Source organism: Engystomops pustulosus, chromosome 5 (genome assembly GCF_040894005.1).
Source record: "Engystomops pustulosus chromosome 5, aEngPut4.maternal, whole genome shotgun sequence".
Taxonomy (NCBI): domain Eukaryota; kingdom Metazoa; phylum Chordata; class Amphibia; order Anura; family Leptodactylidae; genus Engystomops; species Engystomops pustulosus.
Window position 1 is genome coordinate 164,007,497 of NC_092415.1, and position 288,358 is coordinate 164,295,854.

The following is a 288,358-nucleotide window of genomic DNA, read 5'->3' on the forward strand; positions in this document are numbered from 1 at the left end:
TATTAAGTATAACTCCAGATAAAGCTTTTCTGTCCCTGTGGCAATTGGATTTTTTAAAATTTTGGGTTGTCAGGGGTACAAATATTTACAATGAATCTTTATTGCAGCCACCTTTGATCACTCTTACAGTTGACCAGAGGTCATAGTGGACAGAGATGTCAGGTCTCTGTAGCTAATTCTGTAATCACTACCTATTAGAGCAGCCCACAAGGATCCCATTCCAGCCTTTATCTAGTTAATTCATACATTAATCATTCAAAAATAATATTTTCCTTGTTATGTAAATGAGTATGGGCAAACTACTTTTCCCTAATACAACTTATATGGTTATGAAATCAAATAATTTTTCATATATTTTTCACTTATCCTTTAATAGAAGCCAGTTATAAAAGTTTAACAATTCTGGCTTACAATCTAAATTACCATGAATATGGGTTTCTTCTCCAGATTGGCTGTTTCAGTGTGTGTAGGTGTTATGTGAACAGTAAATTATTGGTTGCTAAAGAAAATTCTTGCAAAAAGAATGTTGGCGAGAGCAAATTAATCATTTATGAGCAGATTTGAAGAGCTCTGCTGAAAAATTTTTGAAATTCTTATTTTGATGGACTCTGCACATGGGCAACTCTGACATTACTATATTCCTGTGGAATTATCCAGGTGACAAGAGGACTTAATACAGACAGAAACAAGTGGCAGCATAGCTGGAAACAGCCATTGAAATCCTGCCTGACATTTTAGTTACTTGTCTGTATGAATTCATAATCGCTGCAGGTGAATTTTATTAATTTCCCAGCTGTTTGTATGTGAATCATAGTACGAAAAATATGCATCACAGGCTTGCATATCCTTATACTTCACAACTGGTTAGGGCTTCCTAAGTTGCGGCATTAGTCACTTTTACAAAAATGTAAAAAAAAGGAAAAAAATATGCGATACAATAAACACAAATACAAAAAATTCTTTTTACCTGTTACTTACTGTAGAAGGGTTGATTTGTTATTGTCCTTTGACCTATTGACCTTACAGATGACCAATAGTTACAAACAGATCTCTGTATGTTGGTAATGTACTGTACTTTAGCCCCAGGCTACAATAATCAGCTATAACAGTTATTAAAAGTCTCTGTAACTAAGCCATTTATTAAGTTGGTCCATTATTACACAAAAGCATTGAATGGAGGCTAGGGGCACAGGAAGGACAGACAGGACAGTGAGTCTTGAGCTGAGCCCCCCAAGACTGTCACCTGCCTCCTTGTCTTGTGTATGATAAGGTGATACAGGACAACCACGAAGATTATTTCTCCCTAAGCCACAGTGCAGACACAAAACAAGACTCAAATAACGCAGAAAACAAAGATATGCATATACAGTGCAAATTCAGAGTCCAAAAGGGATAGTCAAAGGTACAATAGCCAAGTTCAGAAAACTAGAAGATAGCATATACACTACAAACTTAGGGTCCAAAACGGATAGTCAAAGGCACAATAGCCAAGTTCAGAAAACTAGAAGATAGCATATACACTACAAACTTAGGGTCCAAAACGGATAGTCAAAGGTACAATAGACAAGTTCAGAAAACTAAAAGATAGCATATACACTACAAACTCAGGCTCCAAAAGGGATAGTCAAAGGTACAATAGCCAAGTTCAGAAAATCAGAAGATAGCATATACACTACAGACTCGTAGTCCAAAAGGCATAGTCAAAGGTACAATAGAAAGTTCAGGAAACGAGAAGATAGCATATAACACTACAAACTCAGGGTCCAAAAGGGATAGTCAAAGGTACAATAGCCAAGTTCAGAAAACTAGAAGATAGCATACACACTACAAACTCAGGGTCCAAAGGGGATAGTCAAAGGTACAATAGACAAGTTCAGAAAACTAGAAGATAGCATGTACACTACAAACTCAGGGTCCAAAAGGGATAGTCAAAGGTACAATAGACAAGTTCAGAAAACTAGAAGATAGCATATACACTACAAACTCAGGGTTCAATAGGGATAGTCAAAGGTACAATAGACAAGTTCAGAAAACTAGAAGATAGCATATACACTACAAACTCAGGGTTCAATAGGGATAGTCAAAGGTACAATAGCCAAGTTCAGAAAACTAGAAGATAGCATATACACTACAGACTCAGGGTTCAATAGGGATAGTCAAAGGTACAATAGCCAAGTTCAGAAAACTAGAAGATAGCATATACACTACAGACTCAGGGTCCAAAAGGGATAGTCAAAGGTACAATAGAAAGTTCAGAAAACCAGAAGATAACATATACACTACAAACTCAGGCTCCAAAAGGGATAGTCAAAGGTACAATAGCCAAGTTCAGAAAATCAGAAGATAGCATATACAGTACAGACTCATAGTCCAAAAAACATAGTCAAAGGTACAAGAGAAAGTTCAGAAAACGAGAAGATAGCATATACACTACAAACTCATAGACCAAAAGGGATAGTGAAAGGTACAACAGCCAAGATGAGCAGGTCAAGCAAATCTAAAACCGGCACCAGACTGAATGGAAACTAAACACTTATAGTAGACTCCTCCAGGCGATTGGTGCTGGTGTCTGTCAATCAAAACCTTAACAGTTGCTGGACAGAACAGACTGCAGGAGGAAAATGGTGTGGTCAACCAACCAGTTAAGTGCATGTTTACACAGGAAACTGACAAGTGCAACACAACACCACCTAAGCCTATCATTCCCTTATATTTGGGTTTCAAAATTTTCCCATTTGCCTACACATAAGTTTACATTCTGTTACACAGCTGCAGTTTACATTCTGTTACGATGGATTTTATATTTTAAGAAATATAATGCATTATACTAATAAGTTTATTAAGTTCTCTTTAATTTATACGTCATTTCTTGCCTGCTTTTTCTAAAGAGCTCTCTAGACTTGCATTTGGTAACTAGAGAATTCGACTGGAGGCAACACCTGTCTAAAATGAAGCTGGTAATCCCCTGGAGAACAGGTGTCTAGACAAGTTTCCCACTGCAATACAAAAGTGGCATCGTAGCGGCCATTCTGGCATATGGAAAGAGGGACTTAATAGGTCTTAAAGGAAATCTGTCATCAAAATGAATGGATAAACCAAGGACACTTACTTATAGATGCAGGCACTGCTACTGTGATAATCTTCTCATTTTCATAATCTATGGCCTCCATCCTTCTAAAAAAAACTTTTAAAACTCTGCTAATAAGACTAAAGAGCTTGCCCTGAACCACTCCAAGCTGACTTCACAAGCTGTTACAGTGTCTCACTCTCCCCCTGCTCCTTCTGCAATCCCCCTCTCCCACTGCATGCCTAAACTTCATCTGCTGCTGCCAAGAGATTACAGCAGGAAGAGGGAGGGAGGATGTGCAGAGGGAGCAGGGGAGAGGGTGAGACACGCTTGTGAAGACAGAGCACTGAGTGGCTCAGGGGAATGCCTTCAGTCTCATAAGCATAGGAAGGGTGCTATGGATAACAAATATAAGAAGATCACCACAGTCACTGTGGCTGGATCTATGAGTAAGTGCCCCTGGTTTATTATGATGGATTTTGACGGTAAATTTCCTTTAAATATGGTAAGCGCATTAGCATTGCCATACTGGATGGATCCTTGTCCCCAAGGGATGTAATCTATTCACATGACAGCCAGGAGTCTCTATAAAACTCCCAGGCCTGTTATTGTACAATATCTGTAATGTTGTGCTGTACCATTTTTTATATTTAAAATATAATATATATTTTAAGAGAAATAAATAAAGTAATATAAAATAAGAAATAAAATATTTCTAATCATACACATAACTTTCCATTTGTGAACATTTTTATTTCATGAAGGAACAAATATATTCAGTCCACTAACAAAGTGAGATAAAATCGTTCCATCCATAGCTACTTGACTAGTGAACTGGTTAACCTTACAGCTCAACATACAAAATGCTTTCACTTTCATTTAACAGACAATGAAATTTAGGTTATCCTTTCTGATATACACTTTTTTCGAAGGTCCCAACAGCCCACAATCCCTCCTACAGAGTGTGTGATACTCTGTCAAATATTCTGAATCATCTTTTATCCTGCATTGCGATAATGAGACACCTGCTTCTGGCTAGAAAAATGTACAGTCATACTGCCAACATCTGTACAGCATGCTCCTTTTCACAAGCAAAATCATTTAGAATTCAATTTACTTTCCAAATCCCATCGAACTATTTAGAGGGATGCAATAGAATAATTAACAAAAATATCTTTTTCAAAAGTTAACCTTATATAGCAATTAATTTCCAATGTATATCAATTTGGAGTGCAATCAGATAAAACTCCATACAGAAAGTGCTTCCCATTCATTTCTAATAACAAATTATATCAATGTTTTATTAATCATGAATAATAGGTAACATGAACAGACAGGTCAACAAGCACAAGCTATGGTAACACACAATACATTAAAATTGTGGAATCAGATTCACATGCATTGAATGAAAATTAAACAAGGAGGGGAAATATCTGATAGGTAGATCATATTGGAAGATCAGTGGAACCACCACTTGTCAGAAGATCAAGGCACCTAATCTCAGTTTTGTAATCAGAGCATCCGGAGGCAGCTACATCCATGAATAGGTATAATGGAGGTTCAGTTGGCTGTATCATACATACATACATAAAAATTAGCTACTAAATATATTATAACATGATCTTCTAGAAGGTTATCAAGGATTCTGACCATCAACAAACAGAACAATACCCTCTCCCCTCTAGTCATTGGTAACTTTGCTAAAGAAACTACTATGTGGACCATATAGCCACTGCAACTAATCACTCACCTCAATTTTCTTACATCAAAAATGCAAACATCAATGCGGAAGCATTAAAAGTCCTCCCCATATCACCTAAAATTATCTGCCACTGAGGCACTGTACCTTAATTACAACTTTGTTTCTGAAATTAGTTGAGATGACTCAACTTCTGAACAGAAGAGTTAAGTTTCTCCCAGGCTGCTAGTGAACCACCCCTTCTTCTTTACACTAAAGCTATGACACAACCATAATACCAACCAGAGGCCATACTCCACAAGTCCAGTACCACACTGGCCGAACACCCCGACGTACATTTCGCACCCTGCTTCGTCAAATGGTGTGAAACGTACGTCGGGGTGTTCGGACATTGTGGTACTGGACTTTTGGAGTATGGCTTCTGGTTGGTATTATGGTTGTGTCATAGATGGCTTAAAATAATTTGGGGTGATTTAGAGTATTAGACTAGACTATGTGTATTTAACCTTTTGTGTTCCCCTAAAATGTGTAATTTCTGCTGTGATATTTATGATGTGTTACCAGGACCTTGACACAGATTTGGTACACTCACCGGCCACTTTATTAGGTACACCTGTCCAACTGCTCGTTAACACTTAATTTCTAATCAGCCAATCTCATGGTGGCAACTCAGTGCATTCAGGCATGTAGACATGGTCAAGACAATCTCCTGCAGTTCACACCGAGCATCAGTATGGGGAAGAAAGGTGATTTGAGTGCCTTTGAACGTGGCATGGTTGTTGGTGCCAGAAGGGCTGGTCTGAGTATTTCAGAAACTGCTGATCTACTGGGATTTTCACGCACAACCATCTCTAGGGTTTACAGAGAATGGTCCGAAAAAGAAAAAACATCCAGTGAGCGGCAGTTCTGTGGGCGGAAATGCCTTCTTGATGCCAGAGGTTAGAGGAGAATCGGCAGACTGGGTCGAGCTGATAGAAAGGCAACAGTGACTCAAATCGCCACCCGTTACAACCAAGGTAGGCAGAAGAGCATCTCTGAATGCACAGTACGTCGAACTTTGAGGCAGATGGGCTACAGCAGCAGAAGACCACACCAGGTGCCACTCCTTTCAGCTAAGAAAGGAAACTGAGGCTACAATTTGCACCAGCTCATCGAAATTGGACAGTAGAAGATTGGAAAAACGTTGCCTGGTCTGATGAATCTCGATTTCTGCTGCGACATTCGGATGGTAGGGTCAGAATTTGGCATCAACAACATGAAAGCATGGATCCATCCTGCCTTGTATCAACGGTTCAGGCTGGTGGTGGTGGTGTCATGGTGTGGGGAATATTTTCTTGGCACTCTTTGGGCCCCTTGGTACCAATTGAGCATCGCTGCAACGCCACAGCCTACCTGAGTATTGTTGCTGACCATGTCCATCCCTTTATGACCATAATGTACCCAACATCTGATGGCTACTTTCAGCAGGATAATGCGCCATGTCATAGAGCTGGAATCATCTCAGACTGGTTTCTTGAACATGACAATGAGTTCACTGTACTCAAATGGCCTCCACAGTCACCAGATCTCAATCCAATAGAGCATCTTTGGGATGTGGTGGAACGGGAGATTCGCATCATGGATGTACAGCCGACAAATCTGCGGCAACTGTGTGATGCCATCATGTCAATATGGACCAAAATCTCTGAGGAATGCTTCCAGCACCTTGTTGAATCTATGCCACGAAGAATTGAGGCAGTTCTGAAGGCAAAAGGGGGTCCAACCCGTTACTAGCATGGTGTACCTAATAAAGTGGCCGGTGAGTGTATATGATAACTCCCAGTCCAGATATTATCACACTGTCTGTTGTTTTTTTTATGTGTATCTCTTTTAATGGGGTGTTTTTAAATACTTTTTTCTGGTCATTGTGTATGACTGATGTGATGAATAAAGATTAATTATGTATACCATATGAAGTATTGGTTACTGTACTTAATTAGTGCTTTTTTATTGAGGTGTTTTTTTGGTTAAATATTAGTTGTGTGGTCCTCTATTTAGCCCCTTACTATGTGTATTATTAATTCCTTGTGGTTGATATATTTTTGGTGACTTAGTAATATCAGCCTATTTATGGCAATCATGGTCATTTATCTTATTTTTTTTCTTTTCAACTCTTATATTCGTGCCTCTTTTGGAGCTTTTGAATATTTGCACAAAAATTTTTAACATTTTCACCTGCCCAGATTGCCACAACCTTTTTTCTTCATATATCTTTAAAATTCAAAGTGGACATATGAAAAAGTTGCCAATTTTACTGCAATACTACAAATTTGTGGTAATACGTTAATATGTAAATTGTCAATATGTCAAATGTCAATTTTTTTCAGCAATAAGCCCCCAGTCACGAGCAGAAGCAGGCAATAAAATGGCTCAGGTAGCTAAAAAAAAAACCCAAAAAACATAAGACTCAAATGCAAATATATCACAGTCTAAGATAAATCAAACCATAAGTCCAAAACCTGGACAGAGCAAAAAAGACATATACAAATGTCCTGACTAAAAATAAATGACCCTCAATATGTCTCATATCTCAATCTCTGCTGAAGCGAATCTTTCATAAGACGAGCAAATGCAAGAATGCTACAGCATGAGTAGACGCCATTTCAACAGAAAGAAGCAGCTGGAAGCAAAATGTCTACATCCCATCAATATCCCATTGAGAGGATAAGTAATAACGGCCAAGTACAGGAGAGGACATTTACATTTCTGGAAGCATATGGCAAATGCTTTAGCTAAGCCCATTGGAATTGGCTCCAATTATTACTAGGAGAAAGGAAAGGAGTTGATATGGTGGACTGGACTTGACCTTCCCTGGATAGTTGCATGCACATTGACTATGATAGGTGTCCTAATATTGGCAAAAAGTTTGTGCGCTTATATTTTCTTCAACAATTTCCATCCATCAGGCTACTCCAGATTGCAAATTCTCAGGATTATGACCTACCAGTTATCAGATCGTTACTGTTGCTATAAATTGTGAAATAATTTAATTAAAGTACATGTTTTAATTAATTAAAAGTAGCATTTGCAGCCTCAATAACAAATCATTAAATATCATTTACTAGATATGCTTACCATTAACTCAAGAAAAGTTCCATCATTTTATGATTAGAGCTCATGACATATTACCTAAATCATAACAAATATCCACATAAATGACTTACTAATTTGGCCACGAGCATATTCACACAGGCTAGTTTTTACAAAATCACAAATAGGAAAAATATTGCATTTGGTTTGATGAAATAGCCCATCTGCAACTTTTTCCATGATATACTATACTCGAATACAACTCCAAATACACCAATATGATTCCTGTAGGATTCTGCCAAGAGGCCAGATGCTAGTGTCAGAAGAATATATTCCATAGTTTGGCATTTGAGCTTTAATACTGCCCTCAGCAAAGAGATGAGATGAACTGAAACCAAATATCAAAGACATAAAAAATTAAACAGATATTTTGTATATACCTCAATCTAAGAATATGACTGTAAACAAGAAAGAGAGGTTTTATTAAACTAATTGTGCTCCCAGATCATAATTACAAGTGCAATAATTAATACCGTCAATATGAACAACATGCTCATCGCTATTTCGGCTCTGCATTTGGCACTGCTGTTTTGAGGATATAATTCTAATCGGCTTCAGTAATATTTTATTTATATTAAGGGCAAGGGAGGGGTAAAATTGGCAAATATACAGAAACTGAAAACATGAGGGCACATGAATAGTCAGAGAAAGCAAAGAGAAACTAATTGCTAGTTTAGGTTAGCATAATACACAACATTTAGAGGTGGGGGGCACTTTCACTTATAACATAAAGGGGCACATTTACTTGGAGTTCACGAAAAGTGCATTGTCCGTCTATAATGCTGTGTGCGGCAATTCACTAAGATCATTTGCCAGAAATCATGAATCTGTCACTTCCCCGCACTGGTTCGAAAGAGTTCACCATCTTTTTTGTGGTGGATCTTTAACATAGGGCGTGCAACAAAATGTATTTGATGGCACGCCCCCTAATTTGTATCGCATGGCGACCAATGCAGCTGCACCACAAAAGGGTCGCGTGCGACACAATTGCAGCGCAGACACATCTTAAATACCTGTGCAAGCAATTTTAGCCATGAAGAATGTGTACGGTCCAACAAAAGTGAAGTGCAAAGCCCTTAGTAAATGTGCCCCAAACTCTCTGGTGTCCAGAAGATAATGTGCATCGCTTTTATCTCTTCCAAAGGTTGAATAATGGCAAGTTACAGATTATATAACAAAACCAGAAACCTTTTCTTTTAGTGGGGAAGCATGATGGCTCAGTGGTTGGCACTACAGCCTTGCAGTGCTGGGGTCCTGGGTTTAAGTCCCATCCAGGTCAACATCTGCAAAGAGTTTGTATGTTCTCTCCATGTTTGCATGGGTTTCCTCCCACACTCCAAAACATACTGGTAGGCTGATTAGATTGTGAGTCCTATGAGGACAGGGACTGATTTGGCAAGCTCTGTGCAGTGTTGTGGAATCTGTGTGCAATATATAAATAAAGGCATTATTATATTATTATTTAGTGAAATATAATAATATAAGGGCTATGTTGCCATACTACTCAAGTGGCTGCACTAATAAATGGCATCCAACTAGCACGGTACAAATATAACACCCAAAAATGAAAAATAACGCCGCACAGTACTAAATACCACTATGCAAAGCAAAGATTGCATTGAGAGGAGACAACAATAATACTGAAGACCAACAAATATTGATATAAAAATACCTGAGCTCCTCTTCTGCTTCCTGTATCACATTGGACCTTCTTTTCAGCTATTGGGCTCAATGCTGGTACATACTACTACATCAGTACCCAGAGCAGATCAGCACCTGGAGCAGAAAAGCATCCAGCAGTAGGAGAAAGTTCTGTATGGGTTTGGGTATCCAAGGGGTAGACCTAAACTCTCTGCTGCTAAATGGTGCCCCCTTTTCCCCATCTACTAGTAATATATCAAATTTCACAACACAAAATCATATGATAGTCAGTTCACCATATCCATATGTGATTTTGGATTCCATCAGGGTGTGTTCACACGTGGCCTTAACACATGTGTTCGCAAACTCTTCATAACAGCCGAAAAGAGGATATTTGCCTAATTAACATTGTTAACGTTTCATAATGTGGTGTTAACACATGCATTAACATCACATTAACGCATGCATTTTGTAAACATAATGGGGACAGCAGTGTAATTGGTCAAATGTCCTCTTTTCAGCTTTTGTGACGCATTTGAAAATGCATGCCTCAGTTGTACCCTTAAGGGGACACAGAGGGAAGGCCATAGGACCCATGTTAGAAACGGTGTAATAGATACAAAAAAGAAACAATGTTCTCCAGCACTTCTGTAGATGAAAAGTAAAAACTTAGCTTTTATTGAAGCAAACGGATCTACACATTTTGAGCTGTAATATGCAGCTCTTGATCTAAAAGTCTGAACTAAACATAAGTTATTAAAATGCGGCAAACATGTGAGATTCAAGTCATGTGATATTATTCCTCTTTCTGACAATTACATCTGTTGCTAAAAGCAACCTACACAAAAAAACACATATTTAGAAGAATAAAGAACACAAATCATATCAATACAGAAACATTAAATCTGTTCTATTATTTAGACTTCTTGGATGTCTTGTTTCCAAATTTAAAGGAGTATTCCCATTTCGCCAAATTAATGTTATTGTTTGTATTATAAAAAATTATAAATTAAAATATTCCAATATACTTTCTGTATCAGTTCTAATCTCTGCTTGTTGTCCTTCTATAGAAAGTTTCTATGTTTATTTCCAGTGGACAGAAATCTGACTATGGTCATACAGGCTCGTGATATATCACAAAGAGTAATCAGAGCTTCCAATCTTTATCAGTAAGGACGGACAGTAAAAAGAGAGACACAGTGGGTGACGTCATGAGGACAGTGAGAGAGAGAAAGCTGTGTATATATGCAGAGGGCAGAATTTTGGATTTATAGAAAAGAAATTGCCATTTTTGAGTTGATCAAAATGTGACTTGTATGAGTGGATTCTATATAAACAAAGTTACATTCATCTGCATGGTGTTTTTACCAGTAGGTATTCCTTACAGATAAGAACTGCTACAATGTAGAAAATGTCAAATGTCCTTTAGAATTATAAGACATCTGGATACCCTGATAAAACCACTTGGAGTTCATTATATCAGTTAAAGTCTTGTACTGTGAATCCACTTCATGTTCCTTTATCTTATATAGATTAAAAATAATATTTGTTATAATTGTTGTAGTCATGGTGCTGATAGCTGATTAAATTCTTTAAGTGTGTGATTCCATAAAAACAACTGATATATCAGACAGTATCCTGGCTGGTAAATATGGGTCTGGATCATATTTGAAACATTTTGTTGTCAAGGAAACCAAGACCTTTACAAACAGGTAACCCATCACAAAAGACAGATATTATCTTCATCATATGATGGAATAATAAACACATTAAATGAATGTTCATAAATCTTAAATTGATTTATTTTTAAAAATCTTTATATGTTTTTAGTATATTTAACTACTACTACCAATACCAAGAAGAAGGGTGTTAACAGCAGGACATATCACTACTTGCACCATACTTTATCCTGGAATTTGTATAAGAGTACAAACAGGTACACTACTGTAATTAGGTTTATTAGAGGGTTTGGTCTCTTTAGTTCAAGTTTTGTGTAATGTGCAAGTGGCAGGATATTAGATAACTTGCCAATATATTAAAAGTTCTGAACCACTTTCTTAAAAAATGGAACATTCAGAAATGGATGCTACCTCATAAGCTGCCATTCCTGCCCCTAAAATCCCCAGAGATGGAGGGTCGTGTGATTCTAAGTCTCCATGACCTACCTATCTTCCATGACCCTTAACTTGTATTCATGAATACTATCATAAGGTCCTACAAGGTAGATTGGTCATGGACACTTAGAATCACATGGTACTCCATCTTCTGCCATTTTTTGGACAGGAATGGCATCTGATGAGGTAAATGACATTTCTGAACCAGAGAGCCAAACTGTTTTCATTAAACATTTTTGTTCTAAAAACCAAAACATAAAGCATAGGTAGCAACGAACATGGGCAGCCAATAATGACACATCCTCTCCTGCCCCTCAAGTAACTTCATAGTGCACGAGCAGTCCTTCCCCTCCTCATCCACACACCAGGTATGTGGCCAGGTTTAGATGTCTATCAGCCAGGTTGGCTGCAAACAGGAGCAAAGATAGTCCTGCACATTGTGGTATCAAGGACATAAAGTTCCCCCACAATTGAAAGAACCCTGTGTTGCTTCTACTTATCCTATTCATAAACAATTCTTGATGTATCCTTATAATGGGGGTCAAAGCACATATTGTGGGATATGTCGTCCTGTTTCCCCCCTTCTCACTGAAAGCTGCATGTTGACGGTGTTAAAGGTGTTTCACTGGAATTTACAGCTCGGATAATAAGTGAATGGGGAAATGACAAAAAAAAAGGAAAACAACCATTTTCATCAGTAAAACATTGGCTGTGGACATTATTGCTGGAATCAATTGAAATGTTTACAGGTCCTCTTTGAGGAGCAGAGTCTCCTATTTGCTTTATGTGCTGCTGAAGGCTACCATAATATCTGTTAACATCCATATACTATTTCAGGGAAAACTGGATAAAGATGGAAGCTACAAAGAGTAAAACTGCAGAAACTGTAGAATATAATTCAAATAATGAGAAAAAATCATGTTCTCTTGTATGTCCAAGCAAAGTAACTTGTTAATAAGTCTTGCTGTTGCATTAAACTTCATATTAAGATTTATGGGGAATTTATCATATGCTGGAGCATGGTGCTCCAGCCTCCTGATATATTCCAGGTTTGGAATCCATTTCTAGACCTACGTGCTCCATCAAAGACAAAACAACATATGCCGTCATGATAGTTACTAGGTTCCCTCATTGATTCCACCAATTTTTTTGTCTACTCACATTCAAACAACTTACTTTCCAGTACTTTTGTTATCAATACATCAATACGCTATATCTCAGATATGGAAATGAAACAAGTAATTTTTTTTATACTTCATTGTATGAAGGTGACACTATTTGCAGGATGGGATGTTTACATGGATATTATTTTAAAATCTTTATGACCTTTTTTTCACCTTTTATTTAAAGTTCAATGGGAGGCAAAAGGCAGCTATTCTGACATTTAAGCACAATTTTCTGTTACAAGGTTTATATTTTGTTGGATCAGACATTTTGGGACGTGGCAATACCTAATATGTTTATGATTTTACAAAGTGTCCATAGAATCCCTAGCAACAGCGCCACAAAGGGGTAAAGAATATGATGCTATCAATGCCCAAAGTAGGCATTTTGTTAGTAGGTTTATAAGATGTACCGTGCTGCCATAATTTATCACTCAGACAGTCCCTGCCCATGTAGGGCTCTTTAAATCATTACAATCAACCCATCAGTATATTTTGGATTGTTGAAATATGCCCGAAGAAGAGGAAACCAAGCAGTCTATTGTGTATAAGGGAACGCTCTAGTAGGAACATTTTGCCAGCAAAGTTTTATGGAGGTCATTTTGATTGCACTGGCAATAAAAGAACTTGGGTATGACCTTAACATTTATTACCTGATGGTGAAAAGGTCCTAAAAGGTCTATGTAGGGTTTGTAGAGTCTGCTGAGTAAGAAGAAACAGATAATTTAACTAAATTTAGCTTCCTTACATAACAGCTTTAGGACTCTTCTCTGAAGATATACTTGAGTATAAGCCAACCCAAGTATAAGCTGAGGCACCTCATTTTAACACAAAACCCGGGAAAACCTATTGATTCGACTAAAAGCCTAGGGTGGGAAATGCATTGGTCACAGCCTCCCCAGTATATAGCCAGCAAGCCCCCTGAACAGCCTAAAAAAACTGTATTTACCTGGAGAGGAAGCTTGGACTCTGCTAGATATGTTCAATAACTGAGGGTTAATTGTAAATATATCTAAAGTGATGGCCTGGCTTTACCGGAGGGATGAACAGTGTCCAACATCCAGGGCCAATTATAGCATATTTGCTACATGAGGCATATATTAAAATGCTGCCTGCCTACCCTTACTCCTGTTCCATTGCCCACTCCCTGTTCAGTAAATGCTGAAAACTTTACTAACAATTAATATCCCCATAGGCTTACTGACACTGTGTGACTACAAGTTCTGAGAGTCATTGGTGGCATCTAGTACCTTATAGATTACAATCTTTTCCATCAGGAGGACTTTATTCCGGGTTCTCCAATCCATGACGTATCACTGCTGAATTCTCGGCCAACTCCATGCAGCACATCTCCACCCGGAATCCCTAAAAATACCACAGTCAATTACAGTATAAAGTCTCCTGGATAACAACACCGTGCTCCTAAATAATATATACACACTTATAAAACATCCCTTCATTATATATATATATTGTACTGGAATTATCGCATGCACAGCACACCAATGAATATAAAACACCCCTAATTTATTAAAATCTATTGTATCCTTTAACTAATATATACCACCCTGTTATTATGTTACATATGATTTTATATACAGTGCTACCCTGACAAATGTAAATATATAGCACACCCTAATGAATATATACAGTATATATATAATAATGTATTTATTTTTATAAAGCCTTGCTCGGATATGTTTAAAGGCCTCGTTATTCATCTCCCAATTAGATTACATACAGCTCCCATATACAGATCCCCTCCAGCTTAAAGGAAACCTACCACTTGACATGGTAGGTGTAAGATGCATATACCCGGCAGCAGCTCACAAACCAATACTGTAGGAAAGGATATCCACTTGGCCCCCAATAAGATTGCTGTTCTTAAAACAGCCAATATTTGTTTTTAGAATTAAATAGACGCAGCTTTACAAATGGAAAAACTGTACAGGCATTTTTCCCAGTGGGCAAACAATTTATTGATATACTTCCAATTAGGATCAAAACTAAACTATAAACATGCTACTAATAAAACACCTTGTATTTGGGCTGACAGCTATGAAACGGTACAGCCCATCCAGTTATTTCAGTCAAGCAGAAGTCACACGCCCCCCTATTTCCCCCATTTTTTTCCTTTGTCTGACCTCTCCCTTCCCGGCCTCTTCAATAACAAGCAAAAACCAAGATATGGTTTCTTATTTCAGAGGTAATACTTCAGAGATTGGAGATCTGGACTTTAACCTTATTGCATGTTATATTCTAGGATGGACTCATCAAACTATAAAAGAAAGTTTGACGGAAACTATAAAATTGCTTATGACATCCTTGAAATCTGTCTATTAACCTATCCCCCCTTGCTTTTTCCCTGTTTGTATGTACGTTGCTTAGTTGACTTGGCCACCATTTGTGAAAAATAAAAGTTCTGAAAATGTTAATAAAAACATATTTTAAAAAATGGGGAAATCTCGAGAAATACACATTGGATAGAAAAACAAAAACATACAGTATCTGACTGTAGATGATCTAAAAATCTATCCAAGTATATTAAATTTGGCTCTTTATTTTTACCGCAATTCAGGGTCACCCAGGAACAACCACATGGTTGTAGTAATTTTCTGTTTTCTTCGACAGGCTGTTTTAATGTAAGTGCCTTTCCAACATCATAGAGCTTGATGGTATTCCCAACTGGGCATTCACATTTTATTTAATTTATTTGCCATATGTAAACATTTCTTCAATTGGATGTTATTAAAAAATGTTCCTGTGTGAAGATAATTTCTCATGAAGCCATGTTGTCCATTAGAAATGAGATAACTTCTTCTGGATACGACCACCCGCACTCCGACAGCGGTGGCCGAGCATGCACTATAGAGTTCTGCCTGACCTCCTGGATTCAGCGTTCATTATTACAGGACTGATGTGGGACCTGCAGTAACTCCCGGACATTTCATATACAAAAATGTGGGTTTTTTTGTGCAATCACTTCAGCAGAGGTATCCAAGGACACAATACGTCTAAGGGACCATATGACTACATTTATGAGAAATTATCTTCACACAGGTAAAAAAAAAATTAATACCATCTAATTGAAGAAATGTATATATATGGCAGATTAATAAACTGAATGTGAATGACCAGACGAGAATACCCTTTTAAGTCTCTCGCTATCTTCCCTCGGAAGATGGGGATCTTTGTTGTTGCCTACAAAGTTTTCAAAAAGCGATTGCTCTACCTGCTAAGTGCTCCAATTAGGTGACATTGGAAAGCTTTAAAAAAAAATATTGCATATGTCTATTTTCTGATTTTAGACCTGATGTTTATTTGTCAAAATATCCCCTTTTAAATTTTTGGCGATTACAGTGTCATCTGTCATATCGTACATCTGTCATCAAAATTGAAAAAAGCCAAACCTAGGTCAAATCAATGTAATTTTTTTCCTAGTGAATCTAAATCTACAATAAAAAAATGGGGGTTCCCATTTCCGATTTTTAAGTTGCCCCACTGCCTCAACCACAGGGGTGTTCTTAAATAATAAATACCCATCTCAACACATCAGTCTATGCTTTGCCACCCTGGCATATGTCCCCTACATATATGATACACTGTGACCTTCAATATTATATACACTCACCGGCCACTTTATTAGGTACACCTGTCCAACTGCTCGTTAACACTTAATTTCTAATCAGCCAATCACATGGCGGCAACTTAGTGCATTTAGGCATTTAGACATGGTCAAGACAATCTCCTGCATTTCAAACCGAGCATCAGTATGGGGAAGAAAGGTGATTTGAGTGCCTTTGAACGTGGCATGGTTGTTGATGCCAGAAGGGCTGGTCTGAGTATTTCAGAAACTGCTGATCTACTGGGATTTTCAAGCACAACCATCTCTAGGGTTTACAGAGAATGGTCCAAAAAAGAAAAAACATCCAGTGAGCGGCAGTTCTGTGGGCGGAAATGCCTTGTTGATGCCAGAGGTCAGAGGAGAATGGGCAGACTAGTTCGAGCTGATAGAAAGGCAACAGTGACTCAAATCGCCACCCGTTACAACCAAGGTAGGCAGAAGAGCATCTCTGAATGCACAGTACGTCGAACTTTGAGGCAGATGGGCTACAGCAGCAGAAGACCACACCGGGTGCCACTCCTTCCAGCTAAGAACAGGAAACTGAGGCTACAATTTGCACAAGCTCATCGAAATTGGACAGTAGAAGATTGGAAAAACGTTGCCTGGTCTGATGAGTCTCGATTTCTGCTGCGACGTTCAGATGGTAGGGTCAGAATTTGGCGTCAACAACATGAAAGCATGGATCCATCCTGCCTTGTATCAACGGTTCAGGCTGGTGGTGGTGGTGTCATGGTGTGGGGAATATTTTCTTGGCACTCTTTGGGCCCCTTGGTACCAATTGAGCATCGTTGCAACGCCACAGCCTACCTGAGTATTGTTGCTGACCATGTCCATCCCTTTATGACCACAATGTACCCAACATCTGATGGCTACTTTCAGCAGGATAATGCGCCATGTCATAAAGCTGGAATCATCTCAGACTGGTTTCTTGAACATGACAATGAGTTCACTGTACTCAAATGGCCTCCACAGTCACCAGATCTCAATCCAATAGAGCATCTTTGGGATGTGGTGGAACGGGAGATTCGCATCATGGATGTGCAACCGACAAATCTGCGGCAACTGTGTGATGCCATCATGTCAATATGGACCAAAATCTCTGAGGAATGCTTCCAGCACCTTGTAGAATCTATGCCACGAAGAATTGAGGCAGTTCTGAAGGCAAAAGGGGGTCCAACCCGTTACTAGCATGGTGTACCTAATAAAGTGGCCGGTGAGTGTACACTTTGACAGTCTCCTTCAGCTAGGCTCAGGTACTTTAGTAGTTAATCCACAGCACTTCACAGTATTCCTCCCCAATCACCTTCCAGACGGGGATTATGATTTAAGTATAAGCTCTTCCTGGTCAGTATTCTGTGCCTCCTACAGACTTGTTTGTAGCAAGTATCTTGTTTTATCTGTACTCTGTATTGTTGTATTTTGACCATCTGCCTGCATTCAGATCATCCTTCTGCCTTGTATATTTGTACTGTATTTGTCCTCTTAGTTTTGAGACTATTATACTGTTTCAGTATTGTCTTGTCTACGTCTCTGTGTTTTGCACTTTGGCACAGGAAGGGAACATCAACTAGTTGTCCCTTACAGCCTAGGATAAGTGATGCAATCAGGCAAGCATAGCTGAAAAAAAGGGTTTAGTCTGTCTTTAGTATCTTAGTAACTTGCTCTAATGGACAGAATCCTATCAGTGTTTGAACCAGGATTCTGACTTCACATTAAAGATCCCGGAAATCAATCCTCAGTGCTTATGTGTCTTCTGTCTGCTTATATCAGGTTTCTTCTGACCCTTTGTCTTGTCTTCATGTTATCCATTTTGTCTATTGATTTGGTACTTAGTTCTGTAGGTGTTTCACACAGCTCTGGCAAATTTTCTTTAAAATTTGTTTGTCTTGTCCTCGTCTATTGTTGTAACTTAGAGTTAATGTTAGCACTAGTTGAAGTGCTAGCACTGCCTTGAGTGCTTTCAAGTCTGTCTGGAAGTCAATTTCAATCTGCCTGTCACCTTTCCATTTCCAGAGCCTGTATTACATCATAGTGGTCATTTTACAGAGATTATAGAGTTTCTGAACAGTTTTAGAAAGTTTAAAGCTCAAGTAAAGTGAGAAAAAGACAATATAAAAAGATTATGATCAATAAAGTTGCATAACATTTTTGATCTGATTATTCATTTAGACAAACAGTAACACAGACATGTTTACTTTGGTGCCAGCAAAAGTCAATGAGGGCTTCCTTTACGTGATACAGGATGTTCTTAAACGTTTATTCATGAGATGAGACAGTACTTGAAAATGAATCATTACTTACCATCATAACTAAGAGTTTTGTTTATTCTGGATTTTTAAGAAAACTTTTTTTTAACTGTGTCATTAAACTTGCAATCAGCAGAATACATATGGTGAATTTTGACTGCACCCTGAACAATTCCGAGCAATTAGTGCCATTGTCAGGTATCTATTCCCGAGTGGTCTGCTCCAGCTCAGAATTGGTCACCTGAGAGCTTAATAACATTTAAGCTGCCAAAACTATTGGATCTTAATATTCTGGAATGATAAGGGCTAAAGATAAAAATTCAACTGTATAAAAAAACAACTTTATAGTTAGAAAAATAATAGAAGCCATTTTAAAAGCCTGTCCATATCCAACTATTGAATGGAGAAAAACAAGTTGTGTTTTATCTAGATGTCCCCTACCAATACAGGTTGGGTCATTAGATGTCAGACAAACTGAAGTTAAAGGAACACTCCAGTGAAAGCTAATTCATTGAATAACGCACGGTGCAGGGCCTGAAGTTAGGAACATGACTCCATTTCATTGTATACCGAAACCTTGCTAGAACCTCACCTCCTGACTGGAGTGTTCCTTTAAGATCCAAGCAGTTTTTACCACTTCTGTCTTCTTTTCAGGCTACATAACACTTACAATCGGCACTTTTCAGTAAATAGAGGAAGCAGCACTCTGGGTTTAGCAGAGCTTTTGGGTTTTGCCAGAGCTTTTGGATTTTGCTGGACCAGTAACTCCTAGTTTCATAACACAAAATTTTGTACAAAACACTCCAGTCCCCACCAAGTTGTACTTTCTCTAAAGAAGCTTAATTCCCCAAATGCCAAATGTATCAGACACTAAGATACTTCTGACCAATAGAGAAGCAACATCTGCCTCTATGGCTGATAATATCAAAATAAAAAACACAAGAAAAAACAAAAACTTAAAATAAAATCCATATAAAGAAAAAAAAAACTACTAAAAAACCTATCCATATGAATACAAAACCATGCCATAGTTGTCAATTAAAATATTATATCAAAACAACCTCTACGCAATAGGAAACCAATTATTTATATTGTTTTGGTATTAATTTGTTAATTAGTACCCTACGTAATTATGATAAATGAAAATGAGCACAGTGGGGCACATTTACTAAGGGCTTTGCGCCTATTTTCTGACGGACTTAGCACATTCTTTTAGGTGTAAACGGCTTGCACAGGTATTTAAGAAGTGTCCGCGCCACTATTGTGTCGCATGTGACCATTTTTTGGCACAGCTGCACTAGGCATCATGCAACACAAATTAGGGGGCGTTCCGGAGCTCAGTCAGACCGTACGCCAGATTTAACATGCAAAGTCTGTCACACGCCCTATCTTGAAGATACACCACAAATCTGTTGCACCCAGCATCATACACGGACAGAGCACTTTAGTTTAGTTTCCCACATTCTTAGTTAATATGCCCCAATATTTGCTTTTTGTAAAATCTACAAAATTGAAAAATGGAAAAGCTATATATTAAGCCACAAAATTTGTAAAATTGTAAAAAAAAAAAGTAACTTGTCAACAAGTTCTTTTTAGGTCTGGTCAAAATGATTTTGTGTTTCCATTTTTTTACTCTCCACTTTCTAAAAGCCATAACCTTTTAACTTTTCCGCCACTGACCTGTGTAATATACTTAGAAAATTAAAAAAAAATAAAATTTACAGAAGTAAGTTTAACAGGTTTTCACAGTGCTGTCCTCCCAGATTTTATAGCAATCAGTTAGTGCCCAGGTCACAAGGAGGACAATTATCAAGAAAAATTAGATGGCGGCAGCCATATGGAATTTGTACAAAAATATAATACATGAAAAAAGTGACAGGCTGTATTTTAGAACATAACATTGTTTGCTGCCCCTGTGACATTGGTAAGTGAGCTCTGCTCTGACTACATGAACTGCAAAAATAGTACCTTTTCCAAAATTTGCATCCAGACTCACGTTTGGGGCCATTAAAGAACACCCATGTGTGCATTCCCATGTTAATTATTGAAAAAATGGCTAACACACTGCCAAAATCCCTAGATTTATCATTAGTCTTCTAGGCATATACTGTATTTTCTGGACTATAAGATGCATTTTTTAGCAAGAAAAAATCTTGCTAAAAAGTGCCTGCATCTTATAGACTGGAGGTCAGGAGGATCCAGCACTGCCAGACGCTCCTGACCGCTGTAAGGGAGATTGGGTGATGCCCTGATATAGAGCTGCACCCGATCTCCCAGAGAGGAGCCTCCGCACTGCTCTCCCCTCTCCCCATGTCCTACAGGTCCAGGACCTGCAGTGATGTCAGGGTCACGTGACTGATCACATGCTTCTTACATCACCATCATCATCTCATACTGCCATGCTGTGCTGGGACAGGGTGAGAAGAAGAGGAATGGGGAAAGTATGTGTGTATGTGTGTGTGTGGGGGGGGGGGGGGTTCTGTGTGTATAGCTGGGCTGAGTGTGTATGTGGATGGATGATGCAGAGCTGAGTGTGTATGTGGATGGATGATGCAGAGCTGTCTGTGTAAATGTATGTCTCTGTGTGCTGTACTTTAGTGCGACCAACAGGGATATTTTAATTGGTGTAAAATATATTTTTCCTTTTTTTGGAAGCCTAAATCTGGGGTGCGTCCTATAGTAAGAAGCGTCTTATAGTCCGAAAAATATGGTAATTGTCGCAAATTTTTGCACAAATATAGTTTTTGCTGTTTTTTGAGGGAGGAAAAAACGCAACTCTAAAGTCATGCAATGGCAGAAAAAATACACCACAGAGTGTGCAACGCTGTGCACCACCATGGGGCACATTTACTAAGGGTCTGCGGAGCGCATTTCCATCGGGTTTTCCTACTATTTCCGTTTTGCGCTGCATTAAACTGGGGGTTTTGGTTCACGCAACCGGATTTTGGCGCAATTGTGACGGCTTTCATGCGACACAAATCGGGGGCGTGGCCGTCGGACAACTCGACTGATTCAGACTAAACGCGGGATTTAAAATTCAAATTGTGTCGCAAAACATGCACTCACATACACCAGGAAGAAGAAGGTGAACTCCGGCGGACCTCAACGGGGAAGCGACCCATGCAGGATCTCGGGTGCTTGATCTTATTGAATCGTGGCAGACTTCATCCTCGTCGGACAACGAACCTCGGGGATCGCGCAGGGTCTGGGTAAGTAAATGTGTCCCCATATTTATCAACTGAGAATTTTCAAAAGAACGCAAATTTAATTTCAAAACTACACCACATAGGAGGTGGTTAGAGATGAGCGAACACTAAAATGCTCGGGTACTCGTTATTCGAGACGAACTTTTCCCGATGCTCGAGTGCTCGTCTCGAATAACGAACCCCATTGAAGTCAATGGGAGACTCGAGCATTTTTCAAGGGGACCAAGGCTCTGCACAGGGAAGCTTGGCCAAACACCTGGGAACCTCAGAAAAGGATGGAAACACCACGGAAATGGACAGGAAACAGCAGGGGCAGCATGCATGGATGCCTCTGAGGCTGCTTAATCGCACCATTATGCCGAAATTATGGGCAACAGCATGGCCATGACAGAGTGACAGAATGAAGCTAGATAGCATGTAAAACATCCAATAATTGACCCTGACACTATAGGGGACGGCATGCAGAGGCAGAGGCAGCGGCAGCAGGCTAGAGAGTGGCATGGCGACATACCCTAATTGGACTCAGGCTTCAAACCAATGGGTGTCAGAGAGGAACCAAAGGAGGTGAGCAAGAAGCGCTCAAATAATATCGGTACATGATAAAAGTTTGCCAGTATATTTTGTGGATTACACAGCAGGGTGGCGACAAAGTTAACATGGAAGCCATGAAAACAACCCAAAATTCTGCCTGACACAGCTCGTTTGATAAGGGGACCATGTATGCTTACAGTTCATGCCAGTCGCTGCACTGGCTGCCAGTCTCCTTTCGAATACAGTTTAAAATAATAATAACCCTCATCCATAAAGCTCTGTATAATGCTGCACCCCCCTACCTCTCCTCTCTTATCTCAGTCTATCGCCCAACCCGTGCTCTTAGATCCGCCAGTGATCTTAGATTAACCTCTACCCTAGTGCGGACCTCCCACTCGCGTCTCCAAGACTTCTCTAGAGCTGCACCAATTCTATGGAATGCTCTGCCCTGGACTATCAGACTAATACCTAACCTCCAAAGTTTCAAACGTGCTCTTAAAACCCATTTCTTTAGGCAAGCCTATAACACTCATTAACTGCATGAAGTTTTAACTCTTCTACTAACCCGTCCTGTGTCGTCCTCCCATCTGTTATCCAGCAACCAACAGGCACCAGACTTCTCTGCAGTCCCATTCACCCTGGACCTGGTATATAAGATGACGGCTGAGTGGTTCAAGCGACAGCAATTCCATTTATTATATTTTGTTCTATTCCCTAAGAAGAATGGCTTGACCGTTAAATATTCTTTTACCTCGTGTTACCCCATCATCTTCATAAACCGTAAGCTCTGGCGAGCAGGGACCTCACTCCTGTTGTTCCATACAAATGTTGTGCTCTGTTACAATACATTTGTATTTGTTTCCTATGATTTGTAAAGCGCTACGGAATATGATGGCGCTATATAAATAAAGATTATTATTATTATTATTATGGAGGCAGTGAACTAGTAGTAGATTAAAGGTGCTGCAACTATGTTAGTTGGATCTTGGGATGGAGCTGGCGCTCTGCAGCCAGGCGAGCTTTTGCCAATCCAAGCCCCTGTCTCTAGGCTACTCCCCAAACAGCACTTCTAAGAACCTTTTGTATAAGATCAAGTGTAGTAGCGTTCTTATAAGTTTAGGATATGGCGGGTGAGGGGAATGTAAACAGATGCGCAAGAAGCGCTGAAATAATATCCCTAAATGGTAAAAGTTTGCAAGTATATTTTGTGGATTACACAGCAGGGTGGCGACAAAGTTAACAACTTTGATGTGGAATGCCCTGTAATAGCTCTTGGGCGGTGTGCCTTTTATCGCCTAGGCTCAGCAGTTTCAGCACCGCCTGCTGTCGCTTAGCGACGGCACTGCTGCTGTGCCTAGAGCTACCAACTGATGGCGCCATGCCCACGGATGGTAATTCGGAGGAGGAGGAGGTGGAGGAGGGGTGGGAGGAGGTATAGTAGGCCTTTGAGACCTGGACCGAGGTAGGCCCCGCAATTCTCTGCGTCGGCAGTATATGACCAGCCCCAGGGTCAGACTCGGTCCCAGCCTGCACCAAGTTAAGTGTAGTAGCGTTCTTATAAGTTTGGGATATGGCGGGTGAGGGGAATGTAAACAGATGCGCAAGAAGCGCATGATGCGCATGGAGCTGGCGCTCCGCTGCCAGGCGAGCTTTCGCCAATTCAAGCCCCTGTCTCTAGGCTACTCCCCAAACAGCACTTCTAAGAACCTTTTGTATAAGATCAAGTGTAGTAGCGCTCTTATAAGTTTAGGATATGCCGGGTGAGGGGAATGTAAACAGATGCGCAAGAAGCGCATGATGCGCATGGAGCTGGCGCTCCGCTGCCAGGCGAGCTTTCGCCAATTCAAGCCCCTGTCTCTAGGCTACTCCCCAAACAGCACTTCTAAGAACCTTTTGTATAAGATCAAGTGTAGTAGCGTTCTTATAAGTTTAGGATATGCCGGGTGAGGGGAATGTAAACAGATGCGCAAGAAGCGCATGATGCGCATGGAGCTGGCGCTCCGCTGCCAGGCGAGCTTTCGCCAATTCAAGCCCCTGTCTCTAGGCTACTCCCCAAACAGCACTTCTAAGAACCTTTTGTATAAGATCAAGTGTAGTAGCGTTCTTATAAGTTTAGGATATGCCGGGTGAGGGGAATGTAAACAGATGCGCAAGAAGCGCTGAAATAATATCCCTAAATGGTAAAAGTTTGCCAGTATATTTTGTGGATAACACAGCAGGGTGGCGACAAAGTTAACAACTTTGATGTGGAATCCCTGAAAACAACCCAAATTTCTGCCTGACACACCTCGTTTGATAAAGGGACGATGTATGGAGGCAGCTATATGGACGACTTTTGGAGGTAGCAATGGAGACAACGTGTGGAGGCTGCTATGGAGACAATTTAATTTGGATAGTGCCTGTATGTGGCAGTCCCAAACATTTTTCAAACCAGAGGAGCAGGTAGGTGGCCCTCCAGTAAAATGGAATAGATTGAGTGCCTGTATGTGGCAGTCCCAAAAATGTTTCAAACCAGAGGAGCAGGTAGGTGGCCCTGCAGTAAAATGGAATAGATTGAGTGCCTGTATGTGGCAGTCCCAAAAATTTTTCAAACCAGAGGAGCAGGTAGGTGGCCCTCCAGTAAAATGGAATAGATTGAGTGCCTGTATGTGGCAGTCCCAAAAATGTTTCAAACCAGAGGAGCAGGTAGGTGGCCCTGCAGTAAAATGGAATAGATTGAGTGCCTGTATGTGGCAGTCCCAAAAATGTTTCAAACCAGAGGAGCAGGTAGGTGGCCCTGCAGTAAAATGGAATAGATTGAGTGCCTGTATGTGGCAGTCCCAAAAATTTTTCAAACCAGAGGAGCAGGTAGGTGGCCCTCCAGTAAAATGGAATAGATTGAGTGCCTGTATGTGGCAGTCCCAAAAATGTTTCAAACCAGAGGAGCAGGTAGGTGGCCCTGCAGTAAAATGGAATAGATTGAGTGCCTGTATGTGGCACTCACAAAAATTGTTTCAAACAGAGGACCGGGTAGGTGGCCCTCCAGAAAAATTAAATGCATGAAGTACTATAGCAAGAGCCAGTGGGCCCTGTCAAAAAATAGCCATTTTCCTCTGCTTTACTGTACAAAGAGGAGGAGAAGGAGGAAAATGAGGAGGAGGAGGAGTGGATCAATTATTCAGGTTGAGCTTCCTTCACCTGGTGGAGATTGGAAATTCTGAGAAATCCAGCCTTTATTCATTTTAATAAGCGTCAGCCTGTCAGCGCTGTCAGTCGACAGGCGTGTACGCTTATCGGTGATGATGCCACCAGCTGCACTGAAAACCCGCTCGGACAAGACGCTAGCGGCAGGGCAGGCAAGAACCTCCAAGGCGTACAGCGCCAGTTCGTGCCACATGTCCAGCTTTGAAACCCAGTAGTTGTAGGGAGCTGTGTGATCATTTAGGACGATGGTATGGTCAGCTACGTACTCCCTCACCATCTTTCTGTAAAGATCAGCCCTACTCTGCCGAGACTGGGGACAGGTGACAGTGTCTTGCTGGGGTGACATAAAGCTGGCAAAAGCCTTGTAAAGCGTACCCTTGCCAGTGCTGGACAAGCTGCCTGCTCGCCTACTCTCCCTCGCTACTTGTCCCGCAGAACTACGCACTCTGCCGCTAGCGCTGTCAGAAGGGAAATACTGTTTCAGCTTGTGCACCAGGGCCTGCTGGTATTCATGCATTCTCACACTCCTTTCCTCTGCAGGGATGAGAGTGGAAAGATTTTGCTTGTACCGTGGGTCCAGGAGAGTGAACACCCAGTAATCGGTGCTGGAATAAATTCTTTGAACGCGAGGGTCACGGGATAGGCAGCCTAGCATGAAATCTGCCATATGCGCCAGAGTACCAACGCGTAAGAATTCACTCCCCTCACTGGCCTGACTGTCCATTTCCTCCTCCTCCAACTCCTCCAACTCCTCTTCTTCTGCCCATACACGCTGAACAGTAAAGGACTCAACAATGGTCCCCTCTTGTGTCTCACCAACATTCTCCTCCTCTTCCTCCTCATCCTCCTCCACCTCCACCTCCTCCGATATGCGCTGAGAAACAGACCTGAGGGTGCTTTGGCTATCAACAAGGGAATATTCTTCCCCTGTCTCTTGTGACGAGCGCAAAGCTTCCGACTTCATGCTGACCAGAGAGTTTTTCAACAGGCCAAGCAGCGGGATGGTGAGGCTGATGATGGCGGCATCGCCACTGACCATCTGTGTTGACTCCTCAAAGTTACTCAGCACCTGACAGATATCAGACATCCACGTCCACTCCTCATTGTAGACTTGAGGAAGCTGACTGACCTGACTACCAGTTCTGGTGGAAGTTGACATCTGGCAGTCTACAATCGCTCTGCGCTGCTGGTAAACTCTGGATAACATGGTCAGTGTTGAATTCCACCTCGTGGGCACGTCGCACAACAGTCGGTGAGCGGGCAGTTGGAGGCGGCGCTGCGCTGCCCTGAGAGTGGCAGCATCTGGGCTGGACTTCCTGAAATGCGCACAGATGCGGCGCACCTTCGTGAGCAAATCAGACAGATTGGGGTATGTCTTGAGGAAACGCTGAACTATCAGATTTAACACATGGGCCAGGCATGGCACATGTGTCAGTCTGCCGAGTTGCAGAGCCGCCACCAGGTTACGGCCGTTGTCACACACAACCATTCCCGGCTTGAGGTTCAGCGGTGCCAGCCACAGATCAGTCTGCGCCGTGATGCCCTGTAATAGCTCTTGGGCGGTGTGCCTTTTGTCGCCTAGGCTCAGCAGTTTGAGCACCGCCTGCTGTCGCTTAGCGACGGCACTGCTGCTGTGCCTAGAGCTACCGACTGATGGCGCCGTGCCCACGGATGGTAGTTCGGAGGAGGAGGTGGAGGAGGGGTGGGAGGAGGAGGAGGCATAGTAGGCCTGAAACACCTGGACCGAGGTAGGCCCCGCAATCCTCGGCGTCGGCAGTATATGAGCAGCCCCAGTGTCAGACTCGGTCCCAGCCTCCACCAAGTTAACCCAATGTGCCGTCAGCGATATATAGTGGCCCTGCCCGGCAGCACTCGTCCACGTGTCCGTGGTCAGGTGGACCTTGTCAGAAACGGCGTTGGTCAGGGCACGGATGATGTTGTCTGACACGTGCTGGTGCAGGGCTGGGACGGCACATCGGGAAAAGTAGTGGCGGCTGGGGACCGAATACCGAGGGGCGGCCGCCGCCATGAGGTTGCGAAAGGCCTCGGTCTCTACTAGCCTATAGGGCAGCATCTCCAGGCTAAGCAATCTGGAGATGTGCACATTAAGGGCTTGGGCGTGCGGGTGGGTTGCACTATATTTGCGTTTCCGCTCCAGCGTCTGGGGTATGGAGAGCTGAACGCTGGTGGATGCTGTGGAGGATCGTGGAGGCGATGATGGGGTTTTTGTGGCAGGGTCCTGGGCAGGGGGCTGACTAGCAGCTGACACAGGGGAAGGAGCAGTGGTGTGCACGGCCGGAGGTGAACGGGCTTGTTGCCACTGAGTGGGGTGTTTAGCATTCATATGCCTGCGCATACTGGTGGTAGTTAAGCTAGTAGTGGTGGAACCCCTGCTGAGCCTGGTTTGGCAAATGTTGCACACCACAGTCCGTCGGTCATCCGGTGTTTCCTTAAAGAACCTCCAGACTTCTGAAGATCTAGCCCTCGCCGCAGGAGCCCTCGCCACGGGAGCTTCACTAGTTGACACATTTGGCGCTGATGCACCAGCTCTGGCCCTGCCTCTCCGTCTGGCCCCACCACTGCCTCTTCCAACCTGTTCTGGTCGAGGACTCTCCTCCGTCTCAGAAGCACTGTGTTCACCCGGCCTCTCAACCCAGCTTGGGTCTGTCACCTCATCATCCTCCGATCCCTCAGTCTGCTCCCCCCTCGGACTTCCTGCCCTGACAACAACTTCCCCACTGTCTGACAACCGTGTCTCCTCATCGTCGGACACCTCTTTACACACTTCCACTACGTCAAGAAGGTCATCATCACCCACAGACTGTGACTGTTGAAAAACCTGGGCATCGGAAAATTGCTCAGCAGCAACCGGACAAGTGGTTTGTGACTGTGGGAAGGGTCCAGAAAACAGTTCCTCAGAGTATGCCGGTTCAAATGCCAAATTTTCCTGGGAGGGGGCAGACTGGGGGGGAGGAGGCTGAGGTGCAGGAGCTGGAGGAGTGGCGATTTCGGTGACATGGGTGGACTGCGTGGAAGACTGACTGGTGGTGGACAAATTGCTCGAAGCATTGTCAGCAATCCACGACATCACCTGTTCGCACTGTTCTGGCCTCAACAGTGCTCTACCACGAGTCCCAGTAACTTCAGACATGAACCTAGGGAGTGTAGCTCTGCGGCGTTCCCCTGCTCCCTCATCAGCAGGTGGTGTCTCACCCCGCCCAGGACCACGGCCTCTGACCCCTGCAGTAGTTGGACGCCCACGTCCCCGCCCTCGTCCTCTACCCCTAGCCCTCGGGTTAAACATTTTTAAAATGAGAGTTATAACTTTATTTTTTTTTTTACTTTTTTTTGTTTTTTTTTGTGTTTTTTTTTTTTTTTGTGTTTTTTGTTTTTTTTTGAGTTTTTAAAACCAAACAATGCTATCCTATTGCTATGGCTATTTTCTAGCCAAGTATCAAAGCACACTACTATGCCAGATGAGATGACACTGAGTTAGTGCCTAATTGAAATCCAACCCCTACTAAATTTTCCCACTTCGGTCTTTGCTATGGATATGTGCGTCACTAAGCGCAGAACACAGCGGTCGCAAGTCTCACTACAAATTGCTCAGAATTGGCTAGTACATGCACTGCAGAAAGTACAGCCACCAGCAGATCAACCAGAAATCAAATATATAGAACGCTACTGTATGCGTAAGTAAGCTCTTTGTATTCTCCTATGGCTATTTTCTAGCCAAGTATCAAAGCACACTACTATGCCAGATGAGATGACACTGAGTTAGTGCCTAATTGAAATCCAACCCCTACTAAATTTTCCCACTTCGGTCTTTGCTATGGATATGTGCGTCACTAAGCGCAGAACACAGCGGTCGCAAGTCTCACTACAAATTGCTCAGAATTGGCTAGTACATGCACTGCAGAAAGTACAGCCACCAGCAGATCAACCAGAAATCAAATATATAGAACGCTACTGTATGCGTAAGTAAGCTCTTTGTATTCTCCTATGGCTATTTTCTAGCCAAGTATCAAAGCACACTACTATGCCAGATGAGATGACACTGAGTTAGTGCCTAATTGAAATCCAACCCCTACTAAATTTTCCCACTTCGGTCTTTGCTATGGATATGTGCGTCACTAAGCGCAGAACACAGCGGTCGCAAGTCTCACTACAAATTGCTCAGAATTGGCTAGTACATGCACTGCAGAAAGTACAGCCACCAGCAGATCAACCAGAAATCAAATATATAGAACGCTACTGTATGCGTAAGTAAGCTCTTTGTATTCTCCTATGGCTATTTTCTAGCCAAGTATCAAAGCACACTACTATGCCAGATGAGATGACACTGAGTTAGTGCCTAATTGAAATCCAACCCCTACTAAATTTTCCCACTTCGGTCTTTGCTATGGATATGTGCGTCACTAAGCGCAGAACACAGCGGTCGCAAGTCTCACTACAAATTGCTCAGAATTGGCTAGTACATGCACTGCAGAAAGTACAGCCACCAGCAGATCAACCAGAAATCAAATATATAGAACGCTACTGTATGCGTAAGTAAGCTCTTTGTATTCTCCTATGGCTATTTTCTAGCCAAGTATCAAAGCACACTACTATGCCAGATGAGATGACACTGAGTTAGTGCCTAATTGAAATCCAACCCCTACTAAATTTTCCCACTTCGGTCTTTGCTATGGATATGTGCGTCACTAAGCGCAGAACACAGCGGTCGCAAGTCTCACTACAAATTGCTCAGAATTGGCTAGTACATGCACTGCAGAAAGTACAGCCACCAGCAGATCAACCAGAAATCAAATATATAGAACGCTACTGTATGCGTAAGTAAGCTCTTTGTATTCTCCTATGGCTATTTTCTAGCCAAGTATCAAAGCACACTACTATGCCAGATGAGATGACACTGAGTTAGTGCCTAATTGAAATCCAACCCCTACTAAATTTTCCCACTTCGGTCTTTGCTATGGATATGTGCGTCACTAAGCGCAGAACACAGCGGTCGCAAGTCTCACTACAAATTGCTCAGAATTGGCTAGTACATGCACTGCAGAAAGTACAGCCACCAGCAGATCAACCAGAAATCAAATATATAGAACGCTACTGTATGCGTAAGTAAGCTCTTTGTATTCTCCTATGGCTATTTTCTAGCCAAGTATCAAAGCACACTACTATGCCAGATGAGATGACACTGAGTTAGTGCCTAATTGAAATCCAACCCCTACTAAATTTTCCCACTTCGGTCTTTGCTATGGATATGTGCGTCACTAAGCGCAGAACACAGCGGTCGCAAGTCTCACTACAAATTGCTCAGAATTGGCTAGTACATGCACTGCAGAAAGTACAGCCACCAGCAGATCAACCAGAAATCAAATATATAGAACGCTACTGTATGCGTAAGTAAGCTCTTTGTATTCTCCTATGGCTATTTTCTAGCCAAGTATCAAAGCACACTACTATGCCAGATGAGATGACACTGAGTTAGTGCCTAATTGAAATCCAACCCCTACTAAATTTTCCCACTTCGGTCTTTGCTATGGATATGTGCGTCACTAAGCGCAGAACACAGCGGTCGCAAGTCTCACTACAAATTGCTCAGAATTGGCTAGTACATGCACTGCAGAAAGTACAGCCACCAGCAGATCAACCAGAAATCAAATATATAGAACGCTACTGTATGCGTAAGTAAGCTCTTTGTATTCTCCTATGGCTATTTTCTAGCCAAGTATCAAAGCACACTACTATGCCAGATGAGATGACACTGAGTTAGTGCCTAATTGAAATCCAACCCCTACTAAATTTTCCCACTTCGGTCTTTGCTATGGATATGTGCGTCACTAAGCGCAGAACACAGCGGTCGCAAGTCTCACTACAAATTGCTCAGAATTGGCTAGTACATGCACTGCAGAAAGTACAGCCACCAGCAGATCAACCAGAAATCAAATATATAGAACGCTACTGTATGCGTAAGTAAGCTCTTTGTATTCTCCTATGGCTATTTTCTAGCCAAGTATCAAAGCACACTACTATGCCAGATGAGATGACACTGAGTTAGTGCCTAATTGAAATCCAACCCCTACTAAATTTTCCCACTTCGGTCTTTGCTATGGATATGTGCGTCACTAAGCGCAGAACACAGCGGTCGCAAGTCTCACTACAAATTGCTCAGAATTGGCTAGTACATGCACTGCAGAAAGTACAGCCACCAGCAGATCAACCAGAAATCAAATATATAGAACGCTACTGTATGCGTAAGTAAGCTCTTTGTATTCTCCTATGGCTATTTTCTAGCCAAGTATCAAAGCACACTACTATGCCAGATGAGATGACACTGAGTTAGTGCCTAATTGAAATCCAACCCCTACTAAATTTTCCCACTTCGGTCTTTGCTATGGATATGTGTGCCACTAAGAGCTAAACACAACGGTAGCAAGTCCCCCTGCTAATTCCTCACAAAATGGTACTAGATGCAAATTAAAATAAAAAAAGTAGAACGTTATTGTAGCCCTAAGAAGGGCTGTTGGGTTCTTTGAGAATCACTCCTGCCTAACAGTAAGCTAATAGAACACCCTAACGCTTTCCCTGACCAGCAGCAGCTCTCTCCCTAGCGGCATCCAGACACAGAATGATCCGAGCAGCGCGGGCAGCGGCTAGTCTATCCCAGGGTCACCTGATCTGGCCAGCCAACCACTGCTATCGACGTGTAAGGGTACCACGTCATGCTGGGTGGAGTGCAGAGTCTCCTGGCTTGTGATTGGCTCTGTTTCTGGCCGCCAAAAAGCAAAACGGCGGGAGCTGCCATTTTCTCGAGCGGGCGAAGTATTCGTCCGAGCAACGAGCAGTTTCGAGTACCCTAATGCTCGACCGAGCATCAAGCTCGGACGAGCATGTTCGCTCATCTCTAGAGGTGGTGTTTGTGGGTTCATTTCTACTACAGGGGTAAGTTTTTGCTGAATTTTGAAGTTTTTGCTCTATTTTAAAGTTTTTGCTGAATATTATGTTTGAGGTATCTGAGAATTTCCTGTGCAAAAACATTGCAAAAAGGCAGAAATTGAGCAGATTCAACACTTTTAACACTGCACATACACCGGACTATAAATCCGACTGTTGAAAGCCAGTCTAACACACAGACAACTGCTGAAGATCCTGCCTAATAATAAATCTCCCCCTATGGTGAGTATTTGAGACCTGGTTACGCGGTTAAGTACCGCAAATGTCCACTGCTGCTGTGGCACGGTACCTATGGGGCTTTCAAAATTAAAGTAAAACCGCTGTTACCAAGAAGTAGGGGTACTGTTGGACTCCTAGGTCTTGGCTCCTGCTGGTGCACTAGTATATGGACCCACTAAAACATGGTCAACATGCAGACACAAGTGGGCTTATGCTGTTTGATGAAAAATTAACTAAGACTCTCAAGTTTATTCTTAATCATGTATACCGTATTTTTCGGACTATAAGGAGCACAAAAAATCCTTTGATTCTCTCAGAAATCAAAGGTGCGTCTTATAGTCCAGTGCACCTTATAAAGGATGAATGACCAGCAGGTGGCAGACCTGTGTCTGCCACCTGCTGGTCATTCATCCTTATAATCAGATGCGCCTTATAATCAGGTGCGCCTTATATATAAGAACATAGACGTTTTAGAAGGCATTTATTGAAGGTGCGCCTTATAATCCGGTACGCCTTATAGTCCGAAAAATACAGTCATTTGTGCCTGGGGTTCAGGTTTTTTTTTGTAAATTTCAGAATCTTAAAGGTTAAAATACATTGAAATAAAATGTGCTAACTTTCAAAAGACTAATTATTTTAAATAAATTTGACACATTTTTGCCTATGTTCCAGAAATTCATATTCATATAGATGGCCATTTATCAGGTCTTGAGGCATAGAAGCTCTAAAATAATTGCAATTAATTATTAATTTTTAACCTATGTCCCTTCTCCTAACCTGAACATTTTTAAGTGGTGAGAGAAGTAAATTTTAGGCAAAATATCTAATGCATGACAATTTGAAACTTTTTTTCCACCATAAAACTGGAGTAGTTCATACATTCTCCACTGTCTGTGGGCTACTCAACAGCTATCACATAACTTTTTATAAAAAATTGAATAGAATATTATTGGCATTACAATTTTAGTTTTTTCTTGAAATGCTCAGATAGTCACAAAGACTTTTTCCTCCAATTTCATCTCTTTTCAGGTTGCGCTCCTTTAATTTTGTTTCCCAACAGTGATTAAGCAATAGCATCTGAAACATAACCAATTGATGTGATGTGAATGAAATCAATTAAATTGTTAACTGAACTGTATAGTTGGATTTGTTACTGACATACCCATGTGCCCATCATTAGCCAGCTGCCTGCAGTTTTGACTTTGGTCCCTAGATTTTCAGTAATTATTTTTCTTTATATTTTGGTCTAAGTTAATGAACTGATTATATTACAACCAAGCAACAACTTTCTGTGACCAAAAATACTTCCACTTTATTTACTTAGTTTTTATGTAAATGTAGCCCTTGATTAACCTTTCAGCAGGATTCTTAAGATCCATCATCTAAACAGTTAGAATACTCGACAGTCATAGAATAACCCATGTATACCTTTGTTACTTATATTACTTATTTTTGACATTGAGGATAGATATGTATATCCTATGCATTTAGAAATTAAAAGATATTGTCAACTCTACACTCAAAGGTGATTAAATGAAGTTATGTAGTTTACATTGTTGATGCTGAAGTCAGTCTATGTAATCAGTGGTCACCTCTAGACAAATGGACCATCATTAGACTCTGGAGACCAGTCCAGTTGTGTGAGCCCGAGAGATTATTGCTGATGCCCTGGACCCAAAAGCTTTGGTAGTAAATGCAGCTGTCACTATGACCTTACTTTTCTCTGCCTTCCTATTGCTTAGAAGTTGATTCTAGGTATCTTGCATGTGTGTGAACTGTGGCTAGGTGGCTTTTGTCTAGTATGGATTGATCTAAACCCATCTCTGCAGGGCAGCTCTGTCTAGAAAGTGTTACTAGAGAGATGGACGGCTTGCCAAGTCAGCTGCCGGGGGCGGCATCCTGGTACTCCTTTAAATACCTGCCCAGTTTCATTACACCTTGCCCTTTTTCTATTACTGCATGTTATTACCTTGCTATTCTGTACATCTGACCTCTGCTATGTTTTCTCAACCACTCTCAATTAATTTGATTCTTTGCTTTGCCACCATCTTGGTCTTGACCGAATTCTGTCCAACTCTGCTTGTTTTTCTGTACCTATTGTTTGTCGTTCTGTGTCATTGTATGTATGCTGGTCTGTCTCTGCTTTCATCTATACCATCTGCTCCACCATCCAGTGGCAGCCAGACAAAGTAAGTTGCGGGGTCTGGTAGAAGGTTCCAGTATATCTGCCACCACTGACTGCTTGTACCAAGTCTAGTTGTGGTTGTGTTATTTGTTTGAAACTGCACAAACAGAAAAACTGCAGAAAAAAGCATCACACTTATGCACCACTAGCCCAAAGCATATGCAGCAAATACAAATGCTATATACTATACACTATTACTATAATGGCACTCTTTTTTAATACTCTACAAAACTTTTAAATAATATTTTGGTCAGGGCAATTTATTGCTAACAGTGCATAAAAGCCTCTGACATCAAATCAAAATGAAAGTAAATCCACTGTTACTAAGAATTAAGAAGCTGTATACATTCTGTATGTTGCAATATAGTGTCTCCATAAGGCATTTTATTAGGGTTCTTTCACATAGCTGTATTATGATCCTGTTCCAGACCACTCATAGGACTGGTAGGTCCATGCAACTCTACTGCACCCAACTTTGCACATAAGCCTGTCAAGCATTGAAAGTTTGGTCAGGTTTTTTTTTAATTCATAAATGTTTGCATTCACATTTTATTGAAATGTATTGGTTACCTATTAGAGGTGAGGTCACACGTGATGTTAACACAATCATTTTCAAATAGCAGTTGAGAAAAGCAGATTTGCCTAATTAAATTGCTGTCAACATGGCATTACCAAAACGTATGCATTATCGCAATGTTAACACATGCATAAACACCATGTTAACCACACGTTTGTTAACATTGTTTTGATGTGGGTGTCAACATCTTGTTTACATGTTAATTTTGAAAACGCCACCTTGACAGCAATGTAATTAGGAAAATCTCCTTTTCCTAGCTGTTATGTGAATGTGTTAAGGCCACGTGTCAACCCACGTGTGATGCCAGTCTCATATGTCGTCACCTCATATGTGACCAGAGTTCTTACAAATGCAGGCTACGGCCTCAAATGCTAAATTTACAGTAGTGTCCACTCTTGTACATAACCCCTTACTAAAAGATCATTAGTAAGATCTCTGCACAGACTATTACATTAGTACACCAAAGTTGCAATTTATCACTGATAAAAGTACATACTAAGTCTGAGAACAGTATTCACCACAGCTAACACCTTCCATTGTTCTCTTTTCTTATGAAGAACACCAGACATTTGTATTAAACATCCTCTCTCCTGCCACAAGTATCAGGTATACCTTAGAATTATTGGTTAATGTTCTATTAAATCGGTTGAACATAGCCTTAATCCTTGCCCAGGTCTGGACACTTTAGCCAAAAACTGGGGACATTGTGAAAAATGTAAGAGAAAAAATGCGTGCATCAAATATTAAAGAGAATTGCCATTCATAAAACACAAAAGCAGAAAATTGAAGCATTGGAATTCACTGCGTGAAATCTGACATCATAAGGTATACATTTTTTGATTATGATAAAAATACCATCTCTAAACCTATTTTCATTGGGCTAGAAATTCCATTTCTTCTATGAAACTGAAATTTATAATAAACTCAGAAATATAAATTGCTCCTCTGTTTAAAATAAAAGACATCTTTAACAATTCCTCAATTTCTTCACATTCTCAAATGCAATCATTATTTTCTGAGCAATCTCTTGTACGGAAAAACAATTGGGCCCTAATTCCAGCTATATAAAGATTTTTAATCAAGAATCACTGGTGGGACAGTTTTCTTTAATAATTTATTTTGGAATTTTCTTGTAGCTTTCAGGCACAAGCTAAACATGATGAGAACTTGTCTGCATTTGGCGTATTGATCTTGTCCCAGTGGGTGCCGAGATAATGTTATCTAATTCGGGTTATATTGGAAATGTTCAAGCTTTTATATATGAATTAGCTAAGCGGGGCCTATAAACAAAAAGCACCTTGACTGCCAAATGGCATAAAGAAATCCCCATATGACCATGAATTCTTCAGTGATTATGCTTTATTGTGTACAGGTGCTTTTGTGGGTTTTATGGCTCCAACACCCAACAGTGATTCCACTTAGAAGCATAACATGATTAGGTTAAACACGTTCCCTATTTCTCTTGCCTTTGTAGCTATTTTGTACTTTTAGTTCTTAAATAAATTAACAATTACATATATTTTATAAGTAGGTAGCATTATATTCTTGAATAATATAATATAAAACATCATAGTAAATAGTACTAGTTATAACTCCTAATATGGGTATTCTATGTTTATAGGGAAAAAAATACCTCCTTGTTTGGGACTTGTGCCACAGTAATGATCCAAACAACATGTAAATGGGCGAGATGCCATGCACACAGATGGTCACAAGCGCAGGAAGCCAGCAGATCATGTTTGTACATCAAGATCAAGAGTGGGTGCTATGGGCATGACTTGGAGCAGCTAAAGGTCTGTGATACAATATAGGCACCAGCGAAGCATTGCAAGAATTTAATATCCACACAAGTCATTTGATTTATGAGCTGAATCAGTACGAATCCATCACTAACTATTAGCCACCACAAGTAAAATTTAGGCAAGGCTACAAGATATATTGTTGTTTACCAGAACGTTCTAATAAGAAAATGAAGTTCTGGGGTTCTCATACACATTAGAATAAAAACCAGGGAGACTCAGATCATTCTAGAAGAACACTGTTGGTAATACAGCTTTAGCAGTCACATCTGGGTCCCCCTGGTGTATTTATCTGCTGTCTCATCTTTCTAGGCCTCATAAACATGCCCAGGGAATTTTTTTAGTCTGTTTCGGCCTGGTAGGGATGAGCGCTGCTTTGAGCTCTACTTCCAGACCCCTCCATCTTTTGGGTATAAGAAGACGGGCTGTCTGCCAAACATGGTAAGCGCACAATTTATGCAAAATGCAACATTTATACAGCTTACAGTAACTAACTTTATAGCATTGTTGTAACTGTAAAAGTCTTTGTAAATATTCACTCACCGGCCACTTTATTAGGTACACCATGCTAGTAACGGGTTGGACCCCCTTTTGCCTTCAGAACTGCCTCAATTCTTCGTGGCATAGATTCAACAAGGTGCTGGAAGCATTCCTCAGAGATTTTGGTCCATATTGACATGATGGCATCACACAGTTGCCGCAGATTTGTCTGCTGCACATCCATGATGCAAATCTCCCGTTCCACCACATCCCAAAGATGCTCTATTGGATTGAGATCTGGTGACTGTGGAGTCCATTTGAGTACAGTGAACTCATTGTCATGTTCAAGAAACCAGTCTGAGATGATTCCAGCTTTATGACATGGCGCATTATCCTGCTGAAAGTAGCCATCAGATGTTGGGTACATTGTGGTCATAAAGGGATGGACATAGTCAGCAACAATACTCAGGTAGGCTGTGGCATTGCAACGATGCTCAATTGGTACCAAGGGGCCCAAAGAGTGCCAAGAAAATATTCCCCACACCATGACACCACCACCACCAGCCTGAACCGTTGATACAAGGCAGGATGGATCCATGCTTTCATGTTGTTGACGCCAAATTCTGACCCTACCATCCGAATGTCGCAGCAGAAATCGAGACTCATCAGACCAGGCAGCGTTTTTCCAATCTTCTACTGTGCAATTTCGATGAGCTTGTGCAAATTGTAACCTCAGTTTCCTGTTCTTAGCTGAAAGGAGTGGCACCCGGTGTGGTCTTCTGCTGCTGTAGCCCATCTGCCTCAAAGTTCGACGTACTGTATGTTCAGAAATGCTCTTCTGCCTACCTTAGTTGTAACGGGTGGCGATTTGAGTCACTGTTGCCTTTCTATCAGCTCAAACCAGTCTGACCATTCTCCTCTGACCTCTGGCATCAACAAGGCATTTCCGCCCACAGAACTGCCGCTCACTGGATGTTTTTTCTTTTTCGGACCATTCTCTGTAAACCCTAGAGATGGTTGTGCGTGAAAATCCCAGTAGATCAGCAGTTTCTGAAATACTCAGACCAGCCCTTCTGGCACCAACAACCATGCCACGTTCAAAGGCACTCAAATCACCTTTCTTCCCCATACTGATGCTCGGTTTGAACTGCAGGAGATTTTTCAAAGCCTGTATATTATTAGTATCTCTTTAATTGTACTATCCATATTTTATAATATTTTATCATGTTTATTATACTTTAGGGTGAACTGCATAAAAGGTTTAATAAAAAAACAAGTAGCAAAATAGCTGTTTTATTCTTTATGGTTGCAGGAAAGAGTTAATAAATTTGAATCATCATGCTTTTTTTACCATAAAAATTAACCCATTGTAAAATACAAATCTTACAGCAAAAAACAAGCCCTCATATGCCCACATTAGACAAAAAAAGAAAAAAAAATATGTCTTTTGGAATTTGAGCAGGGAAACACGTAAACACGTAAAACACGTAAAAGTCTGTGTCCTGTATGTCCTGAAGGCAATTTTAGGCTGTGTCCTTAAGGTGTTAACTGTATATGTGTGTTTGGCCAACAGCAATTAATACCTGAGTACCACATTCAATTTATATTGTGTTTTGAAACTGTGTTTGCATTCCCATGTTCAGTTTTTCAGATGTAGATTTTTTATAGCCAAAAGCAGGTATGGATGACAATGGGTAACAACACACCATTGGGAAGAAATACTCCTCTTTTTTTTTCACTCCATTCCTGGTTTGGACATCAAAAACTTCACCCTAATACATCAGGTACAATGCATCAGGCACACGTGTTTTAAACTAGCAACAATAGTTTTGCCTTTCCACATACAAAATAAAAACACTTGTTGCTACTGTCAAAATAAAATGTATCATTTGATTGCAACCTGCATTTCTACTGCATCGTAAAAACGTATCCACGCAATGCATTATGCTTGATGTGTTTGCATTGTGTCTCAAAATGTAATGAAAACAAATATAAAATGCATCATGTGAATGATTCCTAAAGAACTAGATGCAATGTGAATTTTCATAATTTACCATGGGAGGGTGCAGCCACATGTGGCACTTGTAATGGATGAGGACGGTTCTCAGCTCGATTGAATATACTTTTCCATTGAAAAGCATGCAATTGGTAACCAGCACCTGGTGTATTGCAATGTTTAATATCATAATGCGGCTTCTATATATAAGAATATGACTACTATAATGCTACTCTCTATATACAAGAATATAATTACTATTATATGGTTCCTATATACAAGAATATAACTACTATAATACTGTCTCGTATGTAAAAAAAATAACTATAATAGTGCCCCTTAGGAACAAGAATATAACTACTATAATACTGCCTCAATGTTCAAGAATATCACTAATGTATTGCTGCCTCCTATGTACAATATAACTAATATAATACTGCAACTATGTACAATAATATAAGTTAAGCAGAAGCTGATGGGTTTCCCAAAAAATCATACCTGGCCTCTGCTGCCGCATGTAAGGCTGCCTTTGATTCAGTTCCAGTCACCAGAGCATTAAGGATTTGGCTGTTACATTACCCAACAGAATAGATTCAGTAAAAACTACCGATTCTTAAATATGCTTCAGAGTTTCTCTGTGACGCTCCAATAGACACCATTATATCTACATCTCAAGTGAAGGTTTCCTTCAACTCAGCTAGCAGAACAGTATGGATAAAGCTATGGAAGGGAAACATGTCAGCCAAGGTGAACTTCTGGAGTCTACTCTTTCAAGCTGAAAGCTTATTTGGTCCTTAATTGAAAAAGATTGTAGAGGTCCTCTTAGAAAAGAAGAATTGCTTTCCTCAACTACAGAAACAAACAAGACCTTTCAAGTTCTTTCGCTACTTCAATTATGCTAAGAAGAAGCCGTCTAACCCAAACAGAAACTATCATGCCAGACATCCAATACCACCTGTAGGAGGAAGACTGAGTTTGTTCTCATCCATATGGTCAAAAACTTCATCAGACGCATTATTGTTATCCACAATAAAGAAGGGGTATGCTCTGGAATTTGGAAATGTTCCATCAAGCAGATATTTAATGAACACATGCAATGAGTTCACTACTACGTAATCTCTTTATCTGAATCCAATAATTTGTACAGAAGATTATTCTAGAGAGGGTTCAATGTTTTCAGGTTGCCATTAAACAAATAAGTGCCAAGCTCCATGGGAACTAGTTGGCCCAATACGTCTGCTATAACCTTTTCCACCATTCTCCAAAATGGGGCAATGGAGGGGCAAGTTCAGAATATGTGGGGAACACCCCCCTCCCGATTCACATTTCTAACAAATATCTGATGCTTTGGGATATATATGGTGTAATAAAGCAGAAGTATGGTACCAGAGTAGCATGAGTTTCTATTGATTCTTCTTATATTGGACACATTGAGAAGTCTTAACTGCCCTGCCCCATATGGATTGCCAAGTCGAAGGACTTAGATGATCAAATGGGAGACATTTTTTGGGAAGAAATCTAACTGTGATGCGGAAGGGGTTGTCTCTACTATACGGATCTGTTAAAATCCTATAGATGGTTGAGATTAGGCCTACAGTGGTAGTGCTTTCTTTGCATAACTTCTTGAAATCTGTGGGCTTGGTGACCTCTGGTGTGACACAGGGGAAGCCGGAATGACTTGATCTGCATTTAGCTAAAGAAGAAAGAGGAAAGGGAAAACCTATCCTTTAGGTCTGCAGATTTCTAATAACTCCCTAGATCTATAGCCTACAATATCCACAAAACGTAATAAACCCTTTTCATGCCACAGTCAGGATATTTGACCTGTAAGACTAGTGGGCAATCCAGGGTTATACAGGAATGATGTCATGGGTGATAGCTCAGACTGTAAAGGGAAACACAGGGTACATTGCTTCCAAATCCTTCTTGCATGTGCCATGGTGCTAGGTGGGCTGATGGTGGGTTTCCCTGTAACACTAGTCTGTCAGCATAGGCGGAAAAGGGCATATTAAAGAAGCCCCCCAAAGGCCTTTATTGAGTTGTTTTAATTTCATTATTTTCAGGACAATAAGAAACATAACAAGAAATAGCAATTCTGGAAAGGAGAAATGTAAAAATGGAATCTTTTAAAATATTTTTAGATTTCTTTTTGTTTTGAACAATAAGGGAGCTAAAAATTTAAGTTAGTAAATAATATAAGTACATACTTGTACTTGTAAATATATTAAAGTTCAAAACATATCACTTCCCACATTTTACAAAAAATAACTGAACAATATAAGAAAAAAATTGATATCAGCACATCTAAAAAGTAGTCAAATTTAAAAACATTAACCATGCAAATTAAATGGCGTAACAAAATTTTTTATTCAAATGTGAAATAATTATTTGCCATAAAATGGAAGAAAAAGTTGTGTTTACCTAAAAAAAACAAGCCCCCAAAACAACCTATAGATGGAATGTAAAAAAAAAAGGGTGATGACACATTTTTAAATTTAAAAAAATCTTTTTAAAAGATGCAAAACATAACAGAACAACGTACATTTCAATAATTATAACAATAAAGAAGGATATTTTTTTCAATTTAATCCAGCTATTATTTTTTTACTGTTTATCAAAACAATATATGTTATAATATATAAAAGTGAAAATGTGACAGCAATGGGTAAATATATGTTCCAAACAAATTTAAAAATTTCATAAAGATAATTCTAAATGGTACAAAAAAACAAGAATCCTTTACTCAAGTTAACTTAAGATTGCAAAAATCAGTATTACAAATTTCTCCATTTATCTGTGCTCCTCCTGTTTCCTTTCCATTCATATCTAACAAAATAAGTTTAATTCCTACATTTCTACAGAATTCCATCTTGCTAGTACGGTGGACAGGTGCTTGGTTATTGGTCAGTTACTAAAGAATCTCTCTGAATCAGACCAGCTAGGTCTCCATCCACCCTCTGGTCCCAACTCAGGGAGAAATAAAATCAGAAACATATAGTTTGTATTCTGCTGGAAAATGTAAATCCTTTAAAGGTTAGGTATGCTTTCAATATAAGGGAATCCATCACCACAATTTATCTACCCAATCTAACTGTTATGGTATGTAGAACTATACCCCTCATACCTTTGTTTTTAAAACTTCACTTAAGAAATATAAAAGTGTAGCAGGATATGTTGTTAGTGCTGTGGAGTCAGAGCCCTGAGGTTCCCTGGCAAAGTATCCCCTAAAGTACTTATGTCTTATTTGCACGTTTCTAAAGCTAACTTTAGGCATGGAAGTAGCAGCTGCAAAATAAAACAAACGCATGGGTAGCACATGTGAGCATAGCCCTATGTAACATTTTCAGGAAGGAAGTGTTTCCTTCATATGGAAAAGACATAAGATTGTATCTCAGTAGGAAGCCTTAAATTAACTAGCAAATTAATACAAATTAGTGGAAGTCAAGTATATTTTGGGTGCAATTTGGATAAGTGTGAAAAGATGTCATGCTGTTTGCTTACAGGTTCACGTGAAAGTGTTAAACAGGAAATTAAAATTGTTGCATGTCACTAATCATCTTTTTTAATTAATTGTGATGTCTAAAAGAAAAGATTTTAATAATAGTAATACATTATTTTTAGTTATAAAAGTTTCACCAGCTATTTGAGTGGAGTCTATGTTTGAGTCATGGGATATGTGGAATTGCTTAAAAAATATTTTTACTCAAGTATTTTATATTTATATCGACAATGTTTTAGGTTTTTCTTTAATTCCCTGTTAATAAAAACTAAAGAGGTTCACACTTTGCTGACAAAGGATATGTCATCCCAAGCGATCAGGAGAATGGCAGTCTCCAATTTCCTCCATTGACTTCTACACAGCCAAAATAACAGTGGTTTCCATGGGAACCAGCACTACATGGACGTTTAGGGCAACTTAAACAACCATTCTGATGTAAATTCTTGTGTAAATTAAAAATTATTTAAAGTGTAAATGAATTTTTTTGTGACCTTTCCCAAATTGTCATATGTGATTCCCACTTTCACAACAAACAGAATGGTGCTGCCCACCTTTTTCTTTCCAGAGTTACTTGTATCAAAACTTCCTTAGCAGCAATGAAGTGGGCGGAGAATGATCCCTTTCTGTCTTTGCCCTATCTCAGTTATATGCTGCCCTTACTTCTAATGATGCTTTATGTTTTGTCACAAAATAATTTAGCAGAAAATTCAATGAGATTCCAACAAGTAAATCCACTAGGCACAGAATAGTGTGTACATACAGGATCTAAATAGCGATTAGCCTTGAAGCTTTCATCACACGGAGGAGCATGGAAAAAGTAGTAAAAACCAGCAGTTAAATGGTTAATGAAGTGTAGTCTCTGCTGTATGAGCACTAAGAGTTAACAGCTTCCCGATTCTGTGATTCACGATACAGTTCTGTATTGGATATAATAATAATGATCTTTATTTATATAGTGCCATTAAATTCTGCAGCGCTTTACAAATCATAGGGGGCATATATAAATATAATATTGCATTACAAACAGGGAGTAGCGACCCATCCACTCTGTGAAAATGCCCTGTATTTTTTCTGTAAACACTTTACAAAGTCACAAAGAAAGATAATAAGAACAGAGAGAGGAGACAAGAACCGTGGGATTCTGCTAAACTGAGGAGGATAGCAAAGAAACTGCTGGATATAAGTAATTCTACATGACAGGAGCTAATGATTTGTGAAAAAAATTATACATGTAGGTCATGTAGTGACATGAGTAACAATAATTAACATGTTTTATTTTTCTATTTTTTGTTTTATTACTTTAATAAAATATTACAAAGTTTACAAGTATCAACTGCACTATTATTTTACAACCCCTGTCAAATTATTATACAGGGTATTCATGCTCAGTGTTGATCAAGAAAAAAGTGTCAACCTGGTCTTCAATGACAGCTTTAGTTTCCTTTCACTCACTCTGTAGCTGGGAATGAACTTCAATGGCATACTGTGTATACCCTGGCCTACCCTTTTTACATCATGCAGTGAAAAACTAATAGTATCAGTGAAGACAAGAAGATAAGTGTTTACTAAAGTAAGCAGCTCCTAATGCTTGATCAAACGCCGCGTTTGTTAGAGTGATAGCGTTACCAGAAACCTCCAGCAACGCTATCAAACACTGCGGCGGGGTACAATGTAATTGTCGGACAGCTCGCAAAGCTGTCCGACGTATTCATGAGGGGGCGGGGTTGGGGCGTGGCTAGGGGTGGTGACTGCCGCCTAGCGCGCGGCAGTCACTGCCGGCCTATGGAGCTAGCGGGGCGGTCCGGGGAAGAAGCAGCGCCTCGGACTGCCCCCTCATGAATACATCGGACAGCTTTGCAAGCTGTCCGATGATTACACAGTACCCCGCCGCAGTGTTTGATAGCGTTACCGGAGGTTTCCGGTTAGTGGCGTTTGATCAAGCACTAGGAGCTGCTTACTTTAGTAAGCAGCTCCTAGTGCCGAAAATTTAAGTGACAGGTCCTCTTTAAGTGGCTGCATTGCAGGCTCCGGCATGAAGTTGACATTCACCCTCTTTTAACTTTTAATAAAAACCTGGTTCTATTACGAGAACAAAAAACGTAAAGATTTTACAACAAAATATTACTGTTTACGTTTCAATATTCAGCATTCAGCATGTGACTACAAATTTAATTTGTCAAAAAAAAACCTTAAAGCATAAATAAGCTTTGGAGTTCTCCCAGTACCATTATTTTCATAGTCTTTATTTCTTCTTATTAAAAAGTTGCAAAAACACACAGATTATTGTCCATCTGATGTTTCGGCCCGATAAGCCCTTAATCATAGCCCATTTGGAAATATTGGGATGTGGAAAACTAGGAAAGTGACTAGTTTTATAGATTTGAACTTGGCACTAGAGATGAGCGAACATACTCGTCCAAGCTTGATGCTCGTTCGAGCATTAGCGTACTCGAAACTGCTCGTTGCTCGGACGAATACTTCGCCCGCTCGAGAAAATGGCAGCTCCCGCCGTTTTGCTTTTTGGCGGCCAGAAACAGAGCCAATCACAAGCCAGGAGACTCTGCACTCCACCCAGCATGACGTGGTACCCTTACACGTCGATAGCAGTGGTTGGCTGGCCAGATAAGGTGACCCTGGGATAGACTAGCCGCTGCCCGCGCTGCTCGGATCATTCTGTGTCTGGATGCCGCTAGGGAGAGAGCTGCTGCTGGTCAGGTAAAGCGTTAGGGTGTTCTATTAGAATAGTGTTAGGCAGGAGTGATTCAACAAGAACCCAACAGCCCTTCTTAGGGCTACAATAACGTTATACTTTTTTTTTTTTTATTTGCAGCTAGTACCATATTGTGAGGAATTTGCAGGGGGACTTGCTACCGTTGTGTTTAGCTCTTAGTTATATCCACCTCAAACACCAAAGTGGGAAAATTTATTAGGGGTTTGATTTCAATTAGGCACAGTCTGGCAGTTTCTTTTTATTTTACGTTTATTTTTTCATAACTCAGCGTCATCTCATCAGTGTGCTTTCATACTTGGCTAGAAAATAGCCAAAGGAGAATCCAAACGGCTTACTTACGCCTACAATAGCGTTATATATATTTTATTTCTGGTTGATCTGCTGGTGGCTGTCCTTGCTGCAGTGCATATACTAGCCAATTGTCAGGAATTTGGAGTGAGACTTGCGACCGCTGTGTTTAACGCTTAGTGACGCACATATCCATCGCAAAGACCGAAGTGGGAAAATTTATTAGGGGTTGGATTTCAATTAGGCACAGTCTGGCAGTTTCTTTTTATTTTACGTTTATTTTTTCATAACTCAGCGTCATCTCATCAGTGTGCTTTCCTTCTTGGCTAGAAAATAGCCAAAGGAGAATCCAAACGGCTTACTTACGCCTACAATAGCGTTATATATATTTTATTTCTGGTTGATCTGCTGGTGGCTGTCCTTGCTGCAGTGCATATACTAGCCAATTGTCAGGAATTTGGAGTGAGACTTGCGACCGCTGTGTTTAGCGCTTAGTGACGCACATATCCATCGCAAAGACCGAAGTGGGAAAATTTATTAGGGGTTGGATTTCAATTAGGCACAGTCTGGCAGTTTCTTTTTATTTTACGTTTATTTTATCATAACTCAGCGTCATCTCATCAGTGTGCTTTCCTACTTGGCTAGAAAATAGCCAAAGGAGAATCCAAACGGCTTACTTACGCCTACAATAGCGTTATATATATTTTATTTCTGGTTGATCTGCTGGTGGCTGTCCTTGCTGCAGTGCATATACTAGCCAATTGTCAGGAATTTGGAGTGAGACTTGCGACCGCTGTGTTTAGCGCTTAGTGACGCACATATCCATCGCAAAGACCGAAGTGGGAAAATTTATTAGGGGTTGGATTTCAATTAGGCACAGTCTGGCAGTTTCTTTTTATTTTACGTTTATTTTATCATAACTCAGCGTCATCTCATCAGTGTGCTTTCCTACTTGGCTAGAAAATAGCCAAAGGAGAATCCAAACGGCTTACTTACGCCTACAATAGCGTTATATATATTTTATTTCTGGTTGATCTGCTGGTGGCTGTCCTTGCTGCAGTGCATATACTAGCCAATTGTCAGGAATTTGGAGTGAGACTTGCGACCGCTGTGTTTAGCGCTTAGTGACGCACATATCCATCGCAAAGACCGAAGTGGGAAAATTTATTAGGGGTTGGATTTCAATTAGGCACAGTCTGGCAGTTTCTTTTTATTTTACGTTTATTTTATCATAACTCAGCGTCATCTCATCAGTGTGCTTTCCTACTTGGCTAGAAAATAGCCAAAGGAGAATCCAAACGGCTTACTTACGCCTACAATAGCGTTATATATATTTTATTTCTGGTTGATCTGCTGGTGGCTGTCCTTGCTGCAGTGCATATACTAGCCAATTGTCAGGAATTTGGAGTGAGACTTGCGACCGCTGTGTTTAGCGCTTAGTGACGCACATATCCATCGCAAAGACCGAAGTGGGAAAATTTATTAGGGGTTGGATTTCAATTAGGCACAGTCTGGCAGTTTCTTTTTATTTTACGTTTATTTTTTCATAACTCAGCGTCATCTCATCTGGCATAGCAGTGTGCTTTCATACTTGGCTAGAAAATAGCCATAGCAATAGGATAGCATTGTTTGGCTTTAAAAACTAAAAAACACAAAAAAAACCAAAAAAAACTAAAAAACACAAAAAAAAGTTAAAAAAAAATTTAAGTTATAACTTTCATTTTCAAAATGTTTAACCCGAGGGCTAGGGGTAGAGGACGAGGGCGAGGACGTGGGCGTCCAACTACTGCAGGGGTCAGAGGCCGTGGTCCTGGGCGGGGTGAGACACCACCTGCTGATGAGGGAGCAGGGGAACGCCGCAGAGCTACACTCCCTAGGTTCATGTCTGAAGTTACTGGGACTCGTGGTAGAGCACTGTTGAGGCCAGAACAGTGCGAACAGGTGATGTCGTGGATTGCCGACAATGCTTCGAGCAATTTGTCCACCAGTCAGTCTTCCACGCAGTCCACCCATGTCACCGAAATCGGCACTCCTCCAGCTCCTGCACCTCAGCCTCCTCCCCCCCAGTCTGCCCCCTCCCAGGAAAATTTGGCATTTGAACCGGCATACTCTGAGGAACTGTTTTCTGGACCCTTCCCACAGTCACAAACCACTTGTCCGGTTGCTGCTGAGCAATTTTCCGATGCCCAGGTTTTCCACCAGTCGCAGTCTGTGGGTGATGATGACCTTCTTGACGTAGTGGAAGAAGTGTGTAAAGAGGTGTCCGACGATGAGGAGACACGGTTGTCAGACAGTGGGGAAGTTGTTGTCAGGGCAGGAAGTCCGAGGGGGGAGCAGACTGAGGGATCGGAGGATGATGAGGTGACAGACCCAAGCTGGGTTGAGAGGCCGGGTGAACACAGTGCTTCTGAGACGGAGGAGAGTCCTCGACCAGAACAGGTTGGAAGAGGCAGTGGTGGGGCCAGACGGAGAGGCAGGGCCAGAGCAGGTGCATCAGCGCCAAATGTGTCACGTAGTGAAGCTCCCGTGGCGAGGGCTCCCGCGGCGAGGGCTAGATTTTCAGAAGTCTGGAGGTTCTTTAAGGAAACACCGGATGACCGACGGACTGTGGTGTGCAACCTTTGCCAAACCAGGATCAGCAGGGGTTCCACCACTAATAGCTTAACTACCACCAGTGTGCGCAGGCATATGAATGCTAAACACCCCACTCAGTGGCACCAAGCCCGTTCACCTCCGGCCGTGCACACCACTGCTCCTTCCCCTGTTTCAGCTGATAGTCAGCCCCCTGCCCAGGACCCTGGCACAAAAACCCCATCATCGCCTCCACGATCCTCCACAGCATCCACCAGCGTTCAGCTCTCCATACCCCAGACGCTGGAGCGGAAACGCAAATATAGTGCAACCCACCCGCACGCCCAAGCCCTTAATGTCCACATCTCCAGATTGCTTAGCCTGGAGATGCTGCCCTATAGGCTAGTAGAGACCGAGGCCTTTCGCAACCTCATGGCGGCGGCCGCCCCTCGGTATTCGGTCCCCAGCCGCCACTACTTTTCCCGATGTGCCGTCCCAGCCCTGCACCAGCACGTGTCAGACAACATCATCCGTGCCCTGCCCAACGCCGTTTCTGACAAGGTCCACCTGACCACAGACACGTGGACGAGTGCTGCCGGGCAGGGCCACTATATATCGCTGACAGCACATTGGGTTAACTTGGTGGAGGCTGGGACCGAGTCTGACCCTGCGGCTGGTCATATACTGCCGACGCCGAGGATTGCGGGGCCTACCTCGGTCCATGTCTTTCAGGCCTACTATGCCTCCTCCTCCTCCCACCCCTCCTCCACCTCCTCCTCCGAACTACCATCCGTGGGCATGCCGCCATCAGTCGGTAGCTCTAGGCACAGCAGCAGTGCCGTCGCTAAGCGACAGCAGGCGGTGCTCAAACTGCTGAGCCTAGGCGATAAAAGGCACACCGCCCAAGAGCTATTACAGGGCATCACGGCGCAGACTGATCTGTGGCTGGCACCGCTGAACCTGAAGCCAGGCATGGTTGTGTGTGACAACGGCCGTAACCTGGTGGCGGCTCTGCAACTCGGCAGACTGACACATGTGCCATGCCTGGCCCATGTGTTAAATCTCATAGTTCAGCGTTTCCTCAAGACATACCCCAATCTGTCTGATTTGCTCACGAAGGTGCGCCGCATCTGTGCGCATTTCAGGAAGTCCAGCACAGATGCTGCCACTCTCAGGGCAGCGCAGCGCCGCCTCCAACTGCCCGCTCACCGACTGTTGTGCGACGTGCCCACGAGGTGGAATTCAACATTAACCATGTTATCCAGAGTTTACCAGCAGCGCAGAGCAATTGTAGACTGCCAGATGTCAACTTCCACCAGAACTGGTAGTCAGGTCAGTCAGCTTCCTCAAGTCTACAATGAGGAGTGGACGTGGATGTCTGATATCTGTCAGGTGCTGAGTAACTTCAAAAAGTCAACACAGATGGTCAGTGGCGATGCCGCCATCATCAGCCTCACCATCCCGCTGCTTGGCCTGTTGAAAAACTCTCTGATCAGCATGAAGTCGGAAGCTTTGCGCTCGTCACAAGAGACGGGGGAAGAAGATTCCCTTGTTGATAGCCAAAGCACCCTTAGGTCTGTTTCTCAGCGCATATCGGAGGAGGTGGAGGTGGAGGAGGATGAGGAGGAAGAGGAGGAGAATGTTGGCGAGACACAAGAGGGGACCATTGTTCAGTCCTTCACTGTTCAGCGTGTATGGGCAGAAGAAGAGGAGTTGGAGGAGTTGGAGGAGGAGGAAATGGACAGTCAGGCCAGTAAGGGGAGTGAATTCTTACGCGTTGGTACTCTGGCGCATATGGCAGATTTCATGCTAGGCTGCCTATCCCGTGACCCTCGCGTTCAAAGAATTTATTCCAGCACCGATTACTGGGTATTCACTCTCCTGGACCCACGGTACAAGCAAAATCTTTCCACTCTCATCCCTGGAGAGGAAAGGAGTGTGAGAATGCATGAATACCAGCAGGCCCTGGTGCACAAGCTGAAACAGTATTTCCCTTCTGACAGCGCTAGCGGCAGAGGGCGTAGTTCTGCGGGACAAGTAGCGAGGGAGAGTAGGCGAGCAGGCAGCTTGTCCAGCACTGGCAAGGGTACGCTTTACAAGGCTTTTGCCAGCTTTATGTCACCCCAGCAAGACACTGTCACCTGTCCCCAGTCTCGGCAGAGTAGGGCTGATCTTTACAGAAAGATGGTGAGGGAGTACGTAGCTAACCATACCATCGTCCTAAATGATCACACAGCTCCCTACAACTACTGGGTTTCAAAGCTGGACATGTGGCACGAACTGGCGCTGTACGCCTTGGAGGTTCTTGCCTGCCCTGCCGCTAGCGTGTTGTCCGAGCGGGTTTTCAGTGCAGCTGGTGGCATCATCACCGATAAGCGTACACGCCTGTCGACTGACAGCGCTGACAGGTGGGAGTGCCACATACAGGCACTCAATCTATTTCATTTTTCTGGAGGGCCACCTACCTGCTCCTCTGGTTTGAAAACTTTTTTGGACTGCCACATACAGGCACTATCCAAATTAAATTGTCTCCATAGCAGCCTCCACACGTTGTCTCCATTGCTACCTCCAAAAGTCGTCCATATAGCTGCCTCCATACATCGTCCCCTTATCAAACGAGGTGTGTCAGGCAGAAATTTGGGTTGTTTTCATGGATTCCACATCAAAGTTGTTAACTTTGTCGCCACCCTGCTGTGTTATCCACAAAATATACTGGCAAACTTTTATCATTTACCAATATTATTTCAGCGCTTCTTGCGCATCTGTTTACATTCCCCTCACCCGCCATATCCTAAACTTATAAGATCGCTACTACACTTGATCTTATACAAAAGGTTCTCTTAGAAGTGCTGTTTGGGGAGTAGCCTAGAGACAGGGGCTTGGATTGGCGAAAGCTCGCCTGGCAGCGGAGCGCCAGCTCCATGCGCATCATGCGCTTCTTGCGCATCTGTTTACATTCCCCTCACCCGCCATATCCCAAACTTATAAGAACGCTACTAGACTTAACTTGGTGCAGGCTGGGACCGAGTCTGACCCTGGGGCTGGTCATATACTGCCGACGCAGAGGATTGCGGGGCCTACCTCGGTCCAGGTCTCAAAGGCCTACTATACCTCCTCCTCCTCCCACCCCTCCTCCACCTCCTCCTCCTCCGAATTACCATCCGTGGCCATGGCGCCATCAGTCGGTAGCTCTAGGCACAGCAGCAGTGCCGTCGCTAAGCGACAGCAGGTGGTGCTCAAACTGCTGAGCCTAGGCGATAAAAGGCACACCGCCCAAGAGCTATTACAGGGCATTCCACATCAAACTTGTTAACTTTGTCGCCACCCTGCTGTGTAATCCACAAAATATACTGGCAAACTTTTATCATTTACCGATATTATTTCAGCGCTTCTTGCGCATCTGTTTACATTCCCCTCACCCGCCATATCCCAAACTTATAAGAACGCTACTACACTTGATCTTATACAAAAGGTTCTTAGAAGTGCTGTTTGGGGAGTAGCCTAGAGACAGGGGCTTGGATTGGCGCCAGCTCCATGCCAAGATCCAACTAACATAGTTTTAACTGCAGCACCTTTAATCTACTACTAGTTCACTGCCTCCATACATGGTCCCCTTATCAAACGAGCTGTGTCAGGCAGAATTTTGGGTTGTTTTCATGGCTTCCATGTTAACTTTGTCGCCACCCTGCTGTGTAATCCACAAAATATACTGGCAAACTTTTATCATGTACCGATATTATTTGAGCACTTCTTGCTCACCTCCTTTGGTTCCTCTCTGCCACCCATTGGTTTGAAGCCTGAGTCCATTTAGGGTATGTCGCCATGCCACTCTCTAGCCTGCAGCTGCTGCCGCTGCCTCTGCATGCCGTCCCCTATAGTGTCAGGGTCAATTATTGGATGTTTTAGATGCTATCTTGCTTCATTCTGTCACTCTGTCATGGCCATGCTGTTGCCCATAATTTTGGCATAATGGTGTGATTAAGCAGCCTCAGAGGCATCCATGCATGCTGCCCCTGCTGTTTCCTGTCCATTTCCGTGGTGTTTCCATCCTTTTCTGAGGTTCCCAGGTGTTTGGCCAAGCTTCCCTGTGCAGAGCCTTGGTCCCCTTGAAAAATGCTCGAGTCTCCCATTGACTTCAATGGGGTTCGTTATTCGAGACGAGCACTCGAGCATCGGGAAAAGTTCGTCTCGAATAACGAGTACCCGAGCATTTTAGTGCTCGCTCATCTCTACTTGGCACCTATGTTGGTGGAGATAGGGTAGATGTGTGGAATAAGTTGCTTCTGTCTTTGGGATATACTAATTTAATTAAAATACCTCAGATACCTCCATTACTGTATGTCATTTATTTGCACTGGTCTGGATACCTAAGTATTGGTTCCATAGATTGCATGATCTCTTCCGGAATTTAGTTTGGAAAATGGGGTCCCTAGGATTAAATTGGACAAATTACAAGAATGCATTTTGGATTTAATGAGTAGGAGCGTTTACACTTGAAACACGTTGACTGTGTATACCTGTCAGAAATCATTGATGGAACTTGTTTTCACCATGTAATCTATGGATTTCAATAAAGAAAGAAGTCAAGTTTTTATTTGTCTAAATGTTTGTGAGGCCTGTACATAACACAAACAATTGGTGGTGGCTAGGGTATCAGGTACTGAACCCATTGACATCATGCTAGTCCACCAGACACAAAGCGATATGGGAGAGTGGATTCAAATTTGTAGTTACATATACCGTATATACGTAAGTGTAAGCCGACCCAAATATAAGCCGAGGTATCTAATTTTACCAAAAAAACCTGGGAAAACCTATTGAGTCGAGTATAAGCCTAAAGTGGTGAATGCATTGGTGCCAGACCATGCCCCCAGTAAAAAGCTAGCCAGCCCCCGGGCCCCAGTATATAGCTAGCCCATGCCCCAAGTATATAGACAGCCCCTGCCCCCCCACTATACAACTCCTTCCCCATTCTATAGCCAACCCCCAGTATATAGCTAGCCAGTCCCCTGTCCCCAGTATATAACTTGCTCATGGTCTCCAATATATAGCCAGCCCCTGCCCCATTATAAAGCCAGCTCTCAGTATATCGCCAGCCTCCAATATATGGATATGCAGCCCCCTGTCCCCTGTATATAGCTAGCCCATTCCCCCAGTATATAGCCAACCCCCAGAATATAGCCAGTAAATACCAAAAAAAGAAAACCCAATACTAGGTAAACAGCTCCTATTACCAATCAGAAACATCAAATACCAATAGAAGTATTTAGGGCCCAAGAAATTCTTATCAATAAATCATACTCAGTACTACTCAATTCAATGAAATCATTATATAAACTTTATTAACTGGCCATCAAAAAATAGATTAAAAACACACAATAAAATCCACAAGAACAAAGATGTGGCGATGGTCACCAGTGTTTCAATGCATAGCAAGTATTATCCAATGCATAAGTATCAAAGATCACAATGTATCCAATTTCGTCTGTAAACAATCATATTACCCACCCGGGTGTTGCATGATACCAAAATTGTCAAACCAATGGAATAGGACCACCGCCACAGCACCCTGACGTACGTTTCACATTCGCTTCCTCCAGGGGGTGCCCAGAATATAGCCATCCAGCCCCCAGTATATAGTCAGCTAGCCCCCAGTATATAGCCAGCCCATGCCCCCACTATATAGCCAGTCTATTCCCACAGTATATTACCATCCACTGCCAGCCCCTCAATATAGAGCTAACCCCAGTATATAGCCAGCACATGCCCCTAGTATATAGCCAGCCAGCCCCCAGTATATAGCCAGCCCCTAGTATATACCAAGCCTATGCCCCAGTATATAGCCAGCCAGACACCAATATATAGCCATCCAACCTATTCCCCCAGTATACAGCCAGACAGCCAGCCCCTAGTATATAACAAGCCTATGTCCTCAGTATATAGCCAGCCAGGCCCTAGTATATAGCCAGCCCCAGTATATAGCCAACCCCCAGAATGTAACCATCCCCACAGTATGCGCAGCATACTCTTCTTGCTTTCTCTTTTTACTTCCAGGAGCTGCAGATCCATGCACGCTTTTCACGTGCACACACTATGACATTAGTCGCCACTGATGCCATAGTATGTGCTATGGCAGCAACAGGTCCCATGGTGGCCGCACACACACTATGATATCAGCGGTGGCTGACATCATAGTATTAGTGCAGCCAGAGTGCATGGACCTGCAGCTCCCGGAAGTAAAAAGAGGAAGCAAGAAGAGGACCTGCAAGGGGGGAATCTGAGTATTAGCTTTATTTTTTATTTTTTACTCAAGTATAAGCTGAGTTTGAGTATGTCAGAACATTTGTTGTGCTGAAAAACTCAAACTCAGCTTATACTTGAGTAAAAAAATAAATAAAGCTAATAGCTTATTCAGGCGGTCCCCTACTTAAGAAAACCTGACTTACATACGACCCCTAGTTACAGACAGACCTCTAGATGTTGGCAATTTACTGAACTTTAGCCTTAGACTACAATAAACAGCTATAACAGTTATCACAGGCGTCTGCAATTAAACTTTATTGTTAAAGGGGTTGTCCGAAAGTTCTGGAAAAAAAACTAAAGGTGGCCAGGAGAGGGCTGCTTAAAAAAATAAAGTCCCACTTACCTTCTGGTGCCCTCCGGTATGCAGCGCTGCTGTCGCTCTGGTCCGGGCGCCATGTAAACAAATTCAGCTTGATTCAGCTTCTGGCCAGCCGTGGCCGGGCACGCCTACCCGTCACTATTCACAGCATTGTGAATGCGGGCCAGAAGGTTGTCGGGTCCGGCCGGAAGCTGAGTCCGGAGGGCACAGGAAGGTAAGTAGGACTTTATTTGTTTAAGCATCCCTCTCCCGGCCACCTTTAGTTTTTTTTTCAGAACTCGAACAAATCCTGGTTCTTATGACAATCCAACATTTTTAAAATCCAATTGTCACAGAGACCAAAAAAAATTGGCTGGGGGTTAAAATGATAATGTATACAGTTCTGACTTACATACAAATTCAACTTAAGAACAAACCTACAGACCCTATCTTTTATGTAACAGGGGGACTGCCTGTACAGTTTGTTCTTAAGTTTAATTTGTATGCAAGTCGAAACTGTATATTTTATAATTGTAGTTCTACAATTGATACTCAACTGTAGTTCTACAGTTGATACGGTGGACCACCAGCTCCTCCTTGGGACGCTTCGGTATTTGGGCCAAAAGGACACTACTCTCTTGCTTTTTTTCCTACCTCTGAGACTGCACTTTCAGTGTCCCCTTTTCTGGATCTCTCTTTTCTCTTCTCCTCTCACTATCTGGGTCCTCGCTTAGTCCTAGGTCCTCTTCTCTTTTCCCTCTATACTGCCACCACTGGACAAACCATTGGCAGATTTGGTTTCCAGTATCATTTTTATGCTCATTATACCCACCTATATACTTTTGCACATAACATCAACCATGCCTTACTTCAGAACACTAGTGTTTGTCTGTCTGCATCTACTAGTCAACCAAAACCTGACCTATCCCTGTCGGTCTGTGGGATCACTATAACACCGAGGCAGTAGTCCTGCTGTCTTGGGGTTGTGCTGGACTCCAACCTCTCCTTTGCACCGCATATTCAATCTCTTGCGCACTCTTGATGCATCTCAGAAACATCTCCATAATCCAACCATTTCCTACAACTGAAAACTCTAAAATGTTATTTGTTGCTCTGATTAACTTTCGACTAGACTACTTTAACTCCCTACTAACCGTTCTTCCACTCACTAAACTCTCTCCTCTCTAATCTATTCTTAATGCAGCTGCCAGGCTTGTCTTTCAGACCAAATACTACATGGATGCCTCCAGTTTGTGCCAGTCACTGTCCTCATCCACAAGGCTCTACATAATGCTGCACCTCCCTACCTTTCTTCTCTCATTTCAGTCTATCGCCCGATCCATGCTCTTTGATCTTCCAGTGATGTTAGAATAATCTCCAGCTTACAAAGTAGAGTTTCTATATTTGCAGATGATACTAAGCTCTGTAAAGTAATTAATACTGTGGCTGAAAGCATAATATTACAGAGCGATTTGTGAAAGCTGGAGAAATTGTTGGAGAAATGGCTGATGAGGTAAAATGTAGATAAATGTAGGGCCATGGTACCAAAAAGTACAATTACCGTATATACTCGAGTATAAGCCGAGCCAAGTATAAGCCGAGGCCCCTAATTTTACCACAAAAACCTGGTAAAACGTATATATTTTTTACTCGAGTATAAGCCGAGTTTGGGGTTTCAGCACATTTTTTGTGCTGAAAAACTAGGCTTATACTCGAGTATATATAGTATTTTCTAAACAGTCAAATACTTGCTAAAGCTGCAGTTGAAAAAGACTTGGGGGGTATCGGAGGATGGCAAACTTAATTTTAGTGGGATGTATCAAGAGAGGAATAAATTCTCACAGTAAGGACATAGTATAATACAAATAACTGGTCACACCACATATGGAATATTGTGTACCGTTTCGGGGACCAGTGTATAAAAAAGAACTAGAACAGGTGCAGAAGAGAGCAACCAAAATTATTGGTGGGGGACTAGACTACAAAAACAGAGTACTAAACTTGGGGTTATTCAGCTAAGAAAAAAGACACCTGAGGGGAGACCTCATTGCATTGTACAAATACCTGAACAGGCAGTAGAAGGATCTCTCCAAAGATCTATTTATACCTAGGCGTGTGGCCAAAACAAGGGGGACCCTCTACGCCTAGTAAGACTGTAAGAGCAATGAGACTATGGAACTCTCTGCCGCAGGAGGTTGTTTGTTATGGCGGATTCTTTGTACATGATCAAGAGAGGCCTGCCTTACTTAAGTGCAAATATATCACGGGTTGTGGGGAAAAAACATTTGTTTAATTCTTATAGGTTTTACTTGATGGACCTGAGTCTTTTTCCAACCTTATAAATTACTAAATGTATAATAAGAATTATGGTGGCAATGTACATCCTATTGTTTTAATGTTGTGAATAAAGTCTTTGTATTATCCTCAGAGGCTGTAGCGCCTGTGTGCTTCTGTGCAGATCTCATACTGGAGACCACATGGCGATGGTGAGTTGAACTCTATAGAATGTGAATTAAATATGTTTTATATACACAAGGAAACATAGCTTACTTTTACCCATAGGGGTCAAAGTATAAAAAAGTTATTACCCTAAACAATGTGCTCTCATTTTATTAATGTACATTAGACAATGAATACTGTATTAGACAAGCTGTAGACCTTCTTTACACTAGTACAAGAGCCCCATTATTTTATAGAAAGTCAGTTCTCATTACCTCATCTAACACTACAGTAAATTAACAAGACAGGCAGAAATTGTACATATGGCAAAATGTCACTAATAAACTGTATTTTTCTCACTTATGAATGTGCATTTATCAGGGGAAATCTAAGTATTTATGATAAGTATATTTTTAACTTTAAAACTAGTCATCCTCCTTTTTGTGGTTCATATGGCTGTAAATAAACAACATATTTCTGTGTTTTTAGAAAACCTTCCACATGTTCAACAATATGGACAATATGTACCTGGAATAAATATATAGCAGCCTGAGCATAAAATGCAAATAATAAATCAGTTTTTATTTTTTTTGTGGATATATAAAAGTAATAGCAGTGTTTATGCGATATCTTGAATATTTAGAGAAAAAATAAGGTCACCTCATCTGACATGTTTATTTGGTAAATACATGCATTTCTTATAAATTAACACAGAATAACAATTCTGAATCATCTATTCTTATAAACTCTTCAATATGTCATTCCTGTTCTTCTGCAAATGTATGAATAACTTAACAATTGTGTAGTGATGAGTGTTTTTTCCGAGATTCAGACCCTTTTTTTATCCAAATAATTTTGTGTTTAATAAGATTTTATTAAGGGAGAAAGAAAATAAAAGGAAGGAATTCTCGAACATTAAAGCACATATGTGTATAAATATGAAGTCTCAGAGAGTCAAATTACACAAGTAAAATAATAGTAAGAAGAAGGAGGTATTGTGAAGAAGAACAAAAACGTGTCATTGGTTCCAGGCGTGAATCTAAAAAGAAACAAAATATTTGTAAACTAACAAAAGAGTGGGGTATACACTGCAGGGGGAGGGGGAAGATTGATCATACCTGAATTATCGTTTTGAAAGCAGTGGAGTCCTGTTATGGAAGCCAGAGAGACCAGGTACAAATGAAGAGAATTTGGAAGCCCAGATTCTCAGCCACATGCTACTCAATTTTCATTAGACCATTCAGCTCCTGTGTCCACTCGAATATCAAGGGAATCAATGACACAGAATCATAGCACAGGACGCAGTCTGGAAAAAATATGGATTTTTGTTACCATTAATGGGGGCTAACAGTGACAGTGCTATGTACATTAGAGATTCAGAAATAGTTAATATGGTGCCACTCCCACCAAATATGGACCGCCCTGTGTTCCCGCAACCCCAGCAGGTATCTCAGGAATTTTCTCCTGGATCCTAAAATGAGTCTATGAGTAAGTGTACAGGCTTTGGGGGTATTTATAATTAGGCATCTCCTTGGGACAGTTCTAGGTCTATTTTTGGAGCTCCACTGCCCAATAGATTCATTAAATTGGCCTTGGCCCTTTAATAAATGTTCTTATGGTCTGCTTTCTTTCAAAAAGTCTTAAAATGCATACAGCAGGGTACTGGATTAACTATGAGACCTTTTATGGGACTGTCACGGGTGCCTCCGTGTGCCCCTTCATGCCAGCTGCAGCTTTACTTACCTGCCAGTGTTCCGACAGCTCCTCTGGTCCCTAGGAGACGTGGACACACATGCTGGCTCTGTGAGATTTAAGGCCACCACCCAACCAAAGTCGCCCCTGTGGAGAGACCTGGTGGTATCTTGTTGCAGCAACCCCAACCGGCTTTGCCGCAGGCTCTAGTGAATACCGGGTGCCACTTAAACTCCGCTCCCAGGTGTTGGCTTACGTCATCACTCTCGGTGGTTTAGTGGGTCCACCACTATCTGATATGCGTGGTGAAAACAACCAGTCAGGGTAAAAAAGCAAGATAACATCACAACCTCTGCAGTCATCAATCCATAAATGAAAAAGATTACCCACTGACCCTATGCTTTCAGTGAATATTTCTTGCATTTATTTAAAATTCTTAATCCATTATACATAGCAATAAAGATAGATTGCAATAAAGTCTCTTTTTTCTTTATTACTTATCTTAAGCTGTCCTGTTTAGCGTTTCAGTCATTCACCATTCCAGACACACTTGTAGGTTGTTCACCGAGGGTTGCGCATACTGTGACGTTTTTGACACCATGCCTCCTTCCTCGTAGACACAGGTAAGCTTCTATCAGAGTATCTCATGACGTAATTATACCATTACCAAAGGTTATAAATAAGACATTATCATTGATGTTCCACTTATCATACCTACTTCTAAGATCAATCAGATATACACATTACAAAAATATGTTAAAATTACATTGATCATTGAGACCGAACGGGTGTAAAGCCTCCATTTTATCTATCCAGTATATATATCCATATTTGTCCCAGATATTTAGTCCAAAATCAACCACCTAAGGCCAAACACTTTGTGCCTTTTTTTTTTTAAATGCCTTGCTAGTCCTATTTCATGTTTTTCACACTTTTTAATCTCCTCCAAACTCACATTTCGATCTCTACTGTCTTTTTTCCGAGTGGTCTGTCCAATATACACCATACCACAAGGACATCTCAAGATTTAAATCACATTTTGACTATTACATGTGAAAAAATCCTTAATTTGAATCCGATGTCCTTTCCTTGGATGGTTTACATAATCTCCCTTAATAATTCCTGTACAATGTTGACAAGACAAACAGCTATATGTGCCTTTTCTTTGTGTGCAGATTTCTTTTTTTCTCAAAAATCTGATCTAATTAGAGTATTTGCAGCTGATTTACGGTTTTACATACAAACATAGGTTTTTCTTTAAATAAGTTACCATACTTGAGGTCATGGTGCAAAATACCCCAATTTTTGAGGATACTGGGGCACATTTACTTACCCTGCCGAAGGAGTTCCCAAAATACAGAGTGTCCAATGATCATGCACTCCATCGCAATTCACTAAGATCGTGCGCCCAATTTCCTGCATGTGTCGCTTCCCCGATCAGGTTCGCCAGAGTTTACCATCTTCTTCCCGGTGTATGTAAGTGCATTGTCTTGCGACACAATTTTAAAGTTAAATCCCGCGCTCAGTCTGAATCCGTTGGATCGTCCGATGGCCCGCCTCTGATTTCTGTTGCATGAAAACCGGCGCGATTGAGCTAAAATCCGATCGTATGTGACACAATCCCATTCTAAATACATGTCCCAGCTTCACGATCCCCCAAAATGATTCGAGATCCCCGAAAACATCAGAAAACCAGACAGATATGCGGCCGCGGGACCCTTAGTAAATAAGCCCCATTGTATTTAATCATTCTAGCATGATGATCCTAGGTGGACCAAAATGTAGTGGGTTCTTTCCTATTTTGCTTTTTTAGACTTATCACTTCTTCTATTGTGATCTCTTGAACCTTTCTTGAAGATACTGCCTATCTAAAAATTTCTTAACTAGTAGAGGAACATATTCTGTGTACTCCTGATCACTACTACAAATTCATCTTGCTCTTACAAACCATCATTTTAGTATCCTCTTGAATACTTTGGGGGCATGTTGGCTATACCTTTTCAACAAATTATTCCTATCTGAAGGTTTTGAGTAGAGAGTTGTAACAAACTTATCACTCCCCTGTTCCTTCCTTACTTCTACATCTAAGTGATGATTTGGCCCGCTGGTCTTTTTCTAATGCAAACTCTATAAGAGAGCGGCAATTATTTAGATACTCAACAAAAGAACACAATGGGGGACATTTATCATACGCTGGCGCTTGTGCATAGTTGCAGTGGGATACATCAAAAGGCAGAAGCCTCTTGATGTATCGGGGCAGAATGCTGCGCTGCATAGAAATAAACGCAGCCGGTGACTTAAAAGTTTCAAAAAACGCCATAAAAATATTGGCGGAACTTGGAGCCACATGAGCCCCCACTGAGGATCCTTGAAGATGCAAGTAAAACTTATCACCAAACCTGAAATAATTTTTTGTGAGAATCATCTCCAGAAGAGTCATAAGAAACTAAATAAACCAATAGCTAAAGAAAAAAGAGACTAAAGAAAAAAAAGGACTTATTGCGTTCTATCTTTATTGCTATGTATAATGGATAAAGAATAAATGCAAGAAATAAGGCTAAAAAGCATAGGGTCAGTGGTTATTTTTTACATTTATGGATTAAAAAATAATAAACATCAGTTACTTACCTTTTCCTTTAGCAGCCTGTAGCAGTCCTCTTCTTTCTTCACTGCGGCTGCTCTGCGCAGAGGAACAGTCATTATGTGGGTAGCCAATCACCCTCTGCATCATTAATGTATGCAGCTCTGAATCAACAGGTGTTGGGGCCCACCAGTTGGCCAATCCAAGTTTGTTCTGGAGGGGGCATTCAGTGCTTGTACTGGACAGGAGATGGTTATGAAGAGTGTCTTTCTAGTCCATGGTCTAATTAACTCTCATAAAGAGGAGTGGAGATATTTTCACATTCCTTGATTGCAGTGCTGGTTTGAGAGTTAACCAAGGGTTAAATCCTTGAGGGATTTAACACTTGAGGGGTATATTGATGCTTACTATTCAGCTTTCAAACTATCCTTAGGGCTGGATTTCTCTGCTAATGCTTTTGTTTTGCATACACTAGCTTGCTTACACTGCCCAATCTGAATCTGAGTTGCCTGACCCTCTGGTTTGTGTCCTGGCCATCACTTGCCTTCTAATTCTTTACTACCTTGCCATTTTGTTGTGTTCATACCTCTGACTTTTCTCCAGGTTGTGATTTTGCTCAGATGTACCCTGCCATAGCAGTGACTGTGTGGATATTGGTAGCCACTCAGAACAGTGACTACCCAACCATTTTTTTGACTATTTCAATGATCCACACTACCAGGTCATGAAAAGCTACTCTACAGTGTAAATATTTCATGTTAGCTAGAAATAGATATAAAGATACGGTAATAATGTGCTGTTTTCCTTTCAGTGGAAGGAAACACATTACGACCATACTTACGTCAGATAATACAAAAATAAAAATTTCATGTTTAAAGATTACCCAAATTCTGAAAACCATAGGTGCTGGTTTCATTATGACACTTATCATCTATATGAAAAGACGACGTGGGTGTTTACATGAAATCTTCGTTTTTGATTTATACTTGACTGCTGATTCAGGTACAACTGGGTTAAGAGAGAAATGTAAAGAGTGAGAGCGAAGACCTTATCAGTGGTAATCTTTACTGCAGGAAGCCGAAAAAAGCCATTGTGCTCTTCCTCATTCTCAGATCATAAGACTTAGAGAAGAAGTGGTTTGATTTATCTTTCCCTGGCTTTGGGAGATTTTATCATGCCATACCTACAGTATGTAAATGTAAACAATGAAGCAACCTATCATTGCATTTCTACAGGTATTTGTTTGCTTTTTTTTAAAGAGACAAAACATTTTGTTACCTGTTTCACTTTAGAGGAACTACAGTGATTACAAAATAAAGGGTTAAAATCCAAAACTGACGGGAACCTGTCACCAAGTTTAGGGTATGTTAGGGTGTTCTTTTTGTTGTCCATTTTAAGGCAGTCTTAAAGGAAATACACCATCAAAATCAAGCAATATAAACCATGGTCACTTGCTCAGATCCAGGCACTGTAAATGTGGTAAACTTTGTTATCTATGTCTTCCTTTCTAAGATCAACATTTAAAATTATGCTAATTCCCCAGAAGGACTCTCGGGAGTTACCATAGTCCCTTTGTGGTCTAGCTTCACAGGCTGTTACACTGTGCAGGAGCTCTTCCACCCTCCCACTGTGTGAAATTACAGCAGGCAGAGTGAGGGGAAATGCTGAGGGAGTAGGGGGATGGGGAGACATAAATACAGGCTGAGCCCTCTCTCAATACAAGGTGGGTGTCTGCTGATGTAGTCAATGCAAATGCAATGCATATAAATATGAATAAGCAATGATCAACAGATTGTACAGTCCACAAAATGATATTAATGAAAATATCAGCTTGCCCTACAAAAAATATGACACCTTACAAAGCTCCAGACACACAAGTTCGAAAAATGTATTTTGAGGCGTCAGCATGTGTTAATATGGCAAAATTTTTATTTCTATGTTTGTACTGACACAAAGAGGGGATGTCTTATCTGAACCAAAAAGTGAAAGCTGGAAAAACAGAGCAAGCAAGAAAATTATGCTTCAATTATTATTCTTCAATTTCACCAGCATTTTGTATTTTTTTCCAGCTTCCCAGCACATTGCATGCAGTAATAAATGGTGCAGTGATAATGCTGCTAGCGACATGTTCCCATAGAGCCCTATTTAACTGACACCCTTCTCTTAGCTTATAATTGTTTCCATTAAGATGTAACATAGCTCTCTCTCAATGTTCCACACAGCAGCATGTCCTAGCAGAGAGACCTATCAACTAGGAACCAGGGGGCAGGGCAATGCCAAGTAAAAATTAATATACAGGGCTCACTTAGTGAAATTGGACTCACATCAGGTGAGTTGCATTTAAGTTTACTAACTGATCTTTTAACATTGCAGCCATGAAAAGGGACCATTTAGCGAAAAGGGCAATGCTTTTTAATCATAGTTTTTAATAAAGCATTTATTTTGGGTGGGTTAATTTAAATGGCAGGTTCTCTTTAAACCAGAAGTTTACCCCTCAAACTAGTAATCGTAATCCCTACTGGTAAATGGCTAAAAGTCCTTCTCCCATTACCTAAAATGATCTGCCAATGAGGAATTGTAGCTTAATTAATAGTTTTTTTCTGATATGCAAATGAGTAAACAAAGAGTCAATTCTAAAGAGCCTTCTACAGGCTGTCAGTGAACCCCGCCTCCCTCTTTTGATTGACAGCTCTATGATGTCTCTTCATAGCTCAGCCTGACTAGACAGGAGGTCCTCTCCCTGTCCACTTCCTGTCCTTACCAGAATGCTGTCCCAGACACTGCATGGTGTATCTCCTAGATATTTAACACACCCACAATGGAGGAGCCATCATAAAGGCAGGAAAAATTTAGGGAGTGATTTTAATGATGGGTAAATAAAAAAAGTTATGGATTTTGAAAGAAGGGGGGCAGAAAACATTAATGCAAAGACAGAAAAGGACATCAAAGGGAAGGGGCTAATAGGTAAAATTTTGCTTCACCTAAATCCAAAGGGGGATACAGCATAAAGAAATATGGCCTTGGCTCTCCAGAAAATCGCTGTGCGTGAAACCACCCAAAGGGAGTTTCTACTTTTGTGTTAGATAAAGCAATTTTCCAACTTTTTTAAAACTTTTTTTGTATGAATTAAGAAGACTTTACAACTATCCAAGTAAGTAAATGAGCTAAAGAATGAACCAGAACTGCAGTATCATACATTGTAACAAACTGTCAAAGAGATTCCATCTATTATATCACATATGCAAGTCTTGACTAGATTCAATTGTATCAATACCATCAATTTCAGGTGTTTTTATAGTGTTTAAATTGATATAAAGTGTTTCCATAATGTTTTTACAAGCAGTTGTGATTTCAGCTACAGATATGACTGACTTTTTATGCCATGTTAGAGTTATGATGAGGAGATATAAAAAAAAAATCCAAAAGAAAATGACACATCCAAAAGAGGATCATTATAATTTTTTATCTGTAGAGGGTTAAAGGAATTCTAAACCTCAAGTAGTGTCCAAAGCCTATGGAAACGTAGTTTATTCAAAGAGCTAATATGGATGGATGGATGGATGGATGGATAGACAGACAAGGCGTTCAAGTGTGTAGGATCGGCCAGTGTTTTTTTACAATCCTATTTATTTCATGACTCATATCATTCATTATATGTAGTGACAAAGGGAATTCTCTTGGTTGTCTCTCTGTGTAATTTGTTGTGTAGTAAGTCTTGTCTGTCTATGTTATCTATAACATTTTCCATGTTATTTAGATCCCTGTTGAGAGCTGCATCATCACTAGAGATCCTTTTAACCCCTTTTTTACGCCCCTTGTTGTTGCACTTGTACACTTTATGATTACACTTTGTACTGTATAATTGTACAGCAAAAAATGATATTGTTATACATATGTATTTGAAATTGATGCACTTTACCTTTTGATGTATTTTCTTAATATGTTTGTACAATGATGAATTACACAATATTGCACAGGTACTTGCACATGCCTCTTTATGCTAATCAACTACTATGTTTTGCTATTTATATTAAATGTGGGTCACTTGTTAGTTTCTTGATGAAGGTGTTATACACCAAAACATCACCACTTGTTCAATAAAGTTCACCTTTTATTTTGAAATTGGAACCACGGAGTGCTGCCCGCTTTTTACTTTATTTAGATAGATAGATAGATTAATACGAGATAGATAGATAGATAGATAGATAGATAGATAGATAGATAGATAGGAGATAAATAGGTAGATAGATAGATAGATAGGAGATTGATAGATAGATAGATAGATAGATAGATAGATAGATAGATAGATAGATAGGAGATTGATAGATAGATATATAGATAGGAGATAGATAGATAGATAGATAGATAGATGATAGATAGATAGATAGATAGATAGATAGATAGATAGATAGTAGATAGATAGAAGCAAGACTCTAGCAGGATTTTTATAGACTTTCAGTCAGTAATAAAAGTATCTCTATCTTCTCATTCTCACCTAACTGAAGGTGACAAGAAAGAAAAGGTTGTACTCTCCCTTTAGAGAATGGTTACAACCCTAGTAAAAAAAAAAATGGGTAAAGCTAAGGACCTGTAGTACCCAATATAAATTTAAGAGTGAAGACTGTTCATGTAACTGCGAGCAGCTAGGTCAGGTTGCGGGAAGTGGTTGAGGCACAGTTCTCACCCCCCTCTCAGATTAAGGATGGTATGTCATTTCATTAACCACAGGTTACATACAGTTCACATTTTAGCTGTATACAGCAGCCTTCTTATATCACTGAATCAAGCTCTCTTCTTTCCCCTGGGGGGCGCCCTGGAGCTTGTGCCTAGTCTTGAATACTTCTCATATAAGTTGGTATTGGGAGTGACAGATACAGTTTCTCTCCTGCAGAATAGAGGTGCAGACAAGATGTTATCAGGGTGAACACTGCACATCATTAACATAGTGCCATAGGTTATAGGGTAGAGTGAGATCACTAGCTGGAAGATGAATGCATTATACTCATCATCACCTGGCACAGTGCCATCATGATAAGAAGTGGGTGGTGAGACAGGTGACATTAGTGATGCCCCTGCAGCCTTGTGTTATGTGTCAGGCAGGAGACTGGGAGGTGCACAGGGCGGATCAGTGAGGTGCTATCAGGCTCACACCTCTCCCCTGTAGCACACACATAGTCTATCTATGTATGAATCTACACCCAGGCAGCAGGAGAGGAGGCACATCACACTGTCACAGGGCTCAGGGGAGATAACAACAGCCCTGCTCATCTGCTCTTCTCTTTATCTACTAATATCCTTCTAAATCTAGAGAAACTATCCAGTCCCCCAATACAAGTGGATGGAGAAAGAAACAAGAAAGTGAAGTTCAGAGGAAGGACCCTGCTGCTGCCCAAGGTACAGTAAATGTGTGTAACCAGGTTCTGCAGCAGCAGAGGGAGCTTTATACAATGGCATCAGGCATATCAGGAGGGAGGGGATGTATCTGCTTCTGGACTAACTCACCCAAGTACTTTGAGGAGAGGTCATCACTGGCCATGCCAGCTCTGTACATGGCACCTGCACACAGAAGCATGGCACTGCCAGCGCTTCCATACACTGTGACACTAGCTATGGGTGTGTGTTCTATTGTGTCACTGTCATCTCCTCATGTACTTTGATACCAGAGCTTATAACTGAGATCCTTTATCTGCCTACTAGATGTTATAGGGTTGTATGACACATGGGTCATGTTTGGTCTGTCTGTAGTGTTCAGCCCAGTTATTTTTGTGTTGACATGTATCATTGGACAATGTTATATTTAGCAACTTACAACATCACTTTATATAACAATGAAGTTAATACTAACAATAATAATAATATATGGTTTACACTTTTCAACATATATATTGCATTTTTTATTACCCATAAATCATCAACGTATTCTGCATCTCTGGGATCTTCGGATCTCTGTCCCAGGTGGAGTTCACAATCTATATTATCACAATCAATATTAATATTGATATCACAATCAATAATAATAACAAACACCCATACACATTAGTTTCTCAAGCAGCCATATAACCTAGACATATTTTTAGAAAGCTAAGATGAAGCAAAGATTTCTTCATAGTTATTATGGGGCTAACCTAAGTTTTGCTACCTCAGTGACCCTATACATACCTTATAGATGTAGATCACAGTATGGTTAATAATATGTAAGCACATGTCAGTTAATAGTACTCAGGGCTTTATTGTATCATAACTTAAATAGAGCATGAGCTATGCTGTTTTTTATACAGGTCTTAGCAGGGATATATCAATATCTCATGAGAATTGGAAGACACAACAGTCTTATTATGACTGCGAATGTGTGGATGTACTCATCCTAAAGTGACAACTTTGCATTATAACGTAAGAAGAGATTTACTAACTGACATCATAGTTTGATCAAGTATAAGTTGAGAACACACTCCTGATTTACTTTACAAGCAGACAGAAGAATAATGGGTTAATGAATTTACAAGCATCTACCGGATTTGTAGGAAAAACAAAAGAAAAAACATATTTCGGAGTCCCAAGGGACCTGATACTTTATTTGCTTAGGGAAAAAAGTTTATGCATACATGCACTTTTTAAACACTGTAAACAATGTGAGAAAAAATCTAATATAAGTTATCTAGAGAAATAACATAAAGTGACCAATTCATATCAGGTTATTTTCACACTTTTCAATTTCTTACATGTACTTTTTATAGCCATAAGCAGGAGTGGGTGAAACATTACTGAACTAATACTCTTTTATGTGTTCTCCCACTTTATCATACACACCTGGATTTGGATTTAAAAACTGCAAAAAAAAAAACTTTAAAACATGAATAAGATTCTTTAAAATAAGCACAAATGTAACCAAACATACTAGACATTTACAAGCAGTATGTTTCACGTGACAATCAGTTCTCCAAGTTAACAATCTATTAATACTTTGCATCATATCTCGTGTCTGCATAGTTTTACATCGTCTATACTTTGTTATGAGGATATCATTTTAGAAGATCCGTCACTTAGCTATGATAAGACTACTGGATTATTATGTATCAATAGTTAGGGTACATCCACAAGGAGACTTTCTTCTGCAATATATTTAAAGGGGTTGTCCACTTACAGCAAATAATTGATATGGTTTGTGTAAGGAAAAGTTATAGAATTTTCCAATATACTTCATGTATCCATTCCTCATGGGTTTTGAGATCTCTGCTTGCTGTCCACTTCCAGTGGATAGAAATCTGTCCCTGGTCACACAAGTGCACGGCTCGTTATATCACACCGATCTGGTTACTCTCTGTGATATATAAAGAGCCGTGCACCTGTGTGACCAGGGACAGATTTCTATCCAGTGGAAATAATCATAGAAGCTTTCTATGGTGGAAAGCAAGCAAAGATCTTAAAAATGATACAGAAAATACAGAAAATATATTGGAAAATTTTATAACTTTTCCTGACACATATCAATTATTTGCTGAAAGCAGCCAACCCCTTTAATTGTCATGTAGACTGTGGTGTTCACTAATTGTTAAAATCATCAACATTACTAAATGTCTCATAATAACCACAGTATAATAACTCAAGATAGCCACTAGGTGCCAATGCCTGTCAATACTTGCAACATAAATGCCACTTTTGGACTCTCTGTAGGACATTCCACACATTTGACTGTATGCAAAATTTATTGAGTTGACCAGCTTTATCACAACTTTTCCTTACTTTCATATACAGTATGTAACATAATTATGTTTAATGCTACATGTGACTACGTGTTTGTCATATTTCTCATTAAAGTGTGGCTACTGTTTCAATAAATGTTATGCAGGATATGTTGAGGTGACATATTTGAAATGCTTCCATTGCACAGAATATGTCGTTTATACAATATTACAGCCTTGGCTGCGGTTTGTGTATATACGTTGTGACATTCTACCGAGAATAACAATTACATTCAACACAAGCTAAATTTACCCAGCGTGCTGTATGTGCAGTATGTAGGAAACTCTAGGACTTGGTTTAGGAACTTTTTGAATTTGACTTGTAGTAGGACACAGGCTATTCAAGTAGTGATGATCCTATTACAAAGGCAGTAAATATATATAATGTATAAAGTTATCAGCTCAATTCTCTTCTTAGTTGGTATTGGTTGTCTTATTGAAGACCTTTAGGGCTCTTTCACATTGTTACTGCGTGTGTGTTGACAACAGTTTTATCTCTGTTTTCACTTCCATTTTGTCTCCGTGTCCACAAAAAAAAAAGATGAAGGTCTAACATTGCTTTGAAAACATCACACCTGGTTTTTCACCCTCATCAGTGAAAAAAACCTGATGCTCCATCAGTTTCTTTGTGGACCCAAAGACTTTTATTGCCTTCCGTGATCCGCATCCGGTTAAAATTTAGACATGTTTCATAGTTTTTTCCACGGACAACAGATCAGTGAAAATACAAGCCAAAGTGAAACCTCCTATAGACATCAATGGCTTTGTGTGGCATCCGTGGAAATCATTGAACCACGGATGTGAAACACAACACGAATGTGAGCGAGCACTTAGTAGAGATCAAGATAGATAGACAGATACTGAAGATAGATCATTTCAAGAGAATATTAATTATCTAAGCTATTATCCAATAGTTTGGTAAAACTTCATAGTAGCTAGATAGGTGATTTGTATCAAAGATGGGTAATTTTAAATAAATGTTGACTGACTGGTTTGATCATAGTATCATAGTTTATACGGTTGAAAAAAGACACTTGTCCATCACCCTAGACTCCGACAATCCCCCCCCCCCCCCATTTACACCCATTAACGGCCATCTGGCATGGAGATGACGCCTCCTATTGCACCTATTTTCCGGCTTGTATGCCAGATTTCAGGCGTTCAATCCCTGATACATGTGCCTCAGTAAATCCAAGGCAGCACAATGTAAAGTAGGTCCAGGCAGGGCCTCCAGTAAACATGCGCAAAGAAACAGGCAGCACTCCATTATCCAGTAGTCATTAAAGGTGAGGTTTATTTAAGTACAGCAATGTTTCAGTAAGTTACATTTTTTTCAAGCAAAATATAAGTGGACCCAGCAGGTATATATAAAAGGCTCATCATGGCAAATTTGCTTACATAACAAGAGAAGAAACATTCAGATATATAATATCCAGTGCATAATTGTATTTGATCTAATACAGATATCACAATACAAGTGCACATATATTATAATCTACATTTGGCATAAAAACGCCTATAATAATTAGATTTACCTCCCCATTGTAAGATATGCAACTCAAATCATATGTGGTAACACACCAAAACTTTGCATTGAGCTTCACCTTTAAATGCTACCGGATTGCTGCCTATTTCTCTATAGATAGATCACAGGAGATAAATAAATCAATAGATGATGGACAAATAAATACAGTACTAATATAGAATAGAATAAGATACTAATAACTGACTAGTTTCGAGCTAATTCTTAATAATCTAATACATTTTATAAATAAATCCTCATCTGTTGAAACAAAAGGATTGCAAGCTGAGCATTGTTCTAGCTGTAAAAAAAAAGTTGGGTGTGAAAAGTCTGTTATTTCTTACAGGAATACATTCTTCCCCAGTCCCACAAGTCGAAATATGTATTGAACAGTATTTCTTTGTATGAAGAACTCTATTATTATAAGTGCATGGGCAGTCAGATGGAATGTGGTCATTCGTGTGCTTTATAATAACATTGTTTTATATTGTATTTCCTTTCAGCTCTGTTGTATAACTGAAGCAAAATTCTGTCTATAGATTTAAGCAACGACATGTTGAGGGTTTCAAATGTTGTTGTGTCTTTATAAAAATGATAAAAGTACTGGTAACCATGACCTGTTTTTGGGTAATGTGGGTTATTTTTAGGTTAAATATATTTTATATGCTTTTTGGTGGTTTGTAGCCTTTTTGGACCAGACTTAGAAGTGATGTCAACAGGTTTGCTACAGTATGTAGGTCAAATATACATTTACTTGAACTGGTTTACACAGTTCTCCAAGTAAATTTGGCTGGCATAGGTGTGTACCTTGATGAATTCCTTTCACCCATGCAATGATACATTTCTTACATTTACTTTAATGCAAATGTTGACCCCTTTTCCCTCACCAGTTATCATGTAACAGATTGTCAGTTAGTCCATGTATCATGCATATTGCCCATCATCCTCTAGTTTCGGTAAAATTCGTAGAAGTCATCTCAAAGAGGTTCAACTTTGTATGCACAAATCTGTTTAACCCTTCATATATAGATCTACCTCGTCTGAGATCAGTGATATGGTTTAATGGTCATTATATGACTTTTATGACTTTCATATTTAATTTTCCAGCAGCTTTCTTTAGTAGTCCGTATTTCTAGTTTTCAGTCCTTTAGTTGTGGTTAGATACATTCCTCCTCTCTTGCTTTTTTAATAGAGATTCTATATAATCCAACATCTTATTGAAACCTGTTTTAGTATGTCAGTGTTTGCCCCCTCTGGCAGGATCTGGTCTTCTTTTAGCTTTCTATAGTTTTTAATAAAAAACGGTTTAAAAATTATGCAAATTAGTCCGAGGGGCTCCATGCGCCATTAACATACAGCTCATATGCATAATTCTTAAAGCCTTTTTTTGTAAAAACACAGGCAGAAGAAGCTCAAAGAAGAGCAGATCCTGCCAGAGGGGCCAGAGGGGGCCATACTAGTATGTAAGTGTACTTGGTTTACAATCTTTGATCCTTGTGGTAGATGTCATTTAAAAGCCTTTTTTTTTAGAAACCAGGGCATAAAACCAGGGCTACATGCAGCATTTACTGATCTGGTTATACTCACCCTAAAATTCTTCCAGTGCACCAGAAACTCATCAGTTGTGTTTGACTCTGGCATAAAACTACTGGCCAGACACAATTGGTATATGTATACACAGTGTTTAATAAGTCACAAAACAAATGTGCAGCACATACTCCAATTTCTATTACAAAAGGATTGCACCAAATATGGTGCCCACGTGAAGGGTCCACAAATATAGGCCCCAACTTTGAAACACCAGACTTACAGATGAGCTCTAGTTACAGACGGGCCTCTCTGGCCACTGTGACATCTGGTCAAGCTCTCTGGATGCTGGTGATTTATTGAAATTTAGGCTGCAATGATCAACATAAGAGTTATCAAAGGTGTCTCCTATGAAGCTTTATTGTTAATCCTTGTTCATAAACTGGGCTGAAAAGTCTGGAGCTCCACTTACAAAATATACCAGTTCTGACTTATATCCAATTAATAGTAAGCATCATCCATTCATAGAAATTACCTGATATGCAGAGATAAAGTTTTAGTAGAGATAGGATGGTGGAGACCATGTAATGGTGGATGATGATGTGTATCTTTTTGGCCATCCCATAATTTGCTTCTACAATTATACAGAGTCTTACCAGTGTGAACACTTCATAGCAGATCATAGAGTGAGAAGATTGAGGAGACTTAAAGGGGTATTCTCGCCTGGGCATTCACATTCAGTTTCACTAATCTTCCATTTATAAACATTTCTTCAATTAGATGTTATTAAAAAAAATGTTCCTGTGTGAAGATAATTTCTCATAAATGTAGTCATTCTGTCCCTTAGAAACCAGATAGCTTACTCGGATACGACCACGTCACACTCTGGCAGCGGTGGCCAGACATGAGCTATTGAATCTTGTCTGACCTCCTGGATTCAGCAATCATTACCACAGGACGGCTGTGGGTCATGTAGTAAATCCCGGACATTTCATATACAAAAACAATTTGTTTATTTGTGCAATCCCTCCAGCAGAGGTGGCCGTATCCGAGGAAGCTATCTCGTTTCTAAGGGACAAAATGACTACATTTATGGAAAATTATCTTCACACAGGAACATTTTTTTTAATAACATCTAATTGAAGAAATGTTTATATATGGCAGATTTATCAAACTGAATGTGAATGCCCAGATGAGAATACCCCTTTAATGTACTTAAATATGCAAGACAAGCACAAAAGCAATGAAATCTTTCATTTAAGATGACTCATATAAAAGGGGAATTCTGTTGTTATTTTTGAAGGGGTTAATACATTAAGCACATGGAATGTTTATAGCTTGTAATGGAAACTTTGTCTAATTTTCTTGAGAGATGATCAACATATAGGCTGCCAATGAGTTCAATTCTCCTTATTGTCATTGTTCTTTGCAGTTTTGCAATTGTGTAAAAAAAGCATAAAAAATTGTATCCCCATCAAATCCCACAAGTTCTTTCTATGGATTCTATTGTGTCAACAACAGTGGGAGACAAAGTGATCTCTTTTCCTGGCAGAGAAACGGACATTAATGACTTCTCTATATACATCTGCCTATAATGCATTTGCATAATGAATAACAAAGAACCAATCTATGTAAATATATGTTAGATTCACAAACAAAATGTAGTTAAATAAATAACAGAAATGTTTGCAAGAAGTCATTTGCATAATATTGTAACTAACGAAGATTTCTAGAATTCCCTCTATTTGTGCCTCATCCTTTTACCTATATAAAATCTCCTCCAAAGTCAAGTTAAGATGAGCAGAGAGGAGTCATATTTTGAAATGAGTCAAGTTTTGAGGCTGCATCAGGAATGTCACTTCAGATGTTCCTCTATTTGTTTGTATAGGACCTAGAAACATGCTCTTGGTGCCATTGGATCAGGCTTAAGGTTCTTTGATCTACATAACTGGAGATACTGGCAGTTAAAGGGAACCTGTCATCAGGACACACATTTTCACCTAATGACAGTTTCCTTTAGCCTTGTTAATATAATACTAATTCCCAATATGCTGTTATAATTAACATTACTGCTTCCTCTCACTTATAAAAGTATATAAAAGTATACCCTGCCTGCAAACTGCATTGAGTCTGTTACAAGGATTCAGTCATCATCTTTGCTCTTCCTTCCATTCTCCCTCATGTGTCTGTTAGCTGAATCTTTGTTCCATCAGCTCACGTCTGCATGATGGAGGGGGGAAGGAAGAAGAGGGAGAGCGCTAACAGAGGAGATAATGGTGATGATGATGACAGAAGGGAATCCAATGCCCCAATGACTCGATCCAGTTTTCCGGCAGGGTATACTTTTATCAACTTTTAAAAGTGAGTGGAACCAGTATTAAAAATAATATGGGAAAATGTCATTAGATGAAAAAGTGTGACAGGTTCCTATTAAAAAAAATGACAGGAATTGGATTTTGCATTTCCAACTACGTTTTTAATTGCCTGTATCTCCACAAGCCTGAAGCGATGTGTAAGATGAGATCCTTATCTTAAATATGACACCAACATGTTTCCAGGTACACGGGAAATCTGGGAATTCTGTGTGTGACCATGTTAGTAATACCAGTAAGCCAAGTTGGTTTTTGGTTGCCAAACAGGACATTATTTTTTTATCCATCCTATACACAGTGAATAGAGAGACATTCACATGAAGATTGTTCTCTGTGTTTCGAAAAAAAATTTCCAATACATTCTCCACCCTTGTCCAAAGAATATCAGAGGGGCCTAGGAACAATGTATGCTTTTGCAATGATATAGCCTTCTATTGGAGTTGTAAGGTGGTTAAAACTGACTGCATGCAGAGTCTTATAGAGAGATTAGCTGCTACATATATTTGTGCGTGCATGATTCTAGACATTGTCAGCACTACCAGACTTAACACTAAATACAGTAAGAATTATAATTCCTTCATTAATAGTTCCAATTCCACTGAATCTCCTTCGAATGTTCACTCTGAAATTGCAAAAAATTGTTGCATTGTTTAGCATTTTGCGTGAAATAATAAAAATTGGCAGTTTTAAAATTTTGCCTATAAATGCTTTAAGAATGGAACTTTGTGGTGTGAAAATGTAGAGTAGATGTAGGCAGATTGTTATAAAGTGGGGGGGGGGGTTAAGTGCATATGTGTAGTCCTATGTAGTTTTTAGGAAAATAAAACTTTTCATTTATTCATTTATATCTTTGGGGGTTTTCTATACTTAGAGATCATCATCTACTCCAGTTGGGGGTCCTATCAGTGATTGACAGCTATTTCTATATGCATAAACATACATGGGGGGCTGTCAGTCACCGCTAGGTCTGTCTCACTAACTAGTTTACTGTCTCCAAGCATAAAAAGAGCAAACTTATAAATTAGTAATAACCATGTTTTTGTAATTTTTACAATTTTCCCTTGCAAAATTATTTATCCAACTGCTCAGCACCAACAAATCTAAAACATGGTGCCTGTAGATTAGGTCCGGTTCACAGCAAAGTTATTTAATCAGTGTTGTTTTATTAATATTAAAAACAGTGGTCTCTATACCTGTTTTGGCTCACAATACTGGCTAAAACAGACGATCTGTGAATCACAGCATATACAGTGTTCTGTATACAGTGATATTTGATTCAAGGAGCCCCTGCTTCCCTGCAAAACAGCAGCACTAAACTGTATTCATGATTACAGCAATGAATGAGGAACTCCTTGTGATCCTTAATGATAATAGGAGTCCCGTCTTCTGCCCAGAGGATGGTCCGTAAAACTGGACGCTGCATAGGTACGTAATTCACTGACCATAATCGTATTTTTTGGTCCAAAAAAACTGACATAGTAACTAAGGTGTAAACTGGCCCTTACACTGCATTTTCATGGCGTGTCACTTTCCAGAAAAAGTTCTATCATGGTACTTATCTGTTCTTTCACATTCAATAATTGAGAAGTATTATTTGATAACAGTCTTTAAGCAATTCTGCATCTCCTGGCCACAAACACATTTAAGTGTGATCACTCCTCATATATCTGCACACATAAATGTGACTGTAAATGCAGTCAGTAGAAGGAGATCTGCACGTTTGGAAATGTGATATATAATATACACTTTAGCAATGTCCTGTCTTCTGTATAGAAAGTATAGAAAGGTTAAGTAGGGAGGCTCCTTGGGGTATATTTCAACGAGCAAACTCTTTCATCCAAATATTCCTCTAATAGTCTGTAGCACTGCAGATATTCTGGATAGGGAATTATGGTATATGACCGACAGTACCTGCAACTATAGTAGGTGCTCAGTCAGTGCCCTCAACCCACAGTGGCCCCAGGTTATATAATTTGTCTCATTAAAAAAAGATGTTTGTCTCAGTTCCACCACAGCCTTCCCTGTTCAGAGGGTTCTTGGAAAATGTTCCTAGAGCTGTTACTTTCATAAAACCACATGTATGCAGTGTACATATAGTTCCTGTACAAGAACTTTTAACTACACGTTTACCACAAGATGTAAATGCAGAGGTGTAGCTAGGTATTTCTTCACCAAGGACAAATATTCTGTTTCCTGCCCAATCATTATATGTAAAAGACCTACACAATAACTTCAAGAAGATTGTTAGCACAGCCTTTACTCTACAGCACTTAAAATTCTGATTGGCAATAATAGTGACCTGCCCTCAAACTGTGCATCCTTACCAGAGTGCCAGTAGCAAGGAATGGGCAGTTGGTATAGGAATGGTTATAGGTTTCTTTAGGTTTTACATAATTTAACACATTGTAGAGCTGCTTTTTCAGACAACCCCTTTAAATATTCAGAATATAACAATTTTCTATTTACTCTTTAAGAGTAAGTGTTTTTTCACAAATCAATAGCTCTTAGGATGTAAAACAACTTTTCCTATTATCTTCATTACCTATATACAGCAATTTCTTTGCTATTCCCCTCAGATTACCTCAGTACTGCAATGGCTGCTTCCTCTCCATGTGCGGATAAACCCTATGAGTCCGCAGCTTGTTTGCACAATGTTTCTGGGTTGGTTTTATGGGAGGGAAGGAGCTGGTGCTGACTGTGAATGTAGCAGAGGTGGATGTGTCCAAGACAGTGAATGCAGATGTCTCCTGCAGAGTAGTGAGGTAAAGGTTCTCCCCTGTTCCCTATAAGTTCCGCCGTCCCAGTCTGTGATTCTACAGAACTTATTCTGTCTGTCTCATGTCCTTATGCTGCTCCCTTCCCCCATCTTGTAATCTGCAGTATGATCTCTGTGCATATAAGTGATTAACCCTTTGTGCTCACACAGCACAGGCTATAGACTTCATGTAACTGATTTACTTATGATTTCTACCACTTATTACATGTTCCCTGCTCCTCCATGTGATGGAAGATGCCAGGCTGTCACCATATACATGATGTGCACTGTGCAGTATTCAGTGGATTTACTTGTGTGAAACTAAATTGATATAAATTGTTATATAAATTGGTCTGACCAATTTGACCACTGCCAGACCCTCCTGACCGCCGTAAGGGAGATCAGGTGATGCCCTAATATAGAGCTGCACCCACTCTCCCAGAGAGGAGAGCCTCCGCACTGCTCTTCCTTCTCCCGGTTGTCCTACAGGACCTGTGGTGATGTCAGAAGCATGTGACTGATCACATGCTTCTTACATCACCTCATACTGCCGAGAATGGGGACATGCTGCGCTGGAACAGGGTAAGAAGTAGGAGAATAGGGGAAGGGGGGAAGTGTGTGTGTGAGGGGGGGGGAGTTCTGTGTGTATAGCTGAGCTGTGTGTGTAACTGTATGGATAATGCAGAGCTGTGTGTGTAAATGTATGAATGAAGCAGTAGCTTTAGTGCAACCAACAGGGATATTTTAGGTAAGAAACGTCTTATAGTCCGAAAAATATAGTATTTATGTATCAGGTAGGTGAATCAGTTCCCGCTACAAAAGGCCATCAGGGTAGATAGCTCCCTAGTATTCTAATACAGAATTCAGCAAAGTTAAGTTCAAAGTGTCAGGAAGGAAGTGAGCAGAAGAGGAGAAAAGGAGAAAGTGGTAAAAGAGGCACTTTTATCTGATAAAATCTATAGTTTCTTGCATTAATTTTTAGTACTAATTTTCTGTCAGATAAACGGAGAAGAGCTTCAATACCCTATTGACTGGGTGGCATTGAGTTAAAATAAATGTTTAAATGCAATAAAAGCAGACCCTTCCGCTCCAGCATTAGCCACCCAATGTTGGCTGCTGCAACTTACATTCTGCTTTTGCAAGGTAATATTCCTTTTGCATTCCCTATGTGTAGAGGGCACCACTGAGGCAAGTGGCTGGGTGACATTGGTGACCTATCCTTTAAAGGAAATCTACCTTCAAAATCAAGCATGATGGACCAGGCTTACATATAGATTCAGGCACTATGACCTTGGTAATCTTCTTATATTTTTTGCCCATTGCCTCCTTTCTTATAAAATCAACTTTTAAAATTATACTAACAAACCTGGAGGCCTCCTGGGGGTGTTACCAGAGAACCGTCTTGCAACACCTTTACAGGCTGTTTGAGTGTCTCACCCTACTCTTCTGCTCCCTCAGCACTTCCCCGTCCCTAAGCCTGATGTAATGTCGCTGCAGTAGAGAAAGTTTCAGAAGATGGTGGAAGGGGGAAGTGCTCAAGCACAGTGTAATAGACTGTGTAGACCGATAACAGAGGGGCACTGGTAACACCCTTCTGGAACGATGAGTGAGTGTCCCTGGTTTATTAGTGCTTTCTGATGGTTGATTTTCTTTAAGGAAACATCACCTAACAACAGGAGAAATGGAGCTGCAGCAGCCAGGACCTTGTAGTCAGGGTTGAAATAAAGTTTATATTAATAAACAGAATGCGGTTTTAAATCAGCTTAATTGGACTTAACAAGAAGGTTACCTTGATCGTTGCCGTACATTATATATGGAGGCTTGCTATCTATACATTATTCTTTGAAGTGGCTCCAAACCAGCAGTGTGACAATGCAATGGTTGGTGGTCGTTACAGTTCATCTATCTTGGATTGTAGACTGGAAAAAATATGGATAAACAAGGGATTTTAGTTTCCTTTCTTGGCACAAACCTTTTATCACTGTCACTGTATTTCAAAGTATCCTGATAACCACATCTCATGGAGATAATCTATGGTAACAATACAATTGTTGCTGAAAATCTGTACATTTGTCAGACACATGTAATGGACTCACTAAACATGCAGCAAGTACATAAACTGTGGAGAATGTCCTTTGTCTAGGCAATGTGGTATAGTAATGATAAATCCAGTTATATCGTATGTTGTTTTAGAGATTAATCCCCCACAAATCTTAGAGATTAGTCACCAGAATTACATTGCACTTTTTGAAATATTAAAATAGTTTCATAAAGAAATAAAAAATAAGCCCCCATAAAGCCATAAACAAAAATTTGTATGCTTTTGTCTTCCATAAAAAAAATAACATAACGGAAACAGAAGTCTTCCATCAGAGGGACATGAAGAAAAGCCCATTGCATTGATGTCAACATATTAATGGGATAAATAAAGTAGATCACACTTGGAAAATACAAGCCCCAGAGGCCATATACAGCTCACCACATAATCGTAGGTGGCCCATTTATTTGCAGCATGAAAAAATCTGATTCAGCTTTTACATAGAGCATGATCAGATTCCTTTACAAAGGCAGATTTTCTGCCCATAACAAGTGTCAGCTGATGTTATTAGTTTAGTTATTGGTAGCAGATAGTAGTAGTTAGTAGGATCATTCAGTTACATGGTGTCATGTGTTTAAATCTCACAACTTAGACAACTGATTTTTCTTTTTGAGTTTTGAGGAATTCCCGCTATAGAAATGTAAGTACTTCCCAAGTTTACGCATGATACAATCTCGGGGGGGAAATTCTTCCACTGTGCAAGATTCTTACAGTGACCACACATGTGGGTGTGGAGGTGGTGTAGAGAGCATGCCTTCGGAGTGGACGGGCATGCAGTTGTCATTTTGAAAAACCTGCAAAATTTACACAAAACTATACTAGGTTGGACTTGGCGTAGCTCTGCCCAGTGGCGGTGCCACCCTCCGGATACATCAAGAGGCCTGAGCTGAGGTTAAATTTACCAGGTATCTCACTTTATTATAATGCGGCACATCTCCACTACTTGGTTGTTAGACATCCTTCCATGCATATAATTGGAATTAGATGAAGGACCGGTGGTTGGTCCCTGTCCATCCCCGTGTTTTAATCTGGGGACTCTCTTCACACTTTGACATACAACTTACTTACCCCTATGTTCTTCTCTAGAGACATTTGGCAGAGATGTAAACTGTGATTTAATTAAGTCTCCTGCAACTCTCCAACTTCTTTATTAGTTATTGGCATACCTTAGGATTACCTTATACCTTATATTAAAGACTTGGCCCATCCCTCCACCAGACTGATAGAGGACTTAAGGTAAGTCTCTGAGAATTTTGCTCCTGCAAGTACCTAGAGATATACAGGTTCTGCAAAATGTATCGGGGTCTTCTAGTATTCCAGATTTGTCAGCTTTTGAGCGTATTTGCTTACAGGGGTCCAATACAAAGAGACTAATTTATTTATTTATTAGCTTTTACTACTAGAGAATCCCATGTCAGAAAAACATAAATACATGATTAAGTAAAGGGGATTCCTTTACCTCATATAGAACTTTGCATATCTACCCCATAAAAACCTACATTAATTGCAACACCTCTAACATCATCTATTTGGCTTCCTGCACTTCGTGCAAAATACAATATGTAGGCTGTACAACCTGTCCGGCTAAAGTTTGTATTAGACGACACATGTCAGACGTAACAAACAACTCATTTAATGTCTCCTCTCTTACCAAACACTTTAGAGATGTGCATGAAGGGGATTTATCCAGTTTCAAATGGACAGGTATTGAAAAGGTCTCCAAGCCCGCTAGAGGCGGAGATTTACAAAAGAAACTTTTGAACAGAGAATCGTACTGGATCTTCGTTTTAGAAACCAGACAACCAAAAGGAATTAACCATAGACATGATCTGATAACAATTTATTAACATAAATATGTACCTTGTAATATGTATTTTAACATCTATGTTTCTCCTAATGGTATAGACACATCTAGACCATGGATTATATTTAATCTAGTATTTGCAGTATGTCTACATTTTCCTGTGGGAAAGGGTTAAATTTATTTTCCCCTCCCTCCTTGTTTGCGATTTTGGTCACGTGACCACCTTCGCTAGTTTTATATAAAGGGTCACTATTTTATGTGTTATATGAGATCAAGACTAAGGCTGTTTAGCCGAAACGCGTCGATCATTTATTTCTTCAGTGTGAACACAACCGATGTATTGTTGCACCAATAAAGCAAGATTTTAACCGGACAAGAGTGTGCGCTGGAAATCTTTTCTACATTGGACTGTTCTTTGCCCCTGCCTTGGGCGTTTCCGTGATTGCAGCTCTCCGGCTTGTGTAAAGGGAGTGAGTAGAGCTGACTTGGACTTTGTATACCTTACATGATTAAGTAGGAACAATGGTAGGAAAATACCACATTCAATCGGGAAGATTGTATGGAGCCCCAAAAGGCTCCCCTGGGATATGCTAAGTTGTAGATTATTATAAATTCTTTGACACACATAATTGCACCTTGGACCACGGCCTTCTCTCCCTTTATTTCCCCATTCATGTTTTCAGGTTTCCTCAATTTTCTTAAACATTTCATACATTGGTGCAGTATATTACCATATAACTGATACTGATCCAGCACTGTGCTACTTGTGGAATCTCAGAAGACTGCCACTACCTTAAAGGGGTTTTCCTACGAACAAAAGTTATTCCCTATCCCTATCCCCATATCAGTGCTGAGACCCCCACAGATCACGAAAACAAGGTGTCTGTCGGACCCCCCGTCACTCCATCAGAATAATCTTTTATATATGACAGGTGAAACTTTTTACATAGATGTATTTCACATGTTCAATCAACGTCTTTCACCTGTTAAAATGAGAATTTGTGCCTAAAACCACATGAAAACTATAAGCCGACCCAAGTATAAGCCGAGGCCCCTAATTTTACGACAAAAACCTGGTAAAACCTATATTTTGTTTACTCGAGTATAAGCCGAGTTTGGGTTTTTAGCACATATTTTTGTGCTGAAAAACTAGGCTTATACTCGAGTATATAAGGTAAATGCAGTTCTCTAATGATGCAATTTTAACTGCAGCATGTGAATGCACTCTGGTGACTTCAATATCTGCATAAAATATGACAAACAACAGTAATTGACGGTGATTGTTGGCTGATTGTGGATGTGTTTAGACAGAGCAGTGATCTGAAACAAACATCCCTATGAATTGTTTTACTGATTTCCCTGTAAAGGCCTTTAACTAAAATAAGGTTGAGGACATGGGTAGTAGCAGTGCATGCAGCTCTGTTTACTATGACTGTATTTGCAATTTATCGCTTACTGCTTGTTATGGGTTAATACCCCCGAGATTGTGGTAATATAAATAACAAAGAAAAAAACTCCAGCTTGACCAGAAAAAATGTTAGAATAAGGGGCTAAAATGCACATTTTATTTTGATTATATTGAAAACACGTGCACATAAACAGAAGGAAAAAAAAGACATTTACGTGTTTTGGACAAGAAATTAGATTTCCTTAAAGAGGAACTGTAAGGTCAATAAAACACTTTAGCTGCTAAAGAAAGCAGCTCCCTAGCCCTCCCCCCACCCCCTCAGTTATAGCATTGTAAATCTGTAACTTTATCGGAACATACCGAAAAGCTAGGAAACATTCCAGTACTTAGCAGGCCAATCGTTACACCTAGCTTACACCTAGCCGGTGTATTCATCAGGGGGTGGCCGGAGGAGGTGGTGACTGCCAGGCTCGATGCTGCAGTCCCATATGGAATGGGAGTGGCTCCCCCGGAGAAAAGAGAAGGGAGCGCCTCGAACCACCCCCTCATGAATACGCCAGACTGATGTAAGCTAGGTCTAACGATCAGACTGCTATGTACTGGAATGTTTCCTAGCATTTTGGTATGTTCCAATAAAGCTACAGATTTGCTATAGTGCTATAACTGGGGGGGGGGGGGGGTCGGCTAGGGAGTTGCTTACTTTACTATAATCAGCCAAAGTGTTTTATTGAACTGACAGGGTCTTTGTACAGAAAGAAATAGAAATCCTACGATAAAGGACTTCTACTTTTGTGTCCGAAACACGTTAATGGATTTCTTATTAGGTACACCTGTTTTTCATTTATTCTAAATAAAATGTACATTCTGGCAACATATTCTAATATTACTTTACTATTACACACAATATGATTTAGTATTCATCATCAAACCAAACCTGTTTAGAAGTTACAAAACACAATGGAGAGGGAGCTCGGCTCCCAGTTATCAGGTACAGTAGCAAGAATTGCTAAAACTACAGATCTTGTCATTCTAGAAGTCATCTGCATGACAATTTATCTAAGGTATGCATGGTTTCCTGAAAAAAAAATGTATGTTGTGGTTTGGTGCACATACACTCATATACGGTAATCCAGCCCTCACCAAATCGTGTCTGAATTTTAATATTTACCTGTGGTGAAATCTACAGAACCTGACTCGAGCATAGTTATTAATCCAAGCTAAGAGGCCTACTATCTTAGTGCTGTGTACATGCCGGACTTGAAAAACATTGCTCTGTGTTCCCCTTGTAAAACTAAATTGCAAATGAAATAGCAAATTGTGAACACAAGATTAGCATGCTATTTACATTGTGTGCAGGAGACGGCTGTAGACTACCGAAACGGGAACATTACAGGCAAATGCGCATTAGTGAAACTTCACATTTATTCCTTTGCTAGGGTTACCACCACACGGTAGAGATAACTTGTCTGCACAGATAGATTTACTTTGTCATACTGGGTGGATACCAGGAGGAAATGGAGACTAGCATGTCACCGTTCAATATTATACAAGGCAGTTTCCCGATCAGAGGTATTTTCCCTCTTTTCAGCTTTCGCATAGAAAGAGAAAAAGAAAGAAAAAGAAAGAATTACTGTAAAAGCAAAACTGTCTACCTGAAAATCAAAAAACAATCCATTCCGGTAAGGAATATTCCTGCAAATGAACATGTTGTGTTCTCTCACAGAAGACAGTTTGGGTTTGATCCGCCATGTTCTACCAGCACTAGAAAATCCGGCACCTTTGGGTATACACTTTGTGTAAACAGATTATGCAACTGATATGTGTCCTTAGAGAAACCAGTCCAGATTGCATCATTTCTGTTATATAAACTCCCCTATAATGAATAAATATAAGATTAGCAAAAGAGACCTAGATGTAAATAACCAACAGACTCTCCTGTCCCGGGAAAAACAAAACCAGGTGTTATATATATATATATATCTGGTGAACCATTTTAATCTTTACTCTTGTGTATCCTGTTATAATTGTGTAACATTTCATTAGAAATCCTATCCCACTTATTTGTTAAAAACTGGATAACCCCATTAAAGAAAGCTTTACCTCTGCGGATCACAGTATATTGTAGAATATTGCTGGAATATGCAGTCACACGCTGATCATTTGAAAAGAACAAAGTCAATGGGGAATATTTACTAAGGTCCTTAGGCCACATTTATCATACAATGTCCGACAGAAATGTGTCACATTCCCCGTGTTAAAGGTGCTCCAAAAAAAGTGGTGCACTTTGTCGGAGCAGTGCAGTGGGTGGGAGATTCATGAAAAATGTGCGCCAGAAACCCTGAATCTGGCACCCATAGCACACTACACAGGAAAACTGCACTGTTTTTATTAAATGTGGGCCATTTACTTTAAATAACACAACATCTTCCAACCCAATCCTATTCATCTATATAAAACCATACAGCACTTTGTAAATTACCTGCTTTGGAGAATATACTCCTGCCCCCAGGTTGGGCTCCAGGTATCGGTAGGCCCCTGGGCAACAGAGCCTTAGTGGGCCCCTTTGCACTGAACTCACATGGCGGCATTAAAAATTCAGAAACTAAAACAGTCTCCTGTTACCTAAAATACTTCCTAGTTTATCATCCCAAACAGTCCCCTCATGGTTATTTTTATACAAGCCCCCCTCACACCCTATGGCAGTGATGGCAAACGTTTTAGAGGCCGAGTGCCCAAACTTCAACAAAGACCCACTTATTTATCGCAAAGTGCCAGCACAGAAATTTAATTTGTGATTTATACTCCCTTCTCTGTCACAGTTTTCATTGATACCAGCACCTGAGGACACCAATAAAGCAGAAAATAGTCCCAGGTACAGCTGTCACTTTAAAATAGCTCTGTGCACAGCAAGTCCTGGGCTGTCTGGGACTGCAGGAAGATACCTGGAGTCATCTCTGGTGATGGCCTGAGTGCCCACAGAAAGGGCTCCGAGTGCCACCTCTGGCACCAGTGCCATAGGTTAGCCATCACTGCCCTATGGATTCATTAGATACAGCCCCCTCACCCTTATGGATTCCTTATGTATCGACTTATATGCCCCCCCCCAGCAGCTCTGGGCCCCTGGCACTTACCTAGGCATGCCCAGTGCTGGCGCCAGCCCTGCTTGCCACCACCAGTCACCATATACTATGTATCTATTATAATTGTAAAAGGCAAAAGGTTTGTGTCTATAAATGAAATATAACTGATTTACAAGCTCCTGTTTTTTTTATCATATTAAATGTAATATTCACATATTCAAACAAACCAGTTACCATAAAAATGCAGTTTAATCTACAGGCATCACATTATAGAGCAGAGAGGGCTGAGCAGATTGGACACAGTGATTGACAGCCAGCATGTTACAGTGCATAAGCTGAGAGTATTGTACATAGTATTCTGTTATCAGTGGGTAGCATTTTATAGAGCAAGAGAAGATATGTACATAGTGTCAAATTTGCATTAGAGGACGAGAAGTGTCCCATCTACATGAAACATGTTATATAACAAAAGGAGTTGAGCCGATTGTACACAGTGTCCTATCTGCAGGTGGTATCTTATAGAGCTGGAGAAGCTAAGCAGATTGTATCCAGTGTCCTATCTGCAGGCAACATGTTATAGAGCAGGAGGAGCTAAGCAGATTGTATACTGTGTGTCCTATCTGCAGGCATCATGTTATAGAGCAGGAGGAGCTAAGCAGATTGTATACTGTGTGTCCTATCTGCAGGCATCATGTCATAGAGCAGGAGGAGCTAAGCAGATTGTATACTGTGTGTCCTATCTGCAGGCATCATGTTATAGAGCAGGAGGAGCTAAGCAGATTGTACACTCTATCCTATTTGCAGGCAGCCTGTTATAGAGCAGGAGGAGCTAAACAGATTGTACACTGTATCCTATCTGCAGCCAGCCTGTTATAGAGCAGGAGGAGCTAAACAGATTGTATACTGTATCCTATCTGCAAGCAGCATGTTATAGGAAGGAACACAGCAGATTGTACACAGGATTTTTTTTTGCAGGCAGCATGTTATACATGAGGAGCATCTGAGCAAATAGGTTTACAATTTAAGGGAAAATATTTATATAAACATTTACATTTAAACTCTGCTCTTGGAAAATATGGAAAATATGCAAATAAGTCATTAGGCTTGCTGAAAGTCACGCTTGATGGTAAGGGGGGTGCCTTACAAGGTAGCAAAAAGGCATGGTTTTCCTGGTCCCATGTCCACATGCCTGCATGGTGGCTTTAATGGGCAAACTCTTCTTAAGGTCTCTTTGTATATGACCGATGGCCATCCATATATGAGATATCTCTGATACTCCCCCTGTGATTTTTCAGTACAGAAAGACAAATTAGATAAATTAATAAAATTCAGGTTCTACTGAAACTTGACATACAAAGTCATATATCCATCTTTTCATCTTCTTGTGTTCTATATTTTTATGATATGTTTATTTGTTTTACTATACATTCACAGCTATTTTCAGTCATGTCATCCCTGCACTTTCAATCCACATTTCTCTATCTACAACCTGCAGTCTCCTCTATTTGCCCTATTAATTGTTGATATGTTGGCATCCACGAGACAAAAATTACGCTGTAATTAAAAAATCATGTGATCCTCCTTAGTGCCAGTGAGAGCAAACTCATTTTTCCAGGCATTATGGTAACTGATTATTGCATTATAACCGACTCATTTTATATTGTATTTTAACAGCTCTCTCTATTGCTTACCTGATAGAATGGGAAAACGGCATCAATGATAAGGAATACAGCCCCTCGCCGGTACATCGCTTTTCTGCCATCATTCGTTATTTTGGAGAATTACTTGAATGGTAGAAGTGTTCTTAGCCATGCAATTTAGCCTGGTGTTTTGGCTGGTGTGAATATGTACTGGGAATGCCAGGAAAATTACAAAAGAAGCATGGTATTAAAATGAAGGAATGATTAACATTGAAATAAAAGGATGTTGCTTTTTGCCAATGATTTGGCAGTAATAATAAAATGCAGATTCGTTTCTACCTTTATCTTCTGTCACTTGACTTCCTTTACAGCACCATAGCTCTGTAGACCTATTTCATCTCTGCACAGGAATCCTTTATAAATGTGCACAAAACATTTTGAAAGGGTCACTTCTAAAGTTGTAGGAGCGGACTGGCAAAACAATAGTGACCAGCTGAAAAATCCAGTGCAATACCCAGAGTTTCTGCTGTAGTCTGATAATGCTGTAGACATTAAAATGGTGCCCATCTTATTGAAAGCCTATAAGCACCATATAAAATAACCAGGCTACAAGCAATCAGTAAGAGGGAAAAGGGAAATCGGCTCAACAACTTTTCATCCGGGTCCCAAACACTGTGCATGAGGACCCCATATGGAACACATTGGGAAAGATTCATTATGCCTTCTCCGTCAGTTTTGTGTCAGAGAAGGCACATGAATATCCCCCCCCGTCAATTTTCTGGCTTCTCTGACACGCCCACTGCTTTGCGCAAGTCAGGGTAGATAGTGGGTGGATAGTGGACAGAGTGTACTTTTACACTCACGACTTGTATTTTTTTGGGGCGCAAAATTGTGCCTCTGCTTGTGAATCTGACACTTTTCCGGCTAGTTTTGCGGTGCAATTTTTGGTGACAATTAGAGCAGCTAAAAGCTGGTTTAGGGAGTTCTATTTCAGCTTCATGAATGGGGAGGCAGTTTGAAATCTTTTTTTCGTGATCCAAATCATTAATCCCTTGCTCCACAAACTTACATCCCACTGAAAATTATAGAATGCTTCCTGCCCCACTCTGTGCCCAAATTAATTAATGCCTGCCAATATGACTGCAAACAATTAGACATTGACCATGGCATATTGATGCATATGATCTTCATTAGAATAATATAATGAAAGCATCAGTGATCTCAAAGCAGTTCAATATGAAGTAAGCATAGCATCTACTGTATTTTCCAATTAGGAATTATTAACGGAAATCTATCATTAAAATTAAGCATGATTAACCAGGAGCACTTACTCACATACAAAGACGCAGGGCCGCATTAAAAGGTGGGCTCCAGGACCACCAGCACTTTGCTCTAAAAGGTGCCCCCACCAAATGTGGGCGATTCAGGCAATTGCATAACCGCCCAAATCACCCACAGTATGTATGGATCAGGCTCCCAGGGAAGCACCCAACAGACTTCGTACCCAATAGACATCAGACTATGACAGAGTGAGAGAACAATAAGTTCTCTGCTCTGCCATAGACCATCTTATCCTGACACTGCAAGTGTAGAGGAGTAGGACGGTACACATCGGGGAAACAGAGAAATTTTATTATTTTACCCAGGGCAGTATATAGTTATAATAAGGGGGACTGTATATCATTATTATAGGGGGACTGTATATGGTTATTATAGGGAGGCTGGATATAGTTATTATAGGAGGGTGTATGTAGTTATAGGGGGGCTGTATATAGTTATAATTGGAGACTATATATAGTTATTATAGGGGGACTGTATGAGGCTGTATATAGTTATTATAGGGGGGTTGTATATAGTTTTTATAGGTGGCTGTATATTGTTATTATAGGGTGTCCGTATATAGTTGTTATAGAGAGGCTGAATATAGCTATAATAGGAGTATGTATATAGTTATTATAGGGGGCTGTATATAGTTATTATAGCGGGATCGTATATAGTTATTATAGGGGTCTGTATATAGTTATTATAGCGGGACTATATATAGTTATTTTAGGGGGCTGTATATTGTTATTATAGGGGGACTGTATAAAGTTATTATAAGGAGGCTCTATATAGGATATAATAGGGGTATGTATATAGTTTTTATATGGGGGCTTTATATAGTTATTATAGAAAGGCTATATATAGTTATTTTAGGGGGACTGTATATAGTTTTTATAGGGAGGCTGGATATAGTTATTATAGGAGGCTGTATATAGTTATAGGGGGGCTGTGTATAGTTATAGGAGGCTATATATTGTTATAATAGGAGGCTGGATATAGTTATTAACCCCTTACCGACATGTGACGTAATAGTACGTCACATGTCGGGTCCCGGTACATGGAGAGGGCTCGCGGGCCGAGCCCTCTCCATAGCCGGTAAGTCTTTGCTGCATATTGCAGCAAAGGCTTACCGGTAACACCCGCGATTGGTGCCGGCACCGATCGCGGGTGTTTTACCGCTGATCGACGCCGGCAAAGGTGCCGGCGGCTTCAAAAAGGCAGCAGCGCGCGGGCACCGCCATCTTTCCGTGGATCGTCGCTCCCCGTGACGTCATCGGGGAGCGGCGATCCGTCGCCATGGTAGCTTCGGGTCTCACGAAGACCCAAAGCTACTTCGGGTTAACCCATTCATTACGATGTGCTGTCAGCACATTGTAATGTATGAGCAGTAAAATCCCCATACACTGCCATACTGTAGTATGGCAGTATATGATAGGATCATACAGATGCCCTAGGGTTAAAGTACCCTAGGGAGTCTGAAAAATAGTAAAAATAAAAATAAAGTTGAAATAAAAAAATTATAATAAAAAAATAAAAAACTAAAAATTCAAATCACCCCCCTTTCCCTAGAATGGATATAAATATAAATAAACAGTAAAAATCATAAACACATTAGGTATTGCCGCGTCCGAAAATGCCCGATATATCAAAATATGATAACGGTTTTTCACTGCGTTTAACCCCGTAACGGAAAATCGCGCCCAAAGTCGAAAATGGCACATTTTTGCCATTTAAAAAAAAAAGAAAAATTCTATAAAAAGTGATAAAAAGGTCGTACAGTCCTAAAAATGATAACATTGTAAACGTCATCAAAATCCGCAAAAAACAACACCACCCACAGCTCCATACACTTAAGTATGAAAAAGTTATTAGCGCCAGAAGATGGCAAAATCCCCCCAAAAAATTTTGTACAGGAGGTTTTCATTTTTTAAATGTATGAAAACATTATAAAACCTATACAAATTTGGTATCTCCGTAATCGTAACAACCCAAAGAATAAAGTAGACATGTCATTTGGGGTGCACAGTGAAATCCGTAAAATCCAAGCCCACAAGAATACGGCACAAATGCGTTTTTTTACCATTTTCACTGCATTTGGAATTTTTTTCCCGCTTCCCGCTACACGGCATGGAATATTAAATACCACCATTTTGAAGTGTAATTTGTTACGCAGAAAATAAGCCATCACACAGCTCTGTACATGGAAAAAAAAAAAGTTACAGATTTTTGAATGTGGGGAATGAAAAATGAAAACGCAAAATTGAAAAAGGGCCGCGGCGGGAAGGGGTTAAAGGGGGACTGTATGAGGCTGCATGTAGTTATTATAGGGGGACTGTATATAGTTTTTATAGGGGGCTGTATGTTGTTATTATAGGTGGACGGTGTATAATTATTATAGAAGGATGTATACAGGCAGTCCCCGGGTTACATACAAGATAGGGTCTGTAGGTTTGTTCTTTAGTTGAGTTTGTCTGTAAGTCGGAACTGTATATTTTATCATTGTAATCCCAGACAGAACTTTTTTTGGTCTATGTGACAATTGAATTTTAAAAATGTTGCGTTGTCATAAGAACCAGGAGTAACACTAAAGCTTCATTACAGACACATTTGATAACTGTTACAGCTGTTTATTGTAGCCTAGGACTAAAGTACAATAAATTACCAAAATCCAGTGGTCCGTTTGTAACTAGGGGTCGTATGCAAGTCGAGTGTTCTTAAGTAGGGGACCGCCTGTATAGTTATTATATGGGGGCTGTATATAATTAATTTTGGGGGACTGTATATAGTTATTATAGGGAGGCTGTATATAGTTAATATAGGGGGATTGTATATAGTTATTATAAGGAGGCAGTATATAGTTAAAGGGCACCTACCACCACAAATCTACCTATAAAGGTAGATCGGGTGGTAGGTGAATCAATGGGACGTGAGGATAGCCATTTTAAGGGCTAATCCTCACGTCCCCGCACTGTTTTATAAACTTTTATTACATTAATATGTTAATTTACTTATGCGGCTACTGGGGCGTGGAGTAGCCGCATCTGAGGTTACACGAGGCGGCTACTCCACGCCCCGGTAGCCACATTACCCCTCCTACTCACCATGTTCGGCGCGCAGCTGCTCGTAGCTGCGCGCCCTCGTCCGCCGATCCTGACGTCTGCGCATGCGCAGAACAGCAGGCCCGCGCCTGCGCAGCCCCGGCTTCAGAGCAGTGACCGCGCAGGCGCGGGCCTGCTGTTCTGCGCATGCGCAGACGTCAGGATCGGCGGACGAGGGCGCGCAGCTACGAGCAGCTGCGCGCCGAACATGGTGAGTAGGAGGGGTAAAGTGGCTACCGGGGCGTGGAGTAGCCGCCTCGTGTAACCTCAGATGCGGCTACTCCACGCCCCAGTAGCCGCATAAGTAAATTAACATATTGATGTAATAAAAGTTTATAAAACAGTGCGGGGACATGAGGATTAGCCCTTAAAAGGGCTATCCTCACGTCCCATTGATTCACCTACCACCCGATCTACCTTTATAGGTAGATTTGTGGTGGTAGGTTTCCTTTAATATAGGGGGACTGCATATAGTTATTATGGGGTGTCTGCATATAGTTATTATAGGGAGACTGTATAAAGTTATTATAGGGAGGCTTCTATGGTTATTATAGAGGGCAGTTTGCCCCAGTGGCCTCCACCAATCTTAATCCGGCCCTGCATAGGCACTGTGACTGTGGAAATCTAATTTATTATCCATGGCCTCCTTCTTTTTAAAATAAACTTTGAAAATAATGCTAATGGTCTTCAAGACTCTTAGGGGTGTTGCCAAAGCAACAGAGCCAGTGCAAGGAACACTTTTTCCCTCACACTGTGTGCTATAACGTTCTGTTCTGCAGTAAGATTACAGCAGGCAGAAGGAGGCAGGTAGTACTGGTAGAGCAGGGGGGTTAGAAAGTGTAACAGCATGTGAATCTGCAGCAGGGAGGGCACAGGTCACACAATCCAGAGCCCTTTAGGCTCATATGATGATAGTAGAAAAGTTGAAATTAGAGGAAAGGATAACCATGGATAGGCCATGGATAACAAATATAAGAAGAGTGCCATTGCCACAGTGTGCGGATCTATATATCATAGTATCATAGTATAGTTTTTCAAGGCTTATACTTGAGTCTATAACCCGAAGACAGAGCCAAAGGATACCTTTTTATAGGCTTGGCATACTCAGTGCAGAGGCTGCTGGCTATATAATGGGGTAAGGGGCTGTTGGCTATACACTGGTGGCAGATGGCTATATAATGGGGGCAGGGAGCTGACTACATACTAAGGGGCGGGGGCTTGTGGCTATATACTGGGGATATGGAGCTGTCGACATACTAAGGGGCAAGGGGCTGGCTACATAATACGGGCAAGGGGCTGCTGGCTATATAAAGGGGGCAGAGGCTGCTGGCTATATATTAGGGGCAGGAGTTTCTGGCTATATACAAGGGGACAGGGGCTTCTGACTTAATGCTGGGGGGCATGGGCTGGCTGGCTATATATTGGTGGCAGGGGCTGCTGGCTATGTACTGGGGGACGGCTATATACTAAGTAGGAGTGGGATGGCTATAAACTAAGGAGTGGTGTCTGCTGGCTATATACTAGGGGGCTGTTGACTATATACAGGGGGCAATCAGTCTATGTCTTATTTACCACTCAATAAATACAAGAGAACATATATGAATAATGTGGTTGAATACTGTCGGGAAGTAAGAGCTCGTCTTATCGAGACTTTGCCTATTAATGCGACCTTGCAGGCATGTGAAGACTTACAGCCATTGATTCTCCACTGCTGGATTCTGGTCAATATGCAAATACATTTTCCAGGATAGGTTAAGACAAACATTGATTCCTAACAACCTCTTAAGGCATCCTGTAAGGTAGCCTTTATTGGCAAAGTCTCCATATTGAGAACTGTTATTTACCAACCCTAGTAAAAAGCCTCTAGCTACACTGCAATGATGCAAACACATTGGTTAGACTTTTATCTCCTATCATGTCATTAAGCTTTCTGAAAGTCATGCTTGAAGTTAAGGAGGCTAGCTGACTGGGTAGCTAAGAGGCAATGGTTGTTCTTATCCCATCTTCGAAAATGTGGCAAATATATGAATTGCGTACATAGGCAGGCATAACAAGCAAATAATAAAACTAGGTTTAAAGGTATTTAATCCTAAGAATAAACCAAGGAAATTAAATGAAATTAAGAGGTAGCAGGTGGGAAAGAAAGGCCAATGTTGCCTGCTTGTTATTGTATGCAGAGTGAAGGGGAAACACATCTTCCCATGGTTCTCGTCACTTCTCTTTGCTGGCTAGTAAACCATTCCTATTGAAGACAAAAAAGTTTTCTTTACTGGGTGGTAATGATAAAGGTTTAGCATTTCCCCTACTGCTTTAACATTCACACTGACAATGTGAGTTGTTTTAGTGACTTTATACCAAAATTGTTTTCCTGCTAATGTTTTGGCATGGTGAGACATTTCAAAATGATTGTCCTGATCACATCAAAGTAGGGGAAATAACCCAAAGTCATCAAAGAACCATAGTCATTTCACATTCCTTATCTTGCCAATACAGATAAACACTTAGCACAAGTGGAAAGGCCAAACCTTTTGAAGTGGCAGGCTTAGGACTCTACCCAATAAACCTGGGGGTATATTGAAGGTGCCCATGCCAATTCCGTACTGCTCAGCAAATCTGAGGTTTCACACCAAACAGATGTACTACACACTCCTATGTGTTTTATATAATCCAGTATGATCCCTAACAACATATATTGATTGCTTTGTTCACGTTAAGCAAATATACAGCTAGAAGGAAGAAAAACAGATCTCATCTGATGGCAGTCAAATTATTCAAATAATGTGTGCCTTGCCTTATTAACAGCAATCTTATCTCTGCAGTCATCTCCACGTTTTTTCACATGACCATGATGAGAAAAAGTCAGCAGAGTGATATGTAAACTGTCAAATAGATTTTCTAGATATTTCTTTCCTGCTACTGCACATGAATTATGTATATGTGGAAATACGATCACTTTCATAGGGAAGGAGTCTTAAATATGCATCAGTTCTTACTTCCTTACTTATGTACTAAATACATAGGGGCAGATTTATCAAAAGTGTCCTAAGGTGAGGCAGAACAGAGCTAGACTATACAGTTTTATGCTTCACCAGATTTATCAAAAAGTCAGATGATAAATCTTTTGTAGCCTAAGACTGCCTAGCCATAGTTTGCCCCTCGCCCCCCCCCCCCCCCAGCGGCTGGCTTAGTTCACGCCATATAAAGAGTAGACTTTAGTCAATAGTTCACAGCCACATTCCCTTTATTCTTAAGGGGTCTCAGGATAAAATATCCTAAGAACTATTTTAAAGGAAATCTACCATCAAAATCCATAATGATAAACCAGAGACACTTACTCATAGATCCAGGCACAGTGACTGGGATAATCATCTTATATTTGTTATCCATGACCTCCTTCCTTCTAATATCAACTTTTAATATGCTAATGAGCAAGAAGAGCTTTGGATGTGTTACCAGTGCCCCTCCATGCTATAGCTTCACTGTGCTACAGTCTTCCCCCTGCAGCTGTTTCAGATAACAGCAGGCAAAGGGAGGGGGAACAGGGAAACAGTGCAACTGCCTGTAAAGCTACAGCATGTAGGGTCTTTGATAACGCCATCATTTTTAAGGTTGATTTTAGGAGGAAGGCAGACATGGATAATAAGATTACCACTGTCACAGCGCCTAGGTCTATAAGTAAGTAAAAACCCATGATATTTCCGCTCTCCAAAAAGGCATCCAGGCCTCTCTTGCTCATGTACAAAGAATCTTCCATAACAACCTCCTGCGGCAGAGTTCCATAGTCACACTGCTCTAACAGTAAAGAATACCTATATATGACGATAGTAGAATTGCCTCTCCCCTTTAGGCAAAGAGGATGCATCCTTGTCCTGGTCACAGGCCTAGGTATAAAAAGATCTTGGGAGAGATCTCTGTACTGACCATTAAGGTATTTGTAAATTGTAATTAGGCGTTCCCTCTAAACTGAATAATCCCAAATTTTATAATCTGTCATTGTATTCTAGTCCCCCCATTCCCCTAATAATCTTGGTTGCTCTCCTCTGCACCCATTCCGGTTCTACTATGTCCTTTTTATATACTGGTGCCCAAAACTGTAAACAGTATTCCATGCGTGGTCTCACCAGTGATTTGTATAAAGGAAAAATCTCCTTATCATGACAATCTATTCCTCTCTTGATACATCCCATAATTGTATTTGCTTTAGTATCAACTTCCTGGATTTGGCCATTAAACTTAAGTTTACCTTCCACCAATAACCACAGGACTTTTTCAACTACAGTTTTACCAAATAATTGACTTTTTAGAACATGATTGTTCTTTTTGTTTCCACAGCTCAAGTGCATAACCTTACATTATCAGGCATTTCTCCACCTATTCCTCCAGCTTCTACAAATTAATATTGTACTATTGGCCTTGGTAGTAATTACTTTACAGAGCTTAGTATCATCTGCAATTATTGAAACTTGACTGTGTAAACCCCCTATGAGGGTTGTACTGCAATGCACATTGTCATCCATGTTGTACATAAAAGAAAATCTTAGTGATTCCTGCTCGTTTTTTAGTTACAGAAATTTGTAGTTTGTAGGACACCAGACGGATCTCCCCAGTAACAACTGGGAGACATGGTTCTGCTTCAGTCGCACATGCGTGGACAGATCTGTCTCTGCTGCGTGACCGCTCATACTCTCCTGAGGTACACGTTCTGCCTGCCTGGAACACAGCCAATCAAGGAGCAGTGCGTACAGTGTGAACTGGGAACTGAAGGTTTTTTGCGGAGCGTGGCGGCTATCTTTATTCTTCGTTTCATGCTGGGTAAAAACCCTTTTAAAAAATGAATTTCAGAACCAGAACCAAAAAAAATTAGATGAACTGGGTAAATGTAAGAAAGAACATCTAATAGAGATAATTACTTTACACATCTTAGTATCATCTGCATATTTTGAAACTTTACAGTGTAAACCCGCTACAAGGTCATTAATAAAAATATTAAACAGAAGGGGACCAAATGCCACCCCACTGATAACTTCAACCCAATCTCTGAATGTGCCACTAATGATGACCCTCTGTTTTCTATCACTAAGCCATTTTCCCCTAGTCCTAGCAGTCTCATTTTATGTACCAACCTTTTATGCAGCATGATATCAAATACCTTGGTAATATCCAGATACACAACATCCACAGCCTCCTCCAGGTCTAGTCTAGAACTTACCTCCTCATAGAAGCCAATTAGATTGGTCTGACAAGACCGATCCCTCATAAACTCATGCTGATCCTGTGTTAAAAGACTATGTACAGAGAGATATTCCAGGATAGCATCTCTAACAAATCCCTCAAATATTTTCCATACAGAAGTTAGACTCATGGGTCTGTAGTTTCCAGGATCGCTTTTTTATCCTTTTTTGTATATTGACACCACATTTGCTATGCGCCAGAACCCCCAATAAACAAATCTATAAATATTAGAAGTAATGGTTGAGTATCAGAGTAGATAGTTCATGCAGTGCCCCGGGTAAATCTGATGATTTATCTATTTTAATGGTTTTGAGGCACTTTTCTTACTGGGTTAAACTGTTCACATTCAAAAAAGAATTCACATTATCCCTCGTATGTCTTCCATCTGGGATTTTCCTTTGTAAAGACAGTTGAGAAGATGACATTCAATAAATAGGGACTTTTTTCATCTCCCTCCACCATGATCCCAGGGTTTTCCTCAGAGGGCCCACACTCTCCTTTTTAAGTTATTTATATCTTTGATGAATAATTTGGAATTATTTTAACTCTTCTTGGCAATATTTGTGCCAGTCTCTATTTTTGCTGCCTTTATCTGAATTTACAGTATTTATTAATCTCTCTATAATTCTGTAACGCTTCATCACTACCTTCTTGTTTTAGCACTTTAAACGCCTTATCTTTCTCATTTATTGCTTGCCTTAGAATACTAGTTAACCACATAGTTTTTTTTCTTATCTCTCTTATGCTTTTTTCCATAAGGTATGTGTTATCCACAGGACCTTTTTAGAATATTTGCCTTTGTTTTTTAGAACATTGTACCAGTTTATGCCTTTAATGTCCTCCTTTAGCTACTGAAAAAATTGCCCTCCTTAAGTTTAGAGTGTTTATTTCCCCTCTTCTTACCATCTTAGTAAAACATTATATAAAATCAATGATATTGTGGTCACTATTACCCAGGTTCCAGGAGTGCCCTCCCCCTTTTGTTGGCTCCAGGACTAGTTGTGACATGTAATTGTCTTTAGTTGCCTTTGAAGGACCTGGCTGCAAGAACCTTTGCAAAAAGGTGCGTACCCTTTTCTAACTATAATAATAATATCTATAAACAATCCCCACACCCTAGTTTCCGTTCTTTGGGAAATATTGTGAGTTAACTTTCTTTTTCCGTTGTGGTGAGGTCCTGTGAACTTGCCAACATTAGTTGCTTAATATGTTGTTTATTATTATCTTAAAAATGTAGAAGTAAAGATCCGAACTGCATAGAACTGCAAACAATCGTTGTTCAGTATCCGGATCCATGATCCGGAAAAAGTGCAAAGCTGGTTTATCGAAGGTCGAGCAGCCAATCAAGCAGCTTGCAGTCCATTAGCAACCCCAAGCACATCTGCTTTAGGCATGCCTGTGATTGGCTAGACTGTACAAGTGTCTCTGCAGTATAAAAGCAGGTTTACATGTCCAGACCCCACTCCACACAAGAGACAGAGCTAGGGAGAGTTTGCTGCTCTTCACATGGTCAGTCATATGGGCAATCTTATAGACTTCTCATAATCTAGGAATTGCCCTTTTCTGGGCACCTACATATAGTAAGAAAGCTGCTGTTATAAGGGGTAAATGGAAATCTGATTCATGCGCTGATGGAGTCTCTGACCTGTTTCCCAAACATAAAGGCCTGTGGTTGGACACTGCTGACAAAATAAGGTAGACCACATTAGAGGACCTGCAGGAAATGGTTCCCTTGATCTGATGTACATGCTGTGATTTAGGTACAGGTACCTGGTCACCTGTGCGAATGTGTTGGCACGTTTTACACTTGCTTTGCAGGCAGGGTGAGGTACCATTTTCTGATGGAGGTCTCAGGGCACTCAGGACAACCAGTTGTTTCAGGTTTGGTGGTTGCCAGAAGGACAGGAGAGGAGGGACTGGAAATATTTCTTTTAGTCTTGGTTCTTTATGCAGAATCGGTTGGAGTTCCTTGGCAATGTGACGTAGGATCTCCAGTTGTAGGCTGTAAGTGACTACTAGGGGTACTCTGGCCTCCTGTTGGGTCTCCTTATATTTGAGTAAATCATCTCTGTTGATGGCTGCTGCTTTACCTATTTGGTTATCAGTCACTTTTGGTCTGTAGCCCAACTGGAGAAATTCAGACCTGAGCTCCAGGAGGTGTTTTTCCAGGTCTGTCTTGTCTGAACAGATACAGTTGTAGCGTATGGCCTGGCTGTATATGATAGACTGTCTGGTATGTTTGGGGTGGAAGCTGTTATTTCTCAGGTAGGCCGTTCTGTCTACGGAATTGGTTTATGGAATATTGTTGTGGTTAAGTGGCTGTCTTTAATCTGTATGGTGGTATCCAGAAAGTGTATCTCCTTGTCTGAATAGCTTAGTTTCAGATTGATGGTGGGGTGAAAGTTGTTGTAGCCCTCATGGAATTGAATTAGGGCCTCCTCACCTGCAGTCCAGATGTTCAGAATATCATCAATATAACGGAGGTAGATCATGGGTTTTGTGGTGCATGTGGATAAGTAAGCACCTTCCAGTTCAGCCATAAAAAGATTGGCATACTGTGGTGCACACCTTCAACCCATTGATGTTCCCATACACTGTAGGTACAGATCCTCTTCAAATGAGAAATAGTTGTGGGTGAGCACAAATTGTATGAGATCTGAGACCAGTTCTGTTGGTAAGTTGTGCTTCTCCATGTGTGCCCCGCATGCTGCTATTCCATCTTTATGGGGATGTTAGTGTATAGAGATTCCACATCCATGGTGGCCTTCCAGGCCTTCCTGGATTACCATCTTTGTGTATCTTGGGGAGCATATAGAAACAGCCTGGCCTGGGATCCTCTGGGATAAGAAGGTTGACCTTGTGTTGCATCTCAGTTGAAAACTTCTTGGTCATATCAATAAGTTGCTTCTTGTAGGCCTCTGTTGGATCACTCTCAAGTTTACTATAATGAATGGGGTTGGACAGCTGTCTGTTTGCTTCCTAGATATAGTCAGAAGTATTCATTATGACTATTGCACCCCCTTTGTCTGCAGGTTTTATGATGATATCTGAGTTTGCTTTCAATGATAGAATAGCCCTTTGTTCCTGCAGGGTTAGGTTATTGACTTGTTTCTTTCTTTTCCCCAGGATTTCAGTTTTCCCTTTTTTTCTGAAGTGGTCAATGTATTTGTCCAGTGTTGAGTTGGTTCCAGATTTGGGGGTCCAGGTGAGGAGACCCAATCAGGTCGAAAAGGTGCTGTCTACAGTTGGGAGTCTGTTCCTTCTGGAATAGATATACTGGTTTGGTTTTAATCCTGCATCATGTCATAAGGCCTCTTGTAGGTCATGCTTGATGTCAAGGGAACTGCCCTACAAGGTAGCTAAAAGAGGTGTGGTTTTCCTTATCCCATCCATGTTAGTTTGGCATACATCAGGGAAATAAAGGGTTGAATTTCAACATAGCTAGAAAAGTCTGGGCCCCTTGGCAAACATTTTTGTTGGGTCCAATCCATATAAGCATGAACATCAAAGACTGATGTGCAGATTATATCTTGTTGAAGAATACCAATCCACCATATGTGTAACTCGCCTTGGGCCGCCTGCTGACTTTTGAAGTCGCTGCAGTTTTCTACTGCTCTTGGATGTAAAAAATGTGAAAATGTCTCCCAGGGATCTTTTATGACCTCATGACCTCAAAAAATATTAATAAATATTCATAAAAATACATTTGCATTTCCCCATATAATAGAAAAAAAACCCTGCTACACAACAAAAAACATCACCATAGTCTCCCTATTTGCCTGAGACTATACCTATTATATATCAAAATGACCTAAACAAAATAGGAAGTTCATTAATAAAGTTCATTTTGTATATAGGGGTCATCTGTAAGTTGGGTGTTCTTAAGTAGGGGACCGCCTGTACTTTCATAAGGTTAGGCCTAGCATTAAAGTCAGGGTTACCGTTAGGTTTAGCATTAGGGTTAGAATTAGCGATAACTCTAATGTGCTAACCCTAAAGCTAATGCTAACCCTTACTCTAACCCTAATGAAAAAAAAATCATAGAAAATGAAGGAAACAAGATAGGAACTTTTTATATATAAATAAATAAATAAATTGGTGTTTTACAATTATGCTGGGAAAAGCCATAAAAATAAGCATTTTTTGGTGATTTTTGCATCATGGAGTATTAGATATTGGACAAACAATTAACTGCAGTATTTGTACCACTGCAGGAATATGACCTTACCGCCACTCTTTTATAAACTGCTAAATGATTGATATCTGCAGATATGAGCTGTGTATTCCTTTGATACATCTATTTCCAATTTCAGAAGGCTATTGATTGTAGACTCCAGTATGACCACTGAGCCTGCAATTTCTACCTGCGTATCACTCCATAAATTAAAATCTCAATGTGATAATGCTTTCTACTTCATAGCATAGAGTGTAAACCATAGCATATACAATACTGTATAATGACGTAAGCCTCTAATCTGTCATCTTTGGACGCTCGTTTGTAAATTTTCCATTTCTTTTCTGTCCAGATAAATATTTTACCACCTTTCATCTATTCACTTGGTCGGTGTATAACAGGTATTGTGCCTGATTTTATAAACTGTTGCTTATGAATATTTCATCACCTATCTCTATTTTTGTCAGGATTGTAATGCCCTCTCGTTTTTTATTGAGTATGATTAATATTTCATTGTCATATCTTAGCTGCAGGTTGGTTTGCTTTTGTGTCTGCTTTCGTTCCTATTGAAGTATTTAATGCTTAATCTATAAAGAAAAAATGTGGCTCGTCAGATTGGTTCTAGATATTGTGATCACAATAACTTTTACAGTGCTTTTGCAATGATACATTTTACAGCTGCACTTTAATGCAAGTGGTGTACGTCCCCCATCTTCATAGTGGCGGATTATAAATATATGATGAATACAATATACTGAGCATATGTGAGTAGTAACTGCTTGTCTCTCAGTGCTTTCAGTGGTCATACAAGAACTCTTTATTTTATATTTCAAACAGAAAAAGCATTCTTATTATTTCTATAGTATTTTTAGAATCATTATCATTATATGATCTCAACGTCTTGTGTAATTGAGCAGAGAAGAATCATATTTTGCCTGAGATGACTCTGACATTTTTAGGCTGCAGGTTAGTGTCACTTTAGATCCCCCTATTTTCATTTCTTTTGCATCTTTTGGTGTCATTTTGAAGTAAAAAATCTCATCTTCTGCTTCTATGATCTATGGAACCAGAGATACAGACAGTTAAAAAAAAATGTTGATAGATCCAGTCCCTGTATATTTCTTTAATTGCCTGTATCTCCGTTTCTGTAGCTCACAGAACTACGAGCCACCACCGATGCGAATCTGAAAGATGAGATTCTTCTCTTTAATATGTCCCTTTAAACCTTACTGAGGTATTAGATTAATTGGAGCAGAGGGGAGGAGTGAGCATTAGTGCAGCTCCACCTCAATCTCTGCTCCATCCTGCAAGAGCATGCAGGATATGTGTCCCATTATGGTAAGATATAGTTTCAGTTCTTCTGTACATACAAGTCTTTAGTTTGTTGATTAAGGTTGAATTCACACGCCCGCCGGGGGACGTGTATACGGACGCAAGCTTGCGGCCTTACATACGTCCCACATAGACGGCAATGGCCGCACAGAGCGATATGGTGCCGCTCATGTGCGCCACCATACCACTCCATACATAGGGAAAAGATAGGACATGTCCTATTTTTCCCTGTGTTATGGTGCTGTGCGCCATGCATGGCTATGGAAAGGAGAAGGGTCACCTCTCCTCCTCTCCATCACGGTGAACGTATGCCCACCGAGCTTCGGCCCACGGGCATATATTTGTGTGAATGCAGCTTAAGGTATATTGTAAAAAATACACTGTAGTCTGCTGGAAACATGTTAAATAGTTAAAGGTGAAAATATTTAATTTCTGAGAAAAGATTTAATATTAATTTCATTAAATATTAAGTCTTATCCTTCTATGCTGAAGTGTCAAAGAGGCGGTCTTCAACCAACAGCAGTAATATACGTATATAAAATACAAGTTAGGGTGGATTCACACGACCGGTGCCCGCCGTACCGTAGCACGACGGGCACACGGCAGCACGTGGGGAGAGGAGGAGGGGGAGAGCGCTGCTCACCCCCGCCCCTCTCCATAGGGATATATGGCGCATGGCGCCGTATGCCCTGAAAAAATAGGACGTGTCCTATTTTTTCACGGGGCACGGAGCAGTACCGTACCGCTCCCGCCCCCGTCTATGGGGGACGTATATCGGCCGTATATACGTCGGCCGTATATACGTCCCCCTTGCGGTAGTGTGAATGCAGCCTTATACTGATTATGTTCCACCCATATTTTCATTGGCTCAGCTGCTTTTGCTCTATAACAAGTCTGCGGATCAGACTTTAAGAGAACCTGCCACTAGCGCCCACACACACACAAACTACACAGTGCCTTTTAGATTTCTTCATACATGTTCCACGGATGCCTCTATTTTAAAGCCACCATTCTCCTACAAAAGACTTTCATTTATGTCCTCTGTTCCAGTCATGGAGTCGGGGGGAGCTGCAGTATACAGACAGGCTACCCTGCCCTCCTCACTGATACTGCTAACCCAGCTGAAAAGAATTTCTAAGCATAAGGTGATAAATAGGTGAGAAAGACAGTGGATCTCTGTGACTCACCTCTGCTATATCATTAACCACTCCCTCAGGAAGCAGGGGGTTGAGAGTGATGCTTGCTGTGTGAAGAGAAATCAACCTTGCTTCTTACCCAACCCTCAGTAATTCTCTTCAGCAAGGTTAGCAGTGTCAGTGTCAGTGAGGAGGGCAGGGTAACTTGACTGCATTCTGAAGCTCCCCAACTCCATGACTGGAACAGAGGACATCAATTAAAGTCTTCTTTACAAGAATGGTGCTCTAATTCCATGGATAAAGGCATCAGAGGATCATGTATAAATACATTTAAAAGAAACTGGGGCACATTTCCTAACAAAGTCACTGGAGTTCACTAAAAGTGCATTGTCCGGCATGACCCCTAATTGGTGTCATAGAGGCCAGCACAGCGGCGCGACAAAAGGGTCGCCTGCGACACAATCTTAGCACACCCACTGCTTAAATACCTGTGCAAGCCGTTTTAGCCATGAAGAACGTGAACAGTCCGACTAAAGTGCGACACGCAGCGCAAGGCCCTGTCAGGCACCAGGGGTAGTTGACCCACTGGACCACCGCGGACGATGACAGGACATGGCCGACACCTGAGAGCGGGTTGGACTTGCTGTGGAGTGGTACCACCAGATCGCTCCACAGGCGCAACTTTGTAAGCTGTGGCGGCCAAGGCGAAGTGCAAAGTCGTATAGCAGAATCGCAGTCAGGGATAGGCAGGAGGTTAGGACAGGCAGCACAGGATCAGAGTCGGGGACGTAGCAAAGGTCCGGACAGGCAGCACAGGATCAAAGTCAATAACGGAACTGGGAGTCACTACGGGAATTCACAACACGAGCACATGGCATTAGTGACAAGTTTTCTCTGAGGCACAAAGATCCGGCGAGGAACACCAATCAATGGTGCGCTGGCCCTTTAAATCTTTGGGAGCCAGCACGCGCACCCTAGGAGGAGGTGGCGACATTCCTGACCACCAGAGCCGTAATGAGGACAGGTGAGTCGGACCGTCGGAGTGCGGTTGCTCTTGAGACGTGGGTCGCAGGAGCACCCGTGACAGTGCCTCATTGTGTGCGGTGTGTGGGGGAGGCATAGATGACAGGTTCTCTTTAAGGTGACAATTTTACTTTGAAAGGTCTTCAAGGCTAAGTTTTATCTGAAGGAGAAAAGCATTTGCGCTATTAAGAAGATAGAGGGTACATAGGGACATGATACAGTACCAGACATACTTTCACCAGACGTTCTTTTCACTTTCCTAAGTGTTAATAAACAGTGTATGTTTTCAACAAGGATATTTACAGTATAGTCTGTTTCTTATTATTATCCATTTATTACAGGGTCAAATGCTACCTAGTAATACTATAGTTTCTTTGTATCATTAGTATATCATTCAGTGTATTTATTTGTTTTCATTATTTTTTCACACTTTTGTCTTCCCTCCTAATAGGGCAGGATTTGCTGTTTCATTACACTAAATGGTAAATAATATATTTACCATTGCCATGAAAAAATACATAGCTGCCTTATGATGCTTTAGACCTGATGGTTACTTTGCTAATATTTTTCTATGATTTATTTTGGTATTTTGCACTGATTTTTTATGGGAGTGTTTCTTTTTATGTACAGTATTTATTTTTTAATTGCTGATGCGGTGTGGCTCATTCACATGGCCATACTGGGGGCAGTGATCTGGTCGCATGATTTACAACCTGATCACGGTGACCAAAGATCTCTATGACTCCTCTATCCAAAGTATAGGATTTGTGCTATATTTAGGCAGATTTGCGGTGTGACTGCTTGTTTGCCTATGGAAGCCCTGTTCTTGTCCAAGATCCTGTCCGGGCGAGAACACGGTCATATGTTATAACACAATTTTATTATTATTTTATTTTATTTAATCCTAATCCATAATACATTATATTTACAATACATTAAACAATTCCCCATCCTTTCCTAAATAAAAAAACATAAATAAATAAATGTATTTATAACATCCCTTTCAGAAGCCCCAACCTGCACCAAGCATTATTCATAGCATGACACTTCTAATTTCTTGACCCCATTCTCTCCCAAACTATAACATTATCTTACCTAACCTGAGGCCTGAATCATCCCCTAATACACACAACTTCATGGAAGAAAAAAAATGTTCTTCCCTAATGAGTTCCCAATGACCTTCTTCCAGAAAGCAAATACATTTGAACAGCTTACAATGTTATACTATTATTTGTTAGTCTTGTTTCCCAAGTGGATTCTATCTTTTTTACTTTTTTAATTAATATTTTCTTATATCTATTTACAAAATAACTTGTATCTTATATAAAAAGCCAACTGGTCCTGCAAAAAATGACACCGTAAACAGCTATGTAAACCAAAGTATTGAGTAGTTGTGGGTGCCAGAATATGGTAATGCAAGGACTTTTTACAAAAAAAGGTATAAATAGCTCCCAACCGTCCCGTTTTTTTTACCTCTGTCCCGCGTCACGGGCAGCTGGGAGATTGTCACGGATATTTCCTCCAGGTCCAACACTGGCTGGGGTTGTCCTGGCGCTGTGTCCCGCCTAGTATATACTTTCGAAGCCTGAACCTGCTATACTGAATGGCTTCTGCAGACATCAGGCAGGGTATCCTGTTGAGAGATGTGTCAGGTTAGCGGAGAGCAGGGACCACGTCATCAGGTTCAGATCACCATCTGTCCATATATGGTGTCGGTAGGGCTTACCCAGACACAAGGTTCAATTAAATAAATTTTTGCCCAGGATTCAAACCCCAGACCCTCTGCCATAGAAACACAGCCTCTATTCAAAGAGATATATTTTAAGAGCTGTTACCTGTTACTGTTACACTGTGACACAGACTTAATGCACTGATATATAGAGAGGGATCTTCTCAGAGATTATTATTGTAATTATTGAGACAATTAATTTTATGATAAATTTTATTATTTTTATTATTATGGAGACGATTATTAATAATAGTAAACATAATAATAATCATCTCCATATTAATAATAATAAAAAATAATTATAATAATAATAATAATAATTGTCTCATTAATTACAATAATAATCTCTGAGAAGGTCCCTCTCTATATACCAGGGCATTAAGTCTGTGTCACAGTGTAACAGCAGCAGGTAACAGCTCTTAGTTACCAAAATTCATCTAACTTCTATCTGCTAAGCCTGTGGCCTAGTGGATAGAGCCTCTGTGTCTTTATGGCACATGGACTCTGCAGCTTCTAGGTTCTAATCCCAACCAGGTTAAAAAATAATGTATTATTGAGAAGATGATTTTTATTATTAGAATATGGTAAAAATTTGGGGCGCGGCCAGGGAGTGATTGGGGTTGTGGCTTAGGGGGATCGCCAAGGCTACGCGTGCTGCCATTTTGTCCCCCTTTCCCTTCCACAAATGTTGGGAGGTATGGGTATAATAACAAAACAAAAACTATGTAGGTTGAGTATTTCCATAATCATACTGACCCAGAGAATAAAATTGATATCTCATTTAGACTACAAAGTGAAAGCTGTAAAAATGAAGCCTGTAGGAAAATGGAATTGCAAATTTTTTTTCTCTACTGCATTCAGAATTTTTTTTTCAGCTTCTTAGTACATTGCATGGACTATATAATGGTGATACTGGGAGTATACATAGTCCTCATATGGATCTGTAAACAAAAACATGTTGGTGTTACTCTCTCCCTATTATTATTTAGTACAAACATTCAGTCTTTGTTTAAACGCAGCCAAACAGTTGCAGCAGCTATCACATGCCATAATTCATCACTGCTGAATAATTGAATGTATGGGATATATTTGATATTTTCATGACTGGAAGGTGAATAGTGTTAAGAATAAGCTAAAAATCTCTGGTTGGGTTAACTAAGCAAATATGTTCAGCTAATGTAAGGAATATGATATTGATGTATGTATGATTATTGTAATGTCTGGCGACAACAATACCATGTGTATAATTTTCTGAAAATGTTTAAAAAAAAGTTATTTGATAAAAAAATAAGCTAAAAAAACACTGACAGAAAAATTTTCTTCATGTACTTTTCCAATGTAAAAATAGTTACATATCTTTCTATATAACGAATGCTGTGGTTAACAGCCCTGAAAAGTGATCCATATTCTAGGCACAAACAGCTGATTGGTGTTGTCCCAGGTGTCTCCTCCACCTCCATCATAAGAATGGACCATCAATATAAAATACTACATGACGCTTTAGGCTTCTTGCACATGAATGTGTACAATGCCCAAGCCAGGAATCGTTTGGTTGGAAAAAGGAGGGGTGAGCGCCACTCACCCCTCCTCTCTCAATAGGGAGGTGCTGCCGGGCTGTATGGACGGTTAAAGATAGGGCATACTCTATAGTATGCCAAAGCATTGTACAGTGACACACTTGTATGCTCACCATTTCATGCCATGCACAGTGCACTTCTATGGCGGCCATATGTTGGCTGCCGATAGCTTAAGCCTGCCATATAAATTCGTGTGCAAGGGACCTTAATTAAATGAATAAACGAGGCTAATAATAATGCAACATACAAAGTACATGTAACTACATTCTACAAGTATTCTCTATGTCAACTGTAAAATGAAGCTAAAGATATATATTAAAGTAATGTATAACATTTCATAGGTAAAATGCACAAACAATGTTAAAGCTTACATAACATTTCAGGAAACTTTAAAGAAATCTAAAGTTCATTGTGTGTACATAGGGATAAAATTGCTTTGGGTAACTTTTGACATGTAATCTGTATTTTCCAGCAGGTGTATTGTAAGTCTGTGAGTTTCTTTTAACTCAAAGTTTCTGGGAGGAGACTGTTCTTCCTCCTCCTTCCATAGAGTTTACTTCTAGAAAGTTTCCATAGTTTCGTTTCTAGCAAGCAGGAATTCAACCCATAGTAAAATGCAGATTAGGTTGGGCTCACATTTTGTTTCCATCACTCAGCAGTAGGGGGGGTCCGGTGATGTCTATGTCAGGACAGTGACATCACTGGTAAAACACCCCTTTCATCATCAGCAGCCAATCACCAACAGTTGCCGTTGTTTTGTCCTCACTCTGAATTCAGGGGGGATGGGGAGTCACCAAGTGACATATTCCACTGTATGAGCAAACAGTAGGATATGTATGTGAGGACACGTCATGAATCCGTCCGGCATGTCTTTACAACATATGGACAACCAAATGTCAACCCAGCCTTAAAAACTAAAGGGGAAGATGTGGTAAGAAGCTCTTCCTGATAAGAGATATTACAAAGTTTATTGTGTTAAGTTGTACTATTTATAAAGAGAGAATTATCAGTTAATAGGGGAATGTGGGATCTTACATACAGTTACACAATACATCTTTACTTTTAGAGCAGATTTATCAGTTTATGTTTATGAGGATTGTTGTTTCCAGGGGCAGTAGGCAGAATTACATAAATAAATTTAAAAAAATTGAAATAACATGAAAAAAGTGCAGGAACTGTAAAGCAAAGTATTTGCCGGTGCCCCGATGAATGCTCCTCATGTCTGCATCCCTTGGAACTAAAATATGGACTCTTACTGGTCAGTAGGGGTTTTTATACATTTTTTGTATTGAATGAAGAGAAGATGTAAGTTTTAAAGATTGTGTCAGTGGTACTGAAGTTAAAGGTACCTGAAGAGTGTGCACATGGGAAATACCAAGTAATGAAGCACAGAGGGAATATTTCCTATTTAGAAACCCTGGAGAGCTCATGCAAATGTTGCTCAGGAGTCATTGGGGGGCATTTATCATTAATGTCTTTTTATTTCTGTTTGTCTTTGTCTCACTGATTCCTGACTTCTAATGGCTGGTTGGTGTTGTTTATGAAATAAAATATTGATAGATTTGAAAATATCTTTATTGAACAAATTATATAAAAAAGAAATTTTTTTCACACATTTTAACTAGACTGTAAAATTCGGCAGGAAACAAGACCAACTAAAAGTTGTCTTTTTCTACATTTACTATCAGCAGCTAAGACTCGTTACTCGTTTTATCACGTTACTAAAAATGAATAGCACAACCTTCAGCTCTCCAAACCTGAATTTCATGATATTTATGAAATTTCAAGAATTTCTTAGATATGAGGAAAATGGAGTATTTGTCAGCTTCGCTACATTTTCTTGAGATTTGGACCCCTTGTTATACGATCTCAATAAATAAAATTAGAGATTTTCGGCAAATCGATTCTAATGATTCTAAATTCATTTAGAATTTCAGGAAAACTTCGATTCGTCACGAATCCGAAGTTTACAGTGATTCGTGAGAAAGAATTTCCAATTTAAAAAAAATTGTTTTTTTACCCCCTTTATTAGCAAAAGGGCCGCAAGCACAACGTGTTACTTGGGGCAGAGAACTCTGGGAAGAAGAAAGGAATACGGTGGTTCCTCACTGTATGGGGTTTGTGTCCCTCAGTGTATGGCGGTAGTGTCCCTCACTGTATGGCGGAAGTGTTCCTCACTTTTTTTATATTTTGTGTACGGAGCTGTGGGTGGTGTCATTTTTTGCGACTTTTGATGACGTTTTCATTGCTATCATTTTTAAGACTGTAGTACCTTTTGATCACTTTTTATAGAATTTTTTATATTTTTCAAAAAGCGCCATTTTCGACTTTGGGCGCTATTTTCCGTTAGATCAGACATTTTAGGATGAGGCAATTGCTAATGTGTTTATGCTTTTTACTGTTTATTTATTTTTTGATCAGTTCTAGGGAAAAGGGGGTGATTTGAATTTTAGGTTTTTTAATTGGATTCACATGAGCTGATCTCACATCGGCGTCTTCTATTGTGTAGCAGAATTTGAACCCGGGACAATATCCCGGCTTAACTGCTCATGCGCCGTAAATCATTGATCTCCATAGATCTCCTGAAGTCTGGTGCATGATGTCAGTCACATGGAAGGAGGTGTTCAGAGGAAGGTAGATCATGACTCAATGTTAAACTCTCCGTCTCCCTGACATTACACATCTAACAACAAAGTTAATTTTCTGGATGATGCCACTAAGCTGGGTCATGAAAGAAACATGATCTAGAATCTGTTGAGGACACACTGGTAGTGGTTTATTAGGCCAATTTACTGAGTCTGCAATGAACAGCTATAAGAGTTATCAAAGTTGTCTGCAATGAAATTTTATTATTTATCCTTGTTCCCTTAACAACCCAAAATTTTTATAATTCAATCTTCACAGAAACAAAAAACATTTTTGACTAGATTATACAAGTTACAATGATAAAATATACATGTTCCTTCTTACAAATTCAACGTAAGAAGAAACCTACAGAACCTCTCTTCTATGAAACCAGGAGACTGCCTATATTGTTTGGGGTGACCAGGGACGGCGCCAGCACTGGGCATACCTGGGTAAGTGTCTGGGGCCCAGAGCTGCTGGGGCGGGGGGGGCACATAAGGCTGTACATAAGAAATCTGTGGGAGTAAGGGGGCTGCATCTAATGAATCCATAGGGGGTGGGGCTTTATATAAAATAACTATGAGGGGGCTGGTATGATAAACTAGGGAATATTTTAGGAAACGGGAGACTGTTGTAGATTCAGTTCACTGCAAAGGGGCCTACTGAGGCTCTGCCGCACAGGGGTCTTCTGAAACCTGGAGCCGACCCTGGGGTAAGCGGTTGCCTTCACACTTATACATAAGTTACATGCACACAAATATAGGATAACACAGATGCTTTTCTGTGGACATACACAGATACAGCTGTGATTTCCCACTGCTCTACATGACAATTTTGGAGCAGGTCCTATTCCTGCCCTAGCTTACAATTCAGGCAGTTATTTCTACTGTTATAGTCGCATGAGCAGACCTCACACACTAGTGACACACGTAAACAAGGGGTAGCGGATCAGCTGTTTGTGGCCCCAGATTTTACACGTTTGTGTGAAGGTTGTCTATATACCACTTTAACCCCTTCCCGACATTTGACGTAATAGTGCGTTCCCGCAAAATGCAGTACTATTACGTCATGCTTCTGGCCCCGGTCCTGAACGGAGCCGGGGCCAGAAGCTGTGGGTGTCAGCTATATATTATAGCCGACACCTGCCTCTAACACCCGCGATCGGAGATTTCTCTGATCGCGGGTGTTAACCCCTAACACGCTGCGGTCGCGCTGACCGCGGCGTGTTAGGGGGAATTTAAAGTGAATCGGACCCCCCCGCAGCGCTTACCGGGGGGTCCGCTGTTCCGATCGCAGCCCCGGGACTGCCGGTGCCCGGGGCTGCGCAATCTCCTTCCTGTAGCCGGGTCCGTGCTGACAGGACCCGGCTGTAACACACTGTAATACATCTGTATTACACTGTGTAATGTGAAGAATAGCTTGAACAAGCAATCAGTGGATCGCTTCTTCAAGCTTACCTGTAAAAGTAAAAAAAAAAAGTTAAAAACATTGAATAAAAACATGTTTGAATAAAAAGAATTAATTAAATAAAGTTAAAGTCCCCTAAACACAAATATTCCCTATACACATGCAATAAAGTGAGAAAAACACAAAATCGCCAAAAACCCCCACATATTTGGTATTGTCGCGTCCGTAACAATCCGTACAATAACTCAGAAACATTATTGGACCCGCTCGGTGAACGCTGTAAAAACAAAACCCGAAAAACACGCCAAAAATGTACATTTTTCATAAAATCTCTTCGCAAAAATGTTCTAAAAAGTGATCATAAAAAAGTTATGTTCGCCAAAATGGTACCACTGAAAAGAACAACTCAACACATAAAAAATAAGCCCTAAACTAGCTCTGTCAACCAAAAACTATTATAGTTACGTCTCAGAAAAAATGGCGATGCAAGAACAAATGAGATTTCCTCTATATTAGTTTTTATCCAGTAAAATTGTAAAAATAAATGAAAAACAATATAAATGAGGTATCACTGTAATCGTAGTGATCTGTAGAATAAAGATAATATATTATTTTTAATGTACGGTGTACAACCCCCAAAAAATACAAAAAGAAAGGAAACCAAAATTGACAATTTTCTTTTCACCCATACATTCAAGAGTTAATAAAACCTCATCAATTAGCTAATGACCCACTAAAATGAAGTATTTGTAAAGTGCATCTCATGTCGCAGATAATAAGCCCTTATATGTCCAAATTGCCCAAAAAATAAAGATTGTATAGCCAATAAAAAGTGACAATGCATAATCTGCTCTGAATGGCGCAGCTTCTCTTTGATGCCCTGGCGTGTGCCCATACAGCAGTCACCACCACATATGGGGTATTGTTATATGCGGGAGGGATAGGGTATCAAATTTTGTGGAGCGTTTTGGTATTTTATCCACCGAAAATTTGTACATTTTTTGAAAAACACATTAATTTAGCCCAAAAAATTTCCCTTTCAAAATTGCATCCGATTTTATGTTAACCCCTGTAAGACAATTAAAGGGTTAACAAACTTCATAAAAGTTGTTTTATGTGCGTTTAGGGGTATAGTTTCTATAATGGGGTAATTTATGGGGTTTTACTTTTATTTAGGTCTCTCAAAGTGACTTGAAATCTAAGCAGGTCCCTCAATAGCAGGATTTTGCGTTTTTTATGAAAATGTGAAAAATTGCACCAACGTTCAAAGCCCCATAACATCCTACAAAAATAAGACTATGCATAAAAAACCATGTCCACATAAAGAAGACATTCGGTGAATGTTAGTTATTAAGTATTTTTGCGGTTATGATTATGTGTGGAAAAAGTAGAACATTTTGAAGTTCGAAAATCAAGAATTTTTCCAAATTTTCACCAAATATCTGATTTTCTCATAAATAAATGCAAAACATACCACCAGAATTTTTCAACTAACATGAAGAACAATGTGTCACAAGAAAACAATTTTAAAATCACTTGGATATGTTAAAGCGTTCCGAAGTTATAACCACTTATAGTGACACAGGGCAGATTTGAAAAAATGGGCCGTGTCAGGAAGGTGAAAAGAGGCTTCAGGGTTAAGATAATGATATTAACATCAATGTATGTTCAGGTAAACTAAATTATAACTTTTCAGGTATAATTTTCCAAGATTTACTAGATCCTGGGTGATATGGTTCTCTAATAATATTATTCCTACTTAGAGATTCACAGTAAAAGAGAAGTGACATCAAATAAAGTGCTTTCGTTCCTCAACCCTGGTAATGACTATTGTAATATGTTTCTGTCACCTATTACAGTTTGCATATATTTGCATATCCTGAAATGCAAGTTGCTAAAAGCAAAGTTAAACAGTAGTGTGACATGAGTTACCTCTTATCAGGGAAATCATATTGATATACTGAGCTCTGCCTGTGTAAACCAAAGGCTTGCCAGCTAGAAAGAACTTGATAGTTGTAGGACTAACAATTAATACAACTACAAAATCACAATAAAGATGCTGAAGAGAGGGAAGGTTTCTGTGATAATTCAGAAAATTGCAACTGGCTGCGTATGTCAAACTTTCCATATCAAAGCAATAAAATATGGGAGGTCTAGGTATAGGTTTTATTAACAGGTTTATTCAACCTAGATAAATAGGATATTGGTCAATGAATATAGTATATCTGCCCACATGAGTTATCTCATCATGGATAACCCCCTTAAGTGTGGTCAGCTGCCAGCATCCATGGTAGCCAATGTAAAGTACATACAAAGGGATTCAATGAATACAGCTGGGAACAGAGCTATCTGCTTCCAGTTCCATAATCTGTCAGAACCCTACCTATCTGATGTCCATGACCTATTGTAAAGATCATCAATATTTATTTTTTCACCTGGAATACCCCTTTAACTGCTACACTCTCTATGTAAATTGGCCATTACTTAATGAAGACATTGGGCCACATATATCATAGTTTGGTCTCTCTGAGGTGAATTTTAGAGACATTTGGAGGGTCTTTTTTGCATTTTATGTATGTATAATCCTGTTTTTTTACATGTTCAGTTTTTCCTATCCTGGCATGTGCAAATTTTGGCTTCTTTTTGAGACTTTTTGTTGCAAATGTCTCGAATCCACATGGACACAAGCCACGTGCGGGGGTTATATACAGGAGTGGACACAAGCCACGTGAGGGGGTTATATACAGTAGTGGACACAAGCCACGTGAGGGAGCTATATGCAGGAGTGGACACTACTGTAAATTTGGGATTTAAGGTGTTGCATTTTTAATGCATTTTGAAACCTATTACAAGAGCTGAGGAGAGTGGATTTTCCTAATTACATTACTCTTAACATTTGAATTTACAAAATGCATAGTAAACGCAATGTTGACACATGTGTTAATGAGGCGTTTATATTGCATTTTGTAAATGCAAATGTTAACAGTAATGAAATAAGGCAAATCCCCTCCCCTCAGCTGTTGTAATTAGTTTCAAAATGCATTAAAAATGCAAGTAAATGCAAAATCTTAAACAGTTAAAGCATGTGAAAAAATTCCAATTTACATATTAAAATCAGGTCCATGACAAAAAAAACTTCCTTTGCACCTGGACCATTTGCTGTTTTGCATCAAAAAAGGCACAAAAAAGTGAAATGTTGCACGGAACATCTGGAAAACAATGATATATAAGGCACACTGCACATAAGGTGCCGACAAGGCTTGAAAGAGAACAGATTTAAAAGTCGCAAAAATGGCTCAAAAATGGAAAAAGTCCCTAAAATTTGACAATTTGACTAGCTAAAACTATGATGCATGTGCCCCATTATATATATTCTGCATGTTGTCCATAGCACTGGAAGCAATGTTTTTCCATATACCGTATATACTCGTGTATAAGCCGAGATTTTCAGCACAAAAAATGTACTGAAAAACCTCACCTCGGCTTATACACGAGTCAACTAAAAAAACAAAAAAACGAGTAAAAAAAAAAAAAAATAATACTCACCCTCCGGTGTCCGGATCCTCGGCGGCAGCTCCCGATTCTCGGCAGCGGCTCCGCTCCTCTCTTCTTTCTTCACTGGCGGCTCCCGGGCTCTTTGCTTACTTCGCTAGCCGGCAGTCGGGCGCACACTAAGATGCGGCGCTGTCGCCGCTGATGACGTCATCGGCGGCGACACTGCCGCATCATAGTGTGCGCCCGCCCGCAGATCGCATGGATGCGACTGCCGGCTAGCGAAGTAAGCAGAGACCGAGAGCCGCCAGTGAAGAAAGAAGAGAGGAGCTGCCACCGAGGTTCGGAAGCCGCCGCCAGGACCGGGAGCCACCGCCGAGGACCAGTAGCCGTGCCGAGCATCAAAGGTGAGTATCGTCGGAGGGTGAGTATTAAGTTTGTTTTTTTTATTCACTTGGCATACTGGGGGCATACTTGGTATACTACTATTGGGGCAGGCTGTATACTACTATTGGGGCAGGCTGTATACTACTATTGGGGCAGGCTGTATACTACATGGGGCAGGCTGTATACTACATGGGGGCAGGCTGTATACTACTATTGGGGCAGGCTGTATACTACTATTGGGGCAGGCTGTATACTACACGGGGGCAGGCTGGCTGTATACTACATGGGGGCAGGCTGGCTGTATACTACAGGGGGCAGGCTGGCTGTATACTACACCCTCGGCTTATACTCGAGTCAATAGGTTTTTCCAGTTTTTGGTGGTAAAATTAGGGGTCTCGGCTTATACTCGGGTCGGCTTATACTCGAGTATATACGGTACTTATGATCAATAGGTTCCGTCCGATCCAAATTTTCACTACAATCCTAAATTCTTGTTTGTTTCATAATCATTAACTTACATAGTGGAACAGACTTTGTCAATAAGCCATCTCTTATCACTCAGCGCTCTCCTGATTAATTTTCAGTTTGGATACAGTAAACCATTAATTCAGCAGGGGGCCAAGTAAATTTAAGATGATGTTTTTGAGCAACAGATACATAAATGTCAACAAACTGCAATTAATCTTATTACTTAGTCACAGTTTAGAAGAGCATGAAGTTCTCCTATAATAAGGAAAATGAGGCATTTTTCTCCTGCGTATTTAGACCCTCTATTTGAGCAGGTGACACTGCCGTAACTGTAATGTTTCGATTGTGTTGTGACATATTTATTGTGATATATCTGTCCTTATTTGAACTACATAGACAAGATCTATCTCTCCAAAGAAGCCTCTAGTTTCATTTTGCTTTCAAGTGCAATCTGTAATCTGCAGGTGCATGACTGCCCACGTCTACAAAACCTACATGACATCCCCTGATCTGACAGGTATGCAGCTGTTACTGAGGACATCTCTGCCGTTTTCTCTGACGATGTACCCTCTTAGTAAGAATCACATTACATCACCGCAAGTATGAAATGTGATGGAAAACATGCAACATTAATTTATGAGATATTTATAGTATCTGTAAGATGAATAACTTTTTACTTGTTAAGAATTCGATACCACTGGGACGACACTTACATAAACACAGTGTTTGCTACTGTTAGATGTGGACAGCGGCACCTGTCACATTGTAATTTTGCTGCAAAGTAATGATATTAATTACATTATTAATTATCCAGCGTTCATTTCAGTAAATGTAACTATCGTACAATTATCTAGTGTAATTACTGTAAATGTAGCAAATGTGAGTTAGATGAAAGTGCACTTTGCACAGTATGAAAACTAATAAAACTTGTCAGGATGCTTGTTTTATTTTCATTTTTCTGGACTGAGTGTGAATATTGCAGCTCTCTGTTTTGTAGAATAGCTCAGAATCACTGTCACTGCTGTGAACCACTATAACCTTTTTCCTTGAAACACATGTTTGTTTTTTTAATCCCTAAAGAAATACTAAATAAAACTTCAAAATGTTAAAAGGAATTTAGGCAAGTTCTTTCATTTACCATAAACTACTATTGCTATATACCTTTTGTTTTGCTATATTAGTGTTTAAATGCATTTTCAATCCTACCCTATGTTGAGCCATCTTTAAACATTGAGACCAATAAAACAAATATAGAGTATGACAACAAAAACCAAATAGTGAAAGTAGAGAACACTGCAGTCTTGTAAAAGTTCTTGTTAGTACTGTACTAATATAACTGCTTTTATAATATTTCATGGCTGCTCCCCACCGGTCATTGCCCCCTTATGTTGACAATAATCTGTAAAGTGTCATGATGGTGGAAGTCATTCATTCAACTGCCATTAGCAGCTATTGTCATGTGATAATGCTGGAACAAAGGGAATTTGGAAAGGTAAGCATATAACAAACATATTCATTTCCCTGCTTATGCCTGAGGAGCCTCACTATCCAAACTCAGAATTAATATGTGTTTTTCATTTGTTGCTACTCTAGTGTTTCTTATTGTTCATATTGAAGAGATCCAGCCGAGTTATTGAATTTAACAGGCAGTGCTACATAGGAAACCAGGAATGGACACTAGGTGACACCTTTAGGTAGTTAAAGGGGTTGTCCACTTTCAGCAAATAATTGATATTATTTGTGTAATAAAAAGTTATACAAATTTCCAATATGCCTTCTGTATGAATTCCTCACCATTTTCTATATCTCCGCTTGCTTTGCTTCTATAGAAAGCTTCTCGATTTACTTCCAGTGGATATAATCTGTCCATGGTTATGTGATGGATATGCCGCTGCACGAGCCGTTATTATCACACAACTCCTATTACTCTTAGTGATAATTACGGCTCATGCGCCTGCATGTCCATCACATCAGCATGGACAGATCTCTTTCCACTGGAAGTAAATAGAGAAGCTTTATATATAATGACAGCAAGCAGAGATCTATAAAACTATAAGGAATTAATATAGAAAGTATATTGAAAATTTGTATAACTTTTTGTTGCACAAATAATATCAATTATTTACTGAACGTGACCAACTCCTTTAACCTATAACTCAATGAAAATATAAAGAAATAAACATTATCCAATATAGACATCTCATTGTAGACAGTTGTTTCATGCCCCTCTCCCTGTATGCCAGTCAGTCTTTCTGCCACCTCCCCAAGTATAATGATCTGTCGGCATGTACTGTGATTTAAAAAATACATTTACTACAGGTAGTCCCCGGGTTACTTACAAGATAGGTTCTGTCTGTTCTGACGTTTTTGAGAAATTCTCATTTTAATACATTTTCTATGAGACACTTGTTGCACCTATGGTGTGTCCTTAGCACATGGAGCACTGCTATTCCCACCTTGACCACCATCCTCATGTCAGATCAGTGTGAGCTTTGTCTTGTGAGAAGCATGGGACAACATTGGAAGAAGAGGGAAGTGATTTTGTTGGGGTGCACTAACTACATCATAATTATGTGGCTTGATCTGGTAATATCTAAGAAATGGCCAATGGACAAAAATAAAAAAAGTGTTAGAAATTCCTAAATCCATGTACAATATTCTGCTAGCAGATAATAATGCTTGGTGTATGTACAAGTAAGGGAACAAGCCTACTGTTCTGCATCCAAAAGTGATGCAAAATAGGACTAAATCACCAACCAGAGAACAAACCAAACTTTACGAAGGATTTGGAGCAGCACTGTGACAAAAATCTCGCAGGTGCAGGACTCCCAAAGGTCAGACTAAACCAGCAGCAATCCTTGAAAAATTAGCAATGAAGCAGCACTCCATTGTAGAAAAAGTCTATTTCTTTATTCCACCATTAGCAAGCGACATTTCATCTTCTCTATGAAGGCATTATCAAAATATCACTTTGATATTGCTTTCATAGAGAAGGCTAAGCGTCGCTTGCTTACGGTGGAATAAAGAAATACACTTTTTCTATAACGAAGTGCTGCTTCATTGCTAATTTTTTGACCAAACAGAGAACAAATATTTATAAATGAAAAACTTTTACTTTTGAGAGTTGTTAAAAGCTCAACTGGTACCCCTAGTTGCTTGTGTGTGTGTATGATATAAAAACTGGAATCATTTTCCCTATTGCGGGTAAGATCCAACCATTTATTTCTATATTGCTAATTGGAAGCTTAAATAAATTGGTCCACATATGCATTTGGGAACAATTTGTTCAGTTTGTGCAGATATTTGTTGCTTTTATAAATACTTAGTTAAATTAAGTTTTTAAAAATGATTAAGTAACAGTTAGGTTTTATCCCTTCTTCACTTGTTTGTACATATCCCTTTAAAAGAGCCCTCTCATATAGCCAATAAGTACCCTACTCTGTACTGATGAGTGGCAGGAACCTCAAAACTGGTAGGATGAAAGAGAAGAGAGTGATAATTTGCAATACTTGACACATACATATTATGATTGCTACAAATAGAAATATTTAAAGGGTTTTTTAAAGGTAGAAATTTATTATAATATATCCATAGATTAAGTCCTTGATATCAGATTCTTTACTTGTATCAAGCAACTTTTGTTTTCCCAATACACGACAAGAGATCACAAACATGGTATGTTTAGTACACATGAGCATTAATATACATCTTAGCATGACATACAAAAAACAAAAACCCCAATATACTTTCCTCACCCCCTTGGTCCGGTCTGGCATCCATTCATCGTCAGTAAGATCTCCTACCACTATTTCCTTTGCTACTGTTCTCTCACAGTAGCATACCTCAGCTGCAAAAACTTAAAAAAACATGGAACACAGAATCCCAAATTCATCCTTCATCTGCTGAAATGATCGGAGCACTGTCCCATCCTACAGATGACATTTTCAATTTTCTAATTTCATTGGGATGGTTACAATGAAGGTCAGAAGCATATATCGCTGTTAAACAGAGAGATGTGTCCTCCAGTTCAGCATCTACCACGCTGAGAGCTGGAGGAGAAAGGAACATCCACAGTGCACGTTCAGTGGAGGCAAGGGATGGGTGTCATACAGTGACATCCGTCCCCTATAGCCTCCACTTTATGTATACTTAATTTACACTGGGATCTTTTCTGGCATATATGCTGAAGGTCACTAACACGCCCGGCGTCGGCAAACTCTGCTACCGACTATGCCCTCCTTCATGTCCCTCCACACCTATCTGGAGTGAATGAGGAAACAATCGTTATTGACACGGTTCGCTAGCAATTGCAATAATTTCAGGACTTGTACGCCAGGAAGCTGGCATACAAATACTGTACTGAAAAATCTCCCCCATTATATCAGTCTTTGATAAGTCTGGCTAAGAGAGATTGAAACAATTTAGCAAATTTTTAAAAAGCTGCATATAATAATTCTGGGATACATTAGCTCAACAGGTTATCCATACCTATCTTAATTTAAGAAAAAAAAAATGTTGACCACAAATTTTTTTTTAAGTGAAGCGAATGATGGAAAAGGTAAATGGTTAAAAACATGAAATAACTAGTAAACAAATTTTCATGAGGCAAAAATAGAAAACTGTTATATTCACAAAAGTCATTAAAAGTACCCATTTACAAGAACTGTAACCTAGCAACAGTGGACTCCCACAGTACACCACCTTTATATATTGTTGTGAATAGAACTTACCATACACCTTACAGAGGACCTGTAACCATCTCCAGCTCTTTGTACTCTATAATAGATGTCACTGTATAACTAGAATTCCCCCTATTGCGCATCTACCAATCCCAAGCAATCAGTGCCTGTAGTTTTGGCAATTTGGTAATTAGGATCTTCCCTCCTGCATCAGTAGAGTAACATCTTTTAACCTCTTCAGAATCAAGTTCATTTTTACCTTGAGGACCAAGCCCAAATTTTCAAATCTGTTACTTTATGCAGTAATAACTTTAGAATAATTTAATTTACCCAAGTGAATTTGAGAATGTATTTTCGTGACATGTTCTTCTTCACATTAGTGGGAAATATTGGATAATATATCACATTCGCATTATTTATTTATGATGGCAATTTGGTGAAATTTTAGAAACCTTTTCCATTTTCAGAATTCTAAATCTAAGTCATACCATCCAAATTAGTAACTACCTAACATTAACCATGTAGCTAAATGTTAGTCTATTTAATAAGAAAGTTAGGAAATTTCAGAATAAATTATTCTGGACAGCAATTTTTTATAGGGGGTTTGAGAGCCTATTTATTATAACCCCCCACAAAGCATCCAGCTTTTAAAACTCCTCAAACTATTCAAAACAAAGCAAAAAGCTTGTTAAACCTTCAAACATTTCACACGAATTAAACAAAATGGAGGTTCTAGTTAGAATTTACGTTTACTTAGACCTAAAAAGACCATGCCACAAGTCTGTGTGGTATAGTACACTTAGCCCCTTAACAATTTTGTAATTGTTTTCTCTTGACACTTTGTACTTCATGTTAGTTGAAAAATTTTGGTGGTATGTTTTGCATTTATTTATGAGAAAATCAGATATTTGGTGAAAATTTTTAAAAATTCTCAATTTTTGAAATTCAAAAATGTTCTACTTTTTCTATACATAGTCATAACAGCAAAAAAACATAATAACTAACATTCACCGAATGTCTACTTTATGTGTACATGGTTTTTTTAATGTATTCTTACATTTTTGTAGGATGTTATGGGGCTTTGAACATTAGGTGGGATTTTCATAAAAAAACGCAAAATCCTGCTATTGAGATACCTGCTCAGGTTTCAAGTCACTATGAGAGGCCTAAATAAAAGTAAAACCCCATAAATTACCCCATTATAGAAACAACACCCCTTAACGTACGTAAAATAACTATTATGAAGTTTGTTTTACAGGGGTTAAAACAAAATAGGATACAAATTTTTTGGCTAAATGAATGTGTTTTTCATAAAATGTACAAGTTCTCAGGGGATAAAATACCAAAACGCTCCACAACGTTTGATACCCAATCTCTCCCACGTATAACAATACCCCATATGTGGTGGTAACCTGCTGTATGGGCACACGCCAGGGCATTGAAGGGAAGGTGCGCCAGTCATGGCAGACTATGTATTGTCCCTTTATAAAGGCTATAAAATCTTTATATTTTGGCAATGTGGACATATAAGGGCTTATTTTTTGTGACATGAGATTAACTTTACAAATACTTAATTTTAGTGGGTCAATAGATTTTTGATGAGATTTTATTAACTCTTGAATGTATGAAGGAAAAGAAAATGGTCAATTTTGGTTTCCTTTTTATTGTATTTTTTGTGGGTTGTACACCGAACACTAAAAATACTATATTATCTTTATTCTATAGATCACTATTACGGTGATACCTCATTTATCATATATACTCGAGTATAAGCCTAGTTTTTCAGCACAAAAAATGTAAAGGTTTTTGTTATAAAATTAGGGGCCTCGGCTTATACTTGGATCGGCTCATACTCGAGTATATACGATATATACTTTTTCCTATATTTTTTAAATTTTACTGGAAAAAAACTAATATAAAGAAAATCTCATTTGTTTTTGTCTCGCCATTTTTTCGAGACATAACTTTAATCCTTTTTGGTTGACAGAGCTGGTTTAGGGCTTATTTTTTACATGTTGAGTTGTCCTTTTCCGTGGTACCATCTTGGCGCACATAACTTTTTTTGATCACTTTTTGGAACATTTTTGTGAAGGGACTTTATGAACAATTTACATTTTTGGCAAGTTTTTCAGTTTTTTTTTTTACAGCGTTCACAAGTGGGTCCAATAATGTTTCTAAGTTATTTTACGGATTGTTATGGGAGGGGCGATACCAAATATGTGGGGTTTTTGGCGATTTTCTGGTTTTATTAAATGTTTTTAACTTTTTTCTTTCCTTTTACACAGTAAGGCCCCTTCCACACTAGCGTTGCATTTCACGTCAGGCATTTCACGTCAGATGTATGGAAACACCTGCAATGTGTTCTTCACACATATATAATGTTCTTCACATGCTATTTTGTTCGCACCGTTCCGCGCGTATCTCCCGACAAGTAAGCAGATGTGCCGAACATCTGTAATCTATTCTTCACTGTGTTCTTTACTGTGTTTTTCACTTAAATGATCCTGTGTTCACTGTTTTTATTCTATTCTTCACTGTTCTTCACTGTGTTTTTTTAATTAAATGCTCGATCTCGAGCAGGGGAATTATTCATGTCACCTAGCAACCCATCCATTTAAAACGCATTGCACTCGCAATGCTTGCGAGTGCAATGCATTTTTTATGCGTCTCCATAGACTTGAATGGGGCGGGAAAAACGCGCGGGAAACGCAAAAGTAGAACATGCTGCGATTTTGACGCGCGTCAAAACGAACGCAAGCACGCGCGTGAAAAACAACGCAAATGAGGAAAGACACATTGGAAACAATGGGACAGAGTGCAATGCAAGTTCTGCGCGTCAAAAGCACGCGCAGAACTCGCGCGTGAAAAACGCTAGTGTGGAAGGGGCCTAAAACTCTTTTTTTCTTCACCTTACACAGTGTAATGTATTTTTTAGCTAAAACCAGTGTGGGCACAAGTTAGTATAGTGCTATAGGAACTTGTAATCAGGCTTATTATTCATCTAGTGACACGTTCCCTATAAGAAGTGTCTGCACCAATTTTGTGTCACAGCTGCAGAAGACAGAATTAATGTGCTCCTATAGTTAGTGTTTAGTCGGAGTTTGCAAGACATTTAACCTTTTAAGGACTTGGCCGTTTTTCATTTTTGCGGTTTCATTTTTCACTCCTCACCTTCAAAAATCCATAACTTTTTTTAACTTATTAACTTAACTTATTTTCCCATGTTAAGAGATGTACGAGGGCTTGTTTTCAGTTAACAAATTGCACTTCATAGTGATGGTATTTAATATGCTATGGTGTGTAATGGGAAGCAGGAAAAAATTCCAAATTCTGTGAAATTGGTGAAAAAATGCAGTTGCACCATGTGGGCTTGGATTTTATGGCTCTGACCTTTGGTCTATCTATATACACTCACCGGCCACTTTATTAGGTACACCATGCTAGTAACGGGTTGGACCCCCTTTTGCCTTCAGAACTGCCTCAATTCTTCGTGGCATAGATTCAACAAGGTGCTGGAAGCATTCCTCAGAGATTTTGGTCCATATTGACATGATGGCATCACACAGTTGCCGCAGATTTGTCGGCTGCACATCCATGATGCGAATCTCCCGTTACACCACATCCCAAAGATGCTCTATTGGATTGAGATCTGGTGACTGTGGAGGCCATTTGAGTACAGTGAACTCATTGTCATGTTCAAGAAACCAGTATGAGATGATTCCAGCTTTATGACATGGCGCATTATTCTGCTGAAAGTAGCCATCAGATGTTGGGTACATTGTGGTCATAAAGGGATGGACATGGTCAGCAACAATACTCAGGTAGGCTGTGGCGTTGCAACGATGCTCAATTGGTACCAAGGGGCCCAAAGAGTGCCAAGAAAATATTCCCCACACCATGACACCACCACCACCAGCCTGAACCGTTGATACAAAGTTTCTGAAATACTCAGACCAGCCCTTCTGGCACCAACAACCATGCCACGTTCAAAGGCACTCAAATCACCTTTCTTCCCCATACTGATGCTCGGTTTGAACTGCAGGAGATTGTCTTGACCATGTCTACATGCCTAAATGCACTGAGTTGCCGCCATATGATTGGCTGATTAGAAATTAAGTGTTAACGAGCAGTTGGACAGGTGTACCTAATAAAGTGGCCGGTGAGTGTATATATATATATATATATATATATATATATATATGTGTGTGTGTGTATATGTGTGTTCCTTGCCCTCTGTTATTCCTCTGGGTAATGTGCAATACTTGTTTGTAGGCGAACACGTTTGTAGACTTTCTATTTGTCTTTACAAGCTTATAGTGATTTATTTGTAATGTATATTTAGCTATTTTTGGTGGTTGGTGGTCTGTATCGTATGTACAGTGTAGTGTAATATGTTTATTGCATGTGCAGTGTTCTGTATTACATGTACAGTGCAATGTTATATGTATTTCTCATGCACAGCACAGTGTTACATGTATATTACATGTATAGTGTAGTGTTATATGTATGTCACATGTACAGTGCAGTATTAAATGTATATCACATGTACAGTCCTGTGTGTATATTACATGTACAGTGGAGTGTTATATGTATACCACATGTACAGTGTAATGTTATATGTATATTACACATACATTGTAGTGTTATATGTATATCACATATACAGTGTAGTGTCATATGTGTATCACATGTACAATGCAGTGTTATATGTATATTATATGTAGTGTTCTGTATTACATGTACAGTGCAGTGTTATACATATAATATATGTATATTACCTATACAGTACAGTGTTATATCACATGTACAGTGTAGTGGTATATGTATATATTACATGTACAGTGCAGTGTTATATGTATATCACATTTACAGTGCAGTGTTATATGTGTATCACATGAACAGTGCAGTGATATATGTATATTACATGCACAGTGCAGAGTTATATGTATATCACATGTACAGTGTAGTATATGTATATTACTAGTAGTAATATACGTGTATCACATGAACAGTGTAGTATTCACATGATATGTATATCACATGTACATTGCATTGTTATATGTATATAACAATTACGGTGCAGTGTTATGTTTATTACATGTACTGTGTAGTGTTATATGTGTATATCACATGTACATTGCACCGTTATATGTGTATATCACATGTACAATGTAGTGCTATATGTGTATATCACATGTACATTGTAGTGTTATATGTGTATATCAGATGAACAGTGCAGTGTTATATATGTATATCACATGTACATTGCACTGTTACATGTGTATATCACATGTACAATGTAGTGTTATATGTGTATATCACATGTACATTGCACTGTTACATGTGTATATCACATGTACAATGTAGTGTTATATGTGTATATCAGATGAACAGTGCAGTGTTATATGTATATCACATGTACATTGCAGTGTTATATGTGTATATCACATGTACAGTGCAGTGTTATATGTATAATTCATGAACAATGCAGTATTATATGTATATCACATGTACAGTGTAGTATTATATGTGTATCAAATGTACAGTGTAGTGTTACATTTTTATAATACGTGCTGTGTTGTGCATATATCACATTTACATTGCAGTTTTATATGTGCATTTCACATGTACAGTGCAGTGTTATATGTGTATATTGCATGTACAGTGCAGTGTATATTTATAAATTACATGTACATTGTGGTGTTTTATATGGATATTACATGTGCAGTGTAGTGTAATATGTATATTACATGTACCATGCAGTGTTAAAAGTGGATATTACATGTACAGTGCAGTGTCATATATGTATATTACATGTACATTTCAGTGTTATATGTATAATACATGTATAGTGCAGTGTTACATGTATAATATATGTACAGTGCAGTGTTATATGTATAAGACATGTATAGTGCAGTGATATATGTATAAGACATGTATAGTGCAGTGTTATATGTATAATACATGTATAGTGCAGTGTTATATGTATAATACGTGTACAGTGCAGTGTTATATGTATAATACATGTACAGTGCAGTATTATATGTACATTACATGTACAGTGCAGGGTTATATGCATAATACATGTACACTACAGGGTTATATGTATAATACATGTACAGTGCAGTGTTATACGTATAATACATGTATAGTGCAGGGTTATATGTATATCACATGTACAGTGTAGTATATGTATATTACTAGTAGTAATATACGTGTATCACATGAACAGTGTAGTATTCACATGATATGTATATCACATGTACATTGCATTGTTATATGTATATAACAATTACGGTGCAGTGTTATGTTTATTACATGTACTGTGTAGTGTTATATGTGTATATCACATGTACATTGCACCGTTATATGTGTATATCACATGTACAATGTAGTGCTATATGTGTATATCACATGTGCATTGTAGTGTTATATGTGTACATCACATGTACAGTGCAGTGTTATATGTATAATTCATGAACAATGCAGTATTATATGTATATCACACGTACAGTGTAGTATTATATGTGTATCAAATGTACAGTGTAGTGTTATATTTTTTATAATACATGTGCAGTGTTGTGCATATATCACATGTACATTGCAGTTTTATATGTGCATTTCACATGTACAGTGCAGTGTATATTTATATATTACATGTACATTGTGGTGTTATATATGGATATTACATGTGCAGTGTAGTGTTATATGTATAAGACATGTATAGTGCAGTGTTATATATATAATACATGTATAGTGCAGTGTTATATGTATAATATATGTATAGTGCAGGGTTATATGTATAATACATGTATAGTGCAGGGTTATATGTATAATACATGTATAGTGCAGTGTTATATGTATAAGACATGTATAGTGCAGTGTTATATGTATAATACATGTATAGTGCAGGGTTATATGTATAATACATGTATAGTGCAGTGTTATATGTATAAGACATGTATAGTGCAGTGTTATATGTATAATACATGTATAGTGCAGGGTTATATGTATAATACATGTATAGTGCAGGGTTATATGTATAATACATGTATAGTGCAGTGTTATATGTATAATACATGTATAGTGCAGGGTTATATGTATAATACATGTATAGTGCAGTGTTATATGTATAATACATGTATAGTGCAGGGTTATATGTATAAGACATGTATAGTGCAGTGATATATGTATAAGACATGTATAGTGCAGTGTTATATGTATAATACATGTATAGTGCAGGGTTATATGTATAATACATGTATAGTGCAGTGTTATATGTATAATACATGTATAGTGCATTGATATATGTATAAGACATGTATAGTGCAGTGTTATATGTATAATACATGTATAGTGCAGTGATATATGTATAAGACATGTATAGTGCAGTGTTATATGTATAATACATGTATAGTGCAGTGATATATGTATAATACATGTACAGTGCAGTGTTATATGTGTATATTACATGTACAGTGCAGTGTTATATGTGTATATTACATGTACATTACAGTGTTATATGTGTATATTACATGTACATTACAGGGTTATATGTGTATATTACATGTACATTACAGGGTTATATGTGTATATTACATGTACATTACAGGGTTATATGTGTATATTACATGTACATTACAGGGTTATATGTGTATATTACATGTACATTACAGTGTTATATGTGTATATTACATTTACATTACAGGGTTATATGTGTATATTACATGTACATTACAGTGTTATATGTGTATATTACATGTATATTACAGGGTTATATATGTATATTACATGTACATTACAGGGTTATATATGTATATTACATGTACATTACAGTGTTATATGTGTATATTACATGTACATTACAGGGTTATATATGTATATTACATGTACATTACAGGGTTATATATGTATATTACATGTACATTACAGTGTTATATATGTATATTACATGTACATTACAGTGTTATATATGTATATTACATGTACATTACAGGGTTATATATGTATATTACATGTACAGTACAGGATTATATATGTATATTACATGTACATTACAGTGTTATATATGTATATTACATGTACATTACAGTGTTATATATGTATATTACATGTACATTACAGGGTTATATATGTATATTACATGTACATTACAGGGTTATATGTGTATATTACATGTACATTACAGGGTTATATGTGTATATTACATGTACATTACAGGGTTATATATGTATATTACATGTACATTACAGGGTTATATATGTATATTACATGTACATTACAGGGTTATATGTGTATATTACATGTACATTACAGGGTTATATGTGTATATTACATGTACATTACAGGGTTATATGTGTATATTACATGTACATTACAGGGTTATATGTGTATATTACATGTACATTACAGGGTTATATATGTATATTACATGTACATTACAGGGTTATATATGTATATTACATGTACATTACAGGGTTATATGTGTATATTACATGTACATTACAGGGTTATATGTGTATATTACATGTACATTACAGGGTTATATGTGTATATTACATTAACATTACAGGGTTATATATGTATATTACATGTACATTACAGTGTTATATATGTATATTACATGTACATTACAGGGTTATATATGTATATTACATGTACATTACAGTGTTATATATGTATATTACATGTACATTACAGGGTTATATATGTATATTACATGTACAGTACAGGGTTATATATGTATATTACATGTACAGTACAGGGTTATATATGTATATTACATGTACATTACAGGGTTATATATGTATATTACATGTACATTACAGGGTTATATATGTATATTACATGTACATTACAGGGTTATATATGTATATTACATTAACATTACAGGGTTATATGTGTATATTACATGTACATTACAGGGTTATATATGTATATTACATGTACATTACAGGGTTATATATGTATATTACATGTACATTACAGTGTTATATATGTATATTACATGTACAGTACAGGATTATATGTGTATATTACATGTACATTACAGGGTTATATGTGTATATTACATGTACATTACAGGGTTATATGTGTATATTACATTAACATTACAGGGTTATATGTGTATATTACATGTACATTACAGGGTTATATATGTATATTACATGTACATTACAGGGTTATATATGTATATTACATGTACATTACAGGGTTATATATGTATATTACATGTACATTACAGTGTTATATATATATATTACATGTACATTACAGTGTTATATGTGTATATTACATTAACATTACAGGGTTATATGTGTATATTACATGTACATTACAGTGTTATATGTGTATATTACATGTACATTACAGTGTTATATGTGTATATTACATGTACCTTACAGGGTTATATGTGTATATTACATGTACATTACAGTGTTAAATGTGTATATTACATGTACATTACAGGGTTATATATGTATATTACATGTACAGTACAGGGTTATATGTGTATATTACATGTACATTACAGGGTTATATGTGTATATTACATGTACATTACAGTGTTATATGTGTATATTACATGTACATTACAGGGTTATATATGTATATTACATGTACATTACAGGGTTATATGTGTATATTACATGTACATTACAGGGTTATATATGTATATTACATGTACAGTACAGGGTTATATATGTATATTACATGTACATTACAGTGTTATATGTGTATATTACATTAACATTACAGGGTTATATGTGTATATTACATGTACATTACAGTGTTATATGTGTATATTACATGTACATTACAGGGTTATATGTGTATATTACATGTACATTACAGTGTTAAATGTGTATATTACATGTACATTACAGGGTTATATGTGGATATTACATGTACATTACAGGGTTATATATGTATATTACATGTACATTACAGTGTTATATATGTATATTACATGTACATTACAGTGTTATATATGTATATTACATGTACATTACAGTGTTATATGTGTATATTACATTAACATTACAGGGTTATATGTGTATATTACATGTACATTACAGGGTTATATATGTATATTACATGTACAGTACAGGGTTATATATGTATATTACATGTACATTACAGGGTTATATATGTATATTACATGTACATTACAGTGTTATATGTGTATATTACATGTACATTACAGGGTTATATGTGTATATTACATGTACATTACAGTGTTATATGTGTATATTACATGTACATTACAGGGTTATATATGTATATTACATGTACATTACAGGATTATATATGTGTATTACATGTACACTACAGGATTATAGGTATATTACATGTACATTACAGGGTTATATGTGTATATTACATGTACATTACAGGGTTATATGTGTATATTACATGTACATTACAGGGTTATATGTGTATATTACATGTACATTACAGGGTTATATATGTATATAACATGTACATTACAGGGTTATATATGTATATTACATGTACATTACACGGTTATATGTGTATATTACATGTACATTACAGGGTTATATATGTATATTACATGTACATTACAGGGTTATATATGTATATTACATGTACATTACAGGGTTATATGTGTATATTACATGTACATTACAGGGTTATATGTGTATATTACATGTACATTACAGGGTTATATGTGTATATTACATGTACATTACAGGGTTATATATATATATTACATGTACATTACAGGGTTATATGTGTATATTACATGTACATTACAGTGTTATATGTGTATATTACATGTACATTACAGGGTTATATATGTATATTACATGTACATTACAGGGTTATATGTGTATATTACATGTACATTACAGGGTTATATATGTATATTACATGTACATTACAGTGTTATATGTGTATATTACATGTACATTACAGGGTTATATATGTATATTACATGTACATTACAGGGTTATATGTGTATATTACATGTACATTACAGGGTTATATGTGTATATTACATGTACATTACAGTGTTATATATGTATATTACATGTACATTACAGGGTTATATATGTGTATATTATATGTACATTACAGGGTTATATGTGTATATTACATGTACATTACAGGGTTATATATGTATATTACATGTACATTACAGGGTTATATATGTATATTACATGTACATTACAGGGTTATATGTGTATATTACATGTACATTACAGGGTTATATATGTATATTACATGTACATTACAGTGTTATTTGTGTATATTACATGTACATTACAGGGTTATATATGTATATTACATGTACATTACAGGGTTATATGTGTATATTACATGTACATTACAGGGTTATATGTGTATATTACATGTACATTACAGGGTTATATATGTATATTACATGTACATTACAGGGTTATATGTGTATATTACATGTACATTACAGTGTTATATATGTATATTACATGTACATTACAGGGTTATATATGTGTATATTATATGTACATTACAGGGTTATATGTGTATATTACATGTACATTACAGGGTTATATGTGTATATTACATGTACATTACAGGGTTATATATGTATATTACATGTACATTACAGGGTTATATATGTATATTACATGTACATTACAGGGTTATATGTGTATATTACATGTACATTACAGGGTTATATGTGTATATTACATGTACATTACAGGGTTATATGTGTATATTACATGTACATTACAGGGTTATATATGTATATTACATGTACATTACAGGGTTATATGTGTATATTACATGTACATTACAGGGTTATATGTGTATATTACATGTACATTACAGGGTTATATATGTATATTACATGTACATTACAGGGTTATATATGTGTATATTATATGTACATTACAGGGTTATATGTGTATATTACATGTACATTACAGGGTTATATGTGTATATTACATGTACATTACAGGGTTATATATGTATATTACATGTACATTACAGGGTTATATGTGTATATTACATGTACATTACAGGGTTATATATGTATATTACATGTACTGTGCAGTATTCTGTGTGTATTTTTGGAAGCTGGCAGCTGCTTCTGGTAACATTTTCTATGCAGCACTTCCATGTCTCTCTAGCGACGCCTAATCCTCAGTAATGACATCATCAGGCATAGTGAGCATCTCCTCATACATGTGCTCCGTGACGTCACTGAAGTCTACCTCAGCCGCCCGTATTATGCGAACAGTTTATAAAGTAGCAGGAAGAACTTCCCCCGCCATGTCTCGGGCCCAGAACTGAGGGGCTAAGCAGAGCACTTCCCCTGCCATGTCCCGGCCCAGAGCTGAGGGGCTAAGCAGAGCACTTCCCCTGCCATGTCTCGGGCCCTGAGCTGAGGGGCTAAGTAGGGCACTTCCCCCTCCATGTCCCGGGCCCTGAGCTGAGGGGTTATGCAGGGCACTTCCCCCTCCATGTCTCGGGCCCTGAGCTGAGGGGCTAAGCAGAGCACTTCCCCCTCCATGTCCCGGGCCCTGAGCTGAGGGGCTAAGTAGGGCACTTCCCCCTCCATGTCCGGGGCCCTGAGCTGAGGGGCTAAGCAGAGCACTTCCCCTGCCATGTCCCTGCCCAGAGCTGAGGGGCTAAGCAGAGCACTTCCCCTGCCATGTCTCGGGCCCTGAGCTGAGGGGTTATGCAGGGCACTTCCCCTGCCATGTCTCGGGCCCTGAGCTGAGGGGCTAAGTAGGGCACTTCCCCCTCCATGTCCCGGGACCTGAGCTGAGGGGCTAAGCAGAGCACTTACCCTGCCATGTCTCGGGCCCTGAGCTGAGGGGCTAAGTAGGGCACTTCCCCCTGCCATGTCTCGGGCCCTGAGCTGAGGGGCCAAGCAGAGCACTTCCCCCGGCTGCCATGTCCCGGGCCCTGAGCGAAGGGGTTAAGCAGAGCACTTCCCCCTCCATGAGTGTCCCGGGCCCTGCGCTGAGGGGTTAAGCAGTGACAGGTTGTCGGCGGCTGCACCCTCCTCCTGTACATGTCACAGTGCGCTGCCTCCCGGCCATGATGCTTCCCACCTCCCGCCCTGTTATTGTGTATAATGTGCGCGCAGCCTCCTCACAATAATCAAGAAGATTAGAGATTCTTGCGCGTCCGGAAATCCCAATCCCCCCCCCCCTCCTCCGCTGTCACTAACTCCCCTCATCCATCTCCCCTCTACCGTAATTACCCCCTCCTCCCCCTGCACCAATGCCCCTTCCCAGGACTTCCCAGTCTATTCCCTGTCCTGATCCCATTTCTCCCGGCCCGATGCTCTCCTCCCCCTCTCATCATGTCTCTCCTCCTCCTCCTCCTCTGTGTCTCTCCCAGGACGTCGGCTGATCCGGGGCCGCCAGGGAGGGCTCGGGGCTGCAGGAAGAGAGCTGGAGCTCCGGCGGTGGCCTGGCTGCTCTTATTTTGTATTAAAATGAGGAGGAGGAAGAAGAAGCTGCAGCAGCCACAGCACCGACATCTACTGGGAGAAGAGCAGCAGCAGCAGCGGCGGCAGCAGCATCCTCCTCATTATTATTAGCAGAGCAATAATAGAGAGCAGGCAGCGGCGGCAGCAGCAGGAGGAGGAGGAGGGATGAGTCAATACAACTAATAATTTAATGGGGACACAGAAAGGCAGAGAGAGAGAAGCAGAGCAGCTCCGGACAATACAGCACAGTGCACAGCCCTGCCTGGAGGAGCACAACTCCCATCCTCTGCCCATTGTGTACTGAGCCCAGCATCATCCTCCCTCCCTCCCCCTGGCACAGGGACTGGAGCTGCTGTTCTCACTTTCCTCACTTCTTCTCCTTCCATTTATTGTTATTATTTATTTATTTCCCCCCCCCCCCCTATCTGTGTGATCAGCTCCCACCCCTACCTACCTCCCATCTACTTATACATCCACCTGTCAACTACTCCCCGCCTGTGACAGCAGCTCAGTCCTGGAAGAAACTTTGCTGCTTTTATTTTATTATTTTTTTCTTCTTTTTTTTTGTGAATGGACCTAGTCGGAAGGCGGTAGCTCGCTGTTATCAGCCAGCTCCCCCCCACCCTCCTATATACTTGATCATCATCATCCTCCTACCACTCTTGTCACAATGCTGGGGCTTGATTTGATTGCAAGCTTCTTGGACACGTCTCCAGACTGACCGAGTGACTGCTCCCAGCTGCTGTTTCTTCCTCTTCTGAGCATCTCTTGAGTATTTATCTACTTTTTATCTGAACACTTGTCACATTCGTCCTCCTCTCGTCGGCGAGCAGATCTTTATTTATTTGTTTTTCCTCCTCCATTTTGGAGAAGAACATAAACATAACAATATAGAAGAGAGGATCCGTAGGGTGCTGCCCCAGAAGTGTGTGGAAGCCCTTTATACCTTTATATGTTGTGGAGCGGTGAGTATTGTTTCCAGTGTGTGTTGTGTTGTGATACTGTGTAGCACTTTGCTTCTTTGTCTCTTTAAAAGGTCAAAGGGAAATCCTGGCCGGGATTGTGGACTGGAGGCAGCAGCAGCCTTGGATGGGACTTCCCAGGCTTCCTGTGTCTCCTGGGACCCTGGAGCATTGATGCCCTGTCACTGTTGTATATGGAGTGACAGCGGTGTGGAAACTTTTACTTGGTCCCGCAACGCTCTTTCTACCTAACGTCTCATTATCACCAAAATTAAGATTGATTTCCATTATTTGCTCCTTCTCCTTGTGACCCTTTACAATAAGTGTCTTGTGTGCGCACACAAACACACCCCTTCTTTATATATACACAGTAGTAATTATATACCTCTGTGCGCTGATTCATGTACACTTCACTGGTCATTAACTCCATGTGTCATCTCCACTTCTGACCCTAAACTGTCCAGACGAGAACCCTGTGCTGGTAGACACCTGCCTTACCTGTGACTGATGCCAGAGATCCTGTCCTGCAAACACCATGGCAGTAATCTACAAATCCGAGTGTGAATTAACAGTCCAATAAAATTGCCATCTGATTTTTTTTTTTTTAGATTTCCGTAACTACTTTTATTAGGTGTGAGCTAGTTTTTAAAGTCTCCACGGTGTTCCTCAAGACTTTGTTTGAGAACTGCTATAACAAATATTTACGTTCTTCATGTTGTGAGTTCAAAACCTTAAGGTGAAATATTTACGTGAATGAATTTGTTCATATTGTAATATTTTCATAGACGGTAGATAGATCTACAGATGTTGTGTTCTGGCTGCTGCTTCCTCCTTCCTTATTGTGCTTCATGTCTGTGGGTTTGATAGGATGTTCATGTTTGTTGTGATCCAGGGAGAATCCTTGAGACACGACTTCTACCCTCCTCTTAGTTTTTGCATTGAATGGGTTAAGAAGAAAGTGGCTCTGGCTGACAGGGATAACTACAGATAATAGTCACCGCCTTGTGCTGTCATTGTGGGGACGCTCTGCTCATCATTATTTGTAACTGAGATCTTGGTGAACTTTAGCCCTGGGCATGGTGTTTTCAATGGGGAAATTAGATGTTTTCTGCATGTTTGCTACTGATTCTGGCGCTGATGAAGAAAGTCAAGTGTAGACTGAGCTGTGTGTCAAAATGCTACATGAGATGAATATGTCCATATATCCATGACCCCCTTCCCTGACATCCACATCCAGCATTGTAGGATGCTACACCTAGGTTTACACACCTAGACTGATAGTAAAAATCTGCTCTGTTTCACATAACTAGAGTTGAGTCTCATCTCTAATCAGTAGTGTAAATAAATTAGTCTGAGACGGGTAATATCTAGTCCACCGATAAATTATGGAAAACAGAATTGCAAAATTTATGTGACCGAGTTTAGTTTGGATGTGGATTTGAGAAGTTGTAGTCTTGACTTACTATGGACTTAGAATGAGGAGTAATTCATTTGTGACACATAGAAGGAGGTCAAAGATCAGGTCACAGCTTTTTCCATTAGTATAATGTATGTTATATGTAGTGCATAGTATAACACCATCCTATTGAGCAGAAGTTCCTTGTAACTTTCTCTATTGATCTTGTATGTGAGAGTTGAATGGGGCCGTTGCACGTGAACTTTGCAGCATGTGCTTGTGTTGTGGCTCAGGGTGGACATGCTGAGATGGTAGACATAAGAGTCCATTGCTATGCTCGTTATTGAATAGTATCTGGACATCTTATCTGCTTTATAATCCATGTAGACACTTTTCGTGGCTATATTCCTGGCTATAGACTATAGGCAGTGCTATTTTTCTTTGTAAAAAATGAAAAAAAAACCTCTTACTCTTGAAGCAACCCTGATATCAGCCACTTAAGAGTCGACTCTCATGTCAAATCTAACATCCTTGTTGCTGTATGTTTTTGGCTCTATTAATTTGCTTATCTGATGACCTTGATCGTTATGCCATAGGTTTGTGACCCTAAGTACACAGCACTGCATAAAATAACACTTTCTAAGCACAATCAATAAGGACCGGCTTGACAGGTGTAAAACATAAAAGATTGTGCAGTTTCGAGGTGTATGTGCACCAATAATTTCGCCCAGACTATGTGTTCCATTTATATAAATGTATGTTTATCCAAGTAAAATTGCTTATGGAGTTTTTTTTTTTCTCCTCCGCAGACAAGTATGCCTCGTTGATTTATAAATACTTCTGTTTTTTTTTTTTTTTTTAATTGTGCCAGGTGATCCTTAGAGGCGGGACTGAACATGGATCATTCGAACGAGACAACTCAGGGGATAGAACATTTAGAAATGTCTAACAATGTAAGCGATCCAAAAGGTCCGCCAGCCAAAATAGCCCGCCTTGAGCAGAATGGAAGTCCTCTAGGAAGAGGAAGAATTGGAAGCACAGGAGGAAAAATGCAAGGGGTGCCACTTAGACACTCTGCACACATGATGAGGTCCACTATCAGAAAAGGTAACATTCTTCCTTTTAGGTGAAGGAGAAACTGCTGTTGTATCCTAGGAATTTTTATCCACAGAAGAGTTTAAGTTATACTTTCGCCGTCGTATCCATCAAATTTCTATGATTTTTTTTTTCCTGTTTGGTATTTACTTTTGGCTTTCTGACTTATGAAAGTGGCAGTCGTTCAGGTATATTATATCATATACATTCTTTTTTTGCATTTATTATAATAACTGTTCATTTACTATTATTTTAACTTTTCTCTAGTTCAGCACTTAAGTGTAGATATCTAAGGTTGTCATTACTTTAATAACATCAACAGGAAGTGATCTTGGTCATAAATACCAAATTTTATATATATTCATTATCTCTTTAATTTACTTTTCCCTTTTTGAATGATTTATTAATTTTTTATGTTATTTTCAAAACACTAATCTTTTCTCTTGCAACGTTTAGATGTTTTTCTTTCTCTTTTTTGCCTTCTGGAATGCAATGTTGAAGTGATCATTTTCGAGTCCATAGTTGAAGACAGTGGAATTTCATTGTCCTCCAAGTGTAACATTTATCATACAATCATTCATTTTGCATTCAGTTTGGCGAAAACAAAGCATATATTGATCCTAAAATGAACAGACACAGCAGTTGGTATTGTTAGATCTCTATCTATTAAAATGGAAAAACAGCACTTCAGCAAATTCTTTGGCCTCTCTTCATGATTACCCTATTTATTGATTGTTTGCCAAGAATGTATGCATCTTAAGAAAGCCAGGGTAGAACAAGCATTAAAAATATAATTTATTATTACTTTGCAATGTGAGTGCATTAATATTGTACCGAGTTGCCGGAGCGAGGCTCTATATGAGAGGACTTTGTGACGCCTGCAAACATATAAGTTCTATAAATTCCTAAATAGGAGATTTCAGCTGTCTCTGGTACTATGTGATATTTGCACAGTTCACTTTAATGCCAGGACAGTTTTAGACAAGGATTCTTACAGACTTGCACTGCTCCTTGCTGTTTACATAGAGTCGTAAATGTTCAGCAAAAGCCCTAGCAGTGCCTTCAGGTTGGAATCATCTAGTATTTTTAGCACTGACCAAAGCTTTCCTCTTTTTTAATGCTGGCCGGTTATAAAGTTGCTGCACTGGGAAGCTGAGCCAAGTATTAGATCAGATGGGAGCAGTTGTGTGACAGGGCTGCTGTGTAATTCCCATCACTTGACCAGAGTAGTACTTTATGTGGGGTATACAACATAACATAGGTGCTGGGGAGCGCATCACGTCTTAGAGGGCTCGACATTTGTCAAGAGAGAGAGAAGCGATAATTACATTCTGCACATTTGCGCTGAGCAACGTAACATCTATATTTCTCTATACAATGACCCAGCAGTGGTAATTTTTCCAGCACAGGGAGCCTTTGCATTGAATAGATGGTAATCTACTCCTCTGTGCCAGGAAAGAACAAATGAGTGACTTGTATAAGGTCGCAAGGAGAGTTCACATAATGAATTGAGCTCCCCTCACCCACTTCAAAGACAGAGGAATCCCCACTTAGCTACTCCTTCAGAAGAGAATAGCTACAGTCTTCCTACATGTTGGAAGAATGTTCTAGATGTTAACCTATCGTATACCAAGCTGCTCAACGAAGCGCAGCAGGATAACGATCCCTATATTATATGAGATTTGTAGAATCGTCATTTGTGTCGCAGCTACGTTTTCTAGCATAACAAGCCATACCTGTAGTAAGCTATAGAAAGCTCTGTACTTGTCCTGAGCAAGACCATTGGTTACTTGTGTCCCACATGTGTTGGATTTGTCACTTTTTAAGAGACTATCCCATAATCTGATGTTCTTGTGTTCCTTGAGACCCACAAGGATACATCACTGTTGTGGCTGCTGTCTTCATCCTGAGCAGGGTAACGAATATTTTCTATAACACTGGAAGATGAACGTTCCCTTGAAAACTATATTTGATGCATAGGTTGCAGCTGAACTTGAAGTGTCTGTATTTTCTTTAAAAATAACATTTTTTTCTATTTTATTTGGAATTAAGGGTTAATTACAATCATTTTTTTTTATTGTAACATGATCACAAAAGTTCTTATTTTTCTTTAGAAGCCTCGCAGATGACTAATATTTTTACCAAATGTCAAAGACAATTTCTACCTGAAGAACGTAGAGTTGGCACTGTCAGGTTGATGACGTGTTAATAAGCAGTAACGCTCCAATTTTTTTCTGGACTTTTTATTTATTCCGTCGTCACCAGCTAAATTTTTGATTTCGATTTTTTTTTTTGTTTTGCATGTGGTTTTACACCCAGTCTGGTTGTTTACCATTTCTGTTTGTTTCATCTCCCTAGGAAATATGCTTCCAGTTTTCTGCGTGGTGGAACATTATGAAAATTTCATTGAGTACGACTGCAAAGAAGAACATGCCGAATTTGTATTGGTTCGGAAGGACATGCTTTTCAACCAGTTGATCGAAATGGCTCTGCTCTCCCTTGGATATTCGCACAGCGCAGCCGCCCAGGCCAAAGGTGAGTACAAAAGACGTAAGAAATTACTCTACAAAATTCATTTTATTTCATTTCTAGTATTTGTGCCTCCTTTTTTCAAAAGATGTTTGTTGTTAAATTTCAGAGAGTGGGGCTAGTTGTAAGGGACTTCAGATGTTATACTGAATCATTAGCATGCCTATTGACCTTAATAATATGGTCCACTGAGAATCTAGGGAGAAATGCTGAGCATATCTGAGCAGATGGAATGCTGAGAGTCGATTTGCATTTATGACTGAATACCTAGATGTGTTTCCTTTATTCAGTTTTCACAATTTCATTATTATTACTTAGGCAGCGTTATTTGCTGCTGACTCTTTCTAAACTGTTTTAAAGTGTGAAATCATGGAGGCTTTTGTCATCTCCCGTTGTTAGGTTTGTTTTCTTGTTTATACGTTGATTTATATCAGTTCTTAAATTTTATATGGTTTGCATTAGAGAGATATTTTTATATTGGAAAATTGTTATGTTTAGTTTTTCTTTCTGCTATTAGGAAATTGTTAGGTTTAGTTTTTCTTTCTGTACGTTACTCATTGGGGCTGTCACTTTGTCTTCATGATTTAGGGCTGATCCAGGTTGGTAAATGGAATCCAGTTCCACTCTCCTGTGTGACAGATGCTCCTGATGCCACTGTAGCGGATATGCTTCAAGACGTGTTTCATGTGGTCACCCTGAAAATACAGCTGCACAGGTGAGTCATAACAAGATCTAAAAAGTGCTTTGTTCATTAGCAGCAGCAGATGTGTAGTATTCCATGATAGGCAGCCATAAACCAAAATCAAAGTTTAAGAGAAATTTGAAGTCACGTTGTCACTTTGACAATGATTTTTTTTATGCCTTGCTATATGTACTGAATTATATCTAGTCAATTAATTCAATACATGCATTACAAATTGGTGTTTTACATAAAATGTACTTAACAGAAAAATATTTTGCATATCCTGTACCATGCCATCTGGGTACGTTCTGCGAAAGAATGACTTCACCCTTCTTAATGTAATCTGGTATGTGTTTTTTTCTTTTTCGTTTTGTTTTTTTGTTGTTCATACTCCAATGGCGATTGAAGGGGAAAAAAAAAAAATGTTCTTAAGTCTTTTTCTCATGATCAGTTGTGAGGAGGCATTGCACCTTAAATTGTTTCACCAAGCGCATCAGAGCAGGAAGGTAGAAGTAACATGCAAAAATAGTCGCCACATGCAGCTGATGTATAATTCATGCATCAATACAGCAGATGTGTTGTATAAAGTAATTAACTAATCGGAACAATCAGGAGACCGAGAGCAATCTCCAGATGCATCTGCTTGATGCGCAAAATGAAATCTGTCTGTCTTGAAGGAATGTTCTGCAGCAGGATGCAATCTTGTAATAATCCTTTCTTTAATCTGTCTCTAATAGTTGCCCTAAACTTGAAGACTTACCTCCTGAACAGTGGTCCCACATAACAGTACGCAACGCTCTGAAGGACTTACTGAAAGATATGAACCAGAGCTCACTAGCTAAGGAATGCCCTCTATCACAGGTATCGGCATTTAGAATAATTGACAATCTATAATCTTGTCCACAGTTCAATAACTGGTGAGGCTTGTCTGGTAATTGTTGTCACCTCCAGCGATTGTCCCTAGTGTTTGTACAGCAGTTGCTAATGCATGGTCTCGCCTCACCTGCAGTTCCTCTCCAGGATTGTGATGTAATTGGTACTGTACACTAGTGCTACATGCTGTCCACAATGGTAGGAAAATGTCTTGTACAAATGTCTACACCCAAACAATGAATTATGCATGCAGCTAAGGGGGAAAAAGTGAGAAAAGATTCCTCTTGGGACACGGAATAATTACAAGCAACACAATTAGAATCCTGTCATATAATCTAATTAAAATATTCTAGTAATACAATTAAACCATTGAAATCTGGCGTTTTTTAAAATAAAGATCTCGAATGACCTGATGGTAGATTTTGGTCACATTTATAGGAAGAAGGACTCTGGTTTTCCCCCGTAAAATGGTTGTGCTGTCTGATCGTCAACCTTTATTGAATACGTTTACAAATAATGTCCACATAATTTCAAAATTGTACAGATATTTTATTTAAAAATATAATTTATAAAATGTTTTTTTTTTTAAATATTTAAAACCATTATTTTTTTTTTAAAACTATGTTGTTCTTAGACTCTCCATGTTACCTAGAATCGAGTATCACCACACGCTGGCATCTGCAGTGTCGTAAATATTCTTATCACGTGCAGTGCACTCATATTTGCAATATAGTGATTATTTTTGTTAATTTTGAGGCATGTGAATGTTTTTGGCCATAGTAAGTTTTTTTATCTTTATAAGCCTATCCATAGTTTTCAACAGAGCGGATTTATCTACAATGCATAGAGAAGTATTGATAGTCGCCTTCAATTTTGGTCCATTTGGTATCCGGCACAGATATTTTTCTGTAGCTCCAGTCTTGTGGCTCCTGTTCAATAATTGTTGGACTGGAAATAATCAAAATCTTTTCACTGTTTACAGACAATTTATGCGTTTACAGAACTGCCACGTTTGTATCTAGTGCTCAAGGTGTAGGTGTTCACTGTAGCTGCTACCTACAGATAGGACTTGTTCCATCTTATTATTTATTTTGTAACCACTAAACAGCAAAATGCATTTCTATTATGAAGACATTACATTAAGTATTTCCAAAGGAAAATTTCCTTATACGAAGGTGAAACCCATTTCTTGTTTCTCCTGTGGCAAGGAAACAAAGAAAATCTTATTTTTCCCCTATTATTATTATTATTACTCTTGAGCATTGAGCTGATTTATAACGGTGTATGCAAATGGTGGTCTCTTTATTTTGTCTTTGAATATGCTTTCATTAATATTTTCCATAATTAAAACACTCTTTTGATCATAATTTTTAGGTAAATGATTGAAGTAGTGGAGTGGTTACTTTTTTTTGTGTATTTGTAAAGAATGACTATTTTCAGACATTACTTTTCGAAAATGCATGAAAACAGCAAGAAATTGTTAATATATAATAATGATCTGGTATATTTTAATCGGCACTAATAAATTTTTATTCTGAACGTTAATCTTGAATGTGTTTATATAGCATTTGTCCGAAAAAAAGTTTGATTTTTATATGGATTTTGACTGTACTTTTTATATGGCAGTAAGGGTATATTTTGTTATATAAGAATTACGAACCAATCCAATTAGATCCATGGACTCTACATAGAGGGATCCATCACATTATTCCCAGATAACAGATAACTCTCTCCTAACTTTACCTCCCTTAGTTGAGCTCTTGGGATTAGGATTTTAGACATTGGGTTATAGATGGTTTGTAGTGTTCTCAGATTTATGCATAAAATATTTCTATTTGCCTACATTCTTTTTTACAATATGGTATTGAAAAGTGAAAAAGTAAAGTAGTTGTAATTACTGAAGTGATTGTATGGGTTATTTATAGTGCTTTATGGTCTTGCTTCATTAATAATATATCACTATATTAAATATCTTTCCCTTCAGGGATTACTGTTACCATCATGTCTTGTTGAAATACTACAGTCTTATTTCAGTTGCATTTCCATTACAGTATTGTTTGCAAGTAGGAGCAAAACTGCTCCGGTTTGCAACCACCACATATTTCCTTGCACACACTGCACAGCGATACATCTTTTCTAGAGTTGCCTCCATCTATTCATATAGTCATCCATACATTTACTTGATGATAGACCACTATCGGATTTCTCTTATCTGGAAAGCCTTAATGGAAGGAAAACCTATAAAACCGGTCGCTGGAATTTAGTGATATTATGTCAACAGACAGGTTGAGCAAAACTTTCCCCTATTTGATTGGTATTGCAGATCTTAATCAATGTGTGTAGGTTTATGGAGATAGATAGAATTTCAAGGAATCTGCCTGCTCCCTTAATTACAGCAATTATAGAATAATTTGAATAGTTTATAGTGGTAGCCATAACCTTTATTAACGTGTAGAATATTTTTTTCAATTTTTTCCCTTTTGCTTGCATAGCACAAGTATATTCCACAGCACTGGAATAAGGACCTCTCACTCAGTCTCATTACGTCAGATGCGGCTTTTGGTCTGATTTGGCACCAATGCTACAAGAAAACAGCACTGACTACTTACCCATCATGGTGTGCTATATAGTATAAGGAAGTTTTTTCATATAGCACATCCCCATATGCTCCCACTTCTGTTGTGAGGATCTGATTAAAATTTACTTTATGTAGAAATGTCTTACTTTAGTTTTTTGTTGTTTTTGCAACTATATTCACGCATGAGAAAAGGTATCATTCTAGTGAGTTGAAAGTTCCGGGAATACTTTCTGAGACTTACTCTACAACATTAATTAAAATAATGTTTGCTTTGGTATTTTACAATTATAGTCTACTTCTCTCCATCTCCAGTGTAATTAATGCTGATGGTTATTTATGTTAGTTAGGGTGAGTGTATGTTTAGGTGAAATCTACTAAACACTGGTTTTCCACTGCGTTTAAAATAAGTAACATCTACTTCTGAGTGTAGGCATGTATGTGCATTACATGTTCCTGGCTATAATTTTTCGTATTGTATTTACCTATTGGTTATAGGGTGTTAATTACAGCTGGGCTTTTTTTTTTATTGTTTTTACCTTTATTTATTTTTGATCAGATCAATTTTATGGGAGATTAAGAAAAAATGCTGATCTAACCTAGGGGTCATACTGTTAGCCAAAGTTTTGAAAGATGGGTTGATCACATTCATTTGCGATATACAATGCCATAAAATTTGATCTTTGAGGTTTGATCCCTCTCCGTGGTGTACTACAAGTGGAATATCTGCCACCATTAACTTTTTGCTTTTGGAGTTATGCGTTATAGGTATTCTGCTTTTCTGGTGATCTGCTACTTTAGTCTAGGTGATGGTCAGATTGTGTGTTCTAACGTTTGACATGACCATGACTAAGAACTAGTTATTTGTATAGTTTGCAACGCATCAGTATTTTACTATTTTTCATTTCAATTTCTGTTCTCTTTTTAAATGAAACAATAAAAGAAAGAAGTTTTTATCCAATTTCTTAGTGCTTGCTTACTAACGTTTGACAACCAATGTGTGTGTAGCCAGGCCTTATATAGTTAAATATAGTTATATGTTATAACATAATTACTATTAGGAAGGAATCATTGTTGTTGGCTACTTTCACATTGTCTTTTCTGCTTTCTTCATGTCTTTGGCCTTTGGGCGCTAGATTATGAACACTCCACACCCATGTCATGCAAAAGTATAAAGGTTACAAAGCTACAAATGCCCATGTGGTGCTGTGGACATGCATTGCATGTAATATAAGTAGTTTACATTCATATATGGGAACATTTACAACATATACAGTTTTAATGCATTTGTTTATGGGCAATATTTCTCGATGTATTGCCCTGAGCTGTCACACATTGTCACACTGGGTAGTAAAGTTTTGTTTTTACACCTCCTTATAACTTCCCGGTATGAATTATTACGTGTGTGTTGTCGAAATTTGTAGCCACACAGATGGGAAAAGTATCGATGTCTGTGATCCAGGAGAAATATTGCTTTTTGTAATGTCCAGATTACACTATTTAAACAGTTTTGACATCTGTCTTCAGATTTTTGGAAGGGAAGAAGTCTATGCTAAGAACCATTTTGCAAAGTGTTCTCCATTTCAGCCTTTCTTTTACCTGTATTATGAAAGCAGATGGTCTGCATGTCTCTTGAATATTTATAACTATCGAAAACAATCTCTTGCTATTCACCCTTAGGCTTATGAGATGTCAGGACTGTTCTGGTTGGGAAAAAATCATCTTGGGTGTTTACAGAGAGAGGATTACATTAAGCTGAAATGACTATACATTTTCGAGTTTAATATTTGTCCATCAGCTGTTTAATCGTATTTAGATAATTGTGTAAATAAGTTGTTTCAGTCATTGCCCTCTCTACTTTATAGAGCTTGAAATCTTTAAACACTAGTAAACCAGATTTGTCAATATTGTCTTTTTGTTTGTTATTTATTTATTTTGCTTCCTGAGCTGAATAATAACCATCCCAAAATACTTTTTTGTCTCTTTGTGATGTATTGCATTCATTTTTATCTCGGACTGCTCCTTCTATACATTAACCAGTTCAGGCTAAATACAGTAAGAAGAAATCTAAAGTTCTGTAGTGTAAGGTTCTGCCTAATAAGAGGTTACCCAGAGCACCAGTAGACACATCATTGGCCCCCTTAGAATGAATTTACACTTTATATTGCATTTACAGCGTATGTTGGCGGTATCCTAAATTATTTGCCTGACACCTCTGATGGTTTCTGCTGTATAAGCGCAGAGTGCCATGTTTTGTTCATGTTAAGATGAGCAAATCAAATAGTAGATCCGGTACGAATCGGGCGATTTTTAGGCACTGAATTTGTATATTTTCTGATTTGCTATTGACGCTGAAATGGAAGTCAAACAGATCGAATAAAATGTTGATTTCAATTCCGTATATCATTTTACTGAAAATCTAAAATTAAAATTATTTTCAAAAAATTTACAAAATTAGAGAGGGTGTCTTTATACTATAGAGGACTAGAGCGGCTTATATACCAATTTCCAGGATAGTTAAAGTAAAATCGCTATGAACCAAACAGATTTAAAGCTGAATTGAATTTTACAAAACATTTGGTGAAGAGAATTGTGAATCATTAGCATAATTTTAAAAGTAGATTTTAGAAGGAATGATGTCATGGATATCAAACATATAGGGATTACCACAGTCACAGTGCCTGGTTCTATGCGTAATTGTCCCTGGTTTATCATGCTTGATTTTGATGGTAGATTACCTTTAAGATGACCATACACTTTTAAGGTGACTGGACAAGAATTACCTTTGTATGTTAATGAGCCAACACAATGCCAGGGCACGCAATGGACAGGCATGTTGAATTTTGAACTGCTTACTGTCATCTGCCTATGGAAACAGTGTCCATACTTGGCCAAGCTGAGCATGCATGTGTGGCACTTGGGATAGCTAAAGGAGCAATGTAAAATGTATGGGCAGCTTTGCCTGGTGTCATATGCATCAAGAAATTCTTCATGTTAAAAACACATTTTTCTAGAAATAATAAAATAGATTTTTCTTCTGCTGTTTGTAAACAGGGAATCATTTACAATTATCCTATTACAGGCAGTCCCCGGGTTACATACAAGATAGGGTCCGGAGGTTTGTTCTTAAGTTGAATTTGTATGTAAGTCGAAACTGTATATTTTATAATTGAAGTTTTAGACAAATTTTTTTCTTTTGCCCCAGTGACAATTGGAGTTTCAAAATTTTTGGTGTAATTGGACCAAGAATTATCAATAAAGCTTCATTACAGACACCTTATAGCTGATCATTGCAGTCTGGGACTATAGTAAAGCATTCAGAGAGCTTCACCAGAGGTCACAGTGGGCAGAGGGGTCCGTCTGTAACTATGGGTTGTCTGTAAGTCGGGTGTTCTTAAGTAGGGGACTGCCTGTATTGACAATATATTCCTTACAGTACTGTATTAATATTTCCTTTACTTTGCCATATTTTCTTGTACTTCTCTCTACTAAAGCCCTTCTGCTATAGATTTCATGTATAATGTCAGGTCTATTTTTATTATTCCAAAAATCAGAAATTATTGACATTTTCTACTTTGAGATTATTTGCACTTCTGACATTGTGTGTCTTTTTGTCCCCTTTCTCTCTGTAGAGTATGATTTCTTCCATTGTGAACAGCACTTACTATGCAAATGTCTCAGCAGCAAAATGTCAAGAATTTGGAAGGTGGTATAAACATTTCAAGAAGACACGAGATATGATGGGTAAGTACAGAAACATGTGACAATGGGGTTTTATGTTTTGTAACATATTATTAAGCCTTGAGGGCTGAATGTGAAGAATAAAGTGTATACTATGGGAGAACTGCATAGAATTGTTGTTTTAGAATTCTGCAGTTATCATATTTATATTATTTCCAGTGAATAAAAATTACTTTTTAAATTCATTCATCAATGATGTACAAATATTGAAAAAAGAAAAAGATATACTTGTTTCCTTACTGTCCCTGTTCCCATTGCTGCCTCTTGTCACACCAGAAATGACTGGATGAGGCAACGCTGCAGCAATTTTTTTTGCCCCAGTGACAATTGGATTTTAAACTGTTTGCAGTATTTGGACCAATGATTATCAATAAAGCTTCATTACAGACAATTTAAAACTGATCTTTGCTAAGTAAAGTAAAGCTTCCAGATGTTCACCAGAGGTCACAGTGGGCAGAGGGGTCCGTCTTTAACTAGGGGTTGTCTGTAAGTTGGGTGTCCTTAAGTAGGGTACAGGGTAATTGCTTAGATTCCTGAATTGTGGGTTGCTTTCTAAATTTCTATTTTCTGGGCAAAACTTTTAAATTCTTTTTAAGTATCAGAACCCAGAAAGTGTAGTGCTATGGAAATCCCACTGTAGACACTTTGCTGTGAGAAGTTGGTACTTGAAGAGGAAACTCTCTACTAAGCTCTGCTTCATTACCGCTAATACTCTCTGTAGCGTAGGGATGTGATTTCTTTAAATGATCATCCACTATCCCGAAACTATAGATCAACATTGGTAAGCTGCCTCCGAATTTGCCCCAAGCTATGTCAGTGAGGTCCTTGCCGGTGCCTAAAAGCAAATTTAATAATGGTTTTATGCCTGATTTTTTTGTCAGGGCTTTTTATTTTGAACCTGTCCCGACAAAGTTTTGGCCGGTTGCACTCACAACTTTTTTATTTTTTTGTCACGCAATTTTGAGCTTTTGAATCCTGACACTTTTCCTGCACTTTTAGTTTTCTGGTGTGCAATTTTTGGCTCATAATCAGACCAACAAGAAGCAAGTCTACAGACTTCTAAACCCCTTCATGACTGTGGTTTGTCATTTCTGATGCTCATTTGTTTATCTTACGGTGCGGCAAATTCATATCACAGTGCAAATCATCACTACATTTGGGTGCTAGAAAACAGCACCTAGTTCCAAAAATAATGAATGCCCCCCCCCCCCCATTGTTTTTGTATGACCAAAAAAGGTGAATGGGAGTCTCCCAGCTCATTGACTTACCAATCCTTTCCTTCCCTGGCTACACTTTACTCCTCTTTCTCAGTCCAGAGCTCCTACACTGTTTGGCTGACTGTGTGTGAATAGAGGAGTTGTAGCTGTGAGAATCCTTGTCGGGCAAACCCCTACCTAGTGTATGTAGTAAGCTTTATTCTTGATACTATTTTACACTACAAGGTATATACAAGTTGGTCCCTTATATTTATTCCTCATGTGACAGTGGTTGAGAAGGCTTGGTTCTCTTCAATGAGAAAAAGTACCAAGCGAATGTTGCCATTGAGTTGTTTTATATCGAACCCATATTTTTTCCCTAAACAAACAATGGGAAGACGGTTTACATCTCTGTTTTTTCTTCTGAACAATGCTGTAAAAACAGCTGTAAATATGTACAGCCGTTTGTAAAAAGATATTTGCCAGCTTTTGCTTGGTTTTTGGGGGTATACATGTGCTTTATAGATTTCTGTGGCATGTAAATTATAGTCCTCTTTGTTTAATGCTCTCATTACGATGTTGCCTTTCCAGTTGATTTGGCAAAGAATAAAGTACTGAATTTCTTGTTGCTTTACGTTCCAGAGCAAACAATGATATTTCGTTGTAGCATTAGCTAGTCCCTATAACTGGCATAACCAGTCCCTTTGGAAACATATCTGATTATGTCACTTATATTGTCAATGGATAATATATTGTTCCAATTAGGACCTTTAGTATAAATACCCATATTTGAGAATACTTCCTTAAATTATATTCGTGACTTACAACACAATATAAATTCTACTTATGGAGACAGTAGTACATTTTAATAGTACATTCAGTTATAGAAAATCCTTGATCTTCCATCTATCTATGGATGAGTAGATGCAGCACCCCATCATAAGTAGTACAAAGTTGTTTTGCTGTTCTTCAGAGCATTAACCCCCTTTTAGGTCTACAGATTCCATTTCAGATCCATATAAAGCAATGCATGTGTATGGCCCATCATATAGTGCCAGAATATGCAGCCTGAGCCTTGGAGCTTTGATAGGTGTGTCTCCATGAGTATCTGGTGTAACTGGATACTCTTTTATAGCTTGTGCATAAAATAAATATAGATTACACGCACAGCATTTTTAACTCTTGTAAACCGGAATAGGTTGTGTGTCTGACTCTCAGCCTATGGCGGAGATTTATCACTACTTCTACGCCAGTTTTCATGGGGGCATAGATGGGCACGGCGACCGGTGGTTATCACGCAAAACTACACCATGTCGACCCTAGCGTAGTTGATAGATGATACATCTATCATCTATGATACATCTTCCCCTACATCTCTTTAAATCTGACACCGCAAAAGGATAAGCATTTTCATGGAGTTTTTCTTTGCAAAATATCAGGTAAAAATACCACCTACTGATATTTCTGGTGTTTAAGGATGATTCTAAATGGTGTGTATTACACACTGAATATTAGCATGGGCGGCATACTTCATAATATAGTAACAGTAATGTCCATGTCATTTTATAAATCTTATGTAGATATAAGGCCCAGTTCACACCTGCAATCCGACCTCCGCTGTGTGTGGACTTCCTTCTCTAAAACGATAAGACATAAGTCTAACAGATCTATTAAAATATCCATTGATTGCAATTTACGTTTTATGACGTCCGTTAGTGTCTGCGCCACTTCCATTTCTTGTTTTGTTTTTGAGTAGAAATTGGACGGAAGCTGTAGCACAGTTTTTTCCGACAGAAGCACTAAGAGAAGTGGTGCAAACTAACAGTAACCATTTGACATTTTAATGGATCCCTTAGATTTTCGTTATTATTCTTTTAGAGGTACAAGTTAATAGCAATGGTCCTGGGCCGAAGGGATTTTTTTATGAAACATATTTGATCTGTATTTTTACTAGCTCACTTGCTGATCTTGAAAATCTGTTAAAAAGTTAACAATATTTTTTTGCACAGTCTTGTTTCATGCAGTTTTTAAGCACAATTTATCATTCAGCTTCTTAGCATAAAGATCAATGCTGTTTCAAGATATTTTCAATTATCTGTACCGTGTGAACATGAGCTATAGCTTATTGGGATATATTACATGAGGCGGGATAAATTACAAGATATTTTTTTGTTTTGTATTTATTAATGCTTGAACTTTGCCTTCGAAACTATCCCAAAGACGAATTAATAAGACATGCAGCTCAATGCCAAAATCTATTTTGAAACTGCCTCATCAGTTATTTGAACTTTTCAGATACAAGGTCAGAGCTGTATTAATTCAATGACCCCCACGGCCATTAAAAAAAAATAATTTCTCCTAATGTGCCAGATGCCAAATTTAAATCATATTTTTGGCCAATATAATGCAGCGTAATATGTTGATCATGTCTAAAGTCATATGTCACAGGGATGGCTTGGGTATCATTTGTTCTATAATTATCCATTAGCCTTGGTATAGGTTTACAATTCTACTCCTGTTTTACTACATGAGGAGAATAGTGTTCACTACTGTGCATTACATATTGCTGCATTGGGTCATACTGAAACTGATAGTTGGTGTGACTTTTAGTTGGTATTTTGGAGCAGATTTACGACCTTTGTGCCTGTTTTCTTACAAATTATAAAATTAAAGGGAACCAGTTGGGCAACTTCAACTGAGAAAAGCATTTGATAGATGGAGAGAAGAACAGATGAGCTCTGTAATGTATAGGCAAAGTAAATCCTGACAGAACTTGCATTGTGAGTCCTGATGTCACCATCCGTGGGCAATGATATAAATTAAAGAAGTTGGCCAGTTTGCCCCATGTTTTTTGTAATGTGTGTGTTAGGGTGAGGGGGCAGGATATTAGGTAATTTACCTATGTACATCTATTAATAGTTCTGCTCTGCTTTCTTGATATGTCAAGTGAAGACTAATGTCTTTCACCTCATTAGCCAAATATTTGTGAAGACTAATGTCTTTCACCTCATTAGCCAAACATTTGTGTCCAAAAATGGCTGCAGATAAAGGGTCATGTGATCTCTGACCATGAACAATCGCCCTGCCAGGACCTTAGTCTTATATTCATGGATACATTCTTACGGTCCGGGCAGGGCAATTGCTTATGGACAGATAGAGATCACATGACCCTCCGTCTGTGGCCATTTTATGGTCAGGAGTCTCTGGCTAATGAGGTAAAAGACAGGAGGAGCAGAACTTTTAATAGATGTGTATTGGTAAATTACCTAACATCCTGTCCCCTCACACTTACACACATTACAAAAAACATGAGGCAAAGTGGCCAACCCCTTTAATTTATATCATTGCCCATGGATGTGAAATCAGGAATCTCAATGCAAGTTTTGTCAGGATTTACTTTGCTTATATATTACAGAGCTCATCTGTTCTTCTCTCTATCTACCAAATTATTTTCTCAGACGAAGTTGCCCAACTGGTTCACTTTAATTTTATTATTTGCAAGAAAACAAAGATCAAGAAAGCGGAGCAGAACTATTAATAGATTTGCATTGGTAAATTACCTAATATCCTGCCCCCTCACACTTACATACGCATTACAAAAACATGAGGTAAAGTGGCCAACCCCTTTAAATATGTATATGTATTATACTGCAATTATTTGTAAGGAACCTGCAGATATTTATGTATAATTTGCTTTTTATAGCAGAAATGGAAGACCTGTCCGAACTATCTCAACAAAATACAAACCATGTGAACTTTGGTCAGCAGCCTGTTCCCGGTAATACCCCCGAAAAGCCTTCATCCCCAGGACAGCATTCTCTCAGCGGTCAAACGCCTGTGCGGACGCCGCTTCCCAACCTGCACCCAGGACTTGTATCTACGCCTATTAGCCCTCAGTTAGTAAATCAGCAGCTGGTGATGGCTCAGTTATTGAACCAGCAATACGCAGTAAATAGACTATTAGCCCAGCAGACCTTAAACCAACAGTACTTGAACCACCCTCCTCCTGTCAGTAGATCTATCAACAAGCCTTTGGAGCAACAAGTCTCGCCGAACACAGAGGTGTCTTCCGATATCTATCAATGGGTACGTGACGAATTGAAACGAGCAGGAATCTCGCAGGCAGTATTTGCACGGGTGGCTTTCAACAGAACTCAGGTAAATATGCTGCTGTTACTGTAACGTATGTCATATTCACTTATGTGGCCTGTTCATTAATGCTTAGCGTAAACGTTAGTCTCCAGTAGATAAGATCAGTAGAATCACCTCCTATCTGCTTGCACTTTGCTTTCCTGGTAAGTAAACAGATGCATAGAATATATGGCTACTTCAGATGAAGTATATGATTAGATAAAATGAGTCGAGCATTTAGCTTGCTTTTTGCAAAAGCTTTTAATCATCCTGGGTTGCGGCAGCAGTGTTTCTCTCAGTTATAACCAACCAATTTCACCATACAGGGTTAACACTAATAATGCAAAAATTGTTTGTTGTTCTCATGGATCTTAAATAAAAACAAACAACTTAGCAAAAATCTTGTGTTTTATAGCTACAGTTCATGTGCAGACCTTTGTGTCTCCATGACAACAGACAACAACCAAATCTTTTGTAGTCTGACTATACAGATATGTGCACTTTCATTTGTCCCTTGCTTCTTAAAGGGATTTTCTTAAACCATCTGGCTGTGGGTCTGGTACTTCTGGCCCTGTGTCTGAGCAGAAGTTGCAGGGGAGAGGGAGGCTGATGTAAGAAATTAGAAAACAAACCACATACTTACCCCTCTTCAGCTCCCGATTCTCTGATGGTTCCATTACTTCTGGTTTGGATTTTTTTGCCTTCTTGGACCAGGAAGAGAAGTCTCCTGGAAGTCGCTTGTCCGAGAAGGCTAGTCATTGGATAAAGTAGGTCCTGTGATCCCCCAAAATCAGAAGGAACTTTGAGAGAACTGGGAGCTGAAGCTGGCAAAGTTTGTGTCTTTTTTTGCTATCCCAGACCCCTCTGGGGGTTCTCGTTATACATGGTTCAGCATAGGAGATGGCATAGTAGTTTTCCTAAATGTGTATATAGACAAATCTTCTCTGCGCAGGTCTCATTGCACGTCTTGAATACTTTCTTCTAGTGAATGATCTCTATCCTACTGGTCCCTGTTGTTCCTTTGAATGGTTTGTTTCATTTGTAACTCTTTTTATTTTGGAAGCGACGATCCACATGTTGCATGTAAATGTCCTGGGCAAATAATGTTTGTGTGTTTTTGTTCTTTTAGACCTCTTTGAATGTAATCTCAGTGTTTGATGGATGGATTTGCCCCTTTTAACCTATTTATAACTGTGCATGTTGAATAGGATAAAAAGTGTGAAAATGTCACAATGTTCTGTTAATATCAGCTCCCATCAGGTCCTCATTCTTGTCTTTCTGATTCATGTATATTTTCTATGTAAACTGAAAACGAGACTCATTGCATTCCTATGAAAGCTTAATCTGGCTCCTATAGGAAGGCATAGAGAGTTTTCATGGGATAGGACAGTGTGTAGTCACATAGGACAGTGTGTAGTCACATAGGACAGTGTGTAGTCACATAGGACAGTGTGTAGTCACATAGGACAATGGTGATCCTAATTTTCTTATTCACCTTCTCATTAATGCAGAATGATCATGTTTGTTGTGGTCTGATTTTGCTATGTAGAGTCTCAATGCCTAAAAACATGGAAAAATAAAAATAAGGAATTTACAAAATCTATGGGACCTGTTCCCTTCCTGGTGAGAGTATCGGTGCCCATGACACCAATGATATAAATACTTCCATATTAGGATTGTGGGATATATTGATGCAGGATCTTTTCATTTCATTTCCATGTTGTTTTGTTTCTCCATGTAGAGAATAGGTAAGGTTACCTTTCGCTGTGGACATAATTTACCTTGGCAGCTTCCAGCCCCTCTTTCTGGCTTCTTCTTCGCTCTTGCAGCTGTTTAGTAAAAGTGAAGGCATGAAAATTATTTTTATAGTGCAATGCATTTATGTGAGATGGTGTCCAATGTAGAGAGCTGGGGATATTGTAGGGAGAGATGAAGAAGCTGCTTTGTGTAACTGGCAAAAACTGTTTTTGCAAGGGGAAAAACGTTCTGCTTCCTCCAATTATTTTAATGGTTATAATTATTAAGAAAATTGGCAGGTTTTTGATAGGTTGCATGCATATGTATGGATAGATATACACATACACCGAGGCTCCATGACAGGTTTAACCACTAAAGAACTCCGCTTTTTGTCACATAAGGCTTAGACCCTTTTCTTTTGTAATCTGACGTGTCGCTTTATATGGTTATGACTTTTTAACACTTAATTTACCAAAGTGATTTAGAGATTGTGTTTTCAGAGAATTTATTATTATGTGGTGCTAGGTCTGTTGATTGGCGCCTGAGTTTAGTGTTTTTGTTTGGACTGAGATACATTGTGACTTTAATGTTTTTGACCAAATAAGCATCAGAAATGACTAAACCCAGTCTCGGGGGGGTTAGAAGAAGGGGTTTCGAATTTGGTAAACTTGCCTTTTATTGTTCTAATTATTCTCCAGAAATTACATCCAAAAAAAGCTTTGGGAAACTAATGCAGAAATAGTGTCAGGATTCAAAAGCTGCACCCAAATTGAGCGACAAAAATAAGGCACCAGAAAACAGAGTTTTTGGTGGCGCCGACACTTTTGGAGCAGACGCAAAAAAAAAACCTTTGAAATTGCTTGACAGGCTTAAAAACGATTAATAAATGTTCCCCATTGTACTTCATGTTAGTGGTAAATTTTGGTTCATAAGTTCAAAAATAAAATTCTAAATCAGCTCCATTTCAGATAGTTAGTTCACCACCCAATGTATTTACACTGATTTCGGCATTTGATGGGTTAACACCCGGGATCACAGGTCACTCCGACCAGTGGTGTTACAGTGGGGTGTCGGCTGTTAGTTACAGCTAACACCCCGCAGCTACCGATGCCAGTTCAGCTCCAGTGATAAGCTCAACCAGCATCAGCTGTGTGGCGTACATGTACTGCATGGAGTGTTATTGCTATGCAGTACATGTATGGTTTGGAGCGCTAAGGGGTTAAGGCCCCTTATGTTTTCACTGATTGTCAGATTATACATTCCATATTTGGGCTCCATTGAAGAGAACCAGTCACTTGCCTTCCTGACATGCCTGTTTTGGTAAATGCTTGTATTTCTAATTGAAAAGTTTTCTTAGAACATAAAGTGTGCCGTTCTTCAGTTTTTCTAGCTTTAAATATATGTAAGTCAGCAAGCGTAAGTGTTACCATCACCTGTAACAATTCAGTTATGGGTCCATATACAGTCCGTAGCCATTGGAAAGTGTAAGAAATAGTATGAATACAATGGGGGACATTGATCATGATTTTTTAAATGTTGTTTTTTGTTTTGCCATAATTTTCACCAAATCTTCTAAATATTGCATTTTGTTTTAAATGGTGCATCTTTAGGTCAGACTCTTTGTCTTTAGATATTACTTTGCTATTTCAGTCAAATATGGACTTTTACTCAATCATTTTTGATAAATGTTGCATATTTAGCTTGAAAGGCTTACTTTTTAACCCATTCTTTGAAAATAAAACATGTGATGTAAATTTGAAAATTTTCACAAAATTTTAATGATGATTCTCCTCCCCTTTACAACACTTTCTAAGATGTGATGCTCCAGATTTGTGCAGGCATCTACTAAATAGACATGTGAAGTAGTAGCCTACCATGCATACAAAAAAAAAAAACACTCCACCGCTGGCATAATTTTTCAGTTTTAATTCAAGCTAACCGCGCATATTTTATTGTATACAGACTGAAGCCGGCAAGTTTTGCAGTTTTACCCTTCATATGTGGGGTCCCAGTTTTCCTCCAGCAACAGATGTGTGGAAAGCTTAACTGTAGTTTAAAATAATTTTAAAGACAGTTGGTTATTAAAAATTGTAAACATTTTTACAATGTAAACATTTTTCTAATATATTTTAAGAAATTCTGCTTAGTTTGAAAAGTAACAGGGTACAGAGTCCCCTCTTATTAACAGCTTTTATTTCCATGTAACTATTCCATCCTGTGTAGTGTGTGTCTACAAAGATTGACTAGTGCATCTAATTTGTTTATATAGTTCTAAGGCAGTTAACCCTTTCAACTCTCTCCCTGGATATAGTATTCTATGAGCAAGGTTTTCTAACTGAATGTAAAAGTAACAGAACGGTTTTCTAACTGAATGTGAAAGTAACAGACAGGGAGTGAAACATTTCTGTTAGAAAATAATGCTCATAGAATACTAGTTAGAGAGCAGAAAGGGTTTAAACTTACTGCTCAGAGCTGTGTAAACTAACACAGTTGAAAGCAGAACAAAACCATTGTCTGACTGGTAGAGATATAAAGACTGCTAATAAGGGGGACTTTAAGGATTGGACAGTCTTTACTCAGCTGCATGATCCATTTGTTCCAAGGGACATGAGCTTCTTCCAGGGGTTTTCTCCTCTTTCTCCCCCTTCCGCAACATATGCGTGTGTATGGGAGAGTTGGATGAGATGGCTTCATGCCAAATGAGCGTCTTGCTTTCTAATGTGTATGGCCTGCTTTAGTTTAGTACTGTGGAGAAACATACAAAAAGTTGAAATTATACTACAGTCTAATCCATTATATAATGTCAACTGCAAAGTCATGTTTGGTATTTCCTACAGCAGGGACAAGTTTCCCCTATTGTTCTCACTTAATAAGGGAGACATTGTTAAAATATGGGCACTGAATTTGGTTTTGAACCTGAATAGGATTTACTTTGTGTATTATGTCTCGGTTTGTTTGGGTTTCTTCTGGATTAGTTTGGTTTCCTTGAAAACTGCTAAAATAAAGCTGTGGCTATTTTCAAACAGTTTGCAGCTAATCACAAAATATTCACAACAGAGTATTAGAGGATTCTGCATTTGGGGGGAAAACACAACAAGTTGAAAAAACTGTATCTTGGGAAATAATACATTTTCTTTATTTTTTTTTTCAAAATGCAGTTTATACAGCCATGAATAAAGCATAATTGGTGTTTTGTTCTTGAGCAGACCTGGGCATTGTATGTCCAGAGGGTCGCATAACAAGGGCCCTTTAATTAGATCCTCCATACTTTTTTGAATTATTGTAATGTTTTATATACGGTTTTTTATGTAGACACAGGTTATGCACTGAATACAGTGGTCCGAATGGGAAAATGTTTTGCCCACCCCTGTTCTATAGAGAAGCCTTTAGAAAAAACAATTGAAAAATGCTTTACCCAGCTCTCTCTCTATTTGTATGTATATATATGTGTGTGCATGTGTATATACCACAAACCCCAAAAAGGCCACAATCAGCCATTTAATCAGCTGTGACTGGAGTGTTCCTTTAAGTTTTCCATCAGACAAGCCATGATTTCTAAAACTCCCAATTATTTGTCAATTTGTTAGCTACATTATTAGGTAATATTTTTATATATATATTAGAGTATATAGCAAATTACTGAGTCATTTTTACTTTTACCACAACTAAACGTAAATTTTGTATTGTTTTTTTCTCTTGATGATCTCATGGCATTTTTATTTATTGTGCCCCAGAAAGCATTTTTGGCAACTGTCACGAAAGGCTTCCTTTTCTACAACAATTGATTCCTAATACAAGACCAGATGATTCAGTAATAGCCTTGTAAATAATGTGCAGTAGAATTATTTTGCTTTTTACACAGTTAGTTCAATCATTACCAATGATAATACACATTAAATACCACTAATAGTTCAAATGTGGCTTCTAATTACTGCCTTCAAGTCTTCTGCTAATCATTATGCTAAATAAAGGAGTCCCACAATGAATGCAATAAAACTTGGGGCTTACAAAATATCGTAATTTATGATTTTTGTCTGTTCCATTTCTGCACAAAGTAAAGATTCATGCTGGTTATGGAAAGACGTAAAATAGTCTTTTTTTCTTATTTTGGAATCGCGAAGAAGCCAAAATTCACTTTAATAGCTCTGAAAGAAATTTAGGTTTGGATCAAGATATTCTAGAAAGAGGAAATAGGGATGGAATATTGAAGTAGTCTACGCTATTCCATTTAGTGGTCTCCAGTAAAAACAAAAGAGAAATTAAAGGGGTTGTCAGGTTCTCCTCATAAACATTTTCTCCTCATATAGTAAATTACCCTAATTTAATGTTAATAAAACGTATGGCCCATTCTCTAGAGATCAGATACATTTATATACCCAAGTCTTGCTTATTTGACTCTCCCATCCCTCTCAACAACCTGTAGGCTTACCCATGCCTGCTCTGGCGCATGCGTCCACCTGTGTGAGCGGCCGCTCATTCCTCTGCATCACTTGGCAGTGCTCCTGCATGGCGCACACATCAGAAAACGCAGGACTTTAGTAAAATCCTGCTCTTGTGACTTAAATTGTATTGAAATTCTTCTGTGAGTCTTACTAAAAACGGTTCGCCATTGGGGGTGCTATAGTGGTGAAAGAGATTGTCTAAAAATCTGTGGTGTGTCTGTAGAAAACACAGCATTGTGTGTGAGTTAAATAAAGAAAATCTACCATTAAAATCCATCATGATAAACCAAGAACACTTACTTACTCATAGACCCAGGCACTGTGACTGTGCTAATCTTCTTATGTTTGTTATCCTTCCTTCTAAAATCAACTTTTACAATTATGTTAATGAGCTAGAAGTCCTATGGGGACATTACCAGAGCCCTTTCATGCTGTAGCTTCACAGGCTGTTTCACTATGCAAGAGCACTCACCCTCCCCAATATGTGAGATTACAACAGGAGGAAATGGTGAGGGTGGGACAGGGTAAAAGCCTGTGCAGCTGCAGCACAGAGAGGCTCTGGTAACACCCCCAGAGCCCTTAAGGCTCATTAGCATAATTTCAAAAGTAAGAAAGAAGGAGGTCATGGATAACAAATATAAGAAGATTACCACAGTTACAGTGTCTGCATCTATGAGTAAGTCTCCCTGGTTTATCAGGCTTTATTTAGATGGTATTATATTTTAATAGCGTTAGAGCCAACAAGGTTTTTGATGATCCACTCATGTGGGTTATGTTTCTACTAGGGTATAGCTGTACTTTAAAAACATCAGGTGTTGAGTTTTATGAGTTAAATAATGTTCCCTTCCCTACCTTACCAGGAGTTCAAGGTCCTTGGCCTTGTCTAGGTGTGAGTATGCTTTTAGTATACTTACTGCCACCTTGAGAATACTGTATTCTCCATATTTATAGATCCATATGTTTCCATATCCATTTCCGCTGGGCCTGTATATGATGATACACATCCAGGGAAAGACAAGCACACCAATTGAGTAGATTGCCAAGTGATGCTTTTATTGTGGCTTCTATGTGGTCACTCCTGCCACAATCACTTCTCCGCTCTTATGCCAGCTGCACCTTGTATTTGACAAAGACTTAGAGCTTGTCGAAAAAGTCACATGTTTTTGGGCCGCAATAAAGCAATCACTTGGCTATTTACGCAGTTGGTGCGCTTGGATTTCCTCTGGATATTACAGTGGGGTGGAATCTTCTTCTTGAGCACCCACTACTCCTAGTTGTGCAACTTGGAATAATACATTACATGATGGTCATAAATCTACATAAGAGTCTATTCATGCCACGTACAGCAGTGGACCTCCGAAGCATTTATTTCTTAACCACAAATCTGTACGGATGAAGGTTGTGGGAATGTAAAATATGTCATTTTTGTTATCTTAATGTTATAAGATATGTTATTTCACGCATAGGTAAACAATTTTCAGCATTTAGTCTAGAAACCTTAAATTTAAAGGAGTTGACTTTAACTGGGCTTGTTTCTCCCTAGAAAATGTCACAGTCTTTGTTATACCGTAGCTGACACAAGCCATGTACAGGTCAGTCTGCACAGCCACTGCTCCTATATATAGCAGGTGTTTATGGTCTAAGTAACTTAGAATTCCTCAGGGAATTCCCTCCGCATCCCTCTGCTCTCCACACGGAAGCCCAGCCATATGTACGGGAAAAGATAGAGCATGCCCCACCTTATTCCCATCTATGGTATGGTACAATGACACATGTGTGCTCACCGTACTGGAGCTGGGCGCCATAGGCGTCTACGGGGACTGATATCGGATATATCCATTCATGTGCATAAAAATGTAAGCATTTCGTTGACTAAAAAAACTGACCTAATGTAGTATATAAACTATATTAATATTAATTACTAACATTATTGAGGATTCATGTCTTGTTTTTTTTTTTAAAGATATGACTACTGTGTCTGTAGCATAAGGGAACATTGCGGTAGAAGATGTATTTTCCTTGATTTAAAAAAAAAAGAATGTTTCTTCTGCACAGTCAATGAGTCAAAATTAGATGATCTTGTTAGTGAGGAAAATTACAGGTAATGACTACAATGTTCCTTCCATGTCATAGGCAGGATTTGCCTAGGATAGCTAGTAGCTCCACAGTGTGAGAATTGTAGAAAACAATCCCAAACACCTCAGCTTTCTAGTGTGCCATGGGCGGTGGAATCGTTATGGTTTTATTGGCAGGACCGGCTAAAGCTGAGGTGTATCAGTTTTGCCAGGTAGAATCGGTCTTGCTAGGTACGTATTGGAATTGTCTTTTTATCTGTGGCAATACAGCTTAGATAAAAGATGCCCGGCTGAAGGATTTCTTTCTCACTATAATCTAGTGGATGCTCAGTGAGGGTGAGTGGCGGTCTCTTATTTTCCGTTAGGAGGAGTTGGGATGTTCCCATACTCATTAGATTGCGTGATGCAAAAATTTAGCAGGTAATGTTATCTGCTTAAGATAGCAAAATAAAATACTACTAGATTGTACAGATGATTATTAAAGCTAGTAGACAGGTCCTACTCATCCAGTCTGCATGAGGTAGTGTACTGCTCTTTTTATATATTACTCTGATCTCTATCACAGTCCTTTCTTCCTGTTCTAACAGTCTAAACTCCTTTTTTAGCTTACTGTAAGTGTCCTTCACATGTGAAAATTAAATGTATATATCCACCACATATTCTTATTCGTAGAGTCTAGTGTACACTGTAGTCCCCAAAGAGTTTTGAGAACTATTATGCTACATTATGGATGAAAACCAAAATGTTCTTGTGAGTGTTTTAGTTTTTATGGATATAACAGCAGACACAGATCAAAATGTTGCAGCTACCAATGCAAATACCATTTGTTTGTGAGAAGCAAGAGAGAATGCTTTTTTGGAGGGAACTTACCCACTGTAAACTTTTTTCTTTATTGAACTACATCCAACACATTTATGTAATACACATGAATTAGAGTCATGGTTTATGCAAGATGTTTTCCAAAATAGACAGAAATATATTAAATGTATTTGAAGGACATCTCTCAGGACTAAATGGACAGACATTTCCAGATCTCTAGATTGATCCAGATCGATATATGGCCTGTAAACTTTCAGGTTTACAGTTTGCAGTCAAAAGCATGATTTTATGTAAGGCAGGACCTTACATAGAATGTGTGCTGATGCAGCCACCCACCAGATGCATCAGGAGGCCAGAGCCTCCTAATCTGTCTGGCGGCATTGCAGGGGTGGCGACTTTATCATACAGTGGGTGATAAATGTCCCCTGATGTCTAAATTAACGAAACAGGAAGTGCCTCGGACCGCCCTTCCTACTTCATAGGTGACTGCTGGGCTTCATGCGTCAGTCACCGCCTCCTAGTCCTGCCCCCTCATGAATATGCCTAAACACTTTGAAAGTGGTCCGGTGTTATTGTTGTCTGCTAGCTTTATTGGAGGGTTCCGATAAAGCTAGCAGTTTATCACTGCTAAAAATGGGGTAGTGCTTTTTTATGGGTGACAGGTTTAAGGAAATCACATGTTATATTTAACCAACTTCAAAAATCCATAACTTTTTCATTTTTCCGTGTACAGACCTGTGTGAGGGCTTATTTTGTGCGTAACAAATTTTACTTTCCCGTAATGTTATTTATTTTAACATGCCGTGTACTGCGAAGCTGAAAAAAAATTCCAAATGTGGAAAAATTGAAAAAAAAACGCACGTGCGTCACGTTCTTGTGGGCTCAGTTTTTACGACTTTCACTCTTCGCTCCAAATAACACGCCTACTTTATTCTTCGGTTCGGTGCGATCGCGGTGATACCAAATTTATATAGGTTTTATTGTGTTTTAATACATTTTCAAAAATTAAACGAATGTGTACAAAAAAGAAAAAAAATTTCTTGCCATCTTCTGACGCTAATAACTTTTTCATACTTTGGCGCACGGAGATGTGTGAGGGGTCATTTTTTTGCGAAATGAAGCGACTTTTTCATTGCTACCATTTTGAGGTCTGTGCGACATTTTGATCATTTTTTATTTCATTTTTTATGTTATGTAAAAAGGTGTAAAAGTTGCATTTCGGACATTTGGGCGCCATTTCCCGCCTCGGAGGTCACCGCCGGCCGTAACCGTTTTTATATTTTGATAGATCGGGCATTTTGGGACGCGGCAATACCTAATATGTCTGTGATTTTTACTGTTTGTTATGTTTTATATCCGTTCTAGGGAAAGGGGGGTGATTTGAACTTTTAATATTTTATTAATTTTTTTTATTTTTTAAACTTTTTTTTTTCTTTTTTTTTTCACTATCTTTTAGACCATCTAGGGTACATTAACCCTAGATGGTCAGATCGCTCCTACCATATACTGCAATACTACAGTATTGCAATATATGGCATTTTTGCAGGTCATACATTACAATGAGCCACTGGCTCATTGTAACGAACCTGCATAAACCATGTAGCCTCGTGTCAAAAGAAGACCCGAGGCTACCATGGTAACCGATCGCCGCCCCCCGATGACGTTCGGGGGCGTGGCGATCGAAAAAAAGATGGCGGCGCCCACGCGCCGCCGTCTTTTAAACGCCGCCGGCGACTTTGCCGGCGACGTTTAGAGGGTTAATAGCCGCGATCGGTGCGAGCACCGACCGCGGTTATTAGCGGTGGGGGTTTTGTGCAAAATGCAAAAACCCCCACCTCTGTATGAAGAGGACTCAGCCCGTGAGCCCTCTTCATACACTCCTTATACCTCTGCGACGTAGAGCTACGGCGCAGAGCGTTAAGGGGTTAAAAAGCTGCAATTTTTTGCGCAAAAAGGTTGCCAAGTTTGTTGAACTTCCTGCCTAGTTCGCCACCTGAGACCAGGCGAGCTTTTGTGCACTTTTTTGCGACTTTTTCAAATGTCCCAGATGGCCAATACAACTAACTTTAGTCTAAACATTTGGATCCCTTAAATAAATAGAGAAAATTGATCCAAGAGCTGTGGACTTAGACTTTTTGCTACTAAGAAAAAGAAGAAAAATAAAGATAAATCTCCCCCCTTAACTCCTCAAACGCCAGCTGTGTTAAAAATGAAAACCTCTAAGATAATTTTGACAAACAGAAAAGCCAAACAAAAGAAAAAAAAAGCAGGTGCACAAAGCCAGACTTATGGTACATGTTCCCTTATTGTGTGTTTTACAGTTGCTATTTCCAGTGTTACTCATAATTTTTTAAAGATGACATCTCAGGTTTATGTTCCGGAGCCATTGACATAGTCTGACATATCTCACTCACAAGTGGAGCTCACAATGTCTTCTTAGATATCGGAGTCTTTTGCCATTGTCTTTTCCTCTCAAATATATGCAGTTTCTGGGAATTAGCGTTATCTTGGGAACATCCCCTGTGAATTGGGGATTGGAAGCTTCATGACAAAATGACTTCTAATGATGCTTAAATAAAGTTGTTAAAGGGTACTTGTCAACAGTTTGTCTTAACCTGTGCTATTTGTAGTAGAGTATTTCTAGAGAATGCACCATACTATTAGGGAGAATAGCACACGCAACCATGATCTGTCTGAGCCGAAACCATTCATTCATTCCTATATTATGTGGTATGGAACAGATTTTTATCATTGAATTGAGGAAACGTTCTGGTTCCACTCGCCTTTTCTTAATCTGTCATACGCACTTTTCTTATTAAAAAAACACAGTTTCTTACTCTTTTGCAGTAGGGACATTTTTTTTACCTCTTCCTTTGAGGTCAATAAATATCTGTATGTTTTTGCAATTCCATGCTGTTTCTTTAGATGAGCGTTGCAATAAAATGAGAGCTTCACAAGTGTAATACAGAAAGAAACCATTTCATTATTACTTTTCCGCACCCTTAAGAATTCCAGTTGCTGGATTCATTGCTATAATACAGATGGGGATGAACAACAGGGACAATTAAAGCAGATTAGAACTAAAGCAGAAATATATATACTCCTTTTCAGAGAAAATTAGCTACTTAAACAGCATTGAAACATAGATTTGGTAAATGAGTGAAATTGGCATATCGTATTATCAGGTTCAACTACTTTTTAATGATAAAAACGTAAAAATTGGCCCGCAACAGAGATGGTACATTATGGCTATTGGGAGAACTACTACTGTTTAGTTATTGAAAGAAAAAAACAATTGAGCATGTGTTCTTTTAAGTTTTATACTTAATTTTACTTTTATAAGTTTAAGGGGTTTTTTTTTTTATAAAAATAATCCTAAAACGAGGTCCTCAGAATCACGGTGGATAATAGACAATCCTGTAGTTTTTACAAGGACTTTATGTTTGTGTAAATTATGTGGTAAAATGAGATCTGCTGCTTAAGTGTAACTACATAATTGCTACTGTGCTCCAAGTAATTCTTTGTAGTATAATTTCGGAATAAACCAACAGTCCCTATCATTATTGAATAAAAGGTAAGAAAAAAGGTACTATTACACTGTCACCACAGCTCTCCTTCTACCACATAGCTATGTATGCTTCATACTTGGCATTGACCCAAACTCTTAGGTGGAGCTTTGTATTAATCCTCCACCTGGACCAAGGATCTAATTTTACGAGACATCCTAGATAGTGTTGCTTTCTTGGGTAAAGGGCTTTTTTCCCTAGATGCTTTGATGTTGCTTGAGACTGATCAATTTAGCTTCAATCAATGATTATGTATAAAGGCGAGACAATCTGGAAGCCAGACAGGCGACGGCTTCGTGCTAGTGCTTCATCCTCCATTTCCAAAGTACTCTGAAATTAATTTTGAAGGTGTTGGCTATGTTGTACTCTACATTATGGGGCATACCATCATTAACGCTTGACTGCCAGGTCAATTAGGACAATTTTTTCACATAATCTAACCATAATTTCATGTTCATGTGGGAAATCTATGTACAAGTTCCAATGAGTGTTCTATCTAGTACAGTAACTAGAACTAGTTAGCAAATGTTCCTCCACTACACTTATCAAAGTTCCCCAAGGCTATGAAGTGCCAATGTCCTTAGATACATGACTTGTAGTTCTAAACTTACCACAAGGTGAGAACTTAGGATATGATTACAGGCGGTCTCCTACTTAAGAACACCCGACTTACAGACGACTCCTAGTTACAAATGGACCTCTGGATGTTGGGAATTGACTGTACTTTAGCTTTAGGCTACAATAAACAGCTATAACATCAATGGTGTCTGCAATTAAGCTTTATTGTTAATCCTGGTTCTTACAACATTTTTTAAATCCAATTGTCACAGAGACCAAAAAAATAGCCCAGGGTTACAATTAGAAAGTATACAGTTCCGACTTACATACATATTCAATTTAAGAACCAACCTACAGAACCTATCTTGTACGTACCCCGGGGACTGCCCTTATATAGTTTAAGTGTAGAAATCATAGATAATTTTAGTTGGTTGTTTTGCCCAACAGTTATCGACAAGTGATTCATTTTATAAACCTGAACACTTCCAATGTTCCAGTCAGTTTACTTTAACAGAAATGGGTAAAAGAAAGCTGTATCCTCCATAGGAAATTCTAATTTTACTTAAAAATAACAGTAAATTCTTTTTCCCTTGACGTTGTCTGTAATTTGTCTTGTGGTCACTCTTTGAACAAATGTCTCCTCTGAATAGACTTTTCACAGCTCAGGATGACCATTAATTGCTACCGATGTTGAATGTACTATTTTTGAAGCACATATTAAAATGCTTTTAAGGGGGGGGGGGCATGTCTTTAGGGAATTTTTTTTTTCAGTTCATGATGTTACATACCTATGCTATTTGCTCCTGTATTATTTTAGCTCATTCATTTACTAGAGGGCAGTCATAGTTCTTTTGTTGCCTTTTGTACTGTACTGAACGATAGTGAATACCACATGATTGATAAAATGTGTGTTTACACAAGAATTTTTTAAGGAAGTTTAGTTTTCTGATCTTTGCTGTTAGTAATGTGTTTCCTATCAGAATGGAGATAACTAAGATTGATAAAGAGTCTGTGAATCATAACTGACTGCTTTTTTTGTCAGTCTATAAATGAGATGCGCAGTTCAGCCGACTTCTGTTTTCGCAATGCTTAATAAATTACATGCCCAATTAATTGCCATGACCCCATCAATAATTGTTGGGAGGTTATCTGTGCTGTGATGAGAAAACTGAAGGTTATGAATTACTGCCTGTATTTATCTTAACCATTCTAGTTAATGGTGTTTGGTAGAAGACAAGTATATGCTTTGTCCAACTTTGAATGTTGGTAGAACTTGAATTACAAGATATATTAGAATCTTACCAAGTACACACAAAATTTACATTTTGTTGCAGTCACTATATGTTTTCAGCGTATGATTTAAAGTTAACTTGTATTATTATTGCTGACCCTTTAAAAAAAGCACATATGGTCAAACTTGCTGTGAATATGGGTTAAATGGGTTCTCAACATTCTCAAATTCTAATATCCTAGTGATGTTTACACAATAAAAATGTTTTTAACCCCCATACTTTACAATTTTACTTCTGTTTTAGCTCCTATTATTCAGTGATGGTCAGTGTAAGATTCCAGAGTGTGGGCGGTGACTTTCTAAGCAGGCACTTTATGATACCTCTACTGCTATGAGATTCTGTATGCTGACAATGTGCCTAGATTATCAGGGTCCAGGGTTTATCTACACTTTTATTTAGCTTCTGACCATTCTACTATTCTATCTAATACATAGAAAAAGAGACATAAGACAGATCAGAGTCATGAGATGGATATAAAACACAACAACAGACTCCAGCTCTGCCATGCCTCCCCCTCCATTTTTGTAGATTGTAGAGTAATCTCTACGAATTGCTGCTTGCTGGCAGGATGTGCCTGTGTCCGTAGTGTGTCTGAGCTGGTCTTGTAAGGGGGGAGGGGCTGGAGGCAGAGAGCACTGCAGTGTGCAGACGAGAGAAGCTATTCATGAGAAGAATCTGACCATAGTCAGAAGATTTATATTTGGATCCAGAGACAACCAAGATTGTAAACACCAGGTCTAATAGAGACGGGTTGGGATTTTTATCTGGGAAATGTTGTATTTTTGTTAATAACAATGAATTAGAGAAAGTGTTATTTTGTTATACTGAGTATATTTAAGAATCATTTCTTCATGGGAATACCCCTTTAAGGGAGTGTATTGGCACCTTGAGGTATTGAAATGTTCATCAAGTTCACTTTGTACACTATTACATCTCCAAAGCCGTAAAGGCCATTTATAGTGCCTAAATTACCACAAAGGTAAAAATTATGCAGGTACCTTTATAAGCTTTCCTATTTCTCAGTGATCAGGCCCTTAAGTTTCCCTGCAAAATCGGTTGCTAACTATCTTTAGGGAAGTTATGTAAAAAAAAAAAAAACAATGTAGAAAATATAGTAATAGTAATGGAAAAATCAAGAAAACTAGTGCAAATAGTATTAGGTAACAAAGTATTTGTGCAACTTAATCCTAGTAGTATTCTTTCCAAAACTGTAGTTTTATTCAAACTTTGACAATCACAATATGTCTTACGGTCTTCTCTAACATCTAAATGTGCTGCAATTAGTTCAGTACCTAATTATGCAGTACTCTTCCTATGTGGCTTTGTAGATCACCCTGTAGTCCAGTTTCAGTGTTGACATAAGACTAATAAAATAAAGCCTTCCTAAAAATTATTGTATATATTTTTTTTATTTACCATTTTTCTTTTTAAATTTAACTATTAAGTTCATGTTATGTTTTTTGTGTTGGACCAGTTGTGTTTATTTTTGTTTGTATTTTATATTTTCTCTATTACTTTAGGTAGTTGTCCTCTATTTTTGGCAGGCGAGTTTAGTTGAGTGCAGTGGCGTCTAGTTTTTTTTTTACAACTAATATGTTGTAATCCCTCAATTTAGGGCTTGCTCTCGGAAATTTTGCGAAAGGAAGAAGATCCCAAGACAGCATCTCAGTCATTATTGGTAAATCTACGGGCAATGCAGAATTTCTTACAGCTACCTGAAGCTGAGAGAGACCGAATTTACCAGGATGAAAGGGAAAGAAGTCTCAATGCAGCATCTACTATGGGTCCAGCACCTCTGATCAGTACACCACCAGCCCGTACACCACAGGTAAAGGATGCAGTAACTCAAATCACTGCTCTCTTCTAGCCTTTCCAATCGTCCCTTTAACTTTTAATATAAAGGGGTTTAACTTCAATCTTCACCAGTCCTTGTTGATAAGTTCTGTGGTGTGATAGAGATGACATATTCTAGTTGCCCTTCTCTTGCCATGATAGCAAAAGTTCTCTCCAGCGCCAATATATTAGCTTCTAATCTCTTTGTATCTGGACAGAAAACTCAACTTCCTGTCCAAAAATGTTGCCCTCTGCTGAGCTGTAGTAGTCTTTCGGTCTTTGAGGGCTGTGAAATACTTGGTGGTCGCTACTAGACTTTTGGCAGCATTTACTGTGGATAGTTTTGTTTATATAAAACAGATAAAAAATTAAGTCAGAAAATTGGGCCAATTTAATTGGGTATATAATTAGGTATATAATTAAAGCTCTGGTTAACATGTGTAACACGATTTATAAAGGGATAAAATGTCCATAGATGTAGGTATATTTCTTGAATTCTCTCCTTCTGATCATGAATGACATTGTATTTTCAAGCCCACTTAATTTTACAACTCTTTAGATTATGAGTAAATCTTCTAACATTGTCATGGGCTAGAAAATAGGTCCTATTCTTTAGTTTTTTCCTCCACTCTTATCCTGCTACTTTTATTTGGCGGAGCTGTGTTTCAATATCAGATTAGAGTACCTTGGCTCTTTAAAATCTCATACAGCCCCTTTAACTTTCACAGTAGGCAATGCAACAGAGGACAGGGAATATAAGCGCTCTATTATGTTTATATGTCTATATGATCTTACAAAAATCTTTGTTTGCTGATTTGCAGTTTTTTGTATAAAATGATCAGTTTACTGTTTAGTAACATCTTCCCATCTGTTATTTACATACTTCCAGTTAAGTATAATCCAGTTGAGTGCAGCATATATTATTAAAAAAATGTTTATGTTAAAATGTTGTTAGCCTATTCATACATAGGACTATCCTTTGATTCCTTGCAGCTGCCCTGTCACATTTTTTGCTGACGCCTACATTTTTATAATCAGTATTTTGCCATTTAAGGTGCTTATACAACTTCAGTATTTGTTGGCTAAGTGTTTGCTATTCTTTATTTGTTCATAATTTGTTGTTATTATGCTACAAAGTGAGAAAAAAGCAGTTGAGCCAATACGAGGCATCGCTGGTGGTTGCCTATCTCTGCAGAGAACAAACAAATTCCATGTGCTGATCTTTCATTCCATGCAATATCATCTTTCAGGGAAAAGTTTTGAGATTTCCCATTGACGTAAGTTGGTCATCAGGTCCTAGCAAAAATTGAGGGTTAGGTCAACTTTATCTTTATGTCATTGGGGGCCTGAAGGGGCTGTGTCATTAACTCTAAATATATGATTGAGGGGGTCTTGACCATTTGACCATTAGAACAGGGGATCAAAGGTTCCCCTTATCTCATCCATAGCATAGGGACTTCTAGGTTTTGACCACGCTGCAGGGTGATTTGGAAGGCCCATAGAAGTCAAAGGAACACTGGATAGAGCTCTGTCCTATGCTCCATTGACTTCAGGATGACGGACGATCAACAAGACAGACCAAACCCAGAAGTCTAAAAAAGACGATCATATATATTTTATCCCCAATCCTGTGGATAGTAATAGTTCATGACACAACCCCTTTAAGCCGTTTATAAGCATTGGAGCTTGGCACTAGGGAGCACACTTGTTTTCCAGTTAAATTGAAGTACAATTAATACATATATAATTGACGTGGTCTGTGGTAAAATGGATCAGGAGTGTTTTTGGGTCTGTCAGTCTACTTTCAGGAGAATGAAAGGGTGGCTTTAACAGATAGAACAAGTTTGTGTGTTGTAGAGACCGTCTTTCTAATGTTCTATTATATCGGAGTCTTGTATTTTTATTAAGTTAATCGGTGCACTCAGGGGCTTGCCTGATACAATTGACATTTATGCTCTAATGGTGCAAGGCTCTTCCATTAAGTTTTACAGGGATACTTTGGTGCTTTAAAACAAACATACCGATCATGGAAAATATTACTTAGACACTTATATCACGATTCAATGTACATAATAAAAAACGATGAGTTCATCAAACACAAAAGCCTCTTTTCTTGACATACGGCAGGGTTTACAGCTAATGATTACCAAATGTCTTCCAGGAGTAATAAATAACACGGCTTGGCGATGGTGGACAGGAGGAAGCTGCTACGCTTATGCACTAATGTATTGCAAGAAAGAGAGCAAATTTCCTTATTGAAAGGGAACATAGTGTGCTAATGGCTTAGTCTACTATTAATGGACTTTAGCCTGAAGTCCAGTGAAGGATCCTTTTAGAGATAAGGGGATAAAACGGACTCCAAATCATAAAAAATGTGATTCCCAATAGAACTACCGTGATTCAATAATTAGTGTTGCCTTAGGCTCCACTGAATCATAGTGTGGTGCTTCTGTACGTCTCGCTGGCTTAGAGGATTACTAATATCATTTGAAATGTCTAATAATATTACTGATTCTTTGTGCAGTGTTATATTTGCTATAACAATGATTCTAAATGAGGCAAGATTTGTTTAGTTTAGACGTTTGCCGTTGCATATGATAGCCGGGATTTCAGATGATAATCCACTTATCAAGCAATGAGGCAGCTGTAAATTATGGATTTGTAGGAGCTAATGGAACTTAACGTAAGAGTTAAAATTACGGTAAAAGGAAAGTAATAGTTAGAAGTAGAATATTATATATTTCCTGTACATACATGTGTTAGGTTATTCAGTTTATCAACCTAAAATGTGTAAGGATCTCTAGAAAACACAAAAAGTGAATAAATGGCAAATTATCTAAAGCCTTTTCCTGTAAACAACTGCTGAAGAGTCTCGAGAAATATCTAGCGTGTCTGTGCTCTCTCTTTTTCATAGTTTTGCTGCCAAGTGTCTTAAAGAACTACAAAAGCTTCATCAATTGCTTTAAAATTATTCCATTCTTTTGATGTAAGTCCAACAACAGGTATCACAATCTGCATTGAGACTGATAATACAGAGAAATGTAGAAACGATTATTGATGCATTCATGCACACCTGAACATACGTGGCTGTCAGAGAAAAGTAGAAGGGGCTTAAAACTTTTACTTGCAAATATTTTATGCAAATCCTTTAAGGAGCCTGGGAAGCTTCTGTTGTGGGAATAATGTGGAATGATCATTTCTTTCCTGAAAAGAAAATTAAATGATTGTATTTAAATCTATTAATCTACCATCAGTTTCAATGTGTAGAACTTGCGTGCACATTCCCTTATGCAACTAAATGGAACTGTTCTTAGTGGGCAAAGAAACTGCACAATTTGCAAGAAAAAGAGTTTTAAAAAGTATGCAGAGTAGCTGCTGTCTTTTATTTTATGCACGCCCTGCACTGCTAGTCCTGCCTGCTCCCGCCCGAGCTAGGGGAGAGCCCGTGAGGCCAGAGAGTTGGGGCGAGGCGTAAATAAATAAAAAGACTGCAATGCCAAGAGGCGCTCAGGCGACGTCAGCCTGAGCGCTTCCGGCTAATCTGCTAATTTTTTGAACCTCTATTTCTCTCATATTGTGCTGTTTCTTTACTCACCAAGAACAGTTCCACAGTTCTCCCTTGGTCACCAGTAATCCTACAGGAGCTTAATAGGGATGATCAATAAAATTGGTTTGGAAAACGATCACTAACAGATGTTGTCAGGATGAGTGTGTCATTCTGTAATTGTATGAACTGGGTATCAAACAGAAGCCAGAGGGATTTCACTTTTAGGAATAAATAGTTAATCCCTGACCCCCTCTCTAGGAACATCATCTACAATATGGAGCCAGCCTTTACTGCATGTCCTTCATGTGCTTATTTGACCCTCCTGCTTATAAACTAAATATTTTCAATAACATATTTAGGACCTAAAGTCCACGTGCACTTGGCCATACTTAGCTTCTTTACAAATTCTAAAACCTATGAGTTGAAGTCTTGGGGGACCCTACTATTTACTTCTTGTACGTGATATTTATATTTTAATTTACAAATGGTTGCATTTTCCCAACATTTGGAGAATATATAAACTACTGTATATCTAATATGGTAGCATATTCCATTCCTAACAAAACAGGGATGATTTATCAAGGTCTTTTTTCTGATCTATTTGTGAAAAATGTTTTTCACCACCCTAACCACTTTCCTAAAAGGCAAGGTTGTAAAAGGAGATTGTATCGGGCTCCACTGGATTTACTGACTTTCAAGACAGACTTCTGGTGCGGCAATTGACTCCCCTACTGGAGTCAGAGGTAGTGAGGCCGTGAGTCTACTATTTGACTAGATAGAGGGGTGAAAAACACTGGTCTTTATAAATAGCCGCCAATATATAAAGGGTAGTCTCTGTAATAAGTGTAGTTCCTGTGTAACAGCAATAGTGCAGAAGACCGAGAGGAGCTGACGAATGTAGTTACATGGTTGTATTGCAATGACTCGACGGAGTTTAAAGCCACTTGCTGTGATTTCGATCAGCACATACAGGGGCGTTACAGCGTTACTGCTCTCCGAGTGCAGGAAATTTCTAACCAAATCTTTGACAATGTTGTGTTCCCAATAATATCCACTTAAAAAGGTGGTAACAATACCTCATTAAAAAAATCATAAATCTGTACAAGGACTGATTTATTTACTTGTATACAAAAGGGATGTGACAGAAAGCTAAAATTCTGATAATATCTAAAAACATATTTTCCACCACAAGCTGTATTTTTAGGTGACAGCTGACAGAGTATGTAATCTATTCTGAAATCTAAATACTGTAGATATGGGCCGATAATGATAAAGGGAAAAGGGCAAGGTTAAACCATGTTAAAGGGGAAAATCTAATAAAACTAAAGAACCTTGGAATCTAGGATGCCGCCATTGTGCTTTTATCACAGGCATAAATCATCACGGTTATGTTGCATGCCGTTCAAGATAAGCCATTCTTTTCTAAGACAGATGGTTAAATTCTTTCACATTAATTGCAGAAAGCTTTCAGTTGTACATTTGCACGGTTCTGTGAAAATATTTGGCTTTTTGCCACAAAACTTGCTTGATGACTTTGCTACTGCTTGTTGTCATCCGACAATGGAGCCTGTATTATTAGCCTAGGATGATGTAAAGTTCTAGAGTCAATGTGAATTTGCCATTATTATAATATAATATTTCAGCTTTTCATCTATAGAATGCTGAGATTTTTTATGTTTTTTACAGCCTTTTTTATATATAAATTATGAGAAATAGTGCATGATGATATATACTAAGATACATTTTACCTACAATCTGTGAGTAAATTTTCACCTATATGTTTCAGGTCAAGACAGCAACTATTGCAACTGAGAGAAACGGAAGCCTGGAGAACTGCAGCATGAATATTAATGCTTCCATCTATGATGAGATCCAGCAGGAAATGAAGAGAGCTAAAGTATCCCAAGCACTATTTGCAAAGGTTGCAGCTTCCAAAAGCCAGGTACATAATATTCATTTGAAGAAAAAATATTATTCTGCTTTCTGTACCGATTTAAAGCATTCAAATGTTTGAGAGGTGAATTTAGCGCATTGTGCACAGGATGGTTTCCAAGTCTTATTGCTCCCAGGGCATCAAATCTACTTCCATTTGCAACAGAAAAAAAACATAAGCACTTACAGGTTTCTTTCAGACTAGTAAAACAATTTTAATAATTTGGAAGTTAGGAGGGAGTGCATTATACACCAATATGTGATTCACAGGGATATCAGTATGTCCTTTCTTAAAGGGAACCGATAATGTTATATATGCAATGACATCTCTGAAAAGATTGTAAAAGTTCAGCAGCTGCTGATCGGATCAATATTTAGTTTCTTATAAAACTTTCGAGAAAGGAGTGCTGAACTATTAATAATTTTTATTGGTAAATTATTGACTTCAGCGTTAAACTCTCCGCCTCCCTGACTTCATAAAACCAATTCACATCTCACTTCAAAGTTGATTTTCTGGATGATGCCACCACACCAAGCCACAAAAGCAACAGCATCTAGAAGCTACTTAGCTGCTTGACAACATACTGCTAGTGGTTTACTAGGCCAATTTCTGATGACAGGTTCCCTGTAATATAAATTAAGATTACCACCATACCCTTTATCCTAGCTAATCCATGGGTTAATCTGGGTATATACCTGGTACCCCCATAGGTGCCATATATAACACTTGCATATAAGATATAAAAGACAGATTTACATGAACACAACATAATACAATGCAGAACACACTTGCTCTAGTTATAAACACATTATATATTATAGTATGTATATGGCTTAAAGCTTAACCACGGAGGCCAGATTTAGTTCACATTAGAATGAATGGTGAATTTCTCTCCTTCATCTAAAATCAAAACAACAAAACGGGAGAAAAATCTCTGAAAATGAGCAGAGAAAAATCATATTTTCCTGAAATTTTGTAAATTTTTAGGAACTGCAGAAGGAGTGTCTCTTCAGACATATCCCAGTTCTATATCACCTAGAAACATGCTTCTGCTGTCATTTGGAGATAAGGAGGGTGATTTATCACACACCGGTGCAGATAAAGCCACGCCACCCCCTTGTCACACCGGATACATCAAGAGGACGACGGTGGAGCAAACTTTAATTCACTGGTTTTTAAACAAAACTACCTGGCGTAGTTTTGTGTAAAAAACGGGGAATGAAAGTTTGCTCCGCCAACTGCCCCCACGCCCCTCTACCCCCTCAATGCCAACATGCAGTGGAGGTGGCATATTCGCATTGCAAGAATTTGCAATTATTTCACTGCTTCTATGCAAGGAAACTGGCGTGGAAGCGGTGAAAAATCTTCCCTTAAGAATCTTATCAGATGATAAAGTTACCACAAAAAAGTAGCAAATTCGAACTTTATCTGGATTTCCCATTTCCAAACATGTCTTTAAAGGGAACCTGTCACCAGGAGACCTATTTTTAGCACTCCCCAAGTCCCCACAGAGCATAGTACACACACTGCAGAAGAGTTTTTGTATAAAAAATAAGTTTCTACAGAAAAAAGATATGTCATATAGTACCTTTCAATGTCATGTGCACTAGGCACATGGGAGTGTCTAAAGAGGAGCTGTCCCCCCACCCTTGGGAAACTGCACCTCCATGTGTCCTTTCAAATATATAAAAAAAGAGTTATACATATATTTGAAAAGGACACATGGAAAAGCAGTTTCCCAAGGGTAGGGGGGAAACTGCTCCTCTATAGCCACTCCCAGAGGGGAGTTCCTAGTTACAGACCACATGGCATTGAAAGGTACTATATAACATATGTTTTTTTCTGTAAAACCTATTATTCATTCAAAAACTCTTTGGAAGTGTATGTACTATGCTATGTGGCGTCTGGGGGCGTTCTAAAAATGGGTCTCCTGGCGATCGGTTTCCTTTAACTTCCTGAATCTCTGGTTCTGTAGCTCACAGAACCACAAGCATGGTGTAACAGCTTACAATTCTTATTCTTCTATTTTAATTTGACACCAAAAGCATGTTTCTAGGTACTATAGAACCAAAGATAGGGGCAACTAAAGATAGTGAGACTTCCCCTGCATCTTCTGAACTTCACATATCTCAGGCAAAATATGACTCTCAACAGGTGAGATTTAACATAAAAAAGGTAATTCTATAAAAAAACATTTCATACCCCCTTGAGGGGCTAGTAGTTCAATGGGGTAAAATCTGGTGACTAGTTCCATCTAAAGTGCTCACACAACTTTAATAGCTTTACTCCAAATGATCGTTTAATTGTAAGCTGTTCCTTCTGCTTGAAAAACTTGTGTATGAACTTATCCTTAGATGTCAAGTGTCTCATGACTGTAACGATAAAGGTTCTGCAAATATTTACATTGTATTCAGGGGTGACATCCCATACAGATGTCTGACAATTTACTGTTTTTCAAGAAGCTAATGGAAATGTACTGCATATCTGTATGAGAGAATTTCCTTGGAGTAAGATTTTTTTTGTCATACTTCATGCCGTTTTGTTTTAGCTGTTAATATTTTTAGCACTGTTACCCCTTTTTTTCTGCATGTCTATGTTGTAGCTGTTTTCATACTTAAATATGATGTCTTTTTCATAAACTGTATACTTTTAAATGTGATTTTGGAAGGAATTGGGAATATATGCATCATGTGTATTGTAGAGTGTTACAGGCTCCAGTTTGCTTTATTTTGTGATGTGTTTTTGGAATAAAGTTTTTAACCTTGCAAAATTTGCAATTGTCTAATTCAAGGGAAATCTGCAATTCTTTATATTTCCTTCAATGTTTTCTTTAATTAGACTTGGAAAAAGTAAATTGATTTTAGAGGGGAGAAAATGTAAGAAAACACCCCAGATTTAGTCATCTAAAAAAAAATGAAAAATAAATTTGATACCAATTACAAATTCCCTGTTGGTCACACGCAAGCACAGAAAACACAGCTTTGCTACATCCATTCACTTGTTCACACAAAGTTCCACTACAGCCATTCACTCACACACAGCTCTGCTACAACCATTCACTCACTCACTTCATGCAACATTCACTCACTCATCCACCATCCATCATCCATTCACTCTCTGTCACACAGGCACACATCTCTTCTACATGCCCAGTCCCAGCTACAACTTTTTCTCTTACTTTCCTACGCCACCCCCTGGCAGCATAAAAGAGTTTAAGGACTTTGCCCTTTTTCCCCTTGGCACTGCAGTGCTTTGGCTCCAGTCTTCTGTGCCTCTGTTTCTGGAGCTCCAGTAATGATGCCACTTACCTCGAGCAACTGTAATGTACCCAACTACCCTGTGGGGCCCCAGTTGCCAGTGAATGGTTGCATTAGAGTGCTTGGTGATTTCATTTCAGGTGTGCCAGAAAATAAACCATACTGGAGCACCTGAGCCAAAGCAGTGGGCCGGTGGAAGAAAGAACTTTCATAGCATTGCCTATTTTTTACTTTAATTTGTACACAGACAATTCTACACCTTGCTTTGGTGTGTCATCCAAAAAATGTATCCCGCCAAATTCTTCACAGTGGGCAGATAGGTCCATCTGTAACTAGGCGTCGTCTGTAAGTTGGGTGTCCTCAAGTCGACCACCTGTATTAAGAAACAAGTGTAGGAAACCGTTTACAATTTTGATAACATTCATTTTAACACAAAACCTATCCACTTCCATCCTAGAAAAAGATTCCCCCTGTTGCATACTTTTGTTTTGGAGCTAACAGTCTGGCTATAAAATCCACTCTGCTTGGTGTTGTTTTAAAAGAAAGGTTCCTATTGCTAAACTGGAAAAAACACCTGTCCCCATGAATAAGATCCTGGGTTCACTCTTTGAACCAAAGGTAGAACTACTGTTAACATGGGAGACCCAGAGCATTATTGGCATACTTGGTCTTGCTGGAAACAGCATTTCAATATTTAAAAGGTAGGCAACTTAATTGTATATGGGTTTTTTTTTAAGAAAAACTTCCTCAAGGTGATGCATTGAATAAGGCAGATTTAATTAGTTTACTTCCAGCCTTTGCTATTTGAATGTTTTTTCAGGATTTGGTTATGGGAATTTCTTACTAGAGGTGTGGTGTCAAAGCTGAAGACTTTGTACACTGTATTTTATATCCCTCATTACAGTCACTAAAGGCTCAGTACTCATTAAGGTTCACATTCATTGATAGCTAGCAGAGAGCCAACCCCTGGGACTTAACAGATGATTATGTCAGGGTGCTAGGTAAGTTACAACACACAATTATATTGTAATGTAAATGCTTAGAGAAGGCAAAAGGATATATTTGCAATGCAGCTGTTGTGGGCTTCTGAAAATTGTCTTTATTGAAAATGATATCCCTGGTGACAGGTTCCCTTTAAGGGTCTCTAGGGGCTACATGTAAAGGGAACCTGTCATCAGGTTTTCACCATTAAAGCTAATAAAAGGTTCACAAAGAAGTCTTCTCACAGTTTGTATTATAAATCTATAATCTATAGCTCAGATTTTTATTGAATCAATTAAAAAAATAGCTGGCACCTTGCCAACAAACTCCTCTAATCCCAAGGGGTGTCTTTTCTATTTTCTGATGTCTTCCTCAGATCTCTTATTCCCCTCTTCCTCAGGAGCTTCTCTTCAGTAAGTCACTGTGTGACTGGGCCAACACCTCCCTCCTTCCTTAAGGAAGGGGGAATGAGTAGCTGAAGGAGGCTTGGGAGAAGTAAAAACATGCCCCTTGTGACCCAGATACTTTTTTTTCCCTACAAGACTCTAGTGTTTGGTAAATCTGACACACACAGATACTGAGAATGAAAACATGCCAGCAGAAAGGTCAGAGTTTTTCTAGTTCTGCATCACAAAATGGAAAGCACATTATTGCCCATGTTTATACACAATCACATATACGTTGAGCTAAGATTTCCGGTGGATGATACACAGTGTCATCATTTCTTATCTCTTAACATATATTCTTTTTCCTATGTAGGATACTGTTGTTTATAATTTTATCCTCCACGGAGATGTGTGAGGTGTCATTTTTTTGCGAAATGAGGCGACGTTTTCATTGCTACCATTTTGAGGTCTGTGCGACATTTTGATCATTTTTTATTGCATTTTTTATGTGATGTAAAAGGTGTAAAAGTCGCATTTCGGACATTTGGGCGCCATTTCCCGCCTCGGAGGTCACCGCCGGCTGTAACCGTTTTTATATTTTGATAGATCGGGCATTTTGGGAGGCGGCGATACCTAATATGTTTGTGATTTTTACTGTTTATTATGTTTTATATCAGTGCTAGGGAAAGGGGGGTGATTTGAATTTTTAATATTTTATAAAATGTTTTTATTTTTTAAACTTTTTTTTTTCTTTTTTTTCCCACTATTTCTTAGACCATCTAGGGTACATTAACCCTAGATGGTCAGATCGCTCCTACCATATACTGCAATACTTCTGTATTGCAATATATGGCATTTTTGCAGGTCATTCATTACAATGAGCCACTGGCTCATTGTAACGAATCTCCAGAAGCCATGTAGCCTTGTGTCAAAAGAAGACCCGAGGCTACCATGGCAACCGATCGCTGCCCCCCCCCCCCCCCGATGACGTCCGGGGGGCGCGGCGATCGTAAAAAAGATGTCGGCGCCCGCGCTCCGCCGGCGACTTTGCCGGCGGCAGCGGAGGGGTTAATAGCCGCGATCTGTGCAAGCACCGACCGCGGTTATTAGCAGTGGGGGTTTTCTGCAAAATGCAAAAACCCCCACCTTTGTATGAAGAGGACTCAGCCTGTGAGCCCTCTTCATACACTCCTTATACCTCTGCGCCGTAGAGCTACGGCGCAGAGCGTTGAGGGGTTAAAGGGCAACTATCACCAGATCAAGAATAATAAACCAGTCTTACTGACATACTATTGTGTGCCCCCTCTGGCAGGATATGCTGTTCTTTTAGCTTTGTATGCCCTTGTTTTTTTTTTAAAAAGGACTTTAAAAATTATGCAAATGAGCCTGAGTGGCTCATGGCTCCATGAACTCCTATGGAGCCTGGTGCCCCTCAGGCTCATTTGCATAAAGGGGCGCACACCACTATGTCGGTTTGCTTGTTTTACAATCCTTGATCGGGTGATAGATGTCCTTTAAAATTCAACTCAGCTTTGTAGTAAAAGAATAAAATAAACTTGTCCCCTCCATTGCTGACGTCATGCTTTGGATACACCATATAACGGGCTGCAGTCATAGCCTCTGCAACTGCTGTACATCACTGACTTGTTGTACCTATTGTGTAGAGGTCACAACCCCGGACAGTGATTGGCTGCTTTGTTTCAGTTCTAAGAAGACGATCCTTATGTCATTGAAAGTATAGATTCTGTAGTCACAATGGGACATTAATCAAAGCTAACACAAAAGATGAGAGGAGGATTTGACCATAACAACAAATTAGTTGCTATGGTCTGGGCTTTCCGTTATACTCTCCAATAAAGAAGACCGTAACGGAAACTAAAAACAGAAGGTTTCCCGTAGATTGTTACACATCCGTTATTGACAGCAGAAAATTAAGACTGGGCTATTTTTTCCACAATAATAACTGAATGTGTAAGGGAACCTTCCAAATGCTGGTGTGAACTTAGCCTTTTAATATCGGTTCCCCTATTATTTTCAAAGTCTCTTAGGAGAATGAAATCTGTGACCTTATTGGTTGCAATGGGCATTAGCTACACTTTGCCCGACACTTGATGTATCTCCTCCATTGTGCGTGCATATCAGCATATACACACAAACAAGTGGGCATGTAAACAGTTGAATCTCCATCGCATCCCTACCCCTTAATCAACTTGAAAGTGGTAATTTCGGCAACGTGTTTCTTTTATTGTTGGGCTCTAAACATTAAGTGCTATTTAAACATTAAACCGAGTTGTTTATATTGGTTCACTGCTCAGCATGTCATACATCAGGCCACTGTCATCTCTTATGAAGTGTAAAATTCTGTCATGAATCATGGCTTGTATATCAGAAATTACTGTAATTTTGATTGAAAATTATAGGGCTTTTGAAATGTTTCTAATTGTGATAGAATATTTTGTTTATCTGGAAACCTGATTTCTCTTTTTAGATGTCTTTATTCACGTGTGAAAAATACATATTAGATGTTTAGCTTTTGTCTGTGTGGTGGGTTGTTTTTTAAGCTCAATTTAAATTGGCCAAACATTTATTAATTATTTTGTTCTGTTTTGTTACTATACCAAATACAGAGACAAATGCTTGCTCAACTTCTGGATACTTATTTTATCTACTGTATAACAGGACAGATGCCAGCTAGTGCACAAAGTGGATCAGTGTATATTATTTGTTTATTGTATGTTTAGTTGTGTATAGATAAAATATTAATGTATTGTGTATATATAGAGGGATATGGAACCTGTGTGTTTGGGGGAAATGTATAATGAGATAGTTAGAATGTATGTAGAAAATCTATGCATCTGTGCTTGTATCATAGGTGCGTATATCTCCATGATGGGTAGATAGATGAAAGGTATGTCTGGATGATGGCCATAGATAGATATACATATATTATTCTTATATAATGTATATATTCTTATATACATACACTGAATGTGCCCATAAACTATACTGACAAACCCAGACATCCCTTTTATCTCCATCTTCTTAGTATACCTCACAACTAGCAGGTAACACAGAACGAAAATATGTAGAAGACTGCAACTTTTCATCCAGCGGAGTCTATGGAAGCCACTGTATGGCATCCATCCCCTGCCTCTACTGAACATACAGTTCCTTAGTGTTGTAACTCTCCATATGGAGACACCCTGAACATCAGCAGCAGCAAATCATTGCTCTTTCACAATGTTCAGTCCTCCTCTCACTGTCGGGGGGCAGGGGCGCAGCTGGAGGACATATCCCACTGTATAAGCATACAGTGGGATATGCTGATGCCCTTTGTTGTAAGAATACATTGGGAACCCTCCCAACATATCCTGACAGTGGAAGGCAAAAACAAGATGTGAACAAAGTCTTACTAAACCTGAGCCGTCAGGAGAAGTAACACTAAAAAGCTGTGGACATGTTCTATATCACTAATCGTATTTTGCGTATATATATTTGTTGCTATGCTGCCAAATAATCAGTTTCGATGACATGTTTCTAACATGTTATATAGTAGCCTGTCATACATGATTTGACACTTATCACTGGTGTAGTGACTTGATACATATGTCTCAAATCAAGTGGAAAAGTGAGACTGTTGACATTTGGGGTGGGGGTGGCACATTAAGTTGAGAAATATTTAGCATATTGTGTAAACATCTACAGCTATTTCTATATTAAACTGGTATTATAAAGCAGCTTAGGATTTTCATTTGTATATATATATATATATATATATATATATATATATATATATAATTTTTTTTTTTTTTTTTTTTTTTTATACTGTATATACAGTCTGTAATATAATTTATACATATATTGGTATTGAATGTAATATAGAAGTTACTGTAGTTAGTTTCCTGTTCTATACTATGCTCATTTGACGCCTCATCCACTCAATTACAGCGTATTTTGTTGTACGTACTATTCCTCTAACAATCAGCCCTCAGTATTGCTTTAGTTTCCTTAATTCACTAAATCAGATCATAGGCAGCATGCTGTCATATAATAAGGTGTCTGATCCTTATTACCAGTTTGTTGATGCACAGACTCCTTCAAATTGACCATTGCAACACATGGTTTCCCCTGAAACTAGCTGTGATAATTAGCGTGGCTCTAATGAGACAGAATGTCACTGATCTTGTGCTGAACTGTCGAGTATCAGCGCTACGGATGGGAGCTGTCAGAGGCTGCCATCTGTGACGAAGCTTGGCATATCCCAGTTACACTACAAACTCTGGAGCATGCTCTTTACCTTACATTCAATACATGATTCTGCATTTTTCTCCTTTCTGTATTTTACATTTCTTGCTTTCATAGCATACACACAGTAGAACAGATCTTTACTACCATTTGCTTTTTTTTTCCCGTTAGGCTGGATTTGATCAGGGAACAAAAACACTATAAATAATGTAAAAATGCCTTGAATAGATGCTGCATACTGTATTATGGCAGCTACTCCTCCATGATGATGCTTGCAAACTAACTGCTAGATTTACTGATGTTATCATCGGTATTGTTCGGATTGTGTGTAAATGAAGCATTTTTATTATTATATTTTTGTGTCGTGGGAGAGAGAAATAGTCTGATATTAGATGTATTCTAAATGCATTATAACACTGCTTCCTATACATGACATATCGCCTACTTTGGAGAATGACACCGGGGGGGGGGGGGGAATAACGATTGCCGTAAAAACAAGAGATAGTAGCAACTCAATTAGTATAATATATGCTTGTATATATCCTCTATAAGTATATAAAGCATTTACAGCTTTGCCCTAAAAACACAAACATACTACCTACAAAAAAGTTGGGACATCACAACAAAAAGCTTTTCTAAGCAAAAAAATATACATACACATTGGTCAGAAAGATATGAGTTCACTAAACGCTAAAACATCACGGAGGCACAAAAATAAAAATAAGCAGGGTTAAAGTGTTGTCTTACAGTCAATATGCCAAGTATAGAGCATCCATGGGGATAAAACTCAAGTGGCATCTTCATTCAGTGATGCAGGAGTTTTGTACTATAAGCCTAGTAAATAATGGAGGCTCTACCCAGATAGCCAAGCAGAATATAGTGAGGTGCTGGTGTTTTATGCTAAAAATACACAAGGTACATGATATACGTACCCATGCTGGGTCTTCATACATAATATGCAGCCTTTTTGTGTTTGGCATCCTGTAGACAGAGTGGTTACCAGACATGGAGCAATAATGTCCTAACATGTGACAAGGGGGGGATTTATAAAGTCTTGTTCGCCAGTTTCCTGTTCCACCATAGCCAGTGATATGCGGCATTGATCATATGTCAGAACATTCGTGTTTCATAGACGGAATAAGAAACTGGGCAGGGTAAATGACTTAATAAATAATTAAAAAAAACTGAAAACAGCTCAGGAAAAAAAATTACCTGATCTCCTACCAAAGTAATTTTTTGACTAACTAAACACACAGCAAAAACAACATTTTAAAAATTCTAACTATTCCAAAAATGTTACCTTAGCCTATGGATACCACTTATACGATACCCTAAATGTCCTCTGCCAGAAAGTTTCAGTGATTTAAAAAAATCAATTTTAGTTCACACGGAGGTAATCTGTAGCCAGAGGAACCTTGCATTGGTTGCCTGTTTTCAATGGAGATTGGTGAATTCTATCTTTTGTCTTCACCAGCCAAAAAAAGTACCAGTTTGTAAAATTTTACTAAAAAAAATAGATCTTTCATCCATGCAACTTAATAAACTGCAAATGAAATTTTGTAGGTGGAGCAAGAACATGTGAATACTGTATTCAGAAGTTTTTCTGCCTCCATTTTCAAACCCATCGTGTTTTTCTGTTTGTGTATGCACATGGATTTTTTTTTCGGGGGGAATAGGGGGGAGAAAAAAAATACCCAATGTTTACCTCTTACTCTCTGGATGGTGTTTCTGTGGGTGTAGTCACATGATGTGGATGCCACGTATTTATTTTGACTTTTTAGTTCAAAGAGCATAAGCTGAGTTTTCTATAAATCGGTATTTCACACTAAAGATGTACCGTATGCTCTTTTTACATCACAAAGCAAGAAATGTAGTAACACCTCCCCATGTAAAACTACGGCATCTGATGATTTTCACCTTACTCCGCTACATAACTTACAGGGATTAAAATCCAAGCAGATGCCAATGAGTTCCTCTGATTTGGACAACATGCTCTTGACTTTCCCGAATCGTTCCAGTTTACTTGTCTGAAGCTGCATTTCTGTAGTTCGCTCACATTATATAACACTGCAAGCTTTTCTTCTGCAGCCATAAATAGTACAATTAATCTAACTCTAGTATTCATCAGTGATACATTGTTAGAGGCATGGCGCATTATCTCCATCACATGGGCTCCATTAAATAGAGCTGAGACCACCAGATTTTGAGACCCTGGAGATGTGTAGTTTTTGCAGGACTGAAAGCCCAGCTCTGCTTATGATTCCAAAATATGCTTTGTTGCTTTTTATTTCCTCCTCCTCTGGCAGACCACACAGGGCTTGTTCTGAAGAACATTTTCACTAATCTGATCAGGCAGCCAAATACGCCGGGAAAACTGCTTTAATGATCCCACTAATTACCTCAAGTCAATATGAACTGTATTATTAGACTGAGGGAAAATATTCCATTAGGTCTCCCCCTTGGGAGTTTCTCCGCTTTGTGATGTCACTGAAGCCTTCGCCCTCTCGCTTGTAATTAATTTTATTTACACACGCAGGCACGCACAAGGTCACACCTGCACAACCGGAGCTGGCCGGGGAGTTAGTGGCACTCAGGCTTAATCAGATCTGTCATAATTACCATTCTGCATGTTTCTGACACACGCTGAGAAATATTTCAATTTAACTGCTGCTACCGGCACAACCAGATGTAGTGTGAGAGTGGCTGCATTGGAAATATTATTCCTCAGGATACACTCTCTCCTCCTCTTTTTCCTCCCACCCCCTCCCTATTACATCTAATGTGGCACAGAAGCTGATGTATCCTGTAAATCTTAAATGCAGTGCTAGCTTGATAACAGCCGATTACACAGTTTAACCACAAACAGCTTGTTCATTTTTTTACTAATGAAAACCACATGTGGAGAAGTCGAAGAAGAAGACAAAAACATTTAACCTTTTAACTTTTTGGTGCAGTCTGTGTTTTCTCGTATTGTTTGAATAAAATATAAAGGGAAATATCTCTGGGTTTCCACAACCAGATTTTATTGAGGTTTTATTTTGGTGTTTAGGGAAATGTTTGATTTTTTTTTTCTTTACATTTAGTAATTTACGGGGCAGCCAGTTATATCAACAATTTTTTGTACATTAGGAATTTTGCTCCTGGGCAATAGAGTGACCAGATCTATATTTTTATATCTATGCCTATGTGCTGCAGCCTTTAGGAAGAGCTGCCAGATCAACATCTGGCTCGTGATGAGGCTTAAGATTTTATTCACATTTGAAGGCAAAAAGCAGGCAAAGTAGCATTACTGCAAATTAAGGAAAAAGAATAAGCCATACTATAAAAAAAATTATGTTAAGGATAGAACATGTTCTTTGATCCACTGAATTACTAATTTTCAAGGTTTTATTATCTCTTACTGGTTGAACTTGATGGACAAGTGTCTTTTTTCAACCGTATAAACTATGATACTGTATCTACTGTTGTGTCTAGGTAATTTTTTGTATAGATCCAGAAATAATTTTTTCATTATTATCAGGTAACTTCATAAAGCAATTTTTTCACACTTTTAAGTCTTGCAGAAGACATTTCGCTGTTGAGAACACAATTTTCACAATTTTGGAATTAAAGCTTTGATGGGGCATATGAATTGTTTAGGGGAGGGGAAACCTTGCTTTCAGTGGGCACAAATTGGGAACCTTTTCTGTGTTACACAATAGAGGGCGCTATTACTGTGTATGCACAAAGAAGAATGGGCACTTTAGAGGTGTAGCTCACACCACAAAAGTGGACATTTAGGAATGTTTGCAAGAATTTGTTGCATTACATTTGCAGCCATGCAGTTGCCTTTACAGGTTTGAAAATAAAAAACTGAAACTTAGTAAGTTGTGCCTTTGTATCACACCAAATAAGTCAGCAGGACAGACATGTTTCCACCCGAATCAACATAGCCACTTCCCACTAATGTATGTAAACATGCACTTCTATACCATAGAGTACCATATATGTTGCAATACCCTATAATGCTTTGAATGTTAGGCCTCTTGCACACAAATTTTTTTTTTGCCTGTGCGCTAGCCATTTTTGGAGGCCAAAGTACTGTTTACACCGCACAGTAACCGAGCCAACTGCCCACATGGCAAACTAGAGAGCAGGTCCTATTTCCGTTCAGTGCTGGCAGTCATTTTCTTTTGACACCGGCAGGGAAAGCGTTGCCCTTCTACCAACATCAGATGGCTGAGGGCAGTACACACATTCATGTTCATAGTGCCTTCAATTTACCCTCTGTACAGTGGGGGAGTGGCTTCACTTAATATATAAATTAAGATACTCGAGTATAAGCCGACCCAAGTATAAGCCGAAACCCCTAATTTTACCACCAAAAACTGGGAAAACATATTGACTCGAGTACAAGCCGAGGGTGGGAAATGCATTGGTGACAGCCTCCCCAGTATATATCCTGCCAGACCCTGCCCCATAGTATATAGCCAGCACCTGCCCCCCAGTATAAAGCCTGCCAGCCTATATTCCCCAGTATATAGCCAGCCCCCTGCCCCAGTATGTAGCCAGCCCCCTGCCTTAATATATAGACAGCAGCGGGGGAAGCCAGAAAGGTGAGTTTTGATATATTTTATTTTACTCGAGTATAAGCCGAGTTTGGGTTTTCAGCACATTTTTTTGTGCTGAAAAACTAGGCTTATACTTAAGTATATATTTGTTAATATTTTTATAGGTCACATAGCTATAGTCATGCTTTTCCTTTCTTGTCTAAAATTGGATACAATATTACAGGCAGAATATCTATTTGACACAAACTCCCTTGATCATTTAGGGAAAAATCCAACAATGTTACATAGCAAAATAACTGGATGGTTGTACTCTGAGTTTGTAGTTACAAAATATAATTTCCAATGTTGGATCAGTGTGTTTTTCTCATTATCATTAAGGCATATTTCATATTAAATTACATTGTGATTGAAATGGGGAGGAAGACAAAGTGCATCATTTTTGCCCTCAACTCTAATGTCTTTAATCAAATAATGACCTTCTGGAAATAGTTAATTTTAAGCATTTGAAAAGATCAATACCACTTTGCCACCAAAAAAGGCAGAGATGATGAAATCTGATGTATTTAAAGTACCATTTCACCCTTTTAACCTAGTAAATAATTTAAAATGCTTTCAGTGCCTTTTTGGTTTCCTAAATTATACTAGTTGTTAAGTATGGTTATGTTTCTATATATTGTATGTGTGTTATGTCCAGTTCTAAATATACTTACTAAAGAGGTTGTGTACGTAGAACAATGTTTTTGTTGTACAATAAACAGATGAATGGGTACTGCAGAGATCCCCAGAAATCAACTTTAACATTTGTGGAAGTATTTAAATGAAATCTACCACAGAGATCAAGGATTGTAAACCAAGCGCACTTACACTTGTTGTGTGTCCCCTTTGGCAGGATCTGCTCCTTTATCTTCTTTATGCCCTCGCCGTTAAAAAAATTATATATGAGCCTTAGGGGCTCTTGGCACAATTAACGGCTATGGAGCCCCTAAGGCTCATTGACATATTTGTAAAGCCTTTCTTTTGTAAAAATGAGGATCTTACAAATGTTGTACACATCTGCATGTAAGTGTGCTTGGTTTACAATCCTTCATCCTGGTGGTAGATTTCCTTTACTTTTTTGACAGTGCCATCAGTGTGGAAATGGAAAATGACATGCTATCGTGCTTCAAGGTCCTCCAGAGCAACAGACCCCCTTGTGTTTGCCATCTGCTTTGGTTAAAAGGGAGACCCTAATTTGTTAACTTACAATTTTCAAATATGTTGTTTAAAAGTGAGACTTTCCCTATAATAAAAGTTTATGTGAGCATCATTATTATGTGTAGCTGTGCCTATGGGCATATGTCTTATTCTGTGTTTTTATTTTGAGATTTTTAACATTTGTTGCTTTCCTGCAAAGTGAATGTAGTGAAGCATTGTCATTTGGAGCAGCATGTTAGTGTAATGCTGTCACTATAAAATGATCTCAATGAAAACAGTGCACTGCTATAGAGATTAGGACATGTGCCATACCTTGCCACCTGCCTTAAAGAGGACCTGTCACCTATAAAAAAGGCACTAGGGATAGCCCATTTTTAGCAATGATAAACTGCTAGCTTTATCGGAACCCTCTGATAAAGCTAACTGACACTACCGAGAAGTAAAATAGGAACACCGGACCACGCTCACAGCGGTCCAGCGTATTGTTGTGGAGGCAGTATGAGATGCTGCTTCTTCTCCGGACCGCCCCTCCCACCCCATAGGCCGGAGGTGACTGCCAAGTTTCATGCGGTAGTCACCGCCTCTTAGTCCCACCCCCTCGTTTCTATTGTACTACGTGGCAGTGTCTGCTAGCGTTATTGGAGGGTTCTGATAAAGCTAGCAGTTTATCACTGCTAAAAATGGGCTAGCGCTAGGAGCTGCTTACTTTAGTAAGCAGTTCCTAGTGCATTTTTTTTTATAGTTGACAGGTCCTCTTTAAGATATCTAAAGATGATTGGCATATGATAGGAAGTTGCATTATACATAAAATCCTACTATGTGTTTTGTGAGATTACCTGCTTTAAAACAAATGGAAAAATAACTTGTCTATAGTGATCTGAAGATGGTTATCCTGTATGACCACCAACTGATTGTGATGTCTCTTTTTTGTTATGATGAGACAATATTGATTTTGTAAAAAATTTAAAATACAAGAAAAAAGTGTCCATAGCAAATGTAAGATAAAATAAATGGTTTCAATGGAAGAGAGTTGTAGTACCATTCACAACCACTATTAAGTATGTGGAGTTGTGCATCATTAGGAACGTAGCAGGCGTTTTAATAAGATTGATGGGGTGAAATTGAGGCCATGAATATTAATGTCTATTTAAAGGGAAATTATTGCTTCAGCAATTAAATGTTATTGCTTGTTTGTATGAAGTTACAGGCGGTCCCCTACTTAAGAAAATTTTACTTTACTTTGGTCCCAGGATACAATAAACAGCTATAACAGTTATCAATGGTGTCTGCAATTAAGATTTATTCTTAATCCTGGTTCTTATGAAAATCCAACATTTTTAAAATCCAATTGTCACAGAGACAAAAAAAATCTTGTCTGGGGGTTACAATTATAAAGCATACAGTTCTTAACTCAACTTAAGAACAAACCTACAGAACCTATCTTGTACATAACCCTGGCTGCCTGTATACAGTTTTCCTATATACTTTCTGTATCAATTCCTCGTGGGTTTTTTAGATCTCTACTTGCTGTCATTCTATAGGAAGCTACGTCCACGAGGAATTGATACAGAAAATATATTAGAAAATTCAATTACTTGTCATTCAACAATCTATATTATTTATTTGTTGAAATGGGACTTCCCTTTATACATTGATCTGTTAGAAAATGTATATTCTGTATATATTGGAGGTTTTTTAATGCAATGTTCTAGCACATTGTTTTGCTTATTACAGATATATTTATGTCTTTCTTTGTTTTTCATTTTGGGAGAGCATTTATGACACTTAATGATTACTTAGGTAGGGTTATATGAAGGTTACAACTCTCCCAAATCTGAAAAAGCCTTCAAGCATATATTTAAGATATTAACTTACTCCTACATTAATAATAAACCCTTAGATAAGTTAATACCCCACCCTTGTCCATAAATCTCCATAATTTGCGAGAGATTCATGAAAGGCTTATAGAAGTAATGAAAATTATATAAAACTGGGAGGGGCAGCACTATAATTAAGAGCTTGTGCAAACTATCATCTTCATTCTGTCTCTCTGTAAACCACATACAATCTATAACTCTGATCCCCTGGTAAGTAGACAATTGGGTCCCTACATGCCCTCCTCAGAGTTCAGCCCTGCTGTATATAAATTAATGATAAACACTCAGTTTTGAAGACCTTATATATTTGAATAAAATGACAATGAAATTATTTTCAGCATATTCTTGCTTACTGTTGCAAGACATCTGCAGATGGTGCCTAGTTGCAATGCGGTGCATAACAATATTTCTTCTGTGGCAGATGGATTTAAGACCTTTATTTCACAATAAATTTTGCTTTACAATACATAACTTTACAGGATTTGTGTTGTATGTAGCAGGTTTGAACAGAGCCCCGGCATTCATCTGCATGGCATTTTCAGTTCATACATAACTTGTGCCAATGAGTTAAAGCAAGTGGCGAGCTAGGTTATTGGCTTCCACTAAAGGCAGAATTTTCTGCAGAAACAGGGTGTTTAGAACAGAAGGTGTCAAATTAAACTTTGTCAGTTTGGAAAGTAGCGACATCCTGAAAGTTCAAGTAATTTACTCATTTGTGTTTATTCCTTTTTCTTTCCGTTTTTTGTTTTTCAACTTTGTAGCAGCTGTTACTATGATATTTTCTTAGTGTTTTTTCTTTTTTTTTTTGCATATGAAGCCCGATAAAATGTGGGGTATACTGAATAACCGCACGGTCCACCCTTTCACACTCGTCATTCATAAGAAACTCTTAGGAGGGCTCATTCGGTCTATGTGCCAGGAACATTTAACAACAGTTTGATTTGGTCCTTTGAGTATTATGTAGGGAAAATGTGGTAGCATGTTTACATACAGCAGGGCTATAAATTAATAATGTTAAATTTCAAATATTAATTGGCTAAAAGCAGGAAAAATTAATTAAAAAATTATTAACTTTACTTAGTGACTTATTCTACTTCTTGAAGATATAGTTTCTGGCATAGGAGCCCCAAAATAATCATTATTGCTTGTTCACCAGCAGGTATTGCATTTGTTTTCCCTTTTACGACACCTCCACGACAAATGGGCAATCCTGCCCTGCATCGGTGCACTAGCTGTCGCATGTGCCCGTTCCAAATTATTATAGAATTTTTCGGCAGCGCAGCCACCCAGCAGATTTATCAGGAGGCGGGAGCCTCCTGAGAGATCCAGCGCTGAGGGCTTTAATCATATGCTGGTTTGAGATGCTCCAACATATGCTAAATTCCCCTCATAGTTTTATCTTTTAAATATGGTTACGTCTAAGTCATTTTCTAAACATCTCTTGTATATTAAAAATTAAACTGTAGCCACAAACACATATTTGCAGTTAGAAAAAAGGACAATCAAATGGATATTTTGGAATGGGTCCTTTTTTTTTACCAACATTTAATTACTTTTTTAATGGTGGTTTAAAGAGGTTTTCCCATGAAAGAAAATTATCCGATTTCAATCCCATAGTGATGTCATTGTAAAATTTCAGGGTGTGGGCGGGGACTCTATGCAGACACATTGGGGCACATTTACTTACCTGGTCCGTTCGCGATCCAGCGGCGCGTTCTCTGCGCTGGATTCGGGTCCGGCCGGGATTCATCAATGCAGTTCCTCCGCCGTCCACCAGGTGGCGCTGCTGCGCTGAAGTCCGCTGGAATGCCTCGAAATACACCGGCCTACCCAGGATGAAGGTGAGTGAAATTTTCGCGACACAATTTTTTTTTTAAATGCGGCGGTTTTTCCGAATACGTCGGGTTTTCGTTCGGCCACGCCCCCCGATTTCCGTCGCGCGCATGCCGGCGCCGATGCGCCAAATTCCGATCGCGTGCGCCAAAAACCCGGGGCAATTCATGTACAAGCGGCGCAAATCGGAAATATTCGGGTAACACGTCGGGAAAACGCGAATCGGGCCCTTAGTAAATGACCCCCATTATGATCAATCTAGTTCTATGAGCTGACAATGTGGTTAAATCATCAGGGTACAGGGTTTGTATACACTTTCATCTGGCTTCTGAACATTGTACACATAGAAAGAGAGATGAGAAAGATCAGAGATGATGAGATCCATGAGATGCCACACAATGACATTCAACTCTCCTACATCTCTTCTATTCCACAACACACTTGATCTGCTGTGCCTGTCTCACATTCACCTGAGAAAAAAATGTATCTGTCTGTAGCTTGTAGTTCTCCTCATGCTGCTGCCGGCAGGATGTCAGTGCCTGTGTATCAGTATGAGCTCTGTCCTGGACCGCAGGGGGTGGGGCTAGAGTGCAGGAAGCAGAGAGAAATGTAGCTCCACAGCAGTCACAGAGAAGTCCAAGATGGCTTCCCCGACCCTAAAGTCAGAAGTTAGAGGGTCGTGTCTAGGGGCAACTGAGTGTACATCAGGTCTGATAGAGATGGGTCGGACTTATATCTGTGAAATCCTTTATTTTTGTTAATAACATTAAATTAGAAAATGTGTTATTTTGTTATCCTCAGTACATTTAAGACTCTTACACTAAAAAAAATTTCCACAATTAAATGTCAACCTCTCTGTTAAAAAAAAATGTAGAGAAAGACATTAAGGTTAAGTTGAGTTCACACTACTGTTCAAACCTCTGTAAAAAAAGGGAAAAACTGTGGTTTAACGTATTAATTAAAAATCCCATTGATATAAATGTAAATTTTATGTCACCCATTTTGTTCCATTTAGGCAGGTTACTGTTATCTATGCCTTATTCATGCGTCATCCAACGGAGGTTTGAAAGGTAGTGTGTAATTAGCCTTATCAGTATGTTCTAGACTATAGTATTCTGTTTGTTCCTTTTTTTACATTTTTGGCATTGTAGTTCCGTAAACTGGTGCAAAATAATACCTTAAATATTGATTTCCAATGTCTGATTATATCATGGGTTCCACACTTGACCAAATATGGGTTAAAATGTATATACCGTATCTATGGCTCATATAATGACATTAAATGTCAAAGGTAAAAGGCAAAAATGTATTTTACACTGCATTTAATCCTATATGAGAATTATTGTTCTATATTTGTAATGATCCTTTTTTTCCAGGGGTGGCTCTGTGAATTGTTGAGATGGAAAGAAGATCCTTCTCCTGAAAACAGAACTCTGTGGGAAAATCTCTCCATGATTCGAAGGTTTCTTAGTCTTCCCCAAACAGAAAGAGATGTTATTTATGAACAAGAAAGTAATGCGGTTCATCAGCACGGTGACCGACCATCCCATATGATCCACGTCTCTGCAGAACAGATTCAGGTGAGTACAAGATGACTCTCTTTAAATGACAGACAGCATTTCTTTACTGCTAGATTTTTTATTTGATTGACACCTTAAAATTATAAACAGAAACAAATTCAATTCTTTAAATCTATGAACATTAGGAGACGCATTTGCCAAATTGCTTACAATTTCTATTCCAATTTCAGCAACAACAGCAGCAGCAACAACAACAGCAGCAACAACAGCCACCACCACAGCAGCAGCCACAGCAGCCAACACCACAGCAACCAGGTCCAAGGTTGCCCCCTAGACAACCCACTGTGGCATCTCCAGCAGAATCAGAGGAAGAAAACCGCCAACAGCCCCGTCCACGAACAAAGATCTCTGTGGAGGCCCTGGGTATTTTACAGAGCTTCATTCAAGATGTTGGTCTCTACCCCGATGAAGAAGCCATTCAAACTTTGTCTGCTCAGCTTGATCTACCCAAGTTCACAATTATCAAGTTTTTCCAGAATCAGCGCTACTATATGAAACACCATGGAAAGCTGAAAGACAATTCTGGCCTAGAGGTAGACGTTGCTGAATACGAGGAGGAAGACCTGTCCAAGGAAATGGAAGTGGAAACCCAAGACAATAGTACTAACACACTCTTTTCAGTTAAACTTGAAGACAATTTAACTGGAGAAAGGAACACTGACATCACTGCAGACCTGAATGACTTATCGTAAAAGTATTATTTTTGTTCACATGTTAAATTGGTATTACTAAGCCCTGTTCCATCCTAGGTACTGTCAGTAACTTTCTGTTGTACATGGTATGGCCCAATGAATCTTTGGGGGAAAAAAAACTTGCACAAAAAAAGGAAATGATACAGACAATATTTAATGTTTGACTCTGTCTATAAGCTTCTCTTCGCTCCTGAAGAAAATTCCGAATTGTTTTTTTTTTTTAGAGATCTATGTTCACTGGATAAGCCACAACATACTTGACAAGCATGATCCTAGCGCAGGTGAATCGACTGCTCGAATTCTGGAGCCTTGAAACAAGCATACAGACCTTCAGTGGGGTTTTGTTTTCTGTTTTCCTGTTCTTATCCACACTTGATCTTCAGAAAGTCACGCTTATATATAAATAGGAGAGTATGTTACTCTTACACAGCTGTAGGTGCCGAAAAGCACTATACTGTGGGATGCAGATTAAAATGATAACATGCCAACAAATGCCTTGTGTTATATGGCACTGCCGTAATTTAAACTACTTATGTTCTCTTTTTGGAAATAAAGTCACTGTATTTTTTTTTTCTATGGTCCGTATTTTGTTCTATTGGTCATAAAAGGAATAAAATGTACACATTTGGTCCCATTATCTGTAGATTCTGCAGCCTCATGTTGTAATTACTTTTTTGGGGACAACATTATTTTATTTTATTTTTTGTTATATGTAATATTGCTTACCTTTGTTACCATACTGATTCTTTTATTTTATTTTTTTCTATTTATATATGTATTTTGATGGGCAGTAAAACAAAGTGTCTTAAAAGTTTTAAATAGAGAAAATGTGCTTTACAGAGTTGCCTATAAAAAAGTGCTCTATGTTATCCAAGCAATTCATACTATAAGCTTCACTCTTATTGTGGTATGCAATTTTTACTATCATGCAAACAAGCTTAGGTAAATAAAACGAATAGATCACCTTAGAAACTTATGCAATTAATGTGAAAAATAATTGATGTGTGCAATGTGTCTTCCCTTGGTTTACAATCAATTTTCAAGCTACATCTGTACAAAGTTTCTGTATAAAAGTGTATTTCTTTTTTATGAGTTTATGCCTATGAAAACACCAGTTATTTTGTTACAGCTGGCTGTTTTTATAAATGTATCACAATTTTCTTTATGCAAAGATGTTCTGACTAGAAGTGGTTATTGACTGTAACTACACAATTAAAATTGTTTGTATGGTATGAGATGGTAAGGTTTGTGTCTGTGTGCAGTACATTATGGAACGTGAGGGAATGGTTGACTTCAAGAGTCCAAAATTCTAAAACCTTGATCAACAATGAATTCCGCCATTTGTTACTTTGGTGAATAAACTATGTTGCAAAGAGTAAGATTTTGACAAAATAAAAAAGAAATCAGTACTTGCACAACAGCATAAGGATTCTTGATGTAGAGAAATGAGAGAAATTGTGTTGGGTCAAAATACGTCAGATAGACATGGATTCCAGTGGACTGGTACAAAATTCTGTCATTTTAACCACTGTACCGGCAAAAACTTTTCTCCATTTTTTCTGGTATTGGACTCTTCCAAAACAGATTCCAAACAGATTTACTCTTTTGAATAGTTGTGGCCACTGCCTTCCGCGACCAGACGTGAATAGAAATGGCAAGAAAGGGGTAGCTGTAGCGGTTTTCTTTCTATTTATATCCTGATGTACAACAGAATTGAACCCATACTAGATGAATTAAAAGGCTATAATATTCTGCTTACTGGTTGAGAAGATCTTACATAGCTAATATAAAAATATATTTATTGAAACTAACAATAAATGTGTTTGTGTTTACAAGTATGAATAATTGAAATAAAAAAATTAAAACAATGTTCTACATAATAGGTCCAATCCTACATACTAGGTTCAGTAAACCAACCAAAAGTTGTCAAGGAAAACATAGGGAAAGGATCTTTATGTTTGGGAAAACTGGACATATGGTAGAGTTGACCTTCTTGACATTTTGTTGACTTATCGATTCTTAAAATAATAACCTATCCATTGTAAGCACATGGCAACCTCATGGATGAGATTCTATCCACACCTGATTCCCAGAGAGCAGGAAGCAAACAACTCCATTCTGTATATAGTGGTCAGGTTCACTTTAATGGAAGTTACACTGCAGTTACTTGTCTTAGCCACTGTACTGAGGATAGAGCTTCATGTTCCAGTTGCTGTTTAGAGAATGCAAAGATGTTCTGACTAGAAGCTGCAGTTCAGCAATGGGAGTACCAGGTTTTGTACCCTCTAACACTTATTTAATGTTGAAGACAAAGATTTTTCTTGCTAGGGTAGTAATATTTAGAATTTTATTTATGGAAATCAACCACTGCAAAAACATTTCAAAAAAACTACAAATACTCACCTCCGCTTTTTTCATCTTGATCCCAGCGCTGTCTGTCACTAGCCTTGACACGCCGGGATCACCTAGAAAACAAACGTATAATTAGCAGCACGTTGGGCAGTGACGATATGTCTGGGGCTCCAGGCTGCTAATAATGCACGTCCTCGCCACCTCCCTCTCCCATGTAGAGTAGCAGCAGTATTTGTAGTTTTTTTTAATGTTTTGTTCAGTGGTTGATTTCCTTTAAATAAAGGGGTAAATATTTAGACCTAATAAAAAGTGTTACTAGAAGATTCGGAAGCGTTTTTGAGGTCTACAATACAAGCGTTTGATGTGTAGAAACAGCAGCAGCAATTACTTTCACTTTGCAGAAGTACATGCACCCTCTGCATCTGTAGCTGAACCTGGGAAAAGGTGAAGGTATAATGCTGTACATATTTAGAACCTATTTTGGTAAAAGTTACTACATATTTTATAAAACTTTAAACGGAACAATTATCAAAAAAATAATAATTTTTTCACATTTGTAGTCAATTATTGGCAAATTTTATAAAGAAAAAAATAATAAAAATCACGTCTCACAAGTCATGAAAAATGATATATGATAAATGATAGATATATCATCATTTAAAGAAGCACGTCAAAAACGCCAAAAATTGACCTGGACATTCAGGTACCAATGACCATTAGTCATGAAGGCATTTTACCAAAATGATAATTTTGCATTTTAACCGGTTCGCGACCGCCCGCCGTGTATTCACGGCGGCGGTCGCATTCTGATGCATGGAGAGGGCTCGCTGGCCGAGCCCTCTCCATAGCCGGTAAGTCTCTGCTGCATATTACAGCAAAGGCTTACCGGTAACACCCGCGATCGGTGCCGGCACCGATCGCGGGTGTTTTCTTGCTGATCGCCGCCGGCAAAGCTTTCCGAGGATCGCCGCTCCCCGTGACGTCACCGGCAAAAAAAACCTAAAAATTCAAATCACCTCCCTTTCCCTAGAACTGATATAAATATAAATAAACAGTAAAAATCATAAACACATTAGGTATTGCCGCGTCCGAAAATGCTTGATCTATCAAAATATAATAACGGTTTTTCACTGCGTTTAACCCGTAACGGAAAATCGCGTCCAAAGTCAAAACTGGCACTTTTTTGTCATTTAAAAAAAAATTAAAAATTCTATAAAAAGTGATCAAAAGGTCGTACAGTCCTAAAAATAATATAATTGAAAACATCATCAAAAGTCGCAAAAGATGACACCACCCTCAACTCCATACAACGAAGTATGGCAAATTTATAAGCACAAGAAGACGGCAAAATTAAAAAAAAATTTTGTTCATGAGGTTCTAATTTTTGTAAATGTATGAAAACATTATAAAACCTATACAAATTTGGTATCCCTGTAATCGTACCGACCCAAAGAATAAATTAGATGTGTCAATTGTGGCGTGAAGTGAAAGCCGTAATATCCAAGCCCACAAGAATACAACACAAATGCGTTTTTTCACAATTTTCACTGCATTTGGAATTTTTTTCCCGCTTCCCAGTACATGGCATGGAATATTCAATGCAATCACTATTAAGTGCAATTTGTTACGCAAAAAATGAGCCGTCACACAGCTTTTTACGTGTAAAAATAAAAAAGTTATAGATTTTTGAAGGTGGGGAGTGAAAAATGGAAATGAAGAAACGGGAAATGGCCCAGTCCTTAACCGGTTAAATATGAGGTTCATCCTGAAGTCTCCACATGGTTTTCCATTCAACAATGCTGTTGCGAGTCCTTCTTAGGATGTTTCTTTGTACATTTCTTTCACTCCCGGATCTTAAATTTGTGTTCAAATGTTGTCTTTTTCTTTAAAGAAAGTTGTCAATCCACCCATTTTTCATTAAAAATAAGTTGTTTTTTCTGATCACGAAAGCACAATCTATGATAAATAATAACCATTTTCTGTACATTTAGAAAATACCACCTACTAGTTATGAAGCCAGTTAAAGTGTGTGATCAATAGGCATCCAAACCTACAGACCTTTTGCTGATGGGCAGAAAGAAGCAAATAGTCGACTTTAGTAAGTGATTGTCCCATTGACAGTTTATTCAGGCTCAATCAGTAGTGGCAGCTGATATTTATCTGTTTACAAATTAGACATATGCACTTTCTTTCCTGACTGAAAGGGTGTCAACTCTGGCTGTATTAGGACCAATTTAATCTTGGTCTAAGCTGCCCCAAAAACACTATTTTAAATCAGAGAAGGACAAACCACATCCACCTATGAATCCTCAGCTTCGTCAAGTCAGATGAAGTGGAAACAACTGTTCTTTATGGCGCAAATCAGGGGCGTTGCTAAGGTCGTAAAAGATCCGGGGCACGGGCCCCAGTACATACGAAGCAAATTTTCAATAGTGTCCACTCCTGTACATAACCCCCTCATACGTCCTGGCACCAGAAAGAACTGTCATTTTCAGCTACAGAAAACACAGGACAAATAATGTTCCACAAATGTGACCTACCATGTCATAATGCAACCCACAATTTACCAATTCCCCCTCAATGTGACCTGGACTAAATAATGCACCCTGTACGCCCCTCAACTTAATACCCCACTATTGTTGCTATTCATGCCCCCACCTGAAAGATAGCCCCACCTAATAATACCCACACTAAATAATGCCCTAACCACTAAAAAAAAAAACCCATACTGAATAGCGCCCCTACACTAAATAAGTAATGTCCCTACACCAAGTAATATCCCCCCAGTCCCTTCACCAAATAATATCACCACAGCCCCTGGTAAGTAATGTTCTTCACAGCCCCCAGCATATAATCTCCCCCTGGAAATGTCCCCACAGACCACGGTAAGTAATTTCCCCCAAAGCCCCCACTAAGTAATGTTACACACAACCCCCAGTAAATAATGTCCCCAGAGCCCCAATAATCATCCCCCAATATGTCTCCCACAGCCTCCCCAGTTAAGTCCCCCACAGCTCAACCCAGTCATGTCCTCTATAGCTACCCACTAATGTCCCAACAACCTCCCCACTAATGTCCCCCACAACCCCCCAGTAATGACCCCCACAGCCCCCCAGTAATGTCCCGAGTAAAAAATAACCCCATACTGAATAGCTCCCCTACACTAAATAAGTAATGTGCCCACAGTTCCTACACCAAGTAATGTTCCTCACAGCCCTCAGCATGTATCCTAAAGCCCCCACTAAGTAATGTAGCCAACAACCCCCAGTAAATAATACCCCACAGCCAGCAGTAAGTAATGTTCCTCACAGACCCTAGCATATAATGTCCCCCAAAGTCTCATTAAGTAATGTCCCCCACAGTCCCTGGTAAGTAATGTTCCTCACAGCCCTTAGCATATAATGTCCCCCAAAGCCCCCAGTAAGTACTGTCGCCCACAACCCCCAGTAAATAATGTCCCCACAGCCCCCGGTAAGTAATGTTTCTCACGGCCCGCAGCATATAATCTCCCCCAAAGCCCCCAGTAAGTAATGGCCCCTCACAGCCCCCCGGTAAAAGCCCCCACATTTACTGGTAATTAATGTTCCTGACAACCCCAGCATATAATGTCCCCCAAAGCCCCCACTAAGTAATGTCGCCCACAACCACCAGTAAATAATGTCCCTACAGTCCCCGGTAAGTAATGTTCCTCACAACCCCCAGCATATAATGTCCCCAAAGCCCCCAGTAAATGTCCCCACAGCCCTTAGTAAGTAATGTTCTCCAAACCTTTTGCCATAGCGACGCCCCTGGAGAAAATAGAAAGTAAATCTGATGTAATTGTTGCCCACCAGAATACTCCGGAAAAGTCAGAAAATTGTGGCGCTTGTTTGATATTAAGCTGTTGTTAACTCAATAAACCTTACAGGGTTGACCATTCACCTCCAGGTAATCATAACTACAATTGTTGTTCAGGATGAACACAAGATCTAAGCACGACTATCAAGAACATTTCTCTATTTCTAAATATTTCTAGAATTCTAAATCTATTGGATTGACTTTTGTAATTGATCATTTCCATTAATGGTATTATAGTTAAGTTATTTTTCTGTGTACTGTATGGGTCCTAGCAAGTTTGTAATTTGGGTAAAAGTTTACTTTCCCCTAGACCAGGGGTCAGGAACCTTTTTGGCTGAAAGAGCCATGAACGCCACATATTTTAAAATGTTATTCCGTAAGAGCCGTACCATATGCACATGCCCGCCAGTAGATAGGTAGTCCCAGTGTCACGGATGCACCTGCGATCTAGGTCTCGGATCACAGGCACACCCGTGCCTCTCTCTGTGGTGGTGCTCCTTTCTGAGCTCACTCAACCCACCACTTTCTGGCTTGCGTCCTGGCTGGCCAGCACGCGCCAACACACGCGGATTTAAAGGGCCAGTGCCCTGCTGATTGGCTCTGCCCACTTCCCAGGTTCCTATAAAGACCGGCGGCTACCAGATAGGTAGCCATAGCACATGTTCCCCAGTATATAGGTAGCCACAGCACATGCCCCCAAGTAGATAGGTAGCCACAGCTGTCTGAGAGCCAGATGCAGGCAACAAAAGAGCCATATCTGGCTCCCGAGCCATAGGTTCCCTATCCCTGCCCTAGACTATATTGCAGTAGGGTTTATTTTCCCATGGAAGTTTTCTTCCCCTACTCCCACGTTATCCATAAGATTCTATAATGTACATTTAAATGACTTTTAGTTTTTCTCATTAGATCCTTCATAGAATTGAGTCTCCAAATCATTTCATTATGCGCATAAGGGTACTATCAATACAATAATATTTTACAATTTTATATGACAAAAAATAGAACTTTCTAGGTTCTCCTCAGTTTGTTCTGCAACCAGAGATCAGTTCTGCAACCCCATTTGATTAAATGAAATTCAACGTTGCAGGTTGAAACAACCTTCTTTGACAGCCAGAGTCACCATGTAGCCCTATCCTTAGGGAGAATGATTAAGAGGCAGCAGGAACAACAAGTAAGACTAAATTACTGTAGTAGATGCCCTTGATGCAAAGTATTTGCTTATGGTTATCATATGTGTGGCCTAATGGAACTGATCAAAATGCAGCCAAACTGGTGTCCGGGTTTATTCTCAGACCAGGACATTTTTTTCTGTGGCCTTTATGAGCCTGTACTTTAAAACAAAAGTAAAGTTTTCAAACTAAAGTTTGAACATCTATTCTTAGGATAGGCGTTGATTAACTGATGACAAGGGTCCAACACTAAACACCCCCATTTTGATGAACTCTTTAAGGAGAAGGAAAAATGTGGACTTTTTGCACTCTACCAAGCACAGAACCACATAGTATAGCAACTGTCATATACAGGCAATCCCCGGGTTACGTACAACATAGGTTCTTTAGGTTTGTTCTTAAGTTGAATTTGTATGTAGATCGGAACAGGTATATTTTATTATTGTAGCTTCAGGCAAAAATTTTTTTAGATTGAGTTTTCAAAATTTTGTGCTGTCATGGGAAGCAAAATCATCCATAAAGCTTCATTACAGACACCATACAGCAGATCATTGCAGCCTGGGACTAAAGTAAATTCCTTCATCAGAGGAACCAGTGAGCAGAGAGGTTTGTCTGTAACTAGAATTCATCTGTAAGACGGGTGTCCTTAAGTCGGGAACCGTCTGTACTTACCGTATATTCCGGCGTATAAGACGACCTGGTGTATAAGACGACCCCCTACTTTCCTGTTTAAAATATAGAGTTTAAGATATATTCGCCGTATAAGACTACCCCTTTTCCAACGCATACAAAACACAGGTAAAAATTTAAAAAAAAACAGATTTGAATTTAACATGGTCCTTTTTTTAATTTAAATTCTTATGACATGCAGGTATATAGCAGGAAAACTGTCGCTCATAAACAACAACATTACCATTACAGCACAGCCCCCAGTAGTATACAGCACAGCCCCCAGTAGTATACAGCACAGCCCCCAGTAGTATACAGCACTGCCCCCAGTAGTATACAGCACAGCCCCCAGTAGTATACAGCACTGCCCCCAGTAGTATACAGCACTGCCCAGTATACTGCACAGCCCCCAGTAGTATACAGCACAGCCCCCAGTAGTATACAGCACAGCCCCAGTAGTATACAGCCCAGCCCAGCATTAAAAAAAAAAAAATGTATATACTCACCCCCTCGTCTTCAGTGTTCCGCGCCGTCTTCTTTCTTCTGCTGGGCGCCGCCATTGATCTTCCCCGGCAGGCGCCTAGTATGACGCGCCGCTGCTGACGTCATACTAGGCGCCGCCCCGGGGAAAAACATGGCGGCGCCCAGCAGAAGAAAGAAGACGGCGCAGAAGACTGAAGACGAGCCGTGAAGACATCGGGGCCACCGGAGGGTGAGTATGCGCCCCGATGTCTTTTTGAGGCTGCCGGCGCCATTGCTGTGAAAACACCCGCAATCGGTGCTAGCAACGATCGCGGGTGTTACCGGTAAGCCTTTGCTGCAATATGCAGCAAAGACTTACCGGCTATGGAGAGGGCTCAGCCCGTGAGCCCTCTCCATGCACCAGGACCCGACCGCCGCCGTGAATACACGGCGGGCGGTCGGGATTACCGGCGTATAAGATGACCCCAGAGAAGACAGAAGATTTTTCTGTCTTCAAAAGTCGTCTTATACGCCGGAATATACGGTACTACTGTACAGCTCAGCCCCATTATCTGCATTAGGATTGAGTAGCAAACAGGCCATGTGATGAATGGGCATGATGGCACATGTTCATGTTAGGAGAGCATCCTTTTCCTTCATGCTATATGTAAAAGAAAGGAGAAATTGTGTTGTTGGGTTTCAACATGTCTGATTATTTTGTTATCAGGGTAGACAGGTTACGACTAGCAACATTGGGAAGCTAAATTTCTTCCCTCTCCCTATGCAGAACACTGCTGTGTGGTGGGTCAGCAAACTATTGTGCTCCGTATTATCCTCTGCTGCATCATTTACATGACTGTACTGTCAATTGTACACCCAAGAAGTTGTGCTATTTTAATAACTTGAGCATAAACTTGATCTTTTGCACAATGACAATTAAATAAAACTGGATGTACAGGGTTAAAAGATTAAATGTGCATAAGTAAATTAATAAATGGAGTTTACACTTAACTACCAATATTCAGTCCACAGTAGTATAAAAATTTATTTCCAACACGAGTCATTTGAATGTTACTAATACTGAATAATTGAGTAATGCTAAATTCTATAACAGCTGCACATTCGGCACAGAAGAGAGGAGCAGGTGCCATCAAGGAGTCTTGAAATACCAAGCCTTTAATATCACATCTCTGGGAACACCATCTGAATATCTAATTCACCTATTAATTGTCCATTTAGACTGATTTCTAGTGATTTCTATACATTATAAAGTACAGAGGGTTTTGACACATAATACACCATTATTATCCATGTGTCATGCAGATAGCAGAAACAAATGCTAATGTCATATTCATAGCCTTAAATCTTATCTTCAAATTATAATCCAGAGGAGAAAGCAGTAACTTAAAATGTACGGATCAACTATTTTTAGCCATTCTTCTTTGCTTGCCATAATGGGTGTTTCTTAATGGGGGTTGTCTGTAGTTTAAAAAACATGGTTGCTTTGTTCCAATAGTTCTTTGCTTGATCATAGGCAGTAAATGCAACTAAGTTCCATTTATTTCTTTACAGCTGAGTTGCAATACCGGGTAAAGCCATGTTCAGGCGTGGCCCTGTTTAGTGGTACAAACATAGGAATAGTACAGCTTTTCATGCGGCACTGGAACAAATAATATTAGATATTTATGATCAGAAAAATCCCACATAGGGTATATTTTGCATCAAAATAGAAAATAATAGGTACTCACCTCTTGAGAGATCCAATCTCCATGAGTTATGTTCACATTGGCACAGAAGTGAGGCTCCATGCACATTGTAAATGAGACAATGACTTGCTAGCCTCAGTGGTGGTGATGAGCAGATCCGAACAGCAATGTCAGGAAAGGGGAAACTGTCCCTTACTCTAAGGCTAACGTAGTTTGTGCCTACACACAGCTTACCCAGGCTAGCTCCATACCTGACAACTTCTCCCTGTCTGAACATGAAGACCTTTCCAGATAGATGGGAAAAGAACTAAAGGATACTAGGGTCTGGTGTACAAAATTTGCCCCCCCCCCCTAATAAATCAATTGCTGCAAGTAAAAACTTAGCGAACAAGCAATCCCTGCTGAATCCCAAGACTAAATGTATGAAGAAGGGCAATAGGGAGGACAGGAATAAAGGGAAACAACCAGAGCAGGTCCAGAAAACACTCACTAGAAAATAAACTCAGACAAAGGTGAACAAACAGGAAAGTGGTAAGAGAATTCAAGAGAAAAGACAAACTTCACAGAATCTCTCACCACAGTCAAAGAAACAAGCTACTTAGGAAACATAGATATTCCTAAAGAATAGCCAGGGATACGCTGCAGATACAACATAGCAAATACTGAATTACAAAACCAGCCTTAAATGGAGCCCGGCCCTCCTCATAGGATAATACAAATTACCACAGCTGAGACTTAAAAACAGCAGCAGGCAATGCAGAATAACAGGAACGAAAAAGACAAGTAAAATCAGAACCAAATATAAAGGCCACAGGACGCCTGACCCCAGACAGAGTTTTCAGGTTTGCTCATCCCTACTCAGTAATAATTTGAGTGATTGGCCACTGAAACCAGTAATTGCAGAATCTTTAAGATGTTACCACTTCTAATGAGACTGGAAACCCCAGCAGTTCCCCACTTGAGGAGCCCTCAAGAGGGGTGAATGTCAGATTATTTTATATTTTAATACAAAAACCATAAGGCTTTTTTACAAAAGTTGAAAGACCACTTTAAAGCTGTATTACAGTATTTACTTATTTAGAACTTTTACTTTGTGTAGGTGTTTGGTTTTAGATCATCAGGGGACAATCACTGCTTTTCTGCGTCAGAGGACTGTGACATCATGTCCACCCCACATCTGTTTACTGCTAAACCTCATTAATACCGCAGTACAGAATCTGACCATCAAAGGTGTCAGACCTAAAAAAGCCAATGTTGATCACCTTAATTTACCTTAGTTTATTTAAACTAGTTACCTTAGTTTACCTTAGTTTACCTTAGTTTATTTAAACTAGTTACCTTAGTTTACCTTAGTTTACCTTAGTTTATTTAAACTTAGTTTATTTAAACTTCATACCTCAAGTAGGGTATGAAAAAAATGACTGACTCCACAAAGCACCAGTTGTAGGCCTTTCATCTTTCCAGATTTATTTCCTACTAGTTGTAGCCCCTGGCGTCGCCCGGGATAGTAAATAACTGCTCTCATCTACAGTATAACTGGAGTCTTCTGAGAAGTTCTACCGGTAAATAGCTGATTGCAGCTCTGGATGTGACTGGTGTGGCCAGCCTCCAAAAATGACCCAAGTGATAAAATATGACTCTTCTCTGCTCATTTGTATATGACTTTGGAAGCTATTTTTAATACGCAAATTTCACACAAAACAGAAAGTTGTGTCTATTTAGTGGGATTGCACAAAAAAATTTTTTGGTTCCAAATGAAAAACTAAATTTCAAACATCTATAAAATCTAATATACAATCAATATTAAAAAATGTGGGAATAAAAAAAAATTAAATTCAAAAATTTTAAATTGCATTTTTGTAAAAAAAAGGTTTAGTACATTACAAAATTCCCATAATGATCTCTGGAACGATGAAAGGCAAAAATGTTTAAATTCTTCTTTATTATTAGTTTGTGCTATTATCATTGAAGCTGTTTCACATCACTTGTAGGGAACACACCTTCACATTTAGCAATACAGTTGTCCTGTAATCATGTAGGTTTGTTCACTAGTAGATTTTTTTCAGGCGTTCACATTGTGACTATTTTATTATGTTGCAATTTTGCAATATAATTGAGCTGCTTTATTAGTGCTGCATAATTGCGTGACATAAAAACAGGTCCAATCTAGCACATTCAGTCTCTTGTAAAAGTAATTTCTGGGGAGGATTGGATGAAAAATGTGGAAAACCAACTAAAATGCTAATTTCTTAGATACAGTTGCTATGTGTAATATTGTAAAATAGAAATTACTGTCATTATTAATAATAGGTAAAGATATTAGGGCTGATGTGCTGGAATCTGTGTCTTTTACTCACACCATCTACTTGCTTCGTACAGAAGGCTTCCTAGGAATGTAGAGATTTTTCAAAGGTTTATGTCATCATAGTACAAAATAACATCGAAAAAACTAAAGTGCAGACTGCAGAGTAAAAAATTTTACTTAATTGTTGGTTTTGAGTTTGCAGTCACAATTCTTAAGAGAAATGTTTGATGAAAACAAGTTAAGATAATCCTTTATTAGTCCAACAGTGGGGAAATTCACAGTTAGGGGAGACTATGCATAAGTTTTGGGAACCATTTAAGATTTTAGTTAGTTTGGAAATAATAACCCTTAGACGTCAGCGGGCACAGGTCTCGATCCTGCAGCGACATCTGCGGAACAGGACCAGGTCTCCAGGTGTTGGAGACACCAGAGACCCTAGGGAGAAGGGAGATGGGGTTCGTTACTGCTTCACCCTTCTCTGCTCCTCACAGCATTGTGATGAAGGAGCGTGATGCATAGAGGATACATTGGGTACATATAAAGTAAAAACAAATACACTAAATATTAACAAATATTCATAAAATTACATTTCCTCATACACAGGCAGTCCCTAGGTTACATACAGAATAGGGTCTGTAGGTTTGTTCTTAAGTTGAATTTGTATGAAAAAAGAACTGTATATTTTATAATTGTAACCCCAAACATATTGAAACTTGAAGTGGTAGGTGTAAGAAGGCAATACCGAGCACCAGCTCAGGGTGAGCTGGTGACGGAGCATATTTCTGTTAGTGTTTTAAACCGCTGTATCGCGGTTTAAAACACTTTTTAAACTTTATGTCCGAAGCTGCTTCGGCGTACCATGCGCGCAACCATGCGCGCGGCTCTCCTTCGCTTCTTATGTAGCCGTGCGCACTGTCGTGCGCATGGTGTGCCGAAGCAGCTTTGGCCATAAAGTTTAAAAAGTGTTTTAAACCGCGATACAGCGGTTTAAAATACTAACAAAAATAAGCTCTGGCACCAGCTCACCCTGAGCTGGTGCTCGGTATTGCCTTCTTACACCTACCACTTCAAGTGGTAGGTTTCCATTAAGTAGTGGACCGCCTGTGATAAAAAAAAAATAAAAAAAACCCAGCTACACTACAAAATACATCGCCATAGTCGCCTCTTTTGCCCGAGACTGTACATATTGGGGCACATTTACTTACCCGTCCTGACGCGAACCCCGCTGTGTGTTGTCCGACGAGGATTCGGGTCTTCCGCGACTCACTACGATCGTGCGTCTAATTTCCTGTATGTGTCGCTTCCCCCGCTGAGGTCCGCCGGAGTTCACCTACTTCTTCCCGGTGCATGTAAGTGCTGATCTTGCGACACAATTTGCTTTTTAAATTCCGCAGTTTGTCCGAATCAGTTGGGTTGTCCGACGTCCACGCCCCCCGATTTGTGTCGCATGCAAGCCGTCCCTCACTGTATGGGGGTAGTGTCTCTCACTGTGTGGTGGTAGTGTCCCTCACTGTTTGGGGGTAGTGTTCCTCACTGTATGGGGGTAGTGTCCCTCACTGTACAGAGGTAGCGTCCCTCACTGTGTGGCGGTAGTGTTCCTCACTGTTTGGGGGTAGTGTTCCTCACTATATGGCGGCAGTGTCCCTCACTGTATGGGGGTAGTATTCCTCACTGTATGACGGTAGTGTCCCTCACTGTATGGCTGCAGTAATCCTCACTGTATACCCCCATATATGGGGGTAGTGTTCCTTACTGTATGGGGGTAGTGTTCCTCCCTGTGTGGCGGTAGTATTCCTCAATGTATTTGCTCCTGCTTAGTGATATATTTGCTGATGTTGGTCTTTCTAGGGTGGTCTGTTAATAATCAGTATTATTCCGCGATTCACTACGATCGTGCGTCCAATTTCCTGCATGTGTCGCTTCCCCGCTGAGGTCCGCCGGAGTTCACCTACTTCTTCCCGGTGCATGTAAGTGCTGATCTTGCGACATAATTTGCTTTTTAAATTTCGCAGTTTGTCCGAATCACTGTATGGGGGTAGTATTCCTCACTGTATGGCGGTAGTGTCCCTCACTGTGTGGCGGTAGTGTTCCTCACTGTATGGGGGTAGTGTTCCTCACTGTATGGAGGTAGTATTCCTCACTGTCTGGCGGTAGTGTTCCTCACTGTATGGGGGTAGTGTTCCTCACTGTATGGGGGTAGTGTCCCTCATTGTATGGCTGCAGTAAACCTCACTGTATACCCCCATATATGGGGGTAGTGTTCCTTACTGTATGGCGGTAGTGTTCCGCACTGTATGGGGGTAGTGTTCCTCACTGTGTGGCGGTAGTATTTCTCCTGTAGTATTTGCTCCTGCTTAGTGATATATTTGCTGATGTTGGTCTTTCTATGGTGGTCTGTTAATAATCAGTATGGTGGTATTTATCTTGTTGTACATAATTTGCTTTTTAAATTTCGCAGTTTGTCCGAATCAGTTGGGTTGTCCGACGTCCACGCCCCCCAATTTGTGTCACATGCAAGCCGGCGCAGATGCGCAACAATCCGTTCGCGTGTAAATGTGATATTTGCATGTCATTTGCAGTGTTCCTCACTGTATGGCAGTAGTGTTCCTCACTGTATGGCGGTAGTGTTACTCACTGTATGGCGGCAGTATTCCTCACTGTATGGGGGTAGTGTCTCTCACTGTGTGGCGGTAGTGTCCCTCAGTGTTTGGGGGTAGTGTTCCTCACTGTATGCGGGTAGTGTTCCTCACTGTACAGCGGTAGCGTCCCTCACTGTGTGGCGGTAGTGTTCCTCACTGTTTGGGGGTAGTGTTCCTCACTATATGGCAGCAGTGTCCCTCACTGCATGGGGGTAGTGTTCCTCACTGTATGACAGTAGTGTTCCTCACTGTATGGCGGTAGTGCTCCTCACTGTATGGGGGTAGTGTTCCTCACTGTATGACAGTAGTGTTCCTCACTGTATGGCGGTAGTGCTCCTCACTGTATGGGGGTAGTGTTCCTCACTGTATGGGGGTAGTGTTCCTCACTGTATGCAGGTAGTGTTCCTCACTGTACAGCGGTAGCGTCCCTCACTGTATGGAGGTAGTATTCCTCACTGTCTGGCGGTAGTGTTCCTCACTGTATGGGGGTAGTGTTCCTCACTGTATGGGGGTAGTGTCCCTCGCTGTATGGCGGTAGAGTTCCTCACTGTATGGGGGTAGTATTCCTCACTGTATGGCGGTAGTGTTCCTCATTGTATGGCTGCAGTAAACCTCACTGTATACCCCCATATATGGGGATAGTGTTCCTTACTGTATGGCGTCAGTGTTCCGCACTGTCTGGGGGTACTGTTCCTCACTGTGTGGTGGTAGTATTCCTCCTGTAGTATTTGCTCCTGCTTAGTGATATATTTGCTGATGTTGGTCTTTCTATGGTGGTCTGTTAATAATCAGTATGGTGGTATTTATCTTGTTGTACTGGTAATGGTCTGTCTGACATATTGGTTAATCAACTATGTTGATTTCTTGATATCTACTTTAGCAACAAAAAATAATTGAAATTTGGGGAATACACAACCCTAAAAACCGACACCCTGGACTTTGAGGAAAAATCACTCCATCAACTATGTTGATTTGACAAGGATTTCTTAATATCAACTTTATCAACAAAAAAGAATTGAAATCTATAGATAGATAGATAGGCAGCACACCAGATTGTAGTGAAAAAATACCTTAGTGGTATTAGGTATAAGGTATTTTTTCACTACAATCTGGTGTGCTGCCTTTTTTTTCCTTTGTCTTTATAACTGAAGGACCTGATGCCCGGCCCTCTTAGGCGTGCACCCGCTTTTTATTTTTGTTTACCCATTTTCTGTTTTGATAGTGCTGCTTGGATCTTTTCTTACAGTAGATAGGTAGATAGAGATAGATAGATAGATAGATATGAGATAGATAGAGAGAGAGAGAGAGAGAGAGAGAAAGAGAGAGAGATAAATAAAGAGATAGAGAGAGACTGGGAGACACACAGACAGACAGAGATATAGAGACAAAGACAGACAGAGAGATAGATAGATAGATAGATAGATAGATAGATAGATAGATAGATAGATAGATAGATAGATAGATAGATAGATATTTTTGAGATGCCTTTGTCAGACATCTGTAAATTGAAGCAAAGTCTCTGAGAAGGAAGATGAATCACTGAAATTGTTGTCCTGGACTTGGTAATCCTGCCAACTGTAGACCTGAACAGCATCACAACTAACGTGCAGAATAGAGTTACAATAAAAATAATGGTCTGTGACCTGTCATGACATCATCTGGTGAGCATTAGGTACATATAGATGTATTATGTTTTTTCATATTTTATTACTTATTTTAATATATTTAACTCCGAAAAATTCCTTTAGTTTATCCAAAAATCCCTCCAATTTAACCTGAGACAAATCTGTTGAAAAAAACCTTCTCTTTAATCTCACAGTCTATAACTATGAAGAAGAAAAACATAATCAGACAGAAGTCACTCCCCTCCATTCTGGCATCTTTTTCTGTTTGCCTCTACACTACATTAGGAAATAGATTTGTGTAATGTATTGTTATTATCTATTCAGCGCTTTAATTCATTAGAAAAAATGTCCAAAAATCATTTTGTCTTCCAGTAGAAAAGTGGAAGTGTTTATATCATACTCAATCACTTCACATATAATGGAGCTTTCTGTGCCTTTTTTCTCAAGACAGTCTCATAAATAGTAAAATTTCAATTTTCATAAGTCAGTTTTCTATTAAAAGGAATGAGATAAAACAATACCTACAAGGCAGTTTCACAATAATACGGCATTGTACCAATATTAATAATAACATCATTAAAAGGATTTTTATCAAGTGGGACTATTTTTTATGCTGAAAGCAATCACAACTGGAAGGAAAAATATACCTCTGTGTATTGTGGGATGAAAACCAAAACCGGCTTCAAAGCTCACAAAGTCAATTTGTGGCTTACAGTAAGTACAAAAAATCTTACAGCCAAGCCTTTAGTTTTAACTCTTCCTTGACATCCCAAACCAGAATGTATATCTTTGTTTTTCAGGGAAAATGTGTTTAATGCTAAAAGTAATGTAAGAAATAGACATCTATAGATTTCTGGGGCTGATCAGTTGGCATCATCCTTGAATATTGATATATTATGCAATTTTCCAAAATACAGTGGGAGGATTTATCACTATGTTATCTGGTTTCCTGTGCTACTTTTTGAGACTTTTTTGAGACAAAGATGTTGGTTGACCTGCTCCATGGGTCTATTTCCGTTCTACCAATAGCATGAAGAAGATAAACACCTAACAGACGCAGTTCTTCCAGTTTCCGACACTTAGAAATACTTTGGGATTTTATGCCCATTTTGGAGATCTGGATTCCTTGCTAGAGGGAAACCAACTTAAAAGATGCCCAGTTTGAGAAGAAAGAGTGTTGCTGCAGGTTATGACTGGTGAAACTGAATCAGAAATGCATGATTAGATTGTGAGAGACATTGATCACACAGGCCCACTGAGAAAAAGCAGGATCTCGTAGACTTGTATGGATACCTTAATAAAGCACTATATGGTAATCTATAAGCGTGAGAATATCATCAAACAATGATGAAAGAACACAATCAAACCAAGGTTATCAATATTAGCAGTAATATTAAGATAATCAAAAATACCGGTTTAATATATTATGGCTTAAGTTGCAATAGTTTTTTGAGACTGTCAGCTAACCATTGGATTTAGAGGCATTCATTGTATTCTAAACAATGTAGACTGACCTTAGTGCTCAATTAGTAAAGGACATGGGGCATTAACATTATTGTAATGTACCACATGGAAAGATTTATTCCGGGGATAAAACAATAAAGCATTATACTGTATTCTATTCCATTCTAAGTATGACATGCATCATTAGTTCAAAATCCTAAAAATCCCTCGCTCCCAAGATGTAGAGGCATTGCCTACAGCAAATATTATTGAACCAGTACTAGTTCTAAACATGCAATATCATGGTATTTGATCAGGATTCTTGTGGTCCGCAGGTATAAAACAATAAGTGCTGGTAGCTTAGTTTACCTGCCAGACACCAGGTATTTTAAGTCAGCTTGATGATCAAATTCCTGGAAGTGGCAAAACACTGATAATCTTCAGACTTCTTGACGTCCAGAGATATACTGTATTTTTCAGTACAAGATTAGGCATGTCAACAAACATAAATCAAGTCATATCTATGCTCAGACATCCTTCTCACAGATACATTGAACTTAAAACTTCAAATTTCTTATAAGAGATAACCATGAATATATCACTCCATGTTCACACTAATATCTTTGGTTTAGTTTAGCAATGGTGGATATTGATACTATTGATATTATATGAATAGTTAAATTTGCACTTTTAAGAGAAATACCGTATAGGAGTACCTAATTTTACCACCAAAAACTGGGAAAATCTATTGACTCAAGTATAAACCTAGGGTGGGACATGCATTGGTCACAATATATAGCCAGCCAGCCCCCTGTAGTACGTAGCCAGCCAGCCCCCTGTAGCATATAGCCAGACAGGCCACTGTAGTACATAGCCAGCCTGCCCCCTGTAGTATATAGCCAGACAGGCCCCTGTAGTATACAACCAGCCCCTGTAGTATATAGCTAGCCCCCCTGTAGTATATAGCTAGCCCCCTGTAGTATATAGCCAGCCAGGCTCCTTTAGTACATAGCCAGCCAGTCCCATGTAGTATATATCCAGCCCACTGTAGTATATAGCCAGCACCCTGTAGTATATAGCCAGCCTCTTTGTAGTATATAGCCAGCCCCTTTGTAGTATTTAGCCTTCAAGCCCCCTTTAGTATATAGCCTGCCAGCCAGCTCCTTTTAGTATATAGCACAAAAATTGTGCTGAAAAACTTGCCTTACACTCAAGTATATTTGGTATGAAAAATCTCACTATATTCAACTTCTTTTCAGGAACTATCTGGCTCTGTGTTATGAAGTAAAACATTTATCTATGGAAAAGAAAGCTAGGTATGCATTTCCTTTTTTTGTGCGGGTTCCTGGTCGGCAGCACATCTCCACATGTACATGGGATAGAACATCTAACAATGTAAGTTGAGGAGTAATATTCACACTCTTAACACCTTTTGCAGTCTGACTGATATCTGCCTATGTACTGTATAAAAAGAGCTGAGACTGATATTGGTTGTAAATTATTTAGATACACACACTGGTAATGGATGTAAAGATTTTACATTATTAAAATCTTATATGATCTCTGTCTTTCTCTGATAATAGTGGTCTTAACGATATAGTTTGTAAAGCGCTACAGAAAATGATGGGGCTACATAAATAAAGATTATTACTATAGTGGAGCCACTAACATGTTAGGACAATATTAGCAAAGGGTATTTTGATCAATGGGTGTGATTGTTTGGAAGTGTACATTTTCTGTGCCATTGTGACACCAAACTATTACAACAATTGCAGAAGATGTCTTTTAATATTTTTTTTATTATTTTCAACTCTTTTGGTAAAGCTTTGCATCAGGTATTATTTGAAGAACAGATTTGTTCAAGTGCAGCTCTGTTGTAGTGTTCATGACTAGTTCACACCTAGGTTTTTACTCTGCAGAGGGCTTTGTTACATCTTGGAGCGAGATCTTTGTTCCTGGTGTTGTGCACCCACTCCACACTGCAGTCATTGATGGTAGGGACTATGTGTCTTACTATGCTTGTGTCTGTCTGTAAGTCTCTCGGTATGTTTGCCATATGTTCTGTGAACATACCCAGAGAAGGAACTGTCATCCAGTTGCCACCTGCGCAAAGCCTGCCAAGTAGGCAGGGACAGAGATTATGGGTAAGCCTCTTCCTCGTCTTGACAGCATATTTGGAGAATATTGTAATCCTTTTTGTATAGATTTTATGTGCATTCCATTATGATATTTGTCCTAAAGTGTATAAGTATAACATTTCCTTTTGTGATGAGAAAATAATTTTTCAACTATATTAGCATATTTTGGCAGAAGTCATTCCCTATCAGCAAATGTTAGGGGAAGAAGGATTCTGGCATATTGAAAAAAACTTTGATTCTCATAAGAGACAAGCTGCCTTTTACCATTACCATTAACGTGACTCTAGCAGCCAAATTCATTTGCAGATTTTTTTAAAAATTAAGGGAACTCTATTTAAGGTGAACTGCTTTATAATAGCATCTTAGAGGTAGACACCTGTAGAATATTGTACAGATACCAGCTATACACAGGAAGAAGTGATAACACTCCATATGTATTCAGTGATACCATCTCTGATTTTAGTGAGAATTGAGTAAAAGGAGAACCCTTTAACCCTTGTAGTTGCATGTTTTTCCTTAGCCTCAGTTACTTGACTATATGCTGACCTACTGCAATGTAAATTGCTCTTCTAATGGGAAATGGGACATATTTGGTGCTAAACCACTTAAATCTTAGAGAACAGATAATGTTGAAGTTGGAGGTAGCCAGTTCTCTCATCTGCACTGATTTGTAACTCCAAAAAAAGTTGTCACAATTCCATCAACAATATGCCCTGTTTCTAGGAGGGACAAACATTTGGTAAATGTCACTATCATATTACTACAAAATCATCACCAGATACACTATCCCATTTGCTTTAAACCTCAACTACTGTATACTGTCATTTTCAAGCCATGAACTTGAATTTTTTAGCAATTATTTAACTAGATGTAAATATTTGGAGACAGTTTCTGCTAACAGATCATGCCTTTAGGAGTCATAAAAATATTCTTGGCTCCAGTTTTCACTCACATTAATCAATCCTCTAATTTTACACCTCCTTACTCCATATTTACATATTTTATAATATGCATTCCTCTTCTAATGTGCCAATGGTTTAAAGAAAGCTTAACATGCTTTTCAAGATTTAAATGTGGAACATACATTGTCTCCTACTTGCTGATAATACATGGCTGAGTCTACATTATACTTCTTTTGTTATATGGCTCTCGTGTATTACACCATGGGGGGAAGTGATAGCATGCTATGTTTTTCTGGTGCAGTTTAATGGGAAAAAGATCACTCACAAATAAGAATGTCCCTCATCAAGCTATCATTCACATTTATATTTTATTCTAAATGCAAATAAAAAGGGACCTTATGCTTTTGCAGATGCTAAAGTGGGAAACACATGTAAATGTATTTTACGGAATAATTAAAGCAAGAAATAACACATTTTTATTCCGTGACAGCAAATAAATAGAACTTCACTTCACAATTTATTTCACAATTTATATTATATATACATATACATTTCATTAAGTCCACCTACCACTTTAACAGAATGATCTGTCACAACATCAGCTGAGTCATGAAGCAGCATCCTGTAGTAGCATAGTTAGTAACTATTGTTACTAGTGTTTGAATTAACCCCCCCCCCCCCAACGTAAATGCCAAAACCAAACTGGCAAACACACCAGCGACATTTTAATCTCAGTGGCCATAACCTGCCCATGACTATGGATTCCATAGAGCAAGACCTATTCCTGCGTGAGTTTTCTACATGTGAGCAGTGCTAATAGACAAGCCACAGGCTGTGTCCCACAAACAGCACATGTTCATATACTTTTGGCCTAAGACTGTTGACGAAGAGCTGTCAATCACTGTGTCTGGGTGGGGTAATCAGGACTCTCACTGTCAATCACTGTGTGTGGGGTAACCAGGACTCTCACTGTCAATCAATGTGTGTGGGAGGGGTAATCAGGACTCTCACTGTCAATCAATGTGTATGGGAGGGGTAATCAGGACTCTCACTGTCAATCACTGTGTGTGGGTGCGGTAATCTGGACTCTTACTGTCAATCACTGTGTGTGGATGGGGTAATCAGAACTCTCAATGTCAATCACTGTGTGTGGGTGCAATAATCTGGACTCTTACTGTCAATCACTTTGTGTGGGTGGGGTAATCAGGACTCTTACTGTCAATCACTGTGTGTGTGGGGTAATCTGGAATCTTACTGTCAATCACTAACTGTCAATCCATGTGTGTTATCTTGGTAATTATGACTCTCACTGTCAATCATTGTGTGTTATCAGGACTCTCACTGTCTCTCCTAGGAGTCCTGCCAGGATTTTTATTCAGGAATTGTGTTCCAAATCATAAACAGCTAAAAGTAATATCGATCATTAATCTTCCCTTATGATATCCTGCTTTCAGATAAAATAAAAGAATTTTAGCCATTTTAATTCATCATTGGATTCATTAAATTTTCTTCCAGGTGTGTTTAAGATGCCATGAGATTAATCCAATATCACTAGAAATTGTGCACTTGATTTGAGTGACAACGCTTAATGATAGACCTTTCTACAATAGTACACTAGAATTCACATGGTAGATTCACTTTAAAGATAATTTACTGGTGCACATACACCTTGGTACTACTGTCTACTGCGTTAGGTTTGATCAAATTCGGCCATGACAAAAACCACGTTAGACAACATTAGAGATTGTTGCCCTTAACCTACCACTTTCATAATTTATAGTGCAAAGTAGTAAAAGATGCAGGAACAATCCACTGTAAAGCTGTAAAAGCCAAGGTGGTGGACAATTTGCGCCAGTTTTTTCTGCAGCATGGGGAAGAGATTTACAGTAAAATTTACATAAATCCCTGCCAATATACTGGTCATAACTGGGTCATCAAATTGATGGTTAAGAAGCAACGTATTTAGGAAGCCATCTTCAATCTTGTGTTTCTGTGTAATATATGTGCACACTGATCTTTGGTAGTCTGCCTGTTTACGATTGGTCTATCCAAGTTGGAATCCAAGAAACTACACTAGAGATAATTATAGAAAAGTATATTTCAATTACCTGTATGTATTAATTGAAATGACATATTTCTTGTAAACTTGTGGGGTTACTAGAATTGTTTTTTTTTAAAAATCTTTCTTAAATCTGTTTATGATATTATACTCAAATGCACTGTGTAGGTAAAATTCTTGTTTATGATAAGAAATATTATGTTTCATATATGTTTAAACAAGTTTACTTGGTATTTAAAGAATGACAGGAATGTATCTAGGATTCTGACCACAAGCCTCATTGTTAGTGCAAAAATTTGTATACATGATTACCCTAATAATTGCAATCATAGATTGAGTGGAATTAATGATTCTCTTCTTTTTAAGTCTTTTGAAACCTGGAAGGAATCCAGAAATACTTCTTGCAAACAAAATATGACACACAGTACTCCGGTTTTATCTACTGTAGATTTTGTTGTTCTCAGACAGTGATAAAAGAATACTTAGTTTCCTTTTTTACCACGTGAAAGTCAAAAATTGCAGACCCTAATATGCCATTGATGTTTTCAGACCTTGGCTACTAAATGTAAACATCTTGGGTCACATATCAAATCATTTATATTGTTTATATTAATATAATGTAGAGAGGAAACAGCTAGGAAGGACTGCAAGGACAGATAAATACAGTGGTCCCTTAGGACACACCTCCTTTCTAGTTGTCCATGCCTAATTGCCCAGTCTACCCTTATCGGTAGGTGACAATTGGTCAATGTTCCCTTCCTTTGCCAAAGTGAAAATACTGAGACAAAGACTGGACAATAGAAACATAGAAGAGTAGCCAACAGATATTGGTCAGAAATTAGAAGAAAGGAATCCAAAATACAGAAGCCAATATAAACATGGTGCTGAAGCCTGAATTAACCAATCTTTATTTAAAACAAAGATTTATTTTTGTGCCTATATTTAAATGAAACCTACCATCAAAATCAAGCATGATAAACCAGGGAAATCTACTAATAATCTTCTTATAATTGTTATCCCTGGTTATTCCTTCTGAAATCAACTCTTAAAGCTATGCTTATGATCCAGAATGGATGTTACCAGAACCCCTGCATGTTGAAGCTTTGCAGGCTCATATACTCTAGGATGCGCAGGATCCCCTTCCACTTTGTGCTAAAACTCCCTGCTGCTGTGAGATTACAGCAAAGGGAGGGGGAAGTGTCGTGGGAGAAGGGGGAGGGTGAGACAGCGTTACAGCCTGTGAAGCCAGAGCATGGAGGGGTTGGTAATTACCCCCCCATGCCTACTGGCTTATTAGCATAATTTAAAAGTTGATTTTAGAAGGAAGGAGGCCATGGATAACACATTTCAGAAGATTACCACAGTCTGGATCTATGATTAAGTGTCTCTGGTTTATGAAGCTTGATATTGACGGTAGATTTCCTTTAAAAGACAAAGCACATGTGAAACACTTCCAATTTAATCTTCTTAAAAAATGACCCCTTAGATACAATTGCCAAGTTATTGACACAGAGGTTCACTTACTTTTTTGTCCACGCACCTTTGACTATAACTCACCAGGCTAAATAAAATATATGTACATTACAACAGTTGGTTTGTGTTTATCTATAGTTGTGGCTTATACTGTATAACACCATTGTTTATTTGGAATCCAATCCAGCTTATTGTAAAGAGTTGACTTACTTTTTGTTGAATGTGTACACCATCCTTAATGCAATGTGCAATCACATGCCTACCATGATAAAATAAGTGTGATTCTGCCCCTGCTTCTATACCACCTAGAAATGAGTTTATAAGTATACAGTCTTAGTTCTCAGAGTTTATAACACATCCAATTCGATCAGATAGCATGAGCTGGTTTAACTTTTCATACTATCTGCGTCATATCACTATTTACATTTCCTTGTACCCATATGTTTCATGTTCAAAGTGTTATCTCTAAATACCATACTTTGTACTGGTTATATGGTATGTCAGTGAGGAAGTAGTTGATTGTATATAAGAAGAGTAATATAAACATTATATGTACACTAAAATATTCAAAGGAAAGAAAATTCTCTATTTATTATCATTATGTATAAGAGATAATACACATTCATCCTGCATGTAAGCAGCTCTGATGTTAAGAAGTAATGGTATTTCAAGGCTTCTTGATAGCACTTGCTTTTAAAAGCACTAACACTAATTTCAATAATTTCTCAATACGGTACGTTAGCTAAGATTATATTAAGAATAGTGCGGTTACCTCACTAAAGAATTTTTATGATCTTCTGATAAACATTTGAAGAAGTTTCAACATATAAAGGTTATCTGTTCACATCTCATACTACGTATCTCATACGAAGAATTCTTAGGACTTCAATGACCCGAAACATGCCAAAAGATTTTTATTTCGGCATTGTACAAGTTGGCATATGAATGCAATGTATACTCAGTGACAGCTTAATAAATAACATGTGTATAGGTGGGATTGAATGGGGGGAAGGCGGTCTCTGTGGACAAGAAAGAGTCAAATGTGTGCAGTAAAAGGGCCATTCAGGCCAGAGCCTAAATGTAATAGAAAATCAGTATATTCAGAATATTCTAAATTTTTTGAGCAATCAAGCCCAGAAATAGGCCTGAAGTAACAGAAATATTTTAAAAGTGAGTTCAAATCCAATTAATTTAAAATCATAAACATGTTAGTGGGTTTAGACGACACGCACCTGCAACATTCTGGTCTGTATCGAACATTATGGGGCACATTTACTTACCTGGCCACAGGAGTTTGCGAAATATGGAATGTCCCACGATCATGCGCCTCGGCGCAATTCACAAAGATTGTGCGCCTGATTCCCTGCATCTGTCGCTTTCCCGCTCAGGTCCGCCGGAGTTCACCATGTATGTAAATGCATTGGTTGCAACACAATTTGAATATTAAATCCCGCGCTCCCCTGATTTCTGTCGCATGAAAGCTGGCGCCGCTGCACCAAAATCCGATTGCGTGCGACACAAACCCCTTGGGTTTGGGGTCTATGCTAAACTGACAGCTGCAGAACTGCCCAAATGAACACAGATATTCTGATATTAGGCTACATTCACACGAATGTATGGGGGACGTATATACTGCCGACGTATGTACGGCGTATATATATCCCCCATACACCGCAATGGCCTCACGGCGCCGTGCAGGAGCAGTAGGGTGCAGCACATGTGCGGCACTATTCCGTTCCGTAGCCCATAGAAAGATAGGAACACACTAGGAACAAACCCCTCAAAAAAGGTTGTTGTAAAATATGCATCTACCATTATTATATGATTTTGAGAGACAATGGATTTGTCAGTCAACAAAGTTACGTTGTGTGTTCTTTGAAGGGAGAAAATATTAATATGTACAATATTTAAATGCATCAATACACACAACAGTTAAGCCTCAATATTCATTAGAGAGGAACTAAAGACAAAGAAATTTCACTTCCTTTTTCATGTATTATGCTGCTTTATGTATCACGTTTATATACGTAGGTAAGGTATTATGTATGCTTTTTGTTAAATTAGCTTTATAAGTTGCAAGACATTAACATACTCCTATTATTATATCAATACTTATATACCTATACTTCTTGACAAAGTTTGCATACACTGCAGCAGGGATTTTGGCCCACTCCTCCATAAAGATCTTCTCCATATCTTTTAGATTTTGGGGCTATCACATTGAGTTTCAGCTACCTCTAGATTTTTGTTTGGGTTCAGGTCTGGACACTGGCTAGGCCTCTCCAGGACCTTGAAATGCTTCTTACGGAGCCACTGCTTAGTTGCCCTGCCTGTGTATCTCATTTCATTGTCATGCCGGAAGTTCTATCCATAACCCATCTTAAACGCTTTTACTGAGAGAAAGAAGTTTTTGGACAAAGTCTTGTGGAGCTATTGTCCTGTGTAGTTCTTGGCTGATTACTAACCTTTTTCTGAATCAACCTTACTCTACAAGGAGAGATCTTCATTGATCCCCACCGAGAAAAATGTACATTAGTCCTGTGTTCCTTATGTTTTCCAATAATTGCATCAATATTTGTTGTCTTCTAACCAAGTTGTTTGCCTATTGTCCTGTAGCCAATGTCAGCCGTGTGCAGGTCTACAATTTTGTCACTAGTGGGCTTCAATTGCTCTTCCGTCTTGGCCATGGTGGAGAGGTTGGAGTGTGATAGGTTGATTGTGTGGAGAGGTGTTCTAACAGGTGGAATTAATACAGGTAATGAGTGCAGAGTAGGACAAGCTTCTCAAAGAAAAACAAACAGGGCTGAGAGAGGCAAAATTCTTGCAGGTTGGTAAGTGATCAGTTACTTACTTCATGCAATACAATGCAAATAAATTATCCATAAATCATACAATGTGATTTTCTGAATTTTCTCTAGACTCTTTTTCTGGTTCTGGCTAGATGATGACTGATATGAAAATAATGTATGTACTGTGTATATCCTATTCATTTGTGTATGGATCAATAATCATCATTACACACTCCTCTCACGTTCCAGTCTCCAGACGGGGAATAAAACAGATGTCTCTCACAGACTGACACAAAATATACAGGTCTAATGGGAAAATATACTTTAATCAAAATTAAGCTTTGTCTTCACCTTATTTTTGTAAATATTCTATATGTCTCAGGGGTCTTATTTTTTCTGGAAAAGATTATTGTCCATAGATTTCTTGGGTTCAGAAAATTGTATGAACAAGTTTTCAAATAAATCAATAAAACACAGAGCTTCAGGAGGATTACAGTTTTTACACACTATGTGCACAATAGTATCAGTGACTACATATTTGGTATCAAACACGTGTATAGATTTCAGATTTATCAAAGTCATCCTATGTATCAATGTATACAGTACCTGCCCTGCTGCATCCACATCCATGTGTATGGTAAAAACATCAATCCACTTTATTCCCATTTTTCCTATTACCCTTATATACTCGAGTATAAGCCTAGTTTTTCAGCACAAAAAATGTGCTGAAAACCCCAAACTCGGCTTATACTCGAGTCAAAAAAATAAATAAATCAAAACTCGCCTTTCTGGCGGCACCCGTAGATCTTCTGTGCGATCCATCCGGTATTGTTGTGCTGCACAACGGGGCAGGGGCTGGCAGACTATATACACTGGGGCAGGGTCTGGGAGGCTATATACACTGGGGCAGGGTCTGGCAGGCTATATACACTGGGGCAGGGTCTGGCAAGCTATATACACTGGGGCAGGGTCTGGCAGGCTATATACACTGGGGCAGGGTCTGGCAGGCTATATACACTGGGGCAGGGTCTGGCAGGCTATATACACTGTGGCAGGGGCTGGCAGGCTATATACACTGGGGCAGGGGCTGGCAGGCTATATACACTGGGGCAGGGGCTGGCAGGCTATATACACTGGGACAGGGGCTGGCAAGCTATATACACTGGGGCAGGGGCTGGCAAGCTATATACACTGGGGCAGGGGCTGGCAAGCTATATACACTGGGGCAGGGGCTGGCAAGCTATATACACTGGGGCAGGGGCTGGCTGGCTACATACTGGAGAGGCTGTGACCAATGCATTTCCCACCCTCGGCTTATACTCGAGTCAAAAGGTTTTCACAGTTTTCTGTGGTAAAATTAGGGGCCTCGGCTTATACTCGGGTCGGCTTATACTCGAGTATATACGGTATGTCTTCTCTAGTTTTTTGTGTTCCCATTATTAGATTTCTGTTATTCACTACATAAGTTTTTACCATGGTTCAGTTGGAAGGTGGTCTGGTTATAGCTATTTCAACATCGTCCTAATTATATTGTACTTGTAAACAATTTTTCTTGTAAACTATTTGTAGCTGTGCTTTTTATGTGCTTTATGACTTTATTAGAACTCATGTTACAAATGTAGTTAAGCATTTTATAAGAAAGGAGGACGTAGAGTTGACTAACATTTGCAATGAAACATAATCATTATGAAATTTATGCCAATCTTTGATCATATGATTATAATTGGACCTCATTTACAAATGCACTTTGGGTGCACTTTTTGACGCAGTCACTTTTTTCTTGCTGAAAACCATGGTCTTTTCAAAAAGGGGAAGCTCACAAAAGAGGTAAAAATGTGTCTTATCTAGTCAACTTATTAGTCAAACTGCATTAACCGCTGCAATAAAAAGGGCATCAAAAGCATTTATGTAGAAGCAAGTTAAAGATAACCTTACACATGTGATCCACCAATCACTATTGATATTGTTTCAAATGAGTCTAAATTTCGCATAAATTTGTAACGCAATGAGGACTTCCTTTCAGCACTTTCCCCACTAATCTACCATTGTGGTTCCTGACAGGCCCAACCATGGTACGTAAACCGGAACTATAAAGCTTTAACTTTTTACATAATTAGGACTTATGGGCAAAATCAACAGATCCGTTGACCACTGTTTGGGTCAGGTAGATGAGACACAGAGAAAACACTGCCCAAGACGCAAACACAGGAAGGAATAGAACCTTCTCTGCATTCTGTGGCAGTCATCATACATTAAATGCTGACATGAAGGGCCTTCCAAGACCTCTTTACAATTGTTATCTCCTTTCAGGTGTGGATGAAGATACAGAACAGATTCAAGTCTTTCCAGCAACTACACAGGCTGCATTCAGATTGAATTGCATTTAGAAACACAATTCAACAGGAAATAGGGAGGGGCTTGGCTATGTGTTTTAACTGAAACCAATGCAATCGGTTAAAAGCACCAAATGTAGATCACAATACAAAATGCAAAACATACAGTGCTTATTGCAAGCATTTCAGTTAAAACACATATCCAATTAGGGCATGCCCCTCCCCATTTCTAAACGCAAATGAAGTGGACCGTGTTACAATCTGGCCATGCCCCTCCCTCCCCATTTCTTAACACAATTGAACCGGACTATGTGAACGCAGCCACAGAGGTAAGGTATAATGAAAAGACTTGCACCTGTTATGTATGTTCGCTCACTCCTGGTTTTGGCTCATAATTACTGATACAATAACTGAAGCCCTGGTAGAGATGATTTTATCAATGTGTTTGTATGTTTATATTGTTTCCTCTTGTAGAACAAAATCTTTGTAGTACAGGCAGTCCCCTACTAAAGAACACTCGACTTAGTGTACCTTGTTTTCTAACACTTGATATTAGAAGAAGCATGGTGTGAAAACATATTAAAGTTTTACAATAAAGAAGTTATGAAACAACTGTTAGATCAACAGCCCAGATCAGAACACACTCACTCACTATTCATACAATTGAGTAAATAAAGTAGTTACTCCTCAAGGGTTTTTTTCCTGCTCTGTTAACTGTCTGTTCTGTTTCATTTTGTCATCAAAGTAAGATGTCAGGGTTTATGGTTGGTAATTTGCAGTTCATGATTTCGTTATCGCTGCTGCAGTTGACTATAATTAAAAATGGCAGCTACATTATTGAAGAACATGCTGCTCATGTCAGACAATTCTTGTTAGAATTCTGCTCGTTTGTAACTAAATATAGTTAGAACCATGACCTGTAAATGACCACAGACTAATTATAACTGTGTATTAAAATTAGTGTTACCAGCAAAATCCCAAACTCACAAGTCATTGCTTCTATATACTGTATTACCAGATGACATTATACTTAGCCGACACTGCAGCTATACTATTATATTAAAATGACTATTTAAAGCAATACAGTTTTCACTATTCATTGTACCTTTATTCCCATGTATGAATATACCATATTTTTCTGACTATAATGCGCACCGGATTATAAGGTGCACCATCAATAAATGCCTGTTAAAACGTCTAGGTTCATATATAAGGCGCACCGGATTATTAGGCACACCTGATTATAAGGATGAATGACCAGCAGGTGGCAGACCTGTGCAAAGTTCAAGGCAGCTGTTGTCTGTAAGTACGGTTCATATATAAGGCCTACTGGACTATAAGGTGCCCATTTGATTTCTGAGAAAATCAAAGGATTTTTTGTGCGCCTTACAATATAGATCCAGCATTTCAATATATGGAGTTGATGTAACTTTAAGATTTTATATTTCTGATGGCATAATGAAGTCTGAAGACTACCAACAAATTTTGCAGCATAATGTAGGGCCCAGTGTGAGAAAGCTGGGTATCCCTCAGAGCTCATGGGTCTTCCAGCAGGACAATGACCCAAAACACACTTCAAAAAGCACTAGAAAATGGTTCTTAAGTGGCCAGGAATGAGTCCAGACATGAATCCCATAGAACACGTGTGGAGAGATCTGACAATGGCAGTTTGGAGAAGGCGCCTTCAAATCTCAGGGACCTGGAGCAGTTTGCCAAAGAAGAATGGTCTAAAATTCCAGCAGAGCCTTGTAAGAAACTCATTGATGGTTCCCGGAAGCGGCGGTTTTCAGTTATTTTGCCTAAAGGTTGTGCTACCAAGTATTAGGCTGAGGGTGCCAATACTTTTGTCCGGCCCATTTTTGGAGTTTTGTGTAAAATGATCAATGATTTGCCTTTTTTTTCATTCTCTTTTGTGTTTTTTCATTGCAAGCAAAACAAATGAAGATATTAATACCAGAGAATTTGTGATTGCAATCATTTTCTGAAAGAAAACAAGTATTATCTGACAGAATTGCAGGGTGCCAATACTTCTGTCCGCCACTGTAAGTAAAAGTTAAGGTGTACTTGGATGGTTTGGTACTAAGCCTTTTTAGTGAGTAGCTGTGGTTGATCACTATACTCTCTAATTGCTCTTTTTGGCTTTAATTTGCTGTTAATATTGCAAAAAGGATCTTGAGGCACACACACGACTTTTCATGCATACTACCTTGACACTGTCCAAGTATTTAGGATTTGCTGTTCATTTGATATATAACCCACTTATTCCAATCTTAGAATCGCCCAGATTAAATTTCTTCAGCAACTGAACTTCAGGACAATGTCTACACTTTCATGCTGTCATATAATTGTCAGATATTTACATGTAACTGCAGTGTGCAGGTCTATCTAATAAACTGGTACTAAATAATGCTGTACAATAATGAACATTAAAACTCCTTCTCTATAAAATGGCAATGCCTTCTTTGATCTTTCCTGAAAACATGTTTTTCTCTCACCAGTTTTTTTTACACAGCAAATTGGCTAATAGATCATAATTAATGTAGCCAATTATTTCCTTTTTTGTGTTTTTGTTGTTGCTTTTCAGTCTCACCGGAATGTTATGTAGTGTTTTTTGCAATGATAAAATTATCCAATGATAATAACATCGGTTAGGAACGTGCTGTTAGTGTCCTTGAATCGTGTTAATGTATTGCTCTGATACAAGTTACTTCAAGTTTTAACATACAGAGCAAGTATCTAAAGATACTGTACACTCACAGAAAGGACAGCACATCCAGTCCCAAAATGTTTACTGTATAGCCAATAGCAACTGAATAATTATATGGTTACTAACTTTTCAACAACTTTATTTAAATCAATAGTACTCGAGACATTTTGAAATTCTGAAACATATCTTATCCACTTACTTTTCCTCTTATTATCCTTTTTATTTTCTTCCTAGTCTGTTCTCATTCATCTCATCTAAATTCCCTCTTGCTCTAAAGAACAAAATGAGTATTGTCACTTCACTTATTTAAACAAAATTTCAGTGGAAAATTTTGAGAATTAGGATTAGACATGGAATTCATAGCTAAATACCCATCAAATCCTGAGCAAGTGCACATGGTCTTATTCTGGGACACTATACATGCATTTCAGATCTCAAGTGTTAAAATATGTGTTGCATTTGTGCTGCACACCGTTGTGCACATCATGCTGCCGTATATACATGTAGTATCCAGGGACACCAGAACCAGTGGGAGGTGCATAATGTCAGCCAGCCAACAGTCAGCCATTCATCAGCCAGCTATAATTTGCCAGCCTGCCATATTTTATACGGATATGGTATGGATACAGTGACATATTTGCACATACAGATGAAAAATGTCCCGTATATAAGCATATATACACGGATTCATACGCCACTGACAGGGACGTAACAATCATGGTCGCAGGGGGTGCGACTGTGACCAGGCCTACAGAGAGTGAGAGAGAGGCTTGCGGCAGTCTCCATTTATTATCTGCTCCAAGCTTCCGACAGAGAGCCCAGGGCCCAATGATGCAATGCATGGGACAGGTGCAGGAGTAGTGGCTCCTGGCTTGTGCGCTGCAGTAGGCATTTTCCTTCAGGCAGGGCTGGGGGGAGGGGGGGCGCCGGGAGCCGAGCATACAGGTAGTCTGCACTGATACTGAGGATTGAGATGTTGGCGCCTCCTCCGGCTCCTGCCCCTCCCCGCCCAGACACTTCTCTTACAGGAAATGGCAGATACACGGGACGGAGAGGGGAGGAGTTGTGCAGGGCCACTGTGCTCTCCAGCTGCTTCTCCTCTAATGCTGTCCCCATCTGCTGAAGACCTGTCTGACATGTAAATTATATATGTTATATTAATGTATGGTGTTCATATTGTATTTCCATGTGTATACTGTATTTGCATAATGCATATGTTTGCATCTAAATTGTGTGTATTGTATGTGTTCATGTGTATATTAATGTGCTTTAAATGTTCATGTGTATAATGTATATGCTGTATGTGTTCATGTGTATTATGTATATGCTGTATGTCAGTGGTGGCGAACCTATGGCACGGGTGCCAGAGGTGGCACTCGGAGCCCTTTTTGCTGGCACTCAGGCTATTGTCCAAGGACAGAGTTCACCAAACACTGAACTTAAGAGATGCTGCTCTCAGCCCTATTTTAAAGTGACACTTTATTGGCTGTGTGGAAAGTAAGAAGGTGTTGACAGAACTGCATTATCTTTGTGGGTCATCTTGCTGGACCCATCATTTCTTCTTCCTGTAAAAGGTTCGCCATCACTGCTGTATGTGTTCATGTATATACTGTAGATGCTGTATTTGTTCTTGTGTACAATGTATATGCTGTATGTGTTCATCTGTATAATGTATACATGCTGTATTTGTTCATGTGTATAATGTATATGCTGTAGAAATTGTGTGTACAATGTGTTAATATGCTTAATTTATATTGTATTATGCATGTATATGGATATTTATATATAGGTATGTGAATATACTGTGTTAGTAATTGAAAATTTATTGTTGCAAAAGGTAGCTTCAGGGTGAGGTCACACACTGCACTTGCATTGTGTTTAGAAAAGCAGTGCAAGCGCACATGGGCGGGACTCAGCCCAATCGCATATGCGTTTACAAGGAACCAGCACTGTGTCTTGCAACGTGCCGCTAGTCCTGCATTTGGTTACTGATTGCATGTATTTTACTGTAAACACCATTGTTCTCTCCCGGGCAGAGCTTAGTATGACGCGCTGCTGCAGACGTCATACTAGGCGCCGCCCGGGAGAAAAACATGGCGGCGCACAGCACGATGTTAAAGACGACAGAAGACGGGCACTGAAGCAAGAAGAGGAGCCAGGAAGCCAGAAGAAAGGAGATATGGAGGACAAAAAGAGACAACAAGGAGGACGGCGCCTCGCGTGATATCGTAAAGATAACGTGGTGAGTAGATATTAAGAAGGTGCTCACCTGGTGGGCACTTGAATAAGTGCAATAAAATCAGAATCAGAATGGGGGGAGGGGGGGAGGTATTCACCCCTTTTCACTTATGTTCTCCGATAAGGTAGCAGCTCAACACTTGCTCCAAATACCGGAATCCAGAGGAAACCGTAGTGATATGAATATGGAAAGCAAAAGGTTTTTTAGGAGCTATGTGTTTAAGCGCTATTAACCGAATTCAGGAGATGAAGATGAAAAAATGGATAAAGGCTGTGATATGAAAATATTATGTGTAATTTTATTATAAGTAAAACAGCAGAATGAAGTCCAAATGGTTACGCGTTTCGGGAAACAATCCCTTCCTCAGACCATAAATGTTGTAGAGGACCTGCAAGGCTTAGATGCTGTTTGCTCCGAGCAAACAGCATCTAAGCCTTGCAGGTCCTCTACAACATTTATGGTCTGAGGAAGGGATTGTTTCCCGAAACGCGTAACCATTTGGACTTCATTCTGCTGTTTTACTTATAATAAAATTACACATAATATTTTCATATCACAGCCTTTATCCATTTTTTCATCTTCATCTCCTGAATTCGGTTAATAGCGCTTAAACACATAGCTCCTAAAAAACCTTTTGCTTTCCATATTCAGGAAGCCAGAAGAGGAGCCGCGATGACATCAGGTGAGCAGCGCTGCGCACCGGGGCCACCGGAGGGTGAGTATATAAGTTTATTATTTTTTTAAGTCCATTTTTTTATTATTTTTTACTCGTATTGACTTGTGTATAAGCCAAGGGGACATTTTTCAGCACATTTTTTGTGCTGAAAAACTCGGCTTATACACGAGTATATACGGTAGGTCATATACCGTCATTATGCCTTTCTCTCTCCATTCTAGGAACAGCCTACTCTGACGTCCCTGCGAGAATCCTGGATGATTCCAGAGAGGAAGGTATTTAGAAACCTTCCATGGTAGTTTATACCCTCTGCGAATGATCTCTCATGCTGCTATGGTATCCTTTCACACTAGACCCCTTTATCCCTGCCGGTTGTTTACCCTGTGGTACATCTAAGAGCGCCAGTAAGGCCCATGGAAAGCAAAAGGCAGATTCCAGTTCAAAGTTTGAAAAGTCACTAGAGCCCTCGTGCCAGTCCGCCACGTGTCTGAAAATATTTCATATTAAAATAAGTTTTATACTAGAACTTTCACTGAAATTGAGGAGGTTGTGCCATCATTATTCTATTTTAATTAACTATAGATCTATATTCATTACTTTGCAATGTATGGCATTTCCTGGGCACTGTATGGTTTATAGCTTTAGCCTATGTACTTTAAATGCCATGCCCTCCAGTATCTGTAACAGAAACAGTAGCCAATGCTCACACTGAAAGGCAATGAAATTCACATTCACAGGTCACCTAAATAAGTACTCAGATGTGTGAATGTTTAAGTAACAATAATAATAATTTTAAACTGGCAAACATGATGTCACAAAATGTTAGATTTAGATTTCCCAAAAGTAAAAGGTATTTAAGGATAATCTAGGCGCTGGCTTCAAATCCAACATAGTTAGCAACAAGATGGAAATTATTTTTCTTGCAGTAATTACTATGGAACTCCCAGAAGGTGTTTATTATGTTCAAATGGCATTGAGTCTCAAGATATTTTTGTGTGCAATTTTTTCAGGCGGCATCCAGTGCCTTGTTACACACAGTTTGGCTGAAATTATTTTTTATTATTATTTTTCTTAAGATTTATGCATTAAATTAAGGTTTGCCGTATTCCTAAATGCATGGCACATATGAAATAAAATGAACGTATACTTGTTTTGTAATAACTGAATTAATGTCACAGACATTAAGATCACTCATTACGCAAGGGGATTGATATGGTGCTCATGTTTTCATATTTGAACTAAGCTTAAGTGTGAAATTACCAGCTTGTAACTGTTGTTTCAAGTACATTTGCACATTGCAACTATGAGATAAATAAATACCAAATTGCACAAGGCATGAACAAGGAATAGTAATATTTCTATAGAGCTATAAATGGATTTGCAAAAAGGTTAAAATCAGCTTAGAAATAATCAAGCTATATGTAAAAAGTGCACAACTAGAAATGTGTCCAAATCATGAAGCTTAGTGAAATTTGACCAAAAAATCAAGGCCTTTTAAAAAAATGAGTAATATTAGTAAATATCAGTAAAATATTAGAGTAACTATTAGATTCCATAATTTAAAAAAAACAGGGAGTTTCCTTGAATCTCCGTTTTTTAGCCACTTTACCATAAGTTTTTACAGCACATACATATACATGGGTCAATAATGGGAGGGAATAAATCTTCTGATGGGGCTATACAGAGTTTTAAATGCCATGCATGCTATGCTCCACTGAGAATTCTGGGTAAGGATTATGCAAATAAGATTTCCTGATATGGAAATGGAATACTATACCTGTGACTATATTGTGTGACTACTGTTTGACATCACATATATCTTTGTATTTCATAGGATTTGCCATTTATTTATTGTTTCCATGTGCACGGGCGGACACTGTGGTCTGGGTACCACCAGACTTGTTGCAATCTTTTGCATGTAAACGGTACTTTGGTTTATTCTATGTGAGCAGGGTGATCAACATACTTGGCCTGCTGCACATGTTGGAATTACCACTTCCTGGGGATGAAGCATATTCCTTTTAAATGGTCTACATACCCTAATATGTCCATAACCGTCCAGGTCCACTGGCATTAATACTTGGCACTGTAACAGCCTTCCTCTTTAAGGATATACAGAATTAATGGATCTATCCCATGAATATACCATTTGTTTCAGCTGGTGTTATGAATACATCCTACAATCCTTTTTGTCAAGCAGTGGCCACACATTTGATTTATTCTTATATTTTTCAATATGTATGACATTATTGGGCTTTGCCCTCTTTTGCTATGGCATTAGAATCGTTCCCCTATTTGCACCGCGTGTGCACCAATTTTTGGCGCATGTGCATTGTGGTTGTGGAGACGCCAGGGCACGTGGTTCACTGGAGTTTTAGAGACGCCGATACATGTGTTGTATGAGAACAAGATAGCTAAACATATGGAGGTACGTCCCCAACCAATAGAGGTATTTCTACACACATATTTACATTGCATCGATAACTTCACATATTGGGGCACATTTACTTACCCGGTCCCTGCACGATCCCCAATCCGACGAGGATGAACACTGCCATGATTCATGAGTGCCTGATTTACTGCATGTATAAATGATAAAGTTTATATATTTCGACCAATTTGTGACTGGGTTTATCAAGATGCACTATGGTATAGAAGAATAAAATTGTCCAATTGGGAAGTGTATACCCATTTGCCACTTAAAATTTGCCACTAGTGCATTCCAATTGAGAGCCATAGTATATCACTGTCTGGTAATTTTAAAATATATGTATGACTGGACTTAACTATATCCATTGTTATACGAATTAAAAAAAGTAAAATTTTAAGTGGCAAATGGGTATACACGTCCCAATTGGACGATTTTCTTCTTCTACACAATAGTGCGTTTTCCTACATGTGTTGCTTCCCCGATCAGGTCCACCAGAGTTCACCTTCTTCTTCTTTGTGCATGTACTGTAAGTGCTTGGCTTGCGACACAAATTTAAATGTCAAATCCCACGTGTAGTCCGAATCCGTCGGATCGACTGACAGCCGCCTCCCTAATACAATCTCTTGCGACACAATCGCCGGCGCGATCCCCGAAAAGTCTGGAATACCGACGAAAATGCGTCTACGGGACTCCTGGTAAATAAGCCCCATTATCTTCACATAAACAATGTCACATTGCCTATATATAGAATGTTCATGATGTATATATAAGGAACAGTGTATTGATATTATCCTAGTTATATACACTCAACGGCCACTTTATTAGGTACACCATGCTAGTAACGGGTTGGACCCCCTTTTGCCTTCAGAACTGCCTCAATTCTTCGTGGCATGGATTCAACAAGGTGCTGGAAGTATTCCTCAGAGATTTTGGTCCATATTGACATGATGGCATCACACAGTTGTCGCAGATTTGTCGGCTGCACATCCATGATGCGAATCTCCCGTTCCACCTCATCCCAAAGATGCTCTATTGGATTGAGATCGGGTGACTGTGGAGGCCATTTGAGTACAGTGAACTCATTGTCGTGTTCAAGAAACCAGTCTAAGATGATTCCAGCTTTATGACATGGCGCATTTTCCTGCTGAAAGTAGCCATCAGATGTTGGGTACATTGTGGTCATAAAGGGATGGACATGGTCAGCAACAATACTCAGGTAGGCTGTGGCGTTGCAACGATGCTCAATTGGTACCAAGGGGCCCAAAGAGTGCCAAGAAAATATTCCCCACACCATGACACCACCACCACCAGCCTGAACCGTTGATACAAGGCAGGATGGATCCATGCTTTCATGTTGTTGACGCCAAATTTTGACCCTACCATCCGAATGTCGCAGCAGAAATCGAGACTCATCAGACCAGGCAACATTTTTCCAATCTTCTACTGTCCAATTTCGATGAGCTTGTGCAAATTGTAGCCTCAGTTTCCTGTTCTTAGCTGAAAGGAGTGGCAATCGGTGTGGTCTTCTGCTGCTGTAGCCCATCTCCCGCAAAGTTCGATGTACTGTGCGTTCAGAGATGCTCTTCTGCCTACCTTGGTTGTAACGGGTGGCAATTTGAGTCACTGTTGCCTTTCTATCAGCTCGAACCAGTCTGCCCATTCTCCTCTAACCTCTGGCATCAACAAGGCATTTCCGCCCACAGATCTGCCGCTCACTGGATGTTTTTTCTTTTTCGGACCATTCTCTGTAAACCCTAGAGATGGTTGTGCGTGAAAATCCCAGTAGATCAGCAGTTTCTGAAATACTCAGACCAGCCCTTCTGGCACCAACAACCATGCCACGTTCAAAAGCACTCAAATCACCTTTCTTCCCCATACTGATGCTCAGTTTGAACTGCAGGAGATTGTCTTGACCATGTCTACATGCCTAAATGCACTGAGTTGCCGCCATGTGATTGGCTGATTAGAAATTAAGTGTTAACGAGCAGTTGGACAGGTGTACCTAATAAAGTGGCCGGTGAGTGTACTATAATTTATGAATATGCTTCTGCATCACTTTTGTAAATTACGCACTTTGCACTTTATCACACGCCCTTTTGTATTTATAGTATGATGTACCGTATTTCCTATTTAAAGCCTTTGTGTTCACTTGTTAAAATTGCTTGATGAAGGTGATTCAGACAGAAATGTCACCTCTGCTTCAATAAATGTCACTTTTTTGAATTCTGGAGTGCTGCCTGCGCCTTGAATTATCTATTTGCCAGTACAATACAGAATTAAAATAAAAAAGGGGTACCTTCATGTCCTTGTTCCTGGACTTTTCGGTGGTTATTTAAAAAAAAAGAAGCACAACAACTGAAAACGACCACTTTGGCGTTGACAGATTAGCCTGCTGATCTCAGACTCTGCCACCACTTCACCGGGCTGTGTATTTATATAATGTGTTGACCTATCGAATAAGTATATGGCTGTGTACTTGCCTAGTTGTAAGGGGTCATTTTTGTAGATATTAAGGAGCATCCTTAGACATGATACAGTTCTCCATGACATGGTTTTTAAGTGTTATAATGTTTATTCCCCTCCTGTTTCCGTACATTTCTGAAGCTCTGGTGGTTAGTTATACCTTTGCTATCCTGTTCCGTTGATGGCCACCTATATAGCACTGGGTATTTGGAGTACTGATCTGGGGTTAGTATCTATCTAGCCTCTGTATTTTGGGCATAAGACTACATAGTATTTACCCATATCCAGGCTGCTTGTGCGGTCTTCCTATTGGTTTGGGTTGGGGGGGCCTGTTGACACACTGTTGGATGGTCAAGGAAAATTGCACTTACTGTGTGCATTTCCTGCATTTCCTGCATTATTTTAATAATTATAGATTGTTATATAATAGTTTTGTTACTGTATTCTTTAATGTCTCATAATAGATCATAAAAGATATATTAGAGGCACGTAAGCACAATATCATTTTCTCAGTAATATGGGCCCACAACCCACACTTATATGGCACACCCGCGCACTGGGTTGAGTGCTCTGCCCATACAACCCATTCTTCTCACTCTTCTTTACTGGTGTATAGGATGGTTAGATGGGAACTGGGCTCCTGTGTATCTAAACCGGAAGGAGAAATATATATTTACTCAGGCTTGGATAAACTGTAAAATGTCTTTATGAAGCCCCTCAGCCCACTCTCCTGTAATAGCGGTATTCCAAGAGAGAAATAAACTTAAAATTCACCCATTCTGGCTTAGTCTTATGGAAGTTCAGGACAGGACCCCTACTTTGTTGGCTGAATATGTCCTTCAAAACACCCCATATGCTGACCATGTATATTACTGGGATGCCCTCAAAGTGTACCTGCGAGGCAGTTTGAATCTTCCATCACATATGTTTAGAGGGAATCCGTCAAAGAGGAGGAGGGTATGGCTACTAGCTGTTTTGCACTGAATGCCTCTTATATAGCGGCCCCCACTGAAGATAACAGATAGGCTTGGCTTCAACAAGGCAGAAATTATCTCCATTGCTTGTACAAAAAGAGTAAGCAGTACATGTTCGTCACAAACCAAAAGTGTTTTTCACAAAGGGACTAATCGAGTAGCCTTTTGGCTCACTTGATTCACATCAATACCACCTTTCCCAGAAATACCTCTTACTGGGAAGTTACTACCACGAATAAGATACTGTCTGTGTTTTCTGACTTTTATAGTGACCCATATGGCTCTAAACTAGAGAAATCCCCACAATAAATAGATTAGTTCCTTAGTAGAGATGAGCGAACATGCTCGTCCGAGCTTGATGCTCGTTCGAGCATTAGCGTACTCGAAACTGCTCGTTGCTCGGACGAATACTTCGCCCGCTCGAGAAAATGGCAGCTCCCGCCGTTTTGCTTTTTGGCGGCCAGAAACAGAGCCAATCACAAGCCAGGAGACTCTGCACTCTACCCAGCATGACGTGGTACCCTTACACGTCGATAGCAGTGGTTGGCTGGCCAGATCAGGTGACCCTGGGATAGACTAGCCGCTGCCCGCGCTGCTCGGATCATTCTGTGTCTGGATGCCGCTAGGGAGAGAGCTGCTGCTGGTCAGGGAAAGCATTAGGGTGTTCTATTAGCTTACTGTTAGGCAGGAGTGATTCTCCAAGAACCCAACAGCCCTTCTTAGGGCTACAATAACGTTCTACTTTTTTTTTTTTTTATTTGCATCTAGTACCATTTTGTGAGGAATTAGCAGGGGGACTTGCTACCGTTGTGTTTAGCTCTTAGTGGCACACATATCCACCTCAAACACCAAAGTGGGAAAATTTAGTAGGGGTTGGATTTCAATTAGGCACAGTCTGCCATTTTTCCTTTTTTATTTTACGTTTATTTTGTTTAATAACTCAGTGTCATCTCATCTGGCATAGTAGTGTGCTTTCATACTTGGCTAGAAAATAGCCATAGGAGAATCCAAACGGCTTACGCCTACAGTAGCGTTATATATTTGATTTCTGGTTGATCTGCTGGTGGCTGTACTTGCTGCAGTGCATCTACTAGCCAATTGTGAGCAATTTGTAGTGAGACTTGCGACCGCTGTGTTTTGCGCTTAGTGACGCACATATCCATTGCAAAGACCGAAGTGGGAAAATTTAGTAGGGGTTGGATTTCAATTAGGCACAGTCTGCCATTTGTCCTTTTTTATTTTACGTTTATTTTGTTTAATAACTCAGTGTCATCTCATCTGGCATAGTAGTGTGCTTTCATACTTGGCTAGAAAATAGCCATAGGAGAATCCAAACGGCTTACGCCTACAGTAGCGTTATATATTTGATTTCTGGTTGATCTGCTGGTGGCTGTACTTGCTGCAGTGCATCTACTAGCCAATTGTGAGCAATTTGTAGTGAGACTTGCGACCGCTGTGTTTTGCGCTTAGTGACGCACATATCCATTGCAAAGACCGAAGTGGGAAAATTTAGTAGGGGTTTGATTTCAATTAGGCACAGTCTGCCATTTGTCCTTTTTTATTTTACGTTTATTTTGTTTAATAACTCAGCGTCATCTCATCTGGCATAGTAGTGTGCTTTCATACTTGGCTAGAAAATAGCCATAGGAGAATCCAAACGGCTTACGCCTACAGTAGCGTTATATATTTGATTTCTGGTTGATCTGCTGGTGGCTGTACTTGCTGCAGTGCATCTACTAGCCAATTGTGAGCAATTTGTAATGAGACTTGCGACCGCTGTGTTTTGCGCTTAGTGACGCACATATCCATTGCAAAGACCGAAGTGGGAAAATTTAGTAGGGGTTGGATTTCAATTAGGCACAGTCTGCCATTTGTCCTTTTTTATTTTACGTTTATTTTGTTTAATAACTCAGCGTCATCTCATCTGGCATAGTAGTGTGCTTTCATACTTGGCTAGAAAATAGCCATAGGAGAATCCAAACGGCTTACGCCTACAGTAGCGTTATATATTTGATTTCTGGTTGATCTGCTGGTGGCTGTACTTGCTGCAGTGCATCTACTAGCCAATTGTGAGCAATTTGTAGTGAGACTTGCGACCGCTGTGTTTTGCGCTTAGTGACGCACATATCCATTGCAAAGACCGAAGTGGGAAAATTTAGTAGGGGTTGGATTTCAATTAGGCACAGTCTGCCATTTGTCCTTTTTTATTTTACGTTTATTTTGTTTAATAACTCAGCGTCATCTCATCTGGCATAGTAGTGTGCTTTCATACTTGGCTAGAAAATAGCCATAGGAGAATCCAAACGGCTTACGCCTACAGTAGCGTTATATATTTGATTTCTGGTTGATCTGCTGGTGGCTGTACTTGCTGCAGTGCATCTACTAGCCAATTGTGAGCAATTTGTAGTGAGACTTGCGACCGCTGTGTTTTGCGCTTAGTGACGCACATATCCATTGCAAAGACCGAAGTGGGAAAATTTAGTAGGGGTTGGATTTCAATTAGGCACAGTCTGCCATTTGTCCTTTTTTATTTTACGTTTATTTTGTTTAATAACTCAGTGTCATCTCATCTGGCATAGTAGTGTGCTTTCATACTTGGCTAGAAAATAGCCATAGCAATAGGATAGCATTGTTTGGTTTTAAAAACTCAAAAACACAAAAAAAAAAAAAAAAACACAAAAAAAAGTTAAAAAAAAATTAAAGCTATAACTCTCATTTTAAAAATGTTTAACCCGAGGGCTAGGGGTAGAGGATGAGGGCGGGGACGTGGGCGTCCAACTACTGCAGGGGTCAGAGGCCGTGGTCCTGGCGGGGGTGAGACACCACCTGCTTATGAGGGAGCAGGGGAACGCCGCAGAACTACACTCCCTAGGTTCATGTCTGAAGTTACTGGGACTCGTGGTAGAGCATTGTTGAGGCCAGAACAGTGCGAACAGGTGATGTCGTGGATTGCTGACAATGCTTCGAGCAATTTGTCCACCAGTCAGTCTTCCACGCAGTCCACCCATGTCACCGAAATCGCCACTCCTCCAGCTCCTGCACCTCAGCCTCCTCCCCCCCAGTCTGCCCCCTCCCAGGAAAATTTGGCATTTGAACCGGCATACTCTGAGGAACTGTTTTCTGGACCCTTCCCACAGTCACAAACCACTTGTCCGGTTGCTGCTGAGCAATTTTCCGATGCCCAGGTTTTCCACCAGTCACAGTCTGTGGGTGATGATGACCTTCTTGACGTAGTGGAAGTGTGTAAAGAGGTGTCCGACGATGAGGAGACACGGTTGTCAGACAGTGGGGAAGTTGTTGTCAGGGCAGGAAGTCCGAGGGGGGAGCAGACTGAGGGATCGGAGGATGATGAGGTGACAGACCCAAGCTGGGTTGAGAGGCCGGGTGAACACAGTGCTTCTGAGACGGAGGAGAGTCCTCGACCAGAACAGGTTGGAAGAGGCAGTGGTGGGGCCAGACGGAGAGGCAGGGCCAGAGCTGGTGCATCAGCGCCAAATGTGTCAACTAGTGAAGCTCCCGTGGCGAGGGCTCTTGCGGCGAGGGCTAGATCTTCAGAAGTCTGGAGGTTCTTTAAGGAAACACCGGATGACCGACGGACTGTGGTGTGCAACAGTTGCCAAACCAGGCTCAGCAGGGGTTCCACCACTACTAGCTTAACTACCACCAGTATGCGCAGGCATATGAATGCTAAACACCCCACTCAGTGGCAACAAGCCCGTTCACCTCCGGCCGTGCACACCACTGCTCCTTCCCCTGTGTCAGCTGATAGTCAGCCCCCTGCCCAGGACCCTGCCACAAAAACCCCATCGTCGCCTCCACGATCCTCCACAGCATCCACCAGCGTTCAGCTCTCCATACCCCAGACGCTGGAGCGGAAACGCAAATATAGTGCAACCCACCCGCACGCCCAAGCCCTTAATGTGCACATCTCCAGATTGCTTAGCCTGGAGATGCTGCCCTATAGGCTAGTAGAGACCGAGGCCTTTCGCAACCTCATGGCGGCGGCCGCCCCTCGGTATTCGGTCCCCAGCCGCCACTACTTTTCCCGATGTGCCGTCCCAGCCCTGCACCAGCACGTGTCAGACAACATCACCCGTGCCCTGACCAACGCCGTTTCTGACAAGGTCCACCTGACCACGGACACGTGGACGAGTGCTGCCGGGCAGGGCCACTATATATCGCTGACGGCACATTGGGTTAACTTGGTGGAGGCTGGGACCGAGTCTGACCCTGGGGCTGGTCATATACTGCCGACGCCGAGGATTGCGGGGCCTACCTCGGTCCAGGTGTTTTAGGCCTACTATGCCTCCTCCTCCTCCCACCCCTCCTCCACCTCCTCCTCCGAACTACCATCCGTGGGCACGGCGCCATCAGTCGGTAGCTCTAGGCACAGCAGCAGTGCCGTTGCTAAGCGACAGCAGGCGGTGCTCAAACTGCTGAGCCTAGGCGATAAAAGGCACACCGCCCAAGAGCTATTACAGGGCATCACGGCGCAGACTGATCTGTGGCTGGCACCGCTGAACCTGAAGCCAGGCATGGTTGTGTGTGACAACGGCCGTAACCTGGTGGCGGCTTTGCAACTCGGCAGACTGACACATGTGCCATGCCTGGCCCATGTGTTAAATCTGATAGTTCAGCGTTTCCTCAAGACATACCCCAATCTGTCAGATTTGCTCACGAAGGTGCGCCGCATCTGTGCGCATTTCAGGAAGTCCAGCACAGATGCTGCCACTCTCAGGGCAGCGCAGCGCCGCCTCCAACTGCCCGCTCACCGACTGTTGTGCGACGTGCCCACGAGGTGGAATTCAACACTGACCATGTTATCCAGAGTTTACCAGCAGCGCCGAGCCATTGTAGACTGCCAGATGTCAACTTCCACCAGAACTGGTAGTCAGGTCAGTCAGCTTCCTCAAGTCTACAATGAGGAGTGGACGTGGATGTCTGATATCTGTCAGGTGCTGAGTAACTTTGAGGAGTCAACACAGATGGTCAGTGGCGATGCCGCCATCATCAGCCTCACCATCCCGCTGCTTGGCCTGTTGAAAAACTCTCTGATCAGCATGAAGTCGGAAGCTTTGCGCTCGTCACAAGAGACGGGGGAAGAAGATTCCCTTGTTGATAGCCAAAGCACCCTTAGGTCTGTTTCTCAGCGCATATCGGAGGAGGTGGAGGTGGAGGAGGATGAGGAGGAAGAGGAGGAGAATGTTGGCGAGACACAAGAGGGGACCATTGTTGAGTCCTTCACTGTTCAGCGTGTATGGGCAGAAGAAGAGGAGTTGGAGGAGGAGGAAATGGACAGTCAGGCCAGTGAGGGGAGTGAATTCTTACGCGTTGGTACTCTGGCGCATATGGCAGATTTCATGCTAGGCTGCCTATCCCGTGACCCTCGCGTTCAAAGAATTTATTCCAGCACCGATTACTGGGTGTTCACTCTCCTGGACCCACGGTACAAGCAAAATCTTTCCACTCTCATCCCTGGAGAGGAAAGGAGTGTGAGAATGCATGAATACCAGCAGGCCCTGGTTCACAAGCTGAAACAGTATTTCCCTTCTGACAGCGCTAGCGGCAGAGTGCGTAGTTCTGCGGGACAAGTAGCGAGGGAGAGTAGGCGAGCAGGCAGCTTGTCCAGCACTGGCAAGGGTACGCTTTACAAGGCTTTTGCCAGCTTTATGTCACCCCAGCAAGACACTGTCACCTGTCCCCAGTCTCGGCAGAGTAGGGCTGATCTTTACAGAAAGATGGTGAGGGAGTACGTAGCTGACCATACCATCGTCCTAAATGATCACACAGCTCCCTACAACTACTGGGTTTCAAAGCTGGACATGTGGCACGAACTGGCGCTGTACGCCTTGGAGGTTCTTGCCTGCCCTGCCGCTAGCGTCTTGTCCGAGCGGGTTTTCAGTGCAGCTGGTGGCATCATCACCGATAAGCGTACATGCCTGTCGACTGACAGCGCTGACAGGCTGACGCTTATTAAGATGAATAAAGCCTGGATTTCTCATAATTTCCAATCTCCACCAGGTGAAGGAAGCTCAACCTGAATAATTTATCCACTCCTCCTCCTCCTCATTTTCCTCCTTCTCCTCCTCTTTGTACAGTAAAGCAGAGGAAACTGGCTATTTTTTGACAGGGCCCACTGGCTCTAGCTATAGTACTTTATGCATTTAATTTTTCTGGAGGGCCACCTACCCGGTCCTCTGTTTTAAACAATTTTTGGGAGTGCCACATACAGGCACTCAATCTATTCAATTTTTCTGGAGGGCCACCTACCCGGTCCTCTGTTTTAAACAATTTTTGGGAGTGCCACATACAGGCACTCAATCTATTCAATTTTTCTGGAGGGCCACCTACCTGCTCCTCTGGTTTGAAAACTTTTTTGGACTGCCACATACAGGCACTCAATCTATTCAATTTTTCTGGAGGGCCACCTACCCGCTCCTCTGGTTTGAAAACTTTTTTGGACTGCCACATACAGGCACTCAATCTATTCCATTTTACTGGAGGGCCACCTACCTGCTCCTCTGGTTTGAAAACTTTTTTGGACTGCCACATACAGGCACTCAATCTATTCAATTTTTCTGGAGGGCCACCTACCCGCTCCTCTGGTTTGAAAACTTTTTTGGACTGCCACATACAGGCACTCAATCTATTCCATTTTACTGGAGGGCCACCTACCTGCTCCTCTGGTTTGAAAAGTTTTTTGGACTGCCACATACAGGCACTCAATCTATTTCATTTTTCTGGAGGGCCACCTACCCGCTCCTCTGGTTTGAAAACTTTTTTGGACTGCCACATACAGGCACTCAATCTATTTCATTTTTCTGGAGGGCCACCTACCTGCTCCTCTGGTTTGAAAACTTTTTTGGACTGCCACATACAGGCACTATCCAAATTAAATTGTCTCCATAGCAGCCTCCACACGTTGTCTCCATTGCTACCTCCAAACGAGGTGTGTCAGGCAGAAATTTGGGTTGTTTTCATGGATTCCACATCAAAGTTGTTAACTTTGTCGCCACCCTGCTGTGTTATCCACAAAATATACTGGCAAACTTTTATCATTTACCAATATTATTTCAGCGCTTCTTGCGCATCTGTTTACATTCCCCTCACCCGGCATATCCTAAACTTATAAGAACGCTACTACACTTGATCTTATACAAAAGGTTCTTAGAAGTGCTGTTTGGGGAGTAGCCTAGAGACAGGGGCTTGGATTGGCGAAAGCTCACCTGGCAGCGGAGCGCCAGCTCCATGCGCATCATGCGCTTCTTGCGCATCTGTTTACATTCCCCTCACCCGCCATATCCCAAACTTATAAGAACGCTACTACACTTAACTTGGTGCAGGCTGGGACCGAGTCTGACCCTGGGGCTGGTCATGTACTGCCGACGCAGAGAATTGCGGGGCCTACCTCGGTCCAGGTCTCAAAGGTCTAGTATACCTCCTCCTCCTCCCACCCCTCCTCCACCTCCTCCGAATTACCATCCGTGGCCATGGCGCCATCAGTCGGTAGCTCTAGGCACAGCAGCAGTGCCGTCGCTAAGCGACAGCAGGCGGTGCTCAAACTGCTGAGCCTAGGCGATAAAAGGCACACCGCCCAAGAGCTATTACAGGGCATTCCACATCAAACTTGTTAACTTTGTCGCCACCCTGCTGTGTAATCCACAAAATATACTTGCAAACTTTTATCATTTACCAATATTATTTCAGCGCTTCTTGCGCATCTGTTTACATTCCCCTCACCCGCCATATCCTAAACTTATAAGAACGCTACTACACTTGATCTTATACAAAAGGTTCTTAGAAGTGCTGTTTGGGGAGTAGCCTAGAGACAGGGGCTTGGATTGGCGAAAGCTCACCTGGCAGCGGAGCGCCAGCTCCATGCGCATCATGCGCTTCCTGCGCATCTGTTTACATTCCCCTCACCCGCCATATCCCAAACTTATAAGAACGCTACTACACTTGATCTTATACAAAAGGTTCTTAGAAGTGCTGTTTGGGGAGTAGCCTAGAGACAGGGGCTTGGATTGGCGAAAGCTCGCCTGGCAGCGGAGCGCCAGCTCCATGCCAAGATCCAACTAACATAGTTTTAACTGCAGCACCTTTAATCTACTACTAGTTCACTGCCTCCATACATGGTCCCCTTATCAAACGAGCTGTGTCAGGCAGAATTTTGGGTTGTTTTCATGGCTTCCATGTTAACTTTGTCGCCACCCTGCTGTGTAATCCACAAAATATACTGGCAAACTTTTATCATGTACCGATATTATTTGAGCACTTCTTGCTCACCTCCTTTGGTTCCTCTCTGCCACCCATTGGTTTGAAGCCTGAGTCCATTTAGGGTATGTCGCCATGACACTCTCTAGCCTGCTGCCGCTGCCTCTGCATGCCGTCCCCTATAGTGTCAGGGTCAATTATTGGATGTTTTAGATGCTATCTAGCTTCATTCTGTCACTCTGTCATGGCCATGCTGTTGCCCATAATTTTGGCATAATGGTGCGATTAAGCAGCCTCAGAGGCATCCATGCATGCTGCCCCTGCTGTTTCCTGTCCATTTCCGTGGTGTTTCCATCCTTTTCTGAGATTCCCAGGTGTTTGGCCAAGCTTCCCTGTGCAGAGCCTTGGTTCGTCTCGAATAACGAGTACCCGAGCATTTTAGTGCTCGCTCATCTCTATTTCTTAGTGCTCTGCTATGTACCATACTTTACCCTAGACAGAGAGAGATGTTTTATGCACGAATCACCATGGAGTAGCAGGTGGCTTTGCTGAGTATGGCTAAGGGGAAGGGCTCTGGGCCTAATGTCCTCCCTTTAGAAGTTTTGATAAAGTACCAAGAAATCCTTCTTCTTGCCCTCCATCAAGTGCTAAAGAACTCCTTCTCCACTGACCTTCTCCCTATATCCTTTTACGAGGCAGTTATTGATATACTACTCAAGCCGGATAAGAAAGGATCCCTTAGACTATGGATCCATGGTCCAGTTTCATCACCAGCTGTAGCACTATGGATAATTTCCATAGAGTGCTGACAATGCTACAGGTTGGGATTGACTGGACCTTGGCCTCACTGGATGTGGCCAAGGCCTTCAATTCCAAGTGATTTGCTTTTGGGTGTCCTCCATAGAATGGGCTTTAGATGGTGACGTTCCATTATATCCGAAGCTCCTAAGGCCTGTATTTCCCTTAATGGGACCTGCTTCTCCCAATTCGATTTGGGTCACCGCTTCTTTCTGCACTAGTGGGGGAGACCCTGGCGATGCTGCTGCAAAATTATACCATATTCTAGCTCTTGGTCAGTGGAGGAGAGGTTGCGGCTTTATGCGAATGACCTCCTTTAGTTCCTCAATCAATTCAATTTATTAACAGGTATGGAGTATATTCGGGTCTTAGAATCAATTAAGGGATGTCCAGTGTAACATATTTAAAAGGCTGGCTAGTCTCATGCTCCTCCCGTAAGTGGGACTCTCAAAGTGATCTCTAGATTTAAGTATTTAGGCATCCACATTGCCAAGACTTCCTCTGAAATGATTCAAACTAATGTGTCGCCATTACTTCCCTATGGCTAAGCATTGCCTGTGGCAAAGCGCATTAATCTTATAAAGATGGTGGTAAAGCCTTAATGTCTCTATATAACGTCTAATAACGTCCAATGTGTGGCTATTAAGTGGTTGAATTGTGAATGACTTCTGATAAGGGGAATGTCACAATATACTTTTGAAGCACTTTCATAAGAAATAAAAGTCAAACTAAGTTATGGGCACAATAATATATCTATTCATCCTAAACCATTATAACTTCTTATGCAGTTCATGCCAATTCTGATTACTGAATATTAATACACATGTTATACTATATAATACATTGTAATGCTTACTTAAGCCATTATCAACACCCCTTACAAGACTGAAGCCATATCTGAGGTACAATGTTTCGTTGAACTTAGTTTTGCTCCACTTTATGTGACTTTATGTGACTATAGGAACAAGGTAGGCAATTTATTTATTAGCTGGGCATGCTGAGTGTTTTACACTGTTAAACAAAGTACTGAAACATTAATTTCATTTTCATGCCTATTTAATTTTTGGTCTCTGTGAAACCACCAACATCCCTGCCAAATGTGACTGTGGTTTTATGATGTAAGCACCTGTTCACTGTTAGTTAGGCTGAGGCCACAGACTAATTTAACTTAGACAACTAAACATCTGTTGTACTGCAATGTTCTTTACATCCAAGGCTCAGAAAAAAAATCTAATTATTTATAATAATCATTTTTAGTTTATCTGTGTATATAATTCTGTATATACTTTGTGTATAACTCAATAGTTTGTGTGTAACTCAGCCAGCGTTTATAGCTATATGTAATGCTCTATATATGGTGTTCTTGGTGAAAATATATTACATGATATAATCGTGAACTGTCACTACCTCCAGTGAAGTGTGACCCAGCTGTAATCGTATACATCAAGTGTGTATATACAAGACTAGTTCCAGGTTACAAAAAAATCTGCTTCTTTTTCCTGACACAGCACCACGCTGGTTTATTGGTAGAGATTGGTATTTTAACTCATCCCCACTGAAGTAAATAAGACTAAAATGTAATACCAGACACAGACTTTAGGTAACAGTGGTGCTGTTTATTTGGAACAAAAAGCAGGCCTTAATTTTTTTATTCCTACTACGGCAATCCCCGGGTTATGTACAGGATAGGTTCTGTAGGGTTCTCTTCAGTTTGTATGTAAGTTGGAACTGTATACTTCATAATTGTAACCCCAGTCAAAATTTTTTTTGGTCTCTGTGACAATAACTACCGCCTTAGCAGCCATAACGGTTGCTATGGGGCCTGTGGGGTTAAAGGCCCCTACTTCTGTGTCCACTCCTAAACCTCCACAGGTGCGACTTTGCCCCCGATGGTGGCCAAGAAATGGTACAAAGTCGTGAGGCAGAACTGTGGTCGGGGACAGGCAGGAGGTCAAGACAGGCAGCATGGATTCAAAGTCAGGAACATAACCGGGGTCACAACGGGAAATCAGCAGACAGGCACTAGACAACGAAAACAAGCTTTCTCTTTCTCATATAGCACAAACATCTGGAGGGGTATGCTGGGATAGGCTGGCTTTGAAAACAATTCCTGGAAATGGCCTGGTCCTTTAAAACTTTGAGAGCCGGTGCGCGCACACTCTAGGAGGGGGGCACACGCGCCGAGCTGCGATTAGTGGAGCAGGAGTGTGAAGAGGTAAGAGGGGAGCAGGGGGCCGGAGAGGGGCACCTGTGACCCGAGACGTGGGTCACTGGAGCATCCGTGATACCTGACAGCATTGATCATGAAAAAAAATATTTGTTTCCTCCCAAGCTATTGTGGAGCAGTTGGAAAAAAGTTTACTGGTACTGCTGGTAGAAATGACCACTCTGTTTTTTTAATTCATCAGGATAGGTGTTTTTGTGTTAATTATGTTACTCCACAATACCCAGGTCAAGCTTATATAGATATCTTTTGCTCATCTCATATCAGTAAACAACTTAAGTTCAGTCAGCTTTATAATCACAGAGCAAGCCAGTGGGCAAGCAGTGGACAGCTGGTTTTATTGTTCAGAATTATTGTTCACGCTTCCATGCAAATAGTTTTCCAAAATCTCAGCAGGCTTTAGGAGGCTCAAATTATTTTCACCTGGTTATAATTCACAACATAAAAAGGATGTGACAACAACAACAGCAATCACAACTTACAAATGATTAAACCCATTGTATACTCCACAAATCATATCTAAGAGAAGATCAGTAAATAATTTTACTTTGTACCCACTTACAACGAACCACTCTTTTATGATTGATGATGTCGAATATGTAGACTACTAATTTGAACAGTTCTTCTCAGACACATATTTATTTGATCCAAGAGATATTGATATCTTAAATCATTTGTAATGTTCAGGTCTTGGGACAGAAGTTAACCATTACATTAATATTGGGATTGTAGAAATAAATTGGAGGGTGATAACAGAGAAGGGAAATCTGCAAGATTTTGAAATCACTAGCATTGGTCAGTAGTAACATGGGCTTAGAGTAAGATGCCCTATTTTATTAGGGATTCATTATTGTTTTATAGTTTAGGTCCATGGAGGATCCTCTGGTAATCTGTCCAACACCAATCAACATTCTCCACCATGTTTCATTGGTGTACTGACTGTGTTCCTGAAGTAGTCTCCACCGTGAGACTAAATATAAACAATAAGGCAGTGTGCAGATCCATAGTTTACCAATTCTCATATTTTTCTTTATTTGGTCCTAAATTCAGAACCAATTCTTATCTGAAGGCTGAAATCTTAAGTAGTGCAAGGGAGCAGCTGCTTATCTAATAGAAAATAACATTTTTACTAATGGACCATGCCCACTGTGAACTTAAAGGAAATCTACCATTTGAGTTGATGCATTACGAAGCAAACATACCTTGAGACTTCTGTAGCTACACTGATGCAGGATCATATCTTGATTAATCCCTGCGCTGAGTGGTTTTGCTGAAAAAACAATTATATAATTCAGGACCTTAGGAAAGCTGGGACCGCATGGCTGCTAAGATAAACACATTACACGCAGGAGCTTGGAATTACAAATGGAGGTTAGTCAAGACATGACTAATCAACCTGAGCTGCATCACTCATACACAGCAGCTGGGGGATGGTGCAATTGATTATTCTGTCTGGCTGGGAGAAAAGTGATTGCATCATCATCTGCAGCTGAGATAAACTCTCCTGCTACTAGAAGCGCAGAAGCAAGCTCTGGAGCAGCCATAGAAGGGACAGAGCTTCATTATCATAATGTTATATCTGTTTTATCAGCAAAACCACTCAACACATGGATTAACCAAGATATGATCCTGCATCAATGTAGCTACAGTGTTCTAAAGGTATGTTTGCTTCATAATGCACGAAATCACATGGTAGGTTTCCTTTTAGTAGTTTGGAGCGGGCTGCATGCCGAACATGCTGCTCGCTTTGTGTGTCCCCTGGTCCCTGTACTGTTTTGTTTTTCTATGTGCCTTTGCCAATAAATCTTTATTGAACCATAAGTAGTTTGGAGATGTGGTCACCTTTAGTAAAATGCTCCATGTCAGAACCACTGACATAGGTTTAGGAAGGGAGTCTTCTGGGTCACATTGGACATCTTCTGACAGCTATCCGCCCTACAAAACCAAAATCATGGTAGCTACCACCACTCATCATATAAGAAACCTTAACTTATACAAGGCCCAATATACTATAATACTGACTAGTATATTTAGGTAACTCCTCTTCTGAGTTTATGGTATTGTTTAGACAATAGAAGGTTTTTATTAAATTGAAGTTTTAATATCAAATAGGACTGTACTTATACACAAATTGGTTATCACATAATAAACAGACATAAAAATATAATATATATATATATATAATAGATATTGTTGTTAAACATCTATAATGCACCTAGTAATTTTTCTATTCCCTCTCCCTATTTTTTCAGTTCCACTACTTTCAGTTATCTTTTCAGTTAGCTACTCCACCGCTAGAGTAGAAAAGGACCCAGCAGTAGGACTGAGTTACTGGCTTGTGTGTCCACAGAATGCATAAGTTAGGCATTTTTTGAAGGAACACAGGATAAAAACTATTCTGAATGAAATGTTTTGGGTTTTCCCGGAAATGTAATATTTAGCTTTGTAGTCTGCAATCCTTTCTTACTAAACGTATTACCCTCCATGGAGCCAGAAAAAACTTTCCACTTGGCACACAGTTCTCATGTTGTTATAAATTTGTTGTTCTGCTGCTAATTTCACATAAACCATCCATATGGTGCCATATGGTGCTTTTAAGAGCCATAGACATATAGCTTCAACAAGTGGGAGAACATCATATTACAGCATGTGATGTTACATACAAAACACATGAGTATATTTCCATGTAATACTTGATCCATAGGTACAAATTTGGCTCAAAGGAAGACTTATGCAACATATTACAGATCCATACTATGTCATGTCATTGGGTATATAAGGACTAAAACACACTTGCAGGAGACTTGGTTATAGCAACCAAACTTCATAGGATTCTAAAATGGAAAGTCTACACTAAAAACCAAACTTGTAACTGGTTGTAATAGTGTTTTAGTTTGCCATAAAAGGGTTAATTGACTGTTAATATCATTATATACAAGACTTATATTAGCAACTTATTGTATAGTGATATTAAGTAGTTAAAATAACATTATTGAAATACTGAATCCTAATGATACCAGTTTTCACAATTACTAAAACCAATAAGATCATCACAAATAAAGGCCTCAGTGGATTTTAACCATTCTAATTGTTTTTAATTTGCATTATATTTTTAATATAAAAGGAATAATTAGAGGAAATTAATGACAATAATTTCACTGAATTAAAATACAAAAGTTATTGTGTGAGTTTTCCTCATTGTACAAGTTGCATCCATTAGCAGACTCTGCAATTTCAGATTTCAACTACAATTGCTAAGTAAGTGACCTAATCAAAAATTAATTGGCAGCTGAAATAACTGGACTGATGTGAACTTTCCTAAATTGCTGCTAATACAAAAAAATACAAGTTAATTCACTGTGAAGTTAAAACATTAGGGATAATTTAAGGACAAATCTTCATATGACACGAAAGTCTGAAATGATTCATATTCTAGAAATACAAGTTACTGTATATTTCAATGTCCTGTGCTGGCTCTGCCTCGTGTTCGTCTTAGTTCATAGGTGTGTTGGCCATGGCCTCCAAATTGCAAGAGTAACATATATTTTATATCTCGCATGAATTTGTCATATTTAGACAACCTTCATATTGGTTTGTTGGCATAGTTTTTTTTACACCAACAATAAAGTTTACCTATAAATGCATCTGATTTCCTTACACTTGGATCATATGGACATCACAGAAGGGTACATCTTCCTTCAGCCAGACCAGAGAGCATCTGCAAAACAACATCTCCCACTTTGACAGGATAGGTTCTGCTACGTTATGCTTCACTTGGGTCTAGCTGATTATTAGATTACCTTTCTTGGGAGAAAGGTTGTTCTACCAAGAACCTCTTTAAGGTATTGTACAGCTTATATCCATGAAAAGGAGCCATGTATCCAAGTGTTTATTTGACTTCAAAAGGTAGTGGAAAATGCATCTTGGAAACAAAGTGCTATAACTTATCCTCCCGGCACATGTTAAATACTACCTTTTTAGTTCAATAAAATGCTATACTGCTATGTCTTGGACTTCTGTTTTGGGCGACATGCCATATACCCGTTTTTCCTACTTTGGCACCACTAGTTTTACACAGTAATTGTGAATTTGTGAATATAGTGTATTAAGCAAAACTATTCTTGCCTTTCCACCATTCGTTTTGTGCTACCACACAATAACACAAGGGGGGCAGTACTTGTTTTTGACTGTTTACCTATCTAGACTACTCTATGGTGTCCCTTTTGTCTCCTATTAATTTTATGTGCTTTCATGACATCTCATTTCATATTAGATTACATCACTCACAACAAAGGGAAGTGATTGGGATGTGTTCTAAGCAAAGATCTCTAGACAATGATCTCCAGTATGGTCTCTTTGGAATATATCTCGAGGAAATGCATCCATATCTATGTGGGTGTAGTGAAAAAAAGTATCAAGAAAATCGTATATATATTTAGTGTATTTATATTAAGTGTGCTTACGGATACATGTTTGGGTCTTATCTTGCTTTTGTTTGACTGAAACCTTTTGTTCGTACACTTGGAAACATATGACCTCTAAAAGAATAATTCTTTGATTTTATTGTTCAAGGCCTTCAGTTCCAGAGGTATCTAATCAGCTCTACTATTTTGTGTCCTCTACCGTTTCTTATTTTCTCATTAATAAACATAATACCGATATGTCTTTAAAAGGCCTTTGTAACACTTTTTTGTTCACTGTGTGGCATGCTGTAGGTGAAAACCATGACTGCGGATAGATCCAGGCTAAAATTATTTTGAGGCTAGTTCTTATTTTATTTTATTTTTTTTATTTTGTTTTGTTCTTTGTTTAAGCATGAATTTATATGTACTAAAACAGCTTCACAAAAACAATATATAGATATGTTACATGGTGTCGTTAATATTCAGATGTCAATAATGTTGACCACAACTGTATTTCAAAACATTCCACAGTACTGAATGCCCCAGTTTACGACACCTGTGACACAGTTGAGTTTTATATCCGTTTACCTGCTGTAACTGAATATTTATAATTATATGGAACATTCAAAGTTATAATGTTTCAAAAACTACCATGTGCTTGTTTCTTGCTTGTTTTATGTTTTTGAGTTATTTATTTTTCTTCCACTTTCTTACAAAATTCTATGTAGGCTTTATATCTGTCTGACTATACCATTGTTTTATAACAATCAAAATAAAACAGTTTTAACACTACAGATGAGCGGACCCAAACCTCAGTGTTCAGCTCTGTGCCAAACATTGTGGGTTTGGGTCTGTGAATCAGAAGTTTGGGTTCGGCGTTCAGGCTCACTCCATTCCAGTAACCTCCGTAAACTATGCTTTACCAAAACGAGGTGGTTAACTCTTAATTGCCAACAGTGCATTTCCACTTACTCTAGGATCATCACTCTCTGCAGACATCATTGGGAGCAATGATTCTCCAGAAAATGGCAGCATACCTGTGCCGCCAGCATTTAAAGGGTAATACTTGTGAACGGTGCCAACCCTGATAGCTGTGTTACCGGTGGGGGTGAGTATTTGGGTTAAGTACCAAAACCTGAAGAGAACCTTTAGGCTCATCCCTATTCATCAATGGTTCCCAGCATGCTGACTTATTTTAGAAGGCATTTTTAGAATAGTTTTATACAGAAAATACACAAGTCAACAATAATTTAGGGTAATTGTAAGGTCAGTATGGTGAAAAAAGACATGTCTATCAAGTTAAACCAATATGAAAAAAAATCGAGCTGATTGGATGTCCATACAATTACATAAGCATGTACTGTGCTGTAAGTTGTTATTTAGGACTTTTTTTTGAATGTCACCTGCTCCTCCTGTTACCTTCTCCTGAGATACAATATTCCAGATTCATAGTGAAATAAAATCCTGGAGACTGAATCTATTTTTCTCCAGTTCCTTTTGAAAAGATTTCTGAGAGGTGTTTCAGATCAGTCTCAGGCCAGCATACACAACACTATTCTCCTGGCTTTATAAGCAGCTGATTGACATTACTTGCTGTTATTTCTCGTAGGACCTACAGCAGTATCAGTCTCTTTAAAGGGTATTCCCATATCAGGTGGTTATGATGTATCAACATGATATGTCATAAATACCTGTTTAATATCCCACCTCTGCATGGAGGACGGTGGACCACTGAAAAGATAGGTGGTTATGCATGTGCACTGCTATATTGGAAAGCCTAAAATATAGTTGAGCAGTCATAAACAAATGAGTTTGAGAGATGCAGCTACCGATCATCTATTCATATACCTGTACCTTCACATACAGCAGCATTAGCTTGTACTGTATGTTTAGATATATCATACATCCCAACTTTCGTGCGGAAGAATGTAGGACAAAATCCATGCCCTTGCCTTACTTCTTATCCAACCCACTAGTATTCCCACACCATATATTTTCTCCCCTCTTATTATGGCCTCCCATTGTGCCTTCCTTTTATTTCTTCTCTGCTCCTCGTCATTGTGCCTCCCTGGTATTTTGCCCCCCTCTTTTGTGCCCCCGTCTCTGCTTCCCCTGTAATTGTGCCCTCGTTTCTACTCCCCCTTTTATAGTGCCTCCTTCTCTGATCCCACTTTTATTGTGCCCCCTTTCTCAGCTCCAGCTCTTATTGTTACCCCCTCACCTGCTACACCTCTCACTATGGCCCTTATTTTATTGCACAGTAGTCCTGCCTTCTCCTCCACCATGTCTGTGGCAATATGCCTGCAATAATCTGCTGTATACAAACACGGCAGAGTAATGCAGAAAGATATATATTTCCTTGTCAGCAGAGTAATCCATCTAACTTTATCATCGTTCGGAGGATAGCGATAGAGTTGATGTCCTGGAACATCCCTCCCGCTGGGCAGGACAACGGGCCAGGGCCTGAAATCCGGGACTGTACCACTTGATCCAAGACTGTTGAGATATATACTCGAGTATAATCCTAGTTTTTCAGCACAAAATGTGTGCTGAAAAACCTTAAACCCTTATACTCGAGTCAACTAAAAAAATTAAGTTAAAACTCACCTTTATGACGTCACCTGTAGGTCCTTTTCTGTCTCCGATGCTCCGGTGCCACCTCGGGTCCTTCAGATCCTCTTGGGTTCTTCCACTTTTCTTCGGGAAGTTCCGCTCCTCTTCGGGTCCCCTCGCAATGCCAGTGGCTCACAAACAATGACGTCGGCAAATGGCTGACATCATTCTGTGTGCCGGCCGAGCACAGAGACCCGAAGAGGAGCCAAAGATGAGCGGAAGAATCTGAAGAGGACCAAAGGACCCGAGGAGGCACGGAAGCATCGTAGACAGAAGAGGACCTACAGGTGAGTACAGTGGTTTTTTTCCTACTACAGGGGCTGGGCAGGCTGTATGCTACAGGGGCTGGGCAGACTGTATGCTACAGGGGCTGGGCAGGCTGTATGCTACAGGGGCTGAGCAGGCTGTATGCTACAGGGGCTGGGCAGGCCGTATGGTACAGGGGCTTGGCAGGCTGTATGCTACAGGAGCAGACTATATACTGGGAGGCTGTGACCAATGCATTTTCCACCCTCGGCTTATACTCGAGTCAATAGGTTTTCCCCGTTTTTTTGTTGAAATTAGGGGTCTCGGCTTATACACAGGTCGGCTTATACTATATATATATATATATATATATATATATATATACACTCACCGGCCACTTTATTAGGTAAACCATGCTAGTAACGGGTTGGACCCCCTTTTGCCTTCAGAACTGCCTCAATTCTTCGTGGCATAGATTCAACAAGGTGCTGGAAGCATTCCTCAGAGATTTTGGTCCATATTGACATGATGGCATCACACAGTTGCCGCAGATTTGTCGGCTGCACATCAATGAGGCGAATCTCCCGTTCCACCACATCCCAAAGATGCTCTATTGGATTGAGATCCGGTGACTGTGGAGGCCCTTTGAGTACAGTGAACTCATTGTCATGTTCAAGAAACTAGTCTGAGATGATTCCAGCTTTATGACATGGCGCAGTATCCTGCTGAAAGTAGAAATCAGATGTTGGGTACATTGTGGTCATAAAGGGATGGACATGGTCAGCAACAATACTCAGGTAGGCTGTAGCGTTGCAACGATGCTCAATTGGTACCAAGGGGCCCAAAGAGTGCCAAGAAAATATTCCCCACACCATGACACCACCACCACCAGCCTGAACCGTTGATACAAGGCAGGATGGATCCATGCTTTCATGTTGTTGACGCCAAATTCTGACCCTACCATCCGAATGTCGCAGCAGAAATCGAGACTCATCAGACAAGGCAACGTTTTTCCAATCTTCTATTCGAATTTCGATGAGCTTGTGCAAATTGTAGCCTCAGTTTCCTGTTCTTAGCTGAAAGGAGTGGCACCCAGTGTGGTCTTCTGCTGCTGTAGCCCATCTGCCTCAAAGTTCGACGTACTGTGCGTTCAGAGATGCTCTTCTGCCTACCTTGGTTGTAATGGGTGGCGATTTGAGTCACTGTTGCCTTTCTATCAGCTCGAACCAGTCTGCCCATTCTCCTCTGGCATCAACAAGGCATTTCCGCCCACAGAACTGCCGCTCACTGGATGTTTTTTCTTTTTCGGACCATTCTCTGTAAACCCTAGAGATGGTTGTGCGTGAAAATCCCAGTAGATCAGCAGTTTCTGAAATACTCAGACCAGCCCTTCTGGCACCAACAACCATGCCACGTTCAAAGGCACTCAAATCACTTTTCTTCCCTATACTGATGCTCGGTTTGAACTGCAGGAGATTGTCTTGACCATGTCTACATGCCTAAATGCACTGAGTTGCCGCCATGTGATTGGCTGATTAGAAATTAAGTGTTAACGAGCAGTTGGACAGGTGTACCTAATAAAGTGGCGGCCGGTGAGTGTATATATATATATATATATATATATATATATATATATATATATATATATATATATATATTAATCAAGTTCACAGCTGCCCCACTTTAAGAAGTTTAGTTTGGGTGCTCGCCCTTCTCAGTGGTTTGACTCTCCACCTCTTCATACATAAAAGTAAAAAATGCCTCCAAGGACTTCGGCTTGATCCTTTGTAGTCAACGAATGGAAAAGGCAGGCAGCACTCCAAGGTTCAAATCAAATGTGAGTGATTTCTATTGAATCGGGTAGCGACGTTTCGGTGTTGGACAGGCTTGAAAAAGGTGCCCAACACCAAAACGTCGCTACCCGTTTCAATAAAAATCACTCACGTTTGATTTGAGTGTCCCACGTCTCAGAGAGATGGTAAAAAAATGCTGAGATTTCCTGTACTCCGTCCTGGCTCTAGTTTTTGCTCAATGCAAATGCAGAGTACGAATAGCTAATTGCCTTTCAACCATTGCTGAGCTTTGACTTAAAAATCGCAGTATAAAAATAAACAAGGAAATTGTTACCACGAGCTCACAGAGACCATCAGATTTTTGTAACACTTAACAGCTTTCTGCTCCCCATGATATAATTGTACAGGCTTTTTAATACAACAGAATCACATAAAAATATTTATGCCTGGTGATGTCAGCCCTACCTTCCCTCTTTCCTCAGCACCTGCTTCTGTGGTTCCGAGGATAGATACAGAACTGTAGCCGGATAGCCTGTGGCAACAGATCATTTATGCCAGATTAGATTTCATATTATAGTTAAGCTGCTTTTCATTTATATGTATATATATATATGTATATATATATATATATGTGTGTGTGTGTATATATATATATATATTTATATTTGAGAACTGGTAAGTTAAAAGATCAGAGAGTTATGTAAGTCTAATAACCCTGCATAGGTATCATAATTTACCTTTATCACCTAGAAACCTAGTTAAAGCCGAATGAGCTGTAGTGTATCATAAAATAGGCGGTTTGGGCTTTAGCCCAAGGCCCAAGCCTTCTAGGGGACCCATGGCCACCTAAATCCCCTACCAAATTATATACTGAAAGGACCTTCACCCATGAAATCCGCTTTCATCTATTCCTGCTCTCAATAAACATGTACGCAGTAGCCATTGCAGGGCCTTTGAAGCTCCTCCAAAGGTCCTGCAACCGCTGACTGAAGCAGGCATCCATTCTCCATTCCCCTAAGAAGCTGATTCTAGTACCATATGTAGGAAGTGATTCCAGACTTGTAAGGGGTATAAAATTGATACACCCCAGGATGCATGGCAGTCTTAATCTGCCCCTGCATATGAGCCAACTAAACAAAAATCAAAAGGTGACAGACGTGTACAAATGGAGGCATAGATGTATTGGATGATCGACAGTTGAATGGTAGATAAATAGATGATGATACATATATGCACCTTATAGGTATACAAAATTGATTAATCCTCCGCCTCTGCGTTCACCCACTCCACATTTAGGAAAAAAAGATGCAGAGAAATCCTCATACAGGGTACGGTAGCTCGGCACGGCATCCCTCCTGGGGATTCTCAAGGTAGCTCGTAGCTTCTGTGCTACTTCTAATTAGAAGAAGGAACGAAGAAAGTGGAACGAGTAGTGGAGGAACAAGTTCCCGGGTGGGAACAATTAGGAGTAGCACAGAAGCTACGAGCTACCTTGAGAATCCCCAGGAGGGACGCCGTGCCGAGCTACTGTACCCTGTATGAGGATTTTTCATGCCCTAGGCATGCAACGCTGAGAACATTGGGTATGGACTAAGGACTGTCCCCGTGATTACCAAAAATTTCTGGTTGGAAAGGTACTGCATCTTTTTTTCCTAAATGTGGAGTGGATGAACGTAGAGGCGGAGGATTAATCAATTTTGTACTAACATTTACTGGTTATTTTTTTGGATCTTTTTAACCTGTATCCTCCTATGCACCGTTTTTTTCCATTCTTTTTTGCGAGTAAGGGTAAACTGAATATCGTTCTTCTATTTGTTATTAATAAGGTACACCTTATAGGTATAGATGAGTAACAGATGAATATATGAGTATATGAATAGAAGCATACATAGATGCCTGAACTATTTACTGTTAAATATTTAACAGTAAAATAAATGATAACAAAGGCGAAAGAGTTAAGAAAGATAATTGTAGAACACTTGTGACTGGACTCCTAGCTCACGATCACTGCCAGAAAGGCTTATTATATTCTGGTGAAATGTAGTTTGAATGGGGAGTGGTAGTCAGTGATGCGTCAGAGCTGCTCTTTGAAGACATTAAAAAGCTGAATGCACAACAAAGAACAGATGTTCCAGCATGCTTTATTTATGCTCCCATCAGCAATCTTTCAGTGACCACAAAACACAGGCTTTTTTTCCCCTTCACTACAATATTATTTTCTGATAAATTCACTCCACATTATTTCCCACAAATGCCTTTTTCTTGTTTGCAAACGTGAATGAATCTAGCTGCAAAACAGAACTAGCAGCTACAACAATGAACAGGTGCCTGGATAGAGGTCACTTTACTTCAATGACTTGAAGATTGATAGAAAGACATATGGAAAGTCCAAGTCAGATGTCAAGGTAGAAAAGAGGATGCAGACCCTCAACTCACTCGCAACTCCTGTTACCTACCTAACAAGCCTTGCAAACACTATTGGTTAGGGACTTCTGGTGGACAATCCCTACACTTACTAAGTGCACAGAAAAGAGGACCAAAACGATAGGGACAGATAACAGACAAACAATTGAAGTCAGACAAAACCAGGTCAAATCTAAGATGGCAGTGAAGCACAAAAATGAATAGCAAGATAATGGTCAAAATAACGTAGCAGAGGTCAGATGCACAGTATAGCAATAGCAAGGGAAATGGACAACAAATGTCAGGAGACAAATAGAACCATTAAAGTTTTATGGAGCTAGGTTATATATAAAGGGAACTCCTCAAAGCCACCCCAAGCAGCTGACCGGAACAGTAGTACATTATTTAAGTTAACTGTTTGCTGGACAGAGCTGAGCTGCAGAGGAACATTGTGCGGTTCAATCAGTCTCAATCAGAAGCAACCTTAACCACAGTTCACACACAGTTAAAAAGACATTTAAAATACATGATAACATATGATATAATCACATGGATGTGTGATGATGTTACACTTAAGTAAACATGATCTTGTTCAATAATAAACACAAATGCATACAGTACTGATTACTTTCATAATCAAGTTAAAAATGCCCCTCATGTCCAGGTCTCACCTCCCCAGTATAAGATATAGAAACATAATGGGACAGAATTACTTACCCTGTCCTGTCTCGATCCCCGAGCTACGTTGTCCGACGAGGATGAAGTCCAGCGTGATTCTTCAAAATCGTGCGTCCAATTTCCTGCATGTGTCGCTTCCCTGCTGAGGTCTGCCGGAGTTCACCTTCTTCTTCCCAGTGTATGTGAGTGCATTGTCTTTCATCAGTCGGGTTGTCCGTCGGCTACACCTCCACGATTTGTGTTGCATGCAAGTCGGTGCGATTGCGCCAAAATATGATCACGTGCTCCAAAAACCCCACTTAAATGCGGCGCAAATCGGAAACAGTCGGGAAACCCAACAAAAATGCGCTGTGTGGAGCCTTCGTAAATGTGATCAATGGCTTCCTGTATCTCTCATCTCTCTCTCAAGAGGTATAAGAGGTATAAGAGCTTGTGTAATGGTGCAGTCATTCTTTATAAGGGAACAGTAAACAATAATTAAATATAAAAAAAATTCAGCTGCTTGAACCAGCTATCAGCCGCCATCTTATATACAAGGTCCAAGAGAAAGGGACTGCGGGGAAGCCTGGAGCTTGGTATATATCTGGTATTTGTCGGATAACAGATGGGAGGAGGACATAGGATGGATTTGTAAAGAGAGAGTTGACATTTCATGCAGTTAGCAAGTGTGATAGGCTTGCCTAAAGAGATGGGTTTTAGGTGCATGTTTGAAACTTCAGAGGGTGGGTATTATCTGAGAGTCCCTGGAAGGGCATTCCAGAAAGTTGGTGCAACTCGGGAGAAGTCATGGAGACGTGGATGAGAGATTTGAATTAAGATAGAGATTAATCTAATATCACTGGCAGATCGAAGAGCACGGGTTGGGCGATAGACTGAGATGAGAGAAGGGAGGTAGGGAGCTGCAGCATTATGCAGAGCTTTGTGGATGAGGGTTATTATTTTAAAGTGAATAGATAAGGCAGCCAGTGCAGTGATTGAAACAAACTGGAGGCATCCATGTAGCGTTTGGTCTGAAAGGCAAGCCTGGCTGCTGCATTAAGAATAGACTGTAGAGGAGAGAGTTTAGTGAGTGGAAGTCTAATTAGTAGGAAGTTATAGGAGTCTAGTCGAGAGTGAATCAGTGCAACAATTAGCATTTTAGAAGTTTCAATTGTAAGAAATGGGTGGATTCTATAGATGTTTCTGGGATGCATGCGGCAAGAGCGAGCAAGAATTTAATTTACTGTGCAAACAAGTTGTCGGAATCAAGCACTACCCCAAGACAGCGGGCCTGCTGCCTTGGTGCTATAGTGATCCCACAGACTGAGATGGAGAAGTCACGGTTGGGTCGGTTAGCAGATGGAGGAAAGATAAGGAGTTCATTCTTAGAAAGATTAAGTTTCAAGACATCAGGGAGACAATCACTGTTGTTCTGGATTAATGCGGGGGTGATGTTACGTGCAGAAGTATATAGCTGGGTAAAAGAGTCACAGTAACTGTATGTATAACCATACCAATTTTAATTTTTTTTTCTGTATTGTATTTTATAAATTTAAGAACTTACCTTATCCCAATTTTGGCAGGGCAATTGTCCTGTTATTAACCACATTTTAGCCCTTTACCCCTTACTACCTTCATTTAACAGCCATTTTTGGGTCAAGAAAGTTGAGTCCCAATTGATTTCAAGGGTAATCAGACCAAACTTTTGATCAAAGTCCAGCTGAACCACATCTTGCAGCTCTGAAGCAGGAGGTTCTTTATCAGGTCTCATTTTTTGTGTGATGCACAGCAGCTCTCCCAGGATGCAGTGCTTATATGTTTATGAATTAAAAGGATTACAAAAATTACCACTAATTTTATGTGTCAATTTTATTTTTTGCAATGGCCAACTTTAAGGAAGCACACTGCTAAATTTTTCCTGACAAAGATTGAGCTGCAACCACCACCAGTCATAACCAATGTGGCACAAGGCATTTAGACAGTTTTCTGGAACAACTTACGAAAGATTTCTATCAGATTCATAAACCAGCCTAGTAGTTTAATTCAAGTGTTTTCATGAGGAGGCCCGCCCTCAGGACAGTGACCATGCTGTATAGGGCCCCGGGGTACTGGAGGGGCCTATTCAGTCCCCCGGACCAATTGTACTATGGGGGGCCCCCGGTCAAAAGATCCAGAGCTCATGCCCTGGATCTTTTGGCCGGTGCCCCGATCTCCCCGGGTCAGCAGGATATCAGCCCCGCTGCCCGGGAGATTCCTTCCCTCTCTCATCACGATCTGTATCCTCGGGACACAGATCGTGATGAGAACATTTGCACTCACTGCTTACCCCGGAGGCTTTTGATGATGACATGGTCATATGACCTGCCAGTCATGTGAACACACGAAGACCTGCATCAGTGAGGTGAGGGGGGAGACATGACAGGGGCCAGGGAAGGGGGAAATTATGGGAACTGTGTGGGCACATTACTTACTGCGGGGGCTGTGTGGGCACATTACTTACTGGGGGGACTGTGTGGGTCCTTTACTTACTGGGGGGCTGTGTGGGCACATTACATACTGGTGGGCTGTGTGGGGACATTACTGGCGGGCTGTGCAGGCACAATACTTACTGGGGGGCTGTGTGGGCACATTACTTACTGGGGGGCTGTGTGGGCACATTACATACTGGTGGGCTGTGTGGGGACATTACTGGGGGGCTGTGCGGGCACATTACTTACTGGGGGGCTGTGTGGGCACATTACTTACTGGGGGGCTGTGTGGGCACATTACATACTTTGGGGCTGAGTGGGCACATTACTTAATGGGGGCTGTGTGGGCACATTAATTACTGGGGGGCTGTGTGGGCTCATTAATGGAGGGCTGTGTGGGCTCATTACTTAATAATAATAATAATAATTCTTTATTTATATAGCGCACACAGATTACGCAGCGCTGCACAGGCATGTCAAATTGGTCCCTGTCCCCATGGGGCTCACAATCTAAACAACCTATCAGTATGTTTTGAAGTGTGGGAGGAAACCGGAGTACCCGGAGGAAACCCACGCAAACATGGAGAGAACATACAAACTCTTTGCAGATGTTGACCTGGGTGGGATTCGAACCCAGGACCCCAGTGCTGCAAGGCAGATGTGCTACTCACTCAGCCACCGTGCTGCCCTTACTGGAGGCCTGTGTGGGCACATTGCTGGGAGGCTGTGTGGGCACCTTACTGGGGGCTGTGTGGGCACATTACTGGGGGCTGTGTGGGCACATTACTTACTGGGGGCTATGTGGGCACATTACTTACTGGGGGGGCAGTGTGTATACAGGGGGAGGGGGGGCAGTGTGTATACAGGAGGAGGGGGCATTGTGTATACATGGGAGGAGGGTGGCAGTGTGTATATAGGGGGAGGGGGTGGCAGTGTGTATACAGGAGGAGGGGGGCAGTTTGTATACAGGGGGAGGGGGTGGCAGTGTGTATACAGGAGGAGGGGGGCAGTGTGACTACTGGAGGGCAGCCCATAAAGGGCCCACTAGGGCTCTGTCGCCAAGGGGCCCACTAAAACCTGGAGCCGGCCCTGCACACATAGCTATAGTAATTGAAGGCAACAAATGTGTGACAATATCAACTACATTATTTTTGGCCAACATATCACTTATGTTCACCCTTTTTTTCCCCACACAGCCGCTGTCTGTAAGTTGTAGTTGCCTCTGAGCTACTAAGTGGAGAGTAGATGTTGTTATGATTTCTGTGCATAGGTATAACCCAGAAATCTGTTTCACAAACTCTCTTTTGCTCAGAACCTATAATTTTACTTTATAGGTCACAACATAAATACTTAACAGTATTGATAAGAATTAAGCTCTTGGGGTAAGAAAGTAAGCGTCAGAAATAGTGACATTTCGGGTTCAGCCAGAAGTCCAGGTTTGGGTTTGGCACCTATTCCTCCCCTTTCCCTGCACCACTGGCAACACCGGTGATTTTAGCTTATGTGAAGTGTGTTATTTTTTGGAATGATACAGTTATATTGCTCAGGTGCTTTCTAGGGTAATTGTAATGCTTTTGGGGGCTATTTAGTGTTAATGGTTGTGGTCATGGAGGTTATTTAGTGGTCAGGGTAGTGGCCAAAGAGGTTATTTTGTGGTAATAGTTTAGTAGTAACTGTAATGGCCCTAGGCAACTATCTACTGGTAACGGTAGTAGGCATGGCTTCTATTTAGCAATAAAGGTAGTGGTCAGGCAGAATATTCAATAGTTCTGGTAATGGTAATGCATTGGCATTATTTGACCCACTTGATGGGATCATTGGTTATATTGTGTTCAACGTACTACAGTATAGACGTAGCATTTAATCAGTTGTATCATTGCCTATAGGTGCTGTATGAGCATGTTTGGCATATCATTACAAGTCTACTAGACCGTTGGGGACCAATGAAGTGGCAACATGAGATGTATCATATATACAAGTAAAATGACATAAAATGTCATACTTTTTTTTGACGAAAAAAACAATTCCATTAAGTGTTTCCATTTTTACATCTATCTACATGTCACATTTGTTTGGTGACTGTGGTTTCTATGTATATATTTGGCAAACCCTAGACTTCAGTCTGAATCCGCAATATGGATTTCTAGCTGCACACAGACAATCTGTTAAAGAACATATTAGGATACATGAAACATGAATTTGTTTCCGTGCATATTTCTGTGTAATATTCTCCCAGACAAATAGGAAAAATAACAGTATAAGGAAATCAAAACATAATGGCAGGAATTCAAGAAATGAACTAATTTGTATTTATCGATCAGTAATTCTCACAACATTGTGTTTGCACAGAAGCTGCTGTGTTGACTGTCTAAGGTTAAGCTGTCATGCGCAGGCACCCACTCACAGATGTCCCCAAAGATGTCCAAATAAAACAAAAAAAAATCATCCTGCAGATGAAGATCAAAAAAATGAATGGCTTGACGCCACGCTGGAAGAAGCCCACTATGCCTGGCACTATAAAATCTATTTCATGATATCATGATAAATGAAGTCTGCTAATGTTCAAGCAGATTCTCCATGTAATACTGTTATCACTTGTAACAATACATTATTACTTCTAAATACAGAAAAATATAAAAGCTGTGAAGATGGACATCTCATGGCCAAAGCGTATTCAGATACAGGTAACATTTATTCTATGTACATCTAGTAATTTTGTTTTTTATAGGATTAAGTAACATTGCAGCTCAGTCCCATTCACTTGAATGGAGCCGAATTGCAGTAGTGCACATGGAGCCTGACTAAGTGACTAGGGTAGTGTTGGTTTAGGAAGGTAGCAGCTGCTGTTCTTTTTATACTGTATTTTTTTTTTTTTCGTTTTGCTTTTTATTTGTTAATTTTGGCATATATTATTTCGGATAAAGTGCAATTCTAACAAACCCTGTAAGAATTAGGTGCGGTACAGTCAATGCCATTTTTAAAATACAGGAAAATCTAAAAAATGTGTATTCTGTGGACTGTACAGGTGGTCCCCTACTTAAGGACACCAAACTTACACCCAACCTAGTTAAAGACGGACCCCTCTGCCCACTGTGACCGCTGGATCCATTACTATACTCCCAAACTGCAATGATCAGCTGTAAGGTGTCTGTAATGAAGCTTTACTGATAATCCTTGGTCCCATTACAGCTCAAAATTTTGAAACTCCAATTGTCACCAGGGCAAAAAAAAAGTTGGAATTACAATTATAAAATATACAGTTTTGACTTACATGCAAATTCAAATTAAGAACAAACCTATGGAACCTATCTTGTACATAACCTGGGGACTGCCTGTATATAAGATTTGGTAAATGAAATTGTTGACTTTAAACATTACTGGGGCTTAGTGACTGCACATGAGAAAACCAACACTAACTCTTTACTCATTATCTTGGCACCCATCCCTACAAGGGGTACAAAAAGAGTACAATAAGGTACCTCATCATCTAGTGAAGACCGAGAACTAGGACCAATGCAAGCTGGCAGTATCAGGCAGGAAAGGAGAACCAGGGACTTTTGCACCCTGGTAAGGATGGTTGCTGCTTCTTTGTTGTTTTGGCTAGTTATGGGGTAACGGTAAGGGGGTAGTGTTATCCTTTTTGCTAATGGACTACCTAATTATTCAAAAAAAGCTAAATATTTTTTAAATATTGATGTAGACACCCTTGATTGTCATTTTATTTAAAAAAGAAAACCCAGTCTTCAATGTGGTCCATGAAATAAAACATACATGTATGTAAAAAAAGATGAAAAAATAAATATAAATATTTTGCATCACCATCAAGTAAGGTGAGAAGTCGGTGAATTCAAACAACATGTGATCAGCTTAAATCAGGCAACCATTATGGAAAAAAAAATGACAGAAGTCTAAAAGCGAACACATTCTTTCCCCATACTTTTCAAGAATTTTGGTGCTAACCACATCCCTATTGTTGAACCACACCCATTTTGAGACATGGACACTGTACATGCTGGTCATGTACCACTCATTCTTAGTAAACAGATCTACAGTAGTTACGGAACGTATTCAGACCCCTTTAAATTTTTCTCTCTTTGTTTAACTGCACCTAATTGGTAAGATAAAAAAGTTCTTTTTTATTTGCTCATTAATGTACACTCTGCACCCCATCTTAAAAATTTAGATATTTTTGTTAATTTATTAAACAGGAAAACCTGAAATATCACATGGTCATAAGTATTTAGACCCTTTGGTAGAAGCACCTTTTAAGCTAGTACAGACATGAGTCTTCTTGGAAATGATGCAACAAGTTTTTCACACCTGGATTTGGAGATTCTCTTCCATTCTTTCTTGCAGATCCTCTCCAGGTTGGATGGTAAACGTTGGTGGAAGCCATTTTTAAGTCTCTCCAGAGATGCTCAATTGGGTTTAGGTCAGGGCTTTGGCTGGCTAAGTCAAGTATTGTCACAGATTTGTTCTGAAGCCACTGCTTTGTTATTTAGCTGTGTGCTTAGGGTCATTGTCTTTTTGGAAGCTGAACCTTTGGCCGAGTCTGAACTCCAGAGCACTCTAGAAGAGTAAAACCAAAAAAGAATCAAGAGCATTCAGGTCCAGTTAAATCAATAAAGTATTTATTTAATTGGACCTTATTTAATTGGACTTGATTCTTTTTTGGTTTTATATTTCTATGCAAAGAGTTTGTCATGCAGATTTATAGAGGGTAGATACATGTCATTGTTGGCATATTCGGTACCTCGGCACTGGTAACCAGTCTAGAAGGAAAGAGATAAGTGAGCGCATGAGAACCTGTCGAAGGTGTCCCCTTAAGGTTAGAAAATGTATATAAAGAGGACTCACCTCCGAGGTGTATGAATACGCATCAAGAATCACAGATGGGTCATCTATGTAGCTCCTTGCGTTGGGTGCCTGGAGTAATGCACCCTAATGTCTTAGTCTGGCTGGCACGTCAGTGTGGGTGACCAGAGAGGAAGGTACATAGAGTGTCAGACACAGGGAGGAAGTAAGGGATGTCCGTATGGGCTTGGGTCTTATTGACACGGTGGTCGCAAGAAAACCCTATGGTAACCCTGATTCAGGACAGTCCTATCGCACCCTGAATGCCTAGCCTCGGAGCTGTGGTCCTATTTAACCACAGTTCCGACTGGAACCTGACCCTGCGATGACTGGCCCTATTAAAGACCTATGTCTGCAGGTGTCGTCAGGTAGTTTTGTTTGTAGTAGATAGATGAAGACAAATCCTGTGTCAAAGGGTCATGTCACAGGTATAGTATGTGAATCCCAATCCCGACAAGACTTGTTTCGCCTCAAAGGCTCATCAGGGGAGTACTGGGTTCATAAAAAACGTCCTAACAAAGGAAGTAGGAGGTATATGAGCTATTAGCCCTGCAAGGCTATGCTTAGGTTAAGCAATGGAGGGTAGCATAATCTTACCTTGTCCCTATGGAGGGCGGAAGAGTGATGGTAGCTAGGCAGGCTAGATGAGGCTGTTGGAGTAGTGGGATAAACTCCTGGTTGCAGCCATGTTGTCCAGTGGGATCTGCTGGCTGGACACAGATGCCGGGGTTTTGTAAGCGGCGCCAGGTGTTGGCCACTCCCCCTAGTGGGCAGCGCCCACCAGTAGAGCCTATCGGGGGAAGGCCCCGAGAGGCGGGTCGGTGGGCGGTGCCAGCGTGCGTCAGAGGTGCACGCCGGCAAGGAATTGACAGCGCGAGACCGCTAGTGTGGTGTGCGGGGTAGACGGGGTAGAGGCAGAGGGAAAAAAGACACAACATGTCCAGAAAGTACTTCTATGAATCCAGGCCCACATACCACATCTGCATCATCTTCATCATCTTTTTTGTCGGCAGGCCCAATCTATCCCCTAAGGAGTCGGAACCCCAGAGGGCGGAATTAGACTCCCTGATAGTTAATCTATCACAACGCACATTGACCCCTGCTGAAACTTCAGTACTTAGGAAAGGGCTTTCTTTTGTCCCTACAAATAAATGCGATACATTCAACTGGTACAAAGATGTACAGCTGTTCCTTCGTAAACTACGCTGGCACAAATACTTTAAAATTAGAGAACGAAAAGAATGTCACGATCTAGGAATACCGAACGACCTCCTAGCGGATATCCGTCTACTAGATGGACTCTCTGAACCCTTACCAACTACAACAGGCAAAGGTCCCTTTACGGACCTTAAAAATCGTAGCACTAAGACTCCCCCAGTAGGAGATATCTCAAGTATTGACGTATTTGCACGACTTGTACTGGATGACTTGGAAAATGCAGACTTAAGATCCAAAACCCTCAACTGCAATAGAGAGGAGACAGTAGCTTTATCCCTCCTAGAAAAGGACCGTAACATAGTTATTAAACCATCCGACAAGGGTGGGAACATAGTGGTCCTACAAGCAGAAGACTATCGCACCATGTGCCTTAGGCTTCTTGACGACAGAGAGGGATACTCCATTCTCTGTAAAAACCCTACAGTACAATTCCTTGCTGTATGAGAGGACATTCTCAAGAAAGCCCTAGCAAAGGAACTCATCACCAAAGACGAATTCGACTTTCTTCTACCCAAACACCCGATTCTAGCCACATTCTACGGACTCCCCAAATTACATAAAGGCACCAACCCCCTGAAGGGTCGCCCTATCGTATCGGGGGTGGGATCATTCTGCCAGAATGTAGGCATTTATATCGACAAAGTTCTAGCCCCTTTTGTCACAGCCCTGCCTTCCTTTATCCGCGACACCACTGACCTACTTAAACGTCTTGACGGTCTCACCATTGGACCCAATACTTTACTTGCCAGTATAGACGTTGAGGCACTATACTCCTCTATACCACATAATTTGGGTTTGAAAGCGGTGGATTTTTACCTAAATACTAGGGGTATGCAATGTAGAGAGCATAATGCATTTATCCTTGAACTATTGGAATTTTCACTTACCCATAACTACTTCACCTTCGACGGCAGAGTGTACCACCAGCTCAGGGGCACTGCTATGGGGAGTTCATGCGCCCCCACATACGCAAATTTGTTCCTGGGCTGGTGGGAACACCGCTGCGTCTTCGGGGAAGAAGATAATGGTCCTACGCACATCGGTATGGCGAGCCTTTGGGCACGCTATATCGACGATATTTTCCTCACCTGGGAAGGCTCTTCCAATCAGTTCAAACAACTTATTGACGATCTCAACCAAAATACCATGGGTCTTAGATTTACATTTGAAATCCATACATCACGCCTTCCCTTTCTGGATGTCATGATACAAAAGAATAATAGGGGCGAATTGGACACTACCATCTTTAGGAAACCCACCTCAACCAACTCACTTCTGAGATGGGAGTCTAACCACCCCCCTGCCCTTAAACGTGGCATCCCGTTTGGGCAGTACTTAAGGGCCCGGAGGAATTGCTCTACTCTAAATGACTTCACCAGAGAAGCCAACGAACTCCGGTCCAGATTCCGAGCACGGGGGTACCCAGACACCATCCTTAAGTCCGCATATAAAAGGGCACGGTCCCTTAATCGCTCCACTCTTCTTTCTACTCAACCCAAACCACCCACTCCACAGACCATTAGACTCGTAGGTACATACGACGGTGGTACCAACACGATACACCAGATCCTGAAAAAACACTGGCATGTATTACGCATGGATCCTGACTTGACATCTGTGACCACTGAACACCCCACTATCACCTTTAGAAGGGGTCGTAACATTAGGGACAGATTAGTACATAGCCATTTTACAAGACCTAAAACGGATCAAACTTGGCTCAAACATGATATCGTAGGTTGTTATCGCTGCAGCGGTTGCATTGCCTGCAGGGTAATAAAGAGCTGCAAGAATTTTACAAGTACCGTCACAGGTTTCTCCTATGACATTAGCCACTTCATTAACTGCAAGTCCCTCGGGGTAATTTATATGGCTACCTGTGGGTGTGGGAAGCAATACATCGGTAAAACCTTCCGCGAGTTTCGCCGGAGAGTAGGCGAACACTTGGGAGACATAAAACATAACCGAGAAAAACCACTGGCGAGACATATTCACGATGCACATAATGGCAATACAGCAAACTTACACTTTATAGGCATTGACTTGGTCAAACCACCCGACAGAGGTGGTGACTGGGAACGCCTTCTGAGACAAAAAGAGACGCAGTGGATTTTTAAACTAAAGACTGAAGCTCCGCTGGGCCTGAACGAGCAGCTGAGCTTTGTATGTTTTCTTTGACAATTTACATGTCATTCGGTCACTGCATCATTATCCCCTACTACATTCCCTAGGTTGCTAATACATATATCCCGGACGGGGGCACCTTCGCTGTTCCCCGATCAACCACTGAGACTAAATTGCCTCCTAAATCCCCTTTACATATCGGCTCCCACAGTGCTTTATTTTTGTACATTGTGGATTGCACTTACTACACGATGCGGGCGCAACAGCCCTCCGTGGTACATTTAATACGGCGCTTTCATCTACATATTTCTTACCTGTTTTCGGCCCCTCCCCCTCCTGACGTACTTGTCCGCCCACCCGTAGGGCTCTGCCCACATGTGGGCTGGGCACCCTGCGTCAGCGCACGCCATGTGGCGCATGCGCGCGGTTACTGGCTCCACCCGCCGGTAACATGCATGCGCAGTCCGCACACCACACTAGCGGTCTCGCGCTGTCAATTCCTTGCCGGCGTGCACCTCTGACGCACGCTGGCACCGCCCACCGACCCGCCTCTCGGGGCCTTCCCCCGATAGGCTCTACTGGTGGGCGCTGCCCACTAGGGGGAGTGGCCAACACCTGGCGCCGCTTACAAAACCCCGGCATCTGTGTCCAGCCTGCAGATCCCACTGGACAACATGGCTGCAACCAGGAGTTTATCCCACTACTCCAACAGCCTCATCTAGCCTGCCTAGCTACCATCACTCTTCCGCCCTCCATAGGGACAAGGTAAGATTATGCTACCCTCCATTGCTTAACCTAAGCATACCCTTGCAGGGCTAATAGCTCATATACCTCCTACTTCCTTTGTTAGGACGTTTTTTATGAACCCAGTACTCCCCTGATGAGCCTTTGAGGCGAAACAAGTCTTGTCGGGATTGGGATTCACATACTATACCTGTGACATGACCCTTTGACACAGGATTTGTCTTCATCTATCTACTACAAACAAAACTACCTGACGACACCTGCAGACATAGGTCTTTAATAGGGCCAGTCATCGCAGGGTCAGGTTCCAGTCGGAACTGTGGTTAAATAGGACCACAGCTCCGAGGCTAGGCATTCAGGGTGCGATAGGACTGTCCTGAATCAGGGTTACCATAGGGTTTTCTTGCGACCACCGTGTCAATAAGACCCAAGCCCATACGGACATCCCTTACTTCCTCCCTGTGTCTGACACTCTATGTACCTTCCTCTCTGGTCACCCACACTGACGTGCCAGCCAGACTAAGACATTAGGGTGCATTACTCCAGGCACCCAACGCAAGGAGCTACATAGATGACCCATCTGTGATTCTTGATGCGTATTCATACACCTCGGAGGTGAGTCCTCTTTATATACATTTTCTAACCTTAAGGGGACACCTTCGACAGGTTCTCATACGCTCACTTATCTCTTTCCTTCTAGACTGGTTACCAGTGCCGAGGTACCGAATATGCCAACAATGACATGTATCTACTACCTGTAAATATTTGTAAATAATCAATAAATAGGTTTTGCACAAGCTTCAATCACTAGTTGTATTTTTGCTTAGTTAGCTTTAAGTGATTCGTTCGGGGTTTCCCAATAGCTAAGCCCTGAGGACCCCATTTTCTCATTTTTTAGGATTTCGTTTAGATTTATAGAGGGGACACATGTGTGTCGGCCTATCTATATATAACATGTACCTGTAATGATTGGTTGAGTAACCCTCTAGAAGAGGTTTATATCCAGGATATCTCTACTTGGCGGCATTCATCTTTCCTTCAATAGCAACGAGTTGTCATGAAAAAAACATCCCATAGCATGATTCTACCACTACAATGTCCCACTGTTGGGATTGTATTTGGCGAGTGATTAGCAGTGCCTGGTTTTCTCCACACATACTACTTAGAATGTACACCAAACATTCAAATCTTCATCTCCTCCCACCAGATAATCTTATTTTTATAGTCTGGGAGTCATTCATGTGTTTTTTTGCACTTTTTCACACTGTATACTTCTTTCATATGTCTTGAGGAGAGGCTTCTGTTGGCACATTCTGCCATAAAGCTCCAACTGGTGGAGGGCTGTAGTGATAGTTGACTTTTTGGAACTTTCTACCATCTCCCTACCGAATCTCTGGAGCTCAGCCACAGTGATCCTAATTCTTTACCTCTCTCACCAAGGCTCTTCTCCCATGATTGCTTAGTTTGGCTGTACAGCCAGGTCAAGCAAGAGTTGTGGTCATCCCCTGCTTCTTCTTTTTACGGATTATGGAGGCCAGTGTGCTCTTAGGAACCTTGAGAGCTGCAGAAATTATATTGTAATCTTGTGAACTGTGCCTTGCTAGAATTCTGTCTCTGAGCTCCCTTGGCAGTTCCTTAGACCTCATGATTTTTATGTGCTCTAACATATGGTCTTATGTAGACAGGTGTATACCGTTCCTAATCAAGTCCAATCAGTTTTATTAAACAAGCTAAACTCCAATGAAAGAGTAGAACCACCTCAGAAGGAAAGGACAGCATGTGAGTTAAATATGAGTGTCACGGCAAAGGGTCTGAATACTTATGACCATGCAATATTTTGTTGTTTGTCTTGTTTAGCAAAATTATCCACATTTCTATTTTTTTCTGTCAAGATGGAAAAAATAAGATTTTTTTTTATCTTATTAATTTGCTGCAATGAAACAAATAGTGGGAAATTTAAAGGGGTCTGAATACTTTCCGTACCCACTGTTCTCTCCTCTTACACTTGCCCTAAGCATAGTTAATATTGACAAGAAGATGGCTGTCACACATCTTCATATTGTCAATTTTCAGGGTCCTCTGCTGTATTTGTATGCTACTTTGTATAACGTATCAACGTGAAGTGGCACAGCTGTATGAGGTCCTTCCTCCTCTTATGTAAGGTTTCTAAAGCTCCCTAGTATTCCACTCTGATTAGCATTGCCTCTTAGTGCCCCAAGGCAGCTGGACCGACTAGAAGGTCAGAGGTACTCATGAAAGGGGAACATAAAGAGCAGTATTCTGGTCACATAGGGGTAAAATATCCTTGAGGGGATTTTTAGATTTAAAGGGGCAGTAATACTCCATTTGTAGTTGTTTTCTAAGATTGAGCCCTATTTAATGAAGTAGCTGATACATTAGATTTCCCGCTCATTGTGCAGGTAAAGCACATGGAAAAAGTGTCAGATAGAAGGATAGAGGTTTCCCTAAGTGTTGGACATTCTAGCTATATCTATGCAAGAGTTACTCCTGGTATTAAAAGAAAAATAACAATATTACTAAAGTATAATGGTTGGCTACAGAACAACATGGCACATCTTTCTTACATTTATTATGGCATCGGGAAAGCAAACATGGAAATAGAACACAACGAAAGTCACATGGCAATAAGCGCATTATACATGTATTTGGCAGGTAGAAGCTGTGAATGCACTATTGTTTCTTCATCGAGCTTGTCCACATAGCAGTGCCAAAATATACTAAAGCAGTGGACTATTGTACTCTACAAACCAAGATGAATACATAGCCGTCAATAAACTTTTACATTAATAAGGGAAGTCGAGGACTCAAGTGTCCACTTTTGTATTTCTAAATAAAAGAGGAAATATTATCTTTTTTCTTCCTTCAGCTCGCCCTCATCCTTTATGGCATATCTTAGCTATTTAACTGGACCACAATGTGATTTGTACTATCATAATCAAAATATGAAAAGCAAGAGGAGCCTGCAAAGCAATGAGCCAATTCTACTTGGCAATGAACATCATGTCTGTTAAATTTCAAACAAAATTAACAATGTTCTTAACAGCTAAAACAAAAAAACACACCAGGAATTTATGCGAAGTGCTAACTGTCCCTAACTACAATAAACAAATATGCCACTGAAGTGTGGGCTGCCCGCAGCTTTCAGGAGAACATGTTGTCACTGCCAAGTTCCTAGAAGACTGTTGTTTAGAAGTATTTTGGTTGAGTAAGGAAAGCTGATTCCAGCTGTTTGTGACAACCATTGTCAAGCAGATTAAGTTAATATGTAGTAGGACAACACATATTAAAAGTAGGTGATAAAATTCCCTTTTCAACTTCACCACTTAGCTTGTGATCGCTACTTATTAGAAGATTACAGGGAATTTCAAATTCTGGAAAACAAACTGAATGGAGATAGCAGAAATCAATGGCTACATCAGGATCTATATTTCCGGGGAAAGGGTTTCTATGCAGGTCTCATAAATTTATGTTACTCATGTGATAAAAAGTGTTTAGTGACTGTGTTGTTCATGATATTAACTTGATTTCCTATATATGTCTAATTGTGACCAATAAGTGTGAGCATAGTGCAATATTGGATTACATTAGTTTCATGACAAACTGAAGTCTAGTGGGGTTGTCTAGTACTTCAAAAACATTGCCGCTTTCAAAAATAGTGCCACCCTTGCCCATATATTGTCACTGCAACTATAACTCAGTTTGTTTGTTTTTGAGTTAGCTGCAGAATCTCACTAAAACTCTGCACATTCATATCCTGAATTATCCCTTTACAAGATTCAAGTTAATTTAAAGGAGGACACATGTACCATTCCTTTGGTCACATTTCAGTTCTTTTGAATCGACACACAAGCTGAGCAAGTCAAGCGACCCTTTTTTTAAAAAATACTACGTTTTTTCCAAATCCATCGGGTTTTCCGACGGCCACTCCCCTGATTTCCGTCGCATGCATGCTGGCGCCGATCACCAAAAACCCGGGGCAATTCAGGGAAAAACGGCGCAAACCGGTAATATTCGGGTAACCCGACGGAAAAGCGTGATTCAGGCCCTTAGTAAATGACCCCCAATATGTTCAGTAGTGCATCCAATAAAGTGGGAGATTTATATTTGGGATTATTTGGTCACATCATTACAGGTCCAGAAATGATTTTCATAAAAATAGTGGCCATTCATTGTAGGATACATTTCTACAATTTAGAAAGACCAAGACCAACTAGAACTGGGCTCTCTCTCTTCAAGGGTCCCCTAAATGTATCAGCATGGTGTATATATGTATACCTGTAAACTAATAGTTTGTAAAGCAAATACTAATGCAAAAGAATCCAACTATTGGAGGAAAAACAAAGCAAGGCAAAACACGTGTTGGGTGGTGTCCACCTTTGGTCTGTAGATGTGTCCCTTGTCCTCCGTTATTCCTCTAAGTAATGTTCAATGCTTGTTTATAAGCAAATACCTTGACTAGTTGTGAGGACTAGACCTTTCATGCCTCTATACAGGCTTATTGTGATTTACTTGTTATGAACATGTAGTTATTTTGACCATTGGTGGACCTTTTCTGTGTATGTTGTCTTCTTAAATGGATTTATTTTAATTGATCTAATAAAGTGTCATTTTATGCTTTCTACATTTTGGCTTTTGTTTCCACTTTTTTGTTATTGATAGAAAACGTTGGTATAAAAAGTATAAGAAAATAAAACATACTAACTTTTTTGTTGTAAATGAAATGTGTATTTACTCTTCACAACTTCAATTTATTGCGCAGAAAACAGTTTGAGGGCTACTGTACCCCTGAGGCACAATCTCCCATCTAATTTGTGATCTTCTGCTTACTGTGATTTATTCTGTTTTACATTTGCAGTGTTCTTTTATTAAACTCCTCTCCGACAAAGGAATTGTTGAAAATATTTCTTGCAATTTATTAATTTACAATAATAACATTAACACAGAGTACACTGCATATGCTTCAAGTAGGAATTAGATTAAAAAGAAAGATATTGACTGAATGTTTTATAACCGGTGATTTGATGGATTATTTTTAATGAAATGTTGTCAGTCATGAGGAAAAATATTTGTCACATTGTCTATTCAAGAACTTTTGGCTTTTGAAATATAATCGCAAGTTAGAAAGATTACGGCACGTCGTCTTGTTTCCCTCTTACTTACCTCTTCTGTTGTTGCTAAACCCTCCATTTCACCTATGTCTTATCTTTCTGATTGTTGTAAGTCTTTATTAAAGGATTTTTTTTTAAAAAAAAAGAAAGATTAAGGTGAGGTATTGAAATGGATACCACGTCAAAAAGTATCCAAACTAAAATATATTCTATGTTGGCTTAGGTATCACCTATTCTTACCAATGAGCAAACACCATCTGTTATCATGTAATCAAACATGATAAACCAGAGACACTTACTCATAGATCCAGGCACAATAAGTGTGGTATATTTGTTATCTATTGCCTCCTTCCTTCTACCATCAACTATTTTAACTATGCTAACAAGCCTGAAGGTCTCACCTTTTCCTGCACTTCCTGCTCAAGCTAGATTACACAGGCAGAGGAAGGTGGAAAAGAGCAGGTAAAGGGGGAGATATGTTCTACTCCTTGAAAAAGCCAGTGAAAACACCAACCAGAGTTCCTCAGGCTCATTAGCATAATGTTTTAAGTTTATTTTAGAAGGAAACCATGATTAGTAAATAAAAGAAGAGCACCACAGTCACAGTGCCTTGATGTATATCTTGCTGACATAATAAGGTGTGTGCTGCCATCACGCACGGCCTGTCGCTTCAGGTGCCGCAGACCTGCCTAAGGACAGTAAGCAAGAGGAGGACCTGCATGGGGCTTTGGAAAAGTGAGTATTGATTTTATATTTTTTTAACTCGACTTATACTCAAGTACGGTAAATGAATTGTAATGGTAGTATTCATTGTCAATGCCATACACACGCATACTTTCTCAGTAGCCATAGAGATAGTAGAAAAGTTTGAATAAAAACACCATCAAATCCAACACAGTACTTTGCAGGACAGCTGCCTATGATTGTGGGGACTGTATGGTTATGTGCAGCTGCTAGCAGCAATATGAGCGGAGTTGCTGAACCTGTGGGTGCTATTTTCTAATAATTTTGGCTCCATAGTAGTTTATATATGAATTAGATAGATGTCATGGGTACACTGACTGTAGCTCTGACCATACCCTTTGTTTTTACTGAATAAATCATCCATATGGGTCATTCATTTTACCATATCTGAACACCTGTATAAATACTACTGTACCTCTGATAAAACCATTCCAATAATAATAACTCATTTTAATCAATTCCATTTCAGTATTGTTTCACAATTTGTAACGTTCAGAGCAAGATGCAAGACTTTGGACTTCACTGTAATTACAATCAATATCATATATAAAATACAATACATCAACAATTTGGACATTTCTTCAGTTAGTAATATCTGATATGTATAATATTTGGAAATCAATGCAAACCCATTTCAGTTCCACAAGTTATGCATGCTTCAGGCTTTCAGTAATAACTCTTTGTACTTTCTGTGAGTTGCAAGGTTATCAGACAATAGACATCTTCACATCCGTTTCAGGCTTGATTAAACAGTTATTTAATTGCACCTGGGGCTTTACCATCATTTCTCAGGAACCCCCAACAGAGTACTTTTTAGGGATATCCATGCTTGAAAACAGGTGGATCTATCATACGCACAGGTGGATCTGTCAAAATAACTAAAGCACTTACTGATCCACCTGTGTTCATGTGAAGATGTCCTTATCTTGTGCACTGTTGGAGGTGCCTCTTTATTGGAACTGAAAATATTATCTACAAACTGCCATCTATATACAATGCTACAACTGGGAATGAAATAAAAGCTTTATATTAGTTTTTTATACGTTTTTAATAAAATATTTCAAATGTGATTTTAATTGACAAGTCTAAATTTTTTAATGACCTGAAACAAACATTGCTGATAGCCATGTAGAAGTGGAGTGGCTTATTTTCCTTATGGAGAGGTGAGCTATAGAGCTAGTGTGGAAACTGGAAATAGGCACCAACAATAACTCCACAACCTGGTGTGTTAACTTGCTATTACCATAAACCAGAGAATAGAGCACAACAGAAAGAAGATCATTATTAATTTTTTAACATTATTTTTGGTGTCTTTTCTCAAGATTTTGGTATAAGCAGAAAGCCAGGGCATGATATTAAAGGTCCAGAAAGCTTTCTACAACCGGGACCTAAACAGTCTAGGGGTATCCTTACTAAAACAAATCTTTGAGGTTAATATATATATATATATATATATATATATATATATATATATATATGATTGTAATCAGTCCAATATATTAACCTAGTATAAAATTGGGAAAAGTCTCCTACAAGCTTCTATGAATGTGGCATTTTAAGGAGGGATGCAAGTCAATTTACCACTGCACATCTTGGTCTTCATCTGGTCTTTACCTATTTGTGGAATAGACCAAAGCAGTTGCTGAAATGGAGTTTGGCAGTTGCTGAAATGGAGTTTGGCAGTTGCTGAAATGGAGTTTGTCATTAGAGCAATATGAATTCACCATACAGCACAAAAAAGGGAGCAATCATGGCAATGCCAATGGCTTGTCCCACCAGGAAGCAATGGTAGAGACTTCACAGGAACCAGACCTTTTGAAACCTCAAGATTGTGATGGGGGTCCTACAGAAATCCATTACAGAGATCATAATAGATATTACTAATTTTGGAATAAATTTATTGATTTGGCTAATATCCCAGTAAATGTGATGGGAGTGGTCTCACAAGGTAACTGGCAGGCAAAGCTTTTCTCATCCCATCCTGGAAAATATACTGTATTTGTATATAATCTATAAGCAATAAATATTGTTCTTAAAATTAAAAAATATAACGTGTTTCTTCCTACAGCCCCATTTCCTCCCTTATGGCACTGACATCTGTAAGAGAATTATTTTCTGTGTAGAAGATGTTCTTAGGAGCCTGTGACCAAACATGTCACAAATTTATTGTACAACCAGAAACCACAACACAGAGACAAATCTGTTATGTGGTAGACACCAAAGGTGCCTGACAGACCACATTAAATTATAATAAAATTCTTTTGGGGTTCTGTGGTGATGTTCATCATTTTCATGAGAAAAACATTTATTATCTAAACCAATCACATATTAATGACACACGCAGGAATAAACCTCGCAGAACACAAGGTCAGATGTAGAGATCCTAGCTGTGAAAATACATTTTTAGCAATGACAAAATATTCTAGCACTTTTATCTGTACAATAAACATATGTGATGGTTTATGACAGCACTGTTACTGGATTATATGCTCTACATATCATATCACCAAATAGTTAAAGGATACGTTATCTACACATCAACAGCCCATATATGACATCATCACTCGCTCTCCACTGGAAAGATCAAAAGGGGCCAGTGTAGACCTGCACACCAAGGAATGCTAGGACTTGTCTCAGAATTCAAAGATATGGGAAATTAAGAAAAATACTTCTTGTTTGAAAAGGAAACATGTAGAAATTATATATAATGGGTACAGAAAGTAATTAGACCCCTTTAAATTTTTCTCTCTTTGTTTAATTACTGCCAATTGGTAAAAAAGTTCTTTTTTTTTTGCTCAATAATGTAAACTCGGCACCCCCATCTTGACAGAAAAAAAATCAAGATGTAGAAAGTTTTGCTAATTTATTAATCAAGAAAAACTGAAATATCACATGGTCATAAGTATTCAGACCCTTTGCTGTGATACTTATATTTAACTCACTTACTGTCCATTTACTTCTGATCCTCCTTGAGATTGTTCTACTCCTTCATCCAGTCCAGCTATGTTTAATTAAAGTGATTATAGTTGATTAGGAAAGGAACACACCTGTCTATTTAAGACCACATAGATCACAGTGCATGTCAGAATTGTGACAAGGAACAGATCTTGTGAAAGTTATAAAAGAATTTCTACAGCACTCAAGGTTTCTAAGAGCACAGTGGCCTCCACGGCAGCCCTCTACAAGTTGGAACTTTATGACAGAGTGTGCCGACGGAAGCCTCTCCTCAGTGCAAGACATATGAAAGACGCATGCAGTTTAGAAAAAAAACACAAAGGACTCAAAGACTATTAGAAATAAAATTCTGATGAGACGAAGATTGAACTTTTTGATGTTAATTCTGAACCAGTGTGGGGAATACCAGGCACTGGTTATCACCTTCCAAATACAATCCCAACAGTAAAACATAGTGGTGACAGCATCATGCTATGGTGGTGTTTTTCAGCTGCAGGGACAGGACGACTGGTTACAATTGAAAAGTAAAAACTTTTTTGATCTCATGAAAAAATGAATGTCTATACTCACTGTAGTTTAACCGGTTAAGGACCGGGCCCTTTCCTGTTTTTTCATGTCCATTTTTCACTCCCCACCTTCAAAAATCTATAACTTTTTTATTTTTACACGTAAAGAGCTGTGTGACGGCTTGTTTTCTGCGTAACAAATTGCACTTCATAATGATGGTATTAAATATTCCATGCCATGTACTCGGAAGCGGGAAAAAAATTCCAAATGCAATGAAAATGGTGAAAAAACGCATTTGCGCCATTTTCTTGTGGGCTTGGATATTATGTCTTTCACTGAGCGTCCCAAATGACATGTCTACTTTATTCTTTGGGTCGGTACGATTAAGGGGATACTAAATTTGTATAGGTTTTATAATGTTTTCATACATTTACAAAAATTAAAACCTCCGGTACAAAAATAATTTTTTTGATTTTGCCAAATTCTGGCGCTAATAACTTTTTTATACTATGGTGTACGGAGCTGTGGGTGGTGTCATTTTTTGCGAAATTTGATAATATGTTCAATGATATCATTTTTAGGACTGTACGACCTTTTGATCACTTTTTATAGATTTTTTTAGATTTTTCAAAATGGCAAAAAAGTGCCATTTTCGACTTTGGGCGCTATTTTCCGTTACAGGGTTAAACGCATTGAAAAACCGTTATCATATTTTGATAGATCGGGCATTTTCGGACGCGTCGATACCTGATGTGTTTATGATTTTTATTTATTTGTTTTTATTTGTTTATTTATATTTATGTCAGTTCTAGGGAAAGGGGGGTGATTTTAAATTTTAGGTTTTTTTATTATAATTTTTTTTTTTTTAACTTTTTTTAATTTTTATTTATACTATTTTTCAGACTCCCTAGGGTACTTTAACCCTAGGTTGTCTGATCGATCCTATCATATACTGCCATACTACAGTATGGCAGTATATGGGGATTTTCTTCCTCATTCATTACAATGTGCTATCAGCACATTGTAATGAAGGGGTTAAAACGAAATAGCCTCGGGTCTTCGGAAGACCCGAGGCTACCATGGAGCCGCTGCCATGTGCCGCTATTTGTTTGAGGCAGCTTTGCCGGCAGCCCATGGAGACGGATCGCCGCCCCCCGAAGACGTCACGGGGAGCGGCAATCCCAGGTAAGATGGCGGCGCCCATGTGCCGCTATCTGTTTGAGGCTGCCAGCAGCTTTGCCGGCAGCCCATGCTGTGAAAACACCCGCATATATGCTAGCACCGATCGCGGATGTTACCGGTAAGCCTTTGCTGCAATATGCAGCAAAGACTTACCGGCTATGGAGAGGGCTCAGCCCGTGAGCCCTCTCCATGCAGCGCGACGCGACCGCCGCCGTGAATACACGGCGGGCGGTCACGAACCGGTTAACTGTTCCTATAAGAAAATGGGTCAACTAGGGTTACAAAAAAATTAAAACTTACCTCTCACTGTTCCCCTCAGACTCAAAAACAACACAGGTCTCCTTCATTCTGTACTCTGTGATGTTTTTAAAAATTTTCAAGAAAAAAATGACAGGAAAAACCTGGCCCATTTATCTATGACCATCATCACAAACCTGCTTCAGCTAATGATCATCTTGCACACAACCATTTGCCTGCTGTAAAAGAATCCTGTGTGAGGGGGAGGTTCTCCTATGCAGGGTTAAAGCCTGTGAACAAACAGCACAGAAGGGCTCTTTTAACACACCACAGAGCCTTTTAGGCTCATTAGCATAATTTTAAAGGTTGATTTTAGAAGAAAGAAAGCAATGAGTAACAAATACAAGAAGATTACTACAGTCACGGTACCTGGATCTATGAGTAAGCGTCCCTGATTTAACATGCTTGATTTTGATGTTAGATTTCATTTTAACAACATGTGTACACAAAAAGCGGTTATTGAAAACTATTGTTTTACAGTTTTATGATGAAACAAAGAAAATTGCATTTAACATTATCTTCCAATGAGGTACCACACCTACATTACAGTCGCTTTACTATTACACAAATTAGTAGACATGAGTCAACTCCTGAAGAGAAGAGTAAGGTTTTCTCCCAGGCTGCAAGTAAACCACACCTCTCTGTGTCTGTTCAAATCTCGACCTGAGCCGACAGGTCCTCTCCCTGTCCTTATTAGAATGATGCATGTTAGTAGTCAGCAGTGTAAGGGAAACTGCAGATCTTGGGTCGGCCCAACATAGCTGAGGGAAGAAAAAGTTTGGGAAAATATTTTATTTGTGGAATGAGGCGGAGTTAAGCTGTGGCATCTGCACTGCAATTTTCAACAAAGGAACAAAGGCACAGTGGAGGGGGGGGTTGAGGTTATTGTGCCTGTTCTCGTTTACAGGTCCCTTTTAATGTTTTTCTCATGCTTCTGCATGCTGGCCTGGTTTGCATCTTTAAAAAGTAACAGCAGTATAATTTGGTATCAGAACTCTGCATCATTACAATGTGGGACCCTTATTGTGGGTTGTAATGATTGTGAGAACGTAGAATGCCGATCCCCACTAATTATACATTTATCACCTACCTGCAGATAAGATTAATGATAAGTGATTAATGATCATGGGGTAAGATGAATTTATTATAACAACATACTTCAAGTTCTGAGCATCTATACCCAGCTACTCTATCATTTCTATATAAGGAAGAATTTACTATCACTATGTAAGTTCTGAGCCTCTATACCAAGCTACTCTATATCATTGCTATACAAGGAAGAATTTGCTATCACTAAATAAGTAGAACAAACATTTTTTTTAAACTCGTTAATAAAACAGAGGGGATTAAGTTATGCACGATAACCATTAGACAAGGGATCTGTTAAAACATAGTACTACAGATAACCCCTATAGCTCTATAATGCCTTATTTGTATTTTTAACAGTAAATCTAAAATGTGTTTTTTAGCAGTTCTACTTGCTGAAAACAGCTGTCGTGCTATAAATTCTACTGATAACTGTCAGAGATAATGAAACCCAACTCTACAAGTTCTAACAAAGAAAAAGAGCTGCAAGACTGCATACATGTGGCTAGGAAAGAATGAGGACATTGTTTCAGCTCAAAACAATCTGACAGTGATAGAAGGATGGATAGATAATAGATATTAGATATATAGATTGAAGTTAGAGAGATTAGTGTTAGATATGTGATAGATTCATAAATAGATACCATAGTTAGCTAGACATTACACTGATGTCTTAATTCAGTTGATTAACAATATCTAATATATAGAGCTGGATGTATGTGTGTATGTATGTCTGCTAAAGGAATCTGCAACGTCGCATTTACAAATGCTTTCCAAAATCAACTTATTACCCACCACATATAGGAGCCATTGTCTGCTGCTGCTGCTACTGCAGCAGTTGGAAGCTGAGCCGTGATTGGTTGCTGTTCTGCCACAAGTCATTAATATGAGCTCTAAACTGTGATTGGCTACTACAGGCAATGAGTATAAGACACTTACACTCACCAGCCACTTTATTAGGTACACCATGCTAGCAACGGGTTGGACCCCATTTTGCCTTCAGAACTGCCTCAATTCTTCAGGGCATAGATTCAACAAGGTGCTGGAAGCATTCCTCAGAGATTTTGGTCCATATTGACATGATGGCATCACACAGTTGCCGCAAATTTGTCGGCTGCACATCCATGATGCGAATATCCCGTTCCACCACATCCCAAATATGCTCTATTGGATTGAGATCTGGTGACTGTGGAGGCCATTTGAGTACAGTGAACTCATTTTCATGTTCAAGAAACCAGTCTGAGATGATTCCAGCTTTATGACATGGCGCATTATCCTGCTGAAAGTATCCATCAGATGTTGGGTACATTGTGGTCATAAAGGGATGGACATGGTCAGCAACAATACTCAGGTAGGTTGTGGTGTTGCAACGATTCTCAATTGGTACCAAGGGGCCCAAAGAGTGCCAAGAAAATATTCCCCACACCATGACAACACCACCACCAGCCTGAACCGTTGATACAAGGCAGGATGGATCCATGCTTTCATGTTGTTGACGCCAAATTCTGACCCTACCATCCGAATGTCGCAGCAGAAATCGAGACTCATCAGACCAGGCAACGTTTTTCCAATCTTCTACTGTCCAATTTCGATGAGCTTGTGCAAATTATAGCCTCAGTTTCCTGTTCTTAGCTGAAATGAGTGGCACCCGGTGTGGTCTTCTGCTGCTGTAGCCCATCTGCCTCAAAGTTCGATGTACTGTGCGTTCAGAGATGCTCTTTTGCCAACCGTGGTTGTAACAGGAGGCGATTTGAGTCACTGTTGCCTTTCTATCAGCTCAAATCAGTCTGCCGATTCTCCTCTGACCTCTGGCATCAACAAGGCAATTCCGCCCACAGAACTGCCGCTCACTGGATGTTTTTTCTTTTTCGGACCATTCTCTGTAAACCCTACATATGGTGTGCATGAAAATCCCAGTAGATCAGCAGTTTCTGAAATACTCAGACCAGCCCTTCTGGCACCAACAACCATGCCACGTTCAAAGGCACTCAAATCACCTTTCTTCCCCATACTGATGCTTGGTTTGAACTGCAGGAGATTGTCTTGACCATGTCTACATGCCTAAATGCACTGAGTTGCCGCCATGTGATTGGCTGATTAGAAATTAAGTGATAACGAACAGTTGGACAGGTGTACCTAATAAAGTGGCTGGTGAGTGTATGTGTGAGGTAAGCTGGATAGGGATACAGAGTTAGGGGCAGATTTATCAGAAGTGTCTGAGGTAAAACTATTCCAGTTGCTTGTGGAAACAAATCAGAGATCAGCTATAATTTTAAAAACAGCTGTGCAAAAATGAAATGAGAGCTCTGATTGGCTGCCATGGGAAACTAGAGAAGTTCTGCTCTCAGACACTTCTGATAAATCTCTTAAAAAAAGTGAAACATACAGTCAGAGACACATACAGTCACTGCAATGAGAGTGCCTGACACTGACAGTCATTGGAATGAGAGTGCCCGAGACAGACGGTCACTGGAATGAGTGCCTGAGACAGACGGTCACTGGAATGAGAGTGCCCGAGACAGACGGTCACTGGAATAAGAGTGTTCGAGACACAGTCACTGGAAAGAGAGTGCCCAAGACACATAGTCACTGGAATGAGAGTGCCCGAGACACAGTAACTGAAAGAGACTGCCAGAGACAGACAGTGCCAGTGACGGTCACTGACAGAGACAGTCTATAAATACATATAAAATATTTTTGTTATGCCGGGAGCTGCACAGAGTTTGCCACATAGCTCACAATCTAATCAAGCTACCAGTATGTTTTGGAGTGTGGGAGGAAACCAGAGGACCTGGAGAAAACCCATGCAAACATGGAGAGGACATACAAACTACATATATATATATATACATATATATATATATATATATATATACATATATATATATATATATATATATAGTCTATTTTAGCTACATAGAACTCTCTTGCACATTAATCTCCAATGGTACATATTCACACGATCCTCTGCTGAAAAAAACACCTTGATTCAAACAGCAGCTAATTCATCTTATTATTATATTTATATTACAAGTGAATATTGATTCCAAAATCACCATGACCCTCATGTCATCAACTCCTAGATTAAAATGAAGGACACAAGTATAAACCATATCAAAATTAAACATCACTTCACTTTTATTGTTGAATACCATTTGTGATATAAAGTCATATATGTCATAAGAATGTTCCCTACTGCTGAAAGTTGGTTGATGATTGTGTGGACATTGATTATAGGAGCAGATATATGCTTTTATCTGCAATTGGTGGTCCATATGCAGTAAAGAAAGATATATTGCATGATAGCACAAACATAGAAAGATTCAGATATTGCTAAGATCACAGATCACACAATGTATTTGCATATTTCCCAGAATCCCCTATTGGAGCCTCAATGGTTATAAGTTTGCATACAGTTTCAAGATGGTCTTT

The 288,358-nt window shown here is 39.7% G+C and overlaps 1 protein-coding gene and 1 long non-coding RNA gene across 7 annotated transcripts; one reads left to right on the forward strand and one right to left on the reverse strand.

Annotated features, from left to right (window-relative positions):
- The first annotated feature begins 67,425 nt into the window (after positions 1–67,425).
- On the forward strand, positions 67,426–198,119 carry SATB1 (SATB homeobox 1). Of its 6 annotated transcripts, none has more exons than XM_072153658.1 (11): positions 67,426–67,613; positions 138,529–138,764; positions 141,111–141,287; positions 141,870–141,996; positions 142,701–142,824; positions 149,044–149,155; positions 154,052–154,506; positions 170,584–170,796; positions 176,135–176,290; positions 195,981–196,184; positions 196,355–198,119. In XM_072153658.1, the coding sequence occupies exons 2-11, from the start codon at positions 138,554–138,556 to the stop codon at positions 196,874–196,876; spliced, it is 2,301 nt and encodes a 766-aa protein (XP_072009759.1). In that variant the 5' UTR covers positions 67,426–67,613; positions 138,529–138,553; the 3' UTR covers positions 196,877–198,119. The 6 variants fall into 6 exon arrangements, with proteins under 6 accessions (XP_072009759.1, XP_072009758.1, XP_072009761.1 ...); XM_072153657.1 differs by lacking the exon at positions 67,426–67,613 and adding an exon at positions 135,023–136,264; XM_072153660.1 differs by lacking the exon at positions 67,426–67,613 and adding an exon at positions 135,023–136,264 and having other exon boundaries at positions 196,370–198,119.
- Positions 86,766–134,943, reverse strand: LOC140133452 (uncharacterized). Its single transcript, XR_011855897.1, has 4 exons — positions 134,649–134,943; positions 106,956–107,115; positions 88,216–88,374; positions 86,766–87,805 (listed from the first exon to the last, which is right to left on the reverse strand). It is a non-coding gene; the product is annotated as an uncharacterized lncRNA (long non-coding RNA).
- Positions 198,120–288,358: the final 90,239 nt, after the last annotated feature.

Bases quoted from the DNA above. Each gene is read 5' to 3' on its own strand.
- SATB1 (XM_072153658.1), top strand. From the start codon at position 138,554: ATGGATCATTCGAACGAGACAACTCAGGGGATAGAACATTTAGAAATG. The intron at 141,288-141,869 runs GTGAGTACAAAA...TTCATGATTTAG, and splicing joins CGCAGCCGCCCAGGCCAAAG to GGCTGATCCAGGTTGGTAAA. The intron at 142,825-149,043 runs GTATCGGCATTT...TTCTCTCTGTAG, and splicing joins AGGAATGCCCTCTATCACAG to AGTATGATTTCTTCCATTGT.